At 43.6% G+C, this 288,358-nt stretch overlaps 3 protein-coding genes and 2 non-coding genes across 6 annotated transcripts; 2 read left to right on the forward strand and 3 right to left on the reverse strand.

Moving 5' to 3' along the window:
* Positions 1 to 23,024: 23,024 nt before the first annotated feature.
* Positions 23,025 to 23,209, reverse strand: LOC140905668 (U2 spliceosomal RNA). The gene has a single exon (XR_012156911.1). It is a non-coding gene; the product is annotated as a U2 spliceosomal RNA (small nuclear RNA).
* A 35,864-nt stretch (positions 23,210 to 59,073) lies between these two features.
* On the forward strand, positions 59,074 to 66,675 carry LOC140908530 (uncharacterized). Its single transcript, XM_073335861.1, has 3 exons — positions 59,074 to 59,751; positions 60,339 to 60,548; positions 66,599 to 66,675. The coding sequence occupies exons 1-3, from the start codon at positions 59,169 to 59,171 to the stop codon at positions 66,673 to 66,675; spliced, it is 870 nt and encodes a 289-aa protein (XP_073191962.1). The 5' UTR covers positions 59,074 to 59,168.
* A 1,026-nt stretch (positions 66,676 to 67,701) lies between these two features.
* On the reverse strand, positions 67,702 to 213,902 carry AKR1D1 (aldo-keto reductase family 1 member D1). 2 transcript variants are annotated; one of them, XM_073330070.1, is made up of 9 exons: positions 213,818 to 213,902; positions 99,801 to 99,968; positions 93,523 to 93,639; positions 87,871 to 87,948; positions 84,103 to 84,225; positions 81,626 to 81,735; positions 80,001 to 80,166; positions 79,567 to 79,649; positions 67,702 to 67,857 (listed from the first exon to the last, which is right to left on the reverse strand). In XM_073330070.1, exons 1-9 carry the CDS (start codon positions 213,851 to 213,853, stop codon positions 67,815 to 67,817), a joined length of 924 nt encoding a protein of 307 aa, XP_073186171.1. In that variant the 5' UTR covers positions 213,854 to 213,902; the 3' UTR covers positions 67,702 to 67,814. The 2 variants fall into 2 exon arrangements, with proteins under 2 accessions (XP_073186171.1, XP_073186162.1); XM_073330061.1 differs by lacking the exon at positions 213,818 to 213,902 and adding an exon at positions 121,718 to 122,145.
* Positions 71,236 to 71,399, reverse strand: LOC140905657 (U1 spliceosomal RNA). Its single transcript, XR_012156902.1, has one exon. It is a non-coding gene; the product is annotated as a U1 spliceosomal RNA (small nuclear RNA).
* A 4,730-nt stretch (positions 213,903 to 218,632) lies between the features above and the next one.
* Positions 218,633 to 220,325, forward strand: LOC140906327 (uncharacterized). Its single transcript, XM_073330053.1, has 2 exons — positions 218,633 to 219,128; positions 219,717 to 220,325. Exons 1-2 carry the CDS (start codon positions 218,723 to 218,725, stop codon positions 220,256 to 220,258), a joined length of 948 nt encoding a protein of 315 aa, XP_073186154.1. The 5' UTR covers positions 218,633 to 218,722; the 3' UTR covers positions 220,259 to 220,325.
* The last annotated feature ends 68,033 nt before the right edge of the window (positions 220,326 to 288,358 follow it).

The raw sequence follows: 288,358 nt of genomic DNA on the forward strand, positions 1-288,358 counted from the left end.
TTCAAATCCTGCTAAGAGACTTATTAAGCCGCTTTAAAAAATCTCAGCCAGAGCCTCTTATAAACTTGCATTGTAAGCAGATGGGCACTTCTTGAATGTGTGTGCAACTAGTTGTAAAGAAAAGTTGTACAAGGGATAGCAAAGCACTAAAGTACAGAGAGGATATTAGCTTGTTCGAAGTCCAAAATTGAGATGGTCAAGTTTAAAAAAACCCCACCACAAATTCTCCAAATAGTAGGATTATTAATATTGGCCAATGGATAGCCATGTTGCTCATCATTGGCCTCCTGCTACTAGCCCCAAGATATGGGCCCAAACCAAAACCCTGGAGCCAAACAGGTCTGAAGTTTATGGAAGTCTGATTCAAATCCAAACTGCAGAGCTGGTCTTCATGGAATGGATTAAGCCTAATCCTGCCTCCCTGCACCATCCCTGGCCCCGCCAAACTGGCTTTCTCCCAAAATACATTTTGGACCTGTAAATGCATAGACAACACTTCCTTTGTTCTGTGGAATCCTGTACTCTTAACTGGCTTAGTGGGCCGTGTGTGTGTGTGTGAGAGAGAGAGAGAACACGAAACACTGGACCTGTATCCTCAAGCCACTGGGATGTACTTTGACTTAAGCCAATTTTTACTTTGGAGGACTCCTGAGGATTATTATAATCATTATATTGCCTGGATATACTGTAGGCCAGGATACTCAAGCAGTGCACACCTAGAAAAGCTTCTCCATCACAGTCCAAACAGAGCCTTTTTAAGCACTGCACAGATTCTGCTACTGCTGTTGAAAGAGCTGCCAAGCATACAATGAGCCTTGCTCTTACCCGGCTCTGTGCTGAAGAGCAGTCTACCACTTGAGGCTTCATGCCAGAAAACTCACTTTCCCTGATGCTCCTCCAGCAACTGCTGACACCCTTCTATTTTGTTTGCCTGCTATTGATTCACTGAGAGGAGGAGAGGAGAAGGCCACGGAGCCTTACAGTCAAAATTTCTATCCTGGCATGAGAGAAGAGAGGTCACTCAGCATTTGCTGCAGGCAGGAGTTCTGAGCTGGCCTGCCTCCTGCTGGCCACACACCCTTCCTCTGTCTTTGCACATCATGCTGTATCTGCACTGGCCTCCCCCCAAAAATTGGAAACTAGCCACATTCCCTCAGAAATGGCCAGTGTTCTAATGCTTAAAGATGGTAAGATACCCTCTGAACAGTTGTTAAGGCTTGTGTTAAGCTGGGATTTCTCTCTCAATATTAGAGTTCAGGAAGTTACCTGAAACCAATCTGCTCTTTTATTCCACTTTGACATCTCTCTGCACCATCTGTCATGCATCTGCAATCTATTTTCAGAATGGAATACAGCTGGTACTGGTTGGATGGATCTGGGCAGTGGATTGAATATGGGAAACAGGTGAGCTTGTGTTCGACTGACGTCCAACACTCTGCGCCAGTCAGCTCTGAGTCATTCTAGATGTCACACAGATATTCTCTCAGTGCTCTCAATGTGCACAGGTGTATTACTGTATTCTCAGGTGTGCCTCTGTGTTTGTTGTTCCTCAACATTTCATTAATACTCCATGGAAGCTTGAGGAATAGCTCTAAAAATTGGTGTATTTTTCTAGGGCTGGTCATGTAATTTTGGTCAAAAACTGTTTTTTCTTTTCAGCTAAAGAAATTGCGCCATGAAAGATATTGGCTTTCCAAGGAAAATGTTGATATTTCACGGAAAACCGAAAGCAAGAAAACCAAAATACGGCACTTCGATTCAAAATGGCACCTTGGGAGTTATCGTTTGAGTGTTCCCATTCTCATTGTGGGCTGGGCTTTCTGGATGCACTACATCTCCTATGATATGCTCCTTCCTCCCCACCAAAAGAGGAGAGAACGGGGCATCAGCGGTGATGTAGTCTGGCCAGACAGCCTAATCCATAGAAGAAAATGGGAGTATAAGGCACCCAAGCTACAACTCCCAAGAGGCCCAGCAACACCCCTTTGAATCCAAAATATTTTGGGTATTGATATTTTGCTGAAAAGTTGAAATCTTCTGCAGAAAATTAAGGAAAACAAACCAACCATTTTGGTGAAAATTTTCCAGAGGGGAGAAACTTATATTTTGATCTGCTTTAGAATTTTCTGTTACACAGCCCCATATCCAGTTTCTGCATTCAGAAAAGATTCTGCCTTCTCATATCCTTTCACCTTTGCTTTGCACTGTAGCTCTATGGAAATCCTAAGGTCTGTAGCCTGACTTCCCTTTTTTCTATAGAATACTTTCAATCTCTTCTGAACATGATGGATCTATAGCTGAGCTATATCCACTAATCTGTCACAGTGGGCTTATAGCTGGTCCTCTTGGAACTCTGCATGGGACCAAAGAAAGGGAGAGTTTTATGCTGTTTCTCAGGAATAGTGTTGGCATTTGTAAGCACTGTTTCAAGCAAAATCTGCAACAGATCTTCAGCTGATGCCTATTTGGCTCCTCTTGAGTAAATCCTTTCGATCTCTTGTGCACTAATTCAACCTTAAACCAGACTAATAGTAATTGGAAGGAGCGTATTTAGCTCTGCTCAATGGTAGGAGGAAACATGCCAAACTGACCTAATTTAAAACAATCATTGACTTAATGAAAATGAATAGATTATAGGCTAACCTCTGCTCTGTTGCATACATACAATGCCATTGGAGCCAAAGGTCCATTTGTGATGGGTGTAATTTTCCCATGCTCTCATTCTATAGCATTCAAATTATTGTGCTGCCACAGTAACTTCTGCGGATCTGGAGGCTGCATTTCTAGCGGACCGAAAAGGCACTGTATTGTTTCAAGCTGGTTCTCAGGAGTATGAGATAAACTTTCAAGGTAAGATACCTGCTTGTTTAAAGTTTAACACTTTACAACATGATTGACTTAAACAGAGCTTCCTTCATACAAAGTCTCTCCAGATGCTGTCTGCTGACAAGTAGACTAGTGAGTGAACTTTCTATGAACTCTGGGACAGCCACTCTCATGCAAGCACAAAGGGGAAAGTAAAAGAGGAGAACTGAACATTAAAAAGTGGTGAAGATGCGAAAACGAGTGGATATTATCGCAGACTAATTATGGTGAGGGAAGGCATAAAGGATGCACCCAGGGTAAGAGTCAGTTGTGGGCACTAAGGTGAAAATGGAAAGAACATGAACAGCAAATCCAGAGAGATCTTTGTGTTTGTGACATAGATAAAATATTGTGAAATAAATTAAAAGTTCTACTGGCTTTCCAATGTCTCGAAAGTATTTGGTATCTGACACATGAACAAAAAAGGGTGTGTGGCTCCCAAAAACGCACGTGCACGTAGAACACCTCAAGTGCCATAGTCTGTGTTTCACTACAAAGGTGATAGTGGTGTTATAATGCTTATCTGTCAGATCAGTACAGGATAAAAAAAACCCAGCAAACAAGCGGGAAGCTTTTGTTTAAACCCTAAGGAACAATCCCGTACTGTCAGGAAGAATGCACTAGCTAGATGACCTAATGCGTCTTCCTCTTTTACTCCGTATAATTCCATAAGCAGAAACCTAGATGGTAAGAGGAACTGCAGGAAAACTGAGGATGGTGATCTAGCACTACATCTAGTCAGATTTCCCCCGTAAAGTCCTAATTACAGTGAAATAGAAGAACTGGAAATGGGTCAGAATAACAAAAAAGGGCTTCAAGTAGGAGTAGAACAGGTGAAAGAGTGACCCCAACCTGTGAAGCACTGAAGGCCAGAGGCGGAGCAATACATAGCTATACTAGATCTTTGTTTAAATAAACAGAGTTCCCAGATGGTGAAGGTTCTTTAACTCCTGCCACATAAACATTTTTTTTTCTTTCAAGATATGGTCCAGATAAACTTGTACTACCAAACTCGGAGAAAAGTCTGTAGGTGGCCAAAGTTTGTGTTCTTCGGAGGCAGAGACAAGAGTGAGAGAAGGTACTGGCGAGTGTGCTCACTACTTACTTTTTCATTTTATTGCCAAACCGTGCCCTACACGGAGTGTCAGTTCATAGGGAAGCCTCTGGCATACGATAGTTCACTTGAGATATGTTTTGCTGGTTGGGTTAATGCTAGGCTGTGTTGTGGATGTGATGGTGAGTGTAGGTTCCACAGCACCTCCAGGATGTAGGCTTTGATGGCACTCTGTGGTGACTGATGGCTTGCAGGTAGCTGGAGGAGTTGTGTACTCTCTGCTACTATTGGTAACACTATCTCTCTGTTGCTGGAGCAAGCATCTATTTGTTCTTTAATGTATGTGACCAAAGGAATGAAATTATTTTCTTCATACAAAAGATAGGAGCTGGGGAATGCCACTCTGGAGAACTAGGATGGAGCTGTAGAATGCTGTCCCTGGAGGCCCAGGTATGCTGTGATGTGCAGCCAGGTTCCCTTAAAGTGAACCATACACACGGATTTAAGGAACTTCAGTTAATCTGAGGAAGTTCCAGCATGTGGGTCAATAAAGTTAGGGATAGGGAATTGAAAGCATTATTGGTTCAACAAAATTTTGGACTTCAGCTGGGAGAACAAGAGAAGTGCCTCTTTTCTCTTTACACAAAACAATTAGCTTCTGGAACTCATTGCCACAGGATATCATTGCAGCCAAGAATTCAGCAGGATTTAAAGAAAGAATTTATATGGATAAGAATAACCACAGTCATATTAACTAACATCAAATAATTGTATTTAGGAAGGACTATTTAACACTGAGAAGCAGGAGAGTTTCACAACTATCTGATGGAAGTTAGAATAATTTCCTTATGGACTCGTTATACTATAACTGTCCACTTCAGTTTCTTGTACCTCCTTCTGAAGGTACAGCATAGTGGGCTAGACAGACCACTAATCTGATCTGGCATGCTACTTTATGTGTGCATAGCCCAGGCGAAGAGAAAGGGGTAACATCCTAATTTCCCAGGGGTTCAAACAGCTATTGGAACTTGCTCTGGAAGCATTATGTGAAGTGACGTTTCAACAGCTTTCCTACCCATTCTACCTCCTCTTAATTGTGCTGCCTGACTCTTACGGTACCCTTTATTCTCTCTGGCAACAAGTTACCTCTTGCTCCTATTATAGTCTGTCACTGTAATATGCATGAATTGGCAACTAGCGTTACCAAGATAAAACAGGTTTCAGAGTAACAGCCGTGTTAGTCTGTATTCGCAAAAAGAAAAGGAGTACTTGTGGCACCTTAGAGACTAACCAATTTATTTGAGCATAAGCTTTCGTGAGCTATGCTGAAATAAATTGGTTAGTCTCTAAGGTGCCACAAGTACTCCTTTTCTTTTCAAGATAAAACAGTTAATGTGGCTTGTGTCTCCAAGACAGCGTTTAGAGCTGACTGAAGCTCCAGAGCAGGATAATCAGTGGGGAATTACCGTAGGCTCACTGCTATTTTTTTCTTTTGTTTGAAAACAGCCAGTTGGAAACTACTAATCCACTTCATCTGTTTCCTCCACACTGGGACCAATCGGCACTGCCTGACATAGGGTACAAGGTACTCTTTGACTTGTTCGCTGTACTCAGGAAGAGATCTTTCCTATACTGGTTCTTGTGGAAGGTAGACTACTTGAAATGCAACCCTCAAACTCAAGAGATGAGGTTCATGTGGTGTTTCCAGTGACATGTGCAAGCTGGAAATATACAGTTGGCATGTTTAACATAGACATGTCCAGTGGGAAGCTAATTAAGACCACCAGCTCATTCCACGGGAGTGCATGACTGAACAGCCATCAGATCATAATGACTTTTAGGTCACTACTGACTTGATCTGGACTCCAACTAATCACTTAGAGCTAACTCATAGAATATCAGGGTTGGAAGGGACCTCAGAAGGTCATCTAGTCCAACCCCCTTGCTCAAAGCAGGACAAATCCCCAATTTTTGCCCCAGATCCCTAAATGGCCCTCTCAAAGATTGAACTCACAACCCTGGGTTTAGCAGGCCAGTGCTCAAACCACTGAACTGTTCCGTGACGCTCCATAGCTCAGTGCAGATTTTTTTTAATCCCCAGCAGTATTTTTCTTTAAAAATGAACACTCTACAGAATTTCATAGTGAGGGGGAATTCTGAAGATTATCAAGTCACGTAAAAAAATATTATAGAGACACTTACATTGCTTTCCTCATTAAAATGTCTGCCACTATGGTTGCAAAGCTATTTTTAAATAATTTGCTACAGTAAAGTCAGTATTACTTTTTAAGTGTGAAAAGACCTCTAATAGGTAAGAGTGGGCTCCGGGAAAGTTTGGACTATAGTACTACTTGCTTTCTTTTTGGAAATTTGACCAATTTAAAACACACACTTGCACACGTGGGTGAGACATACTCAAAAATGACTAGAACTAAATGAAAAACTTGAAGAAAATTCATTTTGAGTTGACTCAAACATTTTGATTCAAAACTCGAGAAAAAAATTTGGTCTCAATTTGATGAAATTAAAAAAATCTTTGGTTCAAATCAAACTTTTCTTCTTTTCCAGTTCGGGGGGGGGGGGGCAAACTGAAAAAAATCAACTATTCACTCAGCTTGAATTGTGAGTGTAGTTGCAGGGTAGTTCCATCTCTAATGCAGTGTGGTTGGGTGCGTCCTTTTGTGAAAGGACTGGGGAGTGCTAATTGAAAACACTTTAATGTCTCGATTTCTGTTGTGCTTATTGTTTTTAGTTGGTGGAGCTGAGTGACACTACCAGCGAATACAAGGAAGTCAAGGACCTATTTGAGAAGACAATGAAAAATTATAGAATCTGCAGATTGCAGAGGATTCAGAACCCATCACTTTGGCAAGTTTTCCAGTGGTTTGTATCCATTTTATTTCATTAAAAAACCTCAGTGTTCTAGACTGAGCTCAATAAGTTTATGAAGAGGATGGTATAATGGGACTGCCAACGATGGCATGTGGCCCATCGGTGACTGCCAGTAGCAAAAATCCCCAACTGCTAGAGACAGAACACTAGATGGGGAGGGCTCTGAGTTACTATAGAGAATTCTTTCCCAGGTATCTGTCTGGTGGGTCTTGCCCACAGGTCTAACTGATCACCATATTTGGGGTCGTGAAGGAAGTTTCCCCCAGGTCAGATTGGCAGAGACCCTGGGTGGTTTTCACCTTTCTCTGCAGCATGGGGCATGGATCACTTGCAGGTTTAAACTAGTATAAATGGTGAATTCTCTGTAACGTGAAGTCTTTAAACCAGGATTTGAGGACTTCAGTAACTCAGCCAGAGGTTAGGGGTCTATTTCAGGAGTGGGTGAGATTTTGTGGCCTGCCATGTGCAGGTCAGACTAGATCACGGTGGTCTCTTTTGATCTTGAAGTCTGTGACTCTAACTGGGTGCAGCAGAGCAATCCTGATAATTCTAGAGTTTGTTCTCTTTCTCACTATGTGCTGATGATTCTCACTACCTCTAATCAAGAAGAAACTATTCCCCCTAAATACCATAAAAAACAACAACAAAATCACTCTGCACTTAGTTACATATGTGGATCTCCCAATTACACTGATGGGATTGCATGGGTATATTTGTGGGCAGAATTTGGCCCTTAAACATCAGAACCCTAAGACGGGGGAAGTACTTGCGCTAAATCCAAACACTTTTGCTCAAAGAGATGTTTCATTGGAGTACCCTGGCTGAATCAAAGAACAGCAGCAATGAAGAGGAGAAGGCAGCACAGCAATTGGACCAGGAAGACAAGATTGATCTGGCAAAATCTACCAGCAACAAATCCTAATGGTAGCAGAGTTGGATGATGTGAAAATCTTTATGGAAAACACAAATCTGAAATTGCAGAGCTTTCAAGGAAGATTTGAAACAGTAGAAGTTTGCATTAGTGCTTCAGAGGCTCTTGATTTATTTATTAACCTGCACACGAACATCAAAGCAGATGTGACAGTTATATTAGGAAAAAATGAAGATCTGAGAACAGAAGCAGGTAACCTGCAGCTTTTGGGGAAGGGTGCTTAATAATGTAGAAAGCACAACTGCAAAAGCATGTGTGCAGCAGTGTTCCTAGATGGGAGCAAGGCCACACTTTGCCCTTTAGTCTATTGTCCCTATCCCTGTAAGAGGTGAGTGTGTTTGTGTGATGGAGTGGCTGTAGCTTGCATAAGCTTTTGTGGGTAAAAAAACCCCATTTCTTCAGATGCATCTGAAGAAGTGGGTTTTTTTACCCAGGAAGAAGTGGGTTTTTTTATCCACAAAAGCTTATGCCCAAATAAATCTGTTAGTCTTTAACGTGCCACCGGACTCCTCATTGTTTTTGAGAACTGACTGGTTCCCTTAACTATTCACTGCCAGATGTTCTAACTTTCAAGTCTTGGAAAGAGACGGAACTTCTGTAAAATGTTGTATTTTGGTGCAGTCCAACTAACCTCCAAAAACACATAATTGGCTTTAACAAAGCTTCTTTCTCATTAGTATAATTATTGGGCTGATAATTATAGCCTGAGCTATGAAGTCCCAATCTGGATTCAGAACCAAATCTTAAACATTCCCGAAATTTAGGGTGTTCGGGGCTCAACTAATCATAGACAAATAATTAAGCTGCTGAATTCAGATCTGAATCTAGATCAGAAACCAAACACCGCCCACCAAACTTTTGGGGGGGCAGGGAATTGGGGGGCTGAGGATGTTTATGGGGTGCAGATGCAGTGTTCCAGTTCAGGCTTCAACCTGGCATGAGCAAGAGTTTAAGGTGGAGGGGGGCAAGGAGAGGTGTGGGGAAAGAACTGTTGCAGGTTTTTTAACAGACATACATGGATTTCTGCTGGCTAATTTTAAGTGATCAGCAAATAATAGCTGTCTGAAAAGACAGCAAATCCTTTCTTATGCTAAAACACTCATTCTAGGAACAGTAAAACTGATACAGAAGCAGGCTCTATATTCCTCCCTATGGCTTATTGAACCTGAGAACTTAGTTAAGATGGCATTGTACCCATTCATCAGTACTTGTTAGGGTTCCAGAAGTGACCACCTCAGGCAGAAGAAGTTAGAGGCAAGCAGGAAAGTTAGGATTTCAAATAGCTGGATGGAGAATGAGAAGAGCTACAAAAACAGAGGGTATTGTGTTTCTAGCTTGCAAATCAAACATGAAGAAAAACCGGCAACCCTTGATGTGCCATATGAAAAGTTTGAGGATAACTAAAGTGAGGCAGTTATGCTTTCCTCACTCATTTGATTGCCACTCAAATAAGATATAGGGTAGGTCTAAGCTACTGCTTAAGTCGATCCCTGAGCAACGTATGTTAGGTGTGGACCCCCCCCGCACCGAGCAACACCAGTTTTGCACTGTCCACACTGGCGCTAGGTCAGCGGGAGACGCTCTCCTGCCAACATAGCTCGCGCTTCTCACCGAGGTGGAGGAATCATGCAGACAGGAGTGCGCTCTCCCATCGGCATTGCGCTTCTCCACCCGACGCTCTACAGCAGCAGAGCTGCATCGGTGCAGCTACGCCAGTGTAGCGCTGTAGTGTGGACTTGCCTGTAGAGTGGGGTATTAGAACGTCTTTGGGACTGGAACTGTCTTCCTGTCTGTGTATGTACAGTGACTAGTGAATGTGGGGAGTTACCATAATGTAACTAACAAAAAGGAAGGATCTCTACCAGTCTGAAGCTATGCGTGTGGGATACGACTGTTCCTTTAATATGCGCCACACCAAGGTCAAGAGCCTTTTTAGCCAGGAGGGACCACTGTGATCCTCTAGGCTGACATTCTGTAGAACTCAGGTGATAGGACTTCCCCAAAATAATTCCCATTTGAACTAGAGCATATCTTTTTAAAAAGAAAAAAATCCACTCTTGAAATTGCCAGGTATGGAAAATCCACCACAACACTTGCTAAAGTGTTCCGAAGGCTAATCACCCTCACCGGTAAATTTACACCTCGTTTCCAGTCTGAATTTGTCTAGCTTTGACTTCTAGGCGTTGGATCCTATAATACCTTTTTCCATTATCTTGAAGAGACGATTATCCAATTTTTGTCCCCCATGTAGGTACTCATAGACTGTAGCAAAGTCAAGTCACCCATTAAGCTTCTCTTGTTAAACTAAGTAGACTGAGCTCCTTGCACCTATCACTATAAGGGCACGTTTTCTAATCTTTTAATCATTCTTGTGGCTCTTCTCTGAACCCCCTCCAATTAATCCACACTCTTCTTGAATTCTGGACACCAGAACTGGATACAGTATTCCAGCAGCGGTCACTCCAATGCCAGATAGAGGTAAGATAATTTCTCTACTCCTACTGGAGATTCCCTGGTTTATTCAGCCAAAAATTGCATTAGCTTATTTGGCCACATCATTGAACTTCAAACTCCTGTTCAGCTAATTATCCACCATGACTCCCAAATCTTCTTCATAGTCACTGCTTCCCAGGATAGAGTCCCCATTCTGTAAGTGTGTCCTACATTCTTTGTTCCTAGATGTATTCATTTACATTTACCTGAATTAAAATGCATATCGTTTGCTTGCGCCCAGCTCACCAAGCTATCCAGATTGCTCTGTATCAATGACTCGTCCTCTTCATCGTTTAGCACTACCCCAATCTTTATTTGCAAACTTTATCAGAAATGATATGTTTTCTTCCAGCTCACTGATAAAAATGTTAAATAGCAAGGGCTGTGATCAGTTTCCCTGAGAGATCCCACTAGAAATGCACCTACTTGCATAATGACAGGTTTCAGAGTAACAGCCATGTTAGTCTGTATTCGCAAAAAGAAAAGGAGTACTTGTGGCACCTTAGAGACTAGCCAATTTATTTGAGCATAAGCTTTCGTGAGCTACAGCTCACTTCATCGGATGCATACTGTAGAAAGTGTAGAAGATCTTTTTATACACACAAAGCATGAAAAAATACCTCCCCGCACCCCACTCTCCTGCTGGTAATAGCTTATCTAAAGTGATCATAGAATCATAGAATATCAGGGTTGGAAGGGACCTCAGGAGGTCATCTAGTCCAACGCCCTGCTGAAAGCAAGACCAATCCCCAATTTTTGCCCCAGTTCCCTAAATGGCCCCCTCAAGGATTGAACTCACAACCCTGGGTTTAGCAGGCCAATGCTCCAACCACTGAGCTATCCCTCCCCCCCAAAGGATGGGGGGGGGGGAATAGCTCAGTGGTTGGAGCATTGGCCTGCTAAACCCAGGGTTGTGAGTTCAATCCTTGAGGGGGCCATTTAGGGATCTGGGGCAAAAATTGGGGATTGGTCCTGCTCTGAGCAGGGGTTGGACTAGATGACCTCCTGAGGTCCCTTCCAACCTTGATATTCTATGATTCTATGATATGCTCGTTCATGCAGGTGAACGAGCCTCTGACAATGTGGCTGATGTTATTAGGCCCTGTGATGGTGTCCCCTGAATAGATATGTGGGCACAGTTGGCAACGGGCTTTGTTGCAAGGATAGGTTCCTGGGTTAGTGGTTCTGTTGTGTGGTATGTGGTTGCTGGTGAGTATTTGCTTCAGGCTGGGGGGCTGTCTGTAGGCAAGGACTGGCCTGTCTCCCAAGATTTGTGAGAGTGTTGGGTCATCCTTCAGGATAGGTTGTAGATCCTTAATAATGCGTTGGAGGGGTTTTAGTTGGGGGCTGAAGGTGACAGCTTCACTTTAGGACACATCTCTCTATGCTTTCTAGCATGGGGTCTGTGTGACCTTGCTCAGCTGCAAAACTCTGGCAGTTAGCAGTTGAACAGCCTTTCCAGTGAATTCATTTGCAAATTGGATACTATTAATTTAGGCTTAAATAGAGACTGGGAGTGGCTAAGTCATTATGCAAGGTAACCTATTTCCCCTTGTTTTTTCCTACCCCCCCCCCAGACGTTCTTGTTAAACCCTGGATTTGTGCTGGAAATGGCCCACCTTGATTATCATACACATTGTAAGGAGAGTGGTCACTTTAGATAAGCTATTACCAGCAGGAGAGTGGGGTGGGGGAAGGTATTTTTTTCATGCTTTGTGTGTATAAAAAGATCTTCTACACTTTCCACAGTATGCATCTGATGAAGTGAGCTGTAGCTCACGAAAGCTTATGCTCAAATAAATTGGTTAGTCTCTAAGGTGCCACAAGTACTCCTTTTCTTTTTGCACCTACTTGATAATTCCCTGTTTACAATTACATTTTGAGACCTCCCAGTTAGTCAGTTTTTAATCCATGTAGTATCTGACATGTTAGTTTTGTATCATTCTAGTTTTTTAATCAAAATGTTGTGCAATACCAAGCCAATCCCTTACAAAAATTTATTACAACAATGCTTTACTTTTATCAACAAACTTGTAATCTCATTCAAAAAATCAATTTAGGTTGACAGGATTTATTTTCCATAAACCTGTGTTGGTTTGCATTAGTTATATTATCCTCCTCTAATTCTTTATTAATTGAATCCTGTATCCCTGAAGCTGAACTGAATGGATACCAGGAGGATTGGCATTAGCAGCAGAGCTGAGAAAGGTTGATCTATGGGTTACATGCTTTATGCCATAGCTGAACAGAAGTTGTATTCAGCTGAGTGGGTTCCCTGTTACTGTTCCTCTGATGTGTGTGAGATGAAGACTTGGGTTCAGAAAGAGAGTTCTGATCTGAATTTGCTATTCTGGTTTCAAATGCCACTATAACCAGTTCAGTCAGGGTACTGGTGGTGGCATTCCTTCCCTCATCCATTAGGAAACTTAAAAAGCTAGAAATCTGATATTAAGAAGCTGCTCTGACTCCTTTTGTTCCATGGGTTGTTTCATTTGTCAGGAAGTCCTGCTGGCCTTTTGACTTGATTGGCTTACTCTTAGTTCAAAATAGGAGACCGATTTAGAGGACTGGAATGCCTCAGGCAGGCTTAAACCGTTACTCAAAATGTCCTGAAATTGGGGATCTTCATTGCACTGTAATGGTATGCTTGTGTGTGAATGCATGCATGTGCACACACATGCTGGTTTTAAAGTACACTCTTTCTTTTTAGATTATTGCTACATATCTTTAGTATAAGGAAGCTAGGGCAAAGGATGAGGAGACTTGCAACAAGAGATCTTAGCAGCAATTCTTGTGTCATGGTCTCTTCTCCACCCCACTACCCTCCAACATCCTCTTGAGGTTTGTTCTTCTGTGGTGACATTTCTTTCTTTGTACTCAATGTGTTATCGTACTTCTGTTCTTGCTGTAGAAGTTTCTAGACTGAAATGGAACTGGCAGCCTCCTTGCCTTATATTGTCTTGACTGGTGACCTCCTTGCTTTCTGGTAGGTAGAGCCATAACACGTAGCATAATGGATCTATTGGATAATGTGGGAAGAGGAAAACCAGGGTAAACCCACTTACTCTTCAGTGTTTCTTTTGTTCCGCTTTCCAGGTTTAAGGTCTAACTGGAATATGGCTGAAGCAGAGAGGAAGATTGGAAACCTCGTTTTGCCCTGACATAAATGTTTTGGGGTTTTTAGCTTTGCTCTGATCTTGACACATTTCTATCACTAGGCAAAAGGAGCAGATGAGGAAGACAAACAGAGGAAAAGATGTGGATGAGAGGCTCTTATTCCATGGAACAAGTACATCCCATTTGCATGCCATCTGTGAGCAGAACTTTGACTGGAGAATTTGTGGGACCCATGGAACATTATATGGAAAAGGTATAGAGGCAGTGTGTGTACATATACCATTATATATCTATATATATAAAATCTGTGTGTGTGTGTGTGTGTGTGTCTGTGTGTTTGTTCCTGGAATGTAATGAAACAGACTCAAATTAATACTGCAGAAGTCAACTTCCTACATACTGGGCCTGATTCTCTCTTGCCTTGCATCTTTAGTGGTCACTTACACCAATGCAGAGTGAGTGCAAAGGTTATTGAACTGGCATTTTACATCTACTTTTTACAGGTGTAAATGACTACTTAAAGTGCACAGTAATATCGTTTCAAATTTAAAAGATGTGTTCTATCCTTCTGAACTCAGTCGTGTTATTTTGCTCAGTTTGAAAACTCCCACTGATTTTAATGGGATTGTATTTTAATATTAATGGAAGTTAGTCAGGCATATCAAAGGGCATGTAGAATGTGTGCTTGCTTTCTAGCAACACTTTTTGCCTGTTTATGACTAGTTTTTGTGTTGGTATTTAGAAATATTGAAAGGATCCTTGCTTTCAGGTAGGGGTTCAGTGAATAGTTAACTGTAGAAGGGCTTGTTGGGTTCTGTATAATATTTTCAGAGCAACCTTATCTGTTGGAAGCTCCTGATTTGAATCCATAATTTCTTAACTTTAACATTTATTACTAGGTTTTTATTGCACATCACTTTAAAAACTCTAGCTTTGTCTTCATGGTTCATGATGTCTCAAGATTCCATTGTTGGAATATTAACCGCAGAATTCATAGCCGACTACTATCTGCTAGCTTGTAGAAAAATTGATTGAGAACCCTCTTGCAGAAGCTCTTTTTCTTAAATCCAAAGAAATAGAAGTTTGCCAAACACTGTTGAGGCAACCATGTGCTTTAGAGCTGAGTTTCTCAACGACTGGTCTGTGGACCGGTGCCAATCCCTGAGATCTCCCTGATACAGTTAAGGAAGGCAGCAAGCCATCCTTGGTATCAAAAAGGTTTAGAAACACTGCTTTAGATGCTGTTCAAAAGGCCACCTCCTTCTCCTATGGTAGTTAATAGGAGCTTGGATATTGACTGGGGCTGGTCAAAATTTTTGATTTTTTTTTTCCCATGGAAAACTGGGGTTTTGACAAAATGAGAACTTTTGGCAGAAAGCGAATTCTTTTCTCTGAGGCTGTGTCTATGCAAATAGAGCCTATGTCGACTCTGCCAATGAAGCTGTGCACCCTAGTGTAGACACACCATAAGCTGACAGGAGTTTTTCTGCTGGTACTGTAACACCACCTCCCTGTGTGATGTTAGCTATGCCAACAGAAACACTCTTCTGTCAGCACAGTGGCATCGATACTGATGATTTTGTCAGCATAGCTATGTCACGAGATGATATGGGTTTTTTTTCACACCCCTGACCAACATCGTTATGCCAGTATACATTTTTCAGTATAGGCCATGCCAAAGTTTTGCATTTTTAGTTTGTTTTGATCTGAACAGTAAAAGTTTCCCAGAGGGAAGAGAACTACTTTCTGACCAGCTAAGGTGTGGTCTTCATACAGATTTAATACTGACATAACTGTCAGTCAGGGGTGTAACTTCATTTCCAAAATACCAGCACAACCCCTAGTGTGGACACAGTTATATAAAATATTATTATACCTATGTACATGTGTCCATACTAGGAGTTCTACTGGTATTTGGATAAAAAGGTCACATCCCTGATTGACACAGTTTACCAGTATCTTATACTGGTACAGTTTGTTCCTCTTCTAGTACAGAAATAAGCTATATTGGAATAAGGTACTGTTGTACCTCTAAGTGCAACCACGCTACGGGTTGGTGCTGGTTTAACTATACTAGTCTACACATAGAAGTTGAACTACTTTAACTATACAAGCTCCACTGCTGACTTAAGCAGGCACAGGATGCAGTCCATGAAGTAAAACACATTAAAAAGCCAAAATAGTTGCACTAGTTAGTTAACTAACTTACTGACTATGGTGCAGAGCTTTGGCTGATAGAGGGTGTCTTAAAAAGCATGATTAGATATTGACCTCATTCATCATAAACATAATGTATGAGTATATGATTTAGGAGACCTCTAGAGTTACCTGGAGGTACATACAGTGTTAAGGGCACTTGCTGAAATACTATAAGCTAGAGCATCAACTGTTACGGCAGTAATAGATACAAGCATAAAATAAAGTCTACAGAAATCATTCTTATCTTGGCTTTTTTTTGTTCTTAGGAAGCTACTTTGCCAGAGATGCTAGTTATTCCCATCAATATTGTCAGACTGGCTCTAGTTCCAAGACCATGATCGTAGCTCGCGTGCTAGTTGGAGACTTTGTTCAAGGAAGCAATAACTACCTTCGCCCTCCACCCAGACCTAACAATCCAAACAGCTTTTATGGCAGCTGTGTGGACAGCCCAGTGAATCCCTCCATTTTTGTCATCTTTGAGAAGCTCCAGATTTACCCAGCATATATAATAGAATATGCAGAAGGGTACAGCTGTGTGATCTTGTAATGGACAGCAATACCCCTTTCCTACACTGAGACAGTCAAATGATTTTACATATTTCCTATTTTAAAATATATTTATTAGAACTACTGTCTGTGTGTGTCTGTGTGTGTGTGTTACAAAACAGTTTGAAATGCAATGAAACAGAAGTAGCCAGTCCCATCATAGATTATTGGCACTTTGATATATTAATTCTCCATATATTAAAAATACAGAACTCAAAGAGTTACTCCTGTACTAAAGGGACAGGAGCTAGGGTCTGGAGAAGAAGGGAGCCTGTTTCCCATAATGCATATGAGTGCTGGAAGAGGTGTAGGAGCCTCAGTTTAGTCAGGCCCCATTTTCACATCATGCATTTTGGAAAAGTATCGCTGCTCCCTGCTCCCACAAGACCAGCACCTATTAGCACCCAACTCCAGCTGGCATCTACTGGCGTACGTGTAGCGCTGCATGCTACAGTGCAGTATCTCTGCTTTCAGATTAAATCCTTCATCAGCTATTTCCTGCTCTCCTTGCTTCAGTGGCTAGGCCTGGACTTACCCATAAGAAAAAACACAAAGTATAGAACTTACAGCATCCCCTGGACAAATGTTTAAGGCATATTCTCTACTCTGGAACAAGGATCAGAATACTGGAGTGGCTCTATATTACACAATAATAGCCAGAAACACTCATTAAAAGTTGGTCAGTATCTCCTTGAACTGAGGGACTATTGCAATAGACAATGCATCAGGGTTGGAATTGTCATACTTGGGGTGATCATGTCTGAAGAACAGACAGAAGCAGAATCGACATTTCCTTTCTTCATTCTTAATCTCTAGAGAAGGTATCGTATAGAGAAATGTGTCCACAGACTGCACAATCCTCTCTTGTATAGAAGTTCAGACTTCTAGCAAAGGGTTATTTGTCAAAGGGTAACTAACCTAACACTACAATTTGCATGAATAACTCTCAAATGATCAAGTATAAATTTTCCTTTACAGGAATATCTAGACTAAGATCTCCTGGGACTCCTATTTGATACTGTTTCATTATTCTCTTACTGAAAGGTTAATTCGGGATAATGCCTGAATACAGTGGATTCTGCTTATTAGCAGACCTTTGGTTGCCAGCAAAAAGCTGCCATTAACCAGGTGCTAACAAGCACAAGGCAGGTTTATGGGGCTGCAGCCAAGGAAGGAAGTGCTGGGACATGCCTTCCATGGCTGAGGCTCCACAAACCTGCCTTGGGCAGGGCAGCAGCAGGAAGGGGGCTGCAGCCCAGATGCTGGGGCTTTCTACTGGGGAGCAGGGGGCCTGTGGGGCTGCACCGTACCTCTCCCTGCCCACTCTGGGGGCTGGAGCTCAGCACATCCCAGCACTGCCTTCTCTGGGTGCAACCCCCCCATCAAGGCACAGACTGGAGAGAGCAGGGAGAGGTACCCTGCTGTTCTGGCATCGGGCTCTTACCCTGCTACTGCCCTTCCCATAGCCCCTTACTTCCTATGTGGTCCCTGTGCACAGGCAGATTTGTGGGGCTGCAGTTGGGAAGGCACATCCCAGCACTTCCTTCCCTGGCTGCAGCCTTGCAAAGCTGTGTGCTGCTGGAGACGTTCTTGCAAACCATTTTGTTAATAGGTGGCATGCCATTGCCAATAGCCAAACCCCATGAACATTAAAGTCAATGGGACAGGATTGGTTCCCAGCCAAGTGCTGTGAACCAAAAAGTTGTCAACAGACACATTGCTATTAGGCAGAATCCACTGTATAGGAAATGTCCTTTACAGTATTCTTAAGTACTGTAACTTAGGAAGTTTTAACAAATGTATAAATCATTGTCATACTAGCATCAGCAATATAGTATTTACTATCACAGAAATGTGTAAAACTGGAGCAAAGGAGCACCTTTTTCAATTGTGAAAAAGTCTCATGTGGGAGGTATAAGACATAAATGGTGAGGAAGGGTGTGAAAACCCATAAATTAACACTGACACTGGCTTGATGCAACTATACCTCTTTAATATCCTTATCTTATTAATGTCTGAATCACATGTCCACCTTTTTCCAGCATTGGGATTCATAATAGTACAGTAACGCCTTTGTGATGGCTAAAGGACTGTTCCCTTTCTGAGCTTTATTTTTAATCTTTTCATAACAGAATCCCTCCTTTTGGTCTCCCTCTGAGGCTAGAGATGGAAAAAGACCTATCTGCCTGACAATACAGGATGCTTCCCTAAGCTATGTACTTCTGATACTTGGTTTTTAAAAAAAAAATATTTTAAATTGCTATAGTTAAAAAACAACAACTCTGCATTATTAATAGGGAAGTCCAATGATAAATTAAATTAGATGCAATATTATTTAATTACTTCAAATTTAGGAAATTCCAGAATTAAAGTTGTCCATGTAACCAGACTCTTAGCAACCAAATTTTGTGAAGTTCCATGTTCTGCTGCTGTTAGGAGCAGCATCTATTGACCATAAGCTGAATTTTATGTTCAGATGCAAATAGCCTATTAACTAATGTGCACAAAAGATAACACATGGAGCTACCCCCCTTGGCAGCTATGAACAGAGTTGGCACTTTCCTTGTAACCAGGAGGGAAAGGAGAACTTAGGAAAACTGAATTTTTTTAATTGATAAAATGTATGATTAATTTTTTTTAAAGTCCCTGACCCTCACCTTATGTAATAACCAAAATATCAGTGTCCAAAAATAAACCTGCAAACATCCCTGCTCCAAACCCAGTACACCCACACATTAAATCTGATCTGATCTGAGACAACTCTTCATCGAGGGTTTGTCAGCTTCACTAGTTCCTGGTCTTGAAAATGGATCTATGTGGGTACAGGAGTCTGCTTGTGTGAATACAGTTGTACGACTGGGACCTTAGAGGCCAACCCTGCAAGTAAAGTTACACATGTGTATAATTGCTCAGCCCTATTGCATTCAGTGGAGCTACTCAGATAAGGTACATGGGTGCATAAATTACAAGAATGGATCATGGGGCCCTGACCCTACAAGCACACATGCACATAGTTAACTTTACAATCTAGAGTAATGATCTCAATGGGGCTATTCATTGTCATAAAGCTAAGCATGTATAGAAGCACCTGCAGGATCAGGGACTGGGAGGCTGTAATTTTTGTGTAACTACATATATCAGACGGTCCGTAACAAACATTAGAACTCAGGTTTATCTACGTTTTCCCATGTGTGACAGAGTGCCGAGAACCAGTAGCTGACCCAGCACTCTGCTCACTTAAGCATTAATTAGTTCCACCAGGAAAGGCCTGGTGGAGGAGGAAAGTACTTAATTGCTTAAGTGGACTGGGGTTTGGTGAGCTAATTATTCTCCCCAGCACACCCTTCCCAGCTAGGCATGCTAGTTAAAAGCACAGGAAGGAAGTGCACAGGGGGGAAGGTTAGTAGAGACTAGAGGAAGAAAGGTCTTAGGGTGGTGAGAGCGCACCCTCTTCCTGGAGAAAGGGCTGAGGATTAGGAAAAGCTCAAATAGACTTGTTGCAGTGCACAGGATTGTGATGGTCTTTGGGGGAAGGTAACAAATAATACTCACAGAGATGAGACCAAATCCAGAGCAGTTTGGGAGGGCTCTTAGGTCCGGATACCTGCCATGTTACACTGTGTCACAAGGCCTTTAGCAAAGGAAACATCGGTGGGCTGACCCATGGATGGGAACACAGCCCTTTATCTCCTTGCTCTGTACTAAGTGATCTACTCTCGATTTTTCTCGTATGTCCTCAAACTCTCTTCTCAAAGTATAATCCAGCCTCGCTTTCCCAAGTAGGCTATCCTTTAGCCTTTTTTCCTCTCCAGGGAATGTCTATATTCTTTTATTTCTTAAATGGCATCAGTCTGAGTACTTAGTCTGGAAGCATTAGAAAAATAACACTTTCATTTATGAAGCATATGATGGTATTGGATTTAAGGGATTCTGCACAAGGCAAAAAGAGAGAGTTCCCTTTTGTTAGCTTCCATAGAAGCGCCACCTCTGTGGAAGGTCTCATCAGAACAGACTCTCATTGGGTGATCAGATCATGAAGGGAGGGCACTGCTTGGACCACTACTGAGCCTTTTATAAATTAACCCTTTGAATTTAGTGTCAGTTACCCTCTGTGAAAAAGGGACATGAGAAATGTATTCTCAGGCTATCATCAGGCTCAGTGACCCACATGCTTAGTGGTTCCAGGGGAGATAATGAAGCAGCACATTGACTAGATACTTTGACAAAACTTAAATGACACTGAAATTGAAGCTGATACTCTAATGACCGAAAATGGCTTTTTATTGGCCTGAAGAGGAGGTATCTGAAGATGGTGAATCTAAAAATCCAGAAGAGGGAGATGAGACTGTCAAATAGGTAAAATCACTTCCAACTACAGTGAAAGCATCCTGTAAATTTAAATGTAGTAATTATTCATCAATATTTTATTTTTGTATAGGAAATGCATGGAGTGTGTAACTGTAATGACTCCAGGGGGTTAGTAGCTCTCCTGGGAAATAACAGCTGCTTGCTCTGCTAAAAGAATGGAAGCTCATAGGAAATGTGGGAGAAGATGTGGGGGTTAGCCTGAGAGCCAGAAATTAAATGTCAAGGCTAATTAACACTTGGTCACAGGAATTCATCTGAGTGCCACGGATGTTAATAAAATTTATATTTTATGGTCTGCCTATATTAACTCTTCTGAGGAGTGGAACATGCAGACATAGATACAGTAGAAACAATAAGGAAAAAAGAATTGAAATAGTAAATTTTATCAACTCATGAAACTAAAATTTTTTTAAATCATTCTATAAGTCTTTTTGTTAACAGAATTAATCAGACTGGATTATTTTTGCACTCCAATTTTTATCCTGTAATTTATATTAGAATATTTTAAGGTCTATTACATTGAAAGGTTTCTCTCCTTGTTATTCATTGGATACTAGAGACCAGTCTTGGAATTTTTTTAGACCCAGTAGTAGATTATAAAATAATACCCTCTAAATACGACGCCAATTATAAATGTATAGTATAACTAGAACGTATCTCTCTTGAGAGTGCTAAACAAGAGATTGCAATGTACTAAAGTAGTAAGAAAGAGGGAAAGAATATTAGTTGCCTGGAGTCATAAGTTGGAATAGGCAAGACAGGAACAAATTTGCTTAATAGCATGAGCGTGTTTGGCTGCTGGATACTCATGTTGGTCATGCATTAGTGTGATATTTTACAGTGGGGATTTGGTTTCTTGCACAGGAAGAAAAGGGAAGTTGGATTTCACTCAGTGTGGAAAATCTGACCTGGTACTGCCTCCCAGTGGCACACATGATCCTGATCCTTCAGCAACATGCCCTCACCCACCATATAGTGGTTTCTCTACAATCTTAGAAATTAGTCCCCAGGCAACTGACCAGTCTCCCTAAGTTTAAAGCAGATATAGTTCTAGCTCTACAGTTCTGAGTATTAACTCTGAATTTTTTGTTCTTAATACTGGTGTTTAGGGTTATTACCTGTTCTTCTGCACCACTTTGATATCTGTCACCCAGCATGTGTATTCTACCACGACAATAGTGTATATCTGATGTTGGTTGGATGACACCGGCCAATGGATTGAATATGGGAAAGAAGTGATCTTACAACACTCTGAGCCAGGCAGCTCCCTCTGCAGCTGGCTGTTTTTGGAGGCAGAGCACTTCAGATGTCACACTGATATTCATTCAGTCCTCCCAAATGTACCCATTTATGTTATGTTCTTAGTCTTCCCTCAGGGGTTCATTAGAAAAGCCCAAAAAACTTGTTAGGGCTATTTCCAGGTGAGTTTTCTATGACACCCCCACTATTTAGAACCTCAGTTCTGTTTGCTGCATTCAAAAAATATTCTGCCTTCTCCTGTATCCTTTCATATTTGTTTTCCTTTGTAGCTTTATGGAAATTCTATGTTTTAACCTCACACTGTTTTTCATTCAGGGAGGCCAGTACTTACAATCTTTTCTGAACATGGTGAACGTGCACTATGGCTAACATGCCCCACTCTCATTGGCAGGGAGAAAAGAAAGGGGGAATTCAATGCTTTTATACTTGGGAATGTTGACCTTGTAAGCACCACCAATCAAGATTTGCAGCCTCTTTCTTTAGCTGATTCCTATGGGACTGATTTGTTTGACCTTTCTTCTAGGCAAACAGTTGAATCCTTACTAAACTTACATAGGCAGAAGCACACCAGGCTGGTTTAATGTACCACAATCATCTTTAAAAAAATAAAAAAAGTCATAGATTACAAGCCAGATTCTGTTCTGTTGTGTGCATGCAGGCAAGAGTCAATTTCTAATTGGTGTAGTTTTCTTATGCTTTTGTTCCATAAGATACAAAGCATCACATTGCCACAGTAACTCCTGCGTATATGGAGGCTGCATTTCTAGCTGACTAGGAAGACACTTAGATTTTGGGCTGGTTCTCACTCATATGAGAGCAATTTTCAAGATAGTGTGCCTCCTTAATAAAACTTTAATGCATTCCAATGTAACTGACTTTATATACCATCCTCCATACAGAAATGTTTCACAGTGAGAAGTAGAACAGTGAGTGAACACGTTATGGAATCTGATGCAGCTAGTTTTATACAAATGGAAAACAACCGAAGGGGAAAGAAACCTAAAAAGAAGAAGGAAAGTAAAAGAATCCCCCCGCCTCCCGGCCCTTGTTGGCTGCAATGCTTTTTGAGTTAGAAATTGTCATCTACAATGTTTAGAATTTCCAAGGATGTTTTAGTCCTGGCAGCCCGAGACTTCCAGCAAATTGAAGTCTCCCATGATCACACAGCGTTTTCCCTAGGCATTATATATAGGTGCATAAGGAGGCAGTCATCTTGTTCCTTAGTGTGATTTGGTGGTTTGTAGCAAACACCAGTTAATACTCAATCTCATGCTTTAACGTTGGGACATTGATCTGTAACTTGGAAAAAATGATCTTTTTTTACTACAATACCAGGTCGATGCGTGGAGTGGATGGAGCAAGCTCCTATTCCAACTACCTGTTCCAAAAATCCATTTAATATATAGTCCTCAGATAAAGGACATATCAGATATTAAACTGATAAGAACAGATATAACTTAGATAATTTTTTCACTTCAAGGTCTAAGAGACACAGACAAGGTTTTCATCTCAAGGCCAAAAGACCAAAAACATCAAGACACTTGATCACGGCCTTAGATACGCCATAGATAGGCCAAGAGACTACTTACACTTGATCTTAGCCAAAAGGCCGAGATACTACACTTGGTCTTGAATGCTTATCCGTGACTTGGAAACAAGTAAGGCCATTTTTGACATAGAATGCCATTCCCCCTCCCGTTTTGCCCATTCGATCCTTCCTAAACAGACTGTAACTATTGATTTTAACATTCCAGTTATGAGAGTCATCCTACAAGGTACAGTAATACTAACTAGATCAAATGTATGCTCATAACTGAGTGATTCCAGTTCCTCTTGTTTGTTGTCCATGCTCCTAGCAGTGTGGTATAAGGAATTCAAGAATTTCTTTTCTCTGTGTCCTTTGGTTCCTTGCTTAATTTTGTTCTCAACATCACAAAGCTGCAAACAATTATTAGCCAAATCAGCTGGGAGGAAGTATTTAATCAGAAAAATTATGAATGATAATTAGAAATAATTTTAAGAACACCCTACTAGATTTCCAAAAAAACGCAATTGAGGAAAAAGGATGTGCAGATTAAAAATCCGACCTGATTTAGAGGGGAAGTAAAGGAAGCTATAAAAAAAACTATATGTAACAAATGGAAGCAAAGGAGAGTTGATAGTAATGGGTAAATATAATAAATTAGGAATTGTAGAAAATTGATAAGGGAAGCAAAGGGACACAAGGAGAAATTTACAGCCAGCAGTGTTAAGGACAATAAGGAGTTTTAAAAATATATTAGGAATAGAAAGAATCCTAATAATGGTATTGGTCCATTGCTAGATGGAAATGGCAGAATTAGCAATAATAATGTAGAAAAGGCAAAAGTGTTCAATAAATATTTCTGTTCTGTATTTGAGGGGAAAACAGCAGATATAGTCTCATAATATGGTGATAACACTTTTTCCATTTGAATAGTGTCTCTGGAGGATGTTAACCAGAAACTACACAATTAGACAGTTTTAAATTAGCATCCAAGAGTTTGAAAAAAGCTGGGTGATGAGCTCACTGGACCCTTAATGTTGATTTTCAATAAGTCTTGGAGTACTGGGGAAGTTCCAGAAGACTGGAACAAAGCCAATGTGCCAATTTTTAAAATGGGTAAATGGGATGACCCAGGTAATCGTAGGCTGATCAGCCTGACTTTGATCCCATGCAAGATAATTAAGTCCCATATTAGCCACTCCATTAATAAAGAATTAGAGGAGGATAAAGTAATTAATACAAATCAACATGAGTTTATGGAAAATAGATCCTGTCAAACTAACTTGATATCTTTTTTAGATGAGGTTACAAGTTTTGGCTAATAAAGGTAATGTGTTGATGTAACATACTTAGACTTCTGAAAGACTTTTGACTTGGTACCACATAACATTTGATTAAAAATCTAGAGCAATATAAAATTAACATGGCACACATTAAATTGATTAAAAACTGGCTAACTGGTCTCAAAATGTACTTGTAAATGGAGAATCGTCATCAAGAGGGTAGGTTTCCAGTGAGGTCCTGCAGGAATTGGTTCTTGGCCCTGTGCTATTTAACATTTTTATCAATGACTTGGAAGAAAACATAAAATCATCATTGATAGTTTGCAGATGATAACATAAAAATTAGGGGAGTGGTAAATAACGAAAAGGACAGGTCACTGATTCAGAGCAATTTGGATTGCTTGGTAAACTGGGAGGAAGCAAACAAACATTCAGTGAATATGCAAAAAACAGACTTTTTTTTCAGAACACAATGAGACTCTAAAATCTACAGATTACAGAGGATTCAGAATCCATCCCTTTGGCAGATTTTTCAGTGGTTTGTATGTATTTTATTTTATTTTTATTAGCGTTGTCAAAATAAATCCTGGAGGCTCCATATGCTCCCTCCATATGTGTTGATAATTGCTCATGTGAGTCACCAAATGATGAATGTCTCCTGAGTGCTGAATATAAACTGTGATGTATACAAAATTATATTTTCTATTTTATGAATGTGTAGTTCTGGGTCCCTTTATCAGGTCTATAGATTTGTGAGGGGTTTTACTAAAGCTTTGCAAACCCTTACCTGTTTAGGATTTGAGGTGGGGAGGGGTTCACTGGGGGGGTATGGAATAGGCTAGTTGCACTTTACTTCACTCTCAGTCCCCTCTATGTCAGGTAGCCTCCACAGTGGGGTGTTCCCCATCTCCATGGTGACTGGAAGCAGACTAGATCTTTGCTTGGAGCCTGACTTTTGCCCTGTCCCTCCGGCAGAACTCTCTGCCTCCAAATGTGCACCCATGGTAGGGCTCCCTTTGTAGCAGAGCTTTCACGGGGTTCTAACATCTCCAGTTTGTTTGGCCTCAAGATTTTTCTCCTCAGAACTGCTCCACTCAACAATATTTTCCTTCAGCTTTTTGAGGAGGGTTTGAAGGACAACACCTTCCCCCCTCTTGTAAACATGCATGTTGATACCCTCAAAGAATTCTGATAGATTAGTGAGGGACGATTTCCCTTCACAAAAGCCGTGCTGATTCTTCTCCAGCATATCATGTGTATCTAGGTGTCTGATAATTTTGTTCTTTACTGTAGTTTCAACCAATTTGCCTGGTACTGGAGTTAGGCTTACTGGCCTATAATGGCCAGGATTGCCTCTGGAGCCTTATTAAAATATTGGTGTTACATTAGCTACCCTCCAGTCATCTGGCACAGAGGCTGATTTAAGCGATAGGTTAGTAGTTCTACAGTTTCACATTTGAGTTCCTTTAGAACTCTTGGGTGAATACCATCTGGTCCTGGTGACTTATTACTGTTTAGTTTATCAATTTGTTCCAAAACCTCCTCTATTGACACCTCAATCTGGGACAGCTCCTCAGATTTGTCACCAGAAAAGAATGGCTCCAGAGTGGGTATCTTTTCCATATCCTCTCAGTGAAGACTGATGCAAATAATTCATTTAGCCTCTCTGCAGTGGCCTCATCTTCTTTGAGTGCATCGTTTCATTAGCACCTTGATCCTCTAGTGGCCCCACTGAATGTTCGATGGGCTTCCTGCCTCTGATGTACTGTACTTACAAAAACTAACAGCAAAATTTTTTTGTCTTTAGCTAGATGCTCTTCAAATTCTTTCTTGGCCTTCCTTATTATTCTTTTATGCTTGACTTGCCAGGTTTATGTTCCTTTCTATTTTCCTCAGTAGGATTGACTTCCAATTTTTAAAAGATGCCTTTTTTGCCTCTAACAGTCTTTTACTCTGATTAGCCAAGGTGGCATTTTTGATCCTCTTACTACTGTTGTTGTGTTGTTTTTTTTACTTAGGGTATACGTTTAGTTTGAGCCTCTATTATAGTGTTTTTAAATAGTCTCCATGCAGGTTGCAGGTATTTCTACCTTGGGACTATTCCTTTTAGTTTTCGTTTAACTCCTTTTTTTAAAGGCTACTGTGGTGGGTTTCTTCGGCCTTTTTCCCCTACAAGGATGTTAAATTTAATTACATTATGGTCACTGTCGCCGAGTGGTTTAGCTATATTCACCTCTGTCATGACAGAGGGGTGGGCAGGCCAAACTGGAATGGTGCTGCGTCCCTATGTGCCAGGGTGCAATGCCACTTGATTAAATTTGGCTTGGCCGCCCCTCCTAGAGCAGCAGCTTGGCCAAATTTGAGTGGCATGGGAGAGGCACACTGAAGTTTTGCCTAAGGCAGCAGATTGCTTGAGTGTCTCTGGGCATTAGCCTGGGACCTGGGAGACTCAGATTCAGTTCCCTGCTCTGCCACAGACTTCCGGTGTGACCTTGAGCAAGTCACGTAGTCTCTGTACCTTCATTCCCTTTCTATAAAATGGGGATAGCGCTTCCCTACCATTTCCTTTCTATAAAATGGGGATAGCGCTTCCCTACCTCACAGGGGTGTTGTGAGGATAAATATATTAGAAGATTGTGAAGAACTCAGGTACCACGATAACAGGTGTCATATAAGTATCTTAGCTAGACACCTGCTCTTCCCCAATGGTAGTTGGGAATTGTCATTGGAAAATGCTGTTTTGTTGAAGCTGAAATGTCTCATGGAAATGTATTGGGTTTGATGAACTTCTGACAAACCTCAAACAGGGTTCCATCTGAACACTGCCTGTTTTCATGGCAGCTCATCTGTCGGGCTGCTGGAGAGCTTGGACTTTTGGGGCTCACAGCTCCAGGGAAGCCTTGCTATGTGGAATACCGAAGGGTTGGGGACCCCAAGGCTGCAGCGCTGCCTGCCACAGAACCCTGGGTCCTCATGGTTTTGTATCAACAGATTGGATATCTGTCACATATTCTAAGCACTTGGGAGGTTAGTCTGCTGTAACTGTGCACATTAACTGTGAGTAAAAGTTGTTTTTGTTTGTGTTATATTCTAGCATTGGAAATTAAGATGTCCTAAATGCTGTTGTAAAGATCTTCTCACTCTAATCTACAATATAGCCAGAAAAAAAAATCTCACTGACATTCCCTCTTTTTAATATAGTTTTCAGAGAGCTAATGAAGGAACAGCCATTTTCCTGTCAAATCACCAGTTTCCATGCAAGTCAGCCAGGAACTGAAATGTCCCACTTTCCCTAGAAAGCTCCATCATGTACCCCTTGACCCAGAGTTCTCCTCTCCTCTGTTCAGGCACCTCAATCCACCTCTCCTATTATGACATTGTAAACATTTTGAGTTTTCATGGTCAAAAGAAGCTACAACTGCCTAATGAAGTTACTGCAGAATATATTGGACATTTAAAACCCAATGGGACTGTGGCAGTTCTTCTTGAATGTGGAATTAGGAACTGCTTTTGATGGCAGCAGCATCATGGATCTCACACTGTTCTGGAAGGGGGAATTGCAACTGAGGAACAAATTAAGTATTTTATTAAACTATTGGAATCTTATATAATTAACAGTTAGTAATAAAACATGTAAAAAAATAAAAATGAGGACACTCATGCTGATAGGTTCAATGTTGTGTCCCACGTCAGGGCTAGGAAACACTTTACCAGTACAGCAACATAAGTACTGGTGTGCAAACTTTTCTAAACAGTGGTCCTACCAATTAGGTCTAAGTAGCAAGTTCAGCAGGAGCACTCATTGGCACTTCTTGCCTACACACAAGCCACCCACCCCAACACTGCTCCCAAGAAGCACCAGGACTAGCCCTCAAGATGAATATTAAAGGACAGGGCTCATAGAATGGGAACGGGGAGACAAGAAGGAAGAAGTCAGTCTAAACAGTATGCATGCTATCACCTACACTTTCTAACTTACTAATAGCTTATAATGTTCTTTGCTGTTTCTTGAGATACAATATCTTAAAATAATAGTTGTTTTCCCTTGGACCAAGCAAAATTATGGGCCATTTGCCAAATATCCTAAGCTTGCTAGGTCATTCTACCCTTGTTAAGGTACCTCTGACAATGCTAACTTGCCCATGTTGGAAATAATTATTTTCTTTTCCTGTTTTCCTTAATAAGCTTCTTGTATTATTGATAAGATATACCACAAAATTTAAGATGTGAAAATTAGCTAAAGTATTGTCAGGGCAACCTCATCTAGTGGAAGTTCCCGAACTTCTGAGAGGTTGGTTTCTTAACCTTAATTTTGCAGTAGCATTAGTACATACAGTAGCATGTCTTTCCAGAGAGTCAAGCTTCATTTGTGTAGTTTGTGAAGACACAAGATCACTTTCCTGGAATATTAGCCCCACAAATCATAGCTGACTATCTTGTGTAAGCTGACTTGTAAAAAAACAACAACAACAAAGTGAAAACCCTTTTGTAATAGCTTTCTAAATAATCAATATTGATTAATTTGTTTTTGTCTGAATTGGAAAGAGGCACTCAGGTGCTGTGTCTTTGGATGTTGTCCAGAAATGCTTGTTTCTTCCCCCATCTAATTCAACAGGAGTCTATATATTGATGTATAGAGGAGCAGAACCTGGTTGAAGATCCTAAAATAAACAGTGCCATTATTTGGCCTTTGTAAATATGGATTTTATTTTAATTACATAAATTGTGCAGTGCTCTGGGTGGAAGCAGATGTTCCTTGGTAACTCACCATTACTTGCTGCCATATCCATAATAAACAAGTAAGTGTGTGTATTTATCTGACTAAGGAAATGCTTATAGTTACCTGAAAGTATATTAATGTTACCAACAACTGTAGCAAAGCTGAGAGGTAAAGCCATCAGTTATACTAATATTTATTTTGTTGATCTAAAATAAGTGTGGTTTAATTCTTAATTATTTTGTGGGGTTTTTTTGTTATTCCTAGGAATTCATTTTGCCAGAGATGCCACTTATTCCAATCGCTATTGTCAGGCTGACAGCAAATTCAAGCTCATGCTGGTAGCTAGAGTTCTGGTGAGAGACATTGCTTCTGGAGACTCTAGCTATCTTCATCCTTCTGCCAAACCTAATAATCCAAATAGTTTTGTGACCGCTGTGTGAACAATGTATCAGTTGTCTCTCTTTTTGTCATCTTTAAGGGTATGTCTACTCTAAGAAATTAGGTTGATTTTATAGAAGTCAATTTTTAGAAATTAATTTTATACAGTCAATTGTGTATGTCCCCACTAAGCACCTTGGGCATCTGGGTGAGGCAGATATGGAACTTGGGGAGGAGGGCAGGTGATTATACAATGGATGCAGCGGGGGGGGGGGGTCTGTGCTCTTGTTGGCTTTCTTGCAGCTCCAACAGACACTTCATCATGTCCGTTTGCTCCCCCAACAGATGCTTCATCATGTCCATTTGCACCTCCATTAGTCTCAGCATCGCATCCTGCCTCTGCTCTTCGTGCTCACTTAATGCTTTCTTGGCCTCTGCCACTGAATGCCTCCATGCATTAAGCTGTGCTGTATCAGTGCGGGAGGACTGCATGAGCTTGGCAAACATGTCATCGCGAGTGCACTTTTTTCACCTTCTAATCTGCGATATCTTCAGGGACGGAGATGATAGGGGGAGCGTAGAAACATTTGCACCTGCGGGGGGATAAAAAGGGAGAGTAAAATTTAAGATGATACATTTCTGAGAACAAAAGGGAGACTCTTTCACAGTGAATTAAGCAATTCACAGCAGACAGCACATGTGCTTTAGGTACAAGGTTGCATTTTGCCTTTTATATTGAGTGCCTACCGGTATGGTGACACATCACACACACGGCTGGGCAACAGAATTTGGTTTCCAGGCAGCCATGGTAAGCCAAAGGGTACACGGGTTTGGCTTCTTACGCCTTCATAACATGTGGGAATGATTTCAAACTGCAGCACCCTCCTTTCCCATAGCAAGCAATGCTGGTTGGGTTTCACATTTAAAAGGAGGGGCTGTGGGTTTCAAGTGGATGTGCAGCACACATCTACCCCCACCCCGCCGCATAGCTATTCTCTGGGATGAGCCCTTCACCCCTCTCCCTGCTGTGTGGGTATTCTCTGGGATGATCCCTTTTAGCCAAGCGCAAACAGCCCAGCATGAACGGGGTACTTTTACTGTTCCCTTACAAAAATTCCCCTATTTCAGCCAGGTGACCATGAATGATATCACTCTCCTGAGGCTAACACAGAAAGATATAGACTGAATGTTGCTTGAATGCAACCAAAACCCAGGACCATTTGCTGCCATGGTTTGTGCTGCAATGATTTCAGACTACTTGCTACTGGCTTGGCATGGTAAAGTGTCCTACCGTGGCGGACGAAATAAGGCAGCCCTCCCCAGAAACCTTTTGCAAAGGCTTTTAGAGTACCTCCAGGAGAGCTTCATGGAGATGTCCCTGGAGGATTCCCGCTCCATCCCCAGACACGTTAACAGACTTTTCCAGTAGCTGTATTGGCCGCGAATGCATCCCAAGTCTTCAGGGCAAATCAAACATTAAACACTATTGCTTTAAAACCCTGTACTTTAGTGACAAATTGCACTCACCAGAGGTGCCTTCTCTGGCTTCAGGGTCGGGGATCCCGCCTTGGGAGGGTATTGGCTCCAGGGAGATGAAAAGGTCCTGGCTGCTGGGGAGAATGGATTCACCGCTTGCCTGATGCGCATTCTCCTCCTCCTCCTCTTCCTCATCCACAAAATCCTCCTTCCTTTTGCGTGAGACTCCCCACCCCACCCCTGCCCCTTGCAGGTGTCCATGGACAGTGGTGGGATAGTGGTAGGATGCCCCCCTAGAATGCCATGCAGCTGATCATAGAAGCGGCATGTATGGGGCTCTGATCCAGAGCGGCCGTTTGCCTCCTTTGTCTTTGGTAGGCTTGCCTGAGCTACTTAACTTTCACGTGGCACTGCTGTGTGTCCCTGTTGTAGCCTCTCTCCACCATATCCTGTGAGATTTTGGCGTATATATTTGCATTTCTTCTTTTTGATCGGAGTTTGGCCTGCACAGATGCTTCTCCCCATTCAGCAATCAGATCCAGTGTCTCCCGTTCGGTCCATGCTGGAGCTCGTTTGTGATTCTGGGGGGACTTCATGGTCACCTGTGCTGCTGAGCGCGCCACGCTCAAAATTCAAAATTTCCTGGGGCTTTTCCTGTGTACCTGGCTAGTGCATTGGAGTTGAAAGTGCTGTCCAGAGCAGTCATGTTGGAGCACTCTGGGATAGCTCCTGGAGGCCAATACCATCAATTTGCATCGCACTACCCCAAATTCGACCCAGCAAGGTCGATTTTAGTGCTACTCCCCTCGCCAGGGAGGAGTACAGAAGTCAATTTTAAGAAGAGTTCTTTAGGTCGATGGAACGGGGTTGGTTGTGTAGACGCATTCATTTTAAAATCGATCTAACGCTGCTAAATTTGACCTAACCCCGCTAAATTCGACCTAACCCCGTAGAGTAGACCAGGGATAAGAAACATTGGATTTATCCAGAATATATAATACAATGTATGTCAGAGTCAGATTGTGTGATTCTGCAATGCACAGCAATTTTGTGTTTCTAAACTGTGGCATTTATATTTCTTTTTGGTTGTGGTTTTCTTTTGTTATTGAATTTCATATTTTTTTAATACCCTTTAGCGCCACAAATTCTAAGATAGAGCTGGTCGGGAATTCTCCATCAGAAAATGCAATTTCTGCAAAATCAAAATTTGCCATGGGAAAATGTCAGTTAAGACCAACCAACCAACCAACCAACCCCCCCTTTTCCTGTTGGGGAAATCAAAATGATATATTTTGTTTCGGAGTGGGGGTGGGGTCAAATCTGAACTGGAATGTTTCATTTTATTGAATTGACCTGAAACATTTAATTTCAAAGCAATTGAAAATAACGTAATACTGGATTTCCTTGCACATTACCTTGTGGGAGATGTAAATTCACCATGTAGCTTATATTTAATAATGAGATTATGGTTTGCATTGCTTTAATTTTTACTTAATTGCAAGATTGTGTGTTAAATTCATTATTTCACCTCAGAATCATAGAAAGGTAGAGCTGGAAGGGACCTCAACCGTTGTATAAAATTTGCTAATGCTTTGTTGGTTCCCTTCTTCTTAGAGTGACCATACATCCCGTTTTGGCTGGGAGACTCCCTTTTGAAAGCCCTGTCCCAGGCAAAACCTTTGGGGCAAAACTGGGCATTTGTCCCATTTGCTCTTGCAAACTGATCATTAGTTTTGCCAAAAAGTGGGGTGCGATCCCCAGTGGGGTGCAGAGGAAAGTGCAGGGGAGGAGCGGCAATACCAGTCCCACATGGAACAGAGGACTCGGGAGAGTGGCTCGGGCTGGCCCCATGCCTAGGGTGGAGGAGGCGGACTCTGGGCCAGCCCCATGCATGGGGGGAGAAAGAGGGGCCTTGGGCCAGCTGCATGGGGTGTACTATTTTCTCTTTGGAAAAATACGGTCACCCTACTTCTTCTCTGAAAGTGATTTTCAATAAAGTAAGTAATCTGTACCAACTGATATTGTGCATTTTTTCATATATTACTTTCACCTATTTCTTTTAAGGTTGTCCATCTCTAAAGAAATTCTTCCAATTATCACAGTGATAACTGCCCCAACATCTAAATACTTTCTTATTCAGCATGGGTATGAAAATACTATTTCTTATTTTTGATAATTATGGTGATCTCCAATATTTCTTCAGTCAAGTGCCTCCAATATGCCTAATTAGTAAGTGCACTTTTCGGTAAGATTATGTTTTATGGGTGCCAGAATTTTAGATTCTGGATCTAGCACACAATTAAATGAAATTGGATTTGACAGTTTCTGTTCTGTCTGTATCCACGATGGATTCTTTCCAGCAGAGATCTATTCCACTAGCAGTCTGATTTGTGCCACTTTATAATATATCTTAAAATCTGGTAGCACTAGGCCTCCCATCTCAGTGGCACATTCCAGCCATTCCATTTGGATTCTTGGTTTCTGATTTGACCATAGGCATCTTCAGATACCTTTTAAAAAATTCTTGAAGACGTTTTTGGGCGTGTAAAGGGAGTCATGGAAAAAGAATACAGCACTCTGGGCAGCAGGACATTCACTTTAAGTACTTGAATTCTACCAGTAAATGTCATTGGTGGTAATGTCCACCTAAGTAATTGTAAATAATTGTCATTAATTGATCAATATTTAGTTTAAACAGTTCCGCTGACTTTAGGTGATACATTAATGCCTAACTAGCTAATTTAGTTATCCACTATCTTTTCAGTGGGCATTTATCATCGTTCAAATATATTTTGGAAACAAAGTATAGTATCTCTGATTTACAGTACTTTAATCTGTAGCCTGATTCTTTACAACGCGCTTCCATTACTTCTTGTAATAAAAGGGGCAGATTTCCCAGGCACAATGACTTTCAGTTACAATAAAAGATCAACCCAACTCAACCCATCTTAACTTACTCTCCCCTCCCAGGGATTTTACCAGGAGGGATCCAGTTGCTGTTGCTCTACATCCATTGACACCCCCTCTGCCATTTTCTATCCGAAAGTTCAGGCGATAAACCCACCATTACGCACCAAAGTCCCCTGCCAAGCTGTCCCTATCCTCCTCAGGCTCCCCTCTTAGGACTACTAAGGCTTATAAATAGTTGGGAAAACTCTGCTAAAAAGCATCAAAAAGGGAATCTAAAGGGTCTTCTTCCTCTTCGTCATAAGATTGACTCCTCCACCTCCTATGGAGTCTCAGATGTTGAATCCAGAACCTTCACTATGGGGACACCGATAAATTGGTTCTGAAAATGATATTCCTCGCTATTCAGGATGGAGATAGCCTTAGGCTATATCTACACTAGGAACGCTACTCCAGCTGTGACACTGTACTGTGGACACTACTGTGATGGGAGGTGTTCTTCCATTGCTGTAGTAAATCCACCACTCTGAGAGGCGGTAGCTAGGTCGATGGAAGACGTCCGTCAATCTAGCGCTGTCTAGGCTGGGGTTAAGGACTGCTTAAATACATCTCTCAGGGGTGTGAATTTTTCAACCTCCTGAATAATAGAGCTGGGTTGACCTAACTTCCTTGTGTAGACCAGCATCCCTGCTAAAGTTCTACCTAAGAAATTAGAAAGGTCCTTTCCTCTGCCATCTGAGAACACTGGTACTCCAGGGAATCTAAACACAAATCCATTCCTAAAATTTTCTCACCCAGTGCATATAAAAAACAAACAAACCACAAACAAAAACCACAAATACCCAGCCCCCCCACAAAACAACAACAACAAAGGATAAGCAGGCAAGATTTGGTTCTATTCCCTAAGTTGGACTCCAAAATCTTCTCCTTGGTGAAAAGAAATATTCCAGTAGAGGGTGCTATTGCCTCTCCAGAGATGATAAACTGGAGAATTTGCTTTTTAGAAGGACTAATGTTACCTCCATGATTTTATATTCCTCTGGGTCCTTTACTTCTGTCCGTGGTTGATGCTTCCTTGTCATGGCTAAAAGCCATTAACCAGCATGGATTAAAAAAAAAAAAAGTTAAAATTGAAATGATTTTAAAAAAAATAATTTAAAAAAATGTATATCACATTTTTAATTTGAGGATTTTTCATTCTTTATTTTCTTCTCATTTTATAGCCACATTGCTAAAGGAAGTATTTTATACTTGTTTTTTAATTAGAGTCATACAGTACTATCATTGTAAGGAAAGGGCTGGAAAGGACCTTGGGGGAGGTCATCTAGTTCATCCCCCTGTGATCAGGCAGAACCAAGTATACTTAGACCGTGCCTGACAGGTGTCTGTCTAACCTGGTCTTAAAAACCTCCCATGATAGGGATTTCACAACCTCTTTTGGAAGCCTGTTCCAGAGCTGAACTGCCCTTATAGTTAGAAAGTTTTTCCTAATATCTAAACTAAGTCTCCTTTGCTGCAGGTTCAGGTGATTATTTCTTGTCCTACCTTCAATGGACACAGAGAACAACTGATTATTGTCCTCCTTATAGCAGCCCTTAATATATTTGAAGGCTCTTAATTTCCCCCCACCCCTTCAGTCATCTTTTCTCAAAGCTAAAAATGAGCAGTTTTTTTAACCATTCCTCTTAGGTCAGGTTTAATAAACTTTTTTTTGCTCTGTACTCTCTCCAATTTCTCCACATCTTTTATTGTGTCTTACATAAGTCACTCCTGTTAATACACCCCAGAATATCAGCCTTCTTTGCAAATGCATCACACTGTTGACTGATATTCAGTTTGTGATCCCCTTTAACTTCCAGATCCCTTTCAGCAGTACTTCTGCCTTGCCACTTAGTCCCCACTTTGTATATTTGATTTTTCCTTCCTAAGTGTAGTACTTTGCACTTGTTACTGAATTTCATCTTACTGATCTTCAGACCAATTCTTCAATTTGTCAAGGTGCTTTTGAATTCTAATCCTGTCCTCCAAAATGCTCACTACCCTTCCCAGATTGGTATCATCTGCAAATTTTATAACTGTATTCTGTAATCCATTATCCAAGTCATTATTGAAAGTATTGAACAGTACCAGACCGAGGACCGAACCTTGTGGTACTATTAGATATGTCTTCCCAACTTGACTATGAACCACTGAGAAGTACTCTGAGTACAGTCTTTCAACCAGTTGTGCACTCACTTCATAATAACTTAATCTAGACCGCATTTCCCCAGTTTGCTGAATTTAGAGTCCTTCAGTTAGATTCCTATTTGTAAGTAGAATTTCAGATTTTACATAGATTTTTTTTAATCTACTAAGAAGTCTCATACTTAGAAAGCTCTTCTGTATTGTGAAAGACAAGTGCAAGGTCTCTTCAATATCTTTACTGTGAAAACAACATACAATCAGCCACAAACCTGAGAAACAGCCCATGATATATTTGCAACAAAAATCACCCTCCAGTAGATTGAACTTCCACAAGTCAAGAAAACTGAAATGGTTGATCAGGCTCTACTCCTCCACCAGCATTTGCAATTTGAAGTCAATGGGCTCTTGTGCTTCTCAATCACTTAGCTGCTTTTGAAAATCCCTCCCTTAGGTGCCTGCATATGGGCTTAGGATCTTAATGTTAGGCTGCTCTTTTTGAAAGTTTTGGCCCATGTATATAAAATGTTCACCAACTTTATTGAAAGTCTAAATAGTCAATGGAACTATTCAGGTGAGTAAAATTATGTACCTGCTTGTTTGCTGGGTCTGGACGTTAATTTTCACTGTCTTTTGCCTTATAGTGTTTTTGTAAAATTCAATGTTACTTTACCATTAGCAGAATATTTTTTAAAAAGCTTTTATAATTAAATTAATTATACATTTTAATCTAAAGTTGTAATAGCAAAAATTTTTAAATAGTTTTACAAAGCCTCAATCTGATTTTAAACTAAGTTATTTTGTGTAAAATCAAGTAATTTTAAATTGCCTTGATGTAAATGGCTCCAATCTGCCATTAACTAATCCCTGGATGTTAAAAGGAAAGAAGGTAAAATTACTCAAAAGTGTTTTCAAAACCTGACCAAGTAACGAACAGCCAAAATAGCAATTCCAAACAGGCAAAATTAATGTCCAAATTTCATGAGTCCCTCTATTCTATACAGTGAGATTCATCCCTTTACACAAAGCCTAAGTTAATGGTCTTTGGATGGGGACTGAGCAAGGGCTGGGGAGATTAACTTCACCATCTGAACAAGGGGTTGCAAGTACAGTCCCTTTGCTGCAGTCTATGTATTTGAATTATAGCACTGTTCCACCCCCGTTAGAAGTGGGAATTCCTGGCCATTAGGCGTATGCAAATGTGGACACTGTGAGCACTATGAAATGAATATGGCCCCCTTACAATCTTGAACATGTTTATCCTCACAATGTCCCTGTGAGGTAGTGAAATAGTATTGTCCCTGTTTTACCGATGGGGAACTGAGGCACAGACAGAGACCAAGTAACTTATGTAAGGTCATATAGGAAGTCTCTATAGTAGAGTCTATATACCTGGGTTTCTCAAGTCTCAAGACAACACCCTAACCACTGCACTAACCGAGCTCATTACCACCATCCTGCTTGATTCTGGCCTAGTTGGAGCTGGGATGGAGGCTCTCCTGCATGGAACCATACTACTCCTACAGAGCACAACCTCAGGGCCTAAATGACATAGGGCATGTCTACACTACACAGTTAAATCGACTGAAGTTGACATGCCGTCACCATAGTAATTAAGTCAATTGTGAAGGTCCACACTATGCTCCTTGTGTTGGTGGAGTGCGTTCTCATTAGCAGTGCTTGCATCGACCCAGAGAGCAGCGAGCTATCCCACTGTGCAACTCACCACCATCTAGTGCAAGGTGTTACGGGGAGTGTTTACAATGCCCCATGGGGGCAAAACATTCTCGCAGGGATGATTGGGGACATGGCGTGAATACCGAAGGATGCAGTTTTCTCCCTCCCCTAATTTCAGCTACAGTCCATAATATTTCACACCTGTTTTCAAAAGCCTAACATCATCCACACATCCGCCACCTGTAGAGAAGCATGCATCTGGCCCAGCTCTGCGCTATTGTGGTGAGCGTTGTGAACACCCCACGCCTGATCCTGCAGTAATTCCACAGCTATCAGAGGAGCTGCCGGGCAGAATATGGGCAATTCCTTTTATATAGCCCTGCTGGAAGCCATGGAAAGAAAAAAAATCCCAGTTGCTGCTGGCACTCATGGAACAGCTGAACACGGTGGAACACTGGTTCTAGTCCTGAGAAACAAGCAGTGACTGGTGGGATCACATCATTATGCAGGTATGGGATGATGAGCAGTGGTTGCAAAACGTTCGTACGCGCAAGGCCATTTTGTATGGCCTTGTATGCGCAAGGCCATTTTCCTAGAACTGTGTGCAGAGCTCCCCTAGCCCTGCAGCGCAGCGACACTGGAATAAGAGCTGTGCTGAAGTGAGTAGCGATCCCTGTGTGGAAGCTTGCAACGCCAGACTACCGCAGATCAGTTGGGAATCAATCTGGAGTTGGGAAATCCATCGTGGGCGTTGCTGTGATCCAAGTATGCAGAGCCATTCGGGCTAAGAAGGACTGTGACTCTGGGCAATGTGCAGGAGATACAGGATGGTTTTTCTGCAGTGGGGTTCCCTAACTGCAGTAGGGTAGCAGATGGCATGCACATCCCAACCTTGGCCCCAGACCACCTTGCCACAGAGTACATAAACAGAAAGGGCTACTTTTCTACGGTGTTGCAAGCACTGGTATATCACCGGGGATGTTTTACCGATATCCGTGCAGGAAGGTGCAGGACAACATGCATCATTAAAAACACAATCCTGTTCAGAAAGCTGCAAGCAGGGACTTTATTTCCAGACCACAAAATCACCACTGGAAATGTTGAAATGCCCATAGTCATCCTGGGAGACCCAGGCTACCCTTTACTCCTGGGGCTCATGAAGCTGGATATCTGGACAGCAACAAGGAGCTCTTGAACAATAGGCTGAGCAGGTGCAGAATGGCTGTTGAATGTGCCTTTGGTCATCTCAAAGGGCACTGGTTCAGTTTATCACTAGGTTAGACCTTAGTGAAAAAAATATTCCCATGGTTATAGCTGCTTGGTGTGTGCTTCATAATATCTGTGGAGCAAAGGGAGAGAAATTTCTGCCGGTGTGAAGGGGGATGGGCTGGCTCCTGATTTTTAGCAGCCAGATACCAGGGCTCCACCTACTTCCCAGTAGGTGAGAAGAGGGGTCCCCACACTCCATTTAGCTCCTGGCCCCTCCACTGGGTCTGCTGGTGAGGAGTGACTGCTTGATGTGACGGTCCCCCCAGGGACTGGGCTCAGACCTAGCAACTCATGCCACACAGGGGCCACCCCACAGGCTGCTGTATGTGAGGAGAGTGCGGGTAAGTGGTTAGAGAGGGAGGGGCTGAGAGACAGGACTCCTGGGTTCTAGCCCCAGCTCTGGCTCTGACTCCTTGTGTGACCTCATTCACATCCCTCCCCCTCTCAGTGCCTCAATATCCCTATCCCCTTCTTCCCCCCTATGCTTTGAACTAATAAAGATGAATTAAGTTTCAAAAAATGGACTTTAATTGCACACACACAAACAAATCCATGCACGACTGAAGTAAATTTTAGCAATGTAGGGAAATAAACTGGGGAGGGGGGAAAGCACATTCATTTATTATTTAAAAACACGTGCACTGTCCTTGCCTTCCACACATCAGTATATGTGTGGCTGTGATTGTCTGAACCCTCCCCCCCAGGGTGGAGCGGTAGGGATAGGGCACCGGCCTCTGACGCCACGTGGAATGTGTGTGGGGGGGGGTCGGAGGGGGGGAGTATGGTGGTGCTGGAATGCAGTTCTGGACAGGCTGCAGAGGGAGGCGACCTCAAAGGTGTTGCACCTGATGGTCAACCAGACGTCTCAGCATGTCTGTTGCTCCTTCAGAAGCGCTATCATCTCTTGCTGTGTATCACGCTCCTTCTCCAGAGCTTTTCTCCTGTCCTGAATGTCCATGCCCATTTTGTGCAAGAGAGTGATCCTCCACACTCTCTGCTCTGTGTCCGCTGATCCAGAGGCTTGCATGATGTCTGAAAACATGCCATCCCACGTTCGCTTGCTTCTGCTTTTTAGCTGGTTGAGCTTCCCCGCTGGTGTGGAGGGCAAGCTGGAGACCACATTTGCAGCTGCAAAGGATACAATGCACAGAGGTTCTATTGTGAGTGCATAGATAAGCCATATGGCCAATGTGTGAAATTGAAATCACTCCCCTTTATTGATGCAAGCATAAAGCAGTACATTTACATTTTGGCCAGGTATTCATTGAGTGCGTTAGCTGTCCCATCCATGGTGAGTAGAGCCTAGGTGTGGCTGTGGGGGATGACACACAGACGCTAGGGTTTGCTGTTCGGGCAATTGAACTGAATACTGGCACCGTTTCCCACAGGCAGCGGTGACTTTAGCTGATGTCTTACTCTTGAGGGTAATGGAGACAGAAAGGGAACAGCTGCCACATGTATCCGGCTGCAGACTAGGTCCTTATGCTGCTAGTCGGTGTGCTGCAATGATGCCTGCTGAATGAATAGATGAGTGGCCAGGGAAAGTGTCCTACCGCAGAGGAAGAAATAAGGCTGCCCTCCCTTCGGAAATGGATTGCAGGGTACCTACAGGAAAGTTTCCTTGAGATCTCTGTGGAGGATTCAAGTGACATCCCGGTGCGTATAAACAAACTGTTTCGCAGGGCTCCCTCTGCCTAGTTGTGCCGGGCAATGAGAAGCAGATAGCCACGCTACCTCCGTTGGTTATTTCACTACCTCTTGTAACATGAGTAAAAGATAGTAAACGAGAAGCTGTGGCCCTGCAATATCAATGCAAACTGCTTCGGTACCAGAGGTTCCTTTCCCGGCATCATGCTCACCTGTGCTGGAGTGCTGCGACTGGCTGGACTGCACCAGGGTTACAAACAGCTCCTGGGTCGCTGCGACACTGGATCTCCCGGTCGCCTGTCCCCCATTCTCATCCTCCTCCTTGTCCAACACCTTGTTTTCAGGATTGCCTGCTGTGGCACATGACTCCTCCTCCAATGTATCCACAAGGCCTTTGTGGGTGGTGGTGGGGTCGCCACAGAGGATCGCACGCACCTTCTTGTAACAGTGGTATGTCTGCGGTATCGAACCACAGTGACTGCTTACCTCCCTTGCTTTCTGGTATGCCTTTCTGCAGTTCCTTTGCTTTCACGCGAAACTGCTGCGGGTCCCTCTTGTAGCCCTTCTCCCACATGCCCTGAGCGATGTGCGTAGATGCCCACATTTCTACGGCTGGATCAAAGCTGTGCCTGCTCCCCACGGACCCAGAAGATCCACCACTTCCTGTGTACGCATGCAGAAGCATGTTTGGAGTGTGTAGCCAGCATGCTCAGCTGGGCAGTTGCCAGGTGGGCTTTCAACACCAACCAAACAGGAAATGAAAATTCAAAAATTTGTGGTCTTTTAACAGGGTAGGGACTAGTTCCTGTGTACCTGGCTGCTGGGCAGTGGATTTAAAACGATGACCAGAGCAGTCATGGAGCATTGTGGGACACCTCCTGGAGACCACATAAGTCAACGTAAGCAATGCAGTGTCTACACTGTCACTGCATCGACTTAACTACGTTGACTAAAGTGCTATGCCTCTCGTGGAGGTGGAGTTATTAAGTTGATGTAGCAGGCAAGGTTTGTCGGTGGGAGGAACATTGTAGTGCAGATGTTGATATTATTAGGTCACCGTAAGCTGCCTTATGTCAACCTAACTTTGTAGTGTAGACCAGGCCACAGAGCCTAGGATGAACATAAGTGGGTCTAGCACAAAGAGATGCAATCCAGATTGGAGCCTCTGGGTATGTCTACACTACAAAATTAGGTCAAATTTATAGAAGTCAGTTTTGTAGAAAGTGTTTTTATACAGTCGATTGTGTGTGTCCCCACACAAATGCTCTAAGTGCATGTAGTCGGCGGAGTGTGTCCACAGTACTGAGGCAACCGTCGACTTCCGGAGCATTGCACTGTGGGTAGCTATCCCACAGTTTCTGCAGTCTCCACCGCCCATCTGAATTCTGAAATCCCAGTGCCTGATGGGGCTAAAACATTGTCGCGGGTGGTTCTGGGTACATATCGTCAGGCCCCCCTTCCCTTCCTCCTTCCGTGAAAGAAAGGGCAGACAATTGTTTTGCATCTTTTTTCTTGAGTTACCTGTGCAGACGCCATACCATGGCAAGCATGGAGCCCGCTCAGCTAATCACCGTATGTCTCCTGGATGCTGGCAGACATGGTACTGCATTGCTACACAGCAGCAGTTTATTGCCTTTTGGCAGCAGACAGTGCAGTATGACTGGTAGCCATTGTCGATGTAGTCCTGGGTGCTCTTTTAACCAACCTCGATGAGGTCAGGGGCGCCTGGGCAAACATGGGAGTGACTCAGCCAGGTCATTTCCCTTTTAAGTTTCGTCTCATGGCGATTACGTGCTATCGGCAGTGCACTGTCTTTTAATTTGTTAATCTCTAAGGTGCCACAGGTACTCCTTTTCTTTTTGTCTTTTAATCAGCAGCTAGCAGAAGATGATGGCCAGCAGTCATACTGCACTGTCTTCTGCCGAGCACCCAGGAGATGATGGCGGCTAGCAGTTGGACTGCACAGTCTGCTGCCAGCAAGATGTATAAAGATAGATGAAGTGGCTCAAAACAAGAAATAGACCAGATTTGTTTTGTATTCATTTTCTCCTCCCTCCCTCCGTGAAATCAACAGCCTGCTAAACCCAGGTTTGAGTTCTATCCTTGAGGGGGCCATTCTGTTTCTTGCAAAGCCACCCCCTTTGTTGATTTTAATTCCCTGTAAGCCAACCCTGTAAGCCATGTTGTCAGTCACCCCTCCCTCCATCAGGGCAACGGCAGACAATCGTTCCGCGCCTTTTTTCTGTGCAGATGCCATACCACAGCAAGCATGGAGCCCGCTCAGATCACTTTGGCAATTAGGAGCACAATAAACACCACACGCATTATCCAGCAGTATATGCAGCACCAGAACCTGGCAAAGCGAAACCGGGCGAGGAGGCGATGTCAGCGCGGTCCCGTGAGTGATGAGGACATGGACACAGACTTCTCTCAAAGCACGGGCCCTGGCAATGTGGGCATCATGGTGCTAATGGGGCAGGTTCATGCAGTGGAACGCCGATTCTGGGCTCGGGAAACAAGCACAGACTGGTGGGACCACATAGTGTTGCAGGTCTGGGATGATTCCCAGTGGCTGCGAAACTTTCGCATGCGTAAGGGCACTTTCATGGAACTTTGTGACTTGTTTTCCCCTGCCCTGGGGCATAAGAATACCAAGATGAGAGCAGCCCTCACAGCTGAGAAGCGAGTGGCAATAGCTCTGTGGAAGCTTGCAACGCCAGACAGCTACCGGTCAGTCAGGAATCAATTTGGAGTGGGCAAATCTACTGTGGGGGCTGCTGTGATGCAAGTAGCCCACGCAATCAAAGATCTGCTGATATAAGGGCAGTGACCCTGGGAAATGTGCAGGTCATAGTGGATGGCTTTGCTCCAATGCGATTCCCTAGTTGTGGTGGGGCCATAGATGGAACCCATATCCCTATCTTGGCACCGGAGCACCAAGCCGCCGAGTACATAAACCGCAAGGGGTACTTTTCAATAGTGCTGCAAGCTCTGGTGGATCACAAGGGACGTTTCACCAACATCAACGTGGGATGGCCGGGAAAGGTACATGACGCTCGCATCTTCAGGAACTCTGGTCTGTTTCAAAAGCTGCAGGAAGGGACTTTATTCCCAGGCCAGAAAATAACTGTTGGGGATGTTGAAATGCCTATAGTTACCCTTGGGGACCCAGCCTACCCCTTAATGCCATGGCTCATGAAGCCGTACACAGGCAGCCTGGACAGTAGTCAGGAGCTGTTCAACTATAGGCTGAGCAGGTGCAGAATGGTGGTAGAATGTGCATTTGGACGTTTAAAAACGCGCTGGCGCAGTTTACTGACTCAGTGAGACCTCAGCGAAACCAATATTCCCACTGTTATTACTGCTTGCTGTGTGCTCCACAATATCTGTGAGAGCAAGAGGGAGACATTTATGGTGGGGTGGGAGGTTGAGGCAAATCGCCTGGCTGCTGGTTACGCACAGCCAGACACCAGGGCGGTTAGAAGAGCACAGGAGGGTGCGGTGGGCATCAGAGAAGCTTTGAAGACCAGTTTCATGACTGGCCAGGCTACGGTGTGAAAGTTCTGTTTGTTTCTCCTTGATGAAACCCCCCGCCCCTTGGTTCAATCTACTTCCCTGTAAGATAACCACCCTCTCTCCTCCTTTCAATCACTGCTTGCAGAGGCAATAAAGTCATTGTTGCTTCACATTCATGCATTCTTTATTAATTTATCACACAAATAGGGGGATAACTACCAAGGTAGCCCAGGAGGGGTGGTGGAGGAGAGAAGCACCAGGAGGGGTGGTGGAGGAGGGAAGGACAAGGCCACACAGCACTTTAAAAGTTTCAAACTTTAAAACTTATTGAATGCCAGCCTTCTGTTGCTTGGGCAATCCTCTGGGGTGGAGTTGCTGGGTGGCCGGAGGGCCCCCCCCCCCACTGCGTTCTTGGACGTCTGGGTGAGAAGGCTATGGAACTTGGGGAGGAGGGCGGTTGGTTACACAGGGGCTGTAGCGGCGGTCTGTGCTCCTGCTGCCTTTCCTGCAGCTCAACCATACGCTGGAGCATACTGGTTTGGTCCTGCAGCAGCCTCAGCATTGAATCCTGCCTCCTCTCATCACGCTGTTGCCACATTTGAGCTTCAGCCCTGTCTTCAGCCCGCCACTTACTCTCTTCAGCCCGCCACCTCTCCTCCCGGTCATTTTGTGCTTTCCTGCACTCTGACATTGTCTGCCTCCACGCATTCATCTGTGCTGTCAGTGTGGGAGGACAGCATGAGCTCAGAGAACATTTCATCGTGAGTGCGTTTTTTTCGCCTTCTAATCTTTGCTAGCCTCTGGGAAGCAGAAGATCCTGTGATCCTTGAAACACATGCAGCTGGTGGAGAAAAAAAAAGGGACAGTGGTATTTAAAAAGACACATTTTATAGAACAATGGGTACACTCTGTCACGGTGAACCTTGCTGTTAACTTTACATACATAGCACATGTGCTTTCGTTCCAAGGTCACATTTTGCCTCCCCCCAGCACGTGGCTAGCACCTCCATCCTCCTCCCTCCCCATGGCTAACAGCAGGGAACATTTCTGTTCACCCACAGGCAAACAGCCCAGTAGGAACGGGCACCTCTGAATGTCCCCTTAAGAAAAGCACCCTATTTCAACCAGGTGACCCTGAATGATATCACTCTCCTGAGGATAACACAGTGAGATAAAGAATGGATGTTGTTTGAACACCATCAAACATACACTGCAATGCTTTGTTCTACAATGATTCCTGAGTACGTGCTACTGGCCTGGAGTGGTAAAGTGTCCTACCATGGTGGATAGAATAAGGCTACCCTCCCCAGAAACCTTTTGCAAAGGCTTTGGGAGTATATCCAGGAGAGCCATGAATGCCAGGGCAAATTAATCATTAAACATGCTTGCTTTTAAACCATGTATAGTATTTTAAAAGGTACGCTCACCAGAGGTCCCTTCTCTGCCTGGCGGGTCTGGGAGGCAGCCTTGGGTGGGTTCGGTGGGTACTGGCTCCTGGTCCAGGGTGAGAAACAGTTCCTGGCTGTCGGGAAAACCAGTTTCTCTGCTTGCTTGCTGTGAGCTATCTACAACCTCATCATCATCATCTTCCTCATCTCCAAAACCTGCTTCCATGTTGCCTCTATCTCCATTGAAGGAGTCAAACAACATGGCTGGGCTGCATCCCCTAAAATGGCATGCAGGTCATCATAGAAGCGGCATGTTTTGGGCTCTGACCTGGAGCAGCCATTCGCCTCTCTGGTTTTCTGGTAGGTTTGTCTCAGCTCCTTAAGTTTCATGCGGCACTGCTTCGGGTCCCTGTTATGGCCTCTGTCCCTCATGCCTGGGGAGATTTTGACAAATGTTTTGGCATTTCGAAAACTGGAACGAAGTTCTGATAGCATGGATTCCTCTCCCCATACAGTGATCAGATCCCGTACCTCCTGTTCGGTCCATGCTGGAGCTCTTTTGCGATTCTGGGACTCCATTATGGTCACCTCTGCTGATGAGCTCTGCATGGTCACCTGCAGCTTGCCACGCTGGCCAAAAAGGAAATTGAAATTAAAAGTTCGCGGGCCTTTTCCTATCTACCTGGCCAGTGCATCTGAGTTGAGAGTGCTGTCCAGAGCGGTCACAATGGAGCACTCTGGGATAGCTCACGGAGGCCAATACCGTCTAATTGTGTCCACAGTACCCCAAATTTGACCCAGCAAGGCCGATTTCAGTGCTAATACTTTTGTCAGTGGTGGAGTAAGGAAATCGATTTTAAGAGCCCTTTACGTCGAAAAAAAAGGGCTTCGTCGTGTGGACAGGTGTAGGGTTAAATCGATTTAACGCTGCTAAATTTGACCTCAACTCCTAGTGTAGACCAGGGCTCTAAGTTCTTTTGTAATACAAATTAGCAAAACCAGGGTGTTTATCTGTCTCCTTACACCTTACTTTCAGCTATTTGTAAATAGGATGGCTTCAATAATTAAGCAGTATGACATAGATCATAGATTCAAGTCTGTCACTATGACCGTCACCAGTAAGGACTTAGAATGTGCACTCCTCTTTATGTAGCAGAAGCTTTCTTTTGCAATTTGGATTTTTGCTTTCACTTGCAAAATTTGACTTTGTAAGAACACTAAATTCTCTCCAGTTCAGGCAGTTGGCAGGTAAAATCAAAAGGAAAAAAGATCTATAACAAAGCCAGAGCAACCCACTAGAGGGAGCCCTTAATATTCACAAGCTGCTCGGTTACTAGAAAAAAAGTGTCTGTTTCTTGCTTTCAAACTATTTTCACTTTATTTTTAACACTTCTTTGTTTGTGCCACCTTAGATGTCTGACTATGACTCTTTTGTGGGTGCTGTCCATTTGGATCTTTCAATTTGGAAAACATGGAATGGCAAAGTAAGGTGTCGTGGAATTTGTTTGCAAATGGAGCGTGACAATAACATGCTCATTTATTTATTTCCGTCGTCGTCATCACCAGCCAAATGACAAAGATAACTTCAAACTCAAAGCTAGAGGAGAGAAAATACATACATCAAAAAGTTATAATAAAGAATAGGAAAACTAAATACATGTGGGTTGTAGTTTCACAAAGTTCCAAGGCCTTCCCCCGCTTTAGCTCCATCATGCTATCGCTTTAGCCCATCTTAGAAATGGCCCACTGTTTCCTGCTGCAGTTACCCTTACAGCCTCATTTCCTCACTAATTGAGGACAGCTGCACCTGGGACTGCTTAAATTAGCAGCAGTTGGGCTGGCTATGGCCTAAGGGTAGCAGATTATCAGGAACAAACTGACCCATCCAGCCTTTCTCCTTGGCTCAAGCTGGTGAGGACCCCTATTATTATTCCACGTTGACTCTATCAGGTAAGAGCCTTTATCTCTGGAGCTAGGGAGAAAGGACAAGCAAATTAAATGAATCAAGGTTCTCCTAATTAGGTAGAAATACAACCACAGTGCCTCTTTTCAGTTAGCTCTTTACCTTGGGTAATCAAGGGAGAAGGGAAATGGGTCCTTTCTGCTCTGAGGTAGAGCTGGAAAGGATGTAGAGATGTAGTTTTATTCTAAAAAAGCACCTTCTTATGTTGTCTCTTGATTCCAGTTAGTGTTGTGTTTTCTAACACAACCAGGCAGCCCAGAGCCTCTTCCTTGTGAGTCGGCTACACCCTCATTCCGGGTTCCTGATGTACAGAGACCACGGATATAAAGTTGAAACCACAACATTCCTTTTATTAGCTGCATAACAAGTCCTACAGACTCTAAGCACAGGCCCTGACTGCATCTGCATAATGTGAGAGGCCCCTTACACTGGTGATTATGCATGATTAATTTTAAAGAGACAGTACCACAATAGCCTATAATTAGCATCGCGTTCTGGCTCTTCTGTGCTAGCAATATTTGGGGTACAAACACTACAGGGAGAGAAATTTTAGTCCAAACAACCTCTTTTAACTGATCTTGGATTTTGTAAGAGCTGGGAAGTAGCTCAGATGGGGGTGGATGTTCTGGGAGCCAGGTCAGGTCAAGCACTTGCTGTCCTTAGTCAGAGGGAGGAAACCAAAAGGTTGGAGACAGTTGGCAGATGCACTACAGCAGGGAATAGAGGGGTGTGTGGGGGGGCCGGGGGAGAGGAACTTCCAGTTTGGAAGCAAGATTGATTGGCATGGATATCCAGGTCTACGGCAACATAAAAGGCACAAGAGAGTAAGTAGGATGGATGGAAGTGGTTATCCAGCTTGGGGTTGAATCGGAATGAGATTTAAGAGAGTCTGGTTGTGGGGCAAATCCAGGGTTTGCATAGTCAATTTGCAAGGGTATTGGGTCACTCGCTGAGGATTGTGAGAGGGTTGAGCAGTTGAGTGTGTGTGTGGAGGGGTGTTTGTGAGAGGTAGTGGCAATTGCAAATGAATATATAAGGTCTGTGTAGTATCTCAGTGCAATTTGTCGGGGAAAAGCATTCTGCTAAGCAGTATTTTAAGGGTTAATGTTATCACAATCATAAAACCTAAAACCTCAAAGAAACAAAATGCCAATCCACATATTCGTATTTTGCACCACTTGATAATGCTAAGTCTGTGTTGTAATGACTACTTGCACAGTCACTTGCAATATATAAAATACTACACAAGAAACGGTGGATGAATATTTCAGGGCAAACACTGTGTTTCCAAACCATTTGGAACATATACACACGCTTGCAGAGGTTTTTGTGTGCAATTACCAGCTTGCCAATGATGGCACATGCCGCAGAAACATCTGCAGGCACAGGCTGGCTCGTTTGGCCATTTTTAAAAATAGGTCTGTTACTCGCAAACTGGCTGCTGTAACTGGTGACAATTAGAGAGTGGTAACCTGAGAAGGTTCAGCAGCTGCTTGCTTGAAGTTCTGAAATAAAACAAATCAAACATTTCTAACACGTACAGAGACGTCAAACTATTCCAGAATGAAAGCAGGGCCCCTGGGATGGAAAGGCAGGTGCCACTGCAGAGGAAAACTTTGAAGGCCAGTGGAGGGATCATGTAACAGCTGTGGCTTGCCAAGATACGGGGCACCTGTTTGCCACGTGTTTAGCTATTTTCAGCCCTGTTTAAGGTCTTACCTACAGTGAGGAAATTCACACCGTGTTACTACATTGATTGGAGCATCTGCATTACAGGCTGGCACAACATCTTAGCTAGCTCCATCAATGTAATCACATTTCTGAAAACCTTTAATATAGATATGCAGTTCCATTAATAAGTAGGGTTTATGCTGGTGCATTTTACCCTGTATGTTACTGGATTAAGTTACCAGCGGTTCTCAAACTGTGGGTTGGGACCCCAAAGTGAGTCACGATCCCATTTTAATGGGGTCGCCAAGGCTGGAGTTAGACATACCTGGGCCCGGGGCCGAAGCCAAATCTCATTTAAATCTCCCCTGTGTGGTTGGGCTCAGGTTATAGACCCCCAGCCTGGGGCTGAAGCCCTTGGGCTTTGGCTTTGGGCCCCCGTCCTGGAGTCATGTAGTAATTTTGGTATCGGAAGGGGGTTGTGGTGCAATGAAGTTTGAGAGCCCCTGAGTTACACACATCTAGATACGCTGTTGCAAATTCTCTCCATGTAGACAGGGCCCAGGAGAGAGATGGTCTAAGCCAAGGCATGGGAGCCAGAAAATCCTGGATTCTGATCCCAGCAGCTGGCACGAATTCCCTCCATGGTGTTAGGCAAGTCAGTCAGGTTGGGCTTTCAAAAGCACCTAAGTGACTTAGGAACACATTTGCCATAGAAAGTGAATGGGACTTGTGCCCCTAAATCCCCGAGTTGTGTCTGGAAATCCCACCGCTAACCTCTCTGGTTCTGTACAATGGAGGTGATAATACCTCAGTGCGGTGTTGTGGAGACAGATGTGTTTTTATTTGGATTTCTGAACTATATTAAGAAGCACCGTACCCAAAAGCTCCAGGCATCTTGGATGTGCATTAAAAATGCCAATTTTACGCAATGAAAATAAGTTGAACAGCATCCCAGGAAAGAAGATGTGGATCCTCCACCCCACCCCCCTCAGCCCTGAGTATGCCCAGCCCCACCTTCAGTCACTGCTCCAAGCCTGGCCAAGTGGAGATGGGCTGTACAGCATGTCTTGATGATCAGCAGATTGGGGCTATTTTGTATTAAGTAGAAGAGTGAACTCCAAAGTCATGGTCTCCCAGCACAGTCTTAGTCGGTCTTTAGGCAGTACAATAATTACAATTATTATTATTTTATTATTGAGGATGTCTTGCCAATAGCCTCCTCCGTTTTAAACTGAGGGGACTCCAGCTTTGGTGTTCTTTCTTGCAGCTGAGGCAATATGGCTCGAATGCGGTCTCTCCAATAAAACCCTTTGAAAATGTACAGCTCTCTGGAAGGTGTCAGAGTAGCAGCCGTGTTAGTCTGTCTTCGCAAAAAGAACAGGAGGGCTTGTGGCACCTGAGAGACTCACCCATTTATTGGAGCATGAGCTGTCGTGAGCTACAGCTCACTTCATCAGATGCATCCGATGCTCATGCTCCAATAAATGGGTTAGTCTCTCAGGTGCCACTAGCTCTCTGGAAGTAAACCCTAAATATGATTTATCCAAAATTGGGATTATGACACTGCACCACATTGCAACAGCTCTAGTGCTCTGGGAATTGGGAAGAGGGAATTCTTGGACTGTATATTCTTTGGGGCAGGAAACATGGGCCTGCTTCTGCTCTGTTACGCTGGTGTAAACTCGAGTAATTCTGCTGAAATCGACAGAGTTACTCTGAATTAGAGCCGTAGAACAGAGAGCAAAATTCTACCCGGTGTCATAGAAATGCTGTATTTGCACAAGCCGCCTTGCTTCAGGCAGGTGGCCAGTGTGAGAGAGGTTTTAGGTTTATGGGAAACTTCATATCCTTTGTAAATGATTGTGTACTTGCCTCAAGGCAGGATTTGCATCCTCTCTGGTCAATGGTCTCTGATTGGTTTGATGTTCTGTTAGCTTTGAAGTCTGTGGAGCAAAACTGAGCTGTCTTGTCAAGCTGTGTCTGTGTTCCCTCTGGGCATCTTTTTTCCGCTCTGCTCCCTCTTTGGGAGGTATGTTGTCCTGTTGTGAGTGTTACTCAGAGTTATTTTTGGTTAAGGTTCCCATGGAATTTTAGGTATTGGGCACTGAAAAATTAAAAATTATTCTTTTTTGCACATTTGAAAGCCCTTTCTGGCGAACTAGAATTCTGCTCCAGGGATTGGCAGAATATTGGGAAGAGCTGAAACAAGGCACTGCTGAGAATCAGATTAGCATAGAGCCTGTGGTACTCGCAGTATTGTTCCTAGAGGCCAACCTGCCAATCCTGGTTTAGATCACAAGTGAAATGAGTATGTTGGCTCTCATGCTACTCATTACTAATTCACTGCACAATTATGCATCGGTGCTCAGGAAAACCTCAGGACTGGACTGCTGAGCAGAGCTGAATGCATTGACGGAATGGGGGGGGGCTAGGACTTGGGTAACAGTGAGTCTCATGTCATGCTCATGGTGCATTGACAGTTGCGTAAGGGATACAGTGCCTGTCCACACTATCCCTGATTTAAACCAGTGCTATTTACCTGTCACTTTCATACATGTACGTTTTTGTGTACACAAATTCGGGAAATCAAAACACCTCTTTATGTGTTTACTTTTCAACCTCTGCACTTCTTGTATGGGAGTTCACGGAAAGTTGTTATGCAATTACTGTGTGATCTTAAGGTTTTAATTGAAGCGATAGGGCTATTTTAAGAGTTACACAGAAAAAAATGACGAGTCCTTTCCTGCTGATAGATATTAGTGGGAGAATAACAGAAAAGGCAATTAGCAAAATTCCTGATTCCCCTTGATTTGTCCAGAGGGATTCCATCCTATTTGTTTGTCTTTCCAGGATTCTTCTAGGTTGTCCTGGAACAAATTACAATAGTTTGTCCTGTCAGGAATAGATCAGTTTGTCCTCATAGGAATTCAGCTCAACCCTTTTCCTGTAAGATTAGCCTGCTAGGATTTGAATCCCATGTTTTGTCCTGCGAGGAATCACATTAGGCTTTGTTTCTAATAGGTTTTAACCCCTTTGTTGGTCTCCTGCTACGAGTATTCTTCGAGGCTTTCCTCTTTGTGTACTGCTGCTCGCACCATGGCTCTGGCTCTTTTGGGAAGGTTCCAATGGGGGCCTGGGGGTTTATTGACTAATCACTTAGTATACAGGCAGCTGTCCATAACTGGCTCTGCTTTTGCACAACCCAGTGTGTGGAAATAACCCAGTAAAAAAAGAACAAACATGGATACAGGGTAGCCTGCTTAAAGGTGCTCTTGGGAAATAAGCCGATTCCAACCCCCTGGATCTGAACACCCAAACATTTGGAGAGTTCACAGCTTGCTTGGGTCCATCCATGACATTAAAAACCACAGTTTTCTCCACTCCCCAGTTTTGTTTCTGGCAGGGAGAGGAGATTTCCCTTCAAAGCATAGTTGTATGAACAGGAGCGCTGAATATATTTTAAATGTATTTCAGAGGAGGAAGAACACAGCACGACACCTCTTAACCAGCGTTTCATAGATAATGGAACCTGCCCTTACAAATGGCTGGAAAAAGAACAAAAGATGCAATTAATTAGCAGTCTAAGGGGAAATAAAGGGTCATAGAAGCTGCAGGAATGGGGCAATGAAAAGGAGAAAATAGCCTTCCGACATTTTTTTAACCCTTAATTAAAGCACTGGGGCTACTACTCTCTCATCCATCAAATTCCTCTTCTACTCACTTTTGCTGTGATGCCTAGAAGAAATCATTCAAACACTATCTGGATTGAACAGCAGTCAGAGATTCCTGATTTTATCCATTAATTAAAAAAAAAACCCCAACCTTTCGATTGATCTGGAGTCATCCAATTGTGCCTATACCCTGCCCAGGTAGCCAAATGATCACATTTTTTGTTACCATCCTCCTCCTTCCCCTCCTGTTTGTCACATGTGCTTCCCTCACTTGGTTCGAGTTCATTTGTAAGACGGGTCCATGTCTTCGGGTATTTGTATAGCACCCAGGACGATGGACTCCGGATCCTAACAGCAGGTAGCCTTTGGACTCTATCACAATGAAAAATTTGGAAACTGATGTGTTGACTGCCCTTCCTCTCTTCATAAAATAGCACACCTCTCAAGTGTCCCACATTGTGTGGGCATCCTATACCCGGCCCAATTTGTTAAAGTTGTCCTGTGGTCCTTGAGGCTCTCTAACAGAAAGAGCAAGGGGAAATGGTAACATTTTCACCAAAATGGAAAAAGGCGCAATCAGAGAGAAACCCACATACAGTATGCTTTGAGTACACAGAATCACCGTTAATTTCTTGACAATAAGTTATTGTCCAGGTTATTTGCATGCTTGTAAAAAAAAATTAAATACAAGAAGTGTTCAGGAAAAAAAAAATGTTCCTCATTTTGAGGATCATTGTCTCCCGCCTTTCAGAGTCTGGGGGTTGAGAGGTTTAGGTTCTAATAGGTTATAGGCTCTAAAAGGTATCACTTCAAATTTCAAAGATTGTATTACTAATAACTACTGAATGTACAATGGCTATACTCACTACATGAACTGCATTTGTTTCATGCATTTGCAAAGTCTTTTAAGATCGCTTTGGTATCAAAGGTGTAATATTAAATGAAAAGCTATTCTGTTTATAAGTTTGTGGGATGTAGACACAGACATAGTCTTTTGCTAATTTCCTAATTCATAACTATTACTCACACACAGTCCCATGCAGGCCTGTTCCCATCTACGTGATACTTTGTGTATATGCAGAAAACTTAAGATGGAATTTATAATGGAAATCCTTCTCAAAGCTAGAATTGTGGTTTGAATTGATTTCAGCTAAATGAGCAGCTCAGAATGCTTGCTTTGCAGTGACAATATTAGAAAGTTGCATTAACTGCTTTAGAAACAATGCTTGCTTCTTTTTTTTTTTTTAACCTTTTCATTAGGGCAAAGTTACAATAAATTAATAACATATTTCATTGTACATTATTTATTCAGGATCAGGGTAATATTCAAAGAGCCTGACTCAAGATTCTGGCTTATTAGCTGGGGAGCCCTCCTCCTCTGAGTACCCTAAAAAGATAAACAAATACCTAAATACCTGTCCTCCTTTTGGTGCTTCTTTTGTATATGTATTTGGTGTGAAAGCTTTTCCATTGCAAGGCATTTAGCCATACCATGGTTCCACAGGAGGAGGGTTTACATTTTCCCAGTAATTTACAATACAAAGTCTAGCTGCTAATAAACAGAATGACAAATTAATTTTTTTTAAGGTAGCTCCTTTACTGGAGCATTCAGTAAGCAGGTCAGGGGATCTCTGGGAAGCTGGCATTTTATCATAAGATGAATCTCTTTCATAATTTTCTCCCAGACTCATCTAATTCCCAGACACAACTACTGCATGTGTAAGTATGTTCCCCTTTCCCTTCACCACTCCAACAGATCACCTCCCTACTAGCAAAAATGTGATCTTAACTGGAATCAAATGTCAACTATACAGTAATATATAAACATTTGCCTTATGAGCTACACAAATTGAAGTTGTATGTCCCCTTTCCTATATAGAGACCTATTCACCCAGATCCATTTCTTTGTCCAGATCCATCTCCCATCTTTTCATCTGTTTATTTCTCTAATCAACAACTTTTTTTGATCAAAATTGTATAATATATCTTAGAAATTAAACGTTTTGTTCCAGCTTGCTCCTGGGTCAACTCCTCAAATGTGGGTAAAGGTCTAGATAAAGCTGCCGAGTATCCAGATTTAACAGTAAAACATTTGACTTGTAAATACTGAAAATATGGGATCTTTATATAATTTCCATCATTACTCATCTCCTGGTAGGATTTCTAATCAGGGACCAGACAACAGCTGTGCAAATTGAGTAATTTCACCACTTACCCACAAAAAATAGTTGCTTTGATATTTTCTAGGGATAAATTGCTGATTATTAATGAACATAGCTAAGGGAGAGAGCCTTGGCTTCAGGAATTTAGAAAACTTGTTCAAAACCGCTTAGGTCATCTGGATGAAGGGGTGATTTTTTTTTTTTATTTTTGGTGGCCTAAATTTCATTTTAATCCAAGAAGTACTATGAATATTTGGACTCCAGTCTTGTTTGAGTTTTACCCACTGTTTGGATGGTCTATTGTTAACCCAGCTGATCACATCTTTTAATTGTGATGCATAATAATAAGCCAAATTGGGGCAAGCTAGTCCACCCCACTCTATAGGCTTAGATGGACCTTCAGAATTCACCATTTGTCTTCTATAGTTCCATATGAATTTTAAAAGTGCATCCTGCCATGTTTTTACTGTCATGTTGGGGTTACCAGCTGGGATGCACTGAAACAAAAATAAGAACTTTGGGGAGACGTTCACCTTTGCCAAGGCTACCCTGCCATGCCAAGAAAGCTCATATTTATTCCATTCCTCCAAGTCTTTTTATTATTTTATTCCGTAGTAGAGGGTAATTTGCCCTAAAAATATGCCTATGTTTCTCTACAATATTTATTCCTAAATATTTTATGATTCCTTTACCCATTTACATTTATGTAGCTGACAATAGTTTGTTTTGTCCCTTTTGGGAATATTATTTCCTAAAGACAGTGGTCAGCATACAAAGCTATTTGGTGTTCTAAGCCAGAAGACATTCTAATGCCCTTTACCGAGGGATTGCTCTTATTTATTGCAAATGGCTGCTTTGCCAAAGCAAACGGGGATAATGGGCAACCCTGTCTCATACCCCTCGACATATTAGGAGGCGGGGATTGAAGACCAAAGCAGATGCTTGAGAATGAGTATATTAGGTCATTATGCCCCTCTAAAACTGATTTCCAAAAGCAAACCTTACCAAAATCTGTCTGAAGTACTCCCACTCCAGCTGACTGAAGGTTTTCTGAGCATCCAAACACAGTAGTGCACAGAAAGAATAGCTAGAAATAAGGATTATGAATCAAATTCAGAGGTCTTCTCATATTATCAAATAGATGCCTACCAGCAATGAACCCGTACTGGTCAGGGTGAACATATTTGGGAAAGATAACACTCAATCTGTTTGCTAGCACCCTGGCATAAATTTTAGCAGCCACACTGGTCAAGAAATAGGTCTTAAATGATGCAGATGACGACAATTTTTTGCCCCTTTCCATGAATCTGGAAACTTGTTCCCCGGCAATATACCATTAAACAATTCTGTTAAAGTAGGGACCAACACTCGCTTTAGAACTTTATAATACACTCTAGAAAACATGGAGCTGGACTGGATTTTAACTTCTTGATTACATCTTCCAACTTTCTCTGCAGAAATTTGCCCCTCGAGAGCTGCCACATCATCCTCTGAGAGCTGAGGTAGTTTCACACTTCTTAAATAGTTATTTATATGGTCAGGATTTGGATGTTCTGAAGCATATACAGTATGGAAAAAGTTAGCAAATGTTTCAGAGATCTGTTTGGTGACAATTACTAAATCTCCCTTTTTATTTCTAATGAAGGATGGCTGATATATCCTATTTCTTTTTAAACTTTCTGGCTAAAAGCCTATCAGCTTCATTGCCCTTTTCATAATATTTTTGTTTACTATATCTGTTTGCTCGGCCTTACCTGTTTGTAACAGGTTAAGCTTCTCTCTCCTCTCAATTATTTACTTCTGTACTCATAGATTTGGTAGATTTATGTCTCCCTTCCAAAGCAGAAGGTACTTCAACCAACCCTTCTTAAAGAGCTCTCATCTTTTTGTGGAATGATGCTTCACAGGGATCCCCCTTATTACTGCATCTCCAGCATACCAGAGAACACTTCTATTGATCCCTTCTGTATTGTTTTCTTCTATATACTTCTGGAAAATTTCTTTCTGGTCTTGAATTCTAAGGGGATAGTACAACAAAGCTCCATTCAACTGCCAGGCCCTTTGTTTTCCCAATGAGCTCCAGTCTTTTAATCTAATATATGCAGGGGCATGAGCAGACTAAGTTATAACTCCCAGATGTCTTATTCAAAGAGGCACAAATGTAATGGAGAGCTCGCATCTGGCTGGGGCGGGGAGGGGGGGCTTTCTGCTTTTAACAAAGGGTTATATACTGGGCGAGAGCAGACTTAATACTCATGGGAGAGTCTATGAATGCCATGACTGTTAATGTTAAGGGGACGGATGATCCAATGAAAAGGGAAGGGGTATTCTGCTCACTGAAAAAGGATTGTTGTAGTACAATCTATTTACAAGAAACACACTTGAAGAAAAATTATGATTAATACCTGAACACTTCTTGGTTACCACATGTCACTCCAGAAGGACTCCAATAGAAGAGAAGTGGCAATATTGTTTGCTAAACACATCCCTTGTATTGTCTCAGCAAATTCATAATTAGAAGGCAGATATATATTAATTAAGGGTTTCAGAGTAACAGCCATGTTAGTCTGTATTCGCAAAAAGAAAAGGAGTCCTTGTGGCACCTTAGAGACTAACCAATTTATTTGAGCATAAGCTTTCGTGAAAAGTAAACGTCTCACCTTAGCAGAGGCGCCAGAATGGGGGAGGGAGGGTCCAGGGGGCCATGGCCCTCCCACTGTTTACTGGGCCATAAGGGTGAGCAATGGGCGGGGAGGGGACAGAGAGGAGTGAGCAGGGGTACGGTCTTGGGGCGGAGAGGCGGTGCCACAGGGTGGGTGCTTGTGGAGAAGGGGTGCTGTGAGGGCAGGGGTTAAGAGAGAAGGGTGGTGTCGGGGGAGGCCTAGAGGGCAGTGTGGCATGGGGAGGGGCACAGTTCCAGTGCCGCTGGCCCCACTACTTTTAGCACGCTTCTGCCGCTCCTCTGACCTTACCCAGTGTATATACTCCCAATCAAGGGCAACCTCTTTTTGGTCTGTTTTTGGGGATTTTAAAATGTTTTAGGGCAGGGGATATTATTCTGGAGGGGGGGATTTTAATGAGGTGCTTAATCTTACTTTGGACCTATCGAATATACTCATAGGGTATTTGGAAGAAGCAAGTGCAAAGTTGTTGCATCACTTAGAAAATGAGGATCTGGTGGATGTCTGGCAGGAGATGAAGCTGGACATCAGAGCCCATACATATCATTCTGCTACTCATGGATCTTGTTCCTGGATTGATACGATTTTTGTTTCTAGGACCTTTCTAATTTGCTTGCTTGTTTTCACCACTCATGAAAGGGCTCAGCTTCACAACCCTGCAGCCCGAAATTCTGTTTACAGCAGCAGCAAGGTGTTGTGTCCTATGCTGATACTCGGGTATACCAACCCTGTAGAAAACAAAGCCGGTAGTGGGAATTGTTTCTCTGACATAGACACTTGTCCACTAAAATGGCCTTTTTCATGCAGGCCACTGCATAGTAGCTCTTGGGTCTGATCTACATAAGAGTTTTACCTTGGTTGAACACACTTGTTAATGTTCAGCATCGTGTTAGTTAACGACTCTTTGGCGTGGCATCTGACACCTCTTAAGTTCTATTCAGCTAATGCCATTGTTGAAATGTTCAGACCTAAGCCCTGGTCTACACTAGGACTTTAGGTCGAATTTAGCAGCGTTAAATCGATGTAAACCTGCACCCGTCCACACAATGAAGCCCTTTATTTCGACATAAAGGGCTCTTAAAATCGATTTCCTTACTCCACCCCTGACAAGTGGATTAGCGCTTAAATCGATGTTACCGGCTTGAATTTGGGGTACTGTGGACACAATTCGATGGTATTGGCCTCCGGGAGCTATCCCAGAGTGCTCCATTCTGACCGCTCTGGACAGCACTCTCAACTCAGATGCACTGGCCAGGTAGACAGGAAAAGAACCGCGAACTTTTGAATCTCATTTCCTGTTTGGCCAGCGTGGCAAGCTGCAGGTGACCATGCAGAGCTCATCAGCACAGGTGACCATGATGGAGTCCCAGAATCGCAAAAGAGCTCCAGCATGGACCGAACGGGAGGTACGGGATCTGATCGCTGTTTGGGGAGAGGAATCCGTGCTATCAGAACTCCGTTCCAGTTTTCGAAATGCCAAAACCTTTGTCAAAATCTCCCAGGGCATGAAGGACAGAGGCCATAACAGGGACCCGAAGCAGTGCCGCGTGAAACTGAAGGAGCTGAGGCAAGCCTACCAGAAAACCAGAGAGGCGAACAGCCGCTCTGGGTCAGAGCCCCAAACATGCTGCTTCTATGATGAGCTGCATGCCATTTTAGGGGGTTCAGCCACCACTACCCCAGCCGTGTTGTTTGACTCCTTCAATGGAGATGGAGGCAATACGGAAGCAGGTTTTGGGGACGAAGAAGATGATGAGGAGGAGGAGGTTGTAGATAGCTCACAGCAAGCAAGCGGAGAAACCGGTTTTCCCGACAGCCAGGAACTGTTTCTCACCCTAGACCTGGAGCCAGTACCCCCCGAACCCACCCAAGGCTGCCTCCTGGACCCAGCAGGCGGAGAAGGGACCTCTGGTGAGTGTACCTTTTAAAATACTATACATGGTTTAAAAGCAAGCATGTGAAAGGATTACTTTGCACTGGCATTTGCGGTTCTCCTAGATGAAGTCCTAAAGCCTTTGCAAAAGATTTCTGGGGAGGGCAGCCTTATTGCGTCCTTCATGGTAGGACACTTTACCACTCGAGGCCAGTAACACATACTCGGGAATCATTGTAGAACAAAGCATTGCAGTGTATGTTTGCTGGCATTCAAACAACATCCGTTCTTTATCTCTCTGTGTTATCCTCAGGAGAGTGAGATATAATTCATGGTCACCTGGTTGAAATAGAGTGCTTTTCTTCAGGGGACACTCAGAGGAGCCCATTCCTGCTGGGCTGTTTGCCTGTGGCTAAACAGAAATGTTCCCCGCTGTTAGCCACAGGGAGGGGGAAGGTTGAGGGGGTAGTCACGCGGTGGGAGGAGGCAAAATGCGACCTTGTAACGAAAGCACATGTGCTATGTATGTAATGTTAACAGCAAGGTTTACCCTGAAAGAGTGTAGTCACTGTTTTATAAAATATGTCTTTTTAAATACCGCTGTCCCTTTTTTTTTCTCCACCAGCTGCATGTGTTTCAATGATCACAGGATCTTCTTCTTCCCAGAGGCTAGTGAAGCTTGGAAAGAAAAAAAAACGCACTCGCGATGAAATGTTCTCCGAGCTCATGCTGTCCTCCCACACTGACAGAGCACAGACGAATGCGTGGAGGCAAATAATGTCAGAATGCAGGAAAGCACAAAATGACCGGGAGGAGAGGTGGCGGGCTGAAGAGAGTAAGTGGCATGCTGAAGACAGGGCTGAAGCTCAAATGTGGGGGCAGCGTGATGAGAGGAGGCAGGATTCAATGCTGAGGCTGCTGCAGGACCAAACCAGTATGCTCCACTGTATGGTTGAGCTGCAGCAAAGGCAGCTGGAGCACAGACTGCCACTGCTGCCCCTCTGTAACCAACCGCCCTCCTCCCCAAGTTCCATAGCCTCCACACCCAGACGCCCAAGAACGCGGTGGGGGGGCCTCCGGCCAACCAGCCACTCCACCAAAGAGGATTGCCCAAAAAAAAGAAGGCTGTCATTCAATAAATTTTAAAGTTGTAAACTTTTAAAGTGCTGTGCTTAAAGTGCTGTGTGGCATTTTCCTTCCCTCCTCCACCACCCCTCCTGGGCTACCTTGTTAGTCATCCCCCTATTTGTGTGATGAATGAATAAAGAATGCATGAATGTGAAGCAACAATGACTTTATTGCCTCTGCAAGCGGTGATTGAAGGGAGGAGGGGCGGGTGGTAAGCTTACAGGGAAGTAGAGTGAACCAAGGGGCGGGGGGTTTCATCAAGGAGAAACAAACAGAACTTTCACACCGTAGCCTGGCCAGTCATGAAAGTGGTTTTCAAAGCTTCTCTGATGCGTACCGCGCCCTCCTGTGCTCTTCTAACTGCCCTGGTGTCTGGCTACGCGTAACCAGCAGCCAGGCGATTTGCCTCAACCTCCCACCCTGCCATAAACGTCTCCCCCTTACTCTCACAGATATTGTGGAGCACACAGCAAGCAGTAATAACAGTGGGAATATTGGTTTCGCTGAGGTCTAAGCGAGTCAGTAAACTGCGCCAGCGCGCCTTTAAACGTCCAAATGCACATTCTACCACCATTCTGCACTTGCTCAGCATGTAGTTGAACAGCTCCTGACTACTGTCCAGGCTGCCTGTGTACAGCTTCATGAGCCATGGCATTAAGGGGTAGGCTGGGTCCCCAGGGATACATATAGGCATTTCAACATCCCCAACAGTTATTTTCTGGTCTGGGAATAAAGTCCCTTCCTGCAGCTTTTGAAACAGACCAGAGTTCCTGAAGATGCGAGCATCATGCACCTTTCCCGGCCATCCCACGTTGATGTTGGTGAAACGTCCCTTGTGATCCACCAGAGCTTGCAGCACTATCGAAAAGTACCCCTTGCGGTTTATGTACTCGGCGGCTTGGTGCTCCGGTGCCAAGATAGGGATATGGGTTCCGTCTATAGCCCCACCACAGTTAGGGAATCCCATTGCAGCAAAGCCATCCACTCTGACCTGCACATTTCCCAGGGTCACTACCCTTGATATCAGCAGATCTTTGATTGCGTGGGCTACTTGCATCACAGCAGCCCCCACAGTAGATTTGCCCACTCCAAATTGATTCCCAACTGACCGGTAGCTGTCTGGCGTTGCAAGCTTCCACAGGGCTATTGCCACTCACTTCTCAACTGTGAGGGCTGCTCTCATCTTGGTATTCATGCACCTCAGGGCAGGGGAAAGCAAGTCACAAAGTTCCATGAAAGTGCCCTTACGCATGCGAAAGTTTCGCAGCCACTGGGAATCGTCCCAGACCTGCAACACTATGCGGTCCCACCAGGCTGTGCTTGTTTCCCGAGCCCAGAATTGGCGTTCCACAGCATGAACCTGCCCCATTAGCACCATGATGCATGCATTGTCAGGGCCCATGCTTTCAGAGAAATCTGTGTCCATGTCCTGATCACTCACGTGACCGCGCTGACATCGCCTCCTCGCCCGGTATCGCTTTGCCAGGTTCTGGTGCTGCATATACTGCTGGATAATGCGTGTGGTGTTTAATGTGCTCCTAATTGCCAAAGTGAGCTGAGCGGCCTCCATGCTTCCCTTGGTATGGCGTCCGCACAGAAAAAAGGCGCGGAACGATTGTCTGCCGTTGCTCTGACAGAGGGAGGGGCGACTGACGACACGGCTTACAGGGTTGGCTTCAGGGAGCTAAAATCAACAAAGGGGGTGTCTTTACATCAAGGAGTATTTCAGGCAGGACTTCACGGAGGGTTCCAATAAGAAATGGTGCACCTAAGTTATCGTTCTTATTGGAACAAGGAGGTTAGCCTGGCCTCTGATTGATACATGGCTAGATTTACCTCGCTGCACCTTCTCTGTGAGTGACTGCAGTGTGACCTAGAGGAATGAGTCCCCTAGACAGGGAGGAGGCAAATGAGTACAAAACAAATCTGGTCTATTTCTTGTTTTGACCCACTCCATCTATCTTTTACATCTTTGGCTGGCAGCAGACGGTGCAGAAGGACTGCATGCCATCCACATCTCATGGCTGCTCGGCAGAAGATGGTACAGTACGACTGCTAGCAGTCCGTATCGCCTGCCTGCTCACCATAAGACGGTTCAATAGGACTGACTGCAGGACTAAAGAGAATGACCTGGTCAAGTCACTCCAAATTTAGTCCCTGCGCCCATGTCTGCCCAGGCACTCCCAGCCGACATGGCCAGGAGCACCTCGGACATGACGATGACGGCTACCAGTCGTACTGTACCGTCTGCTGCCAGAAGGCAAGGGGTTGCTGCTACTGTGTAGCAATGCCGTACCGCATCTGCCAGCACCCAGGAGACATAGGGTGACGGTTACCTGAGAGGGCTCCATGCTTGCCGTGGTATGGCGTCTGCACAGGTAACTGAGGAAAAAAGGCGCGAAACGATTGTCTGCCCTTGCTTTCACGGAGGGAGGGAGGGAACGGGGGGCCTGACGATACGTACCCAGAACCACCCGCGACAATGTTTTAGCCCCATCAGAGTGCTCCATTGTGACTGCTCTGGACAGCACTCTCAGATGCCCGATTGTTTGCTGTTGCTCTGACGCCGGGAGGGGCGACTGAGGACACGGCTTACAGGGTTGGCTTCAGGGAGCTAAAATCAACAAAGGGGGTGGCTTTACATCTAGGAGTATTTCAGGCAGGACTTCACGGAGGGTTCCAATAAGAAATGGTGCACCTAAGTTATCGTTCTTATTGGAACAAGAAGGTTAGCCTGGCCTCTGATTGATACATGGCTAGATTTACCTCGCTGCACCTTCTCTGTGAGTGACTGCAGTGTGACCTAGAAGAATGAGTCCCCTAGACAGGGGATGGGGGGAAGCAAATGAGTACAAAACAAATCTGGTCTATTTCTTGTTTTGATCCACTCCATCTATCTTTTACATCTTTGGCTGGCAGCAGACGGTGCAGAAGGACTGCATGCCACCCACATCTCATGGCTGCTCGGCAGAAGATGGTACAGTATGACTGCTAGCAGTCCGTATCGCCTGCCCGCTCACCATAAGACGGTTCAATAGGACTGACTGCAGGACTAAAGAGAATGACCTGGTCAAGTCACTCCAAATTTAGTCCCTGCGCCCATGTCTGCCCAGGCGCTCCCAGCCGACGTGGCCAGGAGCACCTCGGACATGACGATGACGGCTACCAGTCGTACTGTACCGTCTGCTGCCAGAAGGCAAGGGGTTGCTGCTACTGTGTAGCAATGCCGTACCGCGTCTGCCAGCACCCAGGAGACATAGGGTGACGGTTACCTGAGAGGGCTCCATGCTTGCCGTGGTATGGCGTCTGCACAGGTAACTGAGGAAAAAAGGCGCGAAACGATTGTCTGCCCTTGCTTTCACGGAGGGAGGGAGGGAACGGGGGGTCTGACGATACGTACCCAGAACCACCCGTGACAATGTTTTAGCCCCATCAGGCATTGGGATCTCAACCCAGAATTCCAATGGGCAGCGGAGACTGTGGGAACTGTGGGATAGCTACCCACAGTGCAACGCTCCGGAAGTCGACTCTAGCCTCGGTGCTGTGGAAGCACTCCGCCGAGTTAATGCACTTAATGCACTTAGAGCATTTTCTGTGGGGCCGCACACACTCGAATATATAAAACCGATTTCTAAAAAACCGACTTCTATAAATTCGACCTTATACCGTAGTGTAGACATACCCTAAGATTTTTGTAGGGACAAGCAGATCTTGGTCACCACTAGATTCTGCTGAACTTTGCTGTGCAAAACTTCACATTACCTTACAAATCCCCTCAGCCACCTTGGCTCACTTTGAATGTGAAGAGCTTATTATGCTGTTCATGTAGCGGAGAGAGAGAGATTTATACTGTTGGACTGGCAGTCCTTTGTGCGCTATTGGCAATAAAAGCCCTTTCGAACACATGAAAGTATAATGTAGCCATCTTTGGTCTGGGTCTCATTTTGTGTTTGAGTCTGGAAGAATTTTTGGCACTGGTCAGTTTCCTGGGTGCAGTAAAAGTGAACAAGTTTTACTGTTTTTTAGGTCTATTCTTTTCACCTGTAATTAGTATTAGAACAGCAGGCACTTAGGCCCCCTGGGCCAGGGCTGGCCCTTCCACTTGGAGCAGAGCTGCATGAAGTGCTCAGGAGGAACATATTTCACACCAGGCAGGGAATTAAACGGCACTTTGAAATGGGTTACAGGCAAGTCAAGTCCATGTTCTGTTGTTTTTTACTTTGTGCAGCAGCAGCTGGAATGCATGACTGGGGATCTCATCTGCAGGGCTGTTTGTTTCCCCTTCTCTAGACCTCCTAGTCTTAGGGCAACATGTAGAACAATGGGAAGCAATGGTCTGAAACGGAGCAAAGGGGTTATCTAGGCTAGATGTCAGGAATAGTTTCATAATTAGTGAAAATCAGCATGGAAGAATCTCCACCTGGGAAGTAGTAGAATCTTTTTCATCACCCATTTCAGCCTGGAGAAGTCTATGAAGGGCAGAGTATAGAGTGGAGAAGCTTTCAATCAGTCCTATCCATTTCTTTACCTCCCTACTGAAAGACGGCATGAGTATATGTACATCATTATGGCTTGCTGAGGGGAGAGGCTTCTACGTATCCCCTTTACAAGGGAAAATGAAGGGATGCTGATTTCTTAGAACTTCAGGCACCCTCTAGATGCAGAGGGGTGTTTGGAATCCAGGTTTAGCCAAGAGTTATGCATAGGTTAGATCAAGCATTTTATTGCAGATCTCCTCTCTAGGTTTTGCAGAGAATGGTTTAAAGGACAAGATTTGAGAAATCAAGGCAACTTCTAATATACAAAACAATGCTGCCAGACCTGGCCTGAGTGCTGGGTGTGCAACCTGAGCCTGGTCAGGTTACAGTATGAAAGTAGTGCACTGTGCTAGTGTTAAGCAATTCAGCACAGGACGTATGTCCATTCAAGGCTTGAGTGTATTAACGAGAGCAGAGGTAATGGTGTTTTACCCCTCTAACTCCCTGGTTGTTTTGTATAGCAATAGGCATATTACTCTGAACCTGGAATTTAAGATTTAAAAAACTTTATCCACATCCCCAGCTGCTGTGAATCAGCATAGTACCATTCTGGCAGCCAAGGAGTTGGTTCTTTATTTCCTTAAGAATAGGAGGAGGAGGAACTTTAGACTGACCATGGAGAACATTCATTTCCTAGCTTGCATCTGTTGACCTAAATGGACAATTGAAGGAGATCTGGATTGCCCTTGGTCTTTAGTATCTACAGTGAGTTAGTGTACCACTTGTGACACTCCCCTATGGACATAGTAGCATTAGGGAGGTTCAGTTGTGGCTGATAATTCAGCATAAAGCCTCTTCTCCCACAATGAATGTATTTGTTTACAACACTTCTCACCACTCCCATCTACCCAAAATTACTCTAGCACCATCATGTCTGTTTTAAAGTGTCTTTCTTACACTGTTATTTTTGAAAGATCACCATTGTATCTCCTTTTAAAGACAACATTACAAGAACTAGGAAAGGGCTTGAACAAACAGATTCTGTTTCCACTGAAACATTTCTCTACCTACGCAGACTAGACTTCAGAATAGTTCTAGTCTAATCAATAGAGGGATATTCTGCATTAGCAGCACTGTGGTGTACATGGAAGCCAACACAAGACCATTATGTCCTTTCCAAGAATTATTTATCTCCTGTCTGAGCATTTTCTTATCTGAGAAAAATACAAGCCCCCAAAAAAACAACAACCCATCTCCCTTCCCTTTATTTCCCCTTCAGCAATGGACTTCAATTTTCTGGGTACCCCAAGACAACTTTTCCTTCTCAGTGTATTTGGGTATGAGATAGAGAGTTAAAACATTCTCATACTTAACCTGAAAACTCCAGCCAGAAGGGGCTGGGGCCTTCCCTTACTGCAGGCCCTGTTTATCCAGTCAAACCTCCACAGATTGAGATGTTTTCTGCTTCTGGAGGAAATACAAGGAAGTTTGTACAAGTGTGTCATGTCCAGCCAGATTCCTTTCGTTCATCTGTTTGCTACTGTTGACATTACAAATCTTGTACTGCCTCACACCAAGCACAATATAAAGTCAATGATATTTAACAAAATACCCCTTCTAAATTCACATTTACTAGAGCAGGAAAGACTGGGTCAGGAATTTGGTGTATTCACTGTAAGCACACTACAAATAAGAGTTCTTTTCAGGGCTTTGAAATGAATAGTTTCTTGTGGGGGGGATCATCATTTTTGGGATTTGCAAGAGGACTAAAGAATCATGTGCTCAGCTTGATGAAAAAGAAAGAAAGAGAGAGGGGGAGAGAGACACACACACACAGAGCTCTTTAAGTGGTGGTTTCCACATTACACTCAAGCAGAAGAGACCATATGCAAAAGTAAAACCTCCATTAGACAATTTTTTTTTAAATGCCCAAGTAATCTCCGCCTCCCAACCAGCCTTTTCACTTGATCTTGAGAATGCTGTGTTTGTGCTGCTTTGCTGTGGAAATTATTCTGATATCACAAATTCAATGCTACGGCTTCACTGCAAGATCAAACATGATGGTGAGCGGACATGCAGCATTCAATCTGAGGTAGCAATGTGCCCGCACTGCACAGTTTTGACCCAGTTTTAAAAACTCTACAAGTCAGGAATGTTCTGATCTTTGTTTTATATAGACTGCACATTAAGACTCAGAAATAGGATTCATTTTGGATCCTGCGTGCTCTTCTCCCCTCCCACCCTGCCCCAAATAAAAAATTAAAGTGTTCAGCTCACATGGTTTGGGCCTATCAGTAACTTAAACAGAACTATCCTTCAGCTGTTGGCAAGGGTGACAAGGAAAGTTTGAAGAGACAAATGAAATGTAACTTCATTCATGTTTTAATTCTGATGTTCTGGAAAGTCTCCATTACAATGAAAGCCCTTTTAGAACTAGGTGTTTTTGGACACAGCCCCACAATATTGAGTTGAATATATGCCACTATGGTTTATTTTCAATATTCATCATTGAAGGGATACTCCGGATGGTCACGCCACCTGTGAAGAGAATGCAGATAAAGAGTCTTCACTACAAAAGCTATTACATACGGCAACACCAGATGCTAGCACTAGTTATACAGTGCCTAGCACAACAGGCTCCAGACCGGGTTGAGGTCTCTGCCTGCTACTGTAATAAAATGCTACTGGGGTAACCCAAATAGGCTTAAGAAAAGAAGATAGTAGAGTCCTTCAGCTAAGCTTTGACGCTTACAGAGCGAAAGCGATCGAAAGCTATTCATTGACCTATCTGAAGAGCTCTGGGGCAGGATGTGTGTGTTAGTTAAGTTCCGGGTGGACTGGTATTCACACCACGCAAGTCAGCACTGGGACTGACACAGCTTTGTGGGCAGACTCAGGAAGCCAGAGACTTACCAGGCAGGGGGGGGAAAAATAAATTGGTGGTTCCCTCTAGGTGAGATATGAGGCACATTAGTGTCGGGCAAACTTTCCCTGCCTTGTTGCTAGAGACTTCAGACCTATGTTAAACCCTCTTCATGCAAAACATTCTACGCAGGTTTCAGAAAACGGGTAAATCTGCAGGTTTTCCTACTTCTGCAGGGGAAAAGAAATGCCACTGTTTGTTTGATGGATGCCATATGGCTAGAATGCTCCTCAGCTGGAGTCCCAGTACTGGCTAAACTTAGAGGAAAGTCAGAAAACAGCAGCTCTGAAAAAAAGATGCATTTCTTTAGCTCAGGTTGTTTGAGCTGGCATGGATGGGTCTGCTCTGGTTTGGCCTTTTTTCCATGAGTCTTTTGCATCCAAGCTAACCTTAGCTGTCCCCTTTAATGAAATTGCAGTAACTCAGCATGGGTGTGGATACCCTATTTAGTTATTTTATAGCATTCATGTTTCAGTGGTCACAAGGAGCCTTTGAATGACCTAATTAAGGTGAAGGGAAAGTTCATGTATGTTAGTGCAATTGTTTTATGTCCATCAGACTACAGACTCAATTGCAAGACTTCATACTTCATATAAGTTGTGTATGTCTAGGAAAAGTAAAGATCTAGGAATGCCATAAAATGCAGACATGGTCCCAGAGCCAAATGTAGGCAAGTGCAAATGTCTTCCACATTTCCCTCTTTAGTCCCAGAAAACCTGGAGGCTACACTACACTTCCAGTCTTCTGGCTAACTAAGCAGATATTATAGGTGGTTTCTGAAATAAAGTAGGTTATAATGAAGATGTAGGCCAGCACTTCCTGTCAGTAAAAACAAACGGTCGTGTGAAACACTGCTGAGGGCATCATGGCAGCTGTGTTATTTATCTGCACCATTAGCGTATAATCAGTAAAGCTGGATAAAAACTGGAATTTGTCCCATGGGAAGGGATATTGACTTTTTTCCTTCCGACTTAAGGATGAAATTCGCAGAATGGAAAGTTCCAAACATTTCAATTCAGTAATGTTAAGACATTTTGTTTGGACTTTTTCAACCAAAATGAAACCTTGACATTCCCAGATTGAAAAAACTAGTTTGTTGAACGAAATCAAGATGTTTTGTTTCAGCTTGGGTTGCATTAATCTGGTCCCCCTGAGTAGCCATAGTGCCTCATGGTTTCCATTTTTTTCTGGGTTGGGCTCCCCACATCTCATGATATACTGTGGTCATGCTGCACTGCTACTGGTTCAATGAAAGCAGGGACAGTGCATCATAGGAGATGTAGTTCAGCCAAGGAGCCTGGCTCAAAGGGGAGAATGTGGGGGGATAAGACACCTGAACTTTAACTCCCATGAGGCACTATAGCACATCAGGCTGACAGATCAGCTGACCTGAAACATTTAGGTTTCCCACTGGAAAACATACAAAATTCAGCAAGATCAGTTTTTTCTGAAGACAGTTTAGATTTCAGATACTGCATTGTTTGTCAAACATGTTGATGTAAAATTCCACTGTAGTTAACATGGGTAAGCTTTGGTAACTAATAAGATAATGCTATCAAAATGAAATGTACTTGTACACAACTCCATTCTAGTTTAAAGCTGGAAAAACCACAGGAAAGTCAAAAACGTTTGTTCATTCATACCTGCAATAGTGGAATATTTCCCCACAAATACATTAAGTATATTTTCATTTTACTGTTTGATCTTTTCACACAGGAACTGACAACCTGGATCAGACCAGACAATGTCCTTTCTGACAGGGGCTGGTCCAGATGCTTAACACAGTGTTCTAACACCTTCTTAAGAAGATCCAGTGTCATCTGCCCCACACAAATTAGGCAAAATTGTGTTCTAACAATTTGAGATTGGCTTAAACAGTGGAGCATAAGGCTTAACATCTCCTCCCAAAAGCTGATAATTATGACAACTCTCTATATTCTAGTTATCCATATAAAGTGTCCACTCCCTTTTTGAGTCTTGCTAAGTTTTTGGCCTTTGACTTCCTGTGGCAATGAATTCCACAGTCTAATGATGTGTTATGTGAAAGAGTATTTCCTTTATTAGTTTTAAATTTACTACCTTTAAACTTAATTGAATATCCTCCCTCTTCTCAACATTCTCCCCCTTCCCATGGGCATCGAACTTCCCTACATGAAGATATTTATGAATTCCAGCCAAGATTCACTTTTCACAAGCAGAGTCTGAATTATAAATTCGAAATATCTGCAGGTTAGGAATTTTAGCTAAGAAATCCAAACAGTTTCTAGTATCAAGAACATAATAATTTTAGATAATTTTTAAATAGAAAAAGACAATCATTAAAAACATATTGCAAGTTGATCACTTGGCTATCCCCAGATTCACTGAATGAATAAACAAACATAATTATAGATTACAACCACCTTGCTGAGATTTTAGTGCATCTTCAACCTAATTCACCTTTCCTATCGTCTATAGTCCATCACCTTTTAGGTAGCTAAGTAAACTGGTCCATTTGTTCCTGTTGGACTTCGCTAACCATAGATAAAGGCAGGAAAAAAGCTGTTAATACTCTAGAGTTGCTGCAATCCTAGAATTTTTAGACCTTTTGTCCCAGCACAGCCATCAGGAGACACGAGAGCTAATCTAAGAAGGTGGAGAGGGATACACCAAAATTAATGCCTTTGTTGCTTTAGGTAACATAGTGAGTGTCCTGAAAAGGGATCAGCATACAGTATAGCCATAGGCTGGACATGCTCTTGTACTAGAAAATGGATAGTCTTATTTTCAGCCAAACTTGGAGCCCTAAGAGAAGTGCTTTAGGATGCTTCAGGATCAAAGGCACTATACAAATGTCAAGTGTTAGTACTATGCACACGATAGGAATTTGAGATTCAGCTCCAGCATTCACCTGTAACAGATAACACTATCCTGGACGAACCTTATGGAATTAAGATAAATCTTTGTGACAGGGTCGGGCCAGATGGCTATAGGAGAGTAATAATTTTTTTTCCCAGGGGAGAGCACGAACGCAGTCCCCCACTACCACAAATTATGCAGTCGAGTTTCCCGCATTTGGGGAAATCGCATGGGTCAGCACACCCGCAGTGCAATGGATGAGCCTTGCCCTGGGAAAACCACCTTCGTGATCATGGTATCTCCCCTGCCATGTAAGTATAGTAATAGAAGGCAGATATATAAGCCCCAGGCTAAGTAGGTCCCTTTTCCCTGGGTAAGGTAACAGAACAATCAGGAACCTTCTGGAGACAATTAAGACAGGCTGATTAGAACACCTGCAGCCAATCAAGGAGCTGCTAAAATCAATTAAGGCAGGCTAATCAGGGCACCTGGGTTTTAAAAAGGAGCTCACTTCAGTTTGTGGTGTGCGTGTGAGGAGCTGGGAGTATGAGGCGCTAGGAGCTGAGAGTGAGAATGTGGACAGTTGGAGGACTGAGGTGTACAAGCATTATCAGACACCAGGAGGACACCACACTATGTACAAGCATTATCAGACACCACACTATGGTGAGGATAAAGAAGGTGTTGGGAGGAGGCCATGGGGAAGTAGCCCAGGGAGTTGTAGCTGTCGCACAGCTGTTCCAGGAGGCACTCTAGACAGCTGCATTCCACAGGGCCCTGGGCTGGAACCCGGAGTAGAGGGCTGGTCCGAGTTCCCCCCAAACCTCCCAACTCCTGGTCAGACATAGGAGGAGTCGACCTGGACTGTGAATTCAGAAAAACGGCCACGCTGAGGGCTGCCGTGAAGCTCCAAGACAAGCAAATCCACCAATAAGTGCAAGACCCACCAAGGTAGAGCAGGAACTTTGGCACATCTTATTGAATTAAATTAATGCCTCTGGGGTCCATTGTATTAAAAGTGCATTATTTATGTGTTATTGCGGACTTGTATGCAACTTCTCTAGGAGATGTGATTAATGCAATCTCTGAGAAGTATTAGGAATTTCAGCAGGACTTCTTGGGAGAACATATATTAAGCAGATTGTCTAGGAAATACTTTGGGTGAAGGGAATGACAGTGATTCACACCCCTTTTGAAGCTTTGGCTTGGGCAGAAAACCACTGTCTGGCTGATTAGGTAATCGCAGTCTCCTCAAAGGCCCAAACTGGGTAAATGAATTATTCCATATCACGAGGGTGCTTGTTCTGAGCTGAAACTGTGATGAACTTGTGACCACAGGAAAAACCCCTGGGTAGGGTTTGAATGACTAAATCACCAACCAGAGCTCATGGTAAAGTTGAGGTGACTGCTGAGAAGGTAAAGAAATTATGTGCATGCTGACTAGTTTAAGAATTAAGTGTGCTTGCTTAGAAATAGCTGTGTGGTAGCTGAACTGTGGCAATTACACTGTGTACCATCTCTGAAGAGAAGGCAAAATAGCTTGCTTAGGCAGCCTGCTGTTTGCTGAAGATAATCACAAGGAAGGCAGGGGACTATTCAGCATAGAAATATCCCAGTCAGAAGGGAGAGACAAAAACATGTGTTTCCACCTGTCAAACAATAAGATTTGTGGAAGTAACATGCGTAAGTTCATCTGCCCACTCTCGACCTGCAGTTTACAGATCATGAGCCAGCACTCATCCTATTCAATATGGAAAGTGTTTGGAAAAGTTTGATTGCTAAATATATTACAGTAGGACATGAGCTGAACAGTAAATCATGCAATAAGATTTGGAAGGCAGTTAGTCTCTCACAGGAAGCAACACCCGTTGGAACTTTTACGAGTAAACAGAACAGGACTCTAGGAAAGTGTGGTGGTGGCAGAGCGGTGGGATCATTTTGAACCAGAAGAACAAACTTCAGGATATTAAAAGGACTTTTTTCTTCTTTTGGCTGCTTGGAAAGCAGGGAGGGTTTGGTTTTTTGTTTTTTTTTTTTTATTAAAAGGACACCTTTTTTTAGCTGAGAGCAGCTGGAGGTTCTCTCTCTCTCTCTCTCTCTCTTCTCTGCCTCAGGGCAGAGTAGTCAAGCTACAGCAAGGGTATTCACAAGCTGGGTTGTTGTTTTTTAGCTGAGAGCAGCTGGAGGTTTTTTGTTTTTTCTCTTGTCTGCCTCAGGGCAGAGTAGTTAAGCTAGAGCAAGGGAATTCACAAGCTGGGTTCTTTCTTTCTTTCTTTCTAGCTAGCTAGCTAGCTAGCTCGCTCGCTCTCGGGTTAGGCTAAGCTAAGCGCAGGGAGGCTAAGATGACAGAAAGTGATGTCCAAAAGAAACTAGATTTAGCCAGATTGGAAGCTGAAGAAAGAAAGAAGGAACATGAAAGACAACTGGAATTAAAACATGGAGATTGATGCACAAGTGGCCAGAGAAAAAACTGCTAGGGAGGAGAGAGAAAGAGAGAGGAAGCATAAACTGGAGGTGATAAAGTTAAAAGGACAAAACCCTTCAGCAAGTGGCTCCACCTCCCCAAAAATCCACAAATGGGAACGACTATGTCCACAGTATGATAAATCCAGTGATATTGTTGAATATTTCATCACCTTTGAAAGACTGTGCACCCTCCATGCGATTCCTGAAGATCACAAGATGACCACATTGGTCGCAAAATTGACTGGAAGAGCTCTGGACATATTCAACAAGATGCCTATTGAGGATGCTTCTGACTATGGCAAATTTAAGGATTTGGTTTTGAAGCAATTTTAAATTACACCTGAAATTTACAGAGTGAAATTTAGAGCCCTTAAGAGAAGGGCTGGACTAAGTAACATGGTTTATGTAAACCAGATGAAGGATCTGTTCGATAAATGGGTCAAAGGAAGGGGTGTAACTAGCTTTGAAAGGAATGTGTGATTTGGTTGTCCAGGAGCAGTTCCTGACTAATGAGCAATGATGATGTAAAACAGTGTTTATGGGATAAGAAAATGGATTCAGCAGAATGTCTTGCTTCTTATGCTGATCAATACAAGCAGTCCCAGACCACCAGAGAGGCGGAGCAAATCGGAACAAACCGGGTGGAGGTAGCAGAGAGGAACAACCCTGGTCGCAGTTTGGGGGGATACCAGAAGGGGCACCCTGAGACCACCCCATATCCCCGGGTGCAGCCCAAGGCTCCAACTACACCCCAAGGAAAACCCCAGACACCTTATCGTCCCACCACAGCATTCTCCAGCAACCCACCTCGCCCCAGTGACCAGTCAGCTGGGTGACATTTTAAATGTAACGAGCTGGGGCATGTAAAGACCAACTGCCCCAAGAACCCTAACAGATTGCAGTTCATTGCACCGGGGTCACACCAAAGGTCCTCAGGCCCAGATGACTCCCAGATACCCTCAGAGCAAAGGGAAACTGTGAGTGTGGGTGGGAAGAAGGTTATCGCGTGGAGGGACACTGGAGCACAAGTGTCAGCTATCCACCAATCCCTAGTGGACCCCAAATTCATCAACCCAGAGGCCCAAGTGATGATTCAACCTTTCAAGGCAACCTCTTTTGACTTGCCTACAGCCAAGTTGCCTGTCCAATACAAGGGCTGGTCAAGAATGTGGACTTTTGCAGTCTATAAAGATTATCCCATTCCCATGCTGCTCGGGGAAGACTTGGCCAACCATGTGAAGCTAGCCAAGAGGGTGGGAATTGTCAGCCACAGCCAGGCTAAGCAAGCCTTCATACCTAGCTCTGTTCCTGAGCCTTCTACAAGGGCCCAGTCTGTGTTACCAGAGACCCAGACTGAGGTGGTGGAACCGGAGCCCACCTCAACGTCTGCAACAGCAGTAGTGGATCCAGTCCCAGAACCGGCAGAGCAACCAGCACCAGAACCATTGGCAGCACTGAATCCAGCATTTACAACCCAGTCAGCAACTCTAACACCAGAGGACACCACCAAGCCCGCACTGGTAGCAGCAGCTAAACCTGCGCAAGAGGCTCAACCGGAGCCTGAAACCCAACATAGTGCACCAGCGGAGAGCGGTTCACAGTCAGCAGAAACAGCCCTATTACCCACATCGCTTCCAGAAGGACCAAGCCCAAGTCCACAATCCAGTGCAGAACTGATGTCTCCAGCATCAAGGGAACAGTTCCAGGCTGAGCAGGAAGCAGATGAAAGCTCCAGGGAGCTTGGATGGCAGCATGGAACAACCCACCACCTCTCAGCTCTTCTAATAGATTCCAGTTTGTGGTAGAAAGAGGAGTTTTATAGAAGGAAACTCTTTTGGGTAGGCACCAGGAAGACTGGCATCCTCAAAGACAGTCGGTAATTCCAACTAAGTACTGGATAAAGCTCTTGAGCTTAGCCCACAATCATCCTAGTGGCCATGCTAGGGTGAACAGGACCAAAGACCGTTTGGGGAAATCATTCCACTGGGAGACAATGGGCAAGAACATTTCTACCTATGTCCAGTCTTGTGAGGTGTGCCAAAGAGTGGGGAAAACCCCAAGACCAGGTCAAAGTCCGTCTCCAGCCGCTCCCCATCATTGAGTTTCCATTGCAGCAAGTAGCTGTGGATATTCTGGGTCGTTTTCCAAAAAAGACACCCAGAGGAAAGCAGTACCTACTGACTTTCATGGATTTTGCCACCTGATGGCCAGAAGCAGTAGCTCTAAGCAACACCAGGGCTAAAAGTGTGTGCCAGACATTAACAGACAGACATTTTTGCAAGGGTAGGTTGGCCCTCCGACAACCTTATGGATTCGGGAACTAATTTTCTGGCAGGAACCATGAAAAGCCTTTAGGAAGCTCATGGGGTGAACCACTTGGTTGCCACCCCTTACCACCATCAAAAAAATGGCCTGCTGGAGAAGTTTAATGGAACTTTGGGGGCCATAGTATGTAAATTCGTAAATGAGCACTCCAATGATTGAGACCTAGTGCTGCAGCAGTTGCTCTTTGCCTACAGAGCTGTACCACGTCCCAGTTTAGGGTTTTCACCATTTGAACTTGTGTATGGCCGCAAGGTTAAGGGGTCATTACAGTTGATGAAACAACAATGGGAGGGGTTTACGCCTTCTCCACGAACTAACATTCTGGACTTTGTAAACAACCTACAAAACACCCTCCGAGACTCTTTAGCCCTTGCTAGAGAAAACCTAACAGATCCTCAGGAAGAGCAAAAGACCTGGTATGATAAACATGCCAGAGAGCATTCCTTCAAAGTCGGGGACTGGGTCATGGTCTTGACGGCGCTCCAGGCCCATAAGATGGAAGCATGGTGGGAAGGGCCATTTGCGGTCCAAGAGCTCCTGGGAGCTGTTAACTATCTCATAGCATCCCCCATCTCAAACCTAAAGCCTAAAGTGTACCATGTTAATTCTCTAAAGCCTTTTTATTCCAGAGAATTAAAGTTTTGTCAGTTTACAGCCCAGGGAGGAGATGACGCTGAGTGGCCTGAAGGTGTCTACTATGAAGGAAAAAGTGACAGTGGCATGGAAGAGGTGAACCTCTCCATGACCCTTGGACATCTGCAGCGACAGCAAATCAAGGAGCTGTGCACTAGCTTCACGTCGATGTTCTCAGCCACCCCAGGATGGACCGAACGGTCATACCACTCCATTGACACAGGTAATGCTCGCCCAATTAGAGCCCAACCTTACCGGTTGTCTCCTCGAGCCAAAACTGCTAAAGAACAGGATATCCAGGACATGCTACAGATGGGTGTAATCCACCCCTCTAACAGTGCATGGGCATCTCCAGTGGTTCTAGTTCCCAAACCAGATGGGGAGATACGCTTTAGCGTGGACTACCATAAACTAAATGCTGTAACTCGCCCAGACAACTATCCAATGCCATGCACAGATGAGCTATTGGAGAAACTGGGACATGCCCAGTTCATCTCTACCTTAGACTTAACCAAGGGGTACTGGCAAGTACTGCTGGATGAATCCGCCAAGGAAAGGTCAGCCTTTATCACCCATGTAGGGCTGTATGAATTTAATGTGCTCCCTTTCAGGCTGCGAAATGCACCCAGCACTTTCCAAAAACTTGTAGATAGTCTCCTAGCAGGATTGGGAGAATCTGCAGTCATCTACCTTGATGATGTGGCCATCTTTTCTGATTCATGGGCAGAACACATGGAGCATCTGCAAAAAGTCTTCAAGCGCATAAGGGAGGCAGGACTAACTATTAAGGCTAAGAAGTGTCAAATAGGCCTAAACAGAGTGACTTACCTTGGACACCAGGTGGGTCAAGGAACTATCAACCCCCTACAGGCCAAAGTGGATGCTATCCGAAAGTGGCCTGTCCCAAAGTCAAAGAAACAGGTCCAATCCTTCTTAGGCTTGGCCGGATATTACAGGTGATTTCTACCGCAATACAGCCAAATCGCCGCCCCACTGACAGACCTAACCAAAAAGAAACAGCCAAATGCTGTTCAGTGGACCGAAGAGTGTCAGAAGGCCTTTAACCAGCTTAAAGCGACACTCATGTCTGACCCTGTGCTAAGGGCCCCAGACTTTGACAAACCTTTCCTAGTAACCACAGATGCATCCGAGCATGGTGTGGGAGCAGTTTTAATGCAGGAAGGACCGGATCAAGAATTCCATCCTGTCATGTTTCTCAGCAAAAACACTGTCTGAGAGGGAACGCCACTGGTCAATCAGCGAAAAGGAATGTTACGCCATTGTGTACGTGCTGGAAAAGCTACGCCCATACATTTGGGGACGGCGTTTCCACCTGCATACCGACCATGCTGCGCTGAAGTGACTTCACACCATCAAGGACGATAACAAAAAACTTCTTTGTGGGAGTTTAGCTCTCCAAGATTTTTATTTTGAAATAGAACAGATTTCAGGAGCTTCTAACAAAGTGGCTGATGCACTCTCCCGTGAAAGTTTCCCAGAATCAACTGGTTAAAATCATACTTGAAATGTGGAAAATATTGTTAATTTTTATATAAACAATAGTATATCTAAAGGTGCATGTGTCTTATTAATTCTGTTTTCTCCTAGAGCTCCAGGAAGAAATCACAGCCAGTGTGGAGCAGGCTGTCCAGCACGGTCTATGATTTGGGGGGGCGTGTCATAAGCATACAGCCAAGGATAGTATAAAATCCCTCCTTTACCTGTAAAGAGTTAAGAAACTCAGATAACCTGGTTGGCACCTGACCAAAAGGACCAATAAGGGGAGAAGATACTTTCAAATCTGTGGGGGAAGAGTTTTGTTTTGGGCTTTTGTTGTTCTCTCTGGCGACAAAGAGAGAGAGACCAACCAAGTAATCCAGCTCCTACTGAATGATACATCTAAAATGACAGAAATAGTAAGTAATAGCAAGGAAATGTGTTAGAGTATCTTTTGTTTTAGCTTGTGAATTTTCCCTATACTAAGAGCAAGGTTTATTCCTGTTCTTTTGTAACTTTAAAGTTTTGCCTAGAGGGGAATCCTCTGTGTTTTAAATCTTATTACCCTGTAAAATTATTTTCCATCCTGATTTTACAGAGGTGTTTCTTTTACTTTTTTTCTTTATAATAAAGGTTCTGTTTTTAAGAATCCAATTGGGGCTTTTAGTGTCCTAAAAACCCAAAGGGTCTGGTCTGTGCTCACCTTGTTTACTTTCAAGCCTCCTCAGGAAAGGGGGTGAAGGGGCTTGCGGGGGATATTTTGGGGAAACAGGAACTCCAAGTGGTCCTTTTCCTAAATCTTTGTCTAACTCACTTGGTGGTGGCAGCAATACCGTTCGAAGGACAAGAAAGAATTTGTGCCTTGGGGACGTTTTTAACTAAGCTGGTAGAAATAAGCTTAGGGGGTCTTTCATGTGGGGTTCCCACATCTGTACCCTAGAGTTCAGACTGGGGAGGGAACCCTGACACCACTCAAGAGAGGCAACATGTGGGGAGCCAGAAGCCTAAGAATGGATGCCCTTACTGCACCACTAAGGGGAAATACAGGTGCAGTTGCCTTGAACTGTGACACCGCTGATATGAGGAAAACAATGGCAGCGCAGCAGAGGCAAGAGACAGTACTCCACTCCTAGGAGTCAGTGACAATTGTTGAGTGATTCCTTTTACTGAGTGAGCTCCACAGCATGCTCCTTAGCTGTCTGGGACAGTCACCACCACTTGAGGAAAGAGGGGAGAGAGTTTTGAAACAGAGATGGAACTGAGCCAAATACCACCTACCTACCCCTTGACCTAGGAGGCTGTTCAGACTCTGAACCATATGCAAATGTTGCAAATTTTGAAGTTTTACAAGTCATCTTATGTGCTGAACCACTAGACCTGAACACCCCTACGCTTTGATGTTTGAAATTCAGATGCCCTTTTATCACCGTAAGAGAACCTCTTGAAATAAGGTAGATGTGATTGTATATGGAAGTGTTGACATGGCAGGGTTTACATTAAGAACCCAGCACTGTTCAGGAGCCTCCATTCACTTGCTCTAGGGCTGGGATTCAGCTTGGACTTACATCAGCATCTCCACGTAACGGGTGTTTTTATTCAGGGCTTCAATGTCCTTCATTTCCTTGCCAGTGAGTGAGAAGTCAAAAATCTAGGGAAAAAGAGGAGATTAGGAGTAATCCGCAGCAAGGGAGATTCAGTGTTACTTGATCTCTCACTGTTGCACTACTACACATGGGAGCACTAGTGTAGACCGGCTGCTGGAATTTTAGCCTGCTCAGAATAGGTCTAGATGACACTGATGAAGAGTCCAGTGTCCTGTCCATACTAGCTTCCCCTCTATTGCACCATCACCAAGTGATAGAAATGATGGTGAGTAAGAGTCAACATAGAAAAGGTTTCCGGGATGGTTAAGCCTCCTCTCTGCCTCAGGAGAGAAGGGGAAGATGTTCTAAGCAGGGGTCAGCAATATCAGTGGAGCAGAGACAAATCTATAACTTACCTGGAAGTTTTCTTTGATCCGCTGTGGATGGAAGCTTTTGGGAATGACCACCACCCCTCGTTGGATGTTGAAGCGCAGAACAACCTGTGCTGCCGTCTTGTTGTATTTTTCCCCAATGGCATTCAGGACAGGGTCCTTCAGTAAAGGAGGGGAAGACACATTTACCCTTAAATTGGGGGGGGGGAAAAAAGGAAAAAGAAGGGTGTTTTATTTTGATTCTGGAATATTTAAAGAAAAGAGGCAGAGAGCAGAAATCTGAAGCAAAAACTGATTCAGACAATCTGTTATGAAATGAAGATTAATTCTAAATGCATCAGTTATCACCATGTTTATACGGTTTTCCCACTGCCTCTGTCAAACAATAAGATTTGTGGAAGTAACATGCGTAAGTTCATCTGCCCACTCTCGACCTGCAGTTTACAGATCATGAGCCAGCACTCATCCTATTCAATATGGAAAGTGTTTGGAAAAGTTTGATTGTCAAATATATTACAGTAGTACATGAGCTGAACAGTAAATCATGCAATAAGATTTGGAAGGCAGTTAGTCTCTCACAGGAAGCAACACCCGTTGGAACTTTTACAAGTAAACAGAACAGGACTCTAGGAAAATGTACCAAGGGGATCAGTCCTACATGAGCAGAGAGATGGACTGGGTGATCTAATAAGTTGTCCACCTCTAACCTCTGATCAGGTTCAAAGCGTACAGGCATCTTCTAGCCTTTGGGAAGCCTGATACTGTACCTTTGTTTCCTGATAATCCTGATCTGCTTCTGAGTCAGGTATTAAACAGCCCAGATCAAGTTATCATGGGATCAGTTGTGTGGAGAAGAGAGGAGAGATGTTCCTCATGACTTCTAGGAAGAGTTCTACTTGTTTTCCACTGGGTAGGTCCTCTGTTCTGTTTGGTGCCCTAAACGATCTAGTGTTTGCCCACCATGCAGCTACTCATTTCATAGCTCTATATTATAGTTGCCTCTCTTCTGGCCAACTGTATGGGGCTGACTCACTGACATTCCCTATTGACAGAGCAAGGCAAGGAGATCACTTCAGAGGGTTAGTCAGTGCTGCCTATGTCTACACTGCAGCTGGGAGCAAGCCTCCCAGCACAAGTCAAGAGACATATGCCAGCACACTAAAAAACAGTGCAGCTCCAGTGGAGAATTGGGCAAGCCACTTGCGCTCAGACCCAGGGGGTTGGGTGGTCTTACGTCAGAGCTGGAATGTCCACACTGCTAATTTTAGTGCGCTAACTTCAGTCCATCTACCCAGGCTGTGAGGATTGCTCTCAGCTGCAGTGTAGACGTACCCTGTATAGCCTGCTGGCCTTAGGAATACTGGAAATCACATTTTGGATTCCCAGGTTAGAGCTGAGAAGCTACATCTTAGTAAAAGGGATGGTGAGGTAGATTTACCCAAATTCCAAATTAAGAACTTTGGCTTCTCTGAAGCATGTTTCCAAAAAGAGGAGAAGCCCAGCTTCAAATGCTCATACTTGCCTCACTGGAGGATAGCAAGCATTTGGGAGAAGCCATAATATTACTTTTTGCTGGATCTCTGTGGGGAGACTTGCAACTCTCTAGTAGCAATGTTCACCGCACAAGTGAGGCTAGTATGAAGACTTACCACGTTTCATCCCTTGCGGTTCCTAGTGGACTGTACCCAACAATGACAATGTCATGTTGTCTACAAAATTCTAAGAGCTTGGGCTGGGTGAAATATGGGTGGCATTCAACCTACATGAATGAAACAGAAGGAGCAATTAAATTAAATAGTGACAGATACTGAATAATGTCTTGACATCTCTTTCTGCATGTTTGACCAATTATAATCTCAGATGAATTAGAGATTGTAGGGGAAAATGTTTTAAGAAAATGGAACCTTTTACCCCCTAGATTAATCATTCAAATCCAGGCCATCCTGGTGGTGGCAGGTCATCCTGACCTTCCCAGGGGAAAGACTGTGACAGGAGCTGTGGAAATAATTGATTTTTCACTTTGCTGGCCATATCAAAAAGAGTGTGTTCCGGATCAACCCAAAAGAAACTTTGAAACTTTTGATTCACTGAGAAGTTGACCTGAAACAAAACACTTCATTTTTCTAAGCTTTTCGAGTTTTTAAAATGAAAAGTAGTTTTGATTTGGGGGAAAAAATGTTTAATTTCAAATGTGTCCAAATGAGAAGTTTAGAGTTTTAGAATTTTAGGTTTGATCTAAACAATTCTGCAAATTCAACATGAATTCTAATATTCTGGTTGACCCCAAATCTGCATTTTTCAGCTAAAGATGTATCAGCTGAAAAGCTTCACCCAGCTCCAATGATGACAGACCTTGAGCCATGTCCAGGCAAGAGGGGGGGGAAAAAATCAAGATATACAGTAGTCTAAGAGGAATGTGGACCTCCTTTTTGGGAAACAATTCAGACCGTTTAACACCTTTGCAATTCATGATTGTAATTACATGGGGGGAAATTTGCCTTCTCCCCAGTGGATAGATGGCAAACAAGATATGGAAGAGAGATTGGGAGCATGAGGGTAACTGTTGACCTGACTCACCAGCCTTTATGTTCTGCCCAACACTTATGTATAGCCATCTGAATAGAGATCTATGCCAGGAGGCAGGAGCATCTTGGCTACCTGATGATTGTATTTTTCTCTTCTCTTTGTAGCCAGAATGATGGCTGCTTCCATCTTAGTTTCCCTCCAGAAAGTTGGTGACAGCTTATGCCATCAGCAGAAAATTGAGGGAAATAAATAAATAAAACCCACATTTTTTTGTATGGACTGCTGCAAACCTCTGCCTTTCCAGGCTGCAGCTATTCTGTACTATCACCCACAGTGAGTTTTTCTGGCTATGTGTTCAAATTTCTCGGAGATCCATTCCTGAGGTATACAAGCAGCTTGCTCTTATAATAAGTTCCTGAAGTTGATACAAACCCCTAAGAATTGCTTTTTTTTTTTAAATCAGAACCTTCTTCCTTGCATCTTCATTAGGCCCAGACAGAGGGTAGTATTGATGTACTCTTGGAGGGGGGGGAATGGAGTCAGACAATCCAGCCAGAAGCAGTTATGGTGTTTAGTGCTTGTTTGATAACTTGATCTTTAATGCTGGTGGTGGGAAAAAGTATTAGAATGACAGCCACAGAGGCAAGGAAACTCCTGCGTAGCCAAAGAACAGGTACAAGGACAGTGGCAGACTTCCCCAATACTACCTTGTCAGTGTCCCTCCAAGGCCAACTTCAGAGGGTGAAAGGATAGTTTCCTCTTTTTCCCATACAATCTTTGGCCTCTCTTCTGATGCTGCTAACAAGGATATCTATTAGCACTAATCACGATATCAGTCACTGGACATCTCTAACACCATCTCTCCAGCTCCAAATCAGAAGCCACCCTAACCACCACCAGATGCTAATGACTTGTATCCAGACCAGCTACTTAGAAATAAATGGTTGTGGACCCCGTTGTCATGATTTTACTTAGACTTGACCATTGACTTCAGTGGCAAGTTTAGCTTAAGCTGATGGCATGACATGGTCTTATTGCTAAGTTAGTTCTTTGGTCTAGTACCTCCACAGAATTACCTGTGGAAAGGACATAGAAAAGAGTGCCTTAGATTCTTGGCTTGTTGTAGTTTCTTAGAGATCGTTCCTTATAGCAGACACATAAAGCACAATATCCCATATGCTATAGGGCTGGGCTCTAATTGTTTTAAATGAGGTAACTGATGGCTGGTTAGCCTGTTGGGAACTTTCTTGGATCACTTGAGTACATGGCTGAATCCTTTTGATCATGTCTGCAGTGACAAGGATTCATACAGCCCTTAAAACTCATACACCATGGGACAAACTCAGGTTTTCAAGCACTGGAGAGGGATCTGGAAGGAAATGGATGTTCCCAGCAAATTTGGATATTTATATTGAGTGTAGAGTGAAAAATCAGTCATGCTCACTCTTAAGAAGGAAAGTTTGGCTTTCAATGTTTGGCGGTATGGTGGATAGCTTACTACCTGCAGTAGGTCATCTGTGCAGAAGTATTTGTAGTCCCTCTGAGCACCGTACCACAGTGCCAGTTTCAGGTAGAGTTAGGGTTCTGCTTAGGATCATACCTGATTGCTGACAGGTTTGTGCTTGAGCCCTGGCTTATTCAGAATCATTTCCAGCTGCCTGCGGTTGAAGTTGGACACTCCAATAGATTTTGCCAAGCCGGCATCTTTACATGCTTCCAAAGCCTGCAAAGATAGCAACGGGGAGCATTAGAAAGAAAGCCTCAATAGAAACCTTCCAGCGGAGGAAAGTAAGCATTATTAGCTAGGTGAAATATACTTTACTCGGGACTCTGTCTAGAGAGTTAAGTGTGCATGCTTTACAGGAAAGGCCTTTACTTTGGAGGGACTAGCACTCCTGTTGATGCTTTGTTCCTATTCTAAACTCAATTCTCATGCAGCCATAGATTTTCAGAAGACCAAACCAAGGCACCTCAGATTTCAATGTTACTTCATACTAGGGTAGAATTTTCCCAGGAAGCAGAGCAAATCAGAAGAAACATTTGAGATACAGCACTTATACATTTCACATGTTCATTTCCAGAGTTTTATTTCAAATTTTAGAGGGACTGCCACACTGCTCCAGCTTTAGGGGTGGGGAAAGGGAGACAACATCTGAACAAGAGATAGCTTCTCTTCCCTGTCACTTTCTGAATTACCCCAGCTATTATTTCAGCTGTGCAAGTGTTAGTCCAGGCTCTCCTCCTGCCAGAGTCTACAGTTAAGTCATAATTTTATGCCAAAGTGTTGCCATGAAATTGTGCATCACAAAAATCAGCATTAAGACTTCATTGCAAAATGAAGCGGGAGGAGAAGATGGGGCTGAGAGGAATACAGGATTTGCATTTCAAACCAATATAGCTATGCAGTTAAGGAAGCTTATACAAACAAGGTAAACATACAATAATTCCTTCATTAAGTATCCTCTGATACTCTGCTTTTAGTTGATGCCATGCTTCATTAACAGGAGAAGAGTATCTTTACTTAGAGATACTCCTCTCTCCCAAAACCCCTCTGATGAATGCAGTGGCTATTCAGTGGTGCAATGAAGCAGAGTTACAGTAGACTCTACTCTTGTCTCCAACATCTGGGTACTGAATGTCCTGCTTGTCAGTTTTATTATCCTTTTCTGATTTAAATGAATAGGGGAATTAGGGAAGCAAAAGGCTCCATTTATTTTATGGCCTCTGGCTGGCCTCTTCTTGTCATATGATTTTCATCATTCAACAGTGAGGCAACAAGAATAGCCACAATCCTGGCTGCTGAAGCCACACTGAAACAATTAAATTACTCCAGGGAGGAGTTTAGCTGGCTGTATATAGACTGATCCTAATATTTACAGGCAGCGATGACCCCTTCTCAGCGGCAGCAGCTGGGTTTTTCCTGCCTATTGTTACTGAGGCTGTCATGTTACACTAGAGCCTTACAATAAGAAACAGATTGAGGGTAACAAGCTGCAGGGACTGAACAGAGAAAGTTTGACAGATGTTTTTCTTTCATGTTTAAGTGAATTTGACTTGTGAATCTGAGGAACTAACAGCACGGGCTCAGGCCAAGCATATCGTGAGCAGCTATTCTGGAAGTTACCCACACAACTGTGTTCCATGGAAGCACCCCCTCTCTTATTCCAGCCCTGGGAGCCCACCTCAGAATTTTGCCATTGTGTCCAAATCTTGACCAACAGCAGCTCATGCTAAGCCAGTGCAGGGCATCACTATGCAACTTTTGCCAGTGTAGATTCAATTTGGACATGTAGCACCCTGGGCTATTTCCGTCTCTTGAGGAGAGATGGCTGCTTGTGCTGAGTAAATTGTTAAAAGCCACATGGCTTATTCATAGATTCATAGATACTAAGGTCAGAAGGGACCATTATGATCATCTACTCTGACCTCCTGCACAACGCAGGTCACAGAATCTCACTCACCCACTCCTGTGAAAAACCTGTCACCTATGTCTGAGCTATTGAAGTCCTCAAATCGTGGTTTAAAGACTTCAAGGAGCAGAGAATCCTCCAGCAAGTGACCCGTGCCCCATGCTACAGAGGAAGGTGAAAAACCTCCAGGGCCTCTTCCAATCTGCCCTGGAGGAAAATTCCTTCCCGACCCCAAATATGGCGATCAGCTAAACCCTGAGCATATGGGCAAGATTCACCAGCCAGATACCCAAGAAGAATTCTCTGTAGTAACTCAGATCCCACCCCATCTAACATCCCATCACAGGCCATTGGGCCTATTTACCATGAATATTTAAAGATCAATTAATTTCCAAAATCATGTTATAGGATGTGCAAAAGTGAGGACTAGACTGAGATCCAGACTCCCTTTTACCTGTGGTGTAAGAAAAAAAGTGTGGTGTCTAGATGTGACTAAGGATGGGTTGTATATTGCCCTGTCCCCTTTACTTGAACCAAAGTTTCTACTTCTAAGTAAGGGCAGGTTTGAGATATTTAAAAGGTGGGAACCTTGAAAGGCACAGCCCATTGACAATTCAGAATTCAGCACCTCTATGCAGTTCTACTACCCTCTAAAGCAGTGGTTCTCAACCAGGGGTATGCATACCCCGGAGGGTACGCAGAGGTCTTCCAGGGGGTACAGCAACTCATCTACATATTTGCCTAGTTTTACAGTGTAGTTACATAAAAAGCAGTAGCCAAGTCAGTACAAACTAAAATTTCATACATACAATGACTTAATACTGCTCTATATACTATACACTGAAATGTAAGTACAATATTTATATTCCAATTGATTTATTATATGGTAAAAATGAGAAAGTAAGCAATTTTTCCATAATAGTGTGCTGTGACAATTCTGTATTTTTGTCTGATTTTGTAAGCAAGTAGTTTAAGTGAGGTGAAACTACTGAAAGGTGTACAGTAGTCTGGAAAGGTTGAGAGCCACTGTTCTAAAGTCCTCGTAATTAAAAGAAATGTTGAATACCCTTATGGTAACTTATACCCCAGAACAGAGGGAGAGTTATTTTTTGTGAGGCAACATAATTTTCTATCCTACCTTGAAACTACATCTTCTGTTACCAAGAAGGAGCTAGTCATATGTTACCAAGGACCACTATCTCCTCCATCTCTTTGAAAGTAGTAAGACTTGAAAGGCTACAACTGCAATGAACGTGGTGGTCTCTGAGAGCCCACAACAAACTAGTCGAACAGTTCCAGAAGCCCCAACTAATCCAAGACAAGTGCAATGTCTTGATCAGGGAGTGTGAAAAGGCATTTCTAAAAACATTTTTGGATACATCTACATGTAAATAAAGTCAGTTTCAGAGTAGCAGCCATGTTAGTCTGTATTTGCAAAAAGAAAAGGAGTACGTGGCACTTTAGCGACTAACCAATTTATCTGAGCAAAGCTTTCGTGGGCTACAGCTCACTTCATTGGATGCAAAGTGTGATTTTAGCACGTGTTGGCATATGTGCTAGCTTTCTTTTTGCTGGTAGTAAAGACATGTTGGCATTGGCTAGCAGCCCAAGACAGCCACCCATAGTCCTCAGCAGGCTCATACTGGGCTGCTAGCCCAAGCTGACATCTTCACTTTTGTTATCTGTATGAGCTAGATTAAAGCTATCACAGGCGCGCCTGTCTGCGCTAGTCACACCTTCATTTGCTGCATAGCTGTACCCTCAGAGTCTGCTTAATGCTGGTGGAATGAGACACCCCTGCACACAGAAGTCCCTTTATCCAGGGAGTCAGTAGCACGGTCAGTGGAAATGCAAGTTTACCTACATTGCCTTGTCAAGGTTCCTCAGCCAGAGTGCAGAGGAGCCACTTTCCCAGATGTGATGGCGTTTAAATGCATAGGAATGTTACAACTGCGTACCTCCCAAGTAGCACATAAGTTTGTCTCATGGTAGATATATTTTCCATTTTCATCTCTCGGGTAGATTGCATCTCCAGGCTGAAAGAACAAAGTCATAGTTTTCAGCTTCCACTACTCAGAACGGAGGTTTTACACATACTCTCTACATTTATCAGTGGACAAAAATCCAGAGGCTTTCTAAACACACCAAGTTCAAAAGGTTATTCATATTGCGCTTGCCACATCCTCCCTTCATCTACCAGCACTTTGATGCTATAATCATTAAGTGCACTTCCTGAAATATTCCCCTCATATGGCTATGCAGTAAAAAGTTCCATTTGATTTGTGCCATGATCCTGGAGGTTGCAAGAGGGGATGGCTTTCCGGAGTCTAATCGCCTATTTCCCAGATATTCCATTGTGGCAGCCAAACATTTCCACATGGCTAGACTATTGCAAAAGCCCAATTCCCCTCCAATGCTGCTTGCTTGTGCTATTTACCATTCAGGGACACTGAAGAGCAATGCAAGTTAAACATCTGATATTGCAAGACAATCTTGCAGGACCAACTCCCAGTGATGCTAATGAGAGTTGTATGCATTGGACACCTGGCAGGATGTGCCAAGAATCTTTCAGGATCATGCCCCAAGTTCTCCTATCTCCCTTGATACCCCAGAGAGCACTTTAAGGATGCTTGCAAGCATCCGTAGGCCTGGTACATAAGTGCACCACTTTCTCTCATTTGCTGATCAATTTGTTGCTACTACAGGCAGTATATTTTAAAATGTCAATCATTCATCGGATATTAGTTTCACTTTGTTTCCTTAAATGCCTTTTGTGGTGTCTGGTAGCTGATCTGACTTCAGATGGCCATAGTTCAAAAAGTGCGGGGTGACGTGTCGACAGGGTAATTCCTCAGGAATACGCAGCTGTGACTAATGTGCTCAGTGACTGGCGCCACCACATTCAACACATGCAACTGCAAGACATTTTAGGGTGAAAATGAACCTTAGTACAACAAAGCATCCTCACATTTCAGAGATTGGAGCATGAAGTGGAGTTAAGTGTAGGTTTTTTTGCCTCAAAAATGAGACCATTCCTTAAAGCAAGACCCAAGAGACAGGCCTATTACTATTATTAATTCTTACTATGTCTTATTAGAAGAACCTTGCACTGTCAGGAAAAAGTAAGATGGCATTTAGGTCTTTTCCATCTTAAATTGGGTGAGAGCGAGAGAAGAGTAGAGAGGGGTTTGGAGTTCTTTATGAACATGGGATCCTAGCCAAAACTTTTCAGGATTCTGCAACATCCTACTCCAAAATTTGGCGTCTTCTATAGGGATCATTACAAAGGTAAGGGTTGTTGCAAAGCAGGTGTGGACTTCCAGCCAACTCAGAGTTTATGGGTTGGATCTGGATCCAGGAGTTTGGTTTTAGGGCCATCTCTCATTAGATAGAAAGGGAATGTTTAACTTGGGATCACCTCCAAATTCCTTTGCTCCTAGTATTAATATTCTAGACAGCAAAGAAAAAGAAAGGCTCAAAGAAACAGCAAGATCCAGAGTGCCCTCCTGTGCATTTCCACAAGGTTTATAACATCCTTTATAACAACATCTACATGGAGCTGCTGTAGGAAGTTAAGATGCCAGTGTCTGAAAAACCCATAGTAGGCAGATGGTACTCCTCTCTACATTCCCTTGATCATTGATGCAAATAGGACCATCTCACAGCTACCTGCATTCCAGAGAAAGCATCTAGATGAAAGATCTGGCTGAATATGAACCAGACAAGATGGAGGCAATGCTGATGGGAAGAGGCAGACAGTTTGGAAAATGAAGCAATTGTGGTTACTAGACCTTCAGAGACTTCTTCCCATGAGTACAAGAAATGCTTTTTTCCACCTACAATTTGTCCATCTTAAATAGACCCGCCCACTCATTTCCAGAAGAAATAAGGTCTCGAGATCTCACTGCCTTCAGAGCTAAGGGTCAAACCCACTTTAACTTGGCAATAAAAAAGAAAGGTAGAGAGAAATGGCTATTTAACAATTCCTAGCCACTACTGCATCTGGGGAAGAAGGCAGGAAGTTAATCAAAATCAGCCAATGTACCTATCTATTTTCTCTTGGGATGCATTCAGATATAATGGTGATGGGAGACACTAGAAGAATCCACATATCAAGCCTTTCTGGATATATTCAGAACTCTTCCAGAGTGAATTTTTTTGTTTTACTCTCAGAACAAAGTCCTCCCAAAGAGCTATATGAAAAAAGTTTGCATCAGTAAAATCAGTAAAGAGATGAGTTTACAATTTTACAAGAGGCATGTTTGTGGATTTTGCCTCAAGCATCAATATTTTCACATATTCATGAAAGGCTCATTTTGCAGGTAAGATTTTTTGGCTGCAAGAAAGGAAGTCTCCTTCAACTAGCAAGCCTCTGTCTGGGGCAAAATATGAGTTTTTTGTAATGTGATGCCACTTTCTGTGGCAAATGTGTGCTGGCACAACTGTTACTATACAAAATACACAAATCTGTGTGCCAATTGATAGAGTACTATTAACACACAAATTTAAACTTAAATTTGAAGACGCTTTAGGGAGATTAAACAGCACCTAGCCCAACAATAGCTGTTGCAGATGGGGAGCGCTGGAAAGCTGTCCCAACAAATCCTGCCTTGTGTGTAGTTTTTGCAGAAACAACTGTTCCAGTTCCAAGAGATGCTTCCCAGATTTTGGTCCAGACATTGCTCCATACTTCACTGCATATTGTATTAGAAAGAAAGGGATTTTTCCCCTCCCCAAAGGGATGCATGAGTGGAGCTTCAGGACTGCAACTGAGAGCATCTTGGTGCAGGATTTAGGGAATCAGAAGTAGATTTATTAAAAGGCAGCTGTCAATATCTTTATTTTGTGGGACACTGACCTTCACCATATGGGAGAATGAACTATGGGAGGAAAGCAACAGGAGTAAAAGGAAACCGGAAATTCCAGATGGTGGGAACTATTTTCTAAAGTGCACCTAAAAGGGTTCCATACTAGAGCTTGCTTTACATAATCCTTAACATCTGAGGCCAATTACTCTTGTGTAAGGAACAGGATGCCACTTCTATAGGAGCGAAGGGAATGTAGGGCCTCTGAGTGAGTTCCATGTGTTGGTTTCTGATCTCTAGAGGTACTGGCATTTGAATGCACCAGTCACAGGAAGGCATGAGCTCTGAGAGTTGTCAGGAAACAAAAGACTCAGGTAGATTCCTTTCTTGGTGGAAGCAGTATTGTCCACTCAGAGCATTTAAAAGTGATCCAGCCTCCCCATCCCCCCTCAAATTATGAATGCCTTAGTTCTGTTTGGGTTTTTTATATTTGCCTTCCGGTTTAAGCCTCTGAGGAGCACTTGCATTGTGTTTTCAACTTTCTCTCTGAAACCATGAGGGCTAGTGATCTCCTTTTATAATCCTCCCAGCCCCTGAGATTGTTTAAGAGCTGGGGCTTCAAGAAAAAAAGCACCAAATCTCATGAGAGTGGTCATAAAATTGCAAGAGTTGGCAACACTGCAAGAAATTATACCAGTTCCTCAAACACCAGTGATCCCCAGAATGAGGGAACAAGAAGTCATGATTGTTTAAATTTCTGCCTCAGAGAACCCAAGTTTAGATGCTAGGTCTGTCCTCCTAAAGCTGTCTGTCTAGCTGACTGCCACAAACAAGCAGATATGCAAGATTTTGTGAAAATGGTTTGCACAATATCTTTAAATACTATGGAGACTCTCTAGTGGTTGGAACAAAGCTGGGAGTCAGAACGGTTTTATTCCCTAATTTTACCACTAATTCAGTGTTGCCTTGTAAGTCACTTAACTCCTGTTAATCTTCCCATCTGGCCATAAATGAATTTAGATTGGAAATTAAAAAGGTTTCCAACCATCAGAGGAGTTTGATTCTAGAACAACCTTCCAACAGGGGACAAGAAACTTAAGTGGTTTTAAGATGGAACTTACAAAAGGGGTTAAACAATGTGGTTGCCTTTAATAGCAGGGAATTGGACTCTATGACCCAGCCCATGCTCTATCTGGAAAATGGGGATAGTGCACTAGGCTCCTAAATGGCTTCATAGGCTATTACAGACTTCTATATCCTACTCCTGAGGGAATTCTGTCCCCTGCAGATTTCTTTGCTTCCCCGCAGAAAAATGACTTCCTGATGGGGAAGCAAAGGGAAGCCACTAGAATGGTCATGTGACTCTCCCCAGCAGTATGTTTCGGGTGCCCAGGGCAGCCGGCAAAGACGTAAATCACTGTGGGGCAGAAGGCAGGACTGGGGAAGACCAGGCTGGTGGCTCCTAGTCTGCACCGGGCTCAGGTGGTAGTCTAGGCATGGCTGGGCTGGGCTGGAGAAGACAGGACTTCCTCTTCCCCTGCACAGCATCTAGGGCCGGGTCAGACCCACCCCTAGATTTGTCCCCCAGCTACAGGAAGCTCTGCAAACTTTCCCCCTTACTGCACCCATTGCTCCTCAGCTGCGGGGGGAGGGATCCCTGTAAAGGGAGCTGCTCCCCCATCCACCCAACCCCCATGCATCCAGACCCCTCATACCCAGACCCTCACCCCACCCCGCACTCAGAACCCCACTGATGAGCCCCATTCCCCCTGCACTTGGACAACCCCGAGCTACCCGCATCTGGATACCCACCCCACCAAGCCCCAGCCAGTTGCACCTGGATCCCCACCCCACTGAGTCCCACTCCTCCAGCATCTGGACCCCCAACTGAGCCCTATCCCCCTCACACCCAGACACCCATCCCCCCAGCTGAGGCCCAACCACCTTCACCTGGACCCTCTGCAGAGTTCCATTACCATTGCACCCAAAAAACCCCAACAAACCACAGTGCATCCAGATCCCTTCTGCACCCAGATCCCCGACTGAGTCACTCACACCCAGATTGCCCCACACAGAACTCTCTCAACCCGCACCTGCATCCCTCCACACTAAGTCCCTCCACACTTTGTTCCTGCCTTGCTGAGCCTGCCTGCCCATACCTGGTGCACCTGGCATGGAGGGGCAGGGCCTGGGGTTTTTCTGGGGCAGGCGCGGTCCTTGCACTGTGTCAGGGTTGGGTGCAGCCTCATCACTGAGTCCGTGTCCTGGGGAGGGCGGGGGGGCGGGAGAGGGGGGAGAAGAGCTGCACAGTGATTTCCCACCTCTGTGCAGCCAGTGATCTGGACTCCCCAATGCCATGCTGGAGCCTCCACATTTATTTGACAAATAAAATTTCCAGAATTTTGCAGAAATTTAAAATACGATGCACAGAATTTTAATTTTTTTGGCATAGAATTTGTAATTTTTTGGTGCAGAGTGCCCTCAGGAGTAATATCCCCCCTCTGACCCCAGCTAAAGGAGCTCTCCTAGCACCAGTGCTGAAGGCCCATTTTATTCCACTTTACAATTTATGCTCTCTCTATTTGGCCTGGATACTCCATTTAACAAAGTTGATGTTATTGTGCTTTGTCTTCTTCAATGAAGAGCAATATGCACATGCAAAGAATGTCAAGCATTACATTGCCACCAAAGAACCACTTTTTTAAACAAAGAGTGGTCTGTAAGTTTGAAGAATTACTTGAGTCAGAGGACTTGGTTCACGCAGGCAGATATTGTGATAAGCATTAGGGCTACTTTTCTTTTTACCTTGAATGCCATTGGCAGCTCAATAATATAAAGATCAACATAATCCAGCCGCAGAATCTTGAGTGTCTTCTCCAAAGTTGGACGCACCAGCTCCGGTGGGTGACATGTATTCCATAACTAGGGGAGGGGAACAAAAAACATAAAACACTCTTGGTTCTAGTGAGATAAATAGAAATTCAGTTACTTGATTTCCCTACCTTTCTCCCCTTTAGATAGTACTACAGACTACATCGGGTTAGCACAGGATGTAAGTCAGTGCATTATTGGATTACTTACGTACACAAAAGGAGAAGCTCCGTTTTCCCCCCTAGGATGGATCAGCATAGAGAACTGACCAGAACCTTTACTCATAACTTAAACCTGTCCTGACCTAGATTTTAAACACAGCCACATACTTAAATGTAGACAACAACTTTCTACTTCCTGAATTTAGCTGGATGTTGGCAAGGGTCCTGTGATTGGAAAGGATTAGCTAAACGGGAAGGGAAGGTTTCAGAGAGGTGTCTCATGGTTAGGATAGTTCAAATACTTATCTAAGCCACAACTAGATTCTGAACCTTCTGAAGTTTGCTTATTCCCACTGGAGGGCTCCCCCTTCCCTCTCTAGCAAGAGGATCTACAAACAAACAAAAAAATTTTTTTTGAGCTGTGCACTTGTATTCATGCCCTGAAGTCTGCACATGGACAAAATTGCAGAGATTTGTGGCTTCAAGTAGAGATCACTGAGTATCTGTTCAGGGTTGAGCAAGTGACTTTGGAAACAAAAATGAACTCCCCAAATTTATCAAGTTTGGTTTATACTAGGGCTGTTGATTAATTGCAGTTATCTCATGTGATTAACTCAAAAAAATGAATCATGATTTAAAAAAATTAATTGTGATTAATCACAGTTTTAATCTCACGTTAAACAATAGAATACCAATTGAAATTTATTAAATATTTTGGATGTTTTTCTACATTTTCATATATATTGTATTCTGTGTTGTAATTGAAATCAAAGTGTATATTATTATTACAAATATTTGCACTGCAAAAATGATAAACAAAATATTTTTCAGTTCACCTCATACAAGTACTGTAGTGCAATCTCTTTGTTGTGAAAGTGCAACTTACAAAGGTAGATTTTTTTATAGCTGCACTCAAAAACAAAATGTAAAACTTCAGAGCCTACAAGTCCACTCAGTCCTACTTCTTGTTCAGACAATCGCTAAGACAAAAAAGTGTGTTTACATTTACAGGAGATAATGCTGCCCTCATCTTATTTACAATGTCACCAGAAAGTGAGAACAGATGTTCACATGACACTTTTGTAGCTGGCATTGCAAGGTATTTACATGCCAGATGTGCTAAACATTGATATTCCCCTTCATGCGTCGGCCACCATTCAGAGGACATGCTTCCATGCTGATGATGCTCGTTAAAAGAATAATGCGTTAATTAAATTTGTGACTGAACTTCTTGGGGGAAGAATTGTATGTCTCCTCTTCTGTTTTACCCACATTCTGCCATATATTTGATATTATAGCAGTCTCGGATGATAACCCAGCACTTGTTCATTTTAAGAACACTTTCACAGCAGATTTGACAAAACGCAAAGAAGGTTCTAATGTGAGATTTCTAAAGATAGCTACAGCACTCGACCCAAGGTTTACGAATCTGAAGTGCCTTCCAAAATCTGAGCGGGATGAGGTGTGGAGCATGCTTTCAGAAGTCTTAGAAGAGCAACATTCCGAAGTGGAAACTACAGAACCCGAACCACCAAAAAAGAAAATCAACCTTCTGCTGGTGGCATCTGACTCAGATGATGAAAATGAACATGCGTCGGTCTGCACTGCTTTGGATTGTTATCGAGCAGAACCCACCATCAGCATGGATGCATGTACCCTGGAATGGTGGTTGAAGCATGAAGGGACATATGAATCTTTACCGCATCTGGCATGTAAATATCTTGCGATGTCAGCTACAACAGTGCCATGCGAATGCCTGTTCTCACTTTCAGGTGACATTGTAAACAAGAAGCACAGCATTGACTCCTGCAAATGTAAACAAACTTGTTTGAGCAATTGGCTGAACAAAAATAGACTGAGTGGACTTGCAGGCTCTAAAATTTTACATTGTTCAAAAATAAAACAGGTTTTTTTTGTACGTAATTCTACATTTGTAAGTTCAGTTTTCATTACAAAGATTGCACTACAGTACTTGTATTAGGTGAATTGAAAAATACTATTTCTTTATATTTATTTTTGATTACAAGTAAAAAAACAAAAAGTGAGCACTGTACACTTTGTATTCTGTGTTGTAATTGAAATCAATATATTTGAAAATGTAGAAAACATCCAAAAAATGTAAATAAATGGTATTCTGTTATTGTTTAATAGTGCGATTAATCATGCAATTAATTTTTTAATTGCTTGACAGCCCTAGTATATACTGATTTTTCTTAAGTTTTCCAATTTCTGTGGTCAGTTTTGTCATGTTGAGGCTATGTCATGTGATCAAATGATATTATGAAGAAAGGACTAGGTAGGTTTGAGCGGAATCTTTGGTTTTCTGATGTGGCCAGAGCCACTGAGTCTCTGCATGATCTAGGGAAGTTTTTGTTTAAGGTAAGAACCTCACTGAAAGATAAATGCTGCATTGATGCTCCATAGGCATGAAGCAGATGTGGTTAGAGTGAAAACTGAACTAGGGCATTGTGTAAATAACAATTTCATAGGGGGCACAGAAATCATGAAAATGCCCCCATACTAGGATCTTTTAAATATTACCTTAGCTTACTGTGCAGTGCACATGCAGAGGAATTGAGTGCTGTGCACGCGTGTATGAAAAAGACCTAGCGGGGAAACAGAATGGATGGGTCTTTTTTTTTTTCTTTTTTAAGTCACAGGCACAAATGAAATTGACTAAAGTTTGCTGGTTAAGTTCATTCTGTGCAAATTGTGAAATTCAATACTTTGTCATTTACATGGTCATGAATTTTCTAAAACCACCCACATGATTTATATAGTCCCTAATTATGCTTGCTTCCTCCATTGAGGGATTATTCCCAGATGTCAATGATTTTAAAACCATCACTGTTCTTGGATTCCCATGTGTCAGTGGTGACCCAAGATACCCATCATCTGGTTAGCCTGAAGGCAGACCTTGCTGAAGCAGTGTTCCAGGTCTGTCTTCTCCCATCTGGGTTAACTGAAATTTGCTCTATTTAGGGCTATTCGTGAAGACCACACCAAAATTTAACTACCACCTGCCAGTGTAACCACCTGTGTTAACAGGGGCAGCTTGAGTTGAGCAGAGTATCTAGGCTTTGTACAGCACAAAGCCTTAAATCTGCTTTTGGAGGAAATTCAAGGTGTTTCTCAATCCTAAACGAGATGGGGAATTTTTGAATATAGGCAGCAGGGCATTTTTTTGGTAGAGAGCCTCGATTTTGGAACTTTCTTTTTAATATGCGGCTGGCCATTTTTAGGTTGCAGGATGTTTAATGGAAAACCTGCAGTTGCTATGGGGGTGAGCTCAGGACAAAGTCATTTTCAGCAGACACACAGTTACCCATGGGGTAATGGTGATGTGTTTTATCTTGCAACAGACCCACATGCCTTAGAGAGCCCTGAATAAAGACCTATCAGTGAGTAAGTGCCATGAATACAGCAGTTTTAAAAAGCTGCAGAGGCTTCAAAGAAAGGTGCTGTAGCAATGGTTGTGAACCCTGTTACCTTAGCTTAACTGGTGCCAAAAATATTAGGCGAGTTTCCTAACTGGTTTTCACAATTTGTAAAAGTGATTATCTACATCTGTGGATCAACGATCAGAAAGCTGCAAAGCAGCTGTGGCATTCTAGAACACCACATTCCCTGGAAATGTTACTTTTAGGCTTAATAAAAGAAAAATATCTGGGGTGAAAGACAACCATGAAAGCCTTAGTACATAAGCCAAAGACTGTTGGCAATTGATGGAAAGCCTCTGAAATCTTTGGATGCTTTGTCTGTGATCAACATGTTAACAGCAGGAGCCAAGCACAAATGTGGATTTCAGCTGGCAGATAGCGTATGACTTTGTAAAGTCATTATTCCAGAACAACTGAGCCTAGTCTTGTTAACCACTGCTGATGGGCTGGTGTGAGATTAGTATCATCAAAACATTTAAAGACTTACCTGAACTCCTGCAGTTGAGAAATTGCACAATAAAGCCAGGTTCTCCTGTGAAATTTCTAGTACTTGCTGGTTTGGGTCAAGTAAGAAACAAGCATAGCTCTTTCTCATGTGGTAGTAATAAGTGGCCTAGTGAACTTAACCACTGCATCTCTAATAATGCAAAGAATTAGGGTTGGTCAGCCATTATAGGCTACAAATTTGCCATTAGCTCAGTTTGTGCTTTAGGAAAAAAGAGGATCTGAGTTTGGGGGTGATGGCGGGGGGAGGGGAAATCACAGATGAAATAAAGATTTAATCTGAACCTTTGGGGTTAAATGTATATTTTGTTAAGTAGTGACCAGAGAACAGAACAGAAAGATAGCTGCAGTTGAGGAATTCCCACATATTGCATGTTATTGCATGTTATTGCAGCCAAGGTTTGAACCAGAATGCCTCTCTCTCTCTCTCTCTCTCTCTCTCTCTCTCTCTCTCTCTCAAAAAAAGCTACAGTCTAAATAGGATCAGGATCACAACCTCATTTCTGGGAACCACATGTTCCACTCTCCCTAAAGAGAAACTCTGTCCAACTGAACTTTGACTCAAGGACAAATACAAGACGTTTTGCCAATGGTTTGACAAAGTGCGTTTAATAGGCTGTCTAGGGGTTAGATCAGGTGATGGTGTTAGAACACTTTGAAAATTTCCTACCCAAATCTAGAAGCAAAGTGTTTTTCCAGCAAGAAATGCCAATTTGTTGAAACCAAAAACTTCCTGCAAGAAAGGGTCAGTTTTGCTGAATTCCCATTTTAAAAAATTGAGTCATTTCAAAATTGTCAGGTCCTGTTCTGACATTTTTGAAACGAGAAGTTTGAAATCACTTGAAAAATTTTGAGTGTGCTCAATACAAACTGCTTTGACCAACCTGATCCAGAGTTTAGATTTTTGATTAGTGAAAAACTTGTGACTGACTTTGCCCCAGTTTGGGGAAGAACTTGAAATCTTATTCCCCCCCTTGTAACAGGAAAACAGTTTCCCACCCAGCTGTATCTGTGACAGAAAGCAGTTAGCATAGACTAGTTGAAGCACAGGACTGGAAGTCTGTTCACAGCTTTGCCACCGACTTGCTCTCTAACCTCTGAGAACTCACTTAAGCCCTAAAACCATCTGAAGCTATGGCTCAGAATCCTAGTTTGTGGAATACTTAGCTCCTAGAATGGAAGCTGTTATGAAAGTAAACAGCTACAATTGTTCAGTACAAAACACTGAATGCATACTCTTTATGTATCTGAAATATTTATTTAACCAGTGTTTTGTGGTGCACATTTAATATTCACTGTACAGAGAAAGAAAAATGTGGGGAGCACTGTGTTAAGTGTGGTGGAGGATTTTATAACATGAAGCATCTGCCTGTAAAAAACTGACCCGAGCCTGCTAGCTTATTACACGCATAACTGAACTGGTACCACTTTTGTACCAATGACCTAAAGTTAAAGTTGAATCCCTTTACCAATACTTTGAAGTAAAGTTCTCCATTTTACTTCTTTGGAAGATCTTTAAAAAGTGTCAGATTTAAGATTTTAAACTTTGACTAGCTCATGACTCATTCTCAGGAGCCTTTCCCCGCTTGAAATCAAGCGCAAGACTACATCACCACAAGACAGTTTTCTGCATTGATCACTGAATTTCAGATATAAATCCCACAACAAAAGCTGGCTTTTATATGAAGGGTTTCTTGGAAATCCAGCTGTATGAGATGACTGTCAAAGTTTAACCTAAAATTATAGGGAGCATTTTTCTTTTTGGAAGCCCCCCATGTAGTTGCCAGATTTTCCTCTCATGTCCTTTCCCACTCCCTCCCTTCCCTGTAAATTCATTAAGTCTCTTTAAAACAATTAATTCAAGCAGTGGTGTTTGAAAAGGCCTGCAGTGGAAAATGTGCATGTACAATGCAAAGAAAGAGTCACGGTATAAGTTCCAAGAGGCTAACGATGGGCAAAACCTCAGGAGGTTGGGTTTGAAAAAGTACTGAAAAGTTTGGATGATTTAACTTGAAATTAAGGAAATGTACTACACGTCCAGCCCACCCGAACACCCACAAACATAAATCACAGGACTAAGAGTAAGTAGCCTGATGTAACTTCTCACTTTGCCACAATAGAAGATTTCTTCTCGTTTTACTTTTCCTTCTGCAATCTTCTCCCAGATGGCCTGTCCCACTTCATGCTCGTTGTAGTACACAAAGGCCCCATCAATATGGCGGTAACCAGCATCAATGGCAATCTTCACTGATTCTTCACAGGTACCTTTGGGAGTCTAATGGAGACAAGAGAAAGGTCGACATGGTTACAACTTTGTTCGTGCCCATCTGAGCAGCAATGGGACGGTGCTAATTCTGAATGAGTGGGAAGCACAAGTCAACATTTCACCTCCTAGTCTACAACGCACACAACTCTGTTCACATACTAGGCTCCTGGGAAAAAGCGAGGACTGAACTGCTGTGCTGTCCTAATAGAAATTAATTTAGATTTATGGAGACTTTAAGTCCCCCTTTTCCCTTTCTACCACTGAACGTAATAGAATTATGCTAAAAAGTTCTCCATGTGCACCCCTCTCCCACCCTAACTTTTCAAGGGTTGAAAAGTGACAGACAGAATTTAGTTTTTCCTTTTGCTACTACTTTTCCAAATTTGGACACGTTTTGAAGAGTTAGAGCAGAAAATGGAAGAGGAGTAAAAAGTGGAAAAGCCTTGGGACATGGTTTATTTTAATGCACTCCGTGGCAAAAAAGGAGAAAAAGAAAGTGAGTATTTTCAAAAAGCAAAACTAAAACATTTTAGATCAAGATGACCTCATTGTGAAGTTTCCTGTCAAATCAACACTTTCCCATAAGAAGTCATTTGACAAGACCTCATGGGAAAGTTTTTGGTTGAAGCACAGCTCGGTTGAAACAGATCAGAAATTGCCTGTGCGGCTAATAACCTTATTAGCAATTTATTGAGGCATGGGGAAGAGGAATTCGGACACTGCCTTGACCCTCCTCACTTTCACCAGCTCAGCACCATTGGAGTTGCTACATTTTACATGGGGGTGAGAGTAGGATTGGGCCCTGTTGGATTAGCATATTGCAGGTAGGCAGTGGCTTCATAGTCTGCCTAAGAACATTTGATTTTTTTTTTTAATAAGAAGGTCCTGACTGCTGCAGTCTAGAAATTAAAACTGAGGGAGAGACTGTATGGGATTGATATCTCCAAATGAAGAACATGCTAAGCCTTTGCTGTACTTTGGGTCTCATGTTGCCTTTCAGCAGCCATGCTGACTCACCCTAAAAAAAACAATAAATTTGGGTTTGTTTCAGAGCAGCTCAGCTCTTTGCCATGTACCAGCTTCGAGTTCAAGATGCACATCAGCCAAACCAAACAAGAAGTTCACTTAGTGGGAGAGTACAGTGTGGAAAGCAGAAGTAGAACCACAATCACCACATCTAAGATTATTACCAGCAGGAGAGTGAGTTTGTGTGGCGGGGGGGGGGGGGGGGGCGGAGGGTGAGAAAACCTGGATTTGTGCTGGAAATGGCCCAACTTGATGATCACTTTAGATAAGCTATTACCAGCAGGAGAGTGAGTTTGTGTGTGTATGGGGGTGGGGGTGGGGTGAGAAAACCTGGATTTGTGCTGGAAATGGCCCACCTTGATTATCATGCACATTGTAGGGAGAGTGGTCACTTTGGATAAGCTATTACCAGCAGGAGAGTGAGTTTGTGTGTGTGGTTTTTGGAGGGGGGTGAGGGAGTGAGAGAACCTGGATTTGTGCAGGAAATGGCCCACCTTGATTATCATACACATTGTGAAGAGAGTGGTCACTTTGGATGGGCTATCACCAGCAGGAGAGTGAGTTTGGGGGGGGGGGGGGTGAGAAAACCTGGATTTGTGCTGGAAATGGCCCAACTTGATGATCACTTTAGAAAAGCTATTACCAGCAGGACAGTGGGGTGGGAGGAGGTATTGTTTCATGGTCTCTGTGTGTATATAATGTCTTCTGCAGTTTCCACAGTATGCATCCGATGAAGTGAGCTGTAGCTCACGAAAGCTCATGCTCAAATAAATTGGTTAGTCTCTAAGGTGTCACAAGTACTCCTTTTCTTTTCACATCTAAGATGGTCACTGCAAGTAGCTTGATGCTACGGCTCGCTCTTGCCAGTGTCTTTGCTTATTGGAGGACTCACAGCAGGTATAGATACCATATTTCAAGTTCCCAAATAGAGGACACTGCTGGGGAACCCTACTCACAGGTCCTTGTAGTGACATAGTTTAACTTCACCTTTTGGAAGGTACTGATGCTATGTCTGTACAATGTAATATTTATATCCTTATCCAGAGCTCTCAACATGCCAGGGCTCACATGTATATCTAGGAAGGTACAAGAAAAAGGTAACTTTGTGATTCAGAAGGTATATTAAAACTATAAGCTTTTTTAAAATGCGGACTCAAATTTTAAAAAAAAGTCTGAGGGAAACTTAAGAGGCCAAATTTGTGTGTTTGGCCAGCCACCCATCCCATGTTGGGGAAAACGGAGTGCTATTTCATTCATTTAATAGGTACACCGAGGAGACAAACACTTGTTCAAATGCTTTCCTTCTTTCAGCAAGTGACCTTTCTGAAGGGACTTTCAGGCCCTGCCAAGGCCCTTTCCAAGTTGGCAGCATAGGCCATGCCAGAGTAACAAAGATCCTATCAGCTAAGACACCAAAGCTGAAGAGACCGAGTCACTGTCCTGCCACATTTTTAATCTGTTCATGATAGCTAAAAAGTTTTGGGTGCATCAAACATGGAGCAATGACAAACTCAAACACATACTGTATTTTGTGTGGTACCTAAACCTGCAGGGACAGGATTTAAGGAAACCATAAGGTGAAGGCCACATACCTGTAATTCTCATCCTTTGAAGGCATCTTATCTACTTAAGAGTTCGTTTCCATTTGTAGCTCAAGCCTCTCAGTCCTATCATCTTGGTATGTTTTCCGGGGAAGTGTTTTTTAACTTTCCATGTCTCTTTTAGAGTTTGTTTTATCATGCTCCCCATCACTGTTAGACAAATATTGCTAAAATAACAGGCATCTTTGCACTGTTTGGCCTGATAGAGGTGAAGGCCACCATCAAGTACACACCAGGTTGGCGCCAGTGCCTGGGGCAAGTTTCAGCACTTTGATGCATTCAGGGGCCAACTTCAGTATGCCACTCCTGGTGCGCTAGTGAATTGGAGCGATGATTAAGTTTCAGGAAATTCAGTGTATTCCTATGTGAAAGCATTAGTACTACTTCAGATTGAATCCATCCTGGCACTGTAGGTTTCAGGAAGCACTGGGAACAGCTATGGAATTTTTGGATGGAGTCAGTGATGCATCTTTGCTTGGGTGACCATCTCCATTTTGATCAGGAGGCCTGGAGACCCAGTATCCAGGGGCAGGTGAGGCCAGGAAACAGTGTCAATCACTGTGGCATTAGAGGCTAAAAAAGGGAGAAGGGATGTGAGGAAGTTTCCCGAAATCACAGCAAAGAGCAGTTTGGTAAGTTCGCAGCCTTAGCCATGGTCTACACTAGGAGTTGAGGTCGAATTTAGCAGCGTTAAATCGATTTAACCCTGCACCCGTCCACACGATGAAGCCCTTTTTTTCGACTTAAAGGGCTCTTAAAATCGATTTCCTTACTCCACCACTGACAAAAGTATTAGCACTGAAATCGGCCTTGCTGGGTCGAATTTGGGGTACTGTGGACGCAATTAGACGGTATTGGCCTCTGGGAGCTATCCCAGAGTGCTCTATTGTGACTGCTCTGGACAGCACTCTCAACTCAGATGCACTGGCCAGGTAGACAGGAAAAGGCCTGCAAACTTTTGAATTTCAATTTCCTGTTTGCATGGTCACCTGCAGCTTGCCACGCTGGCCAGAGCTCATCAGCAGAGGTGACCATGATGGAGTCCCAGAATTGCAAAAGAGCTCCAGCATGGACCGAACAGGAGGTACGGGATCTGATCGCTGTATGAGGAGAGGAATCCGTGCTATCAGAACTTCGTTCCAGTTTTCGAAATGCCAAAACATTTGTCAAAATCTCCCAGGGCATGAAGGACAGAGGTCATAACAGGGACCCGAAGCAGTGCCACGTGAAACTGAAGGAGCTGAGGCAAGCCTACCAGAAAACCAGAGAGGCAAACGGCTGCTCCGGGTCAGAGCCCCAAACATGCTGCTTCTATGATGAGCTGCATGCCATTTTAGGGGGTTCAGCCACCACTACCCCAGCCGCGTTGTTTGACTACTTCAATGGAGATGGAGGCAACACAGAAGCAGGTTTTGGGGACGAGGAAGATGATAATGAAGTTGTAGATAGCTCACAGCAAGCAAGCAGAGAAACCGGTTTTCCCAATAGCCAGGGATTGTTTCTCACCCTGGACCTGGAGCCAGTACCCCCCGAACCCACCCAAGGCTGCCTCCCGGACCCGCCAGGCAGAGAAGGGACCTCTGGTGAGTGTACCTTTTAAAATACTATACATGGTTTAAAAGCAAGCATGTTTAATGATTAATTTGCCCTGGCATTTGTGGCTCTCCTGGATGTACTCCCAAAGCCTTTGCAAAAGATTTCTGGGGAGGGTAGCCTTATTCCGTCCAACACGGTAGGACACTTTACCACAGTGCCAGTAGCATGTACTCGGGAATCATTGTAGAACAAAGCATTGCAGTGTATGTTCGCTGGCATTCAAAAAACATCCATTCTTTATCTCTCTGTGTTATCCTCAGGAGAGTGATATCATTCATCGTCACCTGGTTGAAATAGGGTGCTTTTCTTAAGGGGACATTCAGAGGTGTCCGTTCCTGCTGGGCTGTTTGCCTGTGGCTGAACAGAAATGTTCCCTGCTGTTAGCCACGGGGAGGGGTGAGGGGCTATCCACGTGATGGGGGGAGGCAAAATGCAACCTTGGAACGAAAGCACATGTGCTGTGTATGTAATGTTAACAGCAAGGTTTACCGTGAAAGAGTGTACCCATTGTTCTATAAAATATGTCTTTTTAAATACCACTGTCCCTTTTTTTTTCTCCACCAGCTGCATGTGTTTCAAGGATCACAGGATCTTCTCCTTCCCAGAGGCTAGTGAAGATTAGAAGGCAAAAAAAATGCACTCGTGAAGAAATGTTCTCTGAGCTCATGCTGTCCTCCCACACTGACAGAGCACAGACAAATGTGTGGAGGCAGACAATGTCAGAGTGCAGGAAAGCACAAAATGTCCGGGAGGAGAGGTTGTGGGCTGAAGAGAGTAAGTGGGGGGCTGAAGAGAGGGCTGAAGCTGAAAGGTGGTGGCAGCATGATGAGAGGAGGCAGGATTCAATGCTGAGGCTGCTGGAGGATCAAACTAATGCGCTCCAGTGTATGGTTGAGCTGCAGGAAAGGCAGCAGGAGCACAGACTGCCACTGCAGCCCCTGTATAACCAACCACCCTCCTCCCCAAGTTCCATAGCCTCCTCACCCAGATGCCCAAGAATACGGTGGGGTGGCCTCTGGCCACCCAGCCACTCCACCCCAGAGGATTGTCCAAGCAACAAAAGGCTGGCATTCAATAAGTTTTAAACTTTTAAAATGCTGTGTGTCCTTGTTCTTCTCTCCTCCACCACCCCTCCCGGCGTTTCTCTTCTCCATCACCCCTCCCAGGCTACGTTGGCAGTTATCCCCCTATTTGTGTGATGAATTAATAAAGAATGCATGAATGTGAAGCAACAATGACTTTATTGCCTCTGCAAGTGGTGATCGAAGGGAGGAGGGGAGGGTCCTTAGCTTACAGGGAAGTAGAGTGAACCAAGGGGCGGGGGGTTTCATCAAGGAGAAACAAACAGAACTGTCACACCGTAGCCTGGCCAGTCATGAAACTGGTCTTCAAAGCTTCTCTGATGCGCACCGCGCCCTTCTGTGCTCTTCTAATCGCCCTGGTGTCGGGCTGCGCGTACCCAGTGGCCAGGCGATTTGCCTCAACCTCCCACCCCACCATAAACGTCTCCCCCTTACTCTCACAGATATTGTGGAGCGCACAGCAAGCGGTAATAACAGTGGGAATATTGGTTTTGCTGAGGTCTCACCGAGTCAGTAAACTGCGCCAGCGCGCTTTTAAACTTCCAAATGCACATTCTACCACCATTCTGCACTTGCTCAGCCTGTAGTTGAACAGCTCCTGACTACTGTCCAGGCTGCCTGTGTACAGCTTCATGAGCCATGGCATTTAGGGGTAGGCTGGGTCCCCAAGGATAACTATAGGCATTTCAACATCCCCAACGGTTATTTTCTGGTCTGGGAATAAAGTCCCTTCCTTCAGCTTTTGAAACAGAACAGAGTTCCTGAAGATGCGAGCGTCATCTACCTTTCCTGGCCATCCCATGTTGATGTTGGTGAGCTTGAATGATAGATCTGTAAATCTTGATACAAATGTACTGGAGTTTTCTTTCAAGGACTGATCTCAGTCTTCAAAGGACTTCCAAGTTGAGGTCAGGAGGGCTTTTTCAAATTCAGTCTGGGGTAAGGCCAACTGCAAGAGGCTTATTTTAAAGATCTGGAAACACAGGAAGCCTCACACCAGACCAAATGAATGTTCTAGCCAGCCTAGTGTCCTAGCTAGAACAGCTGCCAGAGCTAGATGCTTCAGATGAAGGTGCAAGAAGTCCTAACATGGAGAGTTTCCTAGAGTGACAAGGTGGATGAAGTAGTTTTTTATTGGACCAATTCCTGTTGGAGAGAGAGACAAGCATTTGAGCCCCACACACAGCTCTTCTCCACGCTTGGGAAAAGTACTCCCAGTGTCACAGCTAAATACAAGATGGAACAGATTCAAAGGTAACATTCAAGGTGAAGTGGCCTGTTAACACTCCTGTAGTGATAGGACAAAAAGGGGAGGGGGTAGTGGGTTACAGATTGTTGTAATCTATAAATCCAGTGTCCTTATTAAAACCACGATTAATGGCTAGCAAAGTTATGAATTTAAGCTCCCAGGCTCATCTTTTGAAAATGTTGTGCAGGTTTCCTATGAGGACTGAGAGGACACATATAGCATAATTGCTTTATGAAAAGTATTCACCCACAGGAGATAGGGTGTTTTTGTCTTTTATCATTTTCCGGTGCAAGTTCAAGAGCACAGTGATTGTCTCTCTGGTTTCACCCACATAGTTGTTGTTGAGGCATTTATGCATTGGATGAGGTAAACCACATGTTGTGATAGGCACGTGCAGGACTGCTAGATCTTGAAATGTGCATTGTCAGGGTCTAAGACAGGAGCTGGGCTGGAACAAGTTGGGAGCAGGAGCTACCCAGTGATGGGCAAATGCTTTGAACAGTCACTGAACTGCTGCTGTTGCTGGGCTTAAGAGCTGGTCCACTGACTTCCCACTAATCAGGCAGCATACTACAGGCCAGCTGTGCTTGTTAGGTTGCCCATAGACTGGCTCTGCTGCCAAACCTGCTTCCAAACAGGTTGTCTTAGCCCCAGAGAATTGAATTAGTAACCCTGCTATGTTTTTTATTCTAGTACAACTGTGGAGGCGTATAGCTTATCCATGTGACTAATCCTTTTTTGGATCCTGCAATATTAAGCTTTTTGGCTTTGGTACATTGTGGCCAGGAGTTCCCCAGGACACTTGTGTTAAGTAGTATTTATAATTTTTAATTATGTTGCCTTTCAGTTTTGTTTGGTGATGCCTGTCCCTGTTTGAGAGATTATGCTGACTTTTTATAAGCATAACTGATAAAGTCTGCTCTATACTAGAGGTGCGCAAAGTATCACAAGGAAAGTTACCCTCAGAAAGCATGGTTTTGTCAAACTTCAGATTTTCCCCACACAGGGAACTGTCAGGTGAAGGTTTTTTTCTAGAACTGAAGAAAAATCCACTGTTTGCTTGAAACAAAACAACCTGGATCAGAAAATAGTTGAGATTTTCCCTTGACGAAAAAAGTTTTCAAACAGCTCCACTCAATACCATGTCTTGTTTTAGACACATCTACCGTGTCTCGTCTCTAAAGAAAGCATTCCTAAATCTTTTCAATATCTCCCCTCATGGAAGTAATATTCCAAGAAGAACAGTTAAGCTGTAGTGTAGCAATAGCCTAAATCAACATAAATTATGTCACTCAGGAGTGTAAATTAGCCACCTCCCTTCGTCCATGAGCAGCACCATTTATGTTGACTTAAGCACAGATGTTGGCAGGAGAACTTCTCCCACCGACATAGCTATTGCCTCTCACGGGGGGCTGGAGTAATTAAGCCAATGGGAAAGTGCTGTCCTGTCAGTTTAGAGAGGCTGCACAAAGCTTACAGCTGTGCCGCTGTAAGATCGCTAGTGTAGTCATAGCCTTAGTCTCTGAACTACTACGTTGTGGAGATACAGTAATCAGAATTCAGGTTTCCAGCTGAGGGCAAACCATAGCTGACAGTGGCAGATAATGGAAGCTGTATAATCTCATTCTTTGCCTCCTGAAACAGAGGTTTGCTTTTTGAGCCCTACTGTACAAAGGTTAGACAACTCAAAGAAAGTATCTCCTTCCCTAGCAGAAGCGAATTTAGAACTCATTAAGAGTAGTTCAAGCTGTGCCTACCTGTGTAGGTAACAGATGAATTGCCAAGTAATCATGCTACCCATTAACCTAGTTTAGTTTTGGCCTTTCTATCCTCCATGTATCCCATTTTCCACATCAGTAGTAAGCCCCATATTTAATGTAATACAAGTCTTTATGACATGGCAAAAAGCAAATAACTTGCTACGTCCACTCTGGGTTTAGTCAGTTGATCAATACTCTACCTCTTACCCCATGATTACTGGGTTTGTTGAGGGATTTTCTCATCTAATTACCTGGTTCACCCAAGAACTTACAGCTGTACAATATTTGCTGCTTTCCATTCCTCCAACAGGACAGATTTTAATGAGTTTGCACATTATTAGCACCTCAGCCACTTCATTCTGGAGTTCCTTCAGAACTCTTGGATGTGTATCCTCCAGTCCCAGTGACTTGTCTAAAACAGCTCTTCCCTGGCCCAGAGAATATTCAGTCTTAAAGCCTAGTAGTAAGCAAACTTAAGAACCCAACAGAAGGATATATTTGTTGCACATATGAAATTCACTGGCATTTTTCTAGCTTAAGTATTTACTGAACATTTGAGAAGCTCTTTGAATAATATTGAGTGCATAAAAGGCAAACAGCACTGGTACTCATCCAACATATTCAAATAGCCCTTCTTACTACAGTTCTCACTTGTTACCACCTTTGCTTCCTGCTTTTATTCCGCTTTCTTTTCTGTAAGACAGTCTCTTTTCCCTGTCACGTTAGCATCCCTTCCTTCTCTCTATTGTGTTCTCTCACTGAAGTCCTCACAGAGTACTTCTAATGTATCCCATCTCTCTCCCCTTCTCAGCGCCAGCTTGGACATTTTAGCCACTCAGTATCCAGAGGGCTAATCCTACTAACTGGAGACAAACTGAAGATGGAGATCTGAGGGAGGGTACTACTCAGGGGCAGTGCTCAGGGCACAGCCAGCTCCAGGCACCTGCTTTCCAAGCAGATGGCATTCAGAATGGGGCTGCAGTCCGTGTCCTGCAGCGGCAATTCGGCGGCAGCTTGGCCGCTCTTCCTGCCACAGCAGCTTTTGGGCGGCAGCTCCGCTGCTTTTCCAAGCACGGCGGCAATTTGGCGGCAGCTCTGTTGCTGTTGTGGCGGTGGCAATCCGGCGGCGACTGCTTGGGGCAGCAAAATTGGTGGAGCCGCCCCGGCTCAGGGAAAGTTCTGGATTCTTAGCAGAGCCCTGTCCCTTGACACCAAATGTCTCCATCTTTCATAACAGCCTCCAGCTACTGGTGGTTTACAATCTATGGTGCCACTGCAGCCCCCTCTGGCTGCAGGAATGGAGAGAATTCTCATCCTGTTCTGTTTCCTCCCACTGAAGAGCTTCCTAGCTGGTGATGAGGAGGTAATTCTGCAATCTACCTCTTCAGCTTTCCAGCTGATGGAGGGCAGTGGGGAAGGTTCTATTACTCTAACCACTAAGCTAGTGAAATAATTTTTGCTGACTGGCCTGATTGCTTTTTTGCTGGAGCACACGCACAGGAGAAAAAGTTAAGATATTAAAGGCAGTGCTTTTGTGCTATGCCTTTGCAGGGTTATATTACTTTGTGATTACTAGGTTAATAAATATGGACTAATGGCAGAAAACCAATAAGAATTAGTACATCCTGCCATGTCTCTTACGTCAATAAAATTATCTAGGTGTGTGAGCCTAGTTGCTGTCTGTTCCCAGACTGGCAGAGACTGGGAGCTGCAGAGGCAACACTTGAAGGGAAGGAACAGTGTGCAGTGGTCTTGACCAAATCGATCTGGCCAGTGGTATCCAGCCTACCTCAAACTAGAAGAAGGATTGCCATGGGGTGCTGGGAAGAACTGAGCCTTCTTCCAGAAGCACTGGATTTTAACTACAGCATGCTGAAGAGGCAAGCTGTGGATTAAATCTACCAGTTCCAATCATAATTTCAGATTTCAAGTCACTGTTTAGGAATCTTAGTTCACTAGATACAGGAAGAAGATAGGGACACTTTGAGTGTTGGGATGTACCTTGCAAATGCCCAGAAGCTGCAAACAGATTTTCATATTAAAGTTTCTGGAAGCCTCCTTAAATTCCAGAGCCTAATTCCCTTTACCTATTTTCTGAATAAAGCAACAAGAGAATAAGTGTCCAAAATTGGGACCTTACTGTAGAAAAGCACCTGGTTTGAGTAATTGAGATGTTACAGGAAAAGCCAGATCCACTTTGTGGACTAAGGATGCAAACAGCACAAGGGAACATTCTTAGAATTGCTTACTTTTGCAGATGAGAAACTGGACTGTGCCTCTTTCTTGGAAAATACCAATCACCAGAACATAACCAGCTTCTATACAGAAAAATCTGGCAGCTATTCCCCGGGAAACATCAACAAGGAAGCAAAATCCAGAGAAATTATCCCTGCAAAAAGCTGACAGAGCTCAGAAATGATGGCTGAAGAGGACTGCTGGCAACCCATGTACCATACACTATTCACTCTGATGGGGAAGCCATCTGGGGAATTGCTACACACTGGACCAGAGTGCTATTCCATCTGGTCTGGTATCCTGCTTCTGGCAGAGGTTGGTACCAGATGCTTCTGAAGAAAATAGGGGAAAATCCATAATGCATCTTACCTCTTGTGCCATGAGATGACTAGGAGGAAAGGGGGTGAATTTCTTCTCTAATGCAACAGGTCATCAATTTATATTCTGAAGTGCGAGGTTTGATTCCCCCCCGCCCTTGCAATAGCAACTTAGCATGCATGATTAGATTTAGCATTTCTAAAATTCCTGTTAGGTTGTTGTTCTAGGATTTAGCCAAAGCTGTGATAAGGACTATTGTAGCTGGCATAGTCTGCCCCAGTTATTTTACCAGAGCAAATAAAAGATTGCAGAATCTGCAATTTGTAGTCATTGCAACTTTCCATAGAACACACTCTTCGAAGCATTGTGAATATATCCTCTATGAGCCAATGGGCTTCTGTCCTGATAGCTTTGCTTTTCTGCAAGGCTGGGTTGTTTCATAAACATGCCTTAGGCCCTGCCTATGAAGCAACCAAGCCACTTTTGAGCTCTTACTTTTCTTAGGCACATTTAAAGGTTGTTAGCAGAGAAATCCATTGGCTTTGATTTAGTAAGAGTTTCTCAAACTGTACTCAGAAGTTTTGTTCACAGGGTTGCAGCCTTTGAGACTCAAGCAAATATTAAGGGGTTTCTAGTATATGCAAGGATAGTCCTGTGGTCAAAGAACTGACTGCAACTCAGGAGATGTTAGTTCAATTCCAAGCTCCTCTGTGTACAAGTCATGTAGCCCTTCTAGGGCTCAGTTCTCCTCACATCCCCAATCTATGTAAAGTGGGGATGATGTGAAGACATTCATTAATTCTCATAAGGAAGTCACATTTCTTGGTGATATGAGCCATACAAGCACTTAGATCCATGAAAACCTCTGTTAAAACCTGTGAATTATGTATGAAGCCAAGTTTTGGGGAAGCCCTTTACCTTTGAAGCCTCCTAGAAAAGGTGATAGCAGGTGGCCTGCAAATTACCAACTGCCTTAATGTTTGCTGTTACTACCTATCAGGAATGGTCTTTGTAGACACCATTCCACCTTTTTGGGTGTCAGACATGAAACGGAATTGTTCAACAGCCAGTGGTTGAAAGCCCTACAGGGCACAAAGTGCCTCATGCTTCTGGTTTGATGGCTTGCTTAAATTTTCTACGTGTCACATCCCCATGGATCATTCAGCTGGCAGCTGAAATAAGGTAGACAATTTCCTGGACAGCATGAGGACAAGGCAGCCTGACAGCCCCAGAAGCTGTCTATTAATTGGAAGAGAGACAAGGTGGGTAAGGTAATATCTTTTATTGGACTAACTTAAGCTTGTCTCTCTCACCAACAGAAGTTGATCCAATAAAATATTACCTCACCCACCTTGTGTGTCTACTATCCTGGGACCGTCACAGCTACACTATGCTACATATTAATTGGAAGGGCAGCCACCCTATCAGAAGACTCCAAGAATTCCTTTAAAAATGAAATCTTTCTATGTGGCCCCTCCCCAGTGTCTTCCGATCTCAGGAAAAGCAGGGGCACCAGCATCCCTGGTGACAGGGGATAAGGGTAGTGGCTTGCAAGTCAGTTCACTCTTTATCCCCAAATCAAATTATAGGTAAGATTTCTGGGATTGTTGTGAGGGTACAAGTGGAGTTTGCAGTAGTATCAGAGCCTCAACACCAAGCTAGCTGAGAGGTTGAACCGGCAAAAGCTTGGTTCAGTGAAGCCTGAAAAACAGCCAAGTTTCTTGTAGTATCGTCTGGAGTTTTAGTGGGCCTGGCCTCATGAACAAGTGAAAGACTGAGGCCAAAGTTAAGCATGGTCTCCTATGAGCAGAGCTGCTACCTGTTTTTGTAGGAGGCTTATGCCATTTTAAAGAGAAACTAAGCCATGGGACACATTATGGTGGTCACTTGAAGTGTGGTTCTAGCCTCAAGAAACTAGAGACAGACCCCTCCCTAACTTCCAGATCAAGTCTGCTTTATTCACAAGTAATCAAGGGACCAGTTAGAGCCCTAACATGGTTTTTAGGCTTCCAGTTGAACTAGGTCAACCTGAGCTTGGAGTGCTGAGCTCAGTTTTCCTTCTCACTTCTGCAGTGTTGCCAATGTACAAGTTCATGACATTCAGTTCATGACAGCTCCTGTAGTCATGTGATTGCAAGAATCTGAGTTTTTGTTTAGAAAGAGTTTCTAGGCGGCCTGGCTGGGAGAAGAACATGACACTGAGCCCTACAGGCTCAAAAATTTAGAAGGCAACTAAAAAGAACCCAAAGTATGTATTGTCAAGGGTTTGCAAATCATGAGTCTCAAAGCCTCAGCACCAGTATTAATGATTCTGCAGGACAAGTTCTGACCTTGGGTTGCACTTGTGCAACCTGGGGCAGAGTCAAGCCATGCCACTTAGCTAACGGCTTTTGGATGATGCATGACTCACAGTAGCACAGGTAGGAGTAGAACAGTTAACACTCAGGCTAATCATTACAGTAAACAGCTGTGACACCAGCATGAGCAGCTCTCCTATTTATTTGGTCACTCCTCAAGCGGTTCTGGCTGAAGAGTACGAAATCCCCTCTGGTTTCTGAGGTATTACTATTTTTTCAAATATTTCTGCTACTCTTCATTAATAGGCCCTTGAATCGATAGAGTTTAATCAAGTTGACTGAAGTTGTCAGCCATTCACCCAGCTACATTTAACATACAGAAGTTGCTATTTGTCAGTGCCAGTGGGAATTAACCAACAATCAGCATCAGAAAGGGGTGCAGTCTCAAGGCCTAAAACTTGCGGTCTCCCCAGCATTGTCTTGTGCTCTGGGAGTGTCACGCTGGACTACTGTTGCATATTAGCAGGTCTGCATGTGTCAAAGTATTCTGAAGCCAAGTGAACAGTGCCAGCTTGGCTATTATGGACAGCTTCTCAGCTGGTCTAGCTTGGCATAGCTCCATTGGCACCAGCTGACAATCAAGCTATTCATATTTTCACTAAATTGAGTTTTACACTTTGCAACATAGGACTATGCCGCTGTGTTCTAAAGTGTTCTGAAGAGGTGTGTCCTAACACAACGAAGGTATTAAAAGAGTGCTGGATTTGAGGAACCGTTTCCTCAAAGCCTACAGTGTTTAGAACAGACTTTGAGGCTTGAAATACAATTAGGCCTGTAGAGAATCCATGCTATTCATATCCCTTTTCTGGGGCCAGGCTAAAAAACAAGTTCAGATTTTGAGTGATACAACAACAGGCATCATTTTATGGGAATACAGATTTCCAGGGGCAGCGGGGGGTTAATTCCTAGAAGTACTTCATACCCTGACTCCTATCTTTCAATGGCCTTCAGTTACACACGTGTAAACCAGAATGGCCTTTCACCAACAGAAGCTGAGCCAATGAAAGCTATTGCCTCACTCACCTAGCCTCTCCAATATCCTGGGGCTGACACTGCTACAACACCGCATACAAGGATGCTCCTGTTTAATTGGAGATTCTGCATGGTGGCCATATCACTAAGTGCCATCTTTAATTGGTTGCAGTTCATTAAACACTAAGTGCATGCATGGCCTCTGAAGCAGTTAGAGCTAAAGAAGAATTAATCGTACGGTCTTAATTTGGTTTCTATAAAGAACTGTAAAATTCATGAAAATAAGGTCCTCAATGTGGAGATTTTAGTAAAAAGTCAACTTCCCACATAGCAGAGAGAGTCATGTTCCCCTAACATAAAAATCCATTCATCTTACAGTGTGGTATGATCTTTGCCAGAACCAAAGCTGTAGGGAGATACCAGGCTATTTTTGAGCGGGGAAAAGGGTTTGTATGTGAAGAGTCTGCATATTCTCCAATTTGATAAATATCAGTTTGTCAAACTCTGCTTTGGGTGGCCAGGAGGAAAAATTCTGTCCCATGACAAATATTTCGAATTCTCATGCTTGCCCCAGTTCAAAGTTCATCAATTTTTCTGTTTTCACGATAAGACTTAAGTGATTTAATTTCTTCCCCCTGTAAAAAATGGGAATTTTGACTTGTGAAAAAGTACATTGTATTGCAATAGATTTCATAAAATGTGAAGAGCACTAGGCAAGAAATCAAGAGGAGGCTATAGGCAAGAGAGAGAGGACTTAACTGAGCACCAAGAGGAAGGAGAGTAGGAGGCAGAGATACAGGTACCATCTGGAACAGCCTACAAGCTCCAGAGTTGAACAGCAGCAGAGGTGTACAAGAGGGCAAACAATGCTAGTGCCAGGCAAGTGGAGAACTAAGGGAGAAGTAGCCATAAATATAAGTTTTGCCAGTGGTGAAAAGCAAGCAAAGTTCTAGTCTGAATTTTAAAAAACCTCACTGAGGATTGCCACAATGTCAAGTTTGTTTTTTAAAAATATAAAAAGACCCAATGATGCTAGTGATAAAACCTGAAGAGTATTTGTTAGAGATACATCTGCCTGTGCTATCTTTTCCACTGACTCCTCATCCCTTTTGTTATTGCAAAAGAAATTCATGAAGGCAGGATTTTTATTGCTTAAAGATCCCTTACCTGAAGTCTGATTTGGTTGCCATCTTTGCAGCAAATAGCTGGGGCAAATTAAGACAAAACTAAGGCCCAGAGCTACTGAAGTTTCCCAAATTCCCATGTTGATTCCTCTCCTAAATGTCTTTTTTCAAGTCTGATCTCATTCCTAAGTTAGGCAGCCCAGCTCTTCCCACCAGAAGTCAGCATTGGTTCTGCTGCCTGCTAAAAAATTGTGGCTGCTTCTGTACTTCTTTATAGCAGCTGGGGACCAATACCAAATATATCCCATCTTTATCCATTCTTGGCAACTAGATCGCAACAAAAATTCTAGGACTTATTTGAGGAATAAGCAACAGACTCCCAAGCCGCAGGATACTGTTTATAGAGCAAGTCCCAAGAGCAAAAAGGAGAAGGGAATGCAGGTTTTTGCTTACACTGTATGTCATGTTCATTCCCATGACTTGTCATCAACTCTTTAAATATTGAGCCATGTAGCTTTTCAGACAAGGGTCCTGACTGCATATGTAGGAAGTAAAGAGAAACAGAGGTAGCCCAGCTCAAATGAAATGTGGACTGGGGCCAGATTAGGTATTCCCTAGCAGCCAAGCAAGAACTTTGAGATTTTTAGTGGATCCAGGAACATGGTCTACACCTCCTTCCTGTTGCTTGTGTATGGGGTGGATGTAACATTTGACCCCCCACATTTTGAAATTAGGCAGCCAGCCTGATCTGGCAGAGGAGCCATCTGCCATCCCCAAAGTCAAGCTCTGAAACAAACAAAAAAGTCCCACACGTGCTGCCTTAATAGCCCAGTGAAATTCTTGTCTCTTCACCAAAGCACTCCTCAAGGAGCCAAAGAAGAAAAAAAAATTCTGCAACCTGAGGTAGCAACATCTGTTTAGAAGATGAGCCAATGGCTTTTCTAGTCATCTGCAGTCATTATGTCCTATGCACTAGGTGCTTTAGAGGTTCCAGTAGGAAGATAGGACTGAGGCAGCTTCCAAACCCAGCAAATATCTCCACTTCTTCCCTCAAGTTTGATCCTAATCTGTAGTGGAAAGATAAGGTGACCTCCATTGGCTGAATATTTATGCTAAAAACAACGAGCACAATTATGATGGGAGTTAATTCATGTAGCAATTAGAATTATTCATGTAAATGATCATTACTCACTCTGCACTTAAATCCATTCAAGTGTGACCTTTGAGGTTGGAGGTATTCTTTTATAAAGGGATTTCATTTTGCGGAACAACAAGGTAGATTCCAGTTAGGACCGGAAGAGGCCGTACTGGAGGTCTTGTGACTGTTGCACTTTGGCAGCTTGCAGAAGCATCTGGAAGTGGGATAGCTCATCTGAGGTTTTCAATATGCTAGATATTAGATATTGTGGCAAAAAGACAGTTGACCTATTTTGAAGGGAAAAGGACTGAAGCTGACTCGTGACCCCCTCCAAAGTTTCTCTTCTCGTCCCTACAAAAGGGCCTCTTGACTTCAAGAGCACAACCTTCATTGTTTCCAAGAGACCTCAAGTTCTCTAGGCATCTCCAATACACCAGCCTTTTTAATAGGCCCAACAGCTACCTTGTTCTTTACCTCAGGCCAGTAATTATCAAGGTTGAGTCAGAGATGAATTAAGACTAACATGGCCAAAGTCACCTGTAAACATTGGCCCTTGGGTGCCCTTGGATGCCCGTGTCACATCTCTAAAGTGACTAGAAGGACCAATTGAAATAATAAAGCGTTAACAAGAAAACCTTTTGATCCTATTCTTAGGCTATGTCTACACTGGCAATTGAACGACAAACATTTGTCTTTCAGAGGTGTTAAAAAACCCTGAAAGACAAAAAAGTTTTGGTGACAACAAGCACCAGTGTGAACAGTGCTCTCCAGCTGACAATGCAAATGCTGCTCATTGTGGGGGTGGACATTTTTTTGTCAGCAGGAGAGCCGACAAACAGCGGCTACACTGCGCAACTTTTAGTGACACAGCTGTAGCGACACAGCCAGGTCACTAAAAGCTGTGTAGTGTAGACCTAGCCTTTAGTTACTCCACCTCTGCAAGAGGCAGTAGCTATGTCAGTGGGAGAAGCTCTCCTCCCAACAAAGTGCTGTCTACACTAGTGCTTAGGTTGGTATAACTGCAGTGGTTTTCAAAAAAATTTTTTCTGGCGACCCAGTTGAAGAAAATTGTTGATTCCTGTGGCCCAACAGAGCTGGGGATGAGAGGTTTGGGTTGTGGGAGAGGCTCAGGGCTGGGGAAGAGCGTTGGGGTGCAGGGGTGAGGGCTGTGGTGTGGGAATGAGGGGTTCAGGGTGTGGGAGGGGGCTTTGAGCTGGGGCAGGGGGTTGGGATGCAGGAGGGGGTCAGGGCTCTGGGCTGGGGGTGCAAGTTTTGGGCTGGGGATGAGGGATTTGCGATGCAGGAGGGGGCTCTGGGTTGGGGGGGGGGCTCAGGGCTGGGGCAAGGGATTGGGGCACGGGCTTACCTTGGGTGGTCCTGGTCAGCAGCACAGCAGGGGTGCAGAGACAGGCTTCCTGCCTGTCCTGGCACCATGAACCGTGCTGCACCCCAGAAGTGGCCAGCAGTAGGTCCGGCTCCTAGGTGGATGTATGTAAGCAGCTCTGCACAGCTCTTGCCCACAGGCATCGCCACCCCCAGCCAATGGGAGTGTGGAGCCAGTGCTCGGTATGGGGGCAGCGTGCAGAGCCCCGTGGTCCCCCCGCCTAGGAGCTGGACCTGCTGCTGGCCGCTTCCGGGGTGCAGCGCTGTGTCAGAACAGGTAAGGACTAGCCTGCCTTATCCGGGCAGCACTGCTGACAGGGCTTTTAATGGCCTGGTCAGTGGTACTGACCAGAGCCACTGCAACCCAGTGCCTTACATTCTGCGTCTCAGTACTGGGTTGCAACCCGCAGTTTGAAAACCACTGAACTACAGCACACCCCTGCATGGTGATGTGACACTGAAGTAATTCTGTAGTGTAGACAAGGGCATAGAAACTGGGACTATACTCCAGTGAAAAGGAAGGTTTCAGAGTAGCAGCCGTGTTAGGCTGTATCCACAAAAAGAACAGGAGGACTTGTGGCACTTTAGAGACTAACAAATTTAATAGAGCATAAGTTTTCGTGAGCTACAGTTCACTTCATTGGATGCATAGAATGGAACATATAGTAAGAAGGTATATACATACAGAGAAGGTGGAAGTTGCCATACAAACGGTAAGAGGCTAATTAATTAAGATAAGCCATTATCAGCAGGAGAAAAAAAAATTTGTAGTGATAATCAAGATGGCCCATTTAGACAGTTGACAAGAAGGTGTGAGGACACTTAACATGGGGAAATAGATTCAATACGTGTAATGACCCAGCCACTCCCAGTCTCTATTCAAACCCAAGTTAATCGTATCTAGTTTGCATATTAATTCAGGCTTGTTGGAGTCTGTTTTTGAAGCTTTTCTGTTGCAGAATTGCCACCCTTAAGTCTTTTACTGAGTGGCCAGAGAGGTTGAAGTGTTCTCCTACTGGTTTTTGAATGTTATGATTCCTGATGTCAGATTTGTGTCCATTTATTCTTTTGCATAGAGACTGTCCAGTTTGGCCAATGTCCATGGCAGAGGGGCAGTTTCTATGCCCTTGTCTACACTACAGAATTACTTCAGTGTAACATCACCATGCAGGATGGCTAGAACGTTCAAGCAAAGCAACTTGTCTGTAGTGCAGTGCAAGTTAGTCAGGACATCACCTGCCAGCTGACAAATGCCAGACTCTCCCTGCAACTCTCCCAGCAAGTGAGCTGCCCATCTCCAAACTGCTGACCCTTTAATCACTACCCAGTCAGGTGTTCTGCCCTCTACCCTACCCATTGACATAGTTACTCCAGCCCCTGTGAGCAAGGGCAGTGGGAGAGAGCTCTCCCATCAGCCTAGAGCATCTGCATCTTACTGCTGTGGTAAGCTCTGTAGTGTAGCCCTAGCCCCAGCCACCAATGCAAACACTCCTGCAATTCTCCCTAACACGTTCATTAACATCCTCCCAGGAGCAGCGGAAGCTCCCTACAAGTGTGTGTGTGTGTGTGTGGGGGGGGGCATCAGTGACTAAACCGTGGCCTCCGCCCCCATGCTGCCCCTTCCCCTGCTTGTTCCTCTATGCTCTCTCCCCCATTGCTCATCCTTATGGCCAGTAATATGATGTAAAAAAAAGTGATGGGGCCATGGCCCCAAGCCTCCCATTTCTACCACCCCTTTCCCCACTGCCTCGTTTCTCTACTTCTCCCTTGAGAACTCCCTTGAGTTTCTCCACCTCTCCCTGACCCTTCTCAAGTGCCAACCCCGCTCAGCAGTCCAACCTCTCCCTGCCACAGACATCTGACTCCCATCCAGTTTACAGAGGGTGAGGCACCTGGAAGATGTTCTAAGGCTGATGTCCTAGTCCTAAACTTTAGGTGCCTAGAGTAACTGGTGCTAAGCAGAGTGTGAAATGTCTGAAGTAAGGTGTTATATTTGCCAGATTGACTCCTCCTCCCATCCCCCAGGTTATGCAACATTCTGCTTTGCTACAACGTATTTCACTTGCCAGAAATAATCCAGCCTTAACTTTCTATTAGCCACCCATCAACTACCTTCTGAATACTCATCTGATAGAATTCTAAAGCTGCTGGAGGACTTTAGGCATCACTCTCTGCATTTCTAGGGTTAATGTCTGGGTGTGAGAACCTGTCTCACTGCTGTGTCCCTTCTTCTGCAACAGTAATAAGTGTCTTAACTCAGACAACGTGCCTTAATTGTTAGACTATCTGAAGCCTTCACTGATGATCAGTCTTGTACTGCCTGCAACAATGCTATGTTTATTCAAAAAGGATTTTCTCTTTGATCATACTAACCTTTGTGTATTAATTTATTGGTACTGTATATGCTAAAGTACAAAATCGTTGTTGGCCAAGTAATCACCTTCATAACAGGGGTGTTTTGGCTCACACTTAGTTGTTCATTTTAACTGCAATACCGTACTACAGGGCGCAGGGTTCTGCCCACAATTTTTATCTCACTTCACACAAGACAATGACACAGAGCATATAAAAGTCAAGTAATTTGAGAGGGAGGCAGTCAATTTGTTCATTATTTCACTGCCAGGACATCACATCAAGGATCACAGAATATTTTGGAACCTTTTGGCATTCAGCTTTTGGGAGCCACAGGAATCAGGATGTAGGAATCCTGAGTCTTTGTTTCAGAAATATTCCTTTGAAAGTGTCCAAGCCAGCTGTAAGGTGTTCTACAAGAAAATTGAGTTTTTCTTTTTGCTCAGCACAGCAGGTCTGCTGACCAGCTTGCAGCCTCAGAAACTGCTACTGAGTTTAGGGAAGGCAGATGGTCTCCCAGTCACTGTGCAGCAAGCACACTTTGCTCTCCAGCATATCTCTCTCTCAACAGATTCAGCTGGAATCAGGGTTTCTGGGAACTCAGGACTAAGCTAAAGCCAGTCTGCAGCTGCCAAGATGACTAGCAATAATTTAAAACTTTCCTGATTAGCAGCCTGTGCAACCTTAATGAAGTCAGAGTTGTATGGGGCAGAATTTGTCAACAAAACATATATAGGTGGGCGGAACGCTGTTTCCACTGAATGCATCTGATGAAGTGAGCTGTAGCTCACGGAAGCTCATGCTCAAATAAATTGGTTAGTCTCTAAGGTGCCACAAGTCCTCCTTTTCTTTTTGTGAATACAGACTAACACGGCTGCTACTCTGACACCTATCTCAAAGTGTCTGTGCACTCTATATCTTATAACAATACAGCACTGAACTACTGTAAGACAAATGCCAGCTCAACCAGCCTGCCCTATGAAGTTTCAATTAAATATGCCTGTATCATGGTGTGTAGTTAGCTATCAACCCAGATAATAAATTAATCTTTGTAAAGCACTGAGGATATAAAATGCTGTATCAATGCTAGGGATTATTCAGTAGTCCTAAAGAGAAACGATTACTTGGGGTAGGAATTATCCACAGCTTTAGTTAGCATTTCAATCACTGGTTGCTTGCTGTAAAATACTGAGCTGGGAATATTTGGAAGTTAGCAAGAAAGAGTCCAAACTTTGCTATAATATTTGTAGTCCAGGATGTGAAAGCACCATTGTTAACTGGAGGTTTTAAATTCTTCACAGTAAATTGAATGAGAGGACCACAGAAGAGGTTCGTAGATTGGCCACACTTTGCCTGAACTGCTAACAATCTTAAATTTAAAGAACCCTCCAGGATGCCTGCAGAAAGGCATTGTAAGGCAAGTGCCTAAGCCAGCAGTGCCTCTGAAAGGAAAGTATCAACTTTTAACAGTCCTCCTGGATCTTTGTGCTCAGAACAAAGTCTGGCAGCCTGCTCCGAGCAATAAGTGTGTTGATAAAAAAGAAAAGTAGAGGATAGATACTTACTTTTTTGGGGTCAGCGTAGGTGCCAAGTCCAATCACTGGGATGCTGTTCCCATCGCTCAGAGGTATGCGGTGGTTTGCAGCCGTTAGATTCATGATGCAGATGATAAAACACTTGACTGCAACTTTCTAACAGACTGAATGAAAGCAGCAAGAGCCCACTTTGTGTGTGGCGCGCGCCCCGGGCTATGGCACTAGAGGGCGCGCGCGAGAGAGCGAAAACTTCGGCTCCTCAGCCTGCCCTGGGCCAGCAGCACGCGTGCGATCCTCTAAGAACAGCCTGGGGTAGCGTTTCCAACTTCGTCATGGGACAGGACTGACAGGCCAGGCCAGGGTTGCCCTTCCATTCTCCTGAAAGCAAATTTGCAGCAGGGTGAAATATTAACTGCCCGCTCTCGTTAGGCACGGGGGGAGCGACTCAGCGCAGGAGAGATGGTCCCCGTTCAACCAGCTTCATCAAAAGCACGCGAGTTTTCTTTTCCGGGTGGCTTTAAGTACCTGCTAAAAGCAAGGGTGTGCTAGGAGCGCAGGAGGAGAGAGAGGAGGCTGAAAGGGGGTTGTGGTTTTCGGGGAGCGGTCTGCGTGTGGCTTATGCTTGCAGCGGGCTTCCACTGCCAGACAAGGTTGGTCTGTTTGCTGACTCCTCCAATCACTTCAGGGCTCATCGCAGGAGGAAATACGGGTTTTTGGAACAAGACATGGTTCCTGTCAAACCAGGAGCTACCCATCAGCCTTTAGCTCAATCTTCACCTCCCCAGCGGCTGGTGTGTGCCAAACCATTAAATGTAGTAGCTACACCTGGGCGGCAACCTGTCAGAAGTGGCCTGCCAAGTCTTCATTTATTCACTCTAGTTTAAGGGTTCGCGTGCCAATAATACATTTTAATGTTTTTAGAAGGTCTCTTTCTATAAGTCTGTAATATAGAACTAAACTATTGTTGTATGTAAAGTAAATAAGGTTTTTAAAATGTTTAAGAAGCTTCATTTAAAATCAAATTAAAATGCAGAGCCCCTCCCCCCCCCATCCCGGACCGGTGGCCAGGCCCCGCACCGTGTGAGTGCCACTGAAAATCAACTCGTGTGCCGCCTTTGGCACGCGTGCCCCTGAGCTACACTATCCTGGATTCGCCTTCAGTCGCGTCTGCTCTCCCTCCCATTGATTCGTTCACTGTTCCTATTGCCCCTCTAAGCATGCAGGTTCCGATTATGCTAGTCCTTTCACTTTCAGGACGATGGTCCATGATTTTATTAATGGAAGACTTGTTTTAAACCCCTTATTTACATCAGTCCATTCCTTTACTTTCAGGAGAGGAAATCCAGTACCCATCCCCTGGTTGTCATTGTTTGCCTCTAGATCAGACTTGGCTAATTCATTCCCCTGCCCAAAGTCAGAGGTTGTCTTTTTTGGGGGGAAAGGGTGCTTTTCAGTCTTTACATTATTTACAAATCAGATGATTTAGTTGGGGATTGGTCCTGCTTTGAGCAGGGGGTTGGACTAGATGACCTCCTGAGGTCCCTTCCAACCCTGAGATTCGATGATTCTATGATTCTTCTTCCAGTAATGAAAGGACAACTCCAAACCCATGTGAAAGATTCACAAGAGCAACATTCAATTTAGCATTTCAGTCAATGGCACCAGTTGTTCATTGCTTTTTATATTAGTAGTAGAGATTATCCCTTTGATTATTAATACCCCAGTTACTAGCATGAAGCCCCAGTTATTCCCATCACTTCTGTCTGTGCTAAACTTGTATTTGTAAACAGGCACATTGAATTTCCTTTCCTATTAATGCTGTTCAGAAACTGACATTTAGGGTTCACTTCTTCAGCTGTTGCATGTGCCCACTGTTGAAGTCAATTGGAATTACATGTGCATCAAAACACTCAGGAGATCCCTTGGCCAATTTAGTTTCCATTTCAAATGTATTCAGCATGTGCCTTTTTCTGTACCTAATCTTCATACGGCCCTTTTGTCCTCCCCCATCCAGGCATAAAAATCTTTCTCCTGGTTAGTCTCATTTAAGCACCTTTTCACAGTTCTGTCCCAGCATCAAGCAAAAAAGTGTTAGGGACTCATTCAGTTGCAATCCACCCATTTATACATTAAATACAAAAGGACCAGGGCACTGGGGCCAGGATGGAAATAAGATTCAGTCTCTCTTCTCAGCACAGAAGTGTGTTACACCCTCCTCACCAGACATTGTAGCACAGATTATTTTATTTTTTAATTAGGCCTTTAAATCCATAGTTAGCTGTCTAAAGGGCCCCAGTTTTTCAGAAGGGGGAAACAGCATCTAACCTCTTCCACTGACTTCAGTAAGAGCTGCTGGATATTTTAGGAAAGGGGGAGAGGAGAAGAGAAACAAGCCAACTTATTTACGTGGCTAAACACAGATTTGAGAGCTTAATGTTAGGCACTCTAGGTGCTTGAGTTAGTATATTGCAATCACAAATGACTGCAGCCCTCCACCCCCAAATAGCTTTAGAGGCATGAAATAAGGAAAAATGCTACTATACTAATGCATTTTGATAGCAATGGAGAAAGTTTAGAGCACAGGGAATTGATGAATGGTCCATTCACTGTGGGCAGAAGTCCTAACTTCTCTAACTTTATCCCATTATGATTTACTTCATTTATTTATTCTGAATTTTAAAATCCCTCACATAAATAGTTCCTGCTCTGTTACAGTAAGCTATCCCACATACCAATGATGTCCCCAAGGGGACAGTCCCTTTCTGAAATCCAATTTAAGTCTCTCCTTTTCTAATCTCACACCTAGGTTATGCCCTTATCCCACAGTGTAAATAGATTTCCCAGCTCCATTTGTGCTTCATCTAGTTATTTTCTATCCTATAATTAAGGTCTTGATGTTTTCGCTCCGCTTTTAAATCTACACATGTAGAAACATTTTATGGGTCTTGCCTTATATCCAATTGAAATGGAGACTCAGCAGAATTGTTTCTCAACCCCCAACTTTGTGGTGTAGGTTATTTCACTGTTATACATCCTAATACCCCACTTCCTTGCTTTGTAGCAGGTGTGCAATTTGAAGAGGCATGTATGAGTGTCACTGGCTGAACCTATTTAGGAGTGCACCTGGGGGGGGGGCGGGAAGAGAAGAATGGCACTGTCAAATATGGTATTGTCTGTTTCCAAATCACAGACAACTCTGATCCATAAGCATTCAAGACCATTTGTATCAGTGGCCTAGCTCAGGCATTCCTAATCATTATTGGTCTGTGTACCTACCACCTTCTTAAAGGATTGATATTTGAAGTACCACATGCAAACTTCTTTTTGTGCACATTTCTCTCAGGTCCTTACAGGCCTAATTTACATCTTTCCAGACTACATAGTGTAGCTATATGCGTTGTGGCTGCCGGTTTGGAGCCACTCTCGACTAGCTATGTATGCATGCATCATGGAACTTGTGGAGCGGGACCTGGAACTTCACAAGTTCACCTCAGTAGGCTGTCAGGTCTGAAACAGGAGCTGCTTGTAATGAACAGTGATCCCGCTGCCATTTGGCACCAACGGGCTTCTGTGTCACAGCAAAATAATGCTACAGCTGATGTGAGATGCAAAGGATTAAAGGCAGGGAATATAATCAGTGCCAATCAACATGGGTTTATGGGAAACCGCTCTTGTCAAACTAATCATCATTTGATGAGATTACAAGTTGGTCAATAAAGATAGTTTGTGTATACTTAGAGTTGTGAGAGACATTGGACTTGGTACTGTACAGCACCTTAAGGAACGACACAAAAACTCCAACATTATGTGGATTAAAAACGGGTTACATAATGTATTTATAAGAGGGAGAATCAACCAGCACCTACGTTTCCAGTGGGGTCTCACATGTAGGGCCAAGGACATGATTTGTCTTTTTTTTTTTTTAAATGACTTGGAAAAAACGAAATTACTGAAGTTTGCAGGTAACTCGGGGAGTGGTAAATAATGAAAAGGCCAGGTTACTGATACAGAGCAATCTGGATCACTTGGTAAAGTGGGCCCAGGCAACAATATTTATTTCAATATGGCCAAGTAGAAGGTCATACACATAGGAACAAAGACTATAAGTCACATTTACAGGATGTGGGGACTTCTCTGGAAAGCAGTGACTCTGAAAGAGACTTGGGCATCATGGGGGAGAGTCAGCAAAACATGAGCTCCCAGGGCAACGCTGTGACCAAAAGGGCTAATGTGATCCTTGGATGTATGAACAGGGGCATAGGTACCGACTCCGTGGGTGCTCCGCACCCACCAGCAGCCAAGCTCCCCCATCCTTTGCCTCCCCCAGGATGCCCCATCCCCACTCCTCCCCCTCCCTCTCAGCATTTCACACCACCCACCCCCTAACAACTGTTTGGCGGCACTTAGGACTTTCCAGGAGGAAGGGGGAGGAGTGGGGACAGGCCACGCTTAGGGGAGGAGGCAGAGAAGAGGTGGGGTGGGGACTTGCAGGAAGGGGGCGGGGCAGGAAGGGGCAGGGCCAGGGCATCAAGCACCCACCAGGCAGAGGGGCAGTCTGTGCCTATGAACAGAGGAGTCCTAAATAGAAGTAAAGAGGTTATATTGCCTCTTTATTTGGCACTAGTGCAACTGTTGCTAGAATACAGTGACCAGTTCTGGTAACCACACTTGAACAAGGATGTTGATAAGTTGGAGAGGGTTCATAGAAGAGCCTCAAAGAATTATTAAAAGATTGGAAAACATGCCTTATAGTAAGAGACTCAAAGAGCTGAATCTATTGTGATCATGTCAGTCCTAAGTACCTACACGAGGAACACAGATTTCATAAGAGGGCTTTTCAGTCTAGCAGACAAAGGTATAACAAGATCAAATGGCTCGAAGTTAAACTGTAGACAAATTCAAGCTAAAAATAAGGCATACTTTAACAGGGAGGGTAATTAACCATCAGAATAATATGTCAAGTGTGGTGGTGGATTCTCCATCCCTGGCAATTCTTAAATCAAGATTGGATGTTTTTGTAAGATAGGCACTCATTCAAAACGTGGCCATAGGATTTGAAGCAGGAATACATACAGAGAAGTCCTATGGCCTGTGTTATGCAGAAGGTAAGACTAGACTATCACAATGGTCCCTTCTGGCCTTAAAAATATATGGAGATAAATCAGAGTTACCTTTGTAGAATTCTTGAGAATCACTAGAGCCATGCTAATTTGGACTTGGGGGAGGGACAGAGAATGCTCATGGAGAATATCCTGCTAGCATCCACCTTTTGTATCAAGGAGGATCCAGATTGGCCATCTCTGCTGAGCTTCTCTGTAGTAGTAGTAGGAGATACTACCTGCAGAGGCAGCCATTCAGGCCTTTGTAGGTCAGAAAACATCTTGAATTCTACCCAGAAGCAAGTAGGCAGCCAGGGCAGATCTCAAACCAGAACTTGTGTCCTTGTGGTGAAATACTCATCCTGACAAGTGGGCCACTGACTTCTGACCTTCTAAATGGATTTGTGGTGTAGCCCTAGGTAGAATGCACTGCAGAAGTCCAATGTAGAGCTGATTAAGTCTTCATGCAAAAGAGGAGAGCACAGCCTGCTGGCCAAGTGTCGATAGAAAGAAGTTTTGGTCACTGCTACTACTGGCTCACCTAAAAGCAACTGAGACTCTAACCTCCCACCAGCTCCATTGAAGCTGTGGGTACATAGGATGTATGTACCCAATGTCACCCAGGGGAGAGGAGCCTGATAACCTCAGCCAAATCCTCCAGTTGCTCCCCAGACACCTTACCTTCATCTGTCTACTACTAAAAATAAAAAAACAAACCAATCAGGCAGCAAGTCCTCACCCATGTCCTAAGGGTGCCCAACCACATTCCTTAGATTAGCTGTAATATCAAGATGAATGATCCTAAAAATCAGCTGTCAACAATATGGGGACCATCCTTACCCAAGCTCATTCAGCTCTCTCAATTACACACACTTGTTTAAGAGAGTGATAGACTAATTCCTTGTCACACCCCACAAAAGGGGACAACTGGGGGAAAGTAGAGTAACCCTGCCCTTTGGGATGACTCATAAAAGAAGTAGCCAACCAAAACTCAGTCCTAGCAACTCCTGTTAAGGACTGCAAACACAAAACCACCTCAAGGTCAACATCAACAGTATCAAAAGGTAGCTGGGAGACCTGATATCAGTATTTACACTTGATTTATATCAACCCCCAGGAGTAGATCTGCCAACATAAGAGCAGTTTCTATGCCATACCTAGCTTGGAATAAAGTTGTCAAAGAAGTTAAAGGGAGTCTGATTCTCAATTATTTCATCCAGCTTTTTCCCATAGTCTTGACCAAAAGCACATAGAAGGGTTTCTTATACGTGGACTAGAACATGTTTGTATCACACACAGCATTGTATGCTGCCTCTCTGCTCTACTTTTCCTATATCTTCACAGAGTGAGCCCAACCTCCACCTTTGACCGGCAAACAGATTGAAAGTTACATTTTTTTAACTCTAAAGCTGAACTATTAAAACAGTTTAAAGACAAACAACAATCCTGATGGTACATTTACTCCTTGGAAGCTAGAATTACTAGTGTGTTTTAAGCTGGCATAAATAGCCTATAAAATAGTATTTAGGAAAAAGGGACTCTGGATAAGTTTAGCAATGAGATCTGGAGCCTCTCACCTACAGCTCAGGTTAGTAGTAGCTATGTGAGGCTAGGTTTTCAAGGGAACTCAGTTGCTAATTGGGATCTAAATAAGTTGTCCATGTGTTCCAAGGAGCACACAATCTAGCAGCTTCCATTAAAAATGAGAAGAGCATCTATGTACTAAGCTCTTGATCAGCTACTAGAGTTATTAGCCAACAGCTATTCAGTACTTATGTGGTTTCAGTTTATTTCCTAGGAAGAGAACAGTGAGGTTTCAGACTAACCTTAACATTACTTAAGGTGAGGTAGCATCATACCATAGGTTCAGAATTCCAAAATAGGCATTCAACTACGCTTTTAAAATATGCACAGAAGGACCAGCCTGGAGAGCAATCCATACAGCCTATGGAGCTCTGGGGAGAGAGAGAGGATTTTATGTATACTCTGACTAGACAAACACACGATTGTAAGCAATAATACGAAGGTTTTAGAAAGAAGAAATCCACTCATTAACAAGCTTATTTTAGTTTAATATATCTTTTAACAAAGCCCTGAGATCTGAGCTTTAAGAGAAAAATGCATCAAATATCCCTTTCCTAAAAAGCTGAATTATTCTTAGTACTAAAGAAATATAACTACTTTAAAGAAACACCTTATCAACGTAAAATAAGATTACTATCCAAAAGAGCACCTGAAGAAACAAGTCACTCCACAGGTTCCTTTTTCTCATTTTATATCCTATTGCTGAGCATACTGGGAGAAGAGGAGGGGGCTTTTAAATACAGCCTTATTCAAGCATCAGGAGAAAAAGAGAAGATGTTAGAAAGAGGGGAGATGTATGCTGCTGAGTACAGGTGATGTAAAGGGGTGTAGGTAAAGGCCTTGAGTGATTCATTGTTCTGATAATCATTTTGAGAAATTAGTAAGGTATTGTTTGGGGGTAGGGGAGGTATAAAATTAGTCCTCGTTTATGTCTTGTATGTGTTTGATGTTAAACTTAATTTGGAGGTATTTGATTTGCAGTCTTTAAAACCTTGGGGTTTTTGTAAGTCTTTCTTCTTAATTGTTCTTTAAACTCTTGTACTTCTATGTTGACTAGAGGTCTCGGCTATACTGCTTTAGCAGTGCTGTGCATCCATTTTCTGTAAGCTGTATTTTAGTACTGTTTATATAGCTAGGTGCTGGATTGCATGTTGAAATTTGGCCTTATATGTTTGCATATCCTCAACTGGACCTTTATCATCAAATTGTATAGACCAGTCCGTCTATGTTGGCATGTATCTATCATATACTGTTATAGCTCCTTAGCACTGAGCTTTTGGTGGTATACTTATGACTGGCATTTCTCTTCTCATCATGTATACCCAGTGGAAGATTAACACTTGGGGTCTGTGTCTGGGGCCCTGGCCAATTTGGGGGGCCCCCTGCAGGAGTGCTGGAACCTGGGTGGAAGGGGGGGGCGGGTACCAGTGCTGGAACTGGGGCCCTGCCCCCTGCTCCTCCTCTTTCTCCCAGGAAGCCAGAAGCTGGAGCCTGGCCATGGTAAGAGCTGCCATGGGAGCCTGGGTTGCTGTGGGGAGACTCACTAGCTTATTCTTATATATATGCTTATTCTAGCATATAAATACAAAAAAATCAATTGTACATAATCACAAAATACAATAAGTATGTTAAAAAAAATCCTCTAACCCACCATCTATCTTTGTGAAGCAATCTCTGCACTGTGAATGCAGCAAATCTTTAATTGAAGGAGGATTTTCTTACACCCCATCTCCAGTGTAGAAACAAACTGAATTCTGCATGGCTTTTTTCCCCCTTTGGGACGATTTATATTTCCTATTTTACATGAGGTTTCTCTACTGTAATTCTTACCACCCAGAATCTAGTTATCACCATTACATATAGTAGTCTAGCTCACAAGGAGACTCGATGAGACAAACAATTTATTATGTTGTACATGTTAATACTTTAGTTAATGGCTAAGGATTTACTCATGTGTGGGCGTATGTACTCTTCTCCCTTTGTTCATATTGTTTGTTACACAATGAGGAGGCCACATGCCCTGCGGGATAACAGCCTAGTGTTGCATAGGAAGTGTGATATCAATAGGCTTACTAAGAGGCGTTTTTTGCAAACTTCCCACTGTTATGTGAAAACTGTATAGTGATAGACCAGTTATTTATGTGCTGAAAGGAATGAATATTGTGTGGAGAGAAACCGCTAAATAACATGCTCTTTGTTTTACTGCAATCATTATTTTATTTAAAAATATCCCATTGCTGTACTGGAGATGTGTCCTAATTACAGCTGTCAGTGTAGCTGCACCAGAACAAACCCCTCCTATAGACAGGCAAAGCTGCTGGAGTTGTGATTTACAGCAGTGTCATCTGCCTATGAGGGGCTTTGTACTGATGCCATTATACTGGTGGCTTGTTGCTGATAGCTGAAATCCCTCAGTGTAGACAGGGCCTTCGAACCTCTGGAGGGCGTCATCATCAAACACCCAGAGAACAGCTGTGACAGCCAGAGTGACCATGGTTGATGGCGTCGCACCTGGCAGCATGCAGTAAAATTCCTAGATCTGGCTCAATCCTGAGAATCCATGAATGTCTGGGGCAGCCCTACAAGTGGTGCCAGGTACGGTCTGGCTGCACACCTCTTTGTGCATCAGTGAAGAGTTTGAGAACATGGTGTGCGGAAGTGTTTTTGTTCATCCTGGTGACGTGGCTGAAGAGCATGCAATGTTGCTTTTGAATATGAGTGACTGAAGGAAGGCCAGATCTCTGCAACATTATGACAGTTCACACAGTCAAACCCCTTTATGCTCAGCATTTGGCAGGGCCAGGGTATATGGAATGCCTCTAGCCAGTCCAAGTCTGCCTGAAAGTGGGTCCAGGTTTCTGATCCATATAGCAATACAGGTTTGATAGATCCTGAACTTTGTCTCAGGACAAAGACATAATTGCACCCATAAGCTAGATATGGACTGCATGCAGGAGACAGCAAGACCTATTCATCAAAGAATATCCAGTTTCCTGTGGTCGTTTGAACTCTGCTGGCAGCGTAGGTAGATGAACTTCTCAACCCTCTCCCCAGTACTCAACCCTACCTGCACCAGAGGTTTTGGTGGCCTAGCTCTGAGGTTCTGGACCCCAGGCTTTTGCAATGAGATGTTTAACCTCATAGCATGGGCAGCATCTTGGACACTTTGGAGGGCAGGACTGAAATTCTAAAGCAAGACCATCATCTGTATAGTCTTGGTCAGTGAATGCTTCTTGATCAACCTTGTTTCTGATGTGTGGAGCAGCAAGTCCTAATATCCAGTTGATAGCTCAACAGAATAGTGCCAGGGTGAGAATGCATCCCTCCTGCAGGCCTAAGGTTGTATAGAAATGTAGCAAAAACTATGAACCAATAGGTTTCAGAGTAGCAGCTGTGTTAGTCTGTATCCGCAAAAAGAACAGGAGGACTTGTGGCACCTTAGACACTAACAAATTTATTAGAGCACAAGCTTTTGTGGACTACAGCCCACTTCATCGGATGCATAGAATGGAACATATAGTAAGAAGATATATCCATACAGAGAAAGTGGAAGTTGCCATACAAACGGTAAGAAGCTAATTAATTAAGATGAGCTATTATCAGGAGGAGAAAAAAACTTTTGTTGTGATAATCAAGATCGCCCATTTAGACAGTTGACAAGAAGGTGTGAGGATACTTAACATAGGGAAATAAATTCAATATGTGTAATGACCCAGCCACTCCCAGTCTCTATTGAAACCCAAGTTTGAATATATGTATTCAAGTGACACCATCATAGGACCTAATCACATTAGCCACGCCATCAGGGGCTCGTTCACCTGCACATCTACCAATGTGATATATGTCATCATGTGCCAGCAATGCCCCTCTGCCATGTACATTGGCCAAACCGGACAGTCTCTATGCAAAAGAATAAATGGACACAAATCTTGACATCAGGAATCATAACATTCAAAAACCGGTAGGAGAACACTTCAACCTCTCTGGCCACTCAGTAAAAGACTTAAGGGTGGCAATTCTGCAACAGAAAAGCTTCAAAAACAGACTCCAACGAGCTTGAATTAATATGCAAACTGGATACGATTAACTTGGGTTTGAATAGAGACTTGGAGTGACTGGGTCATTACACATATTGAATCTATTTCCCCATGTTAAGTGTCCTCACACCTTAACTGTCTAAATGGGCCATCTTGATTATCACTACAAAAGTTTTTTTCTCCTGATGATAATAGCTCATCTTAATTATACATACATACATAATCTTCTTACTATATGTTCCATTCTATGCATCTGTGGAAGTAGATAAAGGGAATTTATGCAGGCCTCTGAAATGAGCAGGAGTCAGGCTAACTCTAGCTTTAATAACGTGAGATTTGTAGAAGAGGGGATACTGCGAAGCAAGTGGAAAACAACTGTGAAAGAGGCTGTTGTGACCTTGTATTAGATAAGAATAGAATGCAGACTATAAGAAAAATGGTAAGAAAAATAAGATATCATGAAGGAATATATATAAACAATGTGCAGTTGTTGCTTATTATTGTCTGTAATAAAGATCTAAATACTTGCTCTAATTGTTTATCTGGGAGAGACCTGCCTAGGTCAGGGAAACCCTCTGTCCTAGTGCACTCTCTCCCTCTGTGCAATTGCTTGAGGAAATAAAGTGTATCTGATTTGCCGCACCCAACCTGAGAGTGGGAACTGTGTTTTTCTCCGACACATCCGATGAAGTGGGCTGTAGCCCATGAAAGCTTATGCTCTAATAAATTTGTTAGTCTCTAAGGTGCCACAAGTCCTCCTGTTCTTTTCATGAACCAATATGCATTCTCTCACTGGAATCAGTGTGAAGATTGCATACCAGATTTAGCAAAACATCTGGAACTCCAACTTCTTTCAGTGCGAGCCAAGTGCTGACCTGTTGACCAAATCAAAGGCTGGTTTGATGTTGATATATGCCATGTGAAGTGGGCAGTTAAATTCTCAGTACAGCTCAGTCAGAGGCTGGAGGGTAAATACAGCATCCGTTATCAACTGCCCAACAGTGAAACCTGATTGCTGTGGATGATGGGAAGAAGGATAAAGGAGTTTGAGGTGCAAGTGGTGTTCTCGTCCATCCTCCCCATGGAAGGAAAAGGCCTGGGTAGAGACCGTTCAATCCTGGAAGTAAACGAATGGTGATGTGTCGGAGAGAAGGCTTTGGATTCTTTGACCATGGGATGGTGTTCCAAGAAGGAGGAGTGCTAGGCAGAGACGGGCTCCACCTAACGAAGAGAGGGAAGAGCATCTTCGCGAGCAGGCTGGCTAACCTAGTGAGGAGGGCTTTAAACTAGGTTCACCGGGGGAAGGAGACCAAAGCCCTGAGCTAAGTGGGGAAGTGGGATACCAGGAGGAAGCAGGAGCACGCGAGAGGGGAGGGCTTCTGCCTCATACTGAGAAAGAGGGATGATCAGCAAGTTATCTCAAGTGCCTATACACAAATGCAAGAAGCCTGGGTAATAAGCAGGGAGAACTCAAAGTCCTGGCACAGTCAAGGAATTATGATGTGATTGGAATAACAGAGACTTGGTGGGATAACTCACATGACTGGAGTACTATCATGGATGGATATAAATTGTTCAGGAAGGACAGGCAGAAAAGGTGGGGGAGTTGCATTGTATGTAAGGGAGCAGTGTGACTGCTCAGAGCTCAAGTATGAAACTACAGAAAAACCTGAGAGTCTCTGGATTGAGTTTAGAAGTGTGAGCAACAAGGGTGATGTCATGGTGGGAGTCTGCTATAGACCACCGGACCAGGGGGATGAGGTGGACGAGACTTTCTTGCGGCAACTCACGGAAGTTACTAGATTGCAGGCCCTGCTTCTCAAGGGAGACTTCAATCACCCTGATATCTGCTGGGAGAGCAATACAGCAGTGCACAGACAATCCAGGAAGTTTTTGGAACATGTAGGGGACAATTTCCTGGTGCAAGTGCTGGAGGAACCAACTAGGGGCAGAGCTCTTCTTGACCTGCTGCTCACAAACCGGGAAGAATTAGTAGGGGAAGCAAAAGTGGATGGGAACCTGGGAGGCAGTGACCATGAGATGGTCGAGTTCAGGATCCTGACACAGGGAAGAAAGGAGAGCAGCAGAACACGGACCCTGGACTTCAGAAAAGCAGACGTTGACTCCCTCAGGGAACTGATGGGCAGGATCCCCTGGGAGAATAACATGAGGGGGAAAGGAGTTCAGGAGAGCTGGCTGTATTTTAAAGAATCCTTATTATGGTTACAGGGACAAACCATCCCAATGTGTAGAAAGAATAGTAAATATGGCAGGTGACCAGCTTGGCTTAACAGTGAAATCCTTGCTGATCTTAAACACAAAAAAGAAGCTTACAAGAAGTGGAAGATTGGACAAATGACCAGGGAAGAGTATAAAAATATTGCTCGGGCATGCAGGAGTGAAATCAGGAAGGCCAAATCACACCTGGAGTTGCAGCCAGCGAGAGATGTTAAGAGTAACAAGAAGGGTTTCTTCAGGTATGTTAGCAACAAGAAGAAAGTCAAGGAAAGTGTGAGCCCCTTACTGAATGAGGATGTGGAAAAAGCTAATGTACTCAATGCTTTTTTTGCCTCTGTCTTCACGAACAAGGTCAGCTCCCAGACTACTGCACTAGGCAGCACAGGATGGGGAGGAGGTGACCAGTCCTCTGTGAAGAAAGAAGTGGTTTGGGACTATTTAGAAAAGCTGGACGTGCACAAGTCCATGGGGCCGGACGCGTTGCATCTGAGAGTGCTAAAGAAATTGGCGGATGTGATTGCAGAGCCATTGGCCATTATCTTTGAAAACTCATGGCGATCGGGGGAAGTCCCGGACGACTGGAAAAAGGCTAATGTAGTGCCCATCTTTAAAAAAGGGAAGGAGGAGGATCCTGGGAACTACAGGCCAGTCAGCCTCACCTCAGTCCCTAGAAAAATCATGGAGCAGGTCCTCAAGAAATCAATTCTGAAGCACTTAGAGGAGAGGAAAGGGATCAGGAACAGTCAGCATGGATTCACCAAGGGAAAGTCATGCCTGACTAATCTAATTGCCTTCTATGACGAGATAACTGGCTCTGTGGATGAGGGGAAAGCAGTGGACGTGTTGTTCTTTGACTTTAGCAAAGCTTTTGACACGGTCTCCCATAGTATTCTTGCCAGCAAGTTAAAGAAGTACGGGCTGGATGAATGAACTATAAGGTGGATAGAAAGTTGGCTAGATTGTCGGGCTCAACGGGTAGTGATCAATGGCTCCATGTCTAGTTGGCAGCCAGTATCAAGTGGAGTGCCCCAAGGGTCGGTCCTGGGGCTGGTTTTGTTCAGTATCTTCATAAATGATCTGGAGGATTGTGTGGATTGCACCCTCAGCAATTTTGCAGATGACACTAAACTGGGAGGAGAGGTAAATACACTGGAGGGTAGGGATAGGATACAGAGGGACCTAGACAAATTAGAAGATTGGGCCAAAAGAAATCTGATCAGGTTCAACAAGTACAAGTGCAGAGTCCTGCACTTAGGACGGAAGAATCCCATGCACCGCTACAGACTAGGGACCGAATGGCTAGGCAGCAGTTCTGCGGAAAAGGACCTAGGGGTGACAGTGGACGAGAAGCTGGATGTGAGTCAACAGTGTGCACTTGTTGCCAAGAAGGCCAGTGGCATTTTGGGATGTATAAGTAGGGGCACTGCCAGCAGATCGAGGGACGTGATCGTTCCACTCTATTCGACATTGATGAGGCCTCATCTGGAGTACTGTGTCCAGTTTTGGGCCCCACACTACAAGAAGGATGTGGAAAAGTTGGAAAACGTCCAACAGAGGGCAACAAAAATGATTAGGGGACTGGAACACATGACTTATGAGGAGAGGCTGAGGGAACTGGGATTGTTTAGTCTGCAGAAGAGAAGAATGAGGGGGGATTTGATAGCTGCTTTCAACTACCTGAAAGGGGGTTCCAAAGAGGATGGCTCTAGACTGTTCTCAGTGGTGGCAGATGACAGAACAAGGAGTAATGGTCTCAAGTTGCAGTGAGGGAGGTTTAGGTTGGATATTAGGAAAAACTTTTTCACTAGGAGGGTGGTGAAACACTGGAATGTGTTACCTAGCGAGGTGGTGGAATCTCCTTCCTTAGAAGTTTTTAAGGTCAGGCTTGACAAAGCCCTGGCTGGGATGATTTAGTTGGGGATTGGTCCTGCTTTGAGCAGGGGGCTGGACTAGATGACCTCCTGAAGTCCCTTCCAACCCTGATATTCTATGATTCTATGATGTCTTTTAAGAAGTGGCTGCATCCTACCAAGCAGAACGTGGGTGAAGACCTTTCCAGGAACTGACAACAATGAGATTGACCTGTAGTTGCCACTCGGAGAGAGAGATCCTTTGCCCTCATTCAGGGACACTATGATGCAGTCTTTCCATTCTGTTTGACACCCACACTTTTAAGATGATGCAGGCTGATGCTCACTGGTTCCACGGCATCTTTGAGCAGCTTGGGTGGAATATCATCAGGTCCAGCAGCATGTCTGTTCATTAAATTTTGGGTGGCCTTTCATACTTTCCTGAGCAATGGAGGATCAGTGTTTGTCCCTGGGTCTGCAGCCATGTCAGAGGGTGCATGGTTCAGCACACTTTCATAACTTGTTTTCTGTCCCTCAGTGAGTAGGGAGAACTGTCTGGTTTCATGATGGGGATGTTAGAAGGCTGTTTATGGCTGCCAGCCAGGCACATAATGGCACTGTAGGCAGGATTCAGGTTGTTTTACTTTAGGCTGTCCACAGGATCCCTGGATAAATGCTGCACATTGTACTGTTGGTGGATGTCTGTCTTGCAAGGAATTGGAAAATGCAGTGAGAGCTAAGTGACAACTAGTCTAAGGTCTTTTCAAAGAATTCACTCATACCATCATGATTGCCAGAATCAGAGGCTCATTGCCACAAAGCGATCAAGTTACTGTGGAAGGAGCAACCTTCCTCCACACACTGGTGGTCCACACTGAACTGAAGGTGTGGTCTTGTTAGACAACCTCTTGCACAGACTTTAACCACATGGAACCCCATCTCTGCATGCTTACTCAATGCTCATTTTGTGCTGCTGAGGGCTTGTCTGTTATGGGCTTCTGATTTAGGTGCCTGAACAACCATGACTGGACCTGGATTTCAAACGGTAGATGTACCATGAAGGAAACTGACCACACTCTTGTTAGAAATCACTCCATAGTGAAATTTCACTGGGTCCTCAGCAGCACCGAAGCATCCGCAAACTGAGACCAGAGATTGTCACTCAGCTTTCACTGGAGGGATGTTACAGCTACCTAAACACATTCCTGTAAAGGTTCTGACTCTTCATTCAAGTGACCTCTTTAATCTTAACAAATTTAATCTTGTTTGCATTGCTCCATTCCCTTATCCTCACCCTTACTGTTTGTACCACTGTCTGAAGGCCCCTGAGGAACTGTGTGATAAGTGGGGGGTAGCTCCCTTTAATGACTAGCCAGCCAGCCAGTTAGCTGTAAAATCCCTCTTGGTAGCTGTTCTCTTCTTGCTTTACCTGTAAAGGGTTAAAAGTCCCCCAGGTAAAGAGAAAATAAAAAAAAGTGGGCACCTGACCAAAAGAGCCAATGGGAAGGCTAAAACTTTTAAAAATTGGGAAAGAAACTTTCCCTTTGTCTGTTGTTCTCTGGGCTGGAGGGACATGGAGCAGCAATGCTATAAGCAGGAATGCTGTGTAAGGTTTGAACCAGGTATGAAAAAGTATCTTCCATACCCAGAAAAAATAATTTGGATAGTGAACGTTTAGTTAGACGCTATCAGGTGTATTTCTTATTTTGGCTTGTGGATCTCCTCTGTGCTAACTCCTGATGCTTTTGTTTGCTTGTAACCTTTAAGCTGACCCTCCCCTCCCCTCCCCCTCCCCCCCCAGCTAGTTTGGGTGTCTAATTTTTGGAATTACTCTTTTAAAATCTATGCATAAGCATAAGTTCCAGATGTATTTTCTTCCTTTTTGTTTTTAATAAAATTTACCTTTTCAAAGAATAGGATTAGATTTTTGGTGTCCAAGAGGTTTGTGCATATACTGTTTGATTAGCTGGTGGCTACAGCTAATTTCCTTTGTTGTTTTTTTCTCAGCTCTTCCCTGGAGGGAGGTAAAAGGGTTTGAGGGTACCCCATAGGGAGGAATTCCCAAGTGTTCCTTCCTGGATCCAAGCAGTGGGGGGGGTTTTGCACTGGGATGGTAGCAGCGTTTACTAAGCCAAGGTCAGAGAAAAGCTGTAAGCTTGGGAGTTTAATACAAGCCTGGAGTGGCCCATATTAATTTTTAGAATCCTTGTGGGCCCCCACCTTCTGTTCTCAAAGTGCCAGAGTGGGGATTTAGCCTTGACAGACTATTCTGCTTTTACTTACACCAGTATAAACTGGGGGCGCTGTCACTGACCTCAGTAGAGTTACTTTGGAGTAAAACTGGTGTGAGGGTGGAATCAGGCACCATATCTGTACAATAGCTAGCACAGTGGAGCCCTCTTCGTTCTGACTGGAGCCTCCAGCTACAGTCATATGAATGCAAATGGCAACAGGTCAAGAGGAGAAAGAGCTACCTTTCCTGATCCATTGTACTCTTCCTCCACGTCCCCCATTATCCTTATTGACTATCCAGAGTCACAGTATCAAATGGCTCCTGAGAAAAGGGGAGAATAAGCCCAGGCTGTGGCCTGGTCTATGCTGCCAACAGTTTGCTAGTATAGTGAAGATATTATACCAGCAAGAGTCCTCTTGCAGGTGGTATGGCTTAAACCAGTTTCCTGTGTGGTGTGTGGGGTTTTTTTTAAGGCTATACTGGCAAAAGGACTTATTTGCTGGTTATAACTGTGTTTACACTCGGGCTTTGCTCGCATAACTGTCAGTTAAGATTGTGACTTTTTCCCCCCTTCACATTCCTAACTGACACTATGTTGCCAAAACTTCTAAGCATAGACCAGACATTTAGCTCTAGACCCATGTAAATTACTTGCCTACATACCATGCCTGACTTCTGGTTTTGTATCTAATCAAAATCAAAATCACAGACCAGGCCTGTTGAAGGGTCTGTTAAGGTTCCCAAACCCAGCCACAGTGCACACAGGCCCGGTTTCAAGTGAGCCTGGACTGACTTATGGTTCTATTTATAAGTCATGCAAAATTAGTCTTGTGTGACTGAGACACAACCAGGTGAACCAATGTGGAAGAAAACCTACCTATGTGCTCTGAACCCCTATGAAACAAAACTGCCAAACTTCACACCGTTCTGCTCAAATCTCCTTTTAAACAAAAGTAAGATTAGGGACCAATCATAAGACTCCTAAATCTTGGCAATGGTTAGCAGTAGCCGGAAGCAAGGAGTGTATCAGTGGTGGTTCATGTAACGCTGGGGTCTCCTGCAAAGCCTTTTAATTTGGCCGTCTGACTGCAAGACTTGAGTCAACACTGTCTACACTGCGCTACTCTGCACACTGCATTACAGTCAGAGCCTTATTTGTGCCAATTGGCAAAGGGCTCCGTATTCATTATGAGCAAATCCTGACTCAGACCTGACAAACTCACAACACCTAACACTGCTTTCCTGGTATTTATCCATAGGGTAATATGTGCTGTCTCTACTGAAAGCATGTAACTTACTGATACACACTTCTCACAGTGATGATGAGTAATCTTTAAGGAATAATGTAACTATATTGAAAACCATGCTTGTATGGTCCTGGAGTGAAAATGAGGTACAAGGAATCCTGTGTCTGGGTGATGGCCCATTCAAATGGGAGTTGTCACCCCTTTCTGGCTAGTGGATTAAATATGGTGTTGCTCAATTGTCTATCATTGTAACAACCCAAAAATATCAATGGAAAACCATCAAGGACAAACTCTAAACATCAAAACCATCTGGGAGTGAAAAGGAACCATATGACAGTGAGGGGCTTGTCCTCTATATGAATAAAGACAAAAGATTCCATCAGTATAGTACAGGGTGGAGACTGGGGAGAGACTTTCAGGTTCCATTCAGGGAGGCGGTACCTTCAAACAGCAAGAGGGCTTCATGAAAGAAGCAGGCCAGTCCTCGCTTACAGACAGCCCCCCAACCTGAAGCAAATACTCACCAGCAACTGCACACCACACCACAGAAACACTAACCCAGGAACCAATCCCTATAGCAAACCTCATTGCCTACTCTGTCCCCATATCTATTCTAGTGACACCATCAGAGGACCCAACCACATCAGCCACACCATCAGAAGCTTATTCAGCTGCATGTCTACTAATGTTATATATGCCATCATGTGCCAGCAATGCCCCCCTGCCATGTACATTGGTCAAACTGGACAGTCCCTACATAAAAGAATAAATGGACACAAATCGGACATCAGGAATGGTAACATACAAAAGCCAGTAGGAGAACACTTCAATCTTCCTGGACATTCTACAACAGATTTAAAAGTAGCTATACTTGAACAAAAAAACTTCAGAAACAGACTTCAAAGAGAAACAGCAGAACTAAAATTCATTTGGGCATATTTAACACAATTAATTTGGGCTTGAATAGGGACTGGGAGTGGCTGGCGAGTATCTGGGTATCTGAGTGTGTGTTTGTTGAGAGGATTGGAGTATTTGTAGTGAGGGCAGCTGGAAAGTTTGAGCAAGTGCTTGATTGGTTGGCTGAAAAGGGCGGGAGTTGGCAGTGTTTTGTTTCAGGTGAGCCTGACTGTTTAAAAAAGCCGGCGCTCTGTGAACCAGCTGAGCAGCGGGGAACCAGCTGAGCAGCAAACAGCAGGAGTTTGCCTGGGAGTTCGCCTGGGGTGAGCCCACTGAGGCTTACACCCTGACGGCTTCTCTGAGTAATTACTGCATCTCCTGAGGAAGCTCGTAGTAGGAAGGTAATATGGATGGGGGGTGTTCAGCTGTTGTGACCTGCACTGGATGTGCCATGTTTGTCTTTCTTCCACAGGACAGAAGCGACTTTGTGTGTACAAAATGCAAATTGGTTTCCATATTGGAAGAGAAGGTTGAAGGTCTGGAGCAATAGGTATTGACCCTGCTTTGCATAAGAGAATCTGAAGATTTCCTGGACAGACGTCAGGATATGCTTCTACGGGCACAAGGTTCTGAAGATTCAGAGCAGGTTGTACAGCGGGGACAGGAGGCCAGTGAAGAAATCTGGCAACATGTGACCTCCAGAAGAAGAAGGGGGAACGTCCATGTACCAGCAACGCAGATACAGGGAAGTAACCGTTTTCATGTTCTCTCCACAGATACCATTGTGGGGAGTGGCCCAGATGATACGTCTGGGGGAAGGGAGCAGAAGGAGACTCCGCCAGTTGTAAGGCATGAGATGCATTGTCCTAAGGTTGGGGGTTCCACGACCACCACTCCCAAGAGAAGGAGGCGGGTGGTAGTGGTCGTGGACTCTCTCCTCAAGGGGACTGAGTCATCTATCTGCTGCCCTGACCGGGAAAACAGAGAAGTCTGCCGCTTGCCAGGGGCTAAGATTCGCGATGTGACGGAGAGACTGCCGAGACTCATCAAGCCCTCGGACCACTACCCCTTCCTGCTTTTCCACGTGGGCACCAATGATACTGCCAAGAATGACCTTGAGCGGATCACTGCAGACTAGGTGGCTCTGGGACGGAGGATAAAGGAGTATGAGGCGCAAGTGGTGTTCTCGTCCATCCTCCCCGTGGAAGAAAAAGGCTGGGGTATGGATCGTCGAATCGTGGAAGTCAATGAATGGCTACACAGGTCGTGTCAGAGAGAAGACTTTGGATTCTTTGACCATGGGATGGTGTTCCAAGAAGGAGGAGTGTTAGGCAGAGATGGGCTCCACCTAACGAAGAGAGGGAAGAGCATCATCGCGAGCAGGCTGGCTAACCTAGTGAGAAGGGCTTTAAACTAGGTTCACCAGGGGAAGGAGACCAAAGCCCTGAGGTAAGTGAGGAAGCCGGACACCGGGAGGAAGCACAAGCAGGAGAGTGTGAGAGGGGAGGGCTCCTGCCTCATACTGAGAATGAGGGGCGATCAGCGGGTTATCTCAAGTGCCTATATACAAATGCACAAAGCCTGGGAAACAAGCAGGGAGACCTGGAGGTCCTGGCAAAGTCAAGGAATTATGATGTGATTGGAATAACAGAGACTTGGTGGGATAACTCGCGTGACTGGAGTACTGTCATGGATGGGTATAAACTGTTCAGGAAAGACAGGGAGGCCAGAAAAGGTGGGGGGGTTGCACTGTATGTAAGGGAGCAGTATGACTGCTCAGAGCTCAAGTATGAAACTGCAGAAAAACCTGAGTCTCTGGGTTAAGTTTAGAAGTGTGAGCAACAAGGGTGATGTCATGGTGGGAGTCTGCTATAGACCACCGGACCAGGAGGATGAGGTGGATGAGACTTTCTTCCGGCAACTCGCTGAAGCTACTAGATCGCACGCCCTGGTTCTCATGGGCGACTTCAATCATCCTGATATCTGCTGGGAGAGCAATACAGCGGTGCACAGACAATCCAGGAAGTTTTTGGAATGTGTAGGGGACAATTTCCTGGTGCAAGTGCTGGAGGAACCAACTAGGGGCAGAGCTCTTCTTGACCTGCTGCTCACAAACCGGGAAGAATTAGTAGGGGAAGCAAAAGTGGATGGGAACCTGGGAGGCAATGACCATGAGATGGTCGATCATGGCACAAGGAAGAAAGGAAAGCAGCAGAATACAGACCCTGGACTTCAGAAAAGCAGACGTTGACTCCCTCAGGGAACTGATGGGCAGGATCCCCTGGGAGAATAACATGAGGGGGAAAGGAGTCCAGGAGAGCTGGCTGTATTTTAAAGAATCCTTATTGTGGTTACAGGGACAAACCATCCCGAAGTGTAGAAAGAATAGTAAATATGGCAGGTGACCAGCTTGGCTTAACAGTGAAATCCTTTCTAACCTTAAACACAAAAAAGAGGCTTACAAGAAGTGGAAGATTGGACAAATGACCAGAGAAGAGTATAAAAATATTGCTCGGGCATGTAGGAGTGAAATCAGGAAGGCCAAATCACACCTGGAGTTGCAGCTAGCGAGAGATGTTAAGAGTAACAAGAAGGGTTTCTTCAGGTATGTTAGCAACAAGAAGAAAGTCAAGGAAAGTGTGGGCCCCTTACTGAATGAGGGAGGCAACCTAGTGACAGAGGATGTGGAAAACGCTAATGTACTCAATGCTTTTTTTGCCTCTGTCTTCACGAACAAGGTCAGCTCCCAGACTACTGCACTGGGCAGCACAGCATGGGGAGGAGGTAGCCAGCCCTCTGTGAAGAAAGAAGTGGTTCGGGACTATTTAGAAAAGCTGGACGTGCACAAGTCCATGGGGCCGGATGCGTTGCATCTGAGAGTGCTAAAGGAATTGGCGGATGTGATTGCAGAGCCATTGACCATTATCTTTGAAAACTCATGGCAATCCGGGGAAGTCCCGGAAGACTGAAAAAAGGCTAATGTAGTGCCAATCTTTAAAAAAGGGAAGAAGGAGGATCCTGGGAACTACAGGCTAGGCAGCCTCACCTCAGTCCCTGGAAATATCATGGAGCAAGTCCTCAAGGAATCAATTCTGAAGCACTTAGACGAGAGGAAAGTGATCAGGAACAGTCAGCATGGATTCACCAAGGGAAAGTCATGCCTGACTAATCTAATTGCCTTCTATGATGAGATAACTGGTTCTGTGATGAAGGGAAAGCAGTGGACGTGTTATTCCTTGACTTTAGCAAAGCTTTTGACACGGTTTCCCAGAGTATTCTTGTCAGCAAGTTAAAGAAGTATAGGCTGGATGGATGCACTACAAGGTGGGTAGAAAGTTGGCTAGATTGTCGGGCTCAACTAAGAGTGATCAATGGCTCCATGTCTAGTTGGCAGCCGATATCTAGCGGAGTGCCCCAAGGGTCGGTCCTGGGGCCGGTTTTGTTCAGTATCTTCATTAATGATCTGGAGGATGGTGTGGTTTGCACCCTCAGCAAGTTTGCAGATGACACTAAACTGGGAGGAGAGGTAGATACGCCGGAGGGTAGGGATAGGATACGGAGGGACCTAGACAAATTGGAGGATTGGGCCAAAAGAAATCTGATGAGGTTCAACAAGGACAAGTGCAGAGTCCTGCACTTAGGACGGAAGAATCCAATGCACCGCTACAGACTAGGGACCGAATGGCCAGGCAGCAGTTCTGCGGAAAAGGACCTAGGGGTGACAGTGGACGAGAAGCTGGATATGAGTCAACAGTGTGCCCTTGTTGCCAAGAAGGCCAATGGCATTTTGGGGTGTATAAGTAGGGGCATTGCCAGCAGATCGAGGGATGTGATTGTTCCCCTCTATTCGATGTTGATGAGGCCTCATCTGGAGTACTGTGTCCAGTTTTGAGCCCTACACTACAAGAAGGATGGAGAAATTGGAGAGAGTCCAGCGAAGGGCAACAAAAATGATTTCCACAGTATGCATCCGTTGAAGTGAGCTGTAGCTCATGAAAGCTTATGCTCAAATAAATTGGTTAGTCTCTAAGGTGTCACAAGTTCTCCTTTTCTTTTTGCGAATACAGACTAACACAGCTGTTACTCTGAAATCTGTCAAAAATGATTAGGGGTCTGGAACACATGACTTATGAGGAGAGGCTGAGGGAATTGGGATTGTTTAGTCTACGGAAGAGAAGAATGAGGGGGGATTTGATAGCTGCTTTTAACTACCTGAAAGGTGGATCCAAAAAGGATGGATCTAGACTATTCTCAGTGATAGCAGATGACAGGACAAGGAGTAATGGTCTCAAGTTGCAGTGGGGGAGATTTAGGTTGGATATTAGGAAAACTTTTTCACTAGGAGGGTGGTGAAACACTGGAATGCGTTACCTAGGGAGGTGGTGGAATCCCCTTCCTTTGAAGTTTTTAAGGTCAGGCTTGACAAAGCCCTGGCTGGGATGATTTAGTTGGGGATTGGTCCTGGTCTGGGCAGGGGGTTGGAGTAGATGACCTCCAGAGGTCCCTTCCAACTCTGATATTCTATGATTCTATGGCTCATTACAGAAGCAGCTTTGCCTCTCCTGGATTTGACACCTCCTCATCTATTGGTGGGAGTGGACTACATCCACCCTGATCGAATTGGCCCTGTCAACACTGGTTCTCCACTTGTGAGGTAACTCCCTTCCTTTCATGTGTCAGTATATTTTTGTCTACATCTGTAACTTTCACTCCATGCATCTGAAGAAGTGGTGTTTTACCACAAAAGTTTATGCCCAAATAAATCTGTTAGTCTTTTAGGTGCCACCAGACTCCTTGTTCTTTTTATGAAAGAGTGGGTGCTGACTCCTCGGGGCTAGCAAACATTGCAAAAGACTAAAAGTTGGGGTGAGAATCACCTTTCCTATCTACTAAAGCAAACTTAAGTGTAGGCCCTTGTTCATGTGCTATGATTTTGTTTTGTATGTAACCATTTGTTTCCATCACTCACCCTTGTTTCTATTTGAATCTCTGTTCTTTCTTAAATAAGCTTCCTTTTGTTTTACTACAGTTGAACTCAAATGGTGTATGCGATACAGCAACAGTGTGCTGAGGTAAAACTGGTGAAGTGGGGTACGCTCCTTCTCTGGGAATGGTGAATCTAGGATTTCTCTAGGTATCCATTGACCAGGGCTGGATATTATATGGGGACACTTTAAAGGGACTTGGGGGCTGGGATACATCTATTGCAACCAGCAGGGCTGGTATAATCCAGAGGAGAGTGCTTACATGGCTGATTAACTGGTTGTGTCAGGGAGCCAACACCCAGCTGACACAGGCAAGACTTCCTCATGCTGGAGGCAGATGGCAAGAAGGAGCCTCACTACCTTGGGTGCCCTGAGGAGTGTCACAATTACACTGCACAGTAAGCCCAAGATCTGACTTGGGTTTCAGTCTCAGGCCCCCCTTCTGTTCAGACACTCGGTCAGCAGATACTCAGGACCCAGGTCCTGGGACCCTGCTGGAGGGTGGGTCAGAGCCCGAAGCCTGCTGAGACTCTGGTCCCAGCCCTGTCATTTTTTTGCAGTGGAGATGGAGGTCAAGCTGCAGACCTGAGTCAATGTGTGCGATATGGATGCATTAGCACAGCTGAGACACCTGGGTTCAGCAATTAAGCCCAGGCTTACATAGCAGTGTGGACACTCAAGCATTGGAAACACAAAGTCCTCAAGCCAGGTCCCCGGGGACTGGGCATAGTCTGCAGTGTAGTCATACCCTGGATCACTTCCTAGCCCATCTTATCTGACCCAACTTTTTCAGCGATGGAGCAGTGTTTCTGTTGTGTACCCAGGCAAAAAAGAAGGGGAAAATAGGAAATGTGTCCACAACTAGTGCCTTTGGGGGGTGGGGTGTAAATTGGGGAAATAGTGAATTAAAGTTTGTTTGCTCCCCCCTTCTCCTGCATAACAGAAATGTGCCCCACCCAGGGTTATGAGGAAAAGGAGACACTGAGGTGTCACTGAAGTTCTTTCTCTGCTGTTCGTAGCACTGAAGAGCTAGTATGGACTAGCCTGTTCTGAGCAGGTTTAGGTAGGATTGAAAAACACTGGCTGATGGTGCATGCTGCACTCCCACTGTTGCTAGCAGTGAAAGGGAGTTGCACTAAAGCAACACTGGAGGAATGTCACAGAAACCCTGCATGTAGAAATGGCCATCCTGCTTCCTTGCAAAGCAGTTACCACCTCCTGCCACACAGTACAAAATCATGAGCAGTAAATGTATCACTGTGCCTGGTATGATAGGAGCCAGGGTCCCCCAGGGTCTGCAGGCTTGGCAATGCTGCCTGAAGAGGGGTTACTGCAGATCCGGCAGAGTCACAGCTTAGTTCTGCTGCAGCATGAGTAGGAGAGCCTTGTCCAAATGGGAGGTGCTTACCACATGGCTTCATTTTCACCTCCTTGCTGGCTTCCTTGTATTCCAGTAACAGAGGCATTGCATTATACTAGGTTTTCATACAGTCTGACAGTCCCAACCCTGCAGAGCTTATAGTCTAAATAAGAACAATAAAGAATGGGGGGGAGAGAAACAAAGTGACTTGCCCTTGGTGTGAGGGATCATGGGTCTTGAGCCTGGGTCCCTAAGCAATCGTCAGGCTGCATCCACCAGCTGACAGCTCACTGGTACCATTAGGGAGTGTGGGCTGGTGAACCCTAGCTCAGCACAGGCACTGCCCACAAAGCTCCCAATTGGAGGAGATGTCTGGCCGCTCTGATTGGCATAAATAGTGAGTCTGAGCCAGATCAAGGCACACAAAGTTGTCTGAGCAACAAGGTGAATTCTTGGTTGGCTGCTGCATTGGACTCCACCTTCTCACCTGACTTGTGAACGCTGCCTTATTCCTGCCCTCCTGCTTTGTTCCAGATCCCTGCTTCTATGCCCCATTCCTGGCTTCTGGCTCCAACTCTTGGCTTGATGCCTGTTTCTGACTCTCCCCTAGGCTTGACTCCCAAGTCTGTCTTAATTTCTGAGCTCAAGGTCCTGGCTCCTGCTGTGACCACTAGACCTGACCATCTGTGTTCTGCTCTACAACACTTGCTCAACATCATGCAGTAGGTCAGTGGGATTCCCACTGTAGTGCAATATCCATTGGGCCATGCTACTCTCTAAATGTGATCATCTTTCAACTGTTGGTCTGCTGTGCTCTAATTTCTTCAGGTAGGCTATAGAGATCACCACTGATCAGGCTTGGAAAGGGGCACAAATAGCCTTTGAAGGGCTTTTAATTACAGGAAGAGGGGAGGTGTTGCTCCTAATGCCCATAAACATAAAGGCTCTTTTGAAAGGCAGTAGCCCTTTTATTGCCCTACCAAGTGTCTGAAATGAAATGAAGGTGACTTCTTTCTGCACCTCCTGCTTCACCATGTCCCTCTTGGGCCCTGCCCACACAATCCAGTTCAGAGTTAGCAGAGCTTGCTAGTAGTCAAACCAGAAGACAGCTGTCTTCTCCAAGTCTTCCACCTGCTGTTAGCACTCCCTTTTGCCACCAATGCCTTCAGCTTCTACTCCAGATCTTCTGCTATTGCACCAGTATTGCCCGGGCTGCTGAAGCTCTGAAATAGGCATGCACACTTCCTCAGAACCCCAGCTAAAGTCAAAATTTTAACAGTAGCTACTGGAACGAGTTGTTAACTCCATTTCCAGTGGAAGACTATGAAGCTTTCTCAGGGTATGCATGACTGTGAGTCACCTTGTTACACCTCCACACCCTGCCTCGCTCAGTGAGAGAGAGAGAGAGATTTGCTGGTGCTAACCTGGGTGTCAGCTCCCTGTTGCTCCAATCTGTTAGCCACCTCCTCAGAACCTCTGCCATTGTTTACTTTATGATTCACTGTACCTCAAAATAGCACCCTAAAACTCCCATATTCACCACTGTTATATGATATGTTTTGCACAAAGTATGCCTTGTGAGGTATCATTGGAAAAGTCATAATGGTCAACAGATTACACACATTTTAACAGGACAGTATCATTGTATATGAAGTTATGAGATTTTGCTATGTTTGTTACTGAAACGTTGTGAGTCTGGGAAATGCCCACAGACTGGCTCTTCAGTGGCAACAAAGGGGGTGGGGGACCAACACCCAGTCAGGTGTTAAGCAACCATCACCGACCATTTGCCAGCAGGGGACTTGAAAATGAGAGATTTACAATTCACATGAAAGACATTTGCTCGAGCCCATACCCCCTGGTGCTGCCTAACCCGCCTGACACAGCAAGAATTTTTTCAGCACCTGGAAGAGAGTATAAAATAAGGGACAGTGACATTACCACCTGACCTCTCCTCCCCCAACTACACTGAAGGCAACAAGGTCTCTTGGAAGACACAGAAACATTTGAACTGGGAGGAGTGGCCTGAACTGGAAAAGGTTTCCATTAGCACAGACTGCTGTAAGTTTTTGGGTAAGAGAAACCTTATCACTTCAAATTTGACTTAGCTTGATAAAGTTCAGGAATTAGACTGATTTTTATCTTTTATTTCTTTGTGTAACCAATTCTGAATGTTTGTGCCTATACCACTTATAAATCACTTAACCTATGTTTCTGTAATTAATAAACTTATTCTAATGTTTTATCTAAGCCAATGTGGTTTTGATTGAAGTTTGAGGAACATACTCAGGTTACAAAGGCGGGTGCATGTCCACTATCCTTTGCTGGAGTGGCAAATTAATTAATGACCTTACATTGCTCAAGAAGGTCTTGAGCAGTGTAAAATGCACACTTCTGGGGTGCAAGGCTGGGGCGGGGCGATGGGGAATTGCTGGTGTCTCCCTGTATATAGTTCATGAGAGTCTGGGGAGAGCGTTCATGTACTTTTCTGGCTGTGCCTCTGCATGCTGATGGCTGAGTGAACAGAGTCTGGAGAGGTTTGCTGTTCACTAGTGTAGCAGTGAAGGAGAGAGCCTGGGCTGGAGAGTTAAAGGGGGCACAAGAGTCCCAGAGTCCAGACTATACCCTGGAGGATGTTACAATGGTGCAGTGAGCAGGGTGAAAGGCACAGTTTGTTGTCTTGAGTAAGACTTGCACTTCATACACTGGTTTAGTGATTTTAAGTGTGGTGGCTGAAAACAGTCAAAAAAAGTTACTTTCTGTTTCTTTATTTTGAGAAAGGGGGAAAGGAGCAGAAAAAGCATAGATATGAGTTAGAGCAACAGTTACAAAGTTAGACATCTTCCAGTTAGAAGCAGAAGAAAGAGGAAAAATCACCAACACCAGATGGAAGAAGCATAAATTAGAATAAAAATGAAAGAGTTGGAGATGAAGGAGAAGGGGTGGGCAGGCTGCCAGTGAAGAAGCCTCACTCAGGAGGGCCATGGAGCTGAAAACCAAAGAGGATGAAGAGAAGGAGAGAAAACGTAAATGCCAACTGGATCTGATAAAAAAGCAGAGCCTCCAACCCCAACGATTCCCATAACTCCAAAAGTTTCTAACTGGGAAACAACTGTGTCCCACATACCAAGAGTCAGACTGTATCCTGGATTATTTCACCACTTTTGAGAGGCTATGTGAAGTCCATGAAATTCCTGATAACAAGAAGGTCCCCACCCTGGTTGCAAAACTGACTGGTAACGTTCAAAATATATTTAATGGAATGCCGATTCAGGCTGCTTTAGAATATACTAAATTTAAAGACACTGTTTTGAAAATGCTCCAAGTTACTCCTGATGTGTACAGGGTAAAATTTAGAAATCTCAAGAGAAATGTGGGTCTGAGTAATGGTAGGTGTGGGGTCTGGGGTGGAAGTGATGTCACTTCCAGGACCGACTGGTGGGGGCACGGGTAGGGGAGGCAGTGACTCTCCAAACAGCCAGGCATGGCCCTGCCCACACTCCTCCCTCCCCTCCCTGGGGGGGGGGATGCTGCCCGCCTTCCCAGGACTAGGGAGGCTGCAGCAGTAGCAGTGCCGCCACATGCTCTCCCCCCCCCCCCCCCCCGCACACTCTCCCTTGGGTGGACGGGCCGGGGCTGGGAGTAGCCTCCCCCAGCCAGCCATTCACCTACCGCCCATGTGGCACCGGCCAATTGCGCCAGCCCGTGAGACCCCCACAAAGCGTGGGGCCTGGAGCGGTTGCCCCAATTCGCCGTCCCCTAGGGACAGCTCTGAGGATGAATGCCCTGATAAGGAAGTGGGTTAAGGGGAAAGGTATTGAAAATGTTGACCAAGTGATGATCTCATTGGTCAGAAACATTTCTTGAGTATATGTAAAGATGATGTAAAACTGCGTCTCGGATAAAACTGTGACATCTGTGGAAGAAACAGCTGCTCTAGCAGATGCCTCTGAGCAGACCCAGTTATGTATCAAGAATAAATCACAGAAAGAGGCATTTAAAACTGATGGAAAGCAGGGTCCCCGTTTTTCTCCTGGGAAGAAGGTAAGAGGCTGGGAGGCTAGGCACTCACCTTTCCAAAGTCCTCTTCTCCTGGTAGTTTCTCTCCTGAAGGGGATGAGGAGACTAAAAGGTGTTAAAGTGTAACTCCACTGAACATCTGAGAAATCACTGCCCTAAATTAAAGGAAACCAAGCCCCAACCTGCTCATGTAAATTCAGCTATTAATCCAGACACCTCTGGTGCAGGACTAACTTACCTGGCGAGTTTTGTAGAGGTTGGTTCTACACCTGAAATTAACAATATTGGTTTTGTAGGGGATGGCTCTCAAGAGCCAGATAAGGGACATGTTGAGACAGTTAAAATGAATGACAGGGAATGCAAGCTGTGTAGAAACTTTTTAAAGACACCATAATAGAGGCTCAACTTAAATGTATACCCCAACTTAAAAAACATAGTAAGAGAACCAAAAAAGAGCCACCGTGGTTAAACAACAAAGTAAAAGAAGCAATGAGAGGCAAAACGGTATCCCCTAAAAAGTGGAAGATAAATCCTAACGAGGAAAATAAAAAAGAGCATAAACTCTGGCAAATGAAGTGTAAAAATATAATTAGAAAGACCAAAAAAAGAATTTGAAGAACAGCTAGCCAAAGGCTTCAAAAGTAATAGCTATTTTTTTTTAAAATACATCAGAAGCAGAAAGCCTGCTAAACAACAAGTGGGGCTACTGGAAGATCGAGATGCTAAAGGAGCACTCACAGGACGATAAGGCCATTGTTGAGAAACTAAAATAATTCTTTGCATCGGTCTTCACTGTTGAGGATGTGAGGGAGATTCCCAAAACTGAGCCATTCTTTTTGGGTGACAGATCTGAGGAACTGTCCCAAATTGAGGTGTCATTAGAGGAGGTTTTGGAACAAATTGGTAAACTAAACAGTAATAAGTCTCCAGGACCTGATAGTATTCACCCAAGAGTTCTGAAGGAACTCAAATGTGAAATTGCAGGACTACTAACTGTCATCTGTAACCTATCATTTAAATCAGCTTCTGTATCAAATGACTGGAGGATAGCTAATGTGATGTCAATTTTTAAAAAGCGCTCCAGAGGTGACCCTGGCAACTACAGGCCAGCAAGCCTCACTTCAGTACCAGGCAAATTGATTGAAACTATGGTAAAGAACAAAATTGTTAGACACATAGATGAACATAATTTGTTGGGAAATAGTCAACATGGTTTTTGTAAAGGGACATCATGCCTCACCAATCTACTAGAATTCTTTGAGGGGGGTCAACAAGCATGCGGACAAAGGAGATCTAGTGGCTATAGTGTATTTAGATTTTCAGAAAGCCTTTGACAAGGTCCCTCACCAAAGGCTCTTAAGCAAAATAAGCAGTCATGGAATAAGAGGGAAGGTTCTCTCATGGATTGGTAACTGGCTAAAAGATAGGAAACAAAGGGTAGGAATAAATGGTCAGTTTTCAGAATGGAGAGAGGTAAATAGTGGTGTCCCCCAGGGATCTGTATTCAGCCCAGTCCTATTTAACATATTCATAAACGATCTGGAAAAAGGGGAAAACAATGAGGTGGCAAAATTTGCAGTTAATACAAAACTACTCAAGATAGTTAAGTCCCAGGCAGATTGTGAAGAGCTACAAAAGGATCTCACAAAACTGGGTAACAGGGCAACAAAATGGCAGATGAAATTGAATGTTGATAAATGCAAAGTGATGCACATTGGAAAACATAATCCTAAGTGTACATATACAATGATGGGGTCTAAATTAGCTGTTACCACTAAAGAAAGAGATCTTGGAGTCATTGTGGATGGTTCTCTGAAATCATCCACTCAATATGCAGCGGCAGTCAAAAAAGCAAACTATGATGGAAATCCTCAAGAAAGGGATAGATAATAAGACAGAAAATATCATATTGCCTCTATATAAATCATGGTACGCCCACACCTTGAATACTGCATGCAGATGTGGTCACCCCATCTCAAAAAAGATATATTGGAATTGGAAAAGGTTCAGAAAAGGGCAACAAAAATTATTAGGGGTATAGAACGGTTTCCATATGAGGAGAGATTAATAAGACTGGGACTTTTCAGCTTGAAATAGAGGCACCTAAGGGGGGATATGATAGAGGTCTATAAAATCATGGGTGGTATAGAGAAAGTAAAGAAGGAAGTGTTGTTTACTCCTTCTCATAATACAAAAACAAGGGGCCACCAAATGAAATTAATAGGTAGCAGGTTTAAAACAAACACAAGAAAGTATTTTTTCATGCAACGGACTGTCAACCTCTGGAACTCCTTGCCAGAGGGTGTTGTGAAGGCCAATACTATAACTGGGTTCAAAAGGGAGCTAGATAGGTCTATTAATGGCTATTAGCCAGGATGGGCAGGAATGGTGTCCCTAGTCTCTGTCAGAAGCTAGGATTGGGTGACAGGGCATTGATCACTTGATGATAACCTGTCTGTTCATTCCCTTTGAGGCACCTGCCATTGGCCACTGTCCGAGGACAGGATATTGGGCTTGATGGACCTTTGGTCTGACCTAGTATGGCTGTTCTTATGTTCAGGGGCACACATTTCTTTGCTTAAACAGAGTGTAATTCAACAAGCTGACATGTTACCTGATGACACAGCAGAGCTTGTAGTAGGTGGATCCAGGGTTCCTGTGCCTTTTGCTAAAATTCATGCAATGTGGCAGGGCCTGGAAGCACTTGGTGGAGGGGGTAATAGGTCTCCCTGCTGTCATGCTTGTTGGAAATGATTTTTTTCCATTGTGCTAAAGCCGTCTGTGTAGTAATTCGCAGCAAAAGGGATAATAGTGTTAAAATCCCAGAGAAAGATCATAAAACCCTAGTATCTGCTGAGGAAGTGAGTGAAGGTCCCTCTGACTCCTCTGCAGCAAGGAGAAGCAGCATGCTTCCAGTAGGGTGTGTGTGTGTGTCGGGACGGGAGTTTGAGACTGGCTCCAGCACCACAGAGCCAATGGGGGTAAGTGCCTGTCACTGGAAAAAAGAAAAGGAGTACTTGTGGCACCTGAGAGACTAACCAATTTATTTGAGCATGAGCTTTCGTGAGCTACAGCTCACTTCATCGGATGCATACTGTGGAAACTGCAGAAGACATTATATACACAGAGACCATGAAACAATACCTGCTCCCACCCCACTCTCCTGCTGGTAATAGCTTATCTAAAGTGATCATCAAGTTGGGCCATTTCCAGCACAAATCCAGGTTTTCTTACCCCCCCCCCACACAAACTCACTCTCCTGCTGGCAATAGCTCATCCAAACTGACCACTCTCCTTACAATGTGCATGATAATCAAGGTGGGCCATTTCCAGCATAAATCCAAGTTTAACCAGAAGGTGGGGTGGGGGGTAGAAAAAAACAAGGGGAAATAGGCTACCTTGCATAATGACTTAGCTACTCCCAGTCTCTATTTAAGCCTAAATTAATAGTATCCAATTTGCAAATTAATTCACTGGAAAGGCTGTTCAACTGCTAACTGCCAGAGTTTTGCAGCTGAGCAAGGTCACACAGACCCCATGCTAGAAAGCATAGAGAGATGTGTCCTAAAGGAGGCTCCAGAGAAGGAAAATGGGGAAGTAATGTTGTTAACACATGAATGTCCCCATGCTGATCACTTGGGAGGGAATGCCCAGGACAGAGGGGCTGATTCAGCATCTGTCTGCCCAGACAAGCGGGCTGTGATTCAGACATAGAGAGGAAACTCTGTAACTGACCTTTCAGAGGGAAGCAGACATACAGCTAACTTCTCCAGTGTGCCGGTGCCATGCTGCTTTCACGTCCCCCTGGTTAATTTGTTTTTCCTGCTTACTTTACTTGAAAAGGTAACTCCCATTGTATTTGACACACAATGCCAAATTTACATCAGAGGTGGGGGAGATAACTACCTCCCCTCCTCTCTGGAAGAAATCCTGTTTCTCCCTGTGTTTGGTTTCAGACTTTAAAGCATAATATCAATAAATATCCATAAGACCTCAGATAACATTAATTACACGCATTTCACAATGGTATTAGTGACCAGCATGTCACCAGCTTTCATTTGATACCGCACATGACATTTGTTATATATAAATACTATGACAGCTATGTGTTAGGTATAGTGAGTTTGTCAGGCCTGATAGGAGTTGCTGAAACACAATAATGAATCACCAATGGGGCCTCTGTCACAGACAAATTATAAGATTCTAAACAAAGTGGCTGTTACAAGGTCATAAGTTTCCTACATGTAGAACAAAGGCAACTAACCACTGTCTTTCTTGGGGACCTCCAGAATGCAGCAGTTAGTGCCCCTGTGCTGACATCAGTAACACATTTCCCACCAGACACTGTCAATGGAAAAGCAGCAGGAATATCATGTATAACTCCAGGTTTCAGATTCACCTCAATGGCTAAACAAGCCCCAGTAGATGGAACTGTTTGAGAACAAGTGGCTAGGTGCTCAGAGCCACTGCAGTTTAGATACAGTAACTGGTAGTAACTTGAGTTGATTATGTTTCCTTGCCATTGTCTGATTATTTTTTTAATGAGTAACTTCTGGATTGTTGACTGTGGACACTGTCTGTGTCATGTGACTAAGGTAATTACTTCTGTCACCCTGTGCCCGATCAGATAGACTGGTCTACTCCTAGCAGCACTCCTGTGTATCAGTCTCCTATTACACACATGAATTCCTGGGAGAGAGTAAGATGCATCACCTGACCTGGACTTGCGTCAGTTAAGGTGGCAAGATAATTCCCATGGCAGTGTGAAGCTTTGATCCAGCTTGGCTTACTACACTACCCCTTTTTCAAGGGTCATGACCCTATGTTCACCCTATATCTATCCCATCACATAATTCTCTTGGTTGTATCTTGTGCTTTGTAGCCTTCTGAGTTAATTTCTAATATATTATTCCCCAAACCCCTGCACTGAATAAATAGATGTTTTCAATTTTTCCCTACCTCAGGTTTTTTCCTAGCATGTTGAGGGGGCAGATGACCGGCTTGTTTCTCTTCCTTATCTCCAGTAAGAAACCAAACATACCAAAAACCTAACTCAATGGGTAAACCCAAGTTCCCACCTGTCCTGTTATTAGCAAGCAGGTGTACAGATCAGAACTTGTTATTCAACAACAGAATACCTGGCACAAGCTGCCCAGCAAAAATACTAGAGAGAGAACTTCTTTGTGCATCTGAAGAAGTGGTTTTTTTACCCACAAAAGTTTATGCCCAAATAAATCTGTTAGTCTTTAAGGTGCCCCAGACTCCTTGTTGTTTTTGTGGATACAAACTAACATGGCTACCCCCTGATACTTAACACTTGCAATGTTCTCCCTCTTTTGCTTAGTACTATTAATGCAGATTATAATTCTAAAAGCACTGTTGGTTCTGAGATCATGAAGCTCCTAAAGCCTCCAATTTCTACTGATCCAGCTCTTTTGCTTTCAGCTTCAGCCACCACCACAGAGTCTTGCCTTTGAAGTACCTATGAGTTGGGTTAATGACAACTTCAGTGGAGGAAATCTGCTGACTTGTAAAGACAGCCTTGCAGGTAAGCCCCAAGGAAAAACTTTAAAAACCTGCTGGCTTCTCTTACTGAAAGCATTTCCTGTGGCTACTTCAAAGATTTCAAAGGCAGGTTTCACTGGTGCCCCCTACCACTGACGTACACACAGGAAATGCTCTCAGAAGGAGAAACTGGCAATGCAAAAGAGCAGTCTTCAAAGTACCCATAGGCAGACTTAATAGTCTTATCAGTGGATTATTAAAGTGTGCCCACACATGCTTTAATGTGCCAGGCAACACAACTTTTGGTGTAGCACCTCCATGTGAACTGCATCGCCTAATGGCCTCTTCCTTTCTTTGGTGGGTGCTACCTCTGGTTCAGTGACCAGGGAAGGAATCCTTAGCACAGGGAAGTGTATTCGGCATCAGGGGCATCAAAGGAGAGGCCTTTAAAGGTCTACTCAAACTGCCAAGCTTTATGACCATAGGCTGTAGGTGGGGGCAGGATCTATTATTCCATTTAGGTTCTCATACCATGCTCCTCACCCTGGTATCCAAAGCTGGTCAAAAGTTTTCACTGGAGACTTTTTTTTTTTTTTGATTGAACATGGTGTTTCTGATTTTTCACTGAAACACTCACAAATCCAAACATCTCTTTCTTCTTCCTCTCCCCACCATTTTTCTTTTCCCCTAATGCCGCTGACCTGGGGGTGGGGTGGGGTATTTATATTTAAAAATTGGGAAACATCAACATGTTTTATGAAATAGCTGTGTTTTGAACTGAAGTGCCCATATTCTGTCTTCCTCCTGAATAAACCTATCTTCCAGCTGGTGTAGCTGCTTCTGCTGTGCCACTGTCCTAGTGAAGAACTGTTGTATGCAGTGTAGCTGTAGCCATGTCGTTCCCACCTTGTCTGTCTAGTGAACAGCTGTCATGTTATCTTATGCTGTGATGTAGTATTCTATTTGGGGCTTTAAAAATGCCTTCCATCCAAGACTATTAGCACACTCCACACATGTTAATGAATTAACCTGCACAATGCCTCTGTCAATCAAGTAGTAGTATCCCCATTTTAGATGAGCAAACGGAGGCAAAATTAAGTGAGGGGGTGGGGTGGGGCAGTTCATGCTTTATAGGCCCAGGTGTAGCCCAGGCCTGGAATAGGCTCAAGCAGCTCCAGTTCAGGGGAGCTGGGCTCAGTCGAAACACAGAGACCAGCTACCCTGTGACAATCCATTACCAGATGAAAGTGGTAGAATTATCAGTAACTGTGTAGAAAAGGCAGAACTTTTTAATGAATCTCTGTTCTGTAGTTGGGGGAATGGGGAACAGATGAAGTCTCATCATTTGGTGATACCTGTGGAATGGAAAGTGTGTTATCTCAGGAGGATGTTAAAGAGTAGCTACTAAGAGTTTTAAAACAGGTGGCTATGGAGCTCGCTGAACCATTAATGTTGCCTTTCAGTAAATCTTGGAACACTGTGGAAGTTCCAGAAGACTGGAAGAAAGCTAATGTTGTGCTAGTATTTAAAAAGGGTGAACAGGATGACCTGGGTAACAATAGGCCTGTCAGTCTGACATTGATCCTAGGCAAGATAATGGAGCAGCTGATATAGGACTCAATGAATAAAGAATGAAAGCAGGGCAACATAACTAATGCCAGTCAACATGGGTTTATGGCAAATAAATCCTGTCAAACTAACTTGATATGGTTTTTTATGAGATTACAAGTTACGTTGATAAAGGTAATAGTGTTGATGTAATATGCTTAGACACCTGTAAGTTATTTGACTTGATACCACATGACATTCTGATTAAAAAACAGAATGGTATTTGTCTATTCGTGGTCCCACACAGTGACATGGGGAGCTACACCAATCTGGTTCCAACTCTGCATTTAAATCCTTGTTGTGACCCAGCCCTCTGGCCAGATCCTTAATAGTCACTGTCCACTTCAGGAAAATAGGGAGTTGGAAGTTCTGTGGCCTGGGTTTAGGACTTCCTTCTCCAAAAGTCTTTGGATGGAGTAGGTAGGAGGAACCTAGGCCTGCCCAATCCATTGGGTTCCAGCTCAGGATTCTTGTTTGGAACAGCCAGAGCTCATCCTTATCAGTTCCTTGAGCTACTTGCTACTGCTCCTTCTCTGTAGACTTCCCCAGCTTCTTGTCCTGCTTCTCTCTTTTTTGGAGTATTGATTTTTCTGGTAGCGTCTCACCAGTGCGCTGGAGGGATCATCTCTCTACAATACCTCTGCTTCTCTAGCAGCTGCCCCCTCACCTGCCTTGCAGCCCTTTTATCCTCTCAGCTGCAGTTGGGCTGCCAAACTTAACCCTTGCTTCCTTAACCCTTTGGCTGCCAAATCAACATGGGGCATATAGACCCCATGACAGACCTCCTCTCTTTCAATATGTGTCCTTCGTATGGTTCAGCCATTTCAGCAGAGCATGTTTGGTCACTAATCCACAGCAGTTGCCTAGCTGATAGTAGCACAGTGTCTGAGTGGCCTACTTCATTGTGAGACACTCCTTTTGGAATATCGCATAGGCTTGTTCATGAGGAAGTAACTTGCAGTTCAAGTATCACACCTGATGTTCCTCCTTGTCATGTTCTTGGGACAGCATCACCCCTGTGATAATGTCTGGAGTATGAAGAGCCTCTCAAAGTCTGGAGTTCATAAAACCAGTTAACTACATAGAATCTCTTTAATTTTTTGTAAAGCTACTTGGGAATTTGGCAGTCTGATGTACCTTTCAGGGGCTGGAGCCCTTAGTTCTGTAAGGCGTGTCACTAGTGTGGAAAACATCAGTACCAATTTTCTAGAATAGTTTGCTAGGCCTAAAAAAGCCCATACCTGTTTTTTGGTCATGGGTGTGGACAGTCTCTCAAGGCCTGCACTTTATCAATTATGGGTCTGATTGCCCCATCTCCCAGGAAGTACCCTAGGTATTGGGTCTCTTTCTTGATGATAGCATATTTGACTGGGTTCACTGTCAGTCTGGCAGCCTTTAAGGAGTGTAAAACAACTGTGACTTTCTCTGTGTCTCCCAGTCCTGGCTGAAGATGACTTCATTCTCTAAGTAGGCAGCCACATAATTGATATGTGGTCATAGGATCTTATGCATTAAGTGTTGGAAAAGGGCTGCTGTACCATGTAGGCTGAAGGCCCTGTCTGTAAATTCATAGTCCCTGGGATGTCTTCTCCCAAGGTGCTCTTGTCAGGGGGATTTGCCAATATCTATGGTCAGATCTAATGTCGTTATACACCAGGCTTGCTCCAGGTGAGACATAGGGTTGGCATTAGACTTGTTCACTTAACAGAAGTCTATGCAGAATATGACTAAGTGTTGGGTTTGGGGACCAGAACTGTTGGACACTTTGAGATTCCACAACAACCCCTAACCTTTGCATCTTCTCAACTTGTCTTTCAAGGACCTGGTTCCCACACCACTTTCTCTGGCTCAGGCTCAGTAGAACACCAGACTTGTTTGTCCCAGCCTCTCTGAGAAGATGGTATTGAACTTGCTTACCAAGAGCCCAGCCTGCCTTAGTTGCCTGGGGGTCAAGCGTTCACCTAGTTGGACCTCTGAGCCTGTAACAGGCATTGGTATTTATGGTCCTAGTTCTGGTTTATAGAAATATGGGGCTGTAAGGAACCATTCTTTTGCTGTCCAGGCTTTTAATAGATTGATATGATTTGTTTTTCCTTCTTCCAGTCTGACTGCCGAAACTCAGCACTGGCCTGACCTTCTGGGTACTCTCAAATGGGCCCTGCTATTTTGCTAATAAGTTAGATTGCCAGGTGAGTAACAGTACTAGTACCTGCTCACCAGGCTTGAACTCGCTTAATCTGGCTCCTTTGGTATAGGAACCTGTTCTTGGATCACCTGGGCTCTTTATAGGTTCTGCCGTGCAAAGTCATGAAAAACCTTCAAGTGGTCCCTAAGTTGTAGAACATACTGTACCACATTAAGAATTGGCCTGTTCCTCTCAGTCCTCTTTCACTAAGCTCATCACGTCCCTCAGCTGGGGACCACAGAGAAGCTCAAAGGAGGTGAAACTCATTGAGGCCCTTGAGTCTTATTATATCGTTAACAGAAGGTGAGGGGAGAAAAGCAGCTCTCAGCAGCAGTCAGTCTTAATGAAGTGCTTGATCATACCCTCTAGGGTCAGATTGAACCTCTCAACTAGGGCGGGTTTCAGAGTAACAGCCGTGTTAGTCTGTATTCGCAAAAAGAAAAGGAGTACTTGTGGCACCTTAGAGACTAACCAATTTATTTGAGCATGAGCTTTCGTGCATACTACTTTCATCAGTCTGGAGGTAAAATTCACACCCTGGTCAATTAAAATCTCCCTAGGTAGTCCTACTGTCACAAATATCTTAAATTCCAATGCTGTCACCTGGACTGTGGTTTGAAGGGGAATGGCTTCTGGATAATGAGTGGCATAGTCTATCATGACCAGAATGTCCTTATATGTAGCAGAACATTTTTCTATTCTGCTTCCAAGGTCTATTCCTACTCATGGAAGTACCATTTGAACCAACAGAAGGGAAGCTAATGGGGCTGGTTTTACCCACTTAAGGGCCACTAATTGGCAGTCAGACGGGATGCCTCTTACCTCCTTGTGGATCCTCAGCCAAAAGTAGTAAGGCAAGAGACAGGTGAGCATTTTTTCATGGCCAGGTGTCCCACCACTGGTATTTTTGGGACAGCCTCAGCAACTCTTTTCTGAATATGCAGGGTATGGGTATCTGGGCAAACCTTCCAGCACCTGCTGGAGGTCTCATAGTTCAAAGCATGGCAGTCAGGTAGAAAATTCTGGTCTTATTACCTCTCATTCTACAAGAGCTATCCCTTTCTTCATAAATGCTCTAGATAGAAGGCATACTCATTTTGTTGCTCAAGATGTAAATTAGAGAACACCAATGGTTTCCCACCATCAGTGGGACTTGGCTCAGGAGGTGGAACTCTGGGGACGTAGGCCACTGTGGCTCTTCCAATTCACCCACACAACTGTCTACGTTCCTCTTGCACAAGTTTTGCCCCTCATGTCCTGTGGCATGCTTTGACCGTTTGGTTCATTGGGTCTTTGTCTAGAGCAGGAACAGGTCCTTGTCTTCAAAAGGAAAGAGATCCCGAACATCTGTTCTTTTACCTCAGCCCCTCTGTCACCGCATCAATAAAGTCTGTGTCACGGGGTTCTCCATGCACCACTTGTCTGCTGCCTCTTCCCTTTCACTGTGGGGATTAGCTCTCAAGGTCAACGTCCCTTTCTGTGGTTGCACGCCGATGCACTGTCTCTCTCTCAGGTCTGAAGCTCCTCTCATCCCCGGAACTGCAGCGTCCTCTTCGTGACTCAGTCCTCCAGCTAGGTTACTCAGCATTTCCCCACTTCGGGGATACAGTCCTTCAATTCTCTCTCTCTCCCACAGTGACCTAGGCAGTCTTCCTGTTCACAGCCTTGCCAGTCTATGCCATGCCCTCGGTGGCTGGTAGGGGAACCCAGGTCAGCCCACTACTTTGGATTCCAGTCCAGGGACTCTACACCCAGCAGTCTGGGCTTTCCTCTCCTAGCCCTCACTGCTCCTTCCCTGGACTGCTTCCTACACTTCTGGTTTCCCTGATTTCTCTGGGTGTACCAGCTCCAATCCTCTTCCTAGGGAGTGACTGCAGCCTACAAGTCTCTACAGCCTCTAAACACTCCTCCCTCTTCCCAGGGAGTGACTGCTCCTTCCCAGCAGCAGCCCTTCTCTGTTGCCAGCTACTGGGTTTTATAGGCCCTACCTATTCCTGCCCAGCTGAACCAGCTTGCTGTTAGTTCCCTGGCTCTCCCTTCAGGTGCAGCCTTTGGAGTCAATAGGCCTACCTAAAATCCTTAACTCCTTCCAGTCCTGTGTGGGGTGGACACCCCATCGCAGTCTATAACAACATCTTGAAGTGGGACCAATCCCAACCCAGATGGCCTGGGTAGGGCAACTGGTGGCTATGCCTATTGTGACATGGTCCTCTTGTCCTCCAGCAGTTAAATGGACCTTTGTTCATGGATCACAGAAATGTAGGCCTTGAAGGGACCTAAAACTCACCAAGTCCAACCCCCTGTGCTGACAAGACCAAGTAAACCTAGATGATCCCTAACAGGTGTTTGTCTAACTTGTTCTTAAAAACTTCCAATGATGGGGATTCCACAAGCTCCCTTGGAAGCCTATTCCAGAGTTTAACTACCCTTACAGTAAGAGTTTTTTCTTACATCTAACCTACGTCTTCCTTGCTGCAGATTAAGCCCATTATTTCTTGTCCTACCTTCAGTGGACATGGAGAACAATTGATCACTATCATCTTTATAACAGCCCTTAACATTTTGAAGACTGTTATCAGGTTCCCCCTCAGTTGTCTTTTCTTAAGATTAAACATCCAGTTTTTTTAACTTTTCTTCTTAGGCCAGGTTTTCTAAACTTTTAGCACTTTTGTTGCTATCCTATGGACTCTCCAGTTTGTCCACATCTTTACTAAAAAGTGGCACCCAGATTTGGAAACAATACTCTAGCTGAGGCTAGCCTCACTAGTGCTAAGTAGATCAGGACAGTTACCTCCTATGTCTTACATACGACATTCCTGTTAATACACCCCAGAATGATATTAGCCTTTTACCAACTGTGTCACATTATTGACTCATATTCAACTTGTGATCCACTAAAATCCCCACATCTTTTTCAGAGGTACCAGCACCTAGCCAGCTATTCCCATTTTGGAGTTGTATATTTGATTTTTCCTTCTTATGTGTAGTACTTTGCACTTAACTATCTTTAATTTCATTTTGTTGATTTCAGACCAATTCTCCAATTTCTCAAGGTTGTTTTGAGTTCTAATCCTGTCCTCCAAAAGTGCTTACAACCCCTCCCAGTTTGGTGTCATCCATACATTTTGTAAGCGTACTCCCCACTCCATTATTCAAGTCATTAGTAAACACACTGAATAGTACTGGACCCAGTACTGACCAATGTTAGACCTCACTAGATACATCCTCCCAGTCTGACAGCAAACCATTAACTACTCTTTGAATATAGTCTTTCAACGAGTTGTGCATTCATCTTATAGTAATTTCATCTAGACCACATTTCCCTAGTTTGCATATTAGAATGTCATGTAGTACTGTGTCAAAAAGCCTTACTAAAATCAAGATACACCTACTGCTTCCTCCCATCCACTACACCAGTAATCCTGTCAAAGAAGGAAATTAGGTTGGTTTGGCATGGTTTGTTCTTGACAAATCCACGCTAGCTACTCCTTATAACCCTACAGATGCTCCCTGGATTATGCAAGACCTGACTTATGGAAATTCAGACTTACAAAAAAAGTTCCATAAGCTAGAAATAGGAGGGGATGTTTTTTTGTTTTTTTTGTTTGTGTTTTTTGTGTAACGTTTGGGTATATGTTTCCGACTTGCACAAAATTCGAATTACGAAAGGCTTTCTGGAACAGAATGATTGCACAAGTCAGGGAGCGTCTGTATTATCCTCTAGGTGCTTACAAATTGATTTAATAATTTCTTCCAGTATCTTTCCAGGTATCAAAGTTAGGCTGACTAGTCTGGTCTATAATTCCATGAGTCCTCTTTTCCCCCCCTTTTTAAACATAGTTACTATGTTTGCCCTTCTCCAGTCTTCTGGGACCTCACCCATCCTCCAGGAGTTCTCAAAGATAATGATTCTGAGATTGCTTCAGCTAGTTCATTTAGTACCCTAGAATGAATTTCATCAGGCCATGCCAACTTGAATACATCTAACTTATCTTTAACCTGTTCTTTCCCTATTTTGGTTTGCGTTCCTTCCCCCTTGTTGTTAATATTAATTGTATTGAGTATCTAGTCACCATGATCCCTTTTATTGAAGACTGAAGCAAACTAGGCATTAAAACACCTCAGCTTTCTTGATATCATAGGTTATTAGCTTGCCTTCTATGCTAAGTAAAGGACCTACACTTTCCTTCATCTTTCCCTTGTTCCTAATGCGTTTAAAGAACGTGTTTTTATTGCTCTTTATGTCCCATGTTAGATGTACCTTTTTTGTGCCTTCACCTTTCTGATTTTGTCCCCATGTACATGTGCTATATCCTTTTGTACTCCTCCTTAGCAATTTGTCCATCTCCACTTTTTATAGGATTCCTTTTTGATTTTCAGGTCATTAAAGGCTTTCTGATAAAGCTATATTGGCCTCTTACTGTTCTTCCTATCTTTCCTTTGCATCAGGATAGTTTGCCAGTTGTGCCTTTAATATTGTCTCTTTGAGATACAGCCAGCTCTCCTGAACTCCTTTATCCCTTAGATTTTTTTCCAACAGACCTTACCTGCCAGTTTTGAGTTTGTCAAAGTCTGCTTTTTTTTTAAAAAATCCATTGTCCTTATTCTGCTGCTCTCTTTCCTTCCTTTCCTTAAAATAATGAAATCTAACATTTTATGATCACTTTTACCCAAATTGACTTCCACCTTCAAATTCATAACCAAATTCTTGCTGTTGGTCAGAATCAAGTCTAAAATGGCTGTTTCCCTTGTTGCTTCATTCCCTTTCTGGAACAAAAAGTTATCCCCAATGCATTCCAAGAACTTATTGGAAACTTGGTGTTGTGTTGTCATATAACTTTTCCAACAGATGTCTGCCTGGGTAATTAAAGTCTCCCATTACAACCACATCTTGTGTTTTGGATATTTCTGTTGTTTGTTCTAGAAATGCCTCATCCAGCGCGTCTTTCTGATTTGGTGGTCTACAGTAGTTCCCTACTAAATGTCACCCTTATTTTTTCCCCTTTTATCTTTACCCAGAGATTCTGAACTGGTCTGCCTTTCACCTTCTTCTGGATCTCAGAACAAGTGTATATATTGTTGATGTATAATGTGACCCCCTTCTTCCCTTTTTTTCCTGCCTGCCCTTCTAAACAGGCTATGCTCCTCTATACCAATATTCCAGTCATAAGATTTGTCCCACCAAGTCTCTGTGATGACAGTTAAGTTCAATTTCTTCCTGTTTATTCCTCATACTCCTTGCATTTGTGTATAGACATCTAAGATGCTGAGCAGACTCCCCCGCTGATTTCCCTCTTGTTGCTCTTTTGAACCTATTGTAATTTTCCATGCTGCCTTCTCTTACCCCTACGTCCCAAAATCTAGCCTTCTGTTAAGGTTGTCTCTCTTTATGCTTAGCTGTGGGCTCTTTGTCACCTGTCCCCTTTGAACCTAGTTTAAAGCCCTCCTCACTAGGTTGGTAAGTCAATGAGAAGATGTCTTCCCCTTCTTAGTCAGGTGGACCCCAGGTCTTTTCAAAACACATCCTTCCTGGACCAGCATCCCATGGTTGAGGTAGCTGAAGCCCTTCCATCAATACCATCTGCACAGCCATGCATTAATCTCCAGGATGTGCATGTCCCTGCCTGGACCCTTACCTTCAACCTGGAGGACAGACTAGAACATCACCTGAGCCCCTGACTCCTTCTCCCTCACTCCCAGAGCCCTGTAGTCACTACTGATCTGCTCGACATCCTATATGGCAGTATCATTAGTGCCCATGTGGATAAGCCCCATGGAGTAGTGGTCAGGCAGACTGATGAACCTCAGCAACCTTTCTGTAACTTCTTGGATGCAGGCTCAAGGCAGGCAGCACATCTCCTGGGACATCACATCAAATTGGCAGATGGATGCCTCGGTTGCCCTTCAAAAGGGAGTCCCCAAGCACCAGCACCCTATGCCTCCTCCTCTTGCGTGCAGTGATCATGAGGCTCCAAGTCTTAGGAACAGATGACCCCTCCTTCTCTGCAACTGGGGTTTGCTCTTCACCTCCTGTTGCCAATACAGCCTACTGGTCCTTGACAGAGATGGATGGGGGACCTGGGTGACTGGTGGACCACTCTCTACTGGCCAAGGTGGCCAGCAACTTGTCTTCTGCCCATAGAGCAGCTGGTTTTCCTTTGTCTTCTAATTCCAGTGTATTCATCTGTAGTCGGCTAGCATCCTTCAACCCAGATGTTTCCATGTGCATCCTATCGAAGTCTTGTGCTGCTGGATGTTATGCAGATGAGCCCCCTCCTCCTGCAGCTCTCTTACCTGTTTCCTGAGGAACTCCAACAACAGACGCTTCTCACTCCACGTGGTTCCCCCTGCCTGGCTTTCGTCAGTGGGAACATGCAGTCCATATTCCCAGCAAGTCAAGACCAGGGCCTGGGTGGAAGCCTCCAGGGTCAGGATGCCTGTTTGGTGGGAGTCCCACGGTACAGGCAGAGGAAGTGGAGCTTGTTGTTGTTGTTTTCCTCCCACTGTGGTCTCTTCTTTGTCGGGTACCTGCAAGTTAAGGAAAGGGGAAACAATAACCCAACCCTACCTCCCTGCCTTTCTCTACTGGCTAACACCCTTGTCTCCCAGCTGCATACGTCTCACCAGCCACTCAGATCCTGCGTGCTTTTTAAAGCCTGGGCCCCATGCACAGCTGGTATAAGGGACTGGGCATAGGCAGTCTGACCTAGCAGTTATAGATGGGCTGGGGTCTGCATGTCACTGAGTAGGAGTTGGAGGAATCCCAAGAGCCAGGTTCAGTAAGCAAGAGTCAGTCAGGCCATGGTCAGAGACCGGAGGTCAGAGGTAGTACGAGGCTGGAATCAGGAGGCAAGAGTCAGGGTCGGAATCAGGCTGGGATCAGAGACCAGGATAAGGAGACAAGGTGAAGTCTGGACTCACAGCAAGCCAAAGTTTGTGTGGTTGCCCAGACAACTTCCCAGGGGAATCCCCAGGGTAAAATAGAGGGCTAATGACTAATGACACCAAGAAAATGGAGGTGTTTAATGCTTAATGAAAAAGAGAACCTGGGGAATTATAGTCAGCCTAACTTTGATACCCAGAAAGATGTTGGAACAAATTATTAATCAATTTGTAAGCATCTGGGGGATAATAGGGTTACAAGAAATGGATTTGCCAAGAACAAATCATGCCAACCCAACCTAATTTCCTTCTTTGACAGGGTTGCTGGCCTAGAGGATAGGAGGGAGTCAGTATGTAATTTTTAGTAAGGCTTTTGACACAGTCCCACGTGACATTCTAATACGAAAACTAGGAAAATGTGGTGTACGTGAAATTATTATATGGTGAGTGAACAGATGTCTGAAAGACTGTACTCAGAGTAGTTATCAATGGTTTGCTGTCGAACTGGGAGAGCATATCTAGTGGGTCCTGCAGGGGTCAGTCTTGGGTCTAGTACTATTCAATATTTTCAATATATATGTATGTTTTAAATGCATTAGAGGTACATGTAATAATCCACATACTTTATATAGCTTATGATCCATGCACATAAATAATTATGAATTAAGATCAGTGACTTTTTTCCTCAGTTGAATTACAAAAATGTGAACTAGTTTTTTTTATATACAAGTGCATCTTATTGCATAATACTGTAGTAACATTACTGAAATATCATTGGAGACCGAGAGAGATTCCCCTTATGATGGCATGGAACTCCCAAGGAAATTAATGCCAATAACTGTGGAGCTCTACATTGTAGTAGAAAATGTTTAAAGCTGGATCCACCCTGCACTACTTTAATCCTTGAATAGAGGGCTAGGATCTTCTAAATTCATTCTGTATTAATAGCTTTGCTTCCCTCATTGTGTCATTCTGGTATGCTCTACTTTTCACTGACCGCATAATTCTTCTTTCTTTCCCACTACTATTTTCTCATAGAAACATCAATAGCAAATATAATGAAAAACAGATGGATGAATACACTGAAAGCAATAAGTGATTTTAAAAATTCCTTAGCATAATTTATGCTCTCAATTTTGAATGGTTTCTCAAAAAGCCACATGCAGCCATTTTCTCTGTATCTGTAAAATAACGACCATCAGTGTGTCAATATTCCCTATTTTTCATCTCATTTCTAGCCTTTAGATAATATGGCGGGCTAATATAGCTAGCAGTTGAAAAGTTGGTAAGCAAAGAATTGGGTAATTCTCCAAAACGAGGGATGATGTAGTGAATATGCTTTGTGTGGTTTTGAAAATAATTAGTTCCATAAATAACATACAAAAATACAGTTTTATGAAACCGAAGGTGTGCACTGAGTAAGCAATCATACTTGGGTAAATCAAAAAACACTAATAATAAGTCTGTGTATTGTAATTAATATCACAGGTGCAAAAATGCACTCTGATGTAGTAATGGATTTATGTTTCTGTCTGCTCTGGTTTAACAGAAGCTAGAGCGTCAAGAACACTTGTATAGAAGAAACAAGTGGCACAAATGTGTGTGTATGTAAATAATCATGTACAATAGATTAATAGATTCTAAGGCCAGAAGGGACCTCTGAGATCCTAGTCTGACTTTCTGCTTAACACACACTATAGGAACTAGTGCAGTGGTTCTCAAGCGTTATTTGTCCACATACCACCAGCGTGAAAAACTGATGTCTCCTTTCTGTGCACGTTCTTTTTAAACATCTCCGATTTTTAGACAGTGCCTCAAAGAGAAACAGGTTGAAGCAACCATTACTACTACTCTTCTACTACTGTTACTACCTTTGTGTTACTATAATGGCAAGGAGCAGATGGCACTGTGATCTATTTTGATGAGCACAGCTGAACAACGTTCAGATTTGACTTTAACTTGTCTTTTAAATTGGAAGTTCCTGCTATTTTGTATCCGGATCATTGCTGAACATGAACCAGGCTTGGCTGGAAGGGGAGATGGGGGTGGGGGGTGTCTTTACTGGGATCTTCACCACCCAGAGCCTCTTTGTTAGTATATAGGCTTGTTTGCCAGCCTGAGATAGAATTTTGGGTTTGATGCTCTGATACTCCTATCTTATACTAATATGTGTGAAGAACAATGAACAAAGAGACTGTTGCATTTCCCACAACTAGATGGGGATTTTAGTACAATGGGAAAAGATAAGGGATACAGCTAAAGTGTTTCTGGGCATGGTGGGAATGTAATATATGACCGCACACTTAGACTGCCTCAACTCCTTATCTCAAGGCAAAGTCAAGCAACCAGTTAGGAGGAGCAAGGAGGGCTGGGCGGAAGGCATAAGAAACACTAAAAGCCGAAGAAAGACTTGGCCTTGGCCAGAACACAACCTCACTCCTTACCCTCCATGGGGTACAAAAGCGAGGGGACGAAGACCCTAACTCATGACTCTCAAAAATGGAACAGGACTGTAAGTTGTAAGGGGTGTGACTAGGGGCGTGCATTGCAGGTAGGAGGAGATGGGAATGGGGACACAGGCAAGGCTCAGAGCTGGGAAGATGGATATGAGGTAAAGGGTCTGCGGCGTCAGAGCTGGGAACGAAACACTAGGAAACAGACTCTGCTGGTGTGTACAGCTATGAATATGCTTGCTTGGAACTAACCCCAATAAACATTGAATTGCCTGCTCTTCAGACTTCTGGTCTTCTGCTTTCTGTCTGCATTACAAGAACCAGGGGAGAGGGTGAAGGGAAAGCCCTCTAACATCTTGGTGCTGTGACTTGGATGCATCATGCTGGACAGTAAGTAGCAGCCATGTAAGTCCCCAACTGTCTGTGCAACTGTTTGGAGGGGTATGGCAGACTCTCATGATGGTAGTTGTGGGGCCTTGCAAGATGGAATCAATCTGGGATGAGATTAAAAAGGAGATGGGGATGGTGTTGGGGACCCAGAGGGATGGGGCTGGCTGAGGAGCCCACCCTCCTTGGTAAATGGGTAGCAGAATGAGGTCTGTGCCCATGGGGACAGGATGCCTTCCAGGGAAAGGAGGCAGTTAAGTCCACTTAAAAGAGGTTTGAAGTAAAGACAGCATTATGGGAGGCTGCCAGTAATCTTTCAAGTTCAGTGCTACTCCAGCAAAGGCAACTGGAGGATTGTAAATTAGAGTTAGGAGTGGCTAAAGATAATTTTGCAAAACAGGGTTTGGAGTCAGAAGCAGAGTTAACAGACCATCTTAAGAGAGGGGAGCTGCGACTTGGTGGTATGGGAATGAAGAAACAAAATATTTCAAAGTGAAAAGCAGATAGTGAGCCAGTTAGCTCATGGAGGTGCTTGGAAGCAGTTAACTGCAACGGAGAAAGGCACTCCTGCAACTCACTTGAGGTGCAAACAAAAGAAACAGACACTGGGGGAACAAATTCAGGGTTTGCAGGAACAGGTAACAACCCTCACTCTTCTCCCAGAGCAGGTATAAAAATCTAGGGGTAAGGGTTCTCAACTGTTTTAACTGAGAGCCTGTACTTCAAACTAACCTCACAGGGTTAATCGGTTGCTTTCTACCCCACCCACCTCTCTCACACTTTCGGTTTTCTGAAGTTTAATGGAGGGTACTTTGGATACTTAGTGAAAAGATTTTTTGGACAAAGCATGACAGAAGTCTGCTGGATTCCATTTAAATTTTTGGAGCAAAAGATCCATGGGTGACCATGGAGACAAATGTTTTACTGTCTTTTTAAATAATCCCAAAGTAAAGGAAGCACAGAGTAAGGCAGCTGTGTCGCAGGGGTTACAGGCAAAATGTACCACCTTAAAGAATTGAATTCAGAAGTAAGTGATTTAAAGTGAGTGAAGAGTTACAAGTAGCTTTGGCAGAAATTAATGCTAGAGTTTGGAGGGAATTTGAAGGGAAGTAAACAGCTGGGAGTTGTGGAAATGTTAAAAAGTAAGAGTTGTGAAGATGTTAAAGAGGAACAGTTGTGGTGTCATAAGAAAGAAGTTTTTGGTTTGATAATAAAATCCAGCTATGTAAATATATGTTCAACTCGGTACAGTCATATTAGGTGGAACCCTGGTAGTTAAACAAATTATACAAGGGGGTCAGGTGGCTACTATCACCACTGTTTTTATCCCTAGTTTTTCTTTACAGTTATTCTGAAGGAAATGGGCCCTTTTCCCACAGAAATGGTTTGTAAATATGATTTAATCAAAATCACTAAAGAATAAGGGGTTTCCATTGAAACTTGACTGTCTCTGATTGTACAAGATGGGAATGTAATCTGAATACAGTTGTGTAAATAAAAATTAATGAAAGCAGTGCGAGGGTATTAGGCAAAAGAGAATTTGTGTGTGTGTGTGTGTGTGTGTAAATATTTTTGTGTAATTATGTAACGTTTTAAGGACCTATACCAGCAATCATGGTTTGTAAAATCCTGTTTGTTGGTTTAAGATAAATTGGGTTGGTTTTGTTTTATTTTTTAAATTAAAAAAAAAACAAAACCAATGCCACTAAAACTCCATTTGAATCTCTCCTTCAGTTGCAACACTGACAGACTCCTGTGCCAGAGAGAGGCAGCAAGTGTGATGTGGCTTTGGTATTTAGCATGTAACCCTTTGGGTACTTCCATCTTTTTATAAAGTTTAATATCTTTTTTAAATAAAGACCAAAGAATGTGACCCTGGCTGGGGCAGCCAGAACTGGGAGTATGGGGAGAAATTCTGGATCCATACTTTGGCAATAAATAGCAGCTAAGAACTGCAGGAGAGGAACAAAAAGTTAAGACAGTGCACCTCTGAAGCAAAGGTAGGGTGAAATGTACAAAGAAGCAATGTAATGACATGACATGCTGTTTCTAGGGACTTTATTAAATTGGGTGAAACCTCTGATTATACATATTTAACAAAGCAGGCATATCTATCAAATCTTAGTGTATTCAGAGAAGTTGGACAGGTGCTGCTGGGCTTCTCTGAAAGTGAGTGTACTTTGAGTATTGAATAAATGGTAACCAAATAGTGAATATCTATTTGTCCTCTGTCTATTTTGCTGGGTATGTAACTGTTGCATTAATTTTTCCATAACAACCTCCCATATTTTAAACATTCCTCTAGAGTTGGACTATTTGTTTTCCTATGAGAGGCTCCCAGTAATCTAGCAGTCACCCTGAACTTACTCTTGGCCTTTCATTATTCCGTATAAAGTCTAACACCACCCTCTGTATTCCTGCTAGGATTTTACCTGGGATGATTACAGACCTATTTTGAAACAAGAAAGATATCCTTGGCAAAATGTTCGTTTTTGACGGTGCTGCTCTTCACAGCCAAAAAACTGCATACTTCCCCAAATACTCCAGATCTTTTTTCATTTGCTGAAGCAGTAGTTTGACATTTTAATCACAGAGCTCTTCTAGGTTGTTTTGAGATTTGAACTCTCGGGGATCGTATAGAACTTGTTGCTGATTTGCATCCAAAAGTTTTCTGGAAGAATGACTTCTCAGAGTTTGGCAAATTAATAGCTCACATTTCAAATTTGGCATAATTTACTGTGAATCCAGATGTTTTCCCAAAGTCATGGATTTCTTTCATTATTTATTTTAGGAAAATGTTTGGGTTAGATAAAAATATTAGATGGTCATCCTATAAAGTTGTTTTCTGATGTGTTCCTGCAAGGTTTATTCTTTCATAGTTTCATTGTTCCTTATCCTCCGGCCATGGAGCCTTTTGCACAATGTGAAAAGTAAAGGAGACAATGAATATTGCTGCCTAGTCCCTCTGTGTAACTCGAACAGGGGGGAGCTATAACCCCATTAACTTGCACAGCTGCTTTTGGTATAAAGAGGCTCACTAGACTCTTTACTGCCCTGAAAGGGGAGAGACTCTTAACAATCCATCCAGCAAGCTGGAGTCTTAGTGAGCAACTACCAGACAAAGCGCTAGTTGGTGATTGGCTGAACGAAAAGAAAACTGAGGGAGACTTGCCATAACACTCACTCAGCTTTGGTGGCCATCTACAGGTAAAAGCAATCCTAGACATGGGCCTTTGATCTTGGGACTTCTTGGGGCTGCAGGTTTTGCAGCTGTTCTGAACCAGCCTTGTATGCACATATCTTCTGAAATGAGAGGAGCTCTGGCAGTGCGATACGGACTTCGCAAGTTCGCTTCAGCGTCTTGCACTGTGCAATTGAGTACAAGCTGAAGGCTAGGCATAGTGGAAAGCCAGCCAGCTGAGGACAGCACCCATCTGCACAGCCACAGCCACAGCACACAATACACTGCTAAATAAAACTGCTATGCCAGCATGGTCAGTGAGTGTTCACCGTTATGGGCTGAAGGCAGCCAGGAAAGAGCACCGTACTGCTGGGGCATTTCCTGGCATGCCACAGTGAGTGCAATGAGTGAAACTGAAATGTTTGGTTTTGTTTTTTTCAGAGCTTTTGGCAAGAATTGAAGAGGAATCTGCAAAAATTGCAGTATTTCTAGGGAGATGGAAGGTTGCAGTTACGCCATGAAGGTGGCCATGTTTGTGTGAAAAGGCTGATTTAAAAAAAAAAAAACAGGAAAAACAGAAGATTTTGATTGCTATTTACTGGCTTGCTTCTGCTCTCACTGAAGTCAGTGAGGATTTAACTGCTAACTTCAGGGGGAACAGGGTCTAGCGTATTAACACTCAATCAGCCACTTCTTTAGAATGAAAGAACGTCTTCTCATCATACACACTTAAATATAGGTTGGAACTTACCTAAAAGTGCTCAGAGTTGACTGTCTTCCCCCATAGACTGTGTCTGCCTTAACTGAATAAGTGAGCTTTCCTGGATTTCATTTTTTTTAAAGTTACTTTTTTTAAAAAGGTCGGTTCCATTTATCTGAACCTAATGTTAAAAGAAAGCTCCCATGACTTTTTAAAATGTTTCCCTGTGACTGAGTGCTGGTACAGTAGGTCTTTAAAAACCCTGTTGAATTTCATTCCAGTTTTTATTAGAAAACAAACACTTGCCAAAAAGCTGTTTCAAAAGTTCCTTTTTATGTCAGTGTTAGAGCAAAACTCTCCCCATGAAATCTGAAACCAGACAAGTTGAGTTCTGATACTTTGTTACAAATCAAAATTCAGGATACCTTTCTGAAAGAAAAGGAGTACCTGTGGCACCTTAGAGACTAACAAATTTATTTGAGCATAAGTTTTTGTGAGGAATGCATCCGATGAAGTGAGCTGTAGCTCACAAAAGCTTATGCTCAAAGAAATTGGTAAGTCTCTAAGATGTCAAAAGTCCTCCTTTTCTTTTTGCGAATACAGACTAACACGGCTGCTACTCTGAAACCTTTCTGAAAGGTTTATGAACCTTCTGGAGAGCTATTGGTCATGAGCAGATTTATCACTAGAGTTGTGCAAATAGATTTTTTTTTTTCAGTTTGCTGACTGAAGTGAAAAATTGGAAGAAAACAAAATACAAAAACCCCTTCATTTCAGATTGACCCAAAACAAAAATTGTTTTCTTTTTCTTGGCAAAACAGAAAACCGAAGAAGTTCATGTTGGATCAAATGAAATTTTTTGTTTTGATTTTAGGCATTTTTAAACAAAGGAAAGGAAATTTGGAAATAACATTGCCAAAAGAAGAGGAAGATGAGGTGGGTGTATCGCTGCCTTTAGACCTGCATTTGGCACACTCCCTAGGATGTTTGAGACCAAGGTTCAAGTCCCCGCTCTCCCTGATTTGGAGTAGGGTTTTTAACGTGCATCTCCCATATTGCAGGCGAGTACCTAACCCGTGGGTTATACAGTAATCTGGCGTAGGGTCTTTCTCAGTGTCTCCTGTTCCACTTGTTCCACTTTGTATATAACATACGTAAATAGTAACTGGAACAGGAACTGGAACTCAAGTGTCTGCTCTCCCACATGAGCGCCCTTAACTACCAGGATCTAGAGTTATTCTAACTCTCTCTGGCCCAATGAGCCATCCACCCACCACCTCCAGTGGTTTTGTGAATAGCACCTATGGGCACGTCTATAATGCAAAGAAGAATCCAAGTCAGTTAACTCAGGTCTTGGGGCCCAGGCTGTGAAGCTAAAAATAGCAGCGTAGATGTTCCCTACTCGGGCTCTGAGACCCTCTCTGAGCTCCAGCCTGTGTGGGAAGGTCTACACTGCTAATTTTAGCTCTGCAGCCTGGCCTCTGCAAGCCTGAGTCAATTTACCCAGGCTCTGAGACTTGGTGGTACAGGCTTTTCTTTGCAGTGCAGACATACCCTAAGTCCCCTTGTGAATCTATGCCCCCTACCCCCCAAATTCTTCTCTAAAGCTATTTGGCAGATTTATGTCAAATTTACAGTTTCATTGGATCAGAAACTGCATTTTTCGGCAAATAAACTATTCCCCTGAAAAACTGTACCCAGGTCTGTTAATCTCTTCTGTCTCACAGGTAGGTGGAAGTCAGCACACCATCTGAACTAAGGTCAAAAGTTCATGTGAACCGAACTAGCCACATTTTCCATCACTCTGAGTGCAGTGCTGGGGACCAGTGATGATCTCCTAGTAAGTCACACCTCTGAGAGAGGTAGTTAAGAGGACTAAACCCCAACATAGATGGCGCTAGGTTGATGGAAGAATTATTTTGTCAACCTAGCTTCCGCCTCTCAGAGAGGTGGAGTCAGGGCCGGGTTATGACATTCTGAGGCCCTAAACTATGTCAAGTGTAAGAGGCCCCATACCATAAAAAAAAAAAGAATTTATCATTTTCACAGAAAGGACATTGGCTATATAAAAACAAAGGCTTTATATTCGCCTATATACAAAGGCGAGGTTGTAAAACTGGAATAATAATCTTCGTTTTCAGCAGCCCTCTCTGTAATGATGACATCATGACAGAAATAAATTGTAGACACATTACTTTGAAGTAAACAATACAATATTTTAAAAAATCTAGTAAATTGTATTATTTACTTTAAGAGTTCTGAGGAAATTTTTCTTCTCTATTGGGGCATCTAAACTGTGGAATTCCTTGTCTAAATACACAATGAGACTCTTAGAGGATATCAGATGGCAAGAGAGGATATAGGATGCAGATAACCCACAAGCTTAAAGCTCAGCTATTACATGTATAGATATGAATTACACCCAGGTAATAAGCCAGCCATCAGAAAATTGTATGCGAGTTGTATTTTTCTAATAAATTGATTTGTTTTGTTTTTATAGAAGGTTATGCTGAATTACCTAATATGGGTAGTAAAATTAGTAGCAGAAAGCTTTTATTGAAATCAACAACAATTTAATTTTATATTATAAATGTTGAGATTTATATATCTATACACCAACAACAAATATTTTATTAAAATTATATATGCTGTGACAGGGTCAGGCCAGATGGCTACAGGAGAGTGATAGAAGACAGATATATTAGCCCCAGGTTAAGCAGGTCCCTTTTCCCTGGGTAAGGTAACAGGGGCAGGTCCAGAACAATCAGGAACTTGCTGGAACCAATTAAGGCAGACAGGCTAATTAGGACACCTGGAGCCAATTAAGAAGCTGCTAGAATCCATTAAGACAGGCAGGCTAATCAGGGCACCTGGTTTAAAAAGGACCTCACTTCAGTCAGTGAGGGGTGCGAAGGAGCTGAGACTGAGAGGGCATGCTGCTGGAGGACTGAGGAGTACAAACGCTATCTGGCATCAGGAGGAAGGTCCTGTGGTGAAGATACAGAAGGTGTTGGGAGGAGGCCATGGGGAAGTAGCCCAGGGAGTTGTAGCTGTCACACAGGTGTTACATGAAACACTGTAGACAGCTGTAATCCACAGGGCCCTGGGCTGGAACCCAGAGTACAGGGCGGGCCCGGGTTCCCCCCATCCCCCCAACTCCCTATTGGATACAGGAGGTGTTGACCTGGACTGTGGGTCCTATCAAAGGAGAAAGTCCCTGGAATGTCCCCTGACCCTCTAGGTGGACCAGCAGAGACTGCGGGGATTGTTCTCCTTCCTTTTTCCCATGCTGGCCAGTGATGAGGTTAGCTGAGTGAACGGCAGGTTTGAGCCACTAGCAAAAGTGGCCAAACTGAGGGCTGCCATGAGTCTCTGAGGTGAGCAAATCTGCCAATAAGCACAGGACCCACCAAGGCAGAGGAGGAACTTTGTCACAATGCCTAAAACCTGTGTTATTTTACCAGGATATTTCTGTGAAAGTTAGTGCTGTTTTGTCTGTGTTCTCACAGGAAAACAAGAAGATATATAATTTTTTTACACCATGAATAAGGAAAATTATCCCTCTGTTCATATGAATAAATGAAAAAAGTTTGATTAATTTTGTTAGGGAAATACAAAATTTATCCAGACTATACATAAAATATATTTACAAATGTTTATTCCAATTTAATTTTTGCTACAAAACAATGAATTGCTGGGATATTTCTTTTGCCATACTGTAAAAATACAATGTATTATGCATATGGTGTGTGATTTATAAGTCTATAGAAGAATTTTTACATAGCATACTACCTATAATAAAATATCTTATGCACTCCAAACCCGCCAAACAGAAAATCCCAGTCTTTTTTCTAGGCAGACATCTCTCTTCGCATTTGCTTCTCTATCCTTTGTCTCCTTGTGACGGGCCATGCAACCCCTCACTGTGGGCTGAGGAAACCATGCCCCCCACGGTATGCTCAAAGTGCAACACCACTATAAGAGGGAGCAGCCTGGCTCAGTCTGGGTGGATCGCCATAGGGAAAGGAGGTGTGCTGCTGTCCCCTGCTGAAGGGCCGCGGGCACTTCACGACACGGAGGCCAGCCAGCTGACAGCAAACCTCAATCCCCAGGCGCTGGATGTGACTGAGGGCGAAGGAACTGAGGGAACTAGGAAGCCACGAGATGCGGAGAAGCAGGTAGGAAATAACCCAGGGAGTCTTTACCGGGAGTTGGTTGGACAACTGGAAGCTAGCTCAGTCTGTTTCGGCCAGATCCCCGCCGAGCTGGTGGCAGGCACCCACCACCAACAGGGCCCTGGGTTGGGACCCGGTGGGGAGAGAGAGGACCCGGGTCCCCCTATCCTGGCCGCTGCCCCCCCCACCCCCCCCGCCCCGAGGTGGCGGCCCATCCTGACAGTGACTGACTCCAGCCGCTGGGCCGCACAACCCCGAGTCCTGGGGGCAGCTATTGACTCTGGCCGCTCTGCCGCGCAGCCCCGACTGTGGGCCCGACCTGTGACAACATGGTGCAGAATGCAGGTAACAATTTGGGCCTGGGGGGAGGCCTATTGAAAGAGAGCCCTGCTACAGTCACCCCTTTTCTTTCCCCTATTTTTTTTTCCTGTGGCCATTTTTTCTTTTGGCCATGAGGATCCCCTAGTGACCAACGTGAATGGAGGCCAAGAAGGTCCTAAAATGGCTGCTGGAGAGCCAGCAACAGCAGGTGGCCCAGCAGCAGCAGCAGCATCAAATGCAGCTTTTGCAACAGATGGCAGTTCAGCAGCAGCAGCAATTGGCCCAGCAGCAGGAAAAGCAGCAACAGCTATTGCGGAAGGTGTCCGCCCTGCACCAGGCCCAACAGGAATGCCTGATGCCACAGGTGGCGACGTTATGGAGGCCCACCCCCGCACCGGACGCCCATACCGGCGGGTTGGGAGCCGCAGGGGGCCTGATGGGACTACCCCTACGCCTGACCAAGATGGGGCCTGGTGATGACCCAGAGGCATTTCTGGTCACTTTTGAAAGGGTCGCCAACACGGCGTAGTGGCTTGGGGAACACTGGGCCACCCTTCTGGCGCCATATCTGACTGGTTCCGTGCAGGCTGTTGATTGCAATCTAGATCTGCAGGATGCTTTAGAATCACCAGAAGGTCAAAGCGGCGATCCTTGACCAGACAGAACTTACAGACAACGTTTCTGCCGGGAGCGATACCCACCGGGAGCTTGCCCTGGGCCATGGCCCAGAAGCTACGGCACAGCTGTTGGCATTGGCGGGAGCCAGAGAAGAGTACAGGGGCTCAGGTGGCTGAAGTGGTGGTGCTGGAGCAATTCATGCAAAGCCTCCCCTCCAGAGGGAAGGAGTGGGTGAAAAGTCATTACTTGACCTCACTCTCTGAGGCCGCCAGCCTCATGGAAGACTACCTGGCTGCTGAAGGGTCGGAGGTGTGAGGTAAAAGGTCAGAGACCCCCAGAGACTCAGGCCAACCTTCGGAGCGAGTTACCCACCTGCACGAGCCAAGGGGGGTAAGCCCCAAACCCCGCCCAACCGCTGGGGAGGCACCTGCCAGAAACAACAGGTGTAGAAACCCCACCCAGTTATTGACTCCCACCACACTACCACGCAGCCCCGACCGTGGGCCTGATCCACGACACTCCCCCGGGACCATTAATTAATCTTGAGTAAACACCTTGGACGCAGAGTGACAACAAGCTATATGTGTGAAAGAGAGAGAATTTATCAGAAAAAAGACTGGTAATCTCCGGACAGGCATTGAGAGAGGCTAGTTTTTCTCACTATATTCAAACAAATATAATGAATATTATAGGCTTTAATAGCCTATAAATCATATATGCACATAGTCGGAAATAACTTGGTCACCAAGTACTCAAAATATTTTGAGATGTGTATCTTCCTTCACTTCTCTCAAAACCCTCTGTTCATCCTTTCCTCAGCACTCTCTGATATTTACTGTGAAAGTTCCCGAAGCTAACGGAGGGAAGCCAACACAAATTTATCCTTCTCAAGATCCACTCGACCCAAGTCCATAAGATGATCACCTGCAAACTCAATCATGTGAAGCGTGGATAGTGTATGAAGCAGAAAGCAGCGTGTTCACTAAAATATACAATTAAACATATGTACAGATCAAAAGAAGACAGAACACACTAACATACAAGTATGAGCTTGGCAGAATTGCTTCACGTCACTGCCGTCTCCAACCTCGCTTTTTTCCAGATTTTTATCAGTGGTAAGATTGATTATTTATTTGTTTATTTATTAAGTTATGAAGGTACAGTCAGAATTTTCCCAGTAGCAGCTGGCCAACAAAATGCTGCCTTAGGAGACTGATAGCAGACTTACTTGTAGAAATACTAATTTTACAAGTGAAACTATTGTTTTTTTCCTCAGGTCTGGCCTCATGCCTGTCGATAATGAACAATTAGTGAAGGGTAAGGGTAGGGTAAGGGTATTTGTGTAGTCAGATGTGTATATTTTTGTCATATTTGAACAAAAATGTCTATATTTAGAGAGAATCTTCTTTTTTCCATATCTTCTTTATCAACCAATTTTTATAAAATTTGAAATAGTCAGGTTTGTTTTTTTTTCTTTTTCAGAGGCCTCTCATATTGTGAGGCCCTAAGCTGTAGCTTAGTTATCTTGTATCTTAATCCAGCACTGGGTGGAATTACTACAGCGATGGAAGAACCCTTCCCTTTGCTGTAGTACATGTCTACATTACAGCAGTGTATCCGCAGCGCTGCAGCTGTGTCGCTGTAGTGTTTCTAATATAAACATACCCCACACTGTCTGCACAGACATTGCAGTGTGTGCTAAGGGCAAGTGACACTCTAAAGAACCTTCTAGAAATTTCCCTGCGGATAAACTCTCCTGCACTATAGAGATTACAATGGCTTCCTCCTCGGTGCTAGAGAACTTTGGGAGGCAGAGTCTACTTTCTGAGAAGCGCACAACAGCATCTACTGTGTCACTGAACTGAATAAATCAAAACACTGCGACTCCCTATATTTGCTGATCACCACTATTGATTAGCCAGCATCATTCAGCTGAAGCAGTCAAACAGCAGAGCTTTGCGTGCTAGTAGTTCCCTTATGAGTTATTTCAGCATAGTACATGTCCCAACTGTCAGGCCCAGCTCTTTGTTATCCCAGGACAGAGCTCTCAGACAAGCCATAGGAAGTGTGGTAAAAGCCCTGAGGCATATTATGGTGCCCTCGTTTTTCCTCCAGAAAGCTCCTGTGTGTTGAACTATGATAGAGGTCTACATTGGCTTAAAAATGTTTTTTATTAAGATTTTTGTAGTGCATTTAAATTGAGGCCTCTGTAAAACCTAGATTGCTTGATATTTATTATTAACTAATATTAGAAATGGGCTCAAGCTACACAATCTAGCTTTGGATTCATTCGTCTAATACCACAAGATTGGTGGGGGGACAAGAGGGAGAAGTTCTGAGACTGAGGTTTTGCCTTGGCCAGTTATTTATAAATGTAGGGGTTCTTTTCAGAATCAGATCTGGGTAGCGATTTCACTCCCTCAGAATTTAGGCTCATTTGCTAATTATTTTATGGTATTAAAATGGAATTTGAAACCATCATTGAGATCTCACTAATCTGGATCAATTGAAAGTATCTCTTATTATATTTACCAGCTAATGTCACTTATTTTAAGAAGCTCTTTGCAAGCTGTGTTTCTTTCTGTTTACTTCTACCCCTCTTTGGCCCCAGTTCAGCAAAGCACTTAAGTGTGTGGTTAACTTCAAGTCCATCCCTATTCAGGAAAACACTCAGGTCAGTGTTTAAGGTTAAGCCTTCATATTTCCTCTCCCCCCCTCCTTAACAAAGACAGAACATTCTGGAGGTAGGTAGGGCTTTATAAAACCCTCCAAGGTGGAGGTAGGGCTTTATAAAACCTACTTCTTTCTGTCCTGAGGAACTCTTCAAATTTCATGAGCTGCTGCTCAAATACTGAACATTGATTCAGGCTTCAAAGTGGTACAAGCTGGAGGGGGCGAACGGTACAAATTCCTTTTATGAATCCTGGCCACATAGTAAGCAGAGTTACTCTTTGACACTGAACACTAAAGGACCTTTGGTTTAAACCTCCATATCCTGGCCTGCGTGTTAGTGCTACAATCAAAATGCAATTGGAGGTTTCCAAAGTGCAAGTTCAATGAACTATACCTTTCTGGAGTAAAAGTGAAACTTCTAATCTTTGCTCCCATCCAGGTAGGAGGGGGGAGCTCTTATCAAGTATCTAAATCTTAAGGAACAGGGATAATTGTAGAGCAGTGCGGGGACTTTACCCTGATAGCTGATGGAAAAACTAGGTCAGCAAAAGATAAAGCAAACATTGAATTGCATGCATCATAACTGTTTCAGAGAGCGTGGAAGCAACTGAGAGTGTGTGTGTTACGTACTAATGATCACATTCAATTTAAGGGCTTGTGTGCGTAAGAAAGTTGCACCAGTTTGACTCTGGTATGATTTTTTTTTCAAGCGATTTAGTGTGGACACTTACGTTAGTTGGAGTAGTTTATTTTTGGTTACCTTAACCGGTTCCTGACTGCCTTAAGCTAAACTGAAATAAGCTTCTTTAAACTGCTCTAAGTTCAGTATGTTTAAACTGAACACTGCCTTGACTATATTGGTTTAAAATCACTTCCTTTAGTTAAGCCAGTGCAACTCTGCATGTAAACAAGCCCAATCTTCCTAAAGATCTTTCCCTCTGTCATGTAGTTGAAGTTCATATTTTATACCATTAATAGTCTTGTACTTTAGCTAAAGTTACGTTGCCCTCTGGCCATAGAGATCAGTTAAATTCTGTTCATATTAGGTGCTCACCAGTATCTTTCTGGAGAGATGGCCAGGTTTTTCCTAGTGAGCGTTGTCTGATGAAGTTCTCCGTTGTTCTGCTTCTCTTATGACAGTATTTGTATTGTGTTGCACCTGTGAGTCACTGTCCCGCAGCAGAACCCCATTGTGCTAAGTGCTGTGTGTACACAGTAAAAAGACAATGTCTGCCCCAAACCGCTTACAATCTAAGTACAGGACAAAAGACAACAGATGAAAAGAGAGAGAGACCAATGTGGGAATACACAGAAACAGTGAGATAATATTGGTCAGCATGATAGACAGTAGTCTTAGCACACCAGTAGCCTAACAGAGTTTGTAGGCAACACAGCAAAGGAGAGATTTAAAGAGGGAATCTTCTCTGGTCTTTCTGCAATAGACATTTACATGGAATATAACTTAGTCAGTTTTTCTTCTCTACTTCCAGACCCTTGTTCACCCCTCTATTATGTTTACCTGTCAATACAATGGTTTAGTTTTTCTACCACTTTTACCTAGGCTCAATACAGAGGTGAAATTTAATGGCCTGTGATTATCAAGACGTCAGATTAGATGGTGTAATGGTAAGTGCTTCCAGTGGGCTGGAAAAAAGTGGGAGGTCTATCATTTTCTACAGAAATGAAAGTGACATCAAATCTGCCTGCCCCTTCCAAACCCCACATCTGTTCTGCCTGCCCCACCCCCAATCTTTGAGTATCAAATTAGCGCAGGAGATTTAGGCACAATCTCACATTCATTATAATGAAAAATGTGTGACTAAATTTCCTGCACTGTTTTAAAAACCTCAGCATTTAACTGTTGGTGACTAACTTCCTTCTAAGAGAGAATGTAATTCTTTCTTCAAAGCGAACCTCATTACTAAATGCTGAAACAAATAAACCCTTATTAAAGTATCACCCCTCCATATGTTCATTTTCAAAGTCCTTCAGGTTTTGTTTGATTATTTTGCTTTGTCCATCTTCTTATCTGATACCTTTTGGATCCCCTTCTAACTGCAGCACAAAGTCCCAAGTCCAGTAGGGGAAGCCTGGCTTCTACTCATTGCAAGTCACATGCATGGTGGAATTGGCAGAGCAGTGGTTTTATCAGTGCTCTCATCAATCCTGAACATTCTCCTCTTAACATAACCCAAGCTGAGGGAAGCAGGAGAAGTGTTTCCTGTACATTATGCATCTGTTACCGCAGTATAATGGACACCATGGGGAGTATGTCTCATTGTTTGTTCCTGTAAAGCCGTAATACTCAGACTGTGGATCTCAAGCTGCAAATGGCTCTTGAATGCGTCTCCCTGCGGCTCTTTGCAGCATATGATATTTAAACACTGTGTGACTGGTTAATAACTTAGACTAGCTAATAATTAAATCAGGATGATTTTACTATATTAACCAATTATTGTTGATAAAATAATACTTGGTCACTCATTTTGCTGTGAGAATAATAGATAGACAAACTAAATACTTCCCCTGTCATACTGCTAAAATGTGAATATATAGTACTATAGTAAACGAAACAATGCATTGTGGCTCTTTTGGATAATGTTGATTGCTTTAATTTGGGTCCTGAACCTCTGATATCTGAGTATCACTGCTGTAAAGTATGGAAATAAGAAAAACAAAGGAAAACCTTTCAAATCAGATGCCTAAGCGTACCCCACCTATTATATTTTGTACACTTTGCCTGGCTTTAAAATACAACATTCAGATTGTGGAGAGAGCAAAGAGGTGAAAAACAAAGTTAATTCATGGTTTGGAAGGCTCTGGCTTAGGATAGGTTAAGCAGGGGACAAACTGGAAGGCAGAAGACTGAGGTGATCCCATTATAGTTTTCAGGCACCTAACGGGAACATACTAGTGTCCCTTGTTCTATCAACAAGCCAGAACTTAATGCATAATAGTGTTTGGAAGCTAGCTGTGGAAGAAAGGAGTTAGTCCAGATATGACCAGCAGGACAGTGGGGTGGGAGGAGGTATTGTTTCATATTCTCTGTGTATATATAAAGTCTGCTGCAGTTTCCACGATATGCATCTGATGAAGTGAGCTGTAGCTCACGAAAGCTTGTGCTCTAATAAATTGGTTAGTCTCTAAGGTGCCACAAGTACTCCTTTTCTTTTAGTCCAGATATGGTGGTAGGAGGAGCTTGTTGTCACAGCATTTGATTGGACTTTGGAACAGTCTGACATCCTGTAGAAGCAAGGAACAGCAGTGAGTCTGCCACCTCTTAGTTTAGCGTGAACAGACATGAGCGTGCATGAGAATGAAGAATGGAGTATCTGATAATAGCAGCATATCAGATTGTCCTACAGTGGTGGTCATTAAAACATTTACAATTATTTCAAAGTAATTAGCAGGTTATTCATGAGATTCCCTACTAGTAGAGAGAATAGCATGGTAATGTTAATTAGAAGGCCAAATAGTAAAGAGGTTGATGTCAACTACTTTAATCATAGAAATTAGAGAGCATGAAAAAATCTTGTATTAGGTCATTTCATCCATCCCCTGGACATTTTACTACAGCAGAATTGTTCTCTACTGTAAATTTCTCCACTAATTTATCCACTCGAGATTTAAATGATGCAAGTGACTAGGTTTCCATCACTTCTCTTGAGAGCCTGGAGAAAAGACCTGAGCTCTGACCTCAGAAGCAGGATACTGTTTTCCAAAACGGCATGGCTTTCAGAAAAACAGGCTAACACCTTTGAGTACCTAAGCAGTCTGAACTCCACATTAAAGCAGACAGTGGTCATTGTTTTACAGAAGACCTACCAGTGAAGTCAATGATGTGTGTGGATTGGGATCAACTTGTACCCTCTTCACCAAATGTTTAGCACAGCATCCATTAGTCATCTGCTTTGAATGCAATAAGAGATGAATTGCAATGAATACAATAAGAGTGAACTGAATAAAACTGAAGAAGCATTTCACAGACCTGAAAAGAGCAGGTTTTGCAAAGAAATATCTAAGCCAGTGGGGTCCAACACCTGCTCCCTGGGCCAGATCTTGCTGTCTAATAGTATTTATCTAACCCCCAGGGCAAATTTAGGTTCTGCAGAATGCAAGCTTTTGTCTTTTAAAAGGTAAGGGGCAGCTGTCCAATTGGTGTAAATTGGCATAGCTCCATTGAAATCTATGGAGCCTCACTCCCTAACACCAGTTGAGGATCTGGCCTTCGGATTCTAGCCATTAGGGGAGTGAAGAAAACCTTCCAAATTTAAATGAAAAGCAATCAATGCAAAATCTGATGTGGCCTTCCAGAGTCTGCAGACAAGGCTATTCCAGGTTGTGATGTGATCTGCCCACATTCTTTTCAGTGATATATTAACTCTTAAGTCTAGTGATGGCACCTTATGAACTTGACTTTCAAATAATTAGGTGCACCTAATTTCTGCTGTTACTGCGACTGCATGTGAAAATGGCTTACTAAACAAAGAACAGAGATAACAGTGGGCCTAAAAGTTCCTTGTCACTTTTTCCCACTGAAGTAATCTGAATGTGACATTACTAAATAAAACTTTAGTTACCACAAGGGGCCAAATTCAACCCTCAGTCACTCCCTGAACTTCCCATTGATGTCAGTGGAAGATCTGTTGTGGACTAAAGAGGAGTGAGTAGCCCCTAACTTTGTAGATCTTGTCCATAAACCATAATTGAAGTAATTTGTACTTCACCAAATGTGTTTTACATCCTCAGTTTAGACAGTGAATTAAAGAGACTTCAGTGTACAATTTGGACTCACAGATTTTTTTGTCCTAGACTGTCTAAATCCATGCTCCGACTGGCCTGTTGGGTTTTGATGATGTTCCAGCAATATGCCATCTCTCCATGGTGCATAGGTGGGACCTTTAAGCCTGTAATCCCCATGCCTAGATACCACTGTGATTGGGGTCTTTGTACGTAACTAGATAGAGTAACATAACCAGTACAAATGTCAGGGGGTAGCCGTGTTAGTCTGTATCCACAAAAACAACAAGGAGTCTGATGGCACCTTAAAGACTATCAGATTTATTTGAACATAAGCTTTTGCAAGTAAAAAACCCACTTCTTCAGATGCATCCTTCAAAGAGAAACAGCAGAACTAAAATTCATTTGCAAATTTAACACCACTAATTTGGGCTTGAATAGGGACTGGGCGTGGCTGGCTCATTACAAAAGCAGCTTTGCCTCTCCTAGAATTGACACCTCCTCATCTATTGTTGGGAGTGGACTACATCCACCCTGATCGAATTGGCCCTGTCAACACCGGTTCTCCACTTGTGAGGTAACTCCCTTCTCTATGTGTCAGTATATTTATGTCTGCATCTGTAATTTTCACTCCATGCATCTGAAGAAGTGGGGTTTTTACCCACAAAAGCTTCTGCTCAAATAAATCTGTTAGTCTTTAAGGTGCCACCGGACTCCTTGTTGTTTTTATAACCAGTACAGTAAATAAATATCAAAAACAGGGGGAAATGAATATTTAGTATCTTTGTTTCCTTTTAAGATATGCAAGGATTTTCCTTGGTAAATATTTTACAGTCATTGACTGCCTTCGTATTAGTGGTGGGTTTGATCTGAGTGAATACATCTGCACAGGAAAAAACTCTAGCATAATGTTCTTGGATTAGCTAACAATCCGTGGAGAAACTCTTATGGGACTGCAGAAGGGAACAGTTTCCCCTTCCCACTTCGGAGTTCATGGGAAGAGTCAGAAATTAGAACTCAGTCCCACACCCCTCCCCCAATCCACTCCAAGGAATTTATCATATTCCCTCAATATAAAGGAACTAATTGCTTATTTTTCAGGCTATTAACCCCTGTGCAATGTGTAGATGACCCCCTGGCGTGTTCTCTAGTTGTTGCTGCTGCAAACACAGCAGGAAAGTATTTTGCTGCTGCTGCTCCTGCTAAATCTGTTGCCATATTTTCCGTGGCACAATATTTAGACAAAGCTCCCTCTTGTTCTTGTTTTTTTCAATAAAATAGGTAACTTCTGCTTTGCCAGTTTTCTCTTCAGAGCCCCCCTCAACTGAGTCATCTCTTTCAATGAATGACTCTTTGCTGTTTCTCAATCGTTCTTCTTTTCTATAAAGTTCTCTCCACAAAACAAACGACCACCCAGAAAACCCCCCTCACCTCTCACCATTGTTTCTGTTCAATCCAAGCTTCCCTCAGCCCTTCTCAGGAACATTTGCATTACAACAATCACTACCTGCCCTACAGCCACAGCCGGCAGCCGTGCAACCGTGCCAGTGCTAAGTCACTAGTGGAGGTCTCTGGGTGGGAGCAGGTTTGCATGCAGCTGTTGTAAAAGCCCCTAAGCGATGCTGGCTCAAAAAATGTGAAGTTTTGAAGAGCATTTCACAGGGTTGTTTGCATTTCACAGGGTTCAAAGTGGAACCATTTTTGAATTTTTTTTCTAATGTTTTGCAAACAATTTTTTTAATAGTTTCACAATTTCAAATTGTATATTTCTTCTGCCTCCTGCCCCCCTTTTTCACTTTTTGCCAGTGAGTGCAATACATTGAATATTATCCAGGGTTGTTGTGTGGGTATTTTGTTGGGTTATTTTGAGGGGGTAGGGGGGCTTTTCCTTTTTCCACCCTAATTTTTCAAAACTTCCTCAACTTTTGAAAAGCTACACAGTGGCAAAGTTACAGGGGTTTCGTTTTCCTCTTGCCACACTGTAATATTTCCAAAGCCAAATGTCTGTGTCTCCATATCACAAATTCTGGCTGGGCTGCATATCCATTATAGCCGCGCAGCATCAACCTCTCTCATGCACACCAGTTATCACTGGTTTCAGAGTAGCAGCCATGTTAGTCTGTATCCACAAAAAGAAAAGGAGTACTTGTGGCACCTTAGAGACTAACCAATTTATTTGAGCATAAGCTTTCGTGAGCTACAGCTCACTTCATCAGATGCATGCTCACAAAAACTTATGCTCAAATAAATTGGTTAGTCTCTAAGGTGCCACAAGCCCTCCTTTTCTTTTTGCGAATACAGACTAACACGGCTGCTACTCTGAACCTCAGTTTGAACAAGGATGGAATGTATACACAGTTCAACTTTTTAAAAAGTTAAGAATTGTGTATAAAAAAGCATACTATGGTTTGTTTACTCAGTTACTGGGTTCACGACTTGAAGTTGTGCATGCAAACTACAAGCAAAATATCTGCCTGGTTACTTGCATGCACAGTTACTAGTATGCAGAGGTACTAGAATTATTAGCATGCACAATTTGTCTTTGTAATTTTGAATATTTGTGCCATGATACTCTTAATTCTCTCGGGGCTGCATTGCAGATCATGGAGAAGGATGCACATCTTATTGCTGGAGCTCTGATGGACCACGACTGTCAATGACCTGGTGATAATTATAAAATTTAGACTGGCCATGACAAAGGGCACATAGGCTGCAAACACTATTAAAGGCGATGCTCCTGGCCAATGATAGTCCTTGATTAAATGCAGCTGGACCAATACGGTTAGCCAGCACCACTGTCTGAGTACAGTGGTGTTAATATATATGAGACAAACTGCTCTCTTAAAACCTGTTCCTTCTGTTTTGTTGATGGTTAGGCTTTGGAGCGCTATTGAGGCTGCTGTTTGTCACACAGCTCTTTTCATCAGCGTTTGCAGTGGAGCAACAGTGCCAACTAGTGGCTGCTTAGTTCAGTCTGAGAGCCGTGTAAAAACCCAGCCCCAATGACACTCATGAAAGATGCAGGGACTCTTGCGTTGCCGGGGCATACTTGCAATGGGGTAACAAAATACCCTGGTACTTGCTGGACAGTGACCTTGCTTTTTAGAAGCTGCTTCTCTTTTTGAGGTTCAGAGCAGCAGCCATGTTAGTCTGTATTCGCAAAAAGAAAAGGAGGGCTTGTGGCACCTTAGAGACTAACCAATTTATTTGAGCATAAGCTTTCGTGAGCATGCATCCGATGAAGTGAGCTGTAGCTCACGAAAGCTTATGCTCAAATAAATTGGTTAGTCTCTAAGGTGCCACAAGCCCTCCTTTTCTTTTCGGGGTGGTATTGTCCACTCTTTCCCCAAGAAAAGTTGAGCCCCTTTCCTGGGCAGATTTCATAAAGCAATGTAACACCTGGTACTTTGGTTATTTCATGGCTCTCTGCCTCCATTTGCTGTAATGACTCCTCTGCCCTCCCTCTCTCAGCAGTTGCTTGGAGGCAAGAAAGTCTCTTCCTTTTCTAGCCTACTGCTGTCTCAAAGAGAGGAGAAAGTGGCTCTGGGTATAACCCCCAGCTGAGAAGGAAAGTGGCTGTTGGATGGCATGAGGGTGACTCCAATGGCACAAAACTCTGAATTTGGAGGCAAATCTCACACTAACAAGTGGGAGAGAAGACAGCTTGGCATCTACACTCAGCAGGAGAGAGAAGCTTGGTCTGGGTTTTACTTTTCAGAAGAACCCATTTCAAAGGTTTACTGATCTATAAAGACAGGGGGCTGAATCTCAAGTGACAAGCAATTGAATCAACTGGTTGTGTACAATATTACTGTATTATAAAAGTTAATAAAGTGAGGTCTTTTCTGAAAGCTAACCACACACTGTTGATTAATATCATTGTGAAATATATGTATTAACACTGTATAAAGAATTATGGATACTCATTGGTATTAGGCGGTACAGTTTGCCCAGATAGGAGGGAATGTCACTGCTATATACCTGTCTCCTATGTAAAACTAAGCATGGTGGAATCAGAAACAATGGAAGCCCCATTTACAAAGAAATCATACAGGGAGATGGGAAGCCCAGAGGAAGGGGAAAACAGCATGAGGTCACCCAAGTTCATTGGACTTTGGGAGATATACGCTAGGACAGAAACCATCTTTGGCATCCATTCTAGAGAGACACAAGAGAACAGAGCCCCTGCAAGCTGAGAAAGAGGTGTCCTTCACTAAGTGGGGGGGTTTGAAGTCTGTGAAATTGAATATAGGTGAGAAACCTGCTTAGGCAAGTTTCAGAGTAGCAGCGGTGTTAGTCTGTACCCACAAAAAGAACAGGAGGACTTGTGGCACCTTAGAGACTGACCAATTTATTTGAGCATAAGCTTTCGTGAGTTATAGCTTACTTCATCGGGTGCATAAAGTGGAAAATACAGTGAGGAGATTTATATACACACAGACCATGAAAAAATGGGTGTTTATCATACACATTGTAAGGAGAATGATCACTTAAGATGAGCTTTTACCAGCAGGAGAGTGGGGTGGGGTGAGAGAAAGTCTTTTGAAGTGATAATCAAGGTGGGCCATTTCCAGTACATTTCCAGGAGTTAACAAGAACGTCAGAGGAACAGTGGGGTGGGGGGGGGGAATAAACAAGGGGAAATAGTTTTACTTTGTATAATGACTCAACCACTCATATAAACTGCGAGAGGCTAATTAGTTAAGATGAACTATTATCAGCAGGAGAAAAAAACTTTTGTAGTGATAATCAAGATGGCCCATTTAAACAGTTGACAAGAAGGTGTGAGGATACTTAAATTAAGGAAATAGATTCAATATGTGTAATGACCCAGCCACTCCCAGTCTCTATTCAAACCCAGGTTAATGGTATCTAGTTTGCATATTAATTCAAGCTCAGCAGTTTCTCATTGGAGTCTGTTTTTGAAGTTTTTCTGTTGCAAAATTGCCACCCTTAAATCTTTTACTGAGTGGCCAGAGAGGTTGAAGTGTTCTCCTACCGGTTTTTGAATGTTATGCTTCCTGATGTCAGATTTGTGTCCATTTATTCTTTTGCGTAGAGACTGTCTGGTTTGGCCAATGGCAGAGGGGCATTGCTGGCACATAATGGCATATATCACATTGGTAGATGTGCAGGTGAATGAGCCCCTGATGGCGTGGCTAATGTGATTAGGTCCTATGATGGTGTCACTTGAATAAATATGTGGACAGAGTTGGCATCAGGCTTTGTTGCAAGGATAGGTTCCTGGGTTGGTGGTTTTGTTCTGTGGTGTGTGGTTGCTGATGAGTATTTGCTTCAGGTTGGGGGCCTGTCTGTAAGCGAGGACTGTCTCCCAAGATCTGAGAGAGTGAGGGATCATTTTTCAGGATAGGTTGTAAATCTCTGATGATGCGCTGGACAGGTTTTAGTTGGAGGCTGAAGGTGATGGCTAGTGGCGTTCTGTTAGTTTCTTTGTTGGGCCTGTCCTGTAGTAGGTAACTTCTGGGTACTCTTCTGGCTCTGTCAATCTGTTTTTTCACTTCAGCAGGTGTGTATTGTAGTTTTAAGAATGCTTGATAGAGATCTTGTAGGTGTTTGTCTCTGTCTGATTTAGGCAAGGATCTTTCATCTGAGAAGATAAGGGAAGCCAGCACCTTGTGCTTTTGTGGAAGGTCCTGACTGAAAGAAAGTCAGCCATGGCTGGGAAGAATGACTGGTGAGAGGAACCATCTTGAACAAAGCTTGTATCTTGCTAGATTAAGTTCTAGACTTTTATAAGTGTGTTTTGTTTTGTTTGTTTTACTTGTGACTCTTTCTGCCTTCATTCCTTGTACCTGAACTCACTAAATCTGATGTATCTTTTGTTAATAAATTTATTTCATTTTTACCACAAACCAACTCAGTGCTCGGGTTAAAGGGAAGGGTGTATTTGCCCCATTAAGTTAATAAGCTGTGATGTATTTTTGTTTCTTTAAAGGAGCAAATGAACCTTATTATTCCTCTGAAGTGGCCCGGAGAGGGCTGGACATTGCAGAGCACAGTGTTTGGGGAAAATTCCAGACTGGGAATGTGTTGGGGTCACCCTGCAAGTAGCAACCGAGTCTGGTGGAAACCAGAGAGCGGCTGCAGCGCTGTAAACAGGCTGCTGGGGTCAGAGTTGCGGAACTGGAGCTATCTAGCACACTAGATACTCAGGGTGTGACCTGCCTGCTGTTAGACTATATCTGAGTGGCCCAGGTTGGAAGCTGTGAGGCACTCAAGGTTACAGGGCAGGAGATGACACAACCCCTCACTGCTCTGGATTCCTTCCCCTCCACCCCCAAATGTGACAATGTACTCTTCCTTTTATAGCTCACTTGCTTCAGATGTTGTTGGTAGGTAAGGCTTGAAATCGATGGTGTCTCCTAGTTTACGGAGGGTTAGGATCATCACCACAGAAGTTTGCATTCAGCATCCTCTTAGCTTCAAAATTGCTGAGATGGAAAGCTGTTGACACAGTTTTTCATGGGTCTGAGCTGCCAGTAACAAAAGTAGTTTAATGCTTTCCCTCATGACCCCTTTGTCAAACCACCTGGTTTCTTTCTCCACTAAAGACAGTGGACAACCATCAACAATATTAAGGTATTGCATGGAAGATGCATGTACCTGATGCACAAATGGAAAATCAAGGATTTTCCACCATGTGAATGCAGAGACCTCCAAACCATCAAACACATTGTGAATAAGTGCCCCATCTTTTCATTCCCAGGAGGCATAGCAAAGGTCTATTCTGCATCTCCTGAAGTCCTCAAATAGATTTCAAACCTTTCTATTCACTTGTAAATGTTGCTATTTCCATATGAAAGCAGCAGCAGAAGAAATATCATTTGCTCTTACCAGCTAGGCCTATTGCAAGGTTTAGGCCAGAATTGTTCCTGGAAGCTACCAAGGTACCCTAACAGAGGTAAACAGGGCATAACTAGGTGGAGGCACTTCCAACTGTTGTTCTTCCTATGAGAAGAGAGCTGCTGCAGATGGGTGGATAGAAGTTTCCCACCTCTCCAGCACCACTGCTGGGGCCTCCCCAGGATCTTCATTGTCCTCAAGAAAATCAGGCACCCAGTCAAGAGGTGAACACTTGCCTGCTCGTAGATGATCTGGAGAGAAGAGCGGGTTACAATAACTATGGATTTATTCACCATCTTTAGTTTTTTTTCACAGCTGCTGAATTTGGAGGAGTTTCTGAGACACCAAACTCCATATGACTCCCTCATCCAGCAATGTGGATGCAGAAGTGGGCAAAGTAAGAACTTCCAGAGGTGCAGAAAGCTCCAGGAACTAGATAGTTTACCTGACTTCTTGTATCCTGGTGATGTCAGACTGGCTTTCAATTTGCTGATTAGCTGATTCCTCTCAGTTCCTCCCCTTTCTCCCAATGTACCTTACTCACACTCTTTGCTTTTCATGCTCTTCTCCAGCTTCACACTCCTCTTTTCTCTCCTCACCTTCCCTTTCCTTCCCTTCCTGTGCAAGATCCCTCTCCTCCTTTTTTTGCCTTTTCTACTCCCTTGCTCCTAGTTAACTCCTCCTTTCCTACCTCAACCTCCAAACCCCATAATCCATTAGCCAAACAACTTGAATCACAAACAAAAAACAATTAGAAAAGACAAAACATTAGAGCTGATCAAAAAAGGAGAATTATTTTCCATGGAATTGTTTAAATGATGCAAAACATCGTTTTCTCATTCACGATTTTTTGTGAAATTTTCTTTTTCCAAATTAAATTAAAATTTTTCATTTAAATTTTCTAGTCAAAACCATTACCAAGGCTTTCTTTAGTTCCCCACTTCTCTTCCTTTTTTCCTACCAAAAAGGTGGGAAAGCACACAGTAAAAATCTGCAAAGCCACCATTTTCTTCTTTTCAAGTCCCTCCTCAAGTCCCATCTCTGCTGTGATGCATACAGGAAACTAAAATTTGGGAATGGTTTAGGCAGCTGCCATGTTGTGGTGCTTACTATTAAATGGCTCAGAATCATGCACACCTTATTACATCTGTTACCCTGTCTTTTCTACACAACAATTTAGCCTGCTTGTTTGTCTCATCTACCTGTTACATCTTGACTTTTAGATTGTCAGCTCTTGGACAGTGACTGCCATTTGCTATTTGTTTGTACAGGGCCTAACACAATGGGACCCACGCTGGGGGTGTGGCTTTGTGTGCTATATACAGTATAAATAGTAGATAGTGAGCTATTTGGAGCTGGGACCATCTCTTATGTGTTTGTACTGTGCCTAGCATACTATGGCCCCAATCTCCAGTAGAAAGAAAAGGAGTACTTGTGGCACCTTAGAGACTAACCAATTTATTTGAGCATAAGCTTTCGTGAGCTACAGCTCATTTGAGCATAAGCGTTTGTGAGCTACAGCTCACTCGTGAGCTGTAGCTCACGAAAGCTTATGCTCAAATAAATTGGTTAGTCTCTAAGGTGCCACAAGTACTCCTTTTCATTTTGCGAATACAGACTAACACGGCTGTTACTCTGAAATCTCCAGTAGGTGCTACTTTCTGATTAGGTAATGGATTTAAAAGGTTGCAGGTGAAGGGGGTACATACTTTTCTAGATTTGGGGAACTCTGTAGAACTGAATAGACAGTCTGAGACCTAAGACTGCAGTGTTTCCAACTCTTGTGATTTTTGGTGCATTATTTAAAGCCCCAGCTCCTGGAATCAAGAGATTGCAAGAGAATCTTAGCTTACTTTTTTTAAAATGAAAGTCTCTAGCCATCTTGGTTACACAGAATAGTTAACAAATGTGAAGCAAGTGAAACCTAAAGGCTCAGAAACCAGAAAGCAAATAAAAAGAAACCAAAATGTTTAAAAAAAAACAAAAAACCGCTCATCATTTTGTGGGGTCATTTGACAAGCAGAGTCCAAACACCGCGAGGGAGAACAGGGGGCCTGCACCCCCAAGGAATAAGCAACTGTATCAACTGTTTGTATACAATGTTACTGTGTATGAAAATGTGTCAAGTAAAGTCTTTTGTGAAAACATGTAATATCCGGAACATGCTGGTCATTAGGAGATATATATCCAGGTTATGGTTACAAATGTATGTGGGTATATAGGACATTGTAATTGCAGCTGTGGTGCAACGGCAGCAGCACCTCCAAACAGGGTGGGTGAAGCAAGCAGGCAGGGAGGGGCGTCTCCCAAGCCAGCTGTTTACATGACACTGGCTCCAAGTAATGACCCATTGTCCAGCCAGAAAGACAATGGTGGACTATTAAAGTTAATGGAAAGACACTGGAAAGACACTGAAAAGAAAGCCCCAAGCTCAGAAAACTACAAAGGTGGGAGTTTTCTCCACCCTGAGTAACCATGAGTCATCAGGCCAGGAATAAGGGAGAGAAAAAAGGGAGGAAAAGCCTTATAAAAGCAGGCTTGTGTCTGAGGCTTGGCATCCAGAACTCAAGGCAGGGGCCTGTCTGAATGTTGGATCCTCTCTGGTACGCTGGGAACCTGTTTAGAGGCACTAGGTAACTTACATTAGAAAAGGGAATTTATCTCCTATAGAAGTGTAAAGCCTGAAGTTGCATCTTGATGTTTATGTTCTGTGTAAGTTGTACATGTTTCCTTTCCCTACTCTTTCATCTTTGAATCTGTGAGTTTTCTATTAAATTTTTTAAATTTATTTTTACCCCAAGCAGGTCTCTGGTGTGCAAATAGTATGGAATGTGTCCCTCAAGGTGAACTGATAAGGGGCGGAGGGGGCAGGTTTCACACCCTCAGGAGCAATGAACCAAAGGGGAAACATCCCAACGTCTGGTACTTAGGAACTCGGGGTGGATGGATTTGGGGGCACTCAGGGCTGGCAGGGTTGTTGGTGTTCCCTTCCAAAGAGTAACTAGGCTGTGGGAAGCCAGGGTGAGACCTTTGTGCGTGTGGGCTGGTTACTGGTGTCAGGGCCCTGAGCCATAGCAGCGGAGCTGGAGCTAGGCATAAGCAGACTAAGCACTTGCTTAGGGCCCTGAGCAGCTCAAGGGAACCCCCCTATTTGCTTTTTATTATAAGAACTTGCCTGTTTTAGTCTTGTGGGGGCCCCCCAAAATATTCTGGCTTAGAGTGCCCCCAATGGGCTAGCACTGGATCTGCATAGCAGCGTAGCATTAAGGCATCCAAAGTTACAGGACAGGTGGTGATAGAATCCCTTACTGGTCCGGAGGTCCCCAAAACATCACAGGCCTGACTTAACGATTTTTGAATACTTGGGGTTGGGAAGTTAGATAATAATTCTGGGTTTTCACAACTATTTCCATATTTATGTATCAAGACCTGATGGGGTTTATTTGCAGGAATTTTCCGAGGGGGGCTTTTTTATTAGATTATACTGTGCCCTGAGCGCCTTAGCAGAGGGGCACTTCACATACTATTTGCCTCCTTGTGGATTATTTAACATTAGCTCGGTGACAGACAATCTAATACACGGACAATCTAAGGCTCCAGAGCTATTTTTCAGGGCTACAGAGGTGGCTCTGATTTGCACAGGCTTGACAGAGATAGGAGAGCATCAGCCACATGAGTGCTCCTTGTGCTGTCTGGTATGTTGGCTTGATGGGTCTGTTTACTACTTATAGGTAAATACAAGTGCCTCTGACGAGGATAGACCTGTTTAACAACTCTACCAATGTACCTGGTTTGAAACATTTTAGTTATCATTCCAGCATATGTCCATAACTCTTAATACCTACCATGTACATACTTGATGCAAAATTATTAATGATCAGTGAGTTATTAGTTTTCAAATGATACCTCACAAGGCATATTTTGCACAAAGATTATCACAATACTGTGTAAGGTGTGAATACAGGGTTCCTTAGTGTCACACATGTCAATATCCAAAAGCTAGCAAGTTCTAGCTGGGGTTGTGATGCTCAAACGCTATGCATGGCAATGCTGACTTTAGTTTACTCCATGGCTGAGTACTGCACACCTGTTTGGGGAAGAAACTCGCACACAAACCTTCTCAATATCTAGCTAAATATGCCTGCGACACTTGTAACTGGCACCCTGAAGTCCGTGCTGCAGCCTTGGCCTTCAGTCCTCCCACTATCCGGCAAGAGAGGGCTACATTGCGCAAGTACAGGAAAGCTCTCACTAACCAAAAGCTTCTGTTCCACGACAACCTCATTCGCTCACCTCACGCTCACCTTAAGTCCTGCTGAACATTCTGGATGGCTTAAGAAGCTCTTCTGTCATCCACCTTCAACCCAGAAGATGCCTGGAGGCTACAATGGGCAGACTATGATGTAAACAACAAGCAACTCAAGAAAAGCATTAAACATCCAAGTGGGAGCCAAGAACAGCTTTACTTAGGGCACTTGTACGCTACAAAATTAAGTGGACCTAAGTTATGTCTAGGTACAGCCACTGCAGGAATGGAATTAGTTTTACACGTCCATACTACGCTCCTTGTGTTGGTGGTACGCGTCCTCACCAGGCACGCTTGCATCAATTTAACTGTCAGTGTGGGACCATTTCTGAAAGGCAGCTACAGTCGATGTAAGCAGTGCAGTGTCTACACTGACTCTGCATCAACCTTACAACATCAACTTAAGTGTCATGCCTCTCATGGGGGTGGAGTTATTAAGTCGGTGTAATGGGCAAGTTACATCAATGGGAGCTATGTTTTAGTGTAGACGCTTACAGTTAGGTCGATGTAAGCGGCCTTACGTCAACCTAACTCTGTAGTGTAGACCAGGCCTTAGAAGTAATAGAGCAAAATGTAATGATGATGCAACAGAATAAAATAGAGTAGCACAATGCTGTACTGATTGTGACAAGTCAATAGGTGGCATCACAACAGTTCAGCTAATGGTAACAACTTATAAACATTAAAGTAAATGTAACCACTACTCACTATAACTGAGGCTTATGTTAAAAACAAAACCAAACCCAAAACTTAAATGTACACGTTAATTTGGTTAACATTATACCATCTGAACCCCTCCAGTTGTGCTCACTCTCCTGCAGTTTTAAAATCCCAGACACTTCCTTGCAATGGCACGCTTGACGAATGGGAGTTCAAGGGAAACGCTAGGTATCTCTGAATTAGCAGAGGCAGTCCAGATAATAGGAGCGAGACACTTTCATATAGAGCAGGTTCAGACTGACACAGCAGTAGCTGGTAACAATCCTCGTCATCAAACAAAACCACCAGCACTAAGGTTTTCTTACAAGCTCGCTGGTCTTCACCTTGGCTAGCCTGTGATGAGATGTTGTCCCTAGTGCCATGGCTTGCACGCCAGCCCACCGAGGGACTTGATAGGGTCACCCCAAACAAGGAGGATCATCGCTGGGTACTCACGCTTTCCACAATTGTCTGTGGGCACAGCTCAGAATCCACCAGTGCAAGTGCAACCAGCACATTCTGGCTGCAGCTTTCAGTGGCTGGCTGCTGAGAAGGAGTCAAGGTGCTGAAGCTTGGGGCTAGCAGGCCTGCACGTACAGCCTGGCCTGCACCAATCATATGGTCTCAGCAGCGGCAGCTTGACAGCAGAGCCTTTCAAATCTCCAGCTCCCAACAAGGGCAACTGCCTCTAGGTCCAGTCCCATCAGACACTCAATTCTGTCAAGGCAGCACCACAGAGCTCTAGGCCCAGCTTCCTTTCTCTTCTCCAGCTTCCCTTAGCCAGCCCTGCCCTTCTGTCTCCCAGCCTATCAATGCAATCCCTGTAGGACCTCCTGATTTTCCACTTAACCCAGATACAGGATCCTGGAGCAAAGTTCAAAATGTCCCTCCTCCAAAAGGTGCCAAACATCACGGGGTTGTAGTCCTTGCAGAGTCTAGCCCAGTGCTGGGCAACCTGTGGTCCTGTGGGCTGCATGCGGCCTATCAGGGTAATCTGTTGGCAGACCTTGAAACAGTTTGTTTACATTGATCATCTGCAGGGATGGCCGTCCGCAGCTCCTAGTGGCTGTGGTTCACCGTTCCCAACCAATGGAAGCTGCGGGAAGCGGCGTGGGCCACAGGGACATGCTGGCCGCCACTTCCCACAGCTCCCATTGGCCGAGAACGGCAAACCGCAGCCACTGGGAGCTGCGGGCAGCCGTACTTGAGGACAATCAATGTAAATAAACTGTCTCGTGGTCCGTCAGTGGATTACCTTTATGGGTAGCGTGCGGGCCGCAGGTTGCCCACCACTAGGTTAGCCCATCCAATTCAATTGGACATAGTTGTAATCCTTTGAAGCCAATACACAGTACATAGAGGCCTAATCAAAACATCCCATCAAGGTTCAGAGGCCCCCATAACAGGAGGAGCCTGCACTAACAACATTTAACCATTCCACACCATATCACAGGTAGATTCTAGTCATGTGCAGTCTGTACTGTAAATCAAATCAGGAAACTTTGGCCAGCTAGAAAGTTGGAGTTTATCAAAGGAGTCTGACCAGGTGTTACTCTCTTACTCGTGAGGTTTCTTCCCCCAAGGCTTTCAGAGTGAAATCTAAAGCAGGCAGCTTGAAGTTGCTGCACAACTTGTATTTTATTAGGCTCAGGAGCATCAAACTCATTCCATGAAACTGAAACGTCAAACTTCAGGGACTATTTTGACAAGTGAAACCCCCATGATGGAAAAAATACCCCATACAGTCTTTTCATAGATCAGCACTGCAACTTTATCTGGCAGCTACAAGATGGCATTTGTACAGACAGATTCAGGACAGGCAGCACACTGATTATTACCTGAAAAGATCTCAAGCAATGTTGTAAATGCAGTGTTGCAAATTCTCACAATTTTATCGTGAGTCTTGAGATAAGTTGGTGGGGGTGTTTTTTTTAACTCCTAGCCCCTAAAGTCAAGTGGTTTTGTGAGTTTCTTTCTTTCTTTCTTGTAAGTTCTAGCCCACATGGTGTGATGCTGTATGATTGAATATGACCATTTATGTAATTGACATTGCCACTGTTACACAATTGCAACAAATCTTGTACTAAGTATGTCATGGAAGGTCTCAATGGAAAAGTTCTGAATTGCTAAGTGTGATTATCCTGTTTATACGCATGTATCATCTTTGTATCTGAAGTTATGAATATTGGCTGTGTACTGGTATCTTACATATATGTTGTATTCCTGGGTAACACCCACTGGATAGAATTTACATTAGGGCCAGACAGCTATGTGTTGATGGCCCATTAAGGCCTCTCAACTCACATTGGGCCATTGAAATTATCCATCCCGCCTAGTAAGCCTTTCTTGTGGATGCTTCAGAAAAAATATGCGCAATAGCTGCCTCTGTGAGTCATCAAAGCATATAAGGGCATGTGATATGCTCATGTGACCCTGGACTCCATCTTGGGCCAGTAATTTTCCATGAACCTGGGCTGTGGGCTTTGTTTGGGCCAGTAAAATTCCATGCACATGGGGAGAGGATATAAAAAGGCACCTGAGATACCTCCATTTTTTCTTCATTTGCTGCTTCTTTTCTCTGGACTGGATTTCTAACAAGGAAACTTTGAACCAGGACTGATGAGCCCCCCCCTCCCCCCCACACCCCAATCTGTTTGAGTAATTCCAGAGAGACTTTTGCAAGCTTTTAGTTTCTTCCATCACTGCTTCAAACCTGGTATAAGGACTTTGCAATCACTAGTATGTATAGGATCTATTAATCATTTATAACACTCTTCTGTTCTTTTCTGATTAAACCTTTAGTGTTTAGTTACTAAAGGATTAGCATCAGTATGATTATTGCACAAGATCTGAGTTATATATTGACCTGGCAATGTGGCTGATCTCTTGGGAATGGAAGGACTCTATATATGACGAAATGGGTTTTCAGTAACCATTCATCATAAAATTCAGTGTGTGGGTGGTGAGCCAAGGGCTGGAATGCCTAAGGAGATCCTGTTTTTGGCTTGTTGGTAACCAGTGTGGTGCTACAGAAGTTCACTTTGATAGTGGCTTGGTAGAGTCTAATGATAGAATATCCACCAGTTTGGGGCAAGTCTGCCCCATTTTTCAGCAGTCTGCCCTGAATTTGGCATCCCCAGCTGTGACTCACTGAGGCATGGTGGCTCACGGTTTCGGAGAAAAGCTTGAAAATGTGACCCAAATGCACCCAAAAAGCTCAGAAATCAGAAGGCAAATTAAGAGAGCCTACTTTTTTGTTTATAAATCTTTTAATTTTTTTTAAAGTAAACCTCATGATGTTTGAATGCCCCAGGTTGACAATATTGTAACTCTGATCATACCCTCCAATTCCTTATGTGTAAAATCTTCTTAGACATACACAGTGATATATATAACACACCCACCCAACCCCACCACATAAACTTCTCCAACAGACTGGGAAGGAGGGATGGAAGAGAGAGGCAGTTGTTTCTATTTTTGAATACTTGGGAAGTGTTCAGATCCTATGCTGATGGTGGCTATATAAGCACCTTCATGGGACTTTGGGCTAAAGCTATTTCTCGCTGAAATTAACTGACTTTTGCCCCAAATTCTACTGCCTAAACAGAATACCAGTGCAGCTGCTGTGAATTCAGAGTCTTGCAGTGCAGTTTCATGGGGAAGGTTTGGCATCCAGATTTCTTAGTAAATTCTGTCGTAACTACTTCTCTGTCAGAGCCCCTCTGGTAGACTTAGTTGTTAGAGCGCTACTACTGTGTGCAGTCAAATAAAGCTACGACAGATCCATCTCACCCTATAAATTTCACTCAGCTTTCACAAAGCACCAGGAGATGGAAACAGTGCCCAACTAATCCAGTAATCCCCGTACAATATCTAGCAGCCTTATGATCTCTGGTACACAATAGAGCTGACCCATCCCCTTGCTGTGATACCATATGTTCAAGAACAGGAAAATGAATGTGAGCAGTAAATTCCCAAAAAGAAAAGGAGTACTTGTGGCACCTTAGAGACTAACCAATTTATTTGAGCATGAGCTTTCGTGAGCTACAGCTCACTTCATCGGATGCATACCGTGGAAACTGCAGCAGACTTTATATACACACAGAGAATATGAAACAATACCTCCTCCCACCCCACTGTCCTGCTGGTAATAGCTTATCTAAAGTGATCATCAGGTTGGGCCATTTCCAGCACAAATCCAGGTTTTCTCACCCTCCACCCCCCCCCACACAAATTCACAGTGAATTTGTGTGGGGGGGTGGAGGGTGAGAAAACCTGGATTTGTGCTGGAAATGGCCCAACCTGATGATCACTTTAGATAAGCTATTACCAGCAGGACAGTGGGGTGGGAGGAGGTATTGTTTCATATTCTCTGTGTGTATATAAAGTCTGCTGCAGTTTCCACGGTATGCATCCGATGAAGTGAGCTGTAGCTCACGAAAGCTCATGCTCAAATAAATTGGTTAGTCTCTAAGGTGCCACAAGTACTCCTTTTCTTTTTGCGAATACAGACTAACACGGCTGTTACTCTGAAACCAGTAAATTCCCAGTGAGTTTAGGCTTATGCAGGGATGATTCCACTGTAATACTTTGTAACCACAGAAGCCTGGTAACATGGGGGTGGGGGGTACGCGCAGATGGGCCATGGGCCATTGAGTTGGGGGAGCTGTGACAGTGCTCTGCCAGGAATGTGTGTATATGGTTCCAGGCATGTTCATGATACTTGATGGAAAGGAAAAGAAGGTGGTTTGTTTTAAACATCTCTCTCTCTCTCTCAGCTTTGTTATGTATGATGGGACCGAAACCAACTTCTGCTGTAGGCGAATGATGAATTTCAGTTGTCTCCCAAGAAAAGGGAAGATAGAATCAGGAAAGAGGGAGAGAAAAAAAGAAAGAAGCTGTTGCTGGAGACAGAAAGCAGGGTTGGGAAAAAGCACAGGAACACTCTCTGGGCCCAGGGAGCAAGGGGTAAGCTCCAGCTGAGCTTCTCACTCCTCTCACACAGATGCTCAGAGGAAGGTAGAAAGACAGTAGAACACAAAGCAGGCTCAACAGTGGTGGCTGGCAGTGAATAGCCCTGGAAAATTATGCTGCTGCATGGATACTCTGATAGCAAGCTTGCTGATGGTGAGTGAGCCAGAATAAAAACCTGCTTCCTCCTCCTCCTCCTCAGTTTGAATTAGTTCTGCAGTGCTAAAGGGAGCACAATTTCGCCTGAACTTATGTGAATCAATAAAGTAGCATTTCACAATCTGCGGGGAGGGAAACCAGGTTTGTTTGGAAAGCCACAGAGCAAAGCACAGGAACAATGGGAGATAACAACACAGCATGTCCCTTTTCAGAGGACAACTGCACCCGTCAACCTTTCTAATGTTAATAGCTGGGTCTGAAATACAATGACACGAATCATCTGAATCAAGGGTTCAGAGTAGCAGCCGTGTTAGTCTGTATTCGCAAGTACTCCTTTTCTTTCATCTGAATCAAGGTATTATTTACCACTTCTAAGCACCTTTCATCTGAAGATCTCAGTGTAATTTTGCAAACGCTAATGAACCTCCCTACAGCTCCCTGTGGGGTAGTTAAGTACCCACAATTTACAGATGGGGAAACAGACAGAAAGAGGGAAGGTGACTTGCCCACTGGCAGATTCAGGAACCCAATTCTGGAGTCCTAACTCCTAGTTCAGTGCTCAAATATCTATGTCATGCTCCCTTTCAACACGATAAACAAGTAAAACAAAGGTTGAAGTTGGGATCCCAAATGATGGCCAGGTCATCCCTGGGCCCGTGCTGCTTCCCGCAGCCCCCATTGGTCTGGAGCAGCGAACCACAGCCAGTGGGTGCTGCGATCGGCTGAACCTGCGGACGTGGCAGGTAAACAAACTGGCCTGGTCCGCCAGGGGGCTTACCTTGGCAGGCCGCATGCCAAAGGTTGCCGATCCCAGCTAGAGAGCTGTATCGGCATAACTACATCGCTCAGGGGTATGAAAAATCCACACCCCTGAGCGACGCAGTTATACCGACCTAATCCCATACATAGACAGCGCTATGTTGACATAGAATCATAGAATAACAGAGTTGGAAGGGACCTCTGGAAGCCATCTAGTCAACCCCCTGCCCAGAGCAGGACCAATCCCAACTAAATCATCCCAGCCAGGGCTTTGTCAAGCCTGACCTTAAAAACTTCTAAGGAAGGGGATTCCACCACCTCCCTAGGTAACACATTCCAGTGTTTCACCACCCTCCTAGTGAAAAAGTTTTTCCTAATATCCAACCTAAAACTCCCGCACTGCAACTTGAGACCATTACTCCTTGTCCTGTCCTCTGCTATCACTGAGAATAGTCTAGATCCATCCTCTTTGGATCCACCTTTCAGGTAGTTAAAAGCAGCTATGAAATCCCCCCTCATTCTTCTCTTCCGTAGACTAAACAATCCCAGCTCCCTCAGCCTCTCCTCATAAGTCATGTGTTCCAGACCCCTAATAATTTTTGTTGCCCTTCGCTGGACTCTCTCCAATTTCTCCACATCCTTCTTGTAGTGTGGGGCCCAAAACTGGACACAGTACTCCAGATGAGGCCGCACCAGTGTCGAATAGAGAGGGACAATCACGTCCCTCGATCTGCTGGCAGTGCCCCTACTTATACGCCCCAAAATGCTATTGGCCTTCTTGGCAACAAGGGCACACTGTACATAGCTACCACCTCTCAGAGAGCTGGATTAACTACACCAATGAGAGCCGCTCTCCCCTCAGCACAGTAGTGTCTTCACTAAAGCACTACAGCAGTGCCGCTGTGCCACTGTTGCACTGTATGTGAAGACAAGCCCTAAATCCGTTTTTAAACTAAGCTAAATTCGACTGGTGCAACTCTTGTGTGTAGGCAAGCCCACAAACGTGCATCACATTAACCCACAAACGTGCATCACATTAACCTAATTAGTTTAAAAAAAAAATACTACCTTAATTAAAATAGTGTCTGTTCATGTGGGGAACCAGGCCTAAATACTGAAGAAAATATCTTGCTGACTGCACTGGTTTTAATGGTGAATCATTCACCTGGCCTCCAGAAGAGGTGTGCTTAAAAGAACAAGTTCCAAAAACTACTTTGTTTCATCTGTTTGGTTTTTGTAAATTTTGTTAAAAGTTGGCAGTTTTTAGAAGTTCGTATTGATTTTTCGCTGTTTTTGTCTCTGTCACCCTCTCCCCTCTCCTTACCGCCTAACTGCTCCAATTTGGATTTCCTGCCATGCCAATATCTGAGAAAAGCCCCTTAAGACGCAATGTGATCTAGTGGATAGAGCACTAGACTAGGGCTGGGGGGACCAGGGTTCTTTTCCTGGCTCAACCCCTTACCTGTTGTGTGACTGTGGGCAAGTCACGTCTCTCCTCCGTGCCTCTGTTTCCCCACCTAAAAATAGAGCTAATGATACTGACCTCCTTTGTAAAGCTCTTTGAAACCTATTTATGAAGAGATAGGTATAAGTATTATCTTATATAATGAAGGTTATAGCTATGTATTATTATTATTATTATACCCCACCTCAACAGCCACCCAGCCTTGGAGCACAGAGAAGTCTCCCTATTTTGTCCTTTCTTTGCCAGCTGCTGGTGAGCCAGGGCCAGCCCCATATTTCTCAATATGCCATGGCCCAGATTTGGGACACATATTATTATTATTATTATTATTCACTGAGGAATATTCACTGAGGAAATATTATTCACTGAGGAAATATGAAATGTTGTGAGACTGATACCCTCAGCTATAATCTCTCTATAACCTCAGTGTCCTTATTCTTTATTTCTTATGTAACTAATAGAGCTTTTTAAAAAAAACTGTCAAAACATTTTTGGTTTTTTTGGTTTTTTGGTTTTTTAACCAGAATGTACATTTCTGCGGGGAATTTCATTGCAATTTTCAATAATTGGTATTTAAGAAAAAATGTTTTGTTTTGCTTTTCAATAAAAGCCTTCTGTCTTTGTTTTCTGAAAACAAAAAACGCTTACCAACAACTCAAACATTTTACTGAAATTGTTTTTTGAAAACTGAATCTTTCTTCAGTTGAAAAAAAAAATGAAAAATGCATGTGGGAACTTTGGGGAAAAAACAAATATTTGGCAACATTTCCAGTGGAAAAGTAATTGGCATTTGTGATCAGCTCTAGTAAATAACTTTGAAGAGGGAAGTGAGAAAACACCAAATTTGTGTGGAATGCAGGTAACTTTGGGACTAAAATGAGTGAAGTCCCTAAAAATGAGGGACACTTCAGAGTTGTGTGTCCATTTCACATCTTCAATAGCTCTGCTTGTGTGCTGTCATCTTTCCTAGAGTAGTCATGTGCACAGCCTTCTCGGCTGCTCTGCCAGCTACCTGTAGGCAAACTGAAAGTCTGCCAGAGGTAGGAGTTCAGGCAGCTTGCGGGGCAGGAGTGGGGGTAGGGAGGGTTTTTGTGATGGAGGCAGCGTGACTTCAGGCACTCTGAATTATAAAAAGCTGAGCTTGTCTAGAACAGGTAACTTTGGTTTTCTGTTCTTCAACATTAGCATGCAGGGTGAGTGGGGAAAGAGCTACACGTCCAAACTACAGTACTGTACTTATTGAGGAGGAATGACCAGAAAGAGCTCTAATGAGGAATCCTGCCTCCTTGCTGTGTGAGTGTGCTGTGGATGAGGGGGTGAAAATGCTCTCTCTCCCTCTTTCTCTAGTGCATTTGAACAACATAGGTAAGGCCCTACCAAAGTCAGGGTCCATTTTGGTCAATTTCATAGTCATAGAAATTTTAAAATGATAAATGTCATGATTTCAGCTATTTTAATCTGAAATTTCACAGTGGTGTAACTGTAGGGGTCCTGACTCAAAAAGGAGTTGTGGGGCAGGAGGGGTCGCAAGGTTATTGTAGGGGGGTTGTGGTACTGCTACCCTGACTTCTGCCCTGCTGCTGGCAGCGGCACTATCTTCAGAGCAAGGCAGCTGGAGAGCGGTGGCTGCTGGCCAGGAACCCAGTTCTGAAGGCAGAGCTGCTGCCAGCAGCAGTGCAGAAGTAAGGATGACCTGGTGTGGTGTTGTCACCCTTACTTCTGCGCTGCTGCCTGCAGATCTGGGCCCTCCGTCAGCAGCCGTCACTCTCCGGCCGCCCAGCTCTGAAGGCAGCAACGCAGAACTAAGGGTGGCCTGGTATGATATTGCCACCCTTTCTTCTGCACTGCTGTTGGCGAGGCACTGCCTTCAGAGCTGGTTGGCCGGCCAACAGCCGCCACTCTCCTGCCACCCAGCTCTGAAGGCAGCACAGAAGTAAGGGTGACAATAACACGACCCCCCTAAAATAATTTTGTGACCCCCCCCCGAAACTCCCTTTTTGGTCAGGACCCCCAATTTGAGAAACGCTGGTCTCCCCCCGTGAAATCCATATAGTATAGGGTAAAAGCACAAAAGATCAGATTTCGCAGCGGGAGATCAGATTTCACAGTCCATGATGCATTTTTCATGGCTGTGAATTTGGTAGGGCCCTAAACATAGGGAAAGATTTGGTCCCTGTGCAGGTTAAAGCCACATTTTTTATTTTTTATTTTTAATGCATCCCTTTTGGTGGAAAACTCAACTTTTCCGTTTCCAATTTAAGGCCTAGTCTAGAATGATGTCAGAGGGGAGGAAGGGGAGGAATCCTCAGGGTTGGGACTTGGGAGCAGACTAGTTACCAGTGGTTCATCTATCAGTGTGAACGAATTTTTGCAGGCCAGTGTAATATCAAGCATATTTTTAGGCAAAGTGGATTCTGATTTTTACTTCTGCACATGTGTGAACTCCTAATGTATGTATTTCTCTGAATAAAAGGCTTCATTGTCCATTACTACTAATGGTACTAGGATAGCACTCAGTCCTTTACTGTGTGGATGGTTTTATTAATTTTGAGGAAGGGTTAATAGAATTGAGCATTTCCAATCTTGAGAAAAGGAGAAGAGCAGACATAGCTATCGGGATATAGGCCTGGGCCTAATAAGGAAGGGCAATCCATTATTTCAGTTCTCAGTGAGGACTGAACAATAAGTAATATGTCGTCTCTGGTGCAATGTAAACTAAACTTTACCATGAGGAAAATCTTGCTTGCTAAACCAATGGTTCAGGAGGTTGTCGAATTACATTCATTGGAGTTTTAGGACTAGAGCTGAATCTGTTGCGTTGGTTTAGGATTAGTGAAACCTGTCCTGCTGTGATGCAGGGAGTAGAAGAACCACTAGGTGGCACTTCTAACCCAAAGCATTTAAATGTTTTTCTTTTTTGTAGGATTTTTTTTCTCCGGTCTCTTAATATGGTATTTTAGGAATATATAATGTAGCCCTCAAATAATTGGCAACAATATACTGAGCAGCATAAAGAAACCAGTGTAGAAATTAACCATCAGATTTAAAAGAATTGCTGTAGGGGGAAAATGCTGCATATTCTGGTTTTAAAATGTAGGGAAATTCCTTGTGTAGTGATAAGTAATTTTCATCTAACTTTCTAGTGAAGGAGGAAACCCCTTTGTTATCCCCATACAGTGAATATGTTTCTATGTGTCCACGTCATTGACAATTACTGTAGCCCATAAGATTCTGTCACACCTGATTCTGTGGCCGATGGATCTGCAGCAGAAAATTTAAAAGTCTGTGGCCTATTTTTCCAGAACTTGATAACAGTTAATAACAAAAGAGCACAGACAGAAATAATAAGGTAACTTTTTTTGCTTTACTTCTGTAAAAACTTTGTCCCTTATTCCCCCCTTTGCATGCTGTGATTGTCTTAGTCTGCAAGCTGTCTTGGAAGGGAGGATGTCTTCCCTGTTTGGACAACACCTAGCATGTTGTGTGTGTTACTGTAATGCAAATAATAATTGAACTTGTGTATCCTGTTGCTCACTGTGTTTCTATTGTGGTAAGTGACTGTGTTAAATAATGGTGTTATCTTACTCAACAGATTGTTGTGTATTGAGAGTTATGTCTGCTAGCTTGAATGACAAAAATGAGGTTTTGCAGCATTAATCCTTTTAAAATTACAGGTGCCAATGGCTAAGGGAGTGATTTAGGATTCTATTCCTTCTTGTGCGTCAACAGAATTGCATTGTACATTCCAATCTAAGTCCTGGTCTACACTAAAAAATATGTCTCCCAGGGTGTGAAAAATCCACAGCCAACCTAACCCCTGGTGTGGAGAGTGAGGTCAACAGAAGAATTCTTCCATCCACCTAGCTATCACCTCTTGGGGAGCTGGATTACCTCCTCCAGTGGAAGAACCCCACTAATTGGCATAGGTAGTGTCTACACTGAAGCGCCACAATGGAGCTGCAGCTGTGCCACTGTAGCATTGCAAGTGTTGACAAGCCCTAAGAATTCTTTACAAAGCGACATCTGTGCAAATCTACTGCAGACAAAGGGTTTGCACAGGCATAATTGGCATGGCAGTTTGGCATCATCAGAATCTTTATTACTGGTGATGATGCATGAGAAGAAAAACCCAGCTTGATTCTCAGATCCCAGGCTGAATGTCAATAGGAAAAAAAGTACTTGTTAGCTAAGCATATTTGATACTGAGCCTTTCTAAAACACAAACATGGAACCCTGCCAACACCATTGTTATATACATTAGTGTTAACAGACCATTCTACCTTGAATGGTCCCTTACAATATGTGCTAACTATTTATGCTAAACAATCTGTTCCACCTTGAATTTAGCTGTGATGCTGGGAGTAACTTTCCCAGACCTGAAGAAGAGCTCTCTGTGTGTGGCTCCTAAGCTCCTCTCTCTCCCCAACAGTAGTTGTTCCAGTAAAAGATATTACCTCACCTACCCTGTCTCTCTAATACCATTTTCACGCATTTTTCAGACTAGAGCCTCCCTTTCAAGTAGCCTTTATAGTTTTCTGCTATAGAATTAGTGCTATGTTATTGACTGAATAGGATTTTCATAAAAAATTGACAATGGCCTAACTGTTTTCACTGAAATCAGTATGTGCTGCCCTTCCGGGTCATGTCTTCAGAGAGTTTTCTTTTCGGTTTACTGATTTAAAAATGAATTTTTATTAACATATTGCAGTGACAGTGATGTTGTCACAAAAGTTTGAGCTGAATGACAGTAAAATCTGTCTGTAGTGGTAACTCAAGGGACCAAAAAAAAATTTCCTTAGCAGAAGTGGTCTTATAAAGCTGGAGGAGAACTGTAGTCTGTTTGGATGGACTCTTTACACAGAACATTGTCTAACAGGGTTTCTTTTTTGAACCAATTACATTGTTTGCTCATTTTCATGCATCAGCAGAACTACCAAGTACATTCTGATTATAGAACCTTCTCTTCTGGTGATGTGATAGCTGGGAATGATATTTTATCATGTGAAACAGAGAAACCACAGTTAACATTGTAGACCCCAGAATTAGCTTGCAATGCTAACAATTCACAAGCATCCTTTTATGAATTATCAGCCTAAACTGAGCTAATTTGATAGGAAAGTCAGTGGAGAATAAAAGAGGCACCGTGAGAGTTTTAATTTGGTCTCCTCTCTTTCTTTAACAAGTTCATAACCACATTTTAATTATAGATGTAAAAAAGAACTGAACTTACTACCATACTAATCAAAGTGGGTGTCACATTTGCCTCTGTGGTGAATTTCCCATGCTTTCCAGTGTGAATGGGAGGAAGGCAAAGCAGTGCTCACTTTAAACTGGAATTTTTTTCCCACTACCTTGCAAAAAGGATTCATTGTATTTTGATTAATCCATGCTTGGTCCACCTCAAAGGTTTCCATGGAGACAGGATTTTTTTTTTCTGGATGGCAACTGTTAGGCTCAGGAAAGTTAGCTCAGCTCCACACAAAACCACTCAAGCTCCCAAAGAACCATTTGTTTGAAGTGTAATGTGCATAAACAGAACTCCCAAATTCCTTCTCAGTATTATTGTTGTCAGTGCTAATAGAGTGCTGTTTTCTTAATGATCCACAATGATGCCCTTTCACTTCTCTCAGAGAAGAGGAGAATAATCTGAATATTCTGTTTCATTGGAAGGAATCACTTTGTCTTGGTTCAGAAAAACTAGGCTCCAAAGCTACAAAAACTGAATGGTAACAGTTCTGAAGTGAGAATCTCAACTAGACTAGGGCCAAAATATGACTGGCTAAAAGACTGTTACATTTTAGCTGACATTGTCCTGCTGATTGCCAGTGACCAAAAAATTGCCATTTTAGTGTCACCAAATATTTTTTTAAAGGGGAAAAAAAATCTCTTACTGCATACATGCGTGTTTTGAATGGCTTCTGAGGAGCAGAGACCCACACTGACACTGAACATTTCACCAATATTATTTATTTATTTATTTATTTGAGTGGGCAAAAACATGCCAATTTTTGGGAAAAGTAGCATTTTGTCAAAATTCACCACAATTTAGGTTTGTTTGTTTTTAAAAAACAGCTTTTTTCCCCCCAGTTTTTCAAAAACAGTTTTCAATTTTAAAAACATTAAGGTTTTTAGGAAGTGTGACAGACCCAGATCAGTTGGGTACAGGAGTCTGGTAAAAGGAAAACACACTTGATGAATACTTTTCTGTTTCCTGAATGACCAGGGCAGGAGCTACCCCAGAGCAGTCAGGAAGGTGCTAGAAGCAATTAAGTCAGGCAGACTCCATAAGACACCTGAAACCAATTAAGAACTGATTAGAAGCAATCAAGGGAACAGGCTAATCAGATCACCTGAAGCCCATTTAGAACTAGCTGGGGCTAGTTTAAAAGGAAGCCCCTTCAGCAAGGCAGGCTGGTAGGAGCTGGGAACAGGAAGGTGTGTTGTGGGAGGACTGGGAGAAAGATAGTTTGTAGTAAAAGAGCTGGGAGAATACACATGGTCAGGTACCTAGGAGGGGCCTTTTGGGAAAGTAGCCTGAGGAAGGGCTATAGCTCCGGCAGTATAGGAAAACTACCTGTTTCTACTGCCAATTAGGGTTCCTGGGCTGGAACCTGGAGAAGAGGGTGGGCCCAGGTTCTTCCCCCACACACACACAAATGCTCACTGAGAGGGAAGACGGACTAAAGTAGGTTCTTACGCCAAACCCATTGACTGGCCGATCATGAAGGTGACTCAGTAAGCTGTCTCCCTTGCCTCTAGGAGGGGGGAGAGGCTACACTCAGGGTCACAGCAAACCTCTGAGGCAAACTCTAACTGCCTAAAAAAAAAGGAGTACTTGTGGTACCTTAGAGACTAACACATTTATTGGAGCATAAGCTTTTGTGAGCTATGATGAAGTGAGCTATAGCTCATGAAAGCTTATGGTCAAATCTATTAGTCTCTAAGGTGCCACAAGTCCTCCTTTTCTTTTTGCAGATACAGACCAACATGGCTGCTACTCTGAAATCTAACTGCCTAGAAGCACAGGACTCCCTGAGGCAAAGCTGGCACTCTGCAACAGAAGTTAGTTTTCAAAATCCCCAAAACAATTTTTTTTTTTAAACCAAGAGCATTGACAGAAAACTATATTATTTTGTAAACATAATTTTGGCTTTAGTTTCCATTATGTTACTGGGAAAGGGACACATTTTAATTTTTGACAAGAAGTTGTTTTTTGTCAACAAATATTTTGTTGACAAAATTTCAGCTGGCTGTATTTAACACATTTATTATTTGTGTTTCTGTAGCACTTGAGAGGTACCATCATGGCCAGAACCCCATTGTGCTGGACACTGTACAAACCAAACAAAAATGTTTATATTGCAGTAATGCCTAAAAGCCAATGCTTATGACAGCCAGTAGACATAGACTGGAAAATTTATACTAGGTTGTGCTTCATAAGAAATGTTTGTGATGATGGGGAGACTGTTTGTTTGTCAAATGGAAAAAAGAAAAATCACCTTGGGAAGGAAATATTACTTTCAAGCTTCTAAGTACATATTATGAGTAGGAAAGTATGTATAATATAACAGAGAAAGTAGGAACATCAGGATATGACAATATTTCTTTAATATGTTCAGAGTTACAGTCCATCCATATTTTAAATAATAATACTTGGTACTCTTGCTGTATACTTTAATCTTTCCTAATAGGCTCTAATGTTAGCTACTGTAATTAAATTTTATACCACATGTCTAAAGTAGGTAAGGAATATGAAGAAATCGTTTCTCTCACAACTGAGAATGTAGCTACCTAGAGTTGAAACCTTACAGCTGTTTTAAAAAGACACAGTGATGCTATGCAACAATTTAGGACAGGAAGGAAGAGACAAAAGAATACCATAGAAAATTGAAATGACAGGACAAATTTAGAGAGGTAGAATATAATTACCTTAATGGAATTTGGCCAGGACTCTGGTGTTAACATCTCATCTCATCTCTCAGGAGAATTTCTGTGGAGGTTTTAGTGGCACATGTAGTCAGGAGTGGACCTGGCTGACACGTATGATTAGCTTGTCCTAGAGAGATTTGATGACCAAAGTTCATGTCATTTGGAAGTCAGATTTATCATTGATAGGTAGAGCTGCTTTTCTGCTAAAAGGAAATGTTGAGCCTGTAACAGAATTCAGAGGACAGGGCCTCTGAATTCCTCTGATGTCCTAAAAGAGCTTTCCAACATTTGGTACAAGTTCCTGATGTTGCATTTCTTGCCTGCAAAATTGGGAACACTGCATTGGATCCTTACCTCGTATTATGAGAAACCTAATCAGCAACTGAATGTTTCAGGCTTGAAGGTAGGAAGGGATGGAAAAATGCTAGCGGCCTTTGCAACCTCTTAAACTAAATAGGAAATCATACAGTCTGTGACACTGCCATTCCCAGTGGAGTGGCAGCCCTATTTGTATTCCAGTAGGCTATGCTAAGCATGTTAATTCTGAGAGTCTGCAGCTGTGAGAAACAGAGAATAAATGATAGTACACTGTGAACTGAAAAGTTGCTTACATATACCATAGCACCAAATATGTTTTCTTTTTTCAGAGCAACAGCCGTGTTAGTCTGTATTCGCAAAAAGAAAAGGAGTACTTGTGGCACCTTAGAGACTAACCAATTTATTTGAGCATAAGCTTTCGTGAGCTACAGCTCACTTCATCGGATGCATACTATGGAAAGTGTAGAAGATCTTTTTATACACACAAAGCATGAAAAAATACCTCCCCACACCCCACTCTCCTGCTGGTAATAGCTTATCTAAAGTGATCACTCTCCTTACAATGTATATGGTAATCAAGTTGGGCCATTTCCAGCACAAATCCAGGTTTTCTCCCCGCCCACCTCCCCCCCACAGACACACACCCCCACTCTCCTGCTGGTAATAGCTTATCTAAAGTGACCACTCTCCTTACAATGTGTATGATAATCAAGGTGGGCCATTTCCAGCACAAATCCAGGGTTTAACAAGAGCGTCTGAGGAGGAGTGGGGGTAGGAAAAAACAAGGGGAAATAAGTTACCTTGCATAATGACTTAGCCACTCCCAGTCTCTATTCAAGCCTAAGTTAATTGTATCCAATTTGCAAATGAATTCCAATTCAACAGTTTCTCGCTGGAGTCTGGATTTGAAGTTTTTTTGTTGTAATATCGCAACTTTCATGTCTGTAATCGCGTGACCAGAGAGATTGAAGTGTTCTCCGACTGGTTTAGGAATGTTATAATTCTTGACATCTGATTTGTGTCCATTTATTCTTTTACGTAGAGACTGTCCAGTTTGACCAATGTACATGGCAGAGGGGCATTGCTGGCACATGATGGCATATATCACATTGGTGGATGTGCAGGTGAACGAGCCTCTGATAGTGTGGCTGATGTTATTAGGCCCTGTGATGGTGTCCCCTGAATAGATATGTGGGCACAGTTGGCAACGGGCTTTGTTGCAAGGATAGGTTCCTGGGTTAGTGGTTCTGTTGTGTGGTGTGTGGTTGCTGGTGAGTATTTGCTTCAGGTTGGGGGGCTGTCTGTAGGCAAGGACTGGCCTGTCTCCCAAGATTTGTGAGAGTGTTGCGTCATCCTTCAGGATAGCTTGTAGATCCTTAATAATGCATTGGAGGGGTTTTAGTTGAGGGCTGAAGGTGACGGCTAGTGGCGTTCTGTTATTTTCTTTGTTAGGCCTGTCCTGTAGTAGGTGACTTCTGGGAACTCTTCTGGCTCTATCAATCTGTTTCTTCACTTCCGCAGGTGGGTATTGTAGTTGTAAGAATGCTTGATAGAGATCTTGTAGGTGTTTGTCTCTGTCTGAGGGATTGGAGAAAATGCAGTTGTATCGCAGAGCTTGGCTTTAGGCGATGGATCGTGTGGTGTGGTCAGGGTGAAAGCTGGAGGCATGTAGGTAGGAATAGCGGTCAGTTGGTTTCCGGTATAGGGTGGTGTTTATGTGACCATCGTTTATTAGCACTGTAGTGTCCAGGAAGTGGATCTCTTGTGTGGACTGGACCAGGCTGAGGTTGATGGTGGGATGGAAATTGTTGAAATCATGGTGGAATTCCTCAAGGGCTTCTTTTCCATGGGTCCAGATGATAAAGATGTCATCAATATAGCGCAAGTAGAGTAGGGGCATTAGGGGACGAGAGCTGAGGAAGCGTTGTTCTAAGTCAGCCATAAAAATGTTGCCATACTGTGGGGCCATGCGGGTACCCATAGCAGTGCCGCTGATCTGAAGGTATACATTGTCCCCAAATGTAAAATAGTTACGGGTAAGGACAAAGTCACAAAGTTCAGCCACCAGGTTAGCCGTGACATTATTGGGGATAGTGTTTTCCCCAAAAACAAAAGGTTTTGAAACTGTTGAATTGGAATTCATTTGCAAATTGGATACAATTAACTTAGGCTTGAATAGAGACTGGGAGTGGCTAAGTCATTATGCAAGGTAACCTATTCCCTCTTGTTTTTTCCTACCCCCCACCCCCAGACGTTCTTGTTAAACCCTGGTTTTGTGCTGGAAATGGCCCACCTTGATTATCATACACATTGTAAGGAGAGTGATCACTTTAGATAAGCTATTACCAGCAGGAGAGTGGGGTGTGGGGAGGTATTTTTTCATGCTTTGTGTGTATAAAAAGATCTTCTACACTTTCCACAGTATGCATCCGATGAAGTGAGCTGTAGCTCACGAAAGCTTATGCTCAAATAAATTGGTTAGTCTCTAAGGTGCCACAAGTACTCCTTTTCTTTTTACATATATTTTCTGAGTATGATGGCCAATTTCATTACTGTGGTGACGTAAGTTAACTTCCAAGTTACCTAGTGAATTTTCACAAAAAGTAATGCCACAAAGAACTCCATAGTAATCCTATGAAATAAAATCTGTTCATTCTGACCCACACAATGTGCAGTAGACAGCCCCATGGCTGCCACAAAAGCTCAGACTCAAATGCTTTCTTAAGTCAAGTTAAGAATATTAGACAGACAAGCTGAGTGAGGTAATATCTTTTCTTGGACCAACTTCTGTTGTTGAGAGAGACAAGCTTTTGAGCTACACAGAGCTCTTCCTGGGAAAGATACTCTGTTACATCGATGTACAGCCAGTGCAGTAATTGAATTGGTTTTACACATCCATGCTACACTCCTTGTGTCGGCAGCGCATGTCCTCACCAGGAGCTCTTGCACCGATTTAACTGCCAGCATGTAGCATTGTGGGATGGTTTCTGAAAGGCAGCAACAGGTGATGTTAGCATTGCAGTGTCTACACTGACATTGTGTCACCGTAACTGCATCAACTGAAGTGCCATAAGCTAACTTACGTCAACCTAACTCTGTAGTGTAGACCAGGGCTCAGAGTCACAGCTAAATACAAGGTGGATCAGATTGTTTAGCATAAGTAAACACATATTCTAAGGGACCATTCAAGGTGAAATGGGGTTAGTGGGTTACAGATTATTGTAAACCATAAATCCAGGGCCTGTTCAGTCCATGGTTTTTAGAGTCTAGCAAAGTTAAGAATTTAAGTTCCCAGGCTCATCTTTTGAACGTGTTGTGGAGGTTTCTGTGACACCCTGGCACCCCCACATTTACCACTGTCATATAATTAGGATATGTTTTGTACATACTATGCCTTGTGAGGTATCATTCTAAAAGTTTTGATTGGCTAAATATTAATATCTCATTGGATGGTATGTGCTGTTGTCGTATGTGAAGTTATGAAGTTTGGCTATGTGTGTGCTACTGAAACATGTTGTGAGGTTGAGAAACCCCACAAGCAGCCTTTCAGGGATGACAATAAAAAAGGTCAAACTATGTTAATGGCTCATTGAGGGGATGCACACAAGCTCCAGGATTACCCCAGGAACTGTGTACAGTAGAAACCTCTCAGAGATAGCACTACACAATGGGAACTGTTTGATCCAGGTCACAGCAAAAGTGCTCTCCAGCAAGTTGGAAGAAGATATAAAAGGGGGAAATGGCATCATGACTGGACCTCACTCTCCCTACAACAACACACCTCAAAAGTACCAGAGGAAAAAGACTGAACTGGGCAGGGGGGAAAGAGTGCTGGTTCCAAGCAGGAAAGAAGGAAGCCTGCCTGTGTATGTAAAAGCTAACCTGCTTGTTCTATCTTACTGGGTGAGAGAAGGCTTGCTTCAAATCCTAACTAGTACATTAGGCTTAGATTATGGTTTTGTTTCAGTTCTTATGGTAATCTACTTTGATCTGTTAGCTATCACTTAAAATCTATATTTCTATAGTTAGTAAATCTATTTTATATTGTACCTAAGCCCTGGTCTACACTAGGACTTTAGGTCGAATTTAGCAGCGTTAAATCGATTTAAACCTGCACCCGTCCACACAATGAAGCCCTTTATTTCGACTTAAAGGGCTCTTAAAATCGATTTCCTTACTCCACCCCTGACAAGTGGATTAGCGCTTAAATCGACGTTGCCGGCTCGAATTTGGGGTACTGTGGACACAATTCGATGGTATTGGCCTCCGGGAGCTATCCCAGAGTGCTCCATTCTGACCGCTCTGGACTGCACTCTCAACTCAGATGCACTGGCCAGGTAGACAGGAAAAGAACCGCGAACTTTTGAATCTCATTTCCTGTTTGGCCAGCGTGGCAAGCTGCAGGTGACCATGCAGAGCTCATCAGCACAGGTGACCATGATGGAGTCCCAGAATCGCAAAAGAGCTCCAGCATGGACCGAATGGGAGGTACGGGATCTGATCGCTGTATGGGGAGAGGAATCCGTGCTATCAGAACTCCGTTCCAGTTTTCAAAATGCCAAAACCTTTGTGAAAATCTCCCAGGGCATGAAGGACAGAGGCCATAACAGGGACCTGAAGCAGTGCCGCGTGAAACTGAAGGAGCTGAGGCAAGCCTACCAGAAAACCAGAGAGGCGAACAGCCGCTCTGGGTCAGAGCCCCAAACATGCCGCTTCTATGATGAGCTGCATGCCATTTTAGGGGGTTCAGCCACCACTACCCCAGCCGTGTTGTTTGACTCCTTCAATGGAGATGGAGGCAATACGGAAGTAGGTTTTGGGGACGAAGAAGATGATGAGGAGGAGGAGGTTGTAGATAGCTCACAGCAAGCAAGCGGAGAAACCGGTTTTCCCGACAGCCAGGAACTGTTTCTCACCCTAGACCTGGAGCCAGTACCCCCCGAACCCACCCAAGGCTGCCTCCTGGACCCAGCAGGCGGAGAAGGGACCTCTGGTGAGTGTACCTTTTAAAATGCTATACATGGTTTAAAAGCAAGCATGTGAAAGGATTACTTTGCCCTGGCATTTGCGGTTCTCCTAGATGTAGTCCTAAAGCCTTTGCAAAAGGTTTCTGGGGAGGGCAGCCTTATTTCGTCCTTCATGGTAGGACACTTTACCACTCCAGGCCAGTAACACGTACTCGGGAATCACTGTAGAACAAAGCATTGCAGTGTATGTTTGCTGGCATTCAACCAAAATCCGTTCTTTATCTCTCTGTGTTATCCTCAGGAGAGTGAGATATAATTCATGGTCACCTGGTTGAAATAGAGTGCTTTTCTTCAAGGGACACTCAGAGGAGCCCATTCCTGCTGGGCTGTTTGCCTGTGGCTAAACAGAAATGTTCCCCGCTGTTAGCCACAGGGAGGGGGGAAGGTTGAGGGGGTAGTCACGCGGTGGGAGGAGGCAAAATGCGACCTTGTAACGAAAGCACACGTGCTATGTATGTAATGTTAACAGCAAGGTTTACCCTGAAAGAGTGTAGCGACTGTTTTATAAAATGTGTCTTTTTAAATACCGCTGTCCCTTTTTTTTTCTCCACCAGCTGCATGTGTTTCAATGATCACAGGATCTTCTCCTTCCCAGAGGCTAGTGAAGCTTAGAAAGAAAAAAAAACGCACTCGCGATGAAATGTTCTCCGAGCTCATGCTGTCCTCCCACACTGACAGAGCACAGACGAATGCGTGGAGGCAAATAATGTCAGAGTGCAGGAAAGCACAAAATGACCGGGAGGAGAGGTGGAGAGCTGAAGAGAGTAAGTGGCGGGCTGAAGAGAGTAAGTGGCGGGCTGAAGACAGGGCTGAAGCTCAAATGTGGCGGCAGCATGATGAGAGGAGGCAGGATTCAATGCTGAGGCTGCTGCAGGACCAAACCAGTATGCTCCAGTGTATGGTTGAGCTGCAGCAAAGGCAGCTGGAGCACAGACTGCCACTGCTGCCCCTCTGTAACCAACCGCCCTCCTCCCCAAGTTCCATAGCCTCCACACCCAGACGCCCAAGAACGCGGTGGGGGGGCCTCCGGCCAACCAGCCACTCCACCACAGAGGATTGCCCAAAAAAAAGAAGGCTGTCATTCAATAAATTTTAAAGTTGTAAACTTTTAAAGTGCTGTGCTTAAAGTGCTGTGTGGCATTTTCCTTCCCTCCTCCACCACCCCTCCTGGGCTACCTTGGTAGTCATCTCCCTATTTGTGTGATGAATGAATAATGAATGCATGACTGTGAAGCAGCAATGACTTTATTGCCTCTGCAAGCAATGATTAAAGGGAGGAGGGGAGGGTGGTTAGCTTACAGGGAAGTAGAGTGAACCAAGGGGCGGGGGGTTTCATCAAGGAGAAACAAACAGAACTTTCACACTGTAGCCTGGCCAGTCATGAAACTGGTTTTCAAAGCTTCTCTGATGCGTACCGCGCCCTCCTGTGCTCTTCTAACCGCCCTGGTGTCTGGCTGCGCGTAACCAGCAGCTAGGCGATTTGCCTCAACCTCCCACCCCGCCATAAACGTCTCCCCCTTACTCTCACAGATATTGTGGAGCACACAGCAAGCAGTAATAACAGTGGGAATATTGGTTTCGCTGAGGTCTAAGCGAGTCAGTAAACTGCGCCAGCGCACCTTTAAACGTCCAAATGCACATTCTACCACCATTCTGCCTTTGCTCAGCCTGTAGTTGAACAGCTCCTGACTACTGTCCAGGCTGCCTGTGTACGGCTTCATGAGCCATGGCATTAAGGGGTAGGCTGGGTCCCCAAGGATACATATAGGCATTTCAACATCCCCAACAGTTATTTTCTGGTCTGGGAATAAAGTCCCTTCCTGCAGCTTTTGAAACAGACCAGAGTTCCTGAAGATGCGAGCATCCTGTACCTTTCCCGGCCATCCCACGTTGATGTTGGTGAAACGTCCCTTGTGATCCACCAGAGCTTGCAGCACTATCGAAAAGTACCCCTTGCGGTTTATGTACTCGACGGCTTGGTGCTCCGATGCCAAGATAGGGATATGGGTTCCGTCTATAGCTCCACCACAGTTAGGGAATCCCATTGCAGCAAAGCCATCCACTATGACCTGCACATTTCCCAGGGTCACTACCCTTACATCAGCAGATCTTTGATTGCGTGAGCTACTTGCATCACAGCAGCCCCAACAGTAGATTTGCCCACTCCAAATTGATTCCCAACTGACCGGTAGCTGTCTGGCGTTGCAAGCTTCCACAGGGCTATCGCCACTCACTTCTCAACTATGAGGGCTGCTCTCATCTTGGTATTCATGCGCTTCAGGGCAGGGGAAAGCAAGTCACAAAGTTCCATGAAAGTGCCCCTATGCATGCGAAAGTTTCGCAGCCACTGGGAATCGTCCCAGACCTGCAACACTATGCGGTCCCACCAGTCTGTGCTTGTTTCCCGAGCCCAGAATCGGCGTTCCACAGCATGAACTTGCCCCATTAGCACCATGATGCATGCATTGTCAGGGCCCATGCTTTCAGAGAAATCTGTGTCCATGTCCTGATCACTCACGGGACCGCGCTGACGTCGCCTCCTCGCCCGGTATCGCGTTGCCATGTTCTGGTGCTGCATATACTGCTGGATAATGCGTGTGGTGGTTAATGTGCTCCTAATTGCCAAAGTGAGCTGAGCGGCCTCCATGCTTGCCTTGGTATGGCGTCCGCACAGAAAAAAGGCGCGGAACGATTGTCTGCCGTTGCTCTGACGGAGGGAGGGGCGACTGACGACACGGCTTACAGGGTTGGCTTCAGGGAGCTAAAATCAACAAAGGGTGTGCCTGTACATCAAGGAGTATTTCAGGCAGGACTTCACGGAGGGTTCCAATAAGAAATGGTGCACCTAAGTTATCGTTGTTATTGGAACAAGGAGGTTAGCCTGGCCTCTGATTGATACATGGCTAGATTTACCTCGCTGCACCTTCTCTGTGAGTGACTGCAGTGTGATCTAGACAGGGGAGGAGGCAAATGAGTACAAAACAAATCTGGTCTATTTCTTGTTCTGACCCACTCCATCTATCTTTTACATCTTTGGCTGGCAGCAGACGGTGCAGAAGGACTGCATGCCATCCACATCTCATGGCTGCTCGGCAGAAGATGGTACAGTACGACTGCTAGCCATCTTCATCTCTTGCCTGCCTGGCATAAGATGGTACAATACGACTGCTAGCAATCCTCATCTCTTGCCTGCCTGGCAGAAGATGGTACAGTACGACTGCTAGCAGTCCGTATCGCCTGCCCGCTCACCATAAGACGGTTCAATAGGACTGCAGGACTAAAGAGAATGACCTGGTCAAGTCACTCCAAATTTAGTCCCTGCGCCCATGTCTGCCCAGGCGCTCCCAGCCGACGTGGCCAGGAGCACCTCGGACACGACGAGGACGACTACCAGTCGTATTGCACCGTCTGCTGCCAGAAGGCAATGGGTTGCTGCTACTGTGCAGCAAAGCCGTACCGCGTCTGCCAGCACCCAGGAGACATAGGGTGACGGTTACCTGAGCGGGCTCCATGCTTGCCGTGGTATGGCGTCTGCACAGGTAACTCATGAAAAAAGGCGCGAAATGATTGTCTGCCCTTGCTTTCACGGAGGGAGGGAGGGAACGGGGGCCTGACGACACGTACCCAGAACCACCCGCGACAATGTTTTAGCCCCATCAGAGTGCTCCATTGTGACTGCTCTGGACAGCACTCTCAGATGCCCAATTGTTTGCCATTGCTCTGACGCTGGGAGGGGCGCTTACAGGGTTGGCTTCAGGGAGCTAAAATCAACAAAGGGGGTGGCTTTACATCAAGGAGTATTTCAGGCAGGACTTCACGGAGGGTTCCAATAAGAAATGGTGCACCTAAGTTATTGTCCTTATTGGAACAAGAAGGTTAGCCTGGCCTCTGATTGATACATGGCTAGATTTACCTCGCTGCACCTTCTCTGTAAGTGACTGCAGTGTGATCTAGAAGAATGAGTCCCCTAGACAGGGGATGGGGGGAAGCAAATGAGTACAAAACAAATCTGGTCTATTTCTTGTTTTGATCCACTCCATCTATCTTTTACATCTTTGGCTGGCAGCAGACGGTGCAGAAGGACTGCATGCCATCCACATCTCATGGCTGCGCGGCAGAAGATGGTACAGTACGACTGCTAGCAGTCCGTATCGCCTGCCCGCTCACCATAAGACGGTTCAATAGGACTGACTGCAGGACTAAAGAGAATGACCTGCTCAAGTCACTCCAAATTTAGTCCCTGCGCCCATGTCTGCCCAGGCGCTCCTGATCGACCTCACAGAGGCGACCAGGAGCACCTCAGACATGACGATGACGGCTACCAGTCGTACTGTACCGTCTGCTGCCACAAGGCAAGGGGTTGCTGCTACTGTGTAGCAATGCCGTACCGCGTCTGCCAGCACCCAGGAGACATAGGGTGACGGTTACCTGAGCGGGCTCCATGCTTGCCGTGGTATGGCGTCTGCACAGGTAACTCAGGAAAAAAGGTGCGAAATGATTGTCTGCCCTTGCTTTCACGGGGGGAGGGAGGGAACGGGGGCCTGACGATATGTACCCAGAACCACCCGTGACAATGTTTTAGCCCCATCAGGCATTGGGATCTCAACCCAGAATTCCAATGGGCAGCGGAGACTGCGGGAACTGTGGGATAGCTACCCACAGTGCAACACTCCGGAAGTCGACTCTAGCCTCGGTACTGTGGAAGCGCTCCGCCGAGTTAATGCACTTAGAGCATTTTCTGTGGGGACACACACACTCGAATATATAAAACCGATTTCTAAAAAACCGACTTCTATAAATTCGACCTAATTTCGTAGTGTAGACATAGCCTAAAACACTGTGTGTTTGAAGTGCAAAGGGGATAAATCTTAACTCATGAACAAGAGTTGGTGCACGTCCACTTTCCTTTGTAGAAGTGGCGGACTGGGTAATAAATACATATTGGGCAGGTTTTGACCAGGGTAGGACAGTACAGCTCTGGGATCTTAGGCTGAGGAGCTGGGAGTATTTTGGCTGTAGCCTCTCTTGTGGGTTCATGAGTGGCTGACCAGAACATTCATGAATATAGCTGGGTGTGGTCCCTGCCTGTGGATGTTGGTGTGAGTGCAAACTTGGAGGGCTTTGCAGCTTGTTACAAGGTCACAGTGAAAGAGGGAACCCAGACTGGTGAGACAGGGCTCAGCTGTACCCCAGTTTCTGGTGGCACCTGGGGGGGACCCATCGGTTTCTTTTCAGGATGAGCTCTGATAGATCTGCTACAGAGTGATCACTTTGTGCAAAGTGTTCACTCACAGGTGAAATAGTATTTTTGTGTTTTATCATTTTCCTGTGTGAGTTAATTCAAGAGCATAGTGATTATGGGTGAAATCAGAATTGTTCTTGGGGCACTTAGTGCACTGGATGAGGTATACCACATGTTATCATAGGCACGTGTAGGATCCATGGATGTTGTGAGGTGTGTTGTGGGAGGTGTCAATTATTGTAGCGGTTGAGATATGTCTGCAGGTTTTGTGTCGGTGATTCTGGCAGGCTTTGATGCTGCTTTGACTTGGTGTGCCCTGATCTGTGGGGAGCCTCTAAGCGTGTTAGGCACCTAACCCTCATTGATTGCTGGGGATATGCTTCTTAATGAATTACCAGTTACTCACCTTTCCCTCATCTCCCACCCTATCCAGGAAAGTATATAGGTCTATGTTTAACATTGTGCGCATGAGTTGTCTCATTGACTTTAGCTGGAGAGAATTGGCAACCCTAACACAGGGAGAATGTCAATGGGACTAAACATCTGGCTAAAGTCAGGCATGTGCTTAAGTACTCTGCTAGAGAGGGGCCCAAATTTGGAGGATTCTGTAACTTCTGCATTTATTTTGATTGGCTTTTTATTTGAGAACATTCTCTTCCTGCATATAAAGCTGCTGACCATAGAACCTTGAAGTGGAGCCCAGACATTGTACAAAGGAGTCATCCAAGACTCCTGTGTGGCATGTAATGTCTCAGCATTAGAGCAAGAAGCCTTTCCTCCTGGTGATGTGCTAAGAGCATGGATCCAAGAGTAGTTATCTCTGGAGATATATCTTCAGAGAACAACATTACAGATAAGTAATTTTGTTGTTTGCTATAAATATGCATAGTATGCTTTGAATGTGTTTCACAAGACAACTGTTAGCTTTCTCAATGCTAATTCCTTAGGGAAAATGTATAATTATAAATATTTTATGCATATTCATGTTTTATTGAATGTACTCTTTTTTAAGGACAAATCAGGTAGATCAGTAGGCTGACTTGAATGTCACTAGAACAGACAGGGTAATGGAGGCCTCACAAGTCACCAGGCATGACAAGTCAGAACCATGTTGCTGAACTTTAATGGAAACAATTTTAAAAGGCCCAAAGTGGAATTTTCAAGAGTGCTTATGTGATCTAGGAGCACTAATTGACTTGTGCTCCTAAGTCACTAAAAGGTATTTTAGACCTCCTAGTTCCCATTGTGGGAGATAAGTGTTTAAATACTGTTAAGGATGTGTGCCTTAGACACTTCTGAAAACCCCACCCAGGACTTTCAAAAGCAGCTAGTGATTTTAGGGGCCTCTATTTTGGGGGAGGGGCCCAACTTGAGACTCCATAAAGGTGATTGATTTTCAAAAAGAGCAGCACACCTGCCCTTTGCAAATCAAGCTTTTTCAGAGTCCTAAGATGAGCACCCAAAATCATTAGCCATTCTTGACAACCTTGGCCACACCTGTTGGAGAAGAATAATTTAGAGAATCTTTGATGGTGATATTGTTTGAAGATGACGTGCACAGGGATGGAGGAGAAGTTCTCCCCTTAAAAGGAGAAATTAGAAAAGAAAACTGAGTCTGTAACTCTCTGAGTCTTGAATCCTCACTACAAATAGTGTTCTTAGATGTTAACAAAACCATAAATTATCTGATCATAGAATCATAGAATATCAGGGTTGGAAGGGACCTCAAGGGGTCATCTAGTCCAACCCCCTGCTCAAAAGCAGGACTCATCCCCAATTAAATCATCCCAGCCAGGGCTTTGTCAAGCCTGACCTTAAAAACTTCTAAGGAAGGAGATTCCACCACCTCCCTAGGCAACGCATTCCAGTGTTTCACCACCCTCCTAGTGAAAAAGTTTTTCCTAATATCCAACCTATACCTCCCCCACTGCAACTTGAGACCATTACTCCTTGTCCTGTCCTCTTCCACCACTGAGAATAGTCTAGAACCATCCTCTCTGGAACCACCTCTCAGGTAGTTGAAAGCAGCTATCAAATCCCCCCTCATTCTTCTCTTCCGCAGACTAAACAATCCCAGTTCCCTCAGCCTCTCCTCATAAGTCATGTGTTCCAGACCCCTAATCATTTTTGTTGCCCTTCGCTGGACTCTTTCCAATTTATCCACATCCTTCTTGTAGTGTGGGGCCCAAAACTGGACACAGTACTCCAGATGAGGCCTCACCAATGTCGAATAGAGGGGGACGATCACGTCCCTCGATCTGCTCACTATGCCCCTACTTATACATCCCAAAATGCCATTGGCCTTCTTGGCAACAAGGGCACACTGCTGACTCATATCCAGCTTCTCGTCCACTGTCACCCCTAGCTCCTTTTCCGCAGAACTGCTGCCTAGCCATTCGGTCCCTAGTCTGTAGCTGTGCATTGGGTTCTTCCGTCCTAAGTGCAGGACCCTGCACTTATCCTTATTGAACCTCATCAGATTTCTTTTGGCCCAATCCTCCAATTTGTCTAGGTCCCTCTGTATCCTATCCCTGCCCTTCAGCGTATCTACCACTCCTCCCAGTTTAGTATCATCCGCAAATTTGCTGAGAGTGCAAGCCACACCATCCTCCAGATCATTTATGAAGATATTGAACAAAACCGGCCCCAGGACCGACCCCTGGGGCACTCCACTTGACACCAGCTGCCAACTAGACATGGAGCCATTGATCACTACCCGTTGAGCCCGACAATCTAGCCAACTTTCTACCCACCTGATAGTGCATTCATCCAGCCCGTACTTCTTTAACTTGCTGACAAGAATACTGTGGGAGACAGTGTCAAAAGCTTTGCTAAAGTCAAGATACAATACATCCACTGCTTTCCCTTCATCCACAGAACCAGTAATCTCATCATAGAAGGCGATTAGATTAGTCAGGCATGACCTTCCCTTGGTGAATCCATGCTGACTGTTCCTGATCACTTTCCTCTCATGTAAGTGCTTCAGGATTGATTCTTTGAGGACCTGCTCCATGATTTTTCCGGGGACTGAGGTGAGGCTGACTGGCCTGTAGTTCCCAGGATCCTCCTTCTTCCCTTTTTTAAAGATTGGCACTACATTAGCCTTTTTCCAGTCATCCGGGACTTCCCCCGTTCGCCACGAGTTTTCAAAGATAAGAAAAAGATAAAGAAATCAGGAATATAAAATCTGATATTTCTTAGCATATTCTTCTACCTGAAACTGAAATGTACTTTAGGAAAAAACTCTAGTGTCTGACTATGTTCAAGTGTACTTGGCTTTGACACATTGTCTAGGCAGTGGTAATCTTGATTTGCTGATTATGCCTACTTACAAGGATCCTGGAAAAGTTAAAAAATCAGAGGGCCAAACTCTTGCTGGTGTAAGTGATTGTAGCTCCATTAACTTCAATATAGCTGTGCCCAATTAGAGGAGCATGGCATTTGGCCATAGTGTGGGCCACCGTTATGTCTTCATGGCCTATCATATTCTTAAGAACAATACCTGAAAGACTCTCACTAATTTCCAATCAGGTTTCAGAGTAGCAGCCGTGTTAGTCTGCATCCGCAAAAAGAAAAGGAGTACTTGTGGCACCTTAGAGACTAACAAATTTATTTGAGCATAAGCTTTCATGAACTATGGCTCACTTCATCCGATGCATGCAGTGGAAAATACAGTAGGGGGATTTTATATACACAGAGAACATAAAACAATGGGTGTTACCATACACACTGTAATGAGAGTGATCAGGTAAGGTGAGCGATTACCAGCTAGGAGAGAAAAAAAACCTTTTGTAGTGATAATCAAGGTGGGCCATTTCCAGCAGTTGACAAGAGCATGTGAGGAACAGTGTGTGTGTGTGGGGGGGGATAAACATGAGGAAATAGTTTTACTTTTTCACTGCATGCATCCAATGAAGTGAGCTGTAGCTCACGAAAGCTTATGCTCAGATATATTTGTTAGTTTCTAAGGTGCCACAAGTACTCCTTTTCTTTTTGCGGATACAGACTAACACGGATGCTACTCTGAAACCTAGTTTTACTTTGTGTAATGACACATCCACTCCCAGTCTTTATTCAAGCCTAATTTAATGGTGTCCAGTTTGCAAATTAATTCTAAGCAATTAATTTGCAAACTGGACACCATTAAATTAGGCTTGAATAAAGACTGGGAGTGGATGTGTCATTACACAAAGTAAAACTATTTCCCCACATTTATTTTTCCCCCCTACTGTTCCTCACACGTTCTTGTCAACTGCTGGAAATGGCCCACCTTGATTATCACTATACAAAAAGTTTTTTTCCCCTCTCCTGCTGGTAATCGCTCACCTTCCTTGATCACTCTCATTACAGTGTGTATGGTAATGCCCATTGTTTCATGTTCTCTGTGTATATAAAATCCCCCTACTGTATTTTCCACTGCATGCATCCGTAGCTCACAAAAGCTTATGCTCAAATAAATTTGTTGGTCTATAAGGTGCCACAAGTACTCCTTTTCTTTTTAATTTCCAATCAGTTTCTCTCCAGGATGGGAATCTGGTGGTTATACACATGATTTCTCTGTACATAGGTCAGTCATTTTTAAATCCAACAAGTCATAGATTTTTCAGGCCAGAAGGGACTATTATGATAATCTAGCCTGACCTCCAAATCAAATTGTTCCTAGCCTCATTTATGTTTAATTCAGGTAGAATGTCCTCTTGTGATTTAATTCTTAATAGCCAATTTATATATGTCAGCACCTTGTTAGCTATCAAGCATCTCAGGCTGACTGGTAAATTCTAAGTGTCAGTCTTTCCATTGGTTTCAGAGTAGCAGCTGTGTTAGTCTGTATTCGCAAAAAGAAAAGGAGGACTTGTGGCACCTGAGAGACTAACCAATTTATGGGAACACTGTTCTCTGCAGTGTTGTAGCCATGTTGGTCCCAGGATATTAGCAGGACAAGGTGAGTAAGATAATATCTTTGATTGGATCTTCAGATCTGAAGCAGAGCTCTGTGTAAGCTCAAAAGCACCTCTTTTTCATCAAGAAAATTTGGTCCAATAAAAGATACTACTTCACCTTCCTCATCTTTCCATTAACTCTAATGGATGCAGGGATCAGGCCCTGAATTTGTTTCCCCATATCTAAAGGGCAGTGGCTGCTCTGTTTCCCTCGTTATAAGGAATCTTTTCATCTGTAGATATTTAAATTAATCTCTTGGGAGATTTGCACTAGCCACCCTACTTCAAAATTAGTTTGCGGTTTTATTTTGTTTTTAATATTCAGAACACTTCTATCCTGCTTGAATGAAGCCTGCGATTTCCATCATTTTAAAAATTTCTGTACTTAACTCTGCTTTCAAAAATATTCTATAGTTGGGATACTGTAATCTGAGTTCCTGGCTTTATTTTGTTGTTGCTCAGTATTGTTATGATGACAGGTGCTAATGGTTGTATTCAAGCGAGTCTTTGATCTAAAGACAATCTTAGACCAAATGAAAGCCACTGGGTGTGCCATGCACTCTTGTTCAAGCTCAATAGAAGAGACAATCCAGCTGCTTTATATAGAAAACAACTGCTACACAAAAGGAGGGAGTCCCCAAGGCAGATGGCAGGTCAGAGATAAGCCATCTGGCCTGAGGGGTTTCCCTGACTGCAAACACAGGGGCTAGATTCTAAAATATTTGGTTTTGCAGTCTGTGTGCACTAGAGGCAGAACAGAAGCCAGCAGAAATTCTGAAGAAGCAGTTATGAGTGAGACCTTGAGGCTTGGTTTTCACTTGAAAGTTATATCAGCATAGCTATGTCAGTCAGGGATGTGAAAAAAATACATCCCTGACCAGTGTAGCTATGCCGACATAATCACAAGTGTAGACACAACTATGCTGATGGAAGAACATTTTCATTGATGTAGTTAGGCCTGGTCTACTCTAAAAGATTAGGTTCACCCAGCTATATCCACACCCCTGAGCAACGTAGTTAAGCTGACCTAACCCCCAGTGTAGATAGCGCTAGGTCAACAGAAGAATTCTTCTCCTCCCCGAGATGCAGTAGCTAGGTTGATAGGATTACCTACACCAATGGGAGAACCCCTCCCACTGGCATTAGGATTGTCAACTTTCTAATTGCTGACAACCAGACCCTCCTGCCCTGCACTTTGCTCCGCCTCTTCCTCCAGGCCCCGCCCCACACTTTTGCTTCTCCCTGCCCTTCTCCTGTCGCTGGCTGCTATCCCCTTCCTCATAGCTGGATCCTCTCCACCTCCCTCCCCACCCCTACTGGGTATCCTCTGCTCTGGAACAGCAACCTGATGTGGTCCCTGCTGCCTGCCTGCCCACATGATGCAGGTAGGAGGCAGCCCCTGGATGAGCAGGGGCTGGTGCAGGTTGATGACCCGGCACCTCACCTCCCCACCTGCAGTAACCAGACTTTTGGTGTCAGGTTAGTACATCTGACCAGACACTGCCAGGTCCCCTTTTCAACTTTCTGGTTGAAAACTGGGCACCTGGCAACCTTAGTTGGCATAGGTAGTGTCTGCACTAAAGTGCTACAGCAGCACAGCTGTGCCACTATAGTATTTCAAGTATAGACAGGCCTTTAACTTCACTGGGAGAGGTGGTGTTCCTACACCAATAGAAAACACCTTCTGTTAGTGTAGAATGCATCTGTACTGTGGGGCCATGCTGACATAGCTATGCCAGTATAGTCTTCACAGTATAGACAAACCCTGAAAGGAAGCAAGAGGACCTCTTGGACACAGAGCTCGCTGGAGGGGCAGACTTGGTGATTTCTGAATGAGGAAACCACCTGCTGTTGATTTCTGATGTGTTCAGGAAACAGGATTTTGTGTACACTCGTGTGTTTAAAAAAATAAATTACTCTAATATACCTGACTCATATCGTCAATTTCTCATTCTAACAGAAAGAACCCTGCAATATTAGCACTTTTTTGGCACTTGGGCCAAAAAGGACAACAATATTTATTCTGGGGTATGGTGACGTTTCAGGAGAGAGCCAGTGCCTGACATGATTTAACATTTTTAAGTGAAATTATCCGTTAAAAAAAGCCCCAGAGAGTGAAAAAGTCCTCAGTTTACCTACAGAACAAGGCTGCTGCAACAGAAGCAGTTTATTTCCCCCACATTGTGCTTCATTCCTCTTCTTTCACCTTTGAGGGAAGGGAGGTTAATTTGGTCTCCATACCCATCCACCATTGGCCTCTAAGCTTCGACTGGCCACAGGGGTGCCAGTTAGTGATGAGGGATGTTCTGGTTGCTAGAGGGCTAGCCTGGAACTTGGGAGACTGTGGTTCCATTACCTACCCTGCCACGAACTTCCAAGTCTCAGAGGCCTGGTCAACACTAGGGGCTTCAGGGGTGTGAAAAATCAACAACCCTGAACACTGCAGTTAAACCAAACTAACCCCAGTGTAGATAGCAATATGTTGAGGGGAGAATTCTTCCATAACCTAGCTACCACCTTCAGGGAAGGGGATTCCCTAATACAGACGGGAGAACCCCTCCCATCGTCATAGATAGCTCTTCCCTGAAGTGCTACAGTAGCGTTTAAGTGTAGACAAGCTCTTAGTCTTTCTGGGTCATGAGCCATTATCTGTAAATTGGGAATAATAGCACTGCCCTATCTTATAGGGGTGTTGTGAGAATACATATGTTACCGATTTTGAGGTGCTCAGATGCTCTGGTGATGGGAATCATATAAGTACCTTAGATGGATGGGTTACCACCATTTGTGCTGGTGGCTTCTGTGAAGTGGTCATCTGTCCCACAAGGAGTAGATTGAGACAACCAACGCATTTCATATAGGGCACCAGACAACCTTAAATGAAATAATGTTAGTTCACTTTTTTATATTATTCAAAACAAACTGCCAACAACAAAACAACTATATGTTAAAAGAATGTTATTAAGGTTGCAAATTCAAGTATTTGCAAGTTAGGAAATGCCCAGAATTAAGGTTGACTGTGTTCTATACTGTACTGCAACAGATGAAAGCGAGGTCCTACAGGCAACAGTCTCTCTCTCCTCTTCAACTGATCTTAGGCCTTGTCTACGCTACAGAGTTTTGTCAACAAACGTTATGTCAATGACCAAAAACGCTATAATATCACTATTGCATGTTTCAGAGTGGTAGCTGTGTTACTCTGTATCAGCAAAAACAACTAGGAGTCCTTGTGGGCACCTTAGAGACTAACAAATTTATTTGGGCATAAGCTTTCGTGGGCTAGAACCCACTTCATCAGATGCATGGAGTGGAAAATACAGGAGCAGGTATAAATACATGAAAAGATGGGAGTTGCCTTACCAAGTGTGAGATCAGTCTAATGAGTCAATTCAATTAACAGTAGGATACCAAGAGAGGAAAAATAACTTTTGTAGTGGTAATGAGTGGCCCATTTCAAACAGTTGACAAGAAGGTATGAGTAACAGTAGGGGGAAATTTAGGTTTAGGTTTTGTAATGACCCAACCACTCCCAGTCTTTATTCAGGCCTAATGTGATGGTGTCCAGTTTGCAAATTAATTCCAGTTCTGCAGTTTCACATTGGAGTCTGTTTTTGAAGGTTTTTTATTGTTGTTGAAGAATTGCCACTTTTAGATCTGTTATTGAGTGACCGGGGAGATTGAAGTGTTCTCCTCCTGTTTTTTTTAATGTTATAATTCCTAATGTCAGATTTGTGTCCATTTATTATTTTGCGTAGAGACTGTCCGGTTTGGATGTTCACACTATACTCCTTCTGTCAGCAGAGCTCTAGCATTAACAGTAAGAGCAGTGCACTGTGGGTAGCTATCCCACAGTGCTACTCACCACCTTCTGCCGCTCAGACTTGTGGGTTGGCAGAGTGGATCACAGCACACCATGAGTGAAGGCTCAACATCCCATGATGCATTGTTTTGCAGTCTCAGCATTCTATGGGCTTCCGACTGCAGTTTGTGGCATTTTTTCAATGGCCCCTATTTACCGTGTGCCATCTCTGTGTGAAAAGATGGATCCTGCACTGCTCTCTAACTTTCTGTTAACTATCATTAACAAATCATGGATGGCAGTGCAGGTAATCATGAGGTTCCTATCTGAACAGGAGTCAGAGTTGCTGGACCTGCTGTGAGCCGTGGATAGAAGCAACACCAGATTACGTTTGACATTCACAGAGCAGCTGCACACAGTGGACCATTGCTTTTGGGCTCATGAAACAGAGTGGTGGGGTTGCATCATTATGCACATCTGAGATGATGACCAGTGGCTGAAGAAATTTCGGATGTGTAAAGCCACCTTCCCAGAATTTTGTGCAGAGCTCGCCCCTGCTCTGCAGCCCATGGACACCAAAATGAGAGCTGCCCTCTTGGTGGAGAAGTGTGTGGCAATCACTGTGTGGAAGCTGGCAACTCCTGACTGCTACAGGTTGGTCACAGATCAGTTCAGAGTCAGGAAGTCGACTGTTGGGGCTGCATTAACACAAGTGTGCAGGGCCATTATTTGCATCCTTCTGTGAAGGACTGTAACTCTTTGGCAATGTTTGGATGGCTTTGCGGAAATGGGTTTCCCTAACTGCGGAGGGGCAATAGATGGCACTCCATATCCCAATTTTGGCATCAGACCACCTTGCAACAGAGTACATCAATAGGAAGGAGTACTTCTCCATGGTGTTGCAGGGACTTGTGGATCATCAAAGGCATTTCACTGACATCAACACAGGGTGGTCTGGGAAGGTGCATGATGCACACATCTTCAGGAACACCAGCCTGTAGCGAAAGCTGCAAGTGGGGACTTCCCTTCCAGACCAAAAGATTCCAGTGGGGGACGTTGAAATCCCAGCCTGGGAGACCCAATATACCCCTTACTCCCATGACTCATGAAGCCTTACACAGGAAACCTAGACAGCAGTAAGGAGTGTTTCAACAATCTGCTGAGTACATGTAGGATGACTGCTGAATATGCATTTGGCAGATTAAAGGTACTCTGGTGATGCCTTTATGGCAGGTGAGATCTCAATGAGGAAAATATTCCCATGGTCATAGTAGTGTGGTGTTCATTGTATAATATTTGTGAAGCTAAGGGTGAAAGATTTGCTCAGGGACGAAGTGCTAAGGCAGATTACCCGGCTGCTGATTCTGAGCATCCTGATACCAAGGCTATTAGAGGGGCACAATGGGGGGCAATGTGAATCAGGGAACTTTTGAGGTAACATTTTGCTGCATAGAAATATACATCACTGGTTCTCATTCTCAATCTGCCATGCTTCATTAAATCGAGTTTTGTTTGGAAGCACTTGTGGTGATTCCTGGACTAGGTTTTCAGTAATCAAATGATTAAACTGTTTGTGTATATTTTTACTGCCAGCTGCTATCACAATTTGTTGGACACAAATAAAGATTAATTATCGTTCAGTTACTTTGGTTTTATTAAACACCAATTAACACACAAGCAAAGGCTTTGTGGGAAGGATTGTATCAGTAAAGGGCAGATTATCATAGCTGTGTGTAAATCCAGCTATCATTTTGGAAGCTGTCCAAAGGGGTGGAGTGAAGAGGAAACCAAGAAGTTCAGGAAAGTTGAAAGGCATGTGTGGGAGGAGTTTGGGGAGGCCATGGAAAACTGTTCTATAAGGGCTGTGGAGGGGCGGGGGTGCAAGCACATACCTATTCTGATTGCAGGGTGATTAGGGACTTCAGCATCTCTGTTTCCTCCTCTATTACTTTTATCATACACTCTGTGGCCTTTTGAACAATCTCCTGATTTTCCTTTACTGTCCTGCCTTTCCCTTTCCCTTTCTCTCCAGCCCCTGAGTTCCCTTTTTTTCTGCATCAGAGGATTGCAGCACCTCCTGGAACACATCCTCCTTGCTCCATCTGGGTCACTTTCTTATCTGGCAGAGGCACTCCTCCTGTGTGTAGGGGGTTCCCCCTGAAGGCCACAGCTGCAGAAGCACAAGAAACAATTAACAGAAGCATGATTGTGAGTTCACTCACAGCACTGAATCATTACAGTAAAATACACTTCCTGTAGCATACCAAGCACTTTCTCATTGACCCTTGGCAAGCAAACATTTTGGCAGACACTCTAAGCATGGTGCATTCAGCCCAGGCTGGGGGTGGAGAGCATTCAAGCTGGGGTAAAGAGTGATGGTGGTGATTCAAGGGTTGTAGTGCGGGCGATTAGGGACAATATTGTAAATTCTCCCACCATTTTCCACAGGCGGAGGTCATTGAAGCAGAAAGCTCACTCCTGAGGGTAAACAAGGATGCAAGGGTGCATCTACTGCATGAGTGCGGCTTCAGACCCAGTCCCTATGCTGCTCGCCTGTATGCTGCTTTGGTCCCAACACAAGTGATTGCCAAGTACCTCCAGGAAAGTTTCCTAGAGATCTCTGTGGAGAATGTGCAGCACACAGAAACACAGCTAGCCTTGTACATTTCTATCCCTTCACCCACTTCTGCACTCCACAAGGCAAAGGAAAGCTGGACATCATATAACTGAGCAGCATCAACTCAAAAGAATCACTTATCGGGGTCTCCTCTCCTACTTCTTGACGGCCAGAGAGGGACTGCTAGGACTGGCTAGACACTTCCGGAGTGGAGAAGAGTTCCTGACTCGCTGCCCCACCTGGTGAGCCAGCCGTGGGCACCACATCGTCCTCCCACTCTACCTTCTTGTCCACAACTTCATCCTCCTGGTTAGGTCCACTTTCTGCCACCTCCAGTGTCATCGAACTATCCACAGTGCTCTTGGCGTTGGAGGTGGGGTCTCTGCTGAGGATAGCATCCGCTCCTTATAGAAGTGGCATGTCTTCAGTGCAGCACCAGAGTGATGGTTTGTCTCCCTTGCCTTCTGGTACACCTGCCTCAGGTCTTTTATCTTCACTCTGCACTATACCATAGCCCGATCATAGCCCTTTTCACACAAACCACAAGAAATCTGCCCATAGGTATCAAAATTTCTACGCTGGAGCACAACAGGGACTGGGCAACCTCCTCTCCCCATATACTGAGCAGATCCAACACCTCCACATTGGTCCAGGCGTGAGAGCGTTTGCTGTGTGGAACCGCCATGCTCAGATGGGAAGATACTCTCCACACCGAGCAAATAAGTGGAATTTAAAACATTTCTGGGCCTTTAAAGGGGGATGGGCGGATGGTGGTTGACCTGGCTGCAGGGTAGCGGAGTTCGAACTGCTGACAAGAGCAGTCAGGATGGGCATTGTGGGACACCGCCTGGAGGCCATTTACAGTGACAAAACCAAACGGTGTCTACAATGACACTAAAACTTTGCCACAAAAAGCCCTATGTCTCTTGTCGAGTTTGGTTTTGTTTTTTGGCAGCAGAACAGGACAGTTTTGTCACCAAAAGTCGCATTCCAGTGCATATACCTACACTGTTTTGTCAAAAAAAACTGTAGTGTAGACAAAGCCTTAGTGTCTCCCCCCCACCACAATCAACTTGTTCTGAGTCCAGTACCCCTGTTTTCCTCACCTAATCCCAGCATCCAATTCCCCTCTCAGTTCCAGTCCCAACCTTCCTTTCTCCACATCTTTCAACTCAGCCTCCTTGCCCATCCTGTCCTAATCCCAGACTGCTTATCCCAATCTACTCCCTTCCCCGGTCCAACTATGGTTCCCTCTGCATTCAAATCATATGGTTTCCTCCTCCATGCTCCTGGATGCCAGGAGGAGGGGGAGAGGGTCACTGAGCACAGGAGAGCCAGGTCCTTGGCCCAGCCCAGTCCAGAGCAGATGTTACAGGGGAAAATCTGGGTTAACCCTGTAGCCCTGGCTCGAGCACATTCAGTTGCTCTGAGGAGATGGCACGTGCAGTCTGGTCATACATTGGAGCTGTGAGTGGAAGGAGCACGTTCAGTGAGGAAAGACTCTTTGGAGATTTAAATTGCTAAAATCAAAGAAGTCTCTATTGAACATATGCAAACTAATTTTTTCAGATTTATAACAACCAAATTTGGGCAGGTTTTCATTGGGACAGCAAAAGGCACATGCCTGACAAAGACCACTTCCCTGCCGAATTTCAGGTCCCTACTTCAAAGCATGGGGGTGCTAAAAAGTGCACTAGAATTGTTTAATATGTGCAAAACAATGTATTCTTTCCAAACCTCATTCTTGGAAATGGCTGAACTATTGTGGCTGAAATTAAAGAACGTGTGAGGCAGACACCTAGCATAGAAAATTTCAGCCTGAAAGGTCAAAGTTTGGCAAAGTTATAAGCAATTAAAAACAAGGCTTTATAATAGGACATGTTGGGCAACCCTAATAGGTGGGGTTACCATCCTTGCCTGAAATCTCATATATTCAAACCAATAATTTATAGTTGAAAGTAATCTCAGTATAATCTCCAGAGCCACCCACTTCTATTACAAGATTTAGTGTTCAGAGTGGTAGCTCTGTTAGTCTGTATCAGCAAAAAGAACGAGGAGTCCTTGTGTCACCTTAGAGACTAACATTTATTAGGGCATAAGCTTTCATGGGCTAAAACCCACAGAACATAAGAAAATGGGGTTTGCCATACCAACTCTAACGAGACTCCTCAATTAAGGTGGGCTATTCTCAGCGAGAGAAAAAACTTTTGTAGTGATTAATCAGGATGGCCCATTTCAAACAGTTAACAAGAAGGTGTGATTAAGAGTAGGGGGGAAATTAGCATGGGGAAATAGTTTTTAGTTTGTGTAATGACTCATCCACTCCCAGTCTTTATTCAAGCCTATTTTAATGGTGTCCAGTTTGCAAATTAATTCCAGTTCTGCAGTTTCTCATTGGAGTCTGTTTTTGAAGATTTTTTTTGTTGAAGGATTGCGACTTTTAGGTCTGTAATTGATTGTCCAGGGAGGTTGAAGTGTTCTCTGACTGGTTTTTGAATGTTATAATTCTTGACGTCTGATTTGTGTCAATTTATTCTTTTGCACAGAGACTGTCCAGTTTGGCCAATCTACGTGGCAGAGGGGCATTGCTGGCACATGATCACATATATCACAGTGGTAGATGTGCAGGTAAACAAGCCCCCGATGTGTGGCTGATGTGATTAGGGCCTATGATGGTGTCCCTTGAATAGATATGAGGACAGAGTTGGCAACAGGCTCTGTTGCAAGGATAGGTTCCTGGGTTTGTGTGTGTATGGTTGGTTGGTTTGTTGCTGGTGAGTATTTGCTTCAGGTTGGGGGGCTGTCTGTAAGTGAAGACTGGCCTGTCTCCCAAAATCTGTGAGCGTGAGGGATCGTCCTTCAGGATAGGTTGTAGATCTTTGATGATGCGCTGGAGAAGTTTTAGGTGGGGGCTGAAGGTGATGGCTAGTGGCGTTCTGTTACTTTCTTTGTTGGGCCTGTCTGGTAGTAGGTGACTTCTGGGTACTCTTCTGGCTCTGTCAATCTGTTTCTTCACTTCACCAGGTGGGTATTGTAGTTGTAAGAATGCTTGATAGAGATCCTGTAGGTGTTTGTCTCTGTCTGAGGGATTGGAGCAAATGCGGTTGTATCTTGGAGCTTGGCTGTAGACAATGGATCGTGTGATGTGGTTTTGGATGAAAGCTGGAGGACTGTAGGTAAGTATAGTGGTCAGTAGGTTTCCAGTATAGGGTGGTGTTTATGTGACCATCCCTTATTAGCACTGTAATGTCCAGGAACTGGATCTCTTGTGTGGACTGGTTCAGGCTGAGGTGAATGGTGGGATGGAAATTGTTGAAATCATGGTGGAATTCCTCAAGGGCTTCTTTTCCATGGGTCCAGACAGGGCTGGATTACCCAGTAGGCAGACTAAGCATGTGCTTAGGGCACCAGCAAAGCAGGGGGCACAAAAAAAAATGAGAATTTTTTTTTGGAAAAAATTTGATATTTCAAAACAAGCATCGAAGTAGCCATCATGGGAAAAATCAGAACTTTGTTAGACTTTCTTACACTCCACTACACACTCTTCCCCTTTTTTCTGTTCTCTTTTTATTACTTATCCCCACCTAAACCAGGGGGGCGTCCTACTAATGTAGATCGAAATAGTGCGAGGAAATCAGATCCTGTCATGTATTGCAATAAATTTGTTTTATTATTGATATATTCTTCTGAGTTATACGTACTTGATTCGTTTTTTTCTTTCATATATATGTGTGTATATATATATATATATATATATATACATAAAAATAGTGTACGTTGTATAATTTGTTTTGTTTTTTTTAAGTTCAGATAACTGAGATAAGGGGCAGGATGAAATGTAACCGAGTGGAGCACAGAAACGTAAACCGGCGGAAGAAAAGAAACAAAAAACTGGTGAAATTTTCCAAAATCTTCCAAAGCTGACATAATTTTTCAAAGCAAATCCATCAGAAGCAACATCTTCTCTCAGTAGCACAGACATTGTTCCAAAACCTGTAGGTGTTTCAGAGACTGACCCTTCTTTTATTGGTGAAACAAACACCATTCCAGAACATGTGGATGTGTCAGAGACTGTAACTGATCATCCTACTCCTGTGGTAAAACAGACATTGTTCTAGAAGGTGTGGATGTGTCAGAGACTGAACCTGCTCATGCTGTGAATAATAGGAGAAAAGATCCTGTTATGTGGGTTGATTTCAGTACCGATGGTGTAGCTTACTGGATAGATCATGGACCAAATGACTGTCAACACCACACTGGGCCATTTGAGAAACCACGTCGGACTTTTACCAATGGCAAACAAACAAGATATTGTCCAGAAAAAATACTTTTCGGCATGAAAGCGAATGGTGAGAAATACACTCGAGAATGGCTACTGTATTCACCATCAACAGGGTCTGTGTACTGTTTTGTTTGTAAACTTTTTGCATATAAACCTTCAACATCCCGGCTTGCTGCAGATAGATTTAGTGACTGGCGGAATACTGTTTTAATTGAACAACATGAAAATAGCACTACTCACAGAGATTCAATGTTGACATATTTAAATCGAAGACAGGGTTTTGGATTGACACAAAAATTGGAAGAACAAATTAAAGGGCAACATGTCTTGCAGCGTGTTATAGCTGTTATTCAAACATTAGCTGAACGTGGTCTGCCTTTCCGGGGATCAAATGACACATTTGGATCATGGCAGAATGGAAATTTCTTGGGATTGTTGGAGCTTGTGGCTCAGTTTGACCCATTTTTAGCAGGCCATATCTTAAAATATGGGAATGCTGGCAAAGGTAACCCATCACACTTATCCAAGACAATATGTGATGAACTCATTGATCTAATAAGTGACAAAGTTCGTTCAGCTATTGTGGATGAAGTAAGTACTGCTGGGTACTTCAGTTTATCTGTCGACTCTACACCTGATCTTTCACATATTGATCAATTGAGTATTGTACTAAGATATGTGTCTCCCACAGATGGAAAACCAGTTGAACGATTTATAACATTCCTCAATTTTGAAAAGCCACACTGGTGAAGAAATGGCAAATCAAGTACTGCATTATCTGTGCCAAGTTTGCAAAATAGATTTCACGAAGTGCAGAGGTCAGTCTGATGACAACACTGCCAACGTGTCAGGGCGTTATCAAGGAATGCAGAAGAAGCTTTTAGAACAGAACAAATATGCCATATTCATACCATGTGCTGCACACGCTCTCAGTCTTGTTGGCCGCTGTTGATCATTGTCCGGTGGCAGTAAGTTTTGTTTGTTTGTTTTTCCCCTCAACAGTCCAGTTACTTTATACATTTTTTTCTGCCTCAACACACCGATGGGCAGTTCTTAAAACATATTTGGGCAATGATTGTGTGTTGAAATCTCTTACTAATACTCACTGGGAGGCACATGCAGTGGCAACAAGTGCAATTCTGGAGTCCTACTCTAAGATTGTGGATGCATTAGAAAGTATAGCTGAAGACCAATCACAAAAGGGAGAAACTATATGAGAGGCAGAAAACATTGCAAACAAGATGCAAGAACTACAGTTTGTATTCATGTTGACCATGTGAAATGAAATTTTACAACACTTTTACCTCACGAGTCAAGCTCTCCAAGAAAAAGAATTGGATTTGAAAACATGTGCAGACCTCTATCAATCATTAGCAGACCACTTACACACTTTGAGAAATGATTTTGAAAGGTTTGAAGACATATCAAAAGATATCTTGCCTGATACTAACTACAAAGAAGCCCAGTCCCGCAAGCGAATCAGGAAAAAACAAGCAAATATTAGCAGTGCAACAGAAATAGCATTGAATCCTAGAGACAAATTTCGCACATCTACTTACTACGCTATAATTGATACACTTGAAGCACATATGAAGAGGAGAGGTGAAGTGTACAAAGAAGTATCAAGTAGACTTTCTTTTCTAAACTGTATGGACTAATCTGACTAACAATATTCACCAGGTTCCCAAAAGCTAGTTGACTCATACCCTGTTGACTTGAACATGAATCTCTGTGGAGAAGTATGGCAGTTCCACTGTTATATGCATGAAAAATTCAATGAAACAGGAAAAATGAAATTCAGTCACACTGATCTTCATGACACAATATTGAAAGATGGAATACAATGTGTAATTCCAAATGTAGAGATTGCACTATGTATTTTTCTAACATTGATGATTACTAACTGCTCCTCAGAACGCTCCTTTTCTCAGCTGAAAAGAATAAAAAGCCCTCAGAGAACAACAATGTGTCAGGACAGACTTGATTCACTTTCCCTATTGTGTATGGAAGCAGACGTGCTTCGTCGAGTCAGCTTCAATGAATTTATCCAGAATTTTGCAATCAGAAAATCTAGAAAGAAGCTATTTTAATTTCAGCATACATGTAAGTTTTGTGTCATTTCGAAAAATAAATTTTTATTTTACAGTATAGTATTGTTTTTATTTTGAATTACATATGGGGGGAACCATAATCTTTTCAGTGCTTAGGGCCTCTAAAGGTCTTAATCCGGCCCTGGGTCCAGATGATGAAGATGCCGTCAATGTAGCGCAACTAGAGTAGGGGCGTTGGGGAACGAGAGCTGAGGAAGCGTTGTTCTAAGTCAGCCATAAAAATGTTGGCATACTGTGGGGCCACGCGGGTACCCATTGCAGTGCCACTGACTTGAAGGTGTACATTGTCCCCAGATGTGAAATCGTTGTAGGTGAGGATAAAGTCAGAAAGTTCAGCCACCAGGTTTGCTGTGACATTATCGGGGATACTGTTCCTGACGGCTTGTAGTCCATCTTTGTGTGGAATGTTGGTGTAGAGGGCTTCTGTATCCACAGTGGCCAGGATGGTGTTTTCTGGAAGATCACCAAAGGATTGTAGTTTCCTCAGCAAGTCAGTGGTGTCTCAAAGATAGCTGGGAGTGCTGGTAGCGTAGCGCCTGAGGAGAGAGTCTACATAGCCAGACAATCCTGCTGTCAGGGTGTCAATGCCTGAGATGATGGGGCGTCCAGGAATTCCAGGTTTATGGATCTTGGGTAGCAGATAGGTTCCTGTGCTTTTTCAGGGAGTTTCTTGAGCAGATGGTGTAGTTTCTTTGGGCAATTCTCAGTGGGATCAGAGGGTAATGGCCTGTAGAATGTGGTGTTGGAGAGCTGCCGAGCAGCCTCTCGTTCATATTCCGACCTATTCATGATGAGACAAGTTTTAAAAAATTTACTAAAGAAAAAGGTGGTAGTTTTGAGTTAATACTTTTTATTACATAAGTGAGGGATGGGCAAACTTTTTGGCCTGAAGGCCACATGGGGTTTCCGAAATTGTATGGAGGGCAGGTTAGGGGAGGCTGTGCCTCCCCAAACAGCCAGGCATGGCCTGGCCCCTGCCCCCTATCTGACCCTTGCCCCATCCAACCACCCTGTCCTGGAACCCCTGTCCCTGACTGTCCCCCTCCGCCCCATTCAACCCCCCTGTTCTCCACCCTCTGACTGCCCTGACCCCTATCCACACCCCTGACCACCACCCTGAACTCCCCTGCCCTCTATCCAAACCTCCCTGCTCCCTGCCGCCCAGGGCATTGTGCAGGTGGCGCAGTGAGCTGAGGCTGTGGGGGAGGGAGAACAGCAGGGGAGGGGCCAGGGGCTAGCCTCCAGGGCCAGGAGCTCAGGGGCTGGGCAGGAGGGTCCCATGGGCCAGATGTGGCCTACGGGCCGTAGTTTGCCCACCTCTGACATAAGTCCATTTCATCAAAGTATTTAATAATGCTTTATTAAAGCTGATCATTAAAAAAAAATCACAAATATATTGAAATTGTTTCCATTTGGTGAGATTCAAATTTGGCCCTTTTTTCCCTTCAAAATTTCACACTTTTTATCGACCAAAGACTGGTGTTTGGTACGTGAAACATTTTGATCTTCATTTGGATACGTGTTGATATTAATAAAATGTTGATTAAAAAGTCATGAAACGTTTCAAAAATCAATATTTTGTTATTTTTTCACTTTAAAAAGACCTTTTTCATTCAAACTTTCACCAGTTCTAACCTTTAAGCCAGAGGTGGGCAAACTAGGGCCCTCGGGCCACATCTGGCCCGTGGGACTGTCCTGCCTGGCTCTTAAGCTCCTGGCTGGGGAGGCTAGCCCCCAGCCCCTCCCCGGCTGTTCCCCCTCCCCCGCAGGCACGCCGCCACGTGGGCAGCGCGGCTGGCTCAGTCCGGGCAGCGGGGCTGCGAGCTTCTGCCGCTCTGAGCGGCTTGGTAAGGGGGCGGCAGCAGCACGCGTGGCAGCGGGGGCTTTGGTGGGGGGTCCCAAGGGGAGTCAGGGGACAGGGAGCAGAGGGTGGTTGGAGGGGTCAGAGGTTCTGTGGTGGGGCGGTCAGGGAACAGGGTGTGTTGGATAGGGCGTGGGAGGTCAGGGAACAGGGTGTGTTGGATAGGGCGTGGGAGTCCCGGGGGGCTTGTCGGGGGGGTACAGGGGGGTCAGGGCAGTCCGGGGACAGGGAGCAGGGGGGGTTGGATAGGGGGCCGGGTCCCAGGAGGCCTGTCAGGGGGCAGGGATGTAGATAGGGGTCTGGGAAGTCAGGGGACAGGGGGAGTTGGATGGAGGTTAGGGGCAGGGGGTGCCGGGAGGAGGTGATCAGGGGACAAGGAGCGGGGGGGGGGGCTGGATGGGTCAGAGGTTCTGAGGAGGGCAGTCAGAGGGCGGGAAGTAGGCAGGGGCCTGGCACAGCCTTCCCTACCCAGCCCTCCAAATACCTTTTAGCGATGTGGTCCTCGGGCCAAAAAGTTTGCCCACCCCTGCTTTAAACATTCATTCATTTAGCTTCACAGCATTTCTGTGAGGTAAATTAGTATTAATATCCCCATTAGAAAATAATAAGGTTAAGTGACTTGGCTAAAATCAGTCAGGAAGTCTATGGCACAGGAAGGAATAAGAAACCAGATCATCTGATGACGAGTCCTTTGTTTATTGAAAGGATTCTTTTTGGATCAGCGTTTCTAGGAGGAAACAGAAAGGTTATGGGTGTGGAGGTTAGGGGAAAGTACAAAGGGAAACCCATTGTATAATTTGCATGGTGAAAATTAAATCCATCTCCATAAACTTCTGAAAACTAATGAAATCTAAGCATATGTGAATAATCTGATAATTTGCGCTCCCATGATTTCCTACTGTAATAAAGTTTGACCTGGGTCAAAAGTTGCTTTATAATGAGGTACTAGCTGATTGGTGCTGTGAAAAAATAAAGTATCCCCAAGATAGATAGGTTTCAGAGTAGCAGCCATGTTAGTCTGTATTCGCAAAAAGAAAAGGAGTACTTGTGGCACCTTAGAGACTAACACATTTATTTGAACATCAGCTTTCATGAGCTACAGCTCACTTCATCGGATGCATTCAGTGGAAAATACAGTGGGGAGATTTATATCCACAGAGAACATGAAACAATGGGTGTTATCATACACACTGTAAGGAGAGTGATCACTTAAGATGAGCTAATACCAGCAGGAGAGCCGGGGGTGGGGGGAGGCGGAGTGGGGAAGAAAACCTTCTGTAGTGATAATCAAGGTGGGCCATTTCCAGCAGTTGACAAGAACATCTGAGGAACAGTGGGGTGGGGGGAGGGGAATAAACATGGGGAAATAGTTTTACTTTGTGTAATGACCCATCCACTCCCTGTCTCGATTCAAGCCTAAGTTAATTGTATCCAGTTTGCAAATTAATTCCAATTCAGCAGTCTCTTGTTGGAGTCTGTTTTTGAAGTCTTTTTGTTGTAATATTGCGACTTTTAGGTCTGTAATCGAGTGACCAGAGAAACTGAAGTGTTCTTCGACTGGTTTATGAATGTTATAATTCTTGATGTCTGATTTGTGTCCATTTATTCTTTTACGTAGAGACTGTCCAGTTTGACCAATGTACATGGCAGAGGGGCATTGCTGCCACATGATGGCATATATCACATTGGTAGATGTGCAGGTGAACGAGCCTCTGACAGTGTGGCTGATGTGATTAGGCCCTATGATGGTGTCCCCTAGATAGCTTTGTTTGTTGTGGCATGCAGGTTAGAATTGTGAAATAAAGCAAATATCTACTCCAGCAATAGTCAAGGTCTGTGAACCAGGGTAAAATATTTTTGGTTTCTCCCTGCTAAAATAAGGCTTTGCAAAGCAACTCAGATAAGAGCAAAAAATGTTTGTTTTTAATGCAAAAATGACTTGTGGTGAGTTTCTTCCTCATGCCATTTGTATTTGCCACTTGCGGGGTTTTTTGTGGTTTTTTTCCCCCCCAAATGTTCCATTCTTGATGTCACCAGCTGAATTCAGGGTACCTCCTTGTAGCAAAGTGGTGCTCTGGCACAAGGAGAATGTTGCTTAGACATTAGAATACCCACAGCCAGATCCTTAACCCCCTTTTGCACAAAATGGGCTTAGAGTTTGTTGGCACAGTTGTCTGCCAAGGTTCTATGAGTGAATTTGTGTGGGGGGGTGGAGGGTGAGAAAACCTGGATTTGTGCTGGAAATGGCCCAACCTGATGATCACTTTAGATAAGCTATTACCAGCAGGACAGTGGGGTGGGAGGAGGTATTGTTTCATATTCTCTGTGTGTATATAAAGTCTGCTGCAGTTTCCACGGTATGCATCCGATGAAGTGAGCTGTAGCTCACGAAAGCTCATGCTCAAATAAATTGGTTAGTCTCTAAGGTGCCACAAGTACTCCTTTTCTTTTTAGTAATTGGAATGGGGCTCATTCTCTTCTCTTTGAGGTTATTAATTGGAACAGATCTAGAAATCCCTCCATTGGTGTGGGGCTGGGTGGATTATTATCATGTTGGCCTTTGACCTCTGGAGCCTTGGGGTCAATGGCTGGTGTTAAGTCATTAGGAAAATAAGTTTAGTCTCATCCTAGCCCTATTCATCTGCAATTTGCCCCACATATGGATGAAGTGTCCAGTAGAAACCCACCGGCTGGGGAAATTTTTTTTAAATTTTTTTTATTTGTGTTGGTTTAAAATGGTACAAATCACAGATTTATAAAGATAGGTTTGTTAGAAAATATAATATATTATGCTAAAAGGTGCTATGTTCACCATCAAATGAGTCTGATTAAAATGATAAGCGTTTGTCTTTCAAAGCTAATGGGTATGCCAAGCTCTCTTTCATGCTCAATGGAAGGAACAATTAAGCTTCTTTGTATTGAGTCAATAGAGACACCTAAGGTATTGGGCCACAAGGCAAGTCCTGATTAGAGCTAAATTGTGAGGGTTGAGGGATTCGCTGAATGAAAACCAGTTTGGGTTATAGGCTGTGGGTGTTAGAAGCAGAAAGTGAGAGATGAATTGTGATGAATTGAGAAGAAGCAGAGACAGATTCTTGGGCACAGCGCTTGCTGGAGTGGCAGACTTGGGGACTTCTGAGCAAGAAAACTGCCTGCTGTTTGTGCCCTTTGTGATTGAGGAGCCAGGATTTAGTGTATGTTCTTTGTAAATAAAGTTACAGCAAAGATATAGCTGATGCATAACCCTGATTTCTCCTCCTACCAGAAAGAACCCTGCAAGGCCCTAAATTTTGGCTAACCGCTCGGGCCAAAGGGACAACAATATCATTGTTTTGTCTTGGGTGGATTCTTGCAGGTTTGGCTGGCAGCAATAGTTTCATATCAGTTATAATGACTGATGAGCTCCAAGTAATAACCTATTCATGATGCCATGGTATCTCAGAGTATCACCATCACTGGAAGGAGTCTGGTACCAACTGTAAACAAAATGTTAAGAGAATTCTTCAATAGGGTGATATTCCCTCTTGTGCTGAGGGCCAGCGCAAGGTCTCTGTACCACTTTAGTATCATGTAAATCCTATTTTGGGTACGTCTGCACTACAGTTAGATACCTGTGACTGTCCTGTGGCAGCTGACTTGGGCTCACGGGGCTCAGGCTGTGGGGCTGTTTACTTGTGGTGTAGATGTTCCAGTTCTGGCTGCAGTCCGAGTGCTGGGATCCTCCCACCTTGCAGGGTCCTAGAGCCCAGGATGCAGCCTGAGCCCACAAGTCTACACTGCAGCTAAACATCCCCACAGGCAGCCCTAGCTGTAGCATGGGTCAGTCATTGTTTTTAATTGCAGCATCCTTCGAGGACTTAAAGACTGTGTGTGTGTGTATATATATATATGTTTGTATATGTGTATATATACCTTATGCATATGTTCTGCACTGGGCTAAATATCACCAATAAGGAATAATCTGGTTAATTCACTTTCTACATTCTACTCATAACATGAAACCATGAGCTTCCCAAGTCAGATGGTCTGAAAGGAAAATTTCCACCCTGTAAAGACTGAGCAAACTCTAGTCAGGGATTTTAGTTCCAAACCAGTTCATTAAAATAATAATCAGTCACCATCTGAATTATTGTTAGTGATGTTTTTGTTTTCTTGATTAAATGATTTAATGTCAGAATATGTATTACTCAAAATATATCCCAGAGGCCTCTTACTTCTGAGTCCCCACAATGTCTGGTCAAATAAATGCCATCCTGAGATTTTCACCTTGAGGAAACAAATTTTCAATTAATTTGCACGTTTGAAATGCTGGAAAATATTAACATGGCTTCTCATTTTCCCCCAGAGTAAAATAGTTTCCTGCAGGTTTCAAATGTCCATGTTAGCATCTTTTCTATCCTTGAGCTGAGCTCTGCATGCCAGTTTGTGCTTGATAATGTCACTGGACATGACTAACAGCAGGGAAGTGGGACGCTTGTCAGTATAATCTGTGAATCTCACAGAACAATACTCCTGTTTCTTTGAAAGCTGCGTTTAGCATGTTCTTGTGCCTCCCCAATTCAGATCTGCACCAGCAGTGCCAGGGCTAATACCTTAAGAAATGTGCCAGTACCTACTCCTACACTCAGGCTTGTCTACACACAAAAATTGTACATCTTTAACAATTCCAGTAGAGTTAAAGCAGTACAACTTCCTCAGTATGGATGCAGTTGTACCAGTACAGCAGGGCTTATTCTGGTATAGTTTATTCCTGTAAATTTTGGGGAATAAGCTATATGGGTCTAAGGGTATGTTGAATGTACGAAATTATATAAGTCAATTTTTCGGAAGAGATTTTGTACAGTCGATTGTGTGTGTCCCCACTAAGCGCGTGAAGTCGGCGGAGTGCGTCCACAGTACCGAGGCTAGCATCGACTCTCGGAGCGGTGCACTATGGGAAGTTGTCCCACTTTTCCTGCAGTCTCCGCCACCCCCAATGGAATTCTAGGTTAAGCTCCCAGTGCATGATGGGGCAAAAACAGTCTCGCGGGTGTTTCTGGGTGCATGTCGTCAGTCATCCCTCCCTCCATGCAAGCTATGACAGACAATCGTTTCACACCCTTTTTCTGTCATCATAAACCATACACCGTCACTTCCGCTGCAACTTTGCTCTCCTTCGTTTCACACTTTTTTTCCTGGATTACCTGTTCAGGAGTCATAGCATGGCAAGCATGGAGCCTGTTCAGCTCACTGCTGCAGTTGTGACCATTTTAAATACCTGGCGCATTATCCAGCAGTATGTGCAGAACCTGCAAAACCGGGCAAGGAAGCGATGACAGCACGATTATGATGAGGACATGGACACAGACATTCCTAGAAGCATGGCATGTGGTGATTGGGACATCATGGTGGCGTTGGGTCAGGTTCATGCCATGGAACGCTGATTCTGGGCCCAGGAAACAAGCACAGACTGGTGGGACCGGATAGCGTTGCAGGCATGGGATGATTCCCAGTGACTGTGAAACTTTCGCATGTGTAAAACCACTTTCATGGAAATTTGTGACTCACTGTCCCCTGCCCTGAAGCGCAAAGATACCAAAATGAGAGCAGCCCTCACAGTTGAGAAGCGAGTGGCAATAACCCTCTGGAAGCTTGCAATGCCAGACAGCTGCCCGTCAGTCGCGAATCAATTTGGGGTGGGCAAATCTACTGTGGGGGCTGCTGTTATCCAAGTAGCCAATGCAATAATTGACCAGCTGCTATCAAGGGTAGTGAAATGTGCAGGCCATTGTGGATTGCTTTGCAGCGATGAGGTTCCCTAACTGTGGTGGGGCAACAGACGGAACACATATCCCTATCTTGGCACCGGACCACCAGGGCGGCCAGTACATAAATCGCAAGGGGTATTTCTCAATGGTGCTGCAAGCACTGGTGGATCACAAGGGACGTTTCACCAACATCAACATGGGATGGCCGGGAAAGATGCACGACGCTCGTGTCTTCAGGAACTCTGGTCAGTTCGAACAGCTGCAGAAAGGGACTTACTTCCCAAACCAGAAAATTACTGTTGGGGATGATGAAATACCTATAGTTATCCTCAGGAACCCCGCCTACCCCTTAACCATGGCTTAACCCTTAGCCATGGCTCATAAAGCCGTACACAGGCAGCCTGGACAGTAGTAAGGAAGAGTTCAACTATAAGCTGAGCAAGTGTAGAGTGGTGGTAGAATGTGCATTTGGCTGTTTAAAAGCGCGCTGGCGCAGTTTACTGACTAGGTTAGATCTCAGCAAAACCAATATTCCAATTGTAATTGTTGCTTGCTGTGTGCTCCACAATATCTGTGAGAGTAAGGGGGAGACGTTTATGCTGGGGTGGGAAGTCGAGGCAAATTGCCTGGTGGCCAATTTCGTGCAGCCAGACACCAGTGCGATTAGAAGAGCACAGCAGGGCGTGCTGCACATCAGAGAAGCTTTGAAAACCAGTTTCATGACAGGCCAGGCTACAGTGTGACAGTTGTTTGTTTCTCCTTGATGTTATCCGCCCCCTTTCTTGACTCTAATTGCCTGTAAGCCAACCACCCTCCCCCGCTTCAATCACAGCTTGCAGAGGAAATAAAGTCACTATTTGTTCAAAACCATGCATTCTTTATTAGTTGATTAAAAACACAGGGAGATAAATCACAAGGTAGCCCTGGTGGGGTGGGGCTGAGGGGGAGGAGGGAAAGACAAGGTCACGATACAAATCAAAATTTAGGATTTGCCAGCCTTCTGCTACTTGGACAATCCTCTGATGTGAGTGGGTGGGTCCCCGTAGTTCTTGGGCATCTGGGTGAGGAGGCTATTGAACTTGGGGAGGAGGGAGGGTGGTTATACAGGGGCCGCAGCTGCTGTCTGTGCTCTTGCTGCCTTTCCCTCATAAGATCCACCAGACAGCGGAGCATGTCAGTTTGCTCCCCCATCAGCTTGAGCATGGCATTCTGCCTGCTCTCATCATGCACCTCCCTCCTCTCATAGCGGTCATTGAATGCTTTCCAGGACTCTGCCATTGTTTCCCGCCACGCATTCAGCTGTGCCCTGTCAGTACGGGAGGACTGCATAAACTCTGCAAACATGTCATCCCGTTGCGTTTTTTCCACCTTCTAATCTGGGCCAGCCTCTAGGATGGAGTTGATAGGGGGCGTGTTGAAACATTTGCACCTGTGGGAGGAGAAAAAGGGAGGGTAGAAGTTTAAAAGATACATTTTAGAGAAAAAAGGGGAGACTATTTCTCAGTGAAACAAGCAATTCATAGTACCTAGCACGTTATTTCTGTACACGGTCGCATTTTGCCTTTTATACTGAGTGCCTGCCAGTTTGGTGTGACTGCATCACATGTGGCTGGGCAACAACATTCAGCTTGCAGACAGCTATGGTAAGCCCTAGGGGCATGAGGGGTTCTGCTTCTTCCTCATTCATTACAATGCTTTTGAACTGCAGCGCCCTCCTTTCCCATACCAAGCAATGCCTGGTGGGTTGGCCATTTAAAAGGAGGGCCTGCTGTCTCTCTGGGATGATCGCTACACACACCACCCCACGCCCTTTAGGCCAAATGCCAGCAGGCCAGTGTGGACGGGTTTCCCCCCACCCCCACCGCAGGGCTCTGACTCTTTAAGCCAAATGCGAACTGACTTTTCCTGTAGCTGTACTGGACGCAAATGCATCCCAAGTCTTCAGGGCAAATGAATCAGTAAACACACTTTCTTTTAAACCCTGTATTGTATTTACAAAGATACACTCACCAGAAGTGCCTTCTCCAGCGTCATGGTCCCGGAGCCCGCCTTGGGACTGGGTGGAGGGTATTGGCTCCAGGGTGATGAACAGTTTCTGGCTGACGGGGAGGATGGATTCACCGCTTGCTGCCTGTGCACTGTTCTCGTCTTCCTCCTCCAAAAAAAATCATCCTCCCCGCTCCGTGAGTCCCCCCTTGCAGGTGTCCACGGACAGTGGTGGCGTGTGTGTGTCTGCCCCCCCCTACCCCAGAATTGCATGCAGCTCATTGTAGAAGCAGCCTGTATGGGGCTGTGACCCGGAGTGCCCATTTGCCTCTCTAGTCTTTTAGTAGGCTTGCCTGAGCTCCTTGATTTTCACACAGCACTGCTGTATGTCGCTGGAGTAGCTTCTGTCCATCATGCCCCGGGAGATTTTCGCAAATATGTTTGTGTTCCTTTTTTTTGGAACGGAGTTCTGCCTGAACAGATTCTTCTCCCCAAACAGTGATGAAATCCAGTACCTCCCACTTGGTCCATGCTGGAGCTCATTTGCACATCTGGGACTGCATGGTCACCTGTGCTAATCAGGTCGCCACGCTGGCCAAACAGGAAATGAAATACAAAAGTTCCCGGGGCTTTTCCTGACTACTTGGCTAGTGCATCTGAATTGAAAGTGTTGTGCAGAGCGGTCATAATGGAGCATTCTGGGATAGCTCCCGGAGGCCAATACCGTCGAATTGCATCCACAGTACCACAAATCTGGAACAGCGATGTCGATTTCAGCGCTACTCCCCTTGCCGAGGTGGCGTACAGAAACTGATTTTAAGAGACCTTAAAGTCGACAAAACCGGGTTGGTTGTGTGGATGGATTTAGTTTTAATTCGATATAACGCAGCTAATTTCTATATAATCGCATACTGTAGACCAGGCCTAAGGCACCTTGATACCAGTGTAACTGTGTCCACACTAAGGCAGCTGTACTGATTTAACTACTTTGGTAGAAAAATCACACCCATACCCAAACTAATTATACTGGTCCATAAAGTGTGTGGCCAAAAAGTCCCTGATGAAAATACTAGTTCTCTTTCTGAGATACAAGGACAGAGAGTGAAGTTCATTCCTATGCAGAAGACTTATATGCCACTTAAGTTCCACATAAGCTCAGTTTTGAAAGCATGAGGGGTACTTAAGTGGTGCATGAGCCTTGCAATAGCTGTATTCACAGGGCTGAATTTCGCCGAGAGAGAGCATGCCCTATTGTTTAACCAGAACAAATACTTGAAAAGATCAGTTCTGCGCTTCTTCTTATCCTGTGTTCTCCTTCAATGCCAATTTCTTCTCACAATTCTGTCCCCACCTATAGATCACCAATAGCATTCTGCTCCTACAGCAACAAGCCAAAGTGTTCTCTATTCTTATGGTCTCACACCTTGCACCAGCTGGATATTATTTTCATCTTAAGAAAGGGGCTAATATCTTGTCCATTAAGGGTCACTGACAAAGTTATTGTGAGTGTAAGTCCCCATAGAAGACTTAACAATACAATGCTGGTAACTGCACCCTGAGAATTGCTAGGAGTAGAGTGAGAATAATGGACAGGACATAATGGGACCAAGAAGAGTTCAGCACCTAAACATAACTCTAAGATTGAGGGGGTGGTGCAAATAATCACATTTACATGTTAAAAATTTGCTTTTCACAAGTAATTTCCAATGTTTGCTTAAAATTCACTGGATCCTGGGTAAAAACAGAGCCTTGCATTACATCTCTTCCCCTGGTGAAAAACTGTAGGGTGCTGCAGGTGGAACAGAGACACTGTTATGCTATAAGCAGTCAGTTTTTGGCTGTGGGTCTGGATGGGTCCCTGGGACAGACTGAGACAACAGAGCTGTCAGTCTCTTAGGGCAAGGCAGAGGTGCTGGGCCCGATTTTCTCCCAGAGGGGTTTGCCTGATTATTTTTTTTACAAAATGGCCATTAGTCCTGTGTTTTGAAGCAGGGATTGTAACAAATGGCAGACTACCTTGAGAAAACACCTAGCTCCATGTCACTCTCTTCTGCTCCAAATGGGAAACTGCCCTACAACTCCCTGAAAATCTCCCACCACTCCAGGCAAAAATATCTTCACTTGTCACATTCCATGCTACAGCCTCTTCTCCCCACCTGTGGTTTCCACATTAGCTGTTATCCGCTCAGTCATCCATGAGAAATAGTCTCTAGACATGAATTTAGGAGATGTCCTCTGCAGGATTTGCATTCGTCTTTCTTCATATTCTCTTCACATTTTCACAAAGCTTTTCATGAAGCCTCCCATCAGCCCCCCATACATACACATTTGCCCCATGTACCTCCTCACTATTCGCCAACTTCAGTGATCCATCTTCTTTTCATGCTCTTCCTTATGTCAGAGGTACTATCCACTCTTTGGAATAGCTCCTATTAATCCCTAACATCTTTCCTCCCACTCCCAACTTCTTAATTCTCATGATAGCAGAAACCAAGGTCAACTGAGATTAATTTCTCACCACATGTGCATAATTTTAAAAAAGAAATTAATGTCCTTCTCACTACTTCATACAGACAAAATAAATCATGTTATCAGCTTTCTTATGCCTTTCACTTCGAATATCCCTCCTTCATTTAACACCCTGGACATGAATAAAATACGGTATGTGCTGTTCAACCAGAGTGCTTCTCATGAGAACAGTGCCTCGTGGGCTCAAAGATTCCATGCAGTTAATACGTTGCACATCATTCATTATGTCTTATGTGATGGCTCCGGGGGGAGCTGTATCTGTGATCTCTCCCTCAGCCTCTTTCCAATGACAGGCCTCAACCTGCATTCTTCCTAAAGTGGAACTGCATGGTTCACCCCACTTTAGACTGGATCACCAGGCTATGCCTGTTCCCATCATGCCCCCCTAGTTACAGATTTGAGCGGTGCATTATATCCCCTTGAAGTCCCTCATGAGTGCACCCCTCAGGTGACAGATTCTGCTACCTTCCCCTCTTCCAGGTGGAACACCATGGCTCTCGCAGTCTTAGACCAGACCTCTGGGATGGCAGCCCCCCAGTTTCCAACTGTTAAAAAGAGAAGTCCAACTGCAACTGGTACCTTCAAGACATTCCCCTCTGGGTCCTGTGATCAGTGGCTGGTTAAAATGACTCAAAACAGTGCCTTCTAACCAGACATATCAATTTGCCCAAAGCAGAATAAAGGGTTAAGAACCACTCAAAGTCTGTACATCTGGGTCTTGCCTACTGCTAATCACCGTCTTTCTCAAAGCTTAGGTGTGTTGTAATAATTTGGCCTACACATTTACTGTAATAATGAAGTCAACTGCAAAAAGTATGTGAAAGTTCATAAGATGTTACAATAATCTTTCATAGGAAACACTGATGGAAAAGGTACGAAAGGGAGGCTGAAAGCATGAATTAGAGTCCAAACAAACAGGCCCACTGATATAACTCAAAGAATGTGTTAAGATCATTCCTGGTAAACAAGAAGAGTGTGGAATCAGAAATCAGTAAACCCAAATTGGTATGTCAGAAACTAGGCCTAATTGGTGGACAAATTAAGAAGTATCTAGGGTATTCTGCCCACCATTCCCTTTGTGGGTCCTTAAAGAAGGAGACTTTGAGGAGCAAAATTGACTACTGGAGCGAGGTTCACCATCAGGGTTGTCACCCACACTATATTCTGTAGCCCCAGGCCTTTGTCATCCTTATCTTGAAAGATGCCCTGACCAAACTGGGCCAGAGAGAGGGGCCCAAATAACACCTCCACCTCTGTGAGCTCCAGCTGAATCTCAAACACCACCTGGGATGAAATGACTTTAATAACAGCAATTAAGAACAGCTCCAGCCCATCTCAACTAATTTCTCTTTCCCCCCAAAAAGGACAGTTATTGCCATCTTTGATACTATCTAAGAGACTGTCAAACAATGGGAGGAGGGGATTCCTTCTAAAAACTCTCCCCTGGGAAAGGGAACAAGGGATGTTGTTAAATGAAAGCCTTATTTGATTCTTCACATCTCAAAAGCTTTAACTGTTTTTCCTTCTCCAAGAAAAGGTTAAAAGGATGTTTAATGGTGAGTTTGCCATGATACTAAACAGGCTGAGGTCTCTGCATACCAAACCATGAACCTTGTTTAACACTGTTTAATGTTGGCCAGTGATTGGGTTCTGTTAACACCTTTGACCCATTTATTCCATCTAAATTAATACAACCAATGAGCCCAGCTGCCTCAAACACATCAGAGGTCCTGCCTTTGTTCCACAGCTTGCTGCAGGCTTTGCCGATATCTGGGCAGAAAGAGACTGACTCTGCTCTTGCCATTTCTCTCTCTCTCTCTATCACAGCATCTGTCCCCACAGGGCCCTCACTCCCCACCTCTTTCTCTTTCTAGGCTGGATTTTTTTAATGGATTAGTGTTCTTTTGATCTTAGGTTCTGGCCTTGGATAAGTAGGCCTGTTAACCTGACTGGTGATAGGCAGGTAGATATTTCCCAATGACTAGCTCACCCATTGTTCACTTAAGAATGCTTGATATGCTCCCTGAAGATACTTACCTCTGGCTTTCTTCTCATTTCCTTCCTATTCCCTTACCCCCACTCCTTACAGCATTTGATTTAACTCCATGCAGTGAGCCAGAATAATAAGCAGGTAAACCGAGGTACAGAATTTTCATACAATATAATACAGAAATCTGCCTTACTCTCTAAATCTTACACTCACATTTACACAATAGCACCTCCTCATATGCCGTTGCTTCCACCTACAAAGAAGAAATTCTACATAAGACATCAAGAAGCTTCAGTCAACCTGGATAAGAATAGTTCAGAACTATGGACCCTTCTGATCCCATTCCATTATCTATTTAGGAGAGTATGAGCATCTATTCACAACATAATGCATGTTATCTAGTATATCATAGGGAAAGAGTTGTGTAAAAAAATATCCTTGCTCTGAATGCAGCTATATTAATATACTGTCAAATAGATATGAGTGAATAATGCATAAGAATAACTTCTTTAACTGATTTCAGAGTTGTAGCCATGTTAGTCTGTATCAGCAAAAAAAAAATGAGGAGTACTTGTGGCACCTTAGAGACTAACAAATTTATTTGGGCATAAGCTTTTGTGGGCTAAAACCCACTTCATCGGATAATAGCCCACCTTAATTGTTGGTATGGCAACACCCATTTTTTCATGTTCTCTGTGTGTGTATATATATCTTCCTACTGTATTTTCCACTGCATGCATCCGATAAAGTGGGTTTTAGCCCACGAAAGCTTATGCCCAAATAAATTTGTTAGTCTCTAAGGTGCCACAAGTACTCCTCGGTTTTTTTCTTTAACTGAATTTTGCCTTATTTTCTCTCTTACTGAACTGTCTGTGAGAAGATCATAATATTCTTGAATTTAATTGTTCTTCAGCTATAGTTTTTCTTTCCCAAGCAGTTTGTACTGAACATTCAAAATCTGAGTTTGGGTTGTACAAACAACCCACGGGATATGTTTTTGTTCCCTGACTGTGACTCTGATTGAGCAAAAGACTTACTAATAATTCCTGGAGCAGATTTCTGGTGCAAATAATCACATTTACAAATATTTTCCAATGTTTGCCAACATTCTCTGCTTCCTAACTATCCTTGCCAGCAAACTAATTGATTAGAAAAAATAATGAGGAGTCCTTGTAGTACCTTAGGGACTAACAAATTGGAGAAATTAGGTTTAGGTTTTATAATGACCAAACCACTCCCACCCATATTCTAATGAGTATAGGTAAAGAAACATACCATGCTGCCTAGCTAAAGTGCTAAAAAACAGACTGTGTTGGAGGAACTGGTAATACTCTCTGAAGCCTCTTGAAAGGAAATTACTTTATTCAATCACTTTTTGCCTGCTTTATTTCTGTATTACAAGTCAGTCTAGAGACTGTGATATGACAGGTTTTTTTTAAAATATTGCTTTTTTTAAGAACAAAATGAGTTTGGCTGGGCATGCGATGAATAAGGAGAAATCAAGCTCAAGAACATCAAAGCTGGGTGCTAAACATGAGGCTCTTAAGTCCATATTTAGGCATCTAAATAAGTGATTTGATTTTAAAAAGTGCTGAGCCACACATGATAAAAATGACAAAGTGATACCTTTTGCTGTGTTACATGAGTATAACACCATTGAAAACAAGGGCACTGCACTAGTATAACTGAGTTGATTTTAGCTCAAAGACATCAGAAATCAAAATTAAGCCCCAATCCTTCAGAGACTTACATTGGTGTGTAACTTGATTCATCTGAGTGATCCACTTCAATAGGACCACTCAGGTGGGTTACTTTATACACCTGTTTATCTGTTGAATGGATTAGGGCCTTGGGTTGGAATTAGTGGGTTCTACAATATTTTAACAACACTAATGTGGAATTTGTCAACTCTACAAAAATCAGCATATATCTCTGTTTTATCTCTGAGACGTGCAGGAGAGAAGTATCTCTTTAATATCTTCATTCCTGCTTTGAAGCTTCTGAAACTTTTTGAAATAGAGAAAAATAATTTTAATCTTTTTCTGCTAGGGAGATATTAGTGATTATTAAAAATCAGAATGGAAATATTCATTGAAGAGGATGACTTCTCAGAAGAACTATATATGGAATCTAATGATATCATTTCCACTTAATTACTGGGTTCATTTAACCAAATAATCATGAATAGTGATGTTTTGCTGTTGTGGCAGAGCACCGGCTTTGCCTCTGGGGGTCCTGCGCTTCTAGGCAGTTAGGGTTTGCCTCAGAGGTTTGCTGTGACACTCAGTGTAGCCTCTCTCCCCTCCTAGAGGCAAGGGTTACAGCTTACTGAGTTGCCTTCATCATCGGCCAGTCAACAGGTTTGGTGTAAGAACCTTCTTTAGACCCTGTCTTCCTTCTCAGGGAGAGTTTGGGGTGGGGGGAGAGACTCAGGTCTGCCCTCTTCTACAGGTTCCAGCACAGAGACCCTAACTGGCAGTGGAAACAGGTAGTTTTCCTATACTGCCGGAGCTATAGCCCGTCCCTGGGCTACTTCGCCAAACGGCCCCTCCTAGGTACTTGACCATGTGTATTCTCCCGGGTCTTTTACTGTGTACTGTCTTTCTCCCAGTCTTCCCACAACACACCTTCCTACTCCCAGCTCCTGCCAGCCGGCATCTCTGAGGGGGCTTCCTTTTAAACTAGCCTCAGACGGTTCTAAATGCGCTTCAGGTGATCTGATAGCCTGTTTCCCTTGATTGCTTCTAATCAGGTAATTGGTTCCAGGTGTCTTATGGAGTCTGCCTGACTTAATTGCTTCCAGCACCTTCCTGACTGCTCTGGGGTAGCCCTTGCCCTGGTCACTCAGGAAACAGAAAACTAGTCAGCGGCACTGCTATGGGTATGTGCATGGCCCCACAGTATGCCAACATTTTTATGGCTGACTTAGAACAACGCTTCCTCAGCTCTTGTTCCCTAATGCCCCTACTCTACTTGCGCTACATTGATGACATCTTCATCATCTGGACCCATGGAAAAGAAGCCCTTGAGGAATTCCACCATGATTTCAACAATTTCCATCCCACCATCAACCTCAGCTTGGACCAGTCCACACAAGAGATCCACTTCCTGGACACGATCGTGCTAATAAGCGATGGTCACATAAACACCACCGTATACTGGAAACCTACTGACTGCTATACTTACCTACATGCCTCCAGCTTTCATCCAGACCACACCACATGATCCATTTGTCTACAGCCAAGCTCTACGATACAACCGCATTTGCTCCAACCCCTCAGACAGAGACAAACACCTACAGGATCTCTATCAAGCATTCTTAAAACTAAAATACCCACCTGGTGTGGTAAAGAAACAGATTGGCAGAGCAGGAAGGGTACCCAGAAGTCACCCTCTGCAGAACAGGCCCAACAAAGAAAGTAAGAGAATGCCAGTAGCCGTCACCTACAGCCTCCAACTAAAACCTCTCCAGCACATCATCAAGGATCTACAACCTATCCTGAAGAATGATCCCTCACTCTCACAGACCTTGGAAGACAGGCCAGTCCTTGCTTACAGACAGCCCCCCCCAACCTAAAGCAAATACTCAACAGCAACTACACACCACACAACAAAAACACTAACCCAGGAACCAACCCCTGCAACAAACCCCATTGCCAACTCTGTCCGTATATCTATTCAGGGGACACCATCATTGGACCTAGCCACATCAGCCACACCATCAGGGGCTCGTTCACCTGCACATCTACCAATGTGATATATGCCATCATGTGCCAGCAGTGCCATTCTGCCATGTATATTGGCCAAACCGGACAGTCTCTATGCAAAAGAATAAATGGACACAAATCAGACCTCAAGAATTGTAACATTCAAAAACCAGTAGGAGAGCACTTCAGTCTCCCTGGACACTCAATAACAGACTTACAAGTGGCAATTCTTCAACAAAAAAATTTCAAAAACAGACTTCATCGAAAAACTGCAGAACTGGAATTAATTTGCAAACTGGACACCATCAAATCAGTCCTGAATAAACACTGAGAGTGGATAGGTCACTACAAAAAGTAGTTTTCCCTCTGCTGATACTCACACCTTCTTGTCAACTATTGGAAATGGCTGTCGTCCACCTTGATTGTATTGGCCTCGTTAGCACTACAAAAGCAATTTTCTCTCTCTTGATATTCACCCCTTCTTGTCAACTGTTGAGAATAGGCCACTTCCACTTTAACTGAATTGACCTCGTTAGCACTGACCCCCCCCCCGCCATTTGGTAAGGCAACGCCCATCTTTTCATGTGGGGGATATGGGTGTGTGTGTGCTGCTTACTGTATTTTTTTACTCCATGCATCTGATGAAGTGGGTTTTAGCCCATGAAAGCTTATGCCCAAATAAATTTGTTAGTGTCTAAGGTGCCACAAGGACTCGTCATTGTTTTTATTCATCCAGTGTCCAGTGTGTTTTCCTTCTACCAGACTCCTGCACCCAACCAGTCTGGGTCTGTCACACTGTAACATAACATTTTTCAGAGTAGCAGCCATGTTAGTCTGTATTCGCAAAAAGAAAAGGAGTACTTGTGGTACCTTAGAGACTAACAAATTTATTTGAGCATAAGCTTTCGTGAGCATCTGATGAAGTGAGCTGTAGCCCACGAAAGCTTATGCTCAAATAAATTTGTTAGTCTCTAAGGTGCCACAAGTACTCCTTTTCTTTTTACTATAAAATAAGAACAATTTATTCTCTCTTTTATCTAGAAGCTCAAGAAAGTCTTCCTTGTGTCAGCATTATTAACCAGTTTCATTATTAAACTCGGATTGTTATGAAAATGCTTCTTTAACAAGCTAAATAAGACTTTTCATGGGATTTAGACACCTAACTGAAAATCTCCCTCTGGAAATTTAAGTGATAAGGACTAGGTTACACTTTCCCACAGAGGTCAGCTTCTGATAAACTGAGGCAATTGCTGCATAAGTGATGGGAATCAAGACAGAAGATGGAACTGTAGCATCTATAGCATTTGAGTCAGAAAACATGTTTGGTAGTGTGAAATGTCTCTATACACTCTATAACACACACCCATGTTTAATAAATTCTAGTTATCAAAAATTTACATCCATAATCTATAGTTGGCCAGAGGCTGTAGCACAAACAAGTTGCTTGAGGAACAAGCAGAGATGCTCGATGTGTCCGTTACTATTTAGTTTGTCATTAGAACTACTAACTGAAGCAATAAGAAGTAGGAATGACTTCTTGTATCAAGGTATAGTCACAAAACTTTTTTTGTGGTAGGGTCTTTATGTTGTCTCAGGAAAAGATATACTGGATTTTAAGTGAGGGCGGGGGGGAGGGCAGAGGCATCGTTAGATGTTGAAATTTCCTGCCATCCATGTGAAAATGGCAGCTAATGCCTAAACTGCTGTTAGGAGTCACATTTTATTGATGAGACATCAGATAACCCAGGATCAATCAGTTTTATTAGTCAGTCAAGACAGAACAACACAGAAAGGTAAAGGTCACTGTCTGGGGAGCAGATTTGCATCTTCACTTCTGTTTCAAAGTGATTGCAAAAATCACCTGTTTACATATCCTAGTTGTTTACAACAAAATAGGAGGCTCCATGCATTACCCAAGATTTACACAGCAATGTTATGTGTCTTATCTTGTTTTGAATATGACATCCCAGAAGTCAGTAAACTTAGAGACATCTTCTCGAGGGAGCTTGGCACAGAGTGCGTGTGGGTTAAGCATCAACAAGATCATTTATCTTATCTGGTCTTTTTGGTGTCTGTAACTAACATTGAAATTACAACACTTCACTTTTCCCTATGGTTAAACAGTTTAACATAAGTAAAAGGCATCCTGAGAGGAGCTTAGCATGAACACAATTTATAGTTATAATAACATATGTGATATTATATACAATATTAAATACTGTTAGTCTTTAAGGTGCCACTGGACTCCTTATTGTTTTCATGGATACAGACTAACACGGCTGCCCCTTGATACTATATACAATATTGATATTTGTGTATAATATTAATATTGTATGTGATATTGGCTAACACAGACCTTACAGACTTTCTCCGCTTTCTCCATACATGTTCTGCAAGACACAGAAGCATTTTGTATCAAATTCAGTCAAAAATAATTATCTTGTGCCTGGTGTATTGCCTCACCATCACCAGTATGGATAGAGAATTATGTTGTCACCAATGTGAAAACATTCACATACTTGGCAGCACCATCAGGCAGGACGGTGGAACAAGCCAGGACATTGGGAACAAAATCAATAAAGCCAGAAACATATTCAGGAGCTTAAATACAGTCTGGAAATCATCAAAATACAACACCAAAACCAAACTCAAGATTTATCAGAGCTGCATACTTTCAACACTACTTTATAGTGCAGCATGCTGGGGAATGAGAAAGTATGACATGTCCAAACTGTCTTCATTCCATACAACCTGCCTCAGAAAAATCCTCCATATCTTTTGTCCCAGAACAATCTCAAACCAAAATCTATTGACACGGTGCAGCCAAGAGGATCTGAGCACCATCGTTGCCAGGAGGCATTGGAGATGTATCAGTCATGTGCTTTGGATGGAAACTGATTCCATCACCAGAGTAGCAATAAGACGGACACCTGAAGGAAAGCGAAAATGGGGCCACCCAAAAACAACTTGGTGTAGAGTGTGGAAGCTGAGTTGAAAAACCTGGGGCACAGCTGGGGAACCATTGAAAGACTTGCCAGAAACAGGCAGAAGTCGAGGAGCTTTGTCACTGCCCTAAACGCCAGAGGCGTAATAGGAACATGATGATGGTGTGCTACTTTCACAAACCTCAACTGGGTCTTACCCCCTGACAGATTCCCCACATACATAGAACAGAGGTTACACAAAGATTACAATAGTTTCACTACAATAAAACTTGGTCAAGCCATAGAGCATTATGGGACACTGATTCCGTTTGGTCAACACTGAAATACTACAAAATATTTTAAAGCAGTGCAAGAGAATGTCAAAGAGCTCTCTGCGAGTATCCCATTGCACTGATCTAGATTCTAAATAGTAGAAATAATGCCATTAATGCAAAGGGGGAACTACTAGGGGAGACTGGGGAACATATTTCCTTGTATCTCCCCCCTACCCACACACCCCAACTTTTATGTCCAACTGAATGTGACTGTAAAACTAATGATTTTTCACTCCTGGTCCCCCGTCCCCAACACCACAAGTTTTTTAATAGGGTTGCTCCACTGCATTCATTGTTAACATCTGTCTATACAGTAGAGTAACTTAACTGCAGCTGTGTCTTTTGATTCACATTCAAAAATCTGTTTTTCTGGGGGCAGGACTGTAGGGGGGATAAAGGGGCCCCTGTCATGTCAAGAGATGTGCTGTCAGGGACACACTTCTTCATTTATGCTTTAAAAAAAAAAAAACACCTCCAGACCTCTAAGATGTTTCATTTACATGTCCCTAAGGAAGACCAGAGAATTTGCCAGCAAAGGAAGAATCGAAAAACAAGACTGCAAGACAGAAAATAATTTATTTCCACAAGACTATGAGCTCCCCTCTGAGCATACAGAAGTCAGTAATGCCTGCTGCTGACTTGACCTCAGAGAGCTCTCAATGGGACTCAGATGTTGTTTGTAGTAATCCATGTGAAAACACCACAGATCAGGCCAGAGTTGCATCCATTTGTTAAAATTTAAGGCTATAAATTAGAAAACTGCACTGCTAAAATGACAAAGATTGAAGAGCCTATCAAGTGATCTGGAAAAGATTAAAATAAGCAGATAAAATTAAAAATCTTGAAAATGATTGGGCTTAAAAATAATAGGTGCTGCAGAGGAACATTAAGGCAAAAAGTCCTAGCTATTTAAACCAAAAGGAAACAGTCTTGCTTTGTGCATAACGCAGGCTGTAGCATTTTACCCAGTGGTTCCTGCAACAAGACTGGTTGAGCCAGGGCACATCTTATAAGGATATTCAATCTTCAATTAAAGACTGCAATTGATGGGGAATCTACCATACCACTAGGTAAATTGTGTGATGCTGACAAACCAGCTCTAATTATCCTCAGAGTTAAAAATGTGTGCTTCATTTCTAATCTGAATTGGTCTAGCTGCAGCTTTCAACCACTAGATCCCAGTGTGCCTTTTTGGGGAGGAGGGGAAGGGGGAGGATAAAGAGCCTTCTACTGTCAGAAATCTTATCCTCATGGAGGTACTTACAAACCCTTATCAATCCCCTCTTAACTTTCTCTTGTTAAGTCAAATAGACTGAGGGTATGTCTAAATTGAAATTAAAAAAAAAAAAAAAGGGGGAGAAAAAAAGACCCACAGCAATGAGTCTCAGAGCTTGGGTCAACTGATTCAGGCTCGGAGGGCTAAAAATAGCCGTGTAGACACCTGGGATTGGATTGTAGCCCAGGCTCTGAGACCCTGCCCCCTCTCTAGGTTACAGAGCATGTGCTTCAGCCCAAACCGGAATGGCTACGCTGCTATTCTTAGCCCTGTAACGTGAGCCAAAGCCTGAGTCAGTTGCCCCAAGCTCTGAGACTTGTCACCACAGGTGGTGGGGGTTTTTTTTTTGTTTTTTTGCTGGGTAGACATACCCTGAACTTCTTCAGTTTCTCACTGTAAAACAGGCTTTCCAAAGGACAGTTGGATTTGTAACCAAGCTAATTACTAAGATAATGGGGGGGAAATGCTCTTATGTACATCTAGAAAGTGGTGCGAGCACATAAACACCTTTCTCTGAAAAGAGGAAGACAGACCCCATACTGTCATCAGGGAAATGGTGAGTTATGAGAAACAAAGGTAACTTTTTAGCACATGGTAGGCATCATGGAAAATTCACCCAAGAGGCAAAAATTCCTTCTACATCTTCCCAAAGATGAGTTTTGAGATCAGTAAGAGAAGTGGTAAATATACTGTAAGAGAGAGTGATTCAAGCTATTCTTTTACTTCCAATTAAGCTCAGATGTCATCATAAGTTCAGAATGATGGAGGATGCTGAACACTACCATATGTTCTCAGTCATTATGTGCCCCCTCCCCCCCGCAGCACAATATCTGAGTACTTCACAATTAGAATGGCATTTATCCTCACAACACCCTGTGCCATAGGACAAGTGCCATAGGACAGTGTTAATACCCCCGACTTGGAGATGGTGACCCAAGGCCCAGAGAGAGACTTCATGACTCCTCCAAGGTCACCCAGAAAGCCCGTGTCACAGCAGGGAATTGAAGCTGTGTGTTGAAGCTGTGTGTCTCCTGAGTCCCAGGCTGGTGCTCTAACCACTGGACCAGCCTTCCTCTCTTACTTACATTTGATAATAAATAGTGAGACTCAGAGCTGCCACATTCTGTGCAATTTCATTTGTGATATTTCTCACTTGTGAGAACAAACCACTTTGGTCCCAGTTGAGCAAAGCACTTCAGCCCATGCTTTCCTTGAAGCATTTGAGTAGTCCTTTGACTTCAGTGGGACTACTCACATGCTTAACTTTAGGCACGTGCTTAAAATTAAGTTTGAGCTGAAGTGCTTTGCTGAAATGGGACCTATTTCCCCCTCTGGTTTCCTCCTTCCCCTCCCCACCTGCACAATGGGAGCAGATATGGGGGATGCGGAGCAATCACTTCACACTTCTCAGAATCAGGTAGCAGAGCTGGAGGAAACAGAGGGAGCTGGGGAAAATTTTGCTAGTTAAAATTCTTCATGTAGGATCCTGGTCTGTCGAGAGGATAAGAGCTAACTCATTTAAACTTTATTCTTCTGGGTATAGATCTTCTGCAACAATGAATGACTAATGCTGGGACATAATGAATGGGTATACAAAAGGAGGGTAAACTATAGTGAGACACTACTAAGAAACCTCCTGTGCTTAAACTCTCTTCTTCTGAAAGAAGTATCCAATTCAGTGCAATAAATACAGTAGTTTGTCTTCTGGTGAACATGTGTGACAGAGTGCTGAGAGTCAGTAGTCAACCCAGCACTCTGATCATTTAAGCATTAATTAACACCACCAGGAAAGGTCTGAGGGGGGACCGAAGTATATAATTGCCTATGCAGAGTGGGGGCTGATAAGCTAAGCAGCTAATTATCCCACCATCTGGGGAGACTAATTAAAAGCACAGGAAGGAAGTGTAAAGGAGGGAAGATTAGCAGAGCCCAGAGACAGATAGGTCTCAGGGTGGTGAGAGCTCTTCCTTTCTCTAGAGGCAGGTCTGAGGATTAGGGAAAGCTGTAAATAGACTTGCTGCCCAGGATTGTGATGGTGTTTTGGTGAAGGTAATAAATAAAACTCATAGAAGTGATAACCATCCAAAAGGCATCCAAGGCTATTTGTGAGGGATCTCAGGACAGGAAAGGAAAGGAGCCAGCCTTGTTAGGATATATGGGGCCTGATTTTGCTACTAGGGAAAGACAAAATCTCCCATTGACTTCTCAGAGAACTGGGGTAAATCCAAATAGAGTAAAACAGTAGTATGATGACATTACTGTAAAACACAAATTTAAAAGGTTAAAATGAGAATGAATGGTTGTTCTGGGTTGCAAAACTAGTTTGCATAACTAGATAGGAAAAGGAAGAAGTGAGGGGAAAGAGTAAACGCTGAATGATAACTTTTATAGAAAAAGGATAATTTAAGAAAAAGCAGGGTGAAGAGGAGAGTAAATACTTTGTATAATTTTTTTCCTTTATTTAAAAAAAAAAGAGAGCAATCATATGTAAGAACCTAATATTTAATTTCTATCAAAATATTATAAAACTAAGTATAATTTTAGAATGGAGAAATATGAAACATACATTACTAAAAAATTGGTCATGAAATCTAAGAAGGGAAAAAAAAAACCAGTGGGAAAAGAGCCAGGATGAGCCAATGACACAGAAAGGCCTTTGATATTATTTTTTCTAAAGGAGACTCTCATAAGTGAGGGGAAAAGTCAGCTGATGGTCAAAAAGGAAAACTGATTAGTGCTGTCTTCTCATCAGAAGGGACCACTAATGCCTCAGAAATATCTATAGTAGCTTATTAAAAACTTAATTTCATCCTGTTAAAATTTACTAAAAATGGTTAATATGTGATGGAATGTAAAAATTCTCAGTGGTTTCTGGCTGAAAGGCCCAATCCTACAGAGACTTATGTACCGTCTAGACATGGTATGTAGTGCCGTTGAAGTCATTACTTCAAATAAGACTGGTGAACAGTATAGACAGTTAATACTTAAAATGGCAGGAAAAGCATTACAAATTCATAAAACAAGAGTGTGTGAATAGGAGAACAAAGCAGGCAACTTCCATGCTTGGCAACTTAAGTAGGCAGAAGCTCAGACTGCAATTAATGACTAGTTGGATGAAGAAGGGAAACTTAATAAGAGGCTAACCAGAAAAAAAGAATACAAATCTTGAAACATTTCACTGTAGACATCTGACTGACTCTCAAGTATTTATGATAGAAGATTCATATTTATGACTAAGAAGAATACTTAGCTTATATAAACTTAGCCACCCTTACAGTGGAAGAGAAATCAGAGCTAGGTAAAACTTATAGCACATGTAGCAATTTCTAAAGTTATGTTTTCTCCACTCTAAAGGTGAGCTCCAGGACTGCATAGTTATACATGAGAATGGCATATGTGTGTTAAAACAAATCACCCCTATGCTTATGAGTTCATTTTACACACACACAAAAAAGAAAACACATCTGAGCAATTGAGTTTAGCTACAGTCCCTATCTTAAGGGGAACATGGATACAGTAAGATGTAACTCTTCTATATTGTGGGCTACTCAATGAATGGGAACAACTCAGGTGAAAAAGGGTTTTATAAATTTTACTTAACTAAATCTCTCTTCCACTGTAAGGGTGGGTAAGTTTATATTACCTAAGTATTCTTCTGTTTCTCTCATTCTTGGTGTTCAGTGGTGGGTAGTGTAATGTTTCAAGTCTTTTTTATTTGTTTTTTTGTAAAATGTTTCGAATATCCTTCTGAGATTAGAAGGAACTATGAATGATAGTAAGGGTTTTGGAGATTGGGCCTAGATGTTTTGTCATCCAGAGCAGAAAGGTATTGTAACATGGAGGAACTTCATAGATACAATTCATAACATACAATAGATTCATGTTACGGCTAGAATTAGAGCCAAATGCTGTGTATCACTCTGTCCTCAATAAGGAAGAGAGACTAGGCAAAACTGCTCACCTTTGCAAGTGAAGAGGGCTAATTTCATTATTTTACTTTGCTGCTTTTATCTACTTAATTCAACTAAAAACAACAAATGAAAAAGTTCTGCAGACCTGAGTCTTAATAATAGTAACATTACTTTTCCCAACTAAAAATATCACTAGCTGGTAGGCATGGACATTTTCTATAATAAAAACAATAACTTTTTGGCTACAGGGATTAGCTGATGGTTGATAGAATTCTTGTTTAGATGTTCAGCTTCAGTTTACTTGATAGTTTTAAAATGTAATTTGGTATATTGAAGGTTTTTGCAGCTTATTCTAAGAGCTGTGGAAAACAAAGGCTAAAAAGTGTTGTTTGTATCAGAAGTAAAGCTGGCTGAAAAATTTCAGATGAACTTTCCCTGTCAGAAAATGGGGTTTTGACAAAGTTGAAATTTTCTGTGTCAAAAGACAAATTTCAGTGGAATTTTCCTTTGGGAAAATTGTAACAAAATATTTTTTGTTTGGGTCGACATTAATTTCTGTGAGATATCAGCTAAAACCACCACCTCCTGTGGAAAATAGTGTCAATATAGGCAACAGGCTGCAAGAAGCAGCCAATCAGGGCCCATCAGACCCATATAAAAAGAATGGCAGGGTCAGACACAGTCAATTGCTGTAGGGAGCCCAAGGGAGAGCACTGAGTTCCTAGAGGGCTGCAGGACCTTGGACAGGACAGCTGCTAGCAGGGACCAGAGAAGCTAGAGTTGGAGCTCCCGGCTGGCTGTTGGGACTTGTAGGCTCAAGGCCCTGAGAAGAGGGTGAAGAAGATGCTGGGGCCATAGGGAAGTGGCCCAGGTGTCTGGTGGCAGGGACAGCTGGACCTGTGGGTACTTAGAACTTCTGAAAGTCAGGTCCATATTGTTTACATATCCATGTATGTTTGGAGTAGGCGGTAATAGTGTTATTTAGCTTGAACTGACAAGACAAGCGGGAATGCAAGCAAGCACTGTGGTTACACAGATGCTTTGCTCAACCCTGTGAAACTGACCAGACCTTGCCTGGTAAGGTTTTCAGCAATCGTCAACAGTGGTAATTGATGTCAGCCTGGCTTAGAGAGCTTTTTATAGTATCTCACTAGCCAAAAGTCTCCTTTCCTTATTCCTTTTCTGTGATTTCTTTTCTGTTTCCATTATGTGCCAGTAAAATCTGTTTTTATTTAGGGTAGCTGGTATTGTATTTTAGGTAATGCTAAGCGAGGTTCTGATTGTGATAGCTCCTGGTCAAGCTTGTTGAGGACAGATGCTCTGTAGTACATCCCCTTAACAATTCCCTGAGCCACTCAATCTCCCTGGCAACTTTTAAATTACACAGGTGGGGAAAAAAGGAAGTATAACATCATAGTCTCCCAAAACAAGGGCTGATTTCAGAAACTTACATTTGAAACGGAATGAGGCCTATAATATCTAATAACTTCTGATATCTTGAAAAGAAATCCAGACACAATAGCCTCTCCTGCAATATACCAGAAAGCATTCTATTTAGAGACAATTGTGGTTATGTTGCTTTTTTCCCTGTCTCTTCCCTCTTCTTTTAATTATGAGACATTTGCATGAAAACAAGGTCTCTGTTAGTTCCTGCTGCTTATATGCCATATGAAGTCAATCATAATCTTCTATTTGCAGAATCTTTATAATCTCCATAGTAACCAACGGTAATGGCATTAATTGTAATGATACGAGTAACAATTAAAATAGAGAGAAGAGAAAAGAGAGAAATACACTCTATATATGACACATTGATACAATTGTTTCTAAATAGAATGTCTTTCAAAGCTTTTCCAGAAAGCATCAGCTGCTCTTCAAAGCAGCCAAGATATTCACCTTCAAAAAGCAGTTACTGCAGATAGGAGCCTTTTCAGTCCACTGAATGCATAATAAAAAGTGGCGAATACATATATTTGTACAGGGTTTAACTTATTCAGGGCCTGATTCAAAGCCCATTCAAGTCAATAAACAGACTACCATAGATTTCAAGGGGCTTTGAATCAGGCCCTTATTTAGGTGAGATTTAAAACCATTCAAAAGATGCCTGCCAAGCAGTAATTCACATTTTATAACCTTCTATAAAATGAGGAATTCAGTTAAAAATAAACAAACCAATTATGTTTAAATAAGGTTGCCACTGTGATGAGGAACAGGAAATTGGAAGTTAAGGATTATGTGTGGCCATTAGCTCTATAAGCTCCGTGCAGAGCATATTTTGTGTCTACCCTGAATAAACAGGATCTCCTTTTTGGTTTTGGTTTTTATTTTTTGTTTCAGTAGAATTCTTAGACTTCACTGGGAAGGTTCTCAGAGAAGAATATATGTTTTTGTTGCATATTTGGTGAATCCTTTAACCTAGAAAAGGAACAATTTAAGCACTACTCACCATTTGCACAGTAGAAGTCCACTACTACAGTCTACTGCATTTAGTCCATTTTAGTAATCCACTACTACTCTGGACAGCACGGAAACCCAGTCAGTAGAAATCTAGTGTAGTGCGCTTCCCAAACCAGCCACCTCTTTGACCTTTTCAACATTCTTAGTAAGATTCAAGAACTTCTGTCCTCATTATAAGCTTTCCGTTTATCATCCTTAAATGCCTAAAGCAGGACCTGAGGAATACTTGTGAGAAAGATTTGCCATTAAACACATTTCCGTGATACCGCTCACTGTAGTATCTAGAAGTCCAGAGCATGCTGCCATATTGATAGGGAATGGAACCAGAAAGGTCTTAGCAGTCATTTTTCATATTCTCAGGATCAAATACACCAGACAGAAGATTCTCTAAAACCTGTTGGGAAGGAAAGAACCTGGATTCCAACCCCTTTATTCATGCTGACTATTGTTCTCAGTATTCTCAGCTTGGGGGGGAAAGGAAAGTTGTTCCTGGAGCATCTGGCTTGCTATTAGAAGGAAGGGAATTTCAGCTACATGCTTGTGGTGGGGGCAACAAAGCAACAGGTCGTGTGTGTGTGTGTGTGAGAGAGAGAGGTAAGTGATTGTGGAGCAAAACAGAGGTGGCTCTGTGTAGAGAAAGAGTTTAATATTTGCAAATTATCTGTGAGCTGATTTAACATTGTGCAAATTTGTTATTCAAAATTTTTCTATGAATGTTTATGCAAGTATATTCCAGCCCATGGATCCCTTGCAAATTATTCATCACATCCATTGCAGTGAGTATTTGCTGTTCATAACTTGCTACTCACAGTATATGATTGGTCACACATGTCATATGTTACCATTCTGGGAGTGTAGGATTCCCATTCCCATTGTACAGACACTTCAGGTAAGCGTAGTCAAGAAAAGATGTATTTGAATGACTATTTGCAAAGCTTTTACTTCTCTGCAAATATTCTCGTGAATGAATCTGGCCTGGAAGAATGTTTATGGGAAAATAAATGTAAGTTAAAGAGTTGCAAATATGGCAGAGATAATCTGCAATACTTTAATACCTGCTCAATACTTTTTGCATTCACCTAGCTGTGATTGCAACAACTTTACTTCCAGTGAGGACAGCCAGACAAAGCTCAAAGTTACTCCCTCTGTTAACGAGAGGGAGTCCTAGAGAACAGTGTAAAGAACTCCCTCCAGCCCATGAGGGGCTGAGCAGTTTGGCTTTACACAGCGGTGAAAGTACACCGGTAAGAAGTGGCTGCCAGTACTGGCCCATACGCAGCCGAGGTAAAAGTGCTTTAATCTTGCTTCTCCCTCTCCCCCGCGTCGGCGGCCCCTGCCGATAGGGACCCTACCAGCAGGGCTGCCACCGAGGGGGAGAGGGGGGTAAAAGGGGCAGCTGCCCCAGGGTCCAGCAATTTAAAAGGGCCCGGGGCTCCTGGCCCTCTTAAATAGCCACCAGAGCCCCAGGCAGCATGGGCCAGGCAGCGTGGATGGGCTGGCTGGGGGAGGCTGACCTCCCCCAGCCCCGCCCCTTCCAATTGAGGCCCCACTCCTTCCAGGGGCCCGGAGCTGGGCCCTTGTACTGGTAAGTCCTCTGTGCTACTTTTACCCCGTCTTTACAGTGTTTCTAGCCCTTGCTTGCCAGGAAATTGAGGTGTTTTAGATTTAGAGACCAGAAGGAAACATTGTGATCATCTAGTCTGACTTCCTGTATAACGCAGGCCAGAGAACCTGATTTCCATACACAAACTATCTTCTACCAGACAAACTGAATATATTATCTGTAGAGTATTCTTGTGTTGAAAAATAAACAAAGAAAGATAACTGTGTGTGCTAACAAGCTGCTCCATTTTGCAGTGGAAGTTTTAAATGTTAAGCTCGTGCAACCTCTTAGGTATACCAGTTAGGCTCTGGAACAAATTCCAGTTTGTTACTTCAGTAAAATTCTAGAGTGCATGGAAACTGTCATCAGGGAGAGAATGCAATCCCCTGAGTGCAGGAGACAAAGTACTGTCACTAGGAAATATCTCAAAAATGCACCATAAAAAAAAGTTAACTGAGTTTCTTTTGTTTTTTTTTGAAGGGAAGGGTTAAATTTACATAGGCCATAACTTTCCCAAATTTGTGAACAGAGGGACTTTCCACGCTCTGACAGTAAGTGGCTGGGTCCAGCCAGCCCCACAGATCTGTTGCCCCTTCTCTGGACCCTATAGAGGCTAATATGTAGGTCAAGAGCCAGTGCTTGTGAGGACTTGTAGACTGAGTGGACCAAGTGGAAAGAGTGGGGTGGGTAAGGAGGGTGTGGCAGAGAGATGCATTCTTCCTCCTCCAGCCACATGGAGTTTAGTTAGTCCCAGGCTTTATTATTTTTCTATGCCATGCTGTCTGGAGTGGCTCACAACTGTGAGTGCCTACCTCAGGGCAGACTATCAGAAAACAAAGGCAGACACCCAAATGGGTGGCATGTTCTAAAATTAGATTTCACCATGCCAGTAACAAACGTGAACGCCAGGATCACTGTGCCAGTCTTATCATGGAGTAACAGACAGTCCCCTTAGACCTTCCAGTCTATCTTGCCACCCAGACAAATTGAACTCTGGGATAAAAGGTTACTTAAACCTAAAATTGTACCACATCAGATATCTCCCAGTCTCAAGAGACCAGTCACTTACCCCAGATCAATTGGTACTCCAAATCGCACACCAAAGATAATGCTGGCAGCCAATTCTATAGTTAAATATAGGTTTATTAGCTAAAAAAAAAAGAATGAGGGTTATTGAGAGGTAAACAGGTAAAATATATGTACAGGTGAATCACAGTTTGTAACTCCAGATGGTGGCAGCGATGTAATAAATTGCCAGTCTCCCGCTACCCAGAAGAACTCTGGGGATCTCTGTCTTCTCATTCAGTTATTAGGGCCTGTTAGAATCCAAACAGATCAGAGCTGGGTAAAGGGCCTCTGGGATCTGCTAGGTTTGGGAGTGGGTCCCGTAGACTATTCCGTGGGGAAGGGGAACAATCAGAAATGAACTGCACAGGGACTTGGGAATCCAGCTTTGGGTCCCAAACTCAGATTGTATGTACCAGCAGCATGTAGTCCACCTAGCATTGGCATAGGCATTTTACTATTTATCTTAACATGGCAAATAGTGTGTTCTCCTCATATAACATATAGGTGGCTCTGCCTCCCTCCTATCCACACATTATATTCCCTGGTTTCACTCCATCAGATCTACCCATCTGACAAAAATATTTATCATCAGCCTGGCTTCTTCTTTCCCTGCTGTATCTGGTATGCCACGCTACTATTAGCTGCATCAGAGCATACTGTTAGTTGCAGATACAATGCTGTACACAGCAATAAAGCTCCCCTTTAAGAAGGCACAGCACCATAACCTCCATGAAACAACATGCTGGACTGCAGATGAGAGGGCTTTAATAAGCCAGTGAATTTTCAGTGTTCTTCTAAGTAGAATTTATCCAGCTTCTCTCCTGCTGTGCAAAATGATAATTAGGCAATCAGCTGTGAACAGGTGCAGTGAGCTACTTGGAATACAGTGAACCTCCTCAGTCAATTGCCACATTTAGCATCTGAATCTTAATATCATTCCAGAAAGAGTGGCTGAATGTTAAATCTTATTGTATGATAAGGTAGAAACCTGGTAAATGCAGAACCTTCTAGAACTAAAGCTATTCTTTTAATAGGTCCGTTGCAGTAGCCGGTATTAGTCGCAAGGAGTTCTGCTGTTCTTAGAAACTGTACATTTAGAAAATATTTAAGTAACAGAGATATTCTTTAATTACATTGCATTGTTTTTTATATATTTTAATGCCTTGGACATCTATTCCTTTTTTTACCAATTTAAATTTTTTGATGCAATTTGTCTTTTTTAAATCCACAAATAACTGTTGATATCTAAAAGAAGCAAAAAAAATTTAAAAAAAAAATCTCATACTGAATTGGGCTCCACTCCTGTAAAGCACACGTGTTTCAGTTTGTCATTTTGAAGCATAATTTTTGATATTTCAATTCTTTTGATATTGTTCTTGAGACATTTGAATGACATTATTTCCCCTTCTCTTTTGAAACATTTTATATAACATTTTCTACAGGATTTGAACCAAGAAACTTCTACAGCAATCAAGGTCCAATTGTTCTAAGAAGAGTGTGTGTGTAAGATATATAATAATAGACAGTGCTTGCCTGGAAGAGCCTACCATCAAAGGCTCCAGTCCTGCAAAACACCAGAGTATATCTTAACTTTATGCATTGTGAGTATTACCATTCACTTCAGACTATAAAACAGATTTTTCTGCATTGACTAATTGAAGTCAATTATATAGTTTAAAGTGACTATCACTATTCACAGTACATAAAGTTAAGCATGAACATACATCTTTGCAGGACTGGGGACAAGAGACTAGACAATGGATGGAGAAAAGGAAGTATTATGTCCCTTGCAGAGACTGGGGCTTGCCAAAGATCACACGGGAAGTCTGGTGATAGAGCTAAGAATTAAACCCAGATCTTCTGAGTGCTAGTCCAATTCCTTAGTTATGAAACGATCCTTCTGTTGTTTCACCTGTAAGACTTTGTAGAGGAAGTTAATGGAGGATTTGTTGTTGTAGGATTAGATGGGTATATAAAGGGTTAAATTAGCGTGGGTAAAGAATATATATACTTTACAAATTGTGTAAAGTGCCAGTACTCAGCAGTTGCGGGAAGACCTTAAAAGAAGGTATGCTCCTAGGCTTGGAATGTGGCTTAATTGGAAACAGTAGACCTGAAGTGTGGCTGATAAGATAGGGGGGAAATCTTTGAAGAAAAAGCCCCAATATAAAAACTGGTTCTAAGGGTTTTTTAGCAAAGTAAAGTATTCAGGAAGCAATGACTATAGTCATGTAGAACCCGATGGATAAGGTATAAAAGGGTGAACTATTAAAGGGTTTGTTGGTAGTACCTGACTGTCCAGTTGGAGCCACTGCCAACATGGGTTTGAGCATTCTGGGTCTAGTCCTGTTGTTAGTATCTGATCAAAGCTCATAACTGCATTTTACTGTATGGGTGTGATTGCTTTAAGGCACTTTTGGAGCAGCTGTTTAAATACCATTTGGCCTTTGGGATTTAGTAAAGGAATGTGTGGTTAAATTGGTGGTGTGGTGATACCCTCTATTAATAATAATCATTCCAACAGTTATAGAATCTTTTTTTGTCTTTTGGAAGTTATGTATTTACTAAGCATATCTCATGCTGTACAGAGAGAGGAAGACACTACCCCTTGGTTAAGGAACTTTAAATGCAAGTCCTCACTCCTGAAAACAGTTGCTGACATGTTTAACTTTATGTGCATGGATAGTTGTGTTGTGAGACTATCCATGCACATAAGATTAAGCACGCAAGCAAGTGTTTACAGGAGTGAGGACTTGCATTTAAAGTTCCTTGGCCAAGGGGTAGTGTCTTCCTCTCTCTGTGCAGCACTAGGTTCGCTGTCTGTGCTCAATAAATGGTAACTTCCTGGTTTCAGGGATGAAAGTAAGTCGAGTGACTTACCGGTATGCTGGGGCCAGCTCTGGCCCCTGGAAGGGGCGGGGCCTAGGGTGGAAGGGGCGGGGCTGAAGGGGTCAGAGCCAGCCCCAGCCCATCCTGTAAGGTAAGTGCCCCCCATCCTTCTCCTCATCCCCTCCTCCACCAGGGTAGCAGCAGCAGCAGCAGCCCAGGGCTCCCGGGGTTATTTAAAGGGCCCGGGGCTCCCCTGCTTCTACTGCCCCAGCCCTTTAATTAGCCACCGGAGCCCTCGGGAATCAGCGGGGCTCCAGCGGCTATTTAAAGGACTGGGGCAGCAGAGGCAGCTGGAGCCCCTGCCCTTTAAATAGCCGCCAGAGCCATGCAGCCGCTACCCCATGGCTCCAGCAGCAGGGGGCCACTGCTGGGAGCCCCAGGCCTTTTAAATTGCCCCCTGGGGAAGCCGGGCTGCCCCAGTATGGTGCACCAGCTCTTGCTGGTATGCCATACCAGGGCGTACCAGCTTACTTTCACCTCTGCCTGGTTTCAAGTGGTGGTAAGTGCAACAGATGCAATCATGGCTCTGTTTGTCTCTGATTGGGAGTGCTGGTGCTGCTGTGCTCAATGCCAGAAACCAGTGGCTGAAGCCCAACTATGGCCAACACCTATTTTGATTAGTATTTTCTTCGTGTAATTGAAAAATATAAAGTCATATCTATGCTTCTCAATATGAATGCTTTTATATGCTAATATCTGTTCTTACAGTGTACCACCCACTATTCTGTCAATCATAGCTTGACAATGACCAACTCGGGTCCCCAGAAACTATCTTGTTGAGAATCTAAACTGTAGGAGCCAGACATCCTTCTACGAGACTTGTTTTCGCCTCCACTCTTATCTCTTTCTGGTAGAGTGCTCTATGTTAATTTGAGCTTAATCAAGCCATAAAGCTCTGTTCCAAAACACTTCACCCTTTTCCAAGTAGTCTTGAGCAAGTTTTAATTGCACCACCTTGTGCTCCGGGTGTGGCTTCTGACAGGATAATCTTCCATTCAAAACCTCACAACTGACATAATGTTACAATTATGTTCCTTAAGCTTTTTTTTTTACATCTGTCAAAACTCTACATTCTGTTTAATTAACCAGTTCCATTATCACTCCTTCCGTTTTTTTGTTTACTGGTGTCTCTCTCAAATATTTTGCTTAACAACACACTGTCTATTGTTTTACTGCAATTTCTATGAGCCACTTAGCCAACAGTTTTGAATGACTTCCTTTTCTCAAAGATCTGCCCTCTTTTAAAAACAAGTAAGGACAGGCCACCCATTGAAACATTTTAGATACTCTGGTGGAGGCAAAGAAACTTTTCTCTGTCACCAGCACAACCTGGCACGAGTACCAGTAAACATTCCCCTCAACCTGCCAACACTCAGATGTGGAAATCAATGTGTGACCCAAAGTGAGGGACACAAGGATTATTCATGCAAATAGCTTAAAATGCTTTTGGAGTCTTTCCTGTAGTGTAAATAACTCTTTCTGTAACCTTCCTTTCATGATACTTTATTTCTGGTGTGCATTATTTTCAACATTAAAAGTAAAGGGACGCCAGACTTGTGAGGCACTTGGGTAACTTTAGGACTAAAATGGGGGATGTCCCTCAAAATGAGGTATGGCAATAAATAACCCAGAAAGACCAATATAGCAGATAGTACAAAAAATACACAAACCATTTTTTATTTCCATGTATGGTTTCTAAACTTTTGGAGGCAACAGTACATCCTTGTAATTGTTTGCCATTGGTATGTGTGGCCAGAGGCCGATGAAAATGGCAGTAGACAGAGGGAGTGAAGGTCCCATGATCTTTGCATCCTGGGCACATTTACCCAATTCCAAAAATTCAGAATGAGAACATTTTTATATTTCTTTCTTAACAGTATGAAGCAGTTCACAGCTATTTTAGATTAATCTGATGCTTCAGCTTCTTAATTTTGCTGTGATGAATATTGTGGTGCCTTGACATTGTTTCCTTCAGTGATTCTCTACTGCCACTGCATTCTTTGAATTTTCTTCCATCATTCAGACTATCTCCTCTCCTCTTCCTCCAAGTATTGTTCTTTTATCTCTCCTCCAGCCCCCTCTTTTTTTGCTCTAGACTTTCTGGTGAAGCATTTATAGGTTTTTCTCTCCCAAACCATGAAGAATGTCATGCATTTGGTCTGTGGTGACGATCAGAATCTCCACAAGCTCTTGATGAGAATGTCACTGGCTCTCTGCCACCTCACCTGCTTCTTCAGCACTAAAGCTAAAGACTAGTGACAGACATGGCAAACTCTGTGTTGGTGTGGGATAGATTCCACTCCTGAGAAGTCTGACTTGTTTGTGCTTTGATTTAGTTCTTCAGAAATGTTGGCTCCTTTAAACACATTCCTTTTCATTCCTCCAACTTCAATTCAAGTACAAGGGCAAATTGCACAGTAAGATATGCACAGGGATTTTCCTACACCCACCCCCCATGGGGGTGTTTATCCCCGCCCGAATTTCCCCAACCTCCCCCTCCCCCCAATTTTGTGAACTAGTTACATGCAGTGTTGCCAATTTAGTGATTGTTTGGAAATTTGAGTTGAAATTGAAACATTAATACACACTTTAAAAGCATCTAAAGTGTATCATAAAATATGTGTATCTGAAAAAGTATAATAGATTTGAAAAGTATGAACATAGACTAGCTTCCTTATACAGCCGTTGTTTTTTATGACAGTGTCAGTGCATTCATTTCGGTGATTGTTGGCCAGCCTAATAATTTCAAATTATGATTTATAAGCAAAGTCTAAATGAGCTCTCCCTGACAGCTAGTGATGAGCTAGGGGCTGGGGGGAAAGGCTTCAGGACCAGATTGTATTTACATTCACACCTAATCTACCTAAGTATCTAGCAAATACAGCTGTGTTGCCCAAGTGATAGATTTTGGCTGGGGTTGGGTTACAAATCACTTGAATGGGGGGGGGGGTAAAGAAATGTTGTTGCTCTTATTGCATGAGTAAAGGGCAGTAGAACTGTATTTACCCTGTGCTGATTGAGGGCATTGAGAGAGGGTGGGGGCAGGTGTTTTGCTTGATGGTCTGCCTGAGTCACAAGTACTATTTGACCTGCCCCTCTCCACTGTTTAAAGATAGAGCTGATTAGGCTCCATAGATAGTCTTTTGTTCTGTTAAGTGACCACTACAGCTGAAATCACTGATAATCAGGTCTAAGTGCTTAGACCTGCTGTGGGACAGCGTTTCTGTGGAAGAGATGGCCCAGTCTGCACTATCAGTGAGGTTCCCCCACTGAGAGCTGGGTGGAACCTCAAGAGACCAACTCGCAGAGGTCACAGTGGCAGGTGGCAGCAGAAGATGACGGCGCAGGGCCATTGGCAACAGAGCGATGGAGTGAACAGTAGCACAACCAACAACAGTGGCCAGAGCGAACAGTGAGCAGCTGGAGGAACGAGCAAGGTGCCTTCTTGCCCCCCACCTGGGAGATGAACTTATGTGAAAACAGCTCTGAACTCTGAGTCTCCACTGACCAAGGACAACACCGGTGAGTGTTAATGAGGCTGTTAAGCATGCTGGAGACACAACACAGTTCATGAAAACAAACATGGCTATGGCATCATACTTTCTATTTAAGCAAGAGATACCACACACTACAAACTGGAGGCCAATGTTAAGTGCATTGTCACTTGTTCATCCTGAAGTTGAACACTGGTTCCGCACAAGACCAGCAAATGCTCACTATCTTTCTGCAAGAAACTCAACTGACTGGCTAGATGCATGTGGTGCAACAGTGAAAGACTCAACAGTTGAAAAAGTGAAGAACTCTCTCACCACATTCAAAAAATTTGCATACATAGCTGATGAATGCACCAATGCAAATGGTCATCAAGTATTAAGTCATTGTGTTCGTTATCTTGATGTCAGTGCTAGGCTAGAACATTTCTAGATGTTCAAGTTATAGAAGATAGATTGGCTGCATCTGTGACAACCCACATCTTAGAAGAGTTAAATGCTTGTCAATGGGACCCCAAACAGATGGCTGCTTGTGCATTTGATGGAGCTGCAAACTTCTCTGGAAGACATGGTGGAACACAAGCTTTGGTCAGAGAAAAGTGTAACCCTAATCTCTCCTATACACATTGCAGAGGCCATCTACTCCAACTAGCGCTAGTACCAACCTGCAGACTCTCCAAAAGACATTTTAAAAGCTATAAATTTAATGTCTTCATTATATTCTTTTTTCAGCAAGAGTCCAAAAAGACTGAATATCTTGGAAAATATAGAAGATACACTGCGACTGAAGTTCAAATTAGTCCAACTTGGGAAGACCCTCTGGCTTTCTCATGAGCGATCCTTGGCTGTTGTCTTAAATTACTTCATCCATTATTACTGGCTTTGGAAAGTATCTACCAAGATGGGATGGATCTAAGTAGTGAGGCTGGTGGATTACTTTTGCTACTACGTTCAGAGAAGACTATTGCCATTCTCTCTCTTGAAACCACTTGGGTCATTAAACAATGCCATCCAGGCATCTGCTATAACAGTAGTAGATCTTTGTCCAGCAATAGAAGCTACATTTGGATCAATCAGAGAGCTATCCACTGAAAAAGTACTGGGAGAAGCAAAGTCTTCTGTCCAGAAGTTGACTAATGAAGGCATTTATATTGAATCCTTAAGTGAAGAGGACAAGGAGTGTTTAACACAACTGAAAAAGTATACAGACTTGATTCTTAAAAATCTACAACAGTGACTTCTAGATTCTACTCAACCTCTCCGTAACTTTTACAGATCCCTGTCTTATAAAACACCAACTGCTGAGTGGAGTGAGGGGCTGCCATGTGCTCAGGACAGAATAGAGAATTTGAACCCAGAGTGGAATATCATACGACAAATGAATGAAGATTTGACTTCAACTTCTTTTTTATCATCACTAGTGGCTCGACCCAATCTTTATGCTAGGTTTCCTGCTCTGAAAGAAGTAGGAATTCATCTCTTACTACTCCCTGTCACAACAGCTACAGGTGAGCGTTCTTTTTCATCATTGAATAGAATTTTGTGTTTTGAAAGAAGTTGCCTTCTGCCTGATCATGTGAATGAACTAATGAGCATATCAATTGAAGGAATGGAAGTACTGGACACAAGAGAAGCCACCAAAGATGAACGCATTGCATTCAAGAAGTTCATTAACAGAGTTGTGCAAAATTATAACAAGAAACCAAGAAGGATGTAGATGTAGTGCTTCATAGAAACCTTGAGTAGCCAACTTTAATTTGTGTGATGATTTTAAAATCTAATAAAATGGTCATGAAACATTTTTCAGTTTTTACTATGGTGCCATACAGCCCAACTTCACCCTCACGGTCTCACCCGTCGTTGGCCCTGACCCCTCCTGTAAATTTGAACACCTCCCCCTAATTTCAATTCCTGGGGAAAATACTGGATATGCACTGAAGCTTTCTACGGAGTTTGTAAGTGCTCTAGAAACACATCTTGCCTTGAGGATTGTTGGCTTTGCCAGTACAGCCAGAAATCTTTAAGGCAAGAGTCCTTCCGTCCCTGAAATCATTTACGCTGCTGTTTGTTCCTTGCGCCAGACAATTGCGGATTTGCAATGGTGCCAGTGGCACCATAGGGCCGGGCCCATGCACAAAAGGGGGCCCAGCCTGCTCCACTTGCACTGCGCCCCCAAGGGCTGGCTCCTTTCCTCCCCCTGGCCCCTCCCCACACTGCTCAATCCTCTTGGCCAGCTGGCCCATGGCTTCTTTCCGCCACTGCCCCTCCCCTCCGCCCACTGCTCACACCTGTTGGCCAATGGCTGGCCAGCTGTTTGAGGGCTCCTCTCTCTCCAGCTGCCAACTACAAGCCAGTGATGGGGGCAGAGAGGCGCCCTCAGCCGCTGCTGCTCCCGGCCAGTGACAGTCCGCTTCGGGCTCCCTGGGAGCAGGGCCCGCCTCCAGGGCTGTCCTTAGGATTTATGGGGCCCTATGCAGTATTAATTATTAAACTGGTGCTCCTATTCCCAACAGCAGCCCGGGCTCGCATATATATTTTAGATAAGGGTGGTCTTTTGAAGGGTTTATTTAAAAAATGATATGTCTGAAGATCCAAGCATTTAAGACTAAAGGTGACTACTCAGATTGTGCGTCTAAAAATCTATGCAAGGATTTTTTAGAGAGATGATTTTTTTATAATCTTCTGCAACACACAAATGAAATATTTTTAAAGCAAATTTTAAACTAAGGTCCTGCAGCGTAACATGTTCTGAGTAAATATTACAGTAAAGCACAACTATTTTTGTCCGGGCTTGTCTACACTGGCACTTTACAGCGCTGCAACTTTCTTGCCCAGGAGTGTGAAAAAACACCCCCCTGAGCACTGCAGGTTTCAGTGCTGTAACGTGCCAGTGTAGACAGTCACCAGCGCTGGCAGCTACGCCCCTTGTGGAGGTGGGTTTTGCCACAACTACACAAGCCAGGTTAAAGTGCTGCCGCAGCAGTGCTTTATCCTTGCCAGTATAGACTAGCCCTCAGTAAATTCAGAAACTGACAGTGTATACCTGGGGGTTGGCAAATGCCTGTTAAATGGCTTCATTACCACTTGAATGGCTCTTTAACAGTTTCAGTGTGGTGCTAATAGGGCTGGCAGGCTTTTTCACTTTTAAGTACTAGATCCCCTCTACAGGAAGACTCACCAGGCTGCAGCAGCCAGCTGTGGTAGGAGCCTGCAAGAAGGGTCGGAACAGGTACAGGAAGAGCCTGAAGTGTGGACACTAAGACCCAGGGGTGCCCCAAATTTTTGGGTGCCCTGTGCAGCGGCGTATGTTGCATATGCCTAAGGACAGCCCTGCCCGCCTCTCCCTGACGCTTGGCTGAAGCAGTGGGCTGGGAAAGTCGGAAGCTGTCCCCCCCACAAGGAGACACCTCCTCTCCGCCACGGGCACCGGCGCCAAGTGGGCAGGGCTGGGCGGGGCCATGGGGGATGGAACTGCTTTGTGCACCTGAGCTTCAGGCAAAATGGAAAAACACTCCTTACAAAGTTTTAGTTACATACACTCCTAAATGCTGCAGGGCAATTACCAGATAAGCAATGGAACTTTATCCAGGTTTTTGAAGCCGATTCTTGTAAACAATTACACAGTGAAACTAGCTCACACAAACAGAACTATTAACCAGAAATGTAATTAGCAATTAAGCAATTTATGAGAAAACAGATGCATTCAGCTCTCACAAGAAAAATGTATTGATCAAAACATGGAAATTGTTGGTTGCTGCAGCTATAAGTGTGATTGAAAAAGGTATTATGTAACCAAAATAAGAATGTAGCTAATAGTAAATAACATACATTATATTTAGAATGCTTTATATTCATGCTGAATTGTATAACTCTAGAATGGTCCTATAGTTAGATACTGTAACCTTTGCATAATTCTTGCTCTTTATACTGGTGGAGGGTACCACAAAGCTTGCAAAATACACTCAAGACTCCAAGTATTTGTGCTATGCCTGGATTCTATAGACCATCTGTTTTCTGAATATATATGTAGCCAGATAAGAGAGAGTCTATAAACTTTATAGTGTTAGCCAATATCTATACAATACTATATTAATATACACAATATCAATATTATATATAATATCACACACAGATTTTGTATAACTATGAATTTAATTCACGTTAAGCTCATCTCAAAATGCTTTTTACTTATGTTTAACTATTTAACCAGGTGGGAAATGTGAAGGGTAGTAATTTCAGTGCTAGGTACTGAGGCGTTCCAGAGGGACAGGACAAGATGAACAATTTTGTTGGTGCTTAACTAATATGCCCTCTCTACCAAGCTGTAGCTGATGCAGGATGTGTCTAAAGTTTTGCTGATTTCTTGACTACTGTGGTCAACACAAAATTAGAAACTGGTTGCAATCTCTGTCCTGTTTATGTGCAGGGTCTGTGCAAGTCTAGCAAAAAGTCTTCAAAAACATGTTAAAGAAAATAGGAATCATGTGTTGGGTAGGTCTGAAATAATGCAAAGAAATGGAGAAATCTTCATATGTTGTAAACATCCCTAGTATCTATAGGAATAAAGTGAAGTTCAGGTTTTGAGGCTGTTAACCAGCTGCACTGCTACATCCCAGATGGGTTAGTAATGTATTGGCCTTCCTTTCTGTACTATGCAGTATTAATCTTTGACTAATAATCTTTGATTTTAAAAGTTGGCTCAATTTAGCTATGACGTCTCTTGTTATTGAATTAAATCAAAACTTTGACAATATGCAATTAAGATCAAAATGCACCTCTGCATTCAAGCAGGTACAAGACGGGTACCGCCTTTTATTAGACTGAAAATCTTTACCAGAATGTATGGTTAAAGAAAACATCTTTTTCTATTAACTTTTTATTTTTTAAATATATATAAAAATAACAAACTATACATAAACTTTTCCTAATATATAAACTTATCTTAATATATTAACCATTTGCTACCTAACTTTAGCTATGGTTGATATATTTAATTATATAATATGAATGGTTAAATTACTAAATCAATTTGAATTGCACAATTTAAAAACAAAATTTGTTCATAAAAATCTAACTAGTTTAAAGAAAAATTTAGATAAAGAAGCAAAATTCAGAGGAGGGGGATTGGGATGGGGAGGGAAGGAAGTGGATAAAGAGGAGAAAGAGGGAAGCAGGGGGGCACATGCTTTTAATAAGATCATTCAGATACTTCCAGGAAAATATCCCATATCTCTGAGAATTTTTCTTGGGTAAACAGTACACTGTTCTTTCCACGGTGGCCACACTTACAGTATGTATGCTCCAGACTTCAATTGTTGGTTGCTTTTTGGCTTTCCATTTTTTGTGGTACTAGTCTTTTAATAATTATTTAGTGCTCTGCTTAGCCAAAGTTTTTCAGATTTATTCAGCTTCCAGTTAACATCCATTAGATTTAAAATTACATGGTTAGTGTATAACACAATTTTATTTGATAGGAAAAAAATTAATTCTTCAGTTTAAGTTCTGCCCAAAATATATGGGTGTAGACGCAGTCCCGGAGCATGTGAGTTACGTTAGCACCTGCTGAATCACAGCACCAACATTTGTCTGACTTAGCAGCGCCTGTCTTGCACAGTTGGAGAGGGGTCCAATGCATCCTCCACATGACTTTCTGCTGGATTAATCCTAAATGGAAGTCTAAGGAACAGTTCATCGCACTGGCTAAAATTTGTTTCCATTGGTTAGAAGAGAATAATTGGCTTAGTCCCTCCTCCCATCTCTCTTTTAGGGAACCCAGGTTTAATTCAAATTTGCTGGCCCAAGTATGCATATAGTGTTGCCATAGGTCTTGACAATCTGGGTAATATTTGGAGAAATGAAAGCAGTTCAGGTGGATTGAGGGTAGGGTGACAAGACATCCTAATATTATCGGGACCATCCCGATATTAGAGGCTTTGTCTGATATATGCAACTATACCCTCACCCTTGCCCTGGGTGGGGGGAAAAATAGTGTCCCGATTTTTCATACTTGCTATCTGGTCACCCTAGTCAGGGGTAGCACAGGCATTGACCAAACAGATGGGTGATAGCATGCTTAAGTTGGATATATTACCACTCCATTTTAGTCTCTAGATTGAACCTTTCTTTTAATATTGTAAAAAGGAGGAAAGTATTGTGAGGGAAAATTAACAGGGCATAAAACTCAGTTCAAGGCCCTGGCTTTGGTCAAGCTTGCCTGCAGGCCGTAAACTGAGATCCTGCTTGCTTATATGTGCCAAGGGGTAGGAGAAGTCACAGTGGAAAGTCCCCAAAATGGAACAATGGTTTTCTGTGCATAAGGGGCATGAAGGGACAGGATGGAAAAGTCCCCAGATAGAATAAATTTGCAATAGTCAAGCTTATGAAATATGTAACCCCAACAGTTGTGTTAAAAAGGTCGCTGACCGCAAAAGAACAGACCGTGAGTAACAGGAGGGGCCTAGTGGGGGAGACGCTTGTTTTTGCTTTTGACCAGTGTTAATTTTGCAATGTATTCCAAATAAGGTAATTACTACGGAAGTATGTGTAATTTGTCTGTGGTTTTAAGCTTTAAAAAGCTGTGTGCGCTTTGCATTGGGGGGCAGCTACTTAGAGCTGTTACCCCCTGCACTTGTAATCAATCAAGGAGCCTCAGGCTTGTTCTGATCCAAACACAACGCTTGGGTAATTTTCCACCACAGTATATCATTTTCAATAACTGAACTGATGGTCAAATTCCCTTTCCTAATCCAGCCTGGCCACATGATAGGGGTGCATGCTATACAGAGTTTCAAGTTACCCTTGCGATAGAGGCCTCACTAGCTGTTTTTCTATCCTCTGAGTAGGAAATGATCCTGCTCCTAATAAAAGCTTTCAGTTTATCACATAGGATGGATCGGAATGTCTCTGGTGTGTCACTTATTTAGAAGAAAAACCGAATTTCTTCTGTGACATAGTTCTGAAAATGTTTATCTTTCAAAGGAGGGGAGTTCAGTCTTCATCATTTACCAGTCCAATTCCTCTTGGGAGGGGAAAATTGTTGCATCACTGGTACATGATCAAAGCGCACGATAGACTTGATTTCATTATTAAGCACTGAGTCCACCAGACTCGTAGAAATCTCTTCATAAATATGTGGAATGTGGGGAGGAGAAAAAAAGTAAAATCCTTTATTGTAAGGATCTACAACTGCCATACATCTTTTAACCCTAATTCTTCTCATTAATCTGATATGATGTTTCTAACATGTAATTGTGTATACTGAGGCCGGCCTGACCTGTCTAAAAGGATCCAACGCCTCATTAAAATGTCCTGCTATGGTGATTGATTCTAGTGGGATATTAATTTAGGAAGAAAACTTATTTTAAAAAAACTTGGATCATCTTTATTGGGTCCATATATATTAATTAGGTTATAAATAGAATCGGAGATCTTAGCTTTCACCAGCAAAAATCTAACTGCCTTATCTTTATTTGTATCTAGAACTTGTAAATTGAATCTTTTGTGAAGCAATTATTGTTACACCTTTGGCTGAGGAGGAGAAATTGTTAAACTCTCCTTTCCCCATCTACCCTCTCCTACATTTCTCTGCCTCCAAGTCATTCAGGCGGGTTTCTTTGTTTTTTAGCAAAAAGAAAAGGAGTACTTGTGGCACCTTAGAGACTAACCAATTTATTTGAGCATAAGCTTTTTTTATTTGATGCATCCGATGAAGTGAGCTGTAGCTCACGAAAGCTTATGCTCAAATAAATTGGTTAGTCTCTAAGGTGCCACAAGTACTCCTTTTCTTTTTGCGAATACAGACTAACACGGCTGTTACTCTGAAACCTGCCATTTGTTTTTTAGATGGGTGATCATTCTTTTGGATTCACCCCTTTGATGTTCCAGGAAATACAACTTATAATATTAGCCATAAGGAGTATTTAGGTCAAATATCTCTTTATCAGGAACCTAGACAGTGTCATTGCGTGGACCATTGTTAATTCCAGATCTAGGAATGGCATATCTGGCTACCCCCTCACCACCCAGGGGGCCTGAGGGGAAAAGGGAATAGTTAAGGCAGACCATGAAAGGTAAAAGATAGAAAAAGAAATGAAGTGGTCAAAATTGCCAAGGATCATTTAAAAAACAATACATAACACTTGTCAAACGGAAACAGGACCTAAGTGGAGGAGGTTTACAAGGGGGTGGCCTTTTCATTCACTTCCCCCACACCTCGAAACACCCATGTGAGGTTTAACTGGATCCCTTTAACTGTATACAGAAAATAGTCTAATATGAAGGGAGGACATGCACTATTCACAACAACAACAAAACGGGGCCGGGGGAAGAAGGGGGAGGCTAGTGTCTAAACTTAAGAACAAATCCACGGTGGATAGATATTTAAGCCATACAAATTATTTAAATAACCTTATTCTAACGTAACTGGACCATT

The sequence above is a fragment of the Lepidochelys kempii genome, chromosome 1, assembly GCF_965140265.1.
Source record: "Lepidochelys kempii isolate rLepKem1 chromosome 1, rLepKem1.hap2, whole genome shotgun sequence".
Taxonomy (NCBI): Eukaryota; Metazoa; Chordata; order Testudines; family Cheloniidae; genus Lepidochelys; species Lepidochelys kempii.

What these genes read in the sequence shown, in the direction of transcription:
- LOC140908530 (XM_073335861.1), top strand. Translation starts at nt 59,169, where the DNA reads ATGCAGAGCTCATCAGCACAGGTGACCATGATGGAGTCCCAGAATCGC. An exon ending in AGGCGGAGAAGGGACCTCTG is followed by an intron (nt 59,752 to 60,338) that starts GTGAGTGTACCT and finishes TTTCTCCACCAG; the next exon opens with CTGCATGTGTTTCAATGATC. An exon ending in GAGGTGGCGGGCTGAAGAGA is followed by an intron (nt 60,549 to 66,598) that starts GTAAGTGGCATG and finishes TTTCCCCTTCAG; the next exon opens with CAATGGACTTCAATTTTCTG.
- LOC140906327 (XM_073330053.1), top strand. Translation starts at nt 218,723, where the DNA reads ATGAAGGACAGAGGCCATAACAGGGACCTGAAGCAGTGCCGCGTGAAA. An exon ending in AGGCGGAGAAGGGACCTCTG is followed by an intron (nt 219,129 to 219,716) that starts GTGAGTGTACCT and finishes TTTCTCCACCAG; the next exon opens with CTGCATGTGTTTCAATGATC.
- AKR1D1 (XM_073330061.1), bottom strand. Translation starts at nt 121,810, where the DNA reads ATGAATCTAACGGCTGCAAACCACCGCATACCTCTGAGCGATGGGAAC. An exon ending in AGCTGCCAATGGCATTCAAG is followed by an intron (nt 87,949 to 93,522) that starts GTAAAAAGAAAA and finishes TTGTTCTTTCAG; the next exon opens with CCTGGAGATGCAATCTACCC. An exon ending in GGATCAAAGAAAACTTCCAG is followed by an intron (nt 79,650 to 80,000) that starts GTAAGTTATAGA and finishes CTTTTTCCCTAG; the next exon opens with ATTTTTGACTTCTCACTCAC.